Source organism: Pygocentrus nattereri, chromosome 28 (assembly GCF_015220715.1).
Source record: "Pygocentrus nattereri isolate fPygNat1 chromosome 28, fPygNat1.pri, whole genome shotgun sequence".
NCBI classification, from domain to species: Eukaryota; Metazoa; Chordata; class Actinopteri; order Characiformes; family Serrasalmidae; genus Pygocentrus; species Pygocentrus nattereri.
Window position 1 is genome coordinate 14,879,981 of NC_051238.1, and position 288,358 is coordinate 15,168,338.

Genomic DNA, 288,358 nt, shown 5'->3' on the forward strand with positions numbered 1-288,358 from the left:
GTTAGGTTCATTGCTGTTGCTGCTTCATGAAATGGGTCTTGGAATTGCTTAAATTTTGATTAGAAACCGCTTTTGGGCACCAAGATGTCTGTGGATCAGCACTGTTCAAATTATTCATATTTGTCCACTAGAGGGCAGCAAATCCCTGCTCCTGCTTAAAGGGGATTTGTTTTTCTAAATTTCTGAATAATTCAATCTGAGACCTAAACAAAGAAGTGTTTTGATGTGGAATGTTGTATAATGGATGAACTTACCTACCCCACGTTCTGTACAGAGGTGGTGACAGTGGTGATTGAATCTGAAAACTTTTTCTTTGCGGACTGGTTTTCATCTTGAATGTTCAAGCTCTTATTCTTCTTGCATGTACTTCAAACATTTGTATCTCTCCACCATGAATTGGTTTTAAAAAATGCGTTTTAGGCCAAAACCTTATCTCAAAGCTATTGTAAGGCAGCGTCTCAGACATCAACCAGAGTATTTGTAAACATTCCATGCAAGTGCTCAGGGAGGTAGTTTTTAAGGGGCATTAAAAGCCTCAAATGTCTGGTTCCAGTCACCAACACTGTGAGCAGTTCTGTGAACTTTAAGTTTCTCTGCTGTGGAGCATTTCACATCAAACCACTCTGGATGATATTTCCACAATTTAAATATGCAGAATCTTGTGCTAAGTTGGTGGACTTCTTCATTAAGCATCCTATCAATATAATCACATCCAACAAAGCTGACTTTCAAAAAGCTGGATTTCTCAGTTGCTGTGTAACTTATGCCAAAAGTAAAGACTGTCCAGTAGGAATGGCATTATCTTCTCTTATTGGGCAGTCATGTGGTTAGCTTAACCCTCATTTATTAAATCAGGATTTCCTTTATTTCTGGGAGAATAATGCTGTGAGGAGTGATTTGCTGCTCTTCTTTTAAGACAAATATTTAAAGAAGTTTTAAAAGAGCACATTCTTTTGATGAATAGTCCTCTGCCTCTATGTTCATGTTAAACCCTGAGTACTGTGCTGGTTGCACTGCTTGCCCTCTGATTTTTAATCTCTTTCTTGCAGTGGCTCTTGAGTTTGTACAGATTGTGTTATTGATCTGTTGGATATTCTCATCCATCTAGTTATTAGTCAGCGTTTGATAACTGTTTTCACTTTGTATAGTTTGTGTGAATACGATCAATCTATACGTTTCAAGTTGCCAGCATTGCTTAGATGGACTAGATGGGAGAGAGCCAGAGGAAATAGAATGGTCTTTTATTTAATCCCTTCCTCAATTAATCACTCATTATTTAACCCCCCCTCCCCATTCTATCAGCTTTGCATCATGCTGATTTCAAATTATAGCAGTGTTTTTAAAGCACTTACTAAACCTAGTAATTAACCGATGAGCAGCACTTCCTGAGCCCTGCTCTAGAACATTCTCTTTGGTTATGAGGTATTTTTCTAAATGCTCTAAATACTGTAAACTGCAAACATTTGAGTCACAAAACAGTTGCGATGTAAACCTCTTCAGTCATTTGATGTGGAATAGTTCATTGTACTGATTTTGTTAGGATTTTGGAACCAAAAGATGTTCACTGGACATTGCCATTTGATTCACTATCCAAAACCAGCAGGGAGTCTGCATCCGTTTTGAGTTTATTCAGTTACTGAGTTCAGTATTATATGTAGTCATAAATCTGAAAAAGTTCTTCTTTATGTACTACTTTTCCTTTGTGAGGGGAGCTTTTACAGACATTAACATCTGATGCAAACAATTCTGGTTTAGTATGTTTCTCTAGGATGGATTATTTTGGATCAAACCACTTTGAATGACTACATTTTGAGAATACAACTGCTGAATTAAAAAAAAACAAATGCTGGAATTCCACACATCTATATCTGGGGTCACTAATCGTATCTGGATAGGGATGGTCTGGCTCCAGCTTTTCATGCCTAGAAAAGCATAAACTGACCTCAGGTAACTAATTGGTGTTTAATGAAGGACACCAACCGATTAAACAAGTGGAATCGCTTGTGCTTCTGCTTGACTGGAATGCAAACCGCTAGCCACCCCAGCCCTTTGAGGATAAGATTTTCTTGACCTGTGCTCTGTATTGTCATTGGACAACGGTTAAGATTACTGAATACTTATGAACTCTGAGTCAGTTTCCTGGACCTAGATTAAACCTAGTCATGGAGAGTATCAATGATGACTCACTGTTGGAAATTATTTTTAGTCCAGGTTAAGGTTTAATCTGGATCTGGGGAAACTGGTCCTGTGTTCAGGAACTGGGTGCGCAGCTCTAGTCCTGGAGGGCAGGTTTCTGGCGCAGTTTGGTTCTCACCACACCTACTTTGAGCTAGTAAATCACCAAACTGCTGGACCTCCAGGACCAGTGTAGTGAACCCTTGCTCTCCAATAATGGTTACTGATCGTTCTCCTGGAGATCTACTTTCCTGCAGAGTTTATTGCCCCCCTTTACCCAACACTGATGTCCTCCTCCTTTATTGAATACTGATGCCTCTGATCCGGCCTATCAAAGGATTGGGGTGGGATGGAATGGTGGGTGTTGCAGAGCAGTACAGTCTGGCCTTTCCCTTTCTAATGTGTCCATTTTTCCCTAAAGGCATTTTGTGGTTCATGTATGCGATGCAGTTGTGGGAATACAGAAAACAGGAGAAGTGCTCTTAGGTTATTTTTGTTATTTCTAGGTTTTGTTTTGGATTCTTCTTTAATGGCCAAGAGAGAAAGCTGTTCTACAGATGAATTTTAATGTGGGCAGTGAAAGACTGTTGAGGGATGACATTCAGTAAATGCAACCTAGTTATTACATCAATGCATTTAATCAAGATTAAGCTAGTTTAAGACCTCCTAGCGCTTAATGTTAGAAGAACTACCATTTCATCAGCCTCCAATTCTCATAGCACTATTCATTTAGGAACAAGAAGTCTCTCCTGGCCCATTTCTTCTACATCTACTCAAACATCCTGTCAAGTCAGACTAATGTAGCTTATTCAAGGCTTTCTGACAGCAGTCCTTTATCTATTTCCCACTGTCCTGTTCTATTTCCTTCACAGCCAGTGGCCTGTAGCTCTCCCAGTCAGCTCACTGTAGTGCTGGTCTAGAATCAGATTGCATTGTCCTTTATTCATCCTTGTCAGTATGTGTTAGGTTGATCTGGAAGCAGTAAGGATGAGGACCTGACCCATTTTCTATCAGCTGGCTGGGTATTCATGCCTGGTTTGGTACAACCATTCAGTGGAACCAATGGCCACCAACTTGTCGCTAAGCCAAATGAGTATGCTTGTCAAACTGTAGAACACTAGAAGAAGCGTAACTTTTTTACGCTTTTTGCCCAGTATCCTTGAAGAAATGGATGAAGAGGTGAAAAATCAAAGGTAGTCTATTAGCCAAGACGGTGCCAACTCTACCTGTGAAGTGACATAAGCAGCTGCTTAGGGCCCCATGGCCACCAGAGGCCCCTCTAACAACTTTTATGTAATTACATAGTTGTCTAATAACATGCTGGAAAGAGGGGGAAAAGCGACTGGGTTAGAGACTCCTGAGATGCTGTTAGAACTCTGTTCTCATCAGCAATACACAAAATTGTCTTTTTTATGCATAATTTGCACCATTTGTGGTTGTTATTAGTTAGCCTCATCAGCACAGCTAACTGGTTGGCTAATGTTATATATGAACAAAGTTAGGATTCCTAGGGATGTTTATTTAAGATTTGTAAGTATAAATGTTTGGAATGCAAATGGGACACTAGGCACATGCTTAGCTCCCCAAACTGCTAGAGCTGACCCTGAGCCAAGACATGTTTGGTGTCTGATGTTCACAAGTAATGGAAATACATAACCACCGACTAGCAGCATAAAAATTGCATCACAAACTTGCCTCAAACTGTTGAGCTGGCAATAATCTCATATATGCTTGCTTAGTATAACAAATTTAAGCAAAAGAACATGAGAGGAAGTTTGCTATTGCAACATCATGGCTGTGATGGTCTGCGGCACTCAGTAAGATATTCATCAGAATGCACAACCTGGAGTGTTCTATATAAAATAAAGAAAACAGTAAAGCAAAGAAGACCTAAATATCGCAACAAACATGCTTTAAAATCAGCAATTCCTTCCAGGATCAAAAGTACTAGCCTTTTGATGAACAGAACCGTACACAGCCATAAAACTAAGTTCAACCAGAGACATTATAAAGGAGAAGACAAGTCGATGGTTAGAAAATGAAAAGCTTGTAACACTCAACGTGTCTTTATAGGGAGTAAATCATGCCCTTAAGTCTGCAATCAGCTTGCTGGTTACAGAGGAAAAGAGCGTTCTACATGGGCTCAGTTGTAGAGATCTGTGCAAGTGCAGTAGCCAGAACTTGAAGAGAAATTTTTTTTCTGTGTATTTGAGCAAAAAGCTACAAACTATGCATGAGACATCTATCTGATTTCAAGAGTGATTTCAAATAGCTTTTTGATCTGGTAATTAGGCCTTTCTTACGTCAATGATGGGAATGACTGAAAATGACTGCCCACTGGTGTTGCCAAGATAGCTGCTGAGTGGATAGATTTTCTTAAAAGAACTTTGGTTATTAGCCTTGTAGCTCCAATATGAAAATAAAGAAGCAAGTCAGCTGTGTCTTGACTCATTAACTGCATTTGGGCGAATTGTGGCAAACTAATTGTAATTTGGTGATTCTAATGCAGTTGTTCACTAACATGAAACCTGTAAATCATCACTGAATGCTTTGAAGACTTAGTCATCTTCTGATGTGAACTGTAGGCTTGTAAATGGAGTCATAGTTGAGTCTAGGACCTACCATCCAGATCATGACATATAAACTAACATCTGATCACACTGGTGAGTCTCAGTCATGTTCTACATAGACAAAATAAAAATGTACTTTCTTTCACAGATGGAAGGACTGGACTGACTTGTCATTCTAGGCTATATTCCATAACTGACATTGCCAGTACATGTATGCAGTGGGAGAAACTCTGGCTTTTGTTTGTTTATTTTTGTGGGTGAGATTTTCATTTAAAGAGAGTTCTCATGCTGTCAGTGTCAAAGGTCAGACAATAGACTGTGTGGGGTCTGGCTCCAGCTTTTCAGTTGACACAGCACTCATAACCAGTGATATACTGTACACTTGCATAGAAAGTTTGCTTCCTGCCATGCAAAAGTTTTTTGCCTCTAGCAAAAGTTATAGCAAATAACTGTACACTGTCCCTCAAAAGTCTGGGATCACTTAACTGCTTTCAGATTTTTGTTAATACAAATGGGCATGTTTTTTTTGTTTATAGGTGAAAGTGGGTTTCATTTGAGTAGAATGGTACATGTGAAGGTGCTGCCTTGGAAATAATACTGAACCTTATGCATGTCTGCAAACAATGCATTCGGGTGTTTACAGCACCTTTGGTAAAGTTTGGAAAAGAAATCTGTCACATTGTTTAGATAAAACATGGTCTTTATACTGAGGAAGACACTATAATGAACATGTAGTGCTGCAAAATGCACTCACAGCCCATTTTATTTGCTCCCTGTATGTATAAATGATATAATTAGCAAACAAACTATTTGATGATAATGATGCTGTTATTTATTAGAGCCTGTTATTATAAAGTATAACTGAATAATGACGGCAGGCTTTTTAATACATAGAGTCATGGTGGCTTGCATCGGGGTTGGGCTCATCACACAGTCCCTCAACCTGAATGTGTGTGTGATTGCGTGAGATGAGAGAAGACTACAGCTGCTGAGATAGAGTCAGAGAGAGAGGATCTGAGAGCAGTGAACAGCTGTACGCATGACCTACGATATGTACACAGTCCAACACTGTGGGGCATCAGAGATTTATGCCTAAAGGTAATGCTGAATTCTGTTTGACCCTCACACCTGTTTGTCCTGGGGGGCTGATTTTTGCTCGTGGGTGGGTGTGTGTGGATTCAGAGCCTGTTATTAGAGCGCTACAGTAATGACTGGAGAGTATGACTAAAGCTGATGTGTTTAATCTAAACGCCAGCAAAGTCATAAAAGTCTCCCAAGTCCTTTTTTGTTGTTATTTATGTTACACTGTTTAAAAATGTGGACTGATCTATGTATCATGTGAACATTTCATTAGTAATAACTGCTAGAAAAGCTCCAAAAAGCTTTTGATGTCAGAGACCACCCATCATTTATTTAACTTTTCTTGTCAAAACAGGTACAAGTCATTATGTTTTCAGTAGATATTTCTCAGTAGATTATATAAGATAATCTACTACCATAAGGAAGAAAGTCAAGGGGAAATAAGTGGAAAACAGGAGTTTCAAAAACTGAAGTTTCGAAAATGAAACTCCCAGCAACCATGTAAGATCTGGTAGACCTGAGAGAGGCGAAAATCAAGCTCCACTCTTGCTTCAGATCTGTAAAAACCCACAGCTATTCCTGTCCATCTGGGTCTGAAAGGATGTGTAGCTGTCAAGAAGCTCTTACTGAGAAAAGAAAATGGATAAAAGTTAAGAAAATTTGCAAATCAAACAGAGAAGCAGCTGGTATTCTCAAAACATTGAACTGATCACCCCAGAGTTCAGACCTCAGCATCACTGTGTTTGGAATTACTTTGATTGTGAGAGTTTTCATTCACTAATTGTCTAAACCACTTATCCTCCTGGCTCATGGGAGTGCTGAAACTTATCCCAGAGCTTGTTGGGCAGAAGGCATGAAACTCCCAGGACAGGTCACCACTCCATCAAAGTGCAGACTTTATTTATATAATTATTTATTTATTTTCTGGCCATTTGTCCAGCTCTGTTCTGGCTGTAGAATCAGATAGTTTGACTGCATGTGCCACTGATACAGTAATAATACGGTTTGAATCAAATAGTTCTTCACATCTGACATGTCTATGCTAATCCTGGCTCAGTGTGTTTTCAGCAGATGTAGATGTGTTTGTTTTGTGACGTCAAAAAATAATTCAAAATGGACTGTTTTTTGCAGCTTAAATTTCATATACAGACTCAGAAGTGAATGGTACATTGTTTTGAAGCAATGTTTATGGACTACACTATAGACTACAACTCTTCACAAAATCAAAGAAGCTTCCGTATGGGCTCTTTAACATTCATGCTATTTCTCTGTACATCTCATTCCCTGGATGAGGGGTAAAAATAGCCCTGCCCATGCAGTTAGTAAACTGAGTGCAATGGTTTTGACCCTGATTGATCTCTTGCTTCTCAGTCAGGAAATGTGAGTTCGTACACTAGCGTGGCTTCCAAGACAACACAAGGCCCCTCAGTTTTTAGGCAGATGGCCTCTGTGCTGACCTCTCTCATGGCCTCCTTGGATAGTTTAGTCATGTAATTCAGATTTCATAAACAGGCAGTTTGGCCAGATCGTCAGCAGAATGAAGCTGTTGGGTTCCTCAAAAAAGGCTAAGAGTTGGTGCTAACAGCTTAATGTAGCTTCAGTTGAACTCCAGTCAAACGCTGGCAGTTTCCAGTGAATTGCAGCATTACAGTACAAGCACTGACTTAGGTCCACAGAATATGTGTGTCCATAAGTTCCCATTGTGTTACACTGTCATTGTGATGGGCAACAATTTGAAATGCCTCTGCAGTTAACCGTTACTACTTCCTGTTTACAGATTTAAAGGATACAGGAAAAGGAGTGAATGAAAGGAAGCAGCGGAGCTCAGCACCAACCGACTCTGCATCTCTCAGTGTGCTGACTTTTGTAACAGTAAGGGCTGTTGGCAATTAAATGCAGATTTATCAATTTTTGTATTGAAAAATTTTGGAATGCAGCATAATTACATTGAATGAGTCTAATTAAGGGGTGACCATGATTTTTTGTAATACTGATAAAATTCAAGTCTTCAAATATATCATGGTATTACAGTATTATATATCTGTTAATGACCCCATGCTTAAAAAGTACATCTACTCTTTCCTAACCAAATATCTTACAAATCTAAAATAGCTTGTTCTGAATGGGTCTTAAAGTTTCCAAATAGGAAACAATAGTTTACTTTTTTGTATTTTTTGTGTATTTTGAACTGTTTTTTTGGGACTTTAATACTATTTTAGGCAATATACTGGCCAGAACTAAGTAACAGAAATTTCTGCCAGGAAAAATGTACAACAGATTGTACAACGTTAAATGTATTATGTACTATAATAAATAATGTACAACATTATTTGTTTATTTAAAAAAAAAAGTTACTATAAGTTGTGTTTGTAATGGATTTGTAGCTTTGATCTGCATGCTGCATTATAGGCAGAAATATATTTCTAAAAGCTATAAGATCTATACTGCTGCCACATTTTACATGTACAGGACTGTGCAAAAGACACCAAGACCAGCCTTCATTTATTTGATTTCCAGTCAAAACAACTCTTAAGTACAAGTTATTTTACAAGATATTCCTGAGGAGATTACATATAAGATAACCCTGTTGTATAAGGAGAGGGGAAGTCAAAGAGAAATAAACTGGGGAAAAAAAAAACTATGAAAAGGTAAAGATAAAATTGGACTCCTAACAACCAAGCAAGAGCTGGTAGACCATCAAAACTGTCAGATAATCACTAAAGCTTTCATATTTAGTTAGGAGAAAATCAAGCTTGCTTCAGATCTGAAAAAATCCATAGGTGTTTCTGTCCATCCTTTGACTGTGAGAAGACAACTCAGTGCTATGGGTCTGAAAGGATGTGTAGCTGTCAAGAAGCTCTTAGAAATGCAAATAGACAAAAACAAAGAAGTTTCAGGTGTTCTTAAAATAATGGACTGACCACTCCAGAGTCCAGACCTCAATATCATTGAATGAGTTTGGGATGACTTGGATCATGAGAAGCAGAAAATGCAACCTGCATCTAGATTGAACTTTGGAGGTGTGGAAAAATATCCATACAAATTTCTTTGAAAATTTGAATACCAGTCTCTTAACAAGAAGGGAATATATATATATATATATATATATATATATATATATATATATATATATATATATATTCCCTTCTTGTTAAACAAAGGGTTGGTCTCAGTAGTTGGTCTTGTACAGTATTTTATATCTCTACCATGAAGCCACTTTTCGGCATATGTGATGAGTTACACCAAAATGGGGAAAGTTACAATATGTATGAAGAGCATGACGAGTGCAGCAGCATTTACACATTTTTATTTTTTTAAAAATCATCATGTGCATACATTGCAACTATTACATCTTTCTCTTTCTGCATGAGAGTTGATTGTAGAATAAAAGACAGCAAGAGTAAGGAGTAGAGGTGGTCTGGATGATTATTTGTGTAAGGTCCTGAGAGGTCTGGATAATCAGCATTGTTGGTAATTTGATTGGCGGTCTGACATCCCGACTTAAGGAGGCAGAAAATCAATGGACAGACTGACAGTGCTTAATTTGACTCAGCAGGAACAGACAGCTTGTTTTTGTTTCCCCAAAAGATACTTTACAAAAACACTCTATTTGTGTGGTGACTTTAAATACAGAGACACTGTGGTATTACTTTTTCATATGCATAATATAAGAACATAATATACATAGAGAATAGTTTTAGAGGAATGTACAGTACTAAGAAAAACAAATCTGAGACGTGGAAACAAAGAAATCAGTCAAATTTCCTAGGTGCTTGAAACATCAAGGTTGATAATGAGAGCTTTGGTACTGAGAGTTCTTCTTAGACCTCCACGCTCATCTGCTTTATTTAAATAAGTTCTCAGTTTTTCTGTGTGATCATCACTGATTGTAATCAGCTTTTAGACCCACACTGCAGAGCTATAATCAAATACACACCCTTTTGAGCTCCTAATCTCTTCAATGTTGTCTGGTTTTGGCCTACTTTTCCAGGCTCTCCCACCATCTCTTTTCCAGAAGGGTCTATAAAAACTTCCTTTTGGCTTGGAGCCTTTTATCTTCTTGGCTCTTTTTAACAGTTCTTCCTCCTCATCCTCTGGGGTCAGCCAACCGGGTCTCTCCTTGAGCAGTCTGTCTCGGTCGGGTCGAATGCTCCTCAAGACTTTTTTGAAGATGTTAGTAGTTAGAGAGAGTCTCCTGCAGAACTCCTGAGAGCAGCTGAGGCGCAGTGGATGCTCAGCAGTTTCACCCAATCTTCCTACTCGCTCTTCTTCACTGGCTAGTCGGCTCTCCAGCTCAGGCAAGTCCAGCCAGTTTCCCACAAGATCGGCCAAGACGTTGTCTCCGAGCACCAATGGCTGCCTGTTTCGGCTATGGCTCATTAGAGAGGACGTCCAGTCGCTGGAGTCATCTGTGTCGTAATGAGAAAAATCACTGTCAATGGAGGGACCTTCACGTGATAGAGTGTCCATTAGCCCCTGAAGCTCTGCCATTGTTGCTGGGTGGAACGGAGGTTGATGCTCCTCAAATGTGGACCTTGAGGCCGAATGACTAGATGCATCATCCAAAGGAGAGCCACGAGAGTCACGCGAAGAGAAGCTGTCATCATCAAAGCTGGAAAAAGACTCAGAGGTGCAAAGGCTTCCTCTATGGTAGGTTCCTGTTGGGTCCTGCCTCCTAGGTACTCTGTGTGGAACAAGACTATGGTTCTCAAATGGGGAGCTCGTAAGGAACATAGGTGGGTCCATTTCTAGGTCTGACAGACTTGATTCCCTTGTGAATGTATGATTCTGTGATCTTTCTGATGTCTCTGCATCCTTTTTCCTGGTTTCTCTCGAGATATGGTCCAGCTGTTCTACGAAGAGTGTATCTGAAGCCGTAGCTCCAAGAGGGGACTGCTGAGGAAGCTGAGTGGTTTTGCAGGAGATCTGCAGTTGCTCCAGTGCAGTCTGAACCTGAAGGAGTTTCAGCTCCTGCAGAGCTCCCATCATAGAGTTCATCTGAGCTTGGAGACCATCACCTGCCTCCCTCATGGAAATCTGAAAGTGAAAAAGATGAGATCAGTGTTTTAACTCTTTAATGTTCATAGTAGGAGTTATATGATAATGTCAATATTACGATAAAATCTATCAGTGTTCTTTTCTGAGCATATCATGGGTATCATGCTTCTTTATAAAGAGGCTTAGAATGTTCCCAAGTTACATGGCCATTTAATGTTTTACCCTATTTTTGAGAAACTGCAAATTTAACTGAAGATGCCAGAAGTCCAAGAGAACATTCTTGATGTGGTGCTGCACAGTGTTAAAAATATCGACAAAAAAACCCCAAAACAAACATTGCTCATCATGGAGCATTTCCAACTCATCAAGTTAAAATGAATTGTGGTATATATTGCAAAAATGTCTCCAAATATGGTGTTACCACCTTTACAGCAATGCCCTGTGTGTAGGCCCAAAATTTAGTTTTCTTTGTTGTCAGTAAATTATTTATTTTCGTAAGTCTTTCTGTCTTAAGATTAACAACTGATCAATAAGCCTGTAGTTTAAGGGGTTAACATGCAGTAACCATTACATCATCCTTTGTGCCATGAAATCTTGGCAAAACACTGACAACATGCATCCTCAAACAAAAAAGCTTACCACCTATGCAATGCTAATATATTTTAAATACCTGAACAAAACATCTGGTCGGTGGTGAGTTACCCCTGTGTGGGATCAGATTTCCCCTGAGGGGTCTGATTTAAGAAAAGAACAAAAGAGCTGAAACCCAGCTTTTGGTTACATGGTTTTGACTGGCATTCCTCTGTCTTACCTAAGCACAGAGTCATGTCATGAATGGCATGGAAAAATAGCAAGGGTAAAAAACACCTGGACAATGTAGCCACCTTCTTCAGAGTTGTTTTTCACACCTGTCACCTGCTCTTCTCTTTTGTATTCATCTCTTGTGCTGTCTTTTACTCAACATTTATCCTTCTCTCTGTATGCCTATCTCATACCTGTTTTTGTGTAACTGTATTTGCACATGGCTTTTGATCAAGAAAAACCTCAAACAATAATCTTGCCTCTATGTTGGGACAGATTTGTGTTAAGTATACAATGTGACACAATCTGTTCTGTAATACTATAAAAATGCAACATTAATAATTAAAGCCATGGCTGACTGTAAAGACATGATCATGAGAAATCAGCTGTTTATAAATAAGATGCATAAGGCATTATATGAAACAATGAAATGACTGTCATCAATGTCTTTAATGCAGTAATTGGCTTATTGTTCACTTTATTCTTCATTATTTTTCATTATTCAATCAACTGTAAATCCTTTCTCCTTTAGTGTATATAAATTAACTTTCAGCCGAGCACTGCTGCCTGTAAAAGGCTTCCGTATCTCTTGGATTACAGATCAATAGCTGCCTCAGGCTTGGTGGAAGCTGTATGTTCCTGATACAGTAAACTTGACTAGACTGATCAAATGAAGTATGGACAATTTCACTCCCTGTATCACCTAAATTTAAAATGGTTTTTACAGAACTATTTATTGAAACTTAATTGCACAAAAGGGATAGTCTAAAAGGTTTGAAAAAACAAAAAACACAGGCTTGTTTTTCAGTCACTGTGCTTTTCTTTTAGTTGTCAGCAAAAAGTCATTGTAAGATGCTCACAAAAAGAAAGTTCTCCTAAAACAGCTTATACATATCAAACTGATGAGGTAACACTAAACAGCATGCACCCGACAACATCTCTTCTGCTTTCTATCAATGAACTGACACAGCTATATAGCCCATTAGTTAAAAAACAACCTTACCTTATTCCACTGAGCTCACTCTCTAACTCTCCTTTATGCCTCTACCTTTCCTTCTATTTATCCTTCTCTCGCTCTCTCGCTCTCTCTCTCTCTCTCTCTGGTGTGTGCCTGACTGTCAGCCAGTCAGGTGACCATCCAAGTAAAGAATCACATTGATTTTATTTTCACCCAGGATAGAGAAGATGGCCTGATGGGGGCTGTAGTTTTAACAGAAAAATGGCCAGACAGTGAGTCAAGCTTGAAGAGCTGAGACATGTCTTATATTACTCATAATGAAGACTTGCGTGAGAGTAAGTGGGTTTGTGTTTATGTGTGTCCATACAGCTGCTCTGATGAAGAGACTTTCAACTATGAAATCACTGCATGTGTGAACTGATCATGCCTTAAATTCACACTGATGAAACTGCTGATTACATTCCTGAAAATATTGAGCTATTAAACCCTACCACTGTCACAACACACATGCACAGCACTGTACACTAAAAAGCAGATTAGCTGAGCTTTTTTTGAACCGTGTATGAAAAATCAAAGCATTAGAAACGCTCTACAAATGTTTTATATCATTTACTTGTGTAGGCAAAGGTTACAGCCTAATTAGCCAATGGCCGATTTTTATAAGTTTTATTTCTCAATCCAACACTCACACTGTGTGTGGTAAATGAACACATGGAACACACTGGCACCTTTCCATGACTTACTTTTATCACCATATAAACAACAGAATTTACTCTTCAATGAAAATAATTGCACTTCATTAAGACCATCACCTTGTATCTACACTCTGTCCATTATATCAGCTTACCATATAGGTGCACTTTGTAGTTTTACAATTACAGACTGTAGTCCATCTGTTTATCTGCATACTTTGTTAGCTTTGTTAGTAAAAACTCCAGCAGCACTGTTGTGTCATATCCACTTGTACCAGCCCAACACACACTAACACCACATCACTGCACCACTACTACATAATACATGCTCTGAGTTTCTGACCATTGAAGAACAAGGTGAAAGCAGCTATCAAAGTATGTATCAAAGTGGCTCTAATTAAAGATGGCAAAGTAAAATATATTTATGACATATACTTTAAAATATCACATATTATGTACATAATGCACATATTTTTAATATGGGCAAATATATGTACAAATGTATTTTTCCTCCCATATGGGACAAATAAAGTGCTACAACATTTTGGTACAGCTGTAGCAACAGCATTTGAACAGTGTGCATGCACTTTGATTTTATTGATTTTTAAATGTCAGATGATAATTAACCATCATATTAATAACTAACAACCGTCTTTTTATTTATTCTATTCAATTATTACAAGCCTAAGGTAATCTAATTGGCTGATTACCCATCCTGCTTTGTAGCTATCAATACCCAAAATTGATAGCTCCCAACAGATGACAGACACAGCTCCAGATCAAATAAACAAACATTACTCACCACTGCCCTCTAAAGGTATTACAGCACCAGTCAGAAGTTAGAACTTGTGTTGTTTTGTAAGACACATGACACATCTCAATAAATGTTCCCTCTTTCTTTTACTGACATGTTTGTCTTGACCCAATGGATAAAAACCATTCACATTCTGTTTGCTGTGATGTAAACATAGGATTGTGAAATAACTGTGGCCAGTTTATATAACTGCAATCAGGTGAGTATGTTCTAATTAACAACAGAATGCCTACAGAATGATTATTGCAGTGGAGACCAATAAGAATACTCATAATGTCTCTGCATTCAGCAATACAGTAAGAGCAAAACAACAGTGGTCAAGCAAGATCAAATTAAAAGACACTAAAAATGAGACACAAACTGGCTTAGAATCCACATCCTTTTCCTGAGTAGCCATGTATTATTTGAAGCAGTTCATTAAATATGAATGTAGGAATGTTGTAAAGTGTTTTAGAGGTCATGGGGGAAACGTATCAGAGGGCACGCAAAGCATTTCAGATCATAGAGGTTCTATTGTCAATGACAAATACAGCAGCAGCATCATGACCTCATAACTGTTTTTGACATCACAGTGACGGCAGCTGAGTGGTTGTGATACAAGTACTGTGGAGAAAGAGGCTGTTGTTTGGAAATTAAGCTCACAGAGGCACAATTCTAAAGAACAGCGTAGTAATGTCTGTGAGCTGGCTGAGTGAAGTAAACTGGAAAATATGTTTAAACAGAGAACAGAGAGATAATGGGCAGTTAGTGGGTCAAATTTATGAGAGCATTTCATATTCAAATCTAATAATACCACTATTGTGTGGTGTCCTAAATTGTTTTGATCATCGATTTATTATTATTATTATTATCAGAATTCATATTTGGTTGAACATTGTGCATAACTCTGGTAAAAATACTGCCAGAGAATATTAACCCTGAACAGAGGACACTGTTCTTTATACAACAGCAATAATTTTAACTAAATGTAACAATGAAATACAACAGCAGCCTATGACACCACAATGACAAAACTTGAGTAAACAGCATGGAGATGGTTATTGCTATTATTTATATGAAAATGTTACAGCAGTTATTGTGACCTCATAATTGTTTGGGACAGCGCCATGATGGTATTTCAATGAATACAATGTTGACATGGTTATTACCACTACCATTACTACTACTTAATACTCCTACCTCTACCACTAATAATTACTATTACAAACCACTACTATTACCACTGCGGTTACTTATTATTAACCAATACTACTAATAATTACTTGTACTACCACAACTTCTAATTGCTACTACTACTATTACTAATTACTATTACTACCACTAATTACTATTACTACTACCACCACTGCTACTACTATTTACTCCTAATTACTACTATTACTACTAATTAATGCTACTACCAGTACTACTTCCACTATTACTACTACCACTATACTATTTAGAAAGTAGTTTCATTCAAAACTGCTGTTTTCCATCTGTGACCACTTTGCATATAAGTTTTTAAAAAGAATGAAAGCTGATGTATAGCAGAAAATATAATTTCATTCCTTTAATAAAGGTGGTACTAATCATAATATCATGCTAATTTATATTGTATGAGTTAGGCCCACTTCCAACAACCTGCATCATGAAAAAAATACCTTTTTCTAAAGAGGTCTATATGTCATGTTGGAAATTAAACCTTAATTTATAACCTTAATTAAACCTCAACTTCTACTACTGCAACTACTACTACTAATCACTACTAGCACCACTATAACTGCTATAATACTAACTACCACTACTACCAACACTGCTGCAACTACTACTAATACGAATACTTACCAGAACTACCACTGCTATTACTACTACTGCTACTACTATTACTATTAATAATAATAATAATAATATTAATAATCATTAATTTTTAAAAATATCTTAGTATTGTCAGATGCTTAGTGCATAGGATTTTAACCTTTTATACCATGTAAAATATGAAGATACAATAAATCAAATCTAATCTAATCAATGTGGCAAAGACACTATGAATGGGTATTAATACTTTTCAGATAGATAGAAATGCTGTGATATCCACATGTTCTTGTAAAATGGGGCAATATCTTGACAAGATATTTAATAAGCAAATTAATGCATATTCTAAGAGAAATAATCACCAGGAACGTCAATAGAAGCTGGTCTGTAACTGTCTGTATGACATCACCAGCCTGCCCTGCTACACTCTCCTCTGGGATGAGCTCAGGCAGATGGGAGTGTTTGGCAAATGTCACTGCAGAGAACCAAGTCATGATGGATGTGGTTTTGAGTAACAGCCCTAGAGCAATCTCACATCAGCTAGTCAGCACTGCTCATTTACACACACACACACACACACACACACACACACACACACACACACACACACACACATATACACTATACACACCATACACATTGCGTGTATGAGGCTCTATTTCTCTCGCTCTTTTCTCAACCGTCCATACCCAGACTGTGCATGTGAACTGACCAGATCACCAGGTACAAACCATTTCTTATCACCAGTGGGTCAATAATTCAGCAGACCTATTGATCAGTTCTTCTTAATGAAAATTGCTGTGCCTCTTGGGGGATAAGGAGAGTACTTCAGTCACAAGCACATGTTTAAAAAGGATGGTAATGACTGAGGTCACTGCCCTGAACATTTCCATGTCAGTGTCATCTGTCAGCAACAATCAGTATGTTTTGAGCTTCCTTTTGTGCTGTTCATTAATTTTGCACTGTCGTCTTTGGCTTTTTGAAATGTAAAGGAAACTGCATTTAATTCAAATGGATTAAAATGTCTGCCCTTTTTCTTATTCAAAAGATGAATTCTATTTGAATATTTCTATTTTACCATTATTAATATTAAATATAAAAACCTGGCACATAAAATGGTTATATTTGTCTTCTACTTCTGGTTCTTATCATGACCATTGTAAAGAAAATCAGAGTCACTAAGTTTTTCTACAATTAAACTTTCACATCAACCAACTCTGAATGACTTTGTTTACATCTCAACCATTGCATTATGCAGAAAATGAAAAAAATTGGTGGAATTACCTTTTATGTGTGGAAACAAAGCATTTAAAATGTAGAAAAGTGACAGCAGATGAATATAAATATGAATATCTATCTATCTATCTATCTATCTATCTATCTATCTATCTATCTATCTATCTATCTATCTAGGCCAAATGTCACATTGCTATTTTTTACTGTAGACTGCAATTCTGATATACAGAATATATTACAAATCTGTGACACATTTAAAGATTGGCCTACTTTATTTTGACCACATTTGTTTATAATAAATGCCTTGATTTGCCAATCACACTCTGACCACTCATCAAGGAACAGCTATGATTAGCCACAACACTCATAATACAGACTCATTTCATACTGCAGACTTTGGACATTTCACTATTACACTATTAAGTTCAATAGTGTAAAAAAGGATATACTGTGATGCATTACATATAAGTTAAGGTGATAATTTGGATTTTATAATTTGGTGATAATATTGGCTTTCAAAAAACATTGGATTCTGTTCTATTTGAAAGGATTATATGTAGGCACTGTTAAACATAATCCACATATGAAGCCTACGTTGTAAAAACAGGCTGTACTGAATGCACTGTTTCTGTGATGTCTCCAGAAACAATGCATTTAGTACGTCTACCTATTCAATGTACAGCAGTTCACCCCTGCACATTCATGCTGCATTTTAGTGACAGGACAGCCAATCAGAACAGTGGCCAATTACATATATCAGTCTTAAACATACAACAAAAAAACAGCCTGTTTAATAATGAATTAAGAAATGGACCTCGGGTGGGAAAACAATTCCCTGTACTTGAATTTCAGAATTTCTTAGTATGTGGTTTCTCCCTCCTTTGCTTTAATGACAGCATGCTCTCTGGACTTGCAAAGTGCTGAAGACTAGATCAAATCCACCTTAATATGTCCAAATGTCGCAAATTTGATTCAATCTGAACAGTGACCTGAAAAAAATATTGAATTGTTTCTTTTATTCTATGCATCATAACTTTTCTTTGTTTTATACTCTTCAAAAACTCTTTGGGTTATTTATTTTCCTGTTTAAATTATTTTTTTAAAAGCTTCAATCAATGTATAGATTAGCTAGAGTTATCAAGTGATCATACTACATACAATATGTATTTCTATAGCGCCTGTTTTAGTCTGTAGTCTGTAGTATAAAGTTGGGAATAACAGCCAGCTGTTCATACTAAGCTCTGTGCAGGCAATTCAACTGCATGAAAAACAGCTATAAAGATTTGACCCAGTTTTGCTTCTTCACATGAGACAGATGAAGAGATATGGAGAAAGGAACTTTCAGCGAACAAAGACGTTCTCAGTTTTTCATCTCATTCAACTCACTTGCATTTTGGAAGAGGCTGTACACAACAGACTCCCAAGAGCTTCTAACATCACATGGCTTGATTTAAACTGATTAGTTTAAAGAAGACTATTAATCACAGATGGGACTGATAATGGATGGAGTTTATTTTTACTGTGGCCTTTTTAGTTGGAATGTTTAACCAAATATTTCCCTTGTACAGTACTGTGCAAAAGTCTTAGGCACCCAAGACACATTTTCAAAATCTATTTATTTGTGTAGTTTGTGTTTACTTGCTGAGAAAAGTGTTAATATTTGAATAAACATTTTTTATGATTTTCTGGATGTTAGTGCATTTAACCATTTTCGAACCTCTCCTCAAGGAAGCCCAGTATTACAGTATTATATGTAGTTAAAAAGCAGCTCCTGGTTTGACCAATCAGTGCTTCAGTAAATTGTGCTCATGGTGCAACTGATGATATTAACAAGTCTCTGTGGCGGCTGTGAAGGTGACAAGGAAAAATATGGACTGAAGAAATTCTTGTTACTTTTTATTGTTTTTATGTTTATTTGAATTATAATTATGACTTTATTCTAATGTATATTGTGATAAACTCACTGCTGAGGTCAATTGTTTAAAAATTTGCTTAGATGCCTAAAACTTTCGCACAGTACTGTATATAGTGTAAACACTGGAGGGTTGGCTTAACTGGGTGTTGAAATGTCTCTCTTGAGTTTGAGATTGCATTATTCTACTTGGGTTCATACTTGGGCTAACACTGACTCATTAGCCCTGCAGGGAAAAAGACTGAAGATAAAAGGCGTCAGCAATGACAGCTTTTACTGAAGCCTTTGACCTTTTTTAGAGTTTAGAGGAAGCAGTGTTTGGTAAAAGACAAAAAAACGTGCTTGGATCATCCCCGTGAATACTGAAGGTTTTTCTATCAATTTATGGTGAGTCAAACAACAGTAGAATGTAGTTATGCAACCACTAAGAGATTAAAATGAATTCCAGCATGCAGTGCCAGGCACACTGACCCCCAGTCCTTGTGCTCAAAGCTGTCACCAGCAGTCATTTTCATTTGGGCAAAGCCATCCAAAAGAATTAACAGTGAGTCTCCACTAAATCACAGTATGTACTGAACCTTCCTTATGCAGTTTGGACGTAGATCTAATAAGATTCTGTGTACTTATCTCATAACTCATCTTTAGTCATGCTTCTCAAAACTGACATTTTTATGAATGAAAAATCTGTTGACAATACAAAGAAAATTAGTTATATATAAAATATAACTGTTGTCAGAAGAAAACCTTGTATCTCCAAAATGGTAACTTTTCAGGAAAGGAAAAAACCTACTTTACTTTTAATGCAAGTCAATGGAACCAGACTTTTTTTACAAGTCATTTTGGGTCATTTCTTTCGGTCCATGCACCATGAAATTTGCACACAATGTAAAGGGCAACAGGTATTTTTCAAATGATGTCAAAAACTGAAAAAATGGAGATACAATGTTTTCTTCCATCAACAGTGATATACTGTATTACCATGGATTTAATTTCCTTCTAAATCCCAAAAAGAACAGTAAAAACACTGAGTCAGACCACTTATAATAAGAGCCCAAAAGAAGTTCTAGGTGTAGGAAACCTATATTCTTTTAAGTAAGATTCACACCACCAAAGAGTAGTGCTGCCTCATTCCTCCGTGTATGAGCTGTTCTGTGCTTCAGTTGTGCTTTATCGACTTGCTTGAGGCGTTTTAAGCTTGAGCGCCTGGCAGAGGCAGACATGTCATGGAGCTTTAAGCCCAACTCTGTTTAGGGGATCACTGGACTACAAAGCCAGCCTTTGTTCCACTCATTCTGTTTTGCTCTATATGATGAAAGTCACTCCCCCACACATAGTGAAATCTTCCGGTCTTGGCCAGCACACATAGCTAAGCACAATTTCAGGGATTACGTAAAAAAGGGGATGCATTAAAAAAGTAGTTTCCAACTTCAGCTGATGCTTAGTAGTGGAGTTTTGGAGTAAAATGCAACAGTTTGTAACTAAAATGTAATTTAGTTACAAACAATTCATGAACGTTTACTGATAGAATGGATAAATGAATGCATTTGTCACTCCATGCCTCATATGACCAAACACAATCCCATGAGCTGAATCCACCCTCAGTCATTAACATTGCCATTTTGATTCATTCACTAACCCTTGGTTACGTTTTTTCAGTGATTTACATCTATTACACCCTCTTCTCTTTCCTATTAGCAGCCTTAACAGATTTAACACGCTGCACTGTCTACGCAGGTATTAAACAGCTGTACGCCCCGGCATCGTCACGGCGCCATCAGAGCCAGTCGATGGGATGGCAGCCAATCAGCTTCACGCATTTCAAACCTCGTTTCCAATTCGCACCTGCGTCACACCTCAGCAGCAGCATGTAGCTGGAGTTTTGCTTCAAATGACCAAACACGGGCTAAACTCAGACTAAACCACAGCTAAACCCAGACTAAACCAAAGGTTTCGGGTTAGAGAGAGTACAGGTCCCTGAACCTGAACCACTGCTTCAAAAAGACAGCACCCAAAGGTCATTTGTGAAACAGTCTAGATTTACTCAAACACATTACATTTAGCACGATAAGGAAACTGCCGCAGACTTGGCTGTTTGGTCTTCAGCAGGCTACTCCTGAGAAACCGTTTGCCTTTTAGTGTGTTCACTGCTCCCCACACGCCTCATCTAACTCACCCCCTCACAGGAAAGCCCGAGTTAAAGTGGAGGTGTTAGAGCTGGGGTGCTGCAGCTGTGCAGGACAGTGTTCTCCAGGACCAGGGTGGGAACCTGTGGTCTAAAGTGAGCGTGTTTTGTATAGATACACCGTGAACGAACATCTAGCAGCGCCCATTTGATTTCAAGAAATTTGCACACAACTTTATTACTCAATTCAATTATTTTAATACTCCCACTTGACAAACAGACTACATTCACCATAAAAAGTCTCGTAGCTACACGGTTTCTTCACATTTACGCGTAGAACATATGAAACCTTCAGATACGAACATTTAATAGAGCAACAGTGAAGCTCTTACCAGCTCCTGTTTCAGCCGTTTCAGACAGTTGTCCATGTCCTTGCGCTCGGGCACGCGCTCCATCCCAGACCCGAGCTAATGGCGAGCTAGAACCAGCGAACAGAGCTAACAGCGTCCCGCTCAAATCGCCAAGTTCAGCTGAAGCCGTTTATGTAGGACCCGACTGTCAGTCTGCAGAGCGCACTGTCCTCTCTCAGCTTGTTTCCAGCAGCTACTGATAGCAGGAGCCGAAGTGCGGAGCGTAATCCGTGATATTCACTCCGCGTCAGACAGTCACTTCAAATCACACGCGGAGATGGCAGAGACCCGGAGCACAGCGCTGCTGGACCTTCACAGCACTGTGACAGAACTCACTGACACTTTCCAGGTCAGAGCCCAGCCATTTCTCTCATCTCCCCTCAGGTCTGTGACGGAGAAAGTCTCAGGTTTTCCTCTTCACGTTGTGTTCAACCAAACCCGCCACTGAGATGTGACTCCACGTGTGGCCTCCCCCCTTCATTTGAACTGTCCAGGATGCAGCTGAAAATGGGTTTAACTAACGGCTCTCCGGGTACAAGACTGAACGAGCTTTAAGGCCAGTAGTCAATAGATGATCAATGGATATTCAGCAGGGGTTCATCCATAAGAATGGAGGTGTCCCTGTTGTCCACTGAGTCAGCTTTATGTCCAGTGAATGCGCAGATTCACTCTGACTGGACATTCTGATTGGTGGGAAAGTGGCTCTGCAGTTTGAACATAAACAACAAGCAAATGTTTTGTGTTGTTTCAGCAGAGGCAGATTACTGGATGTGCTTACAGGAGCATTTTAATGTGCTAAATACTAAAGACTTCAGCATCCTGACAGTAAATATTTCATAAATGCAGGACCTGCAGCAATTTAGCACGACTTTAATGTTTTAGGGGTGCACTGATATGGACACTCTCGGCCAATACTGATGTCTGATTTTTCTCGCACATATCCGCCGATACATATGGATATATGAACAATGTAGAAAATATAGAAATTGAGATTTCACTCACCTAGATTAGCATTATGGAGAGATAAAGCACATTTCTATAGCGTTAGAAATGCAGCGAATGACTAAAATGCTATGCATTGTTATGCATTTCTAACTGTTGAGATTATTGATTATACTAACAACGCATTCGCTTTTTATTCCATTTTAAAGTTGATTAACCTTATTATCCAACATTGTTTTAATCATTATCATTGTCATAAATTCTTACTTTTATAGACACACCAAAACATGGTGGTTGTTTAACATACAAAACTGTATATTTTACATTATTATTTACTGTATTTCACAGACAGGTGACAAATTAAAGGGAAAATAAAAAATAACAGTGCAGGGTATTCCAGACAGGTTTACTGCCAGGTCCAGTTAAGCAGTAAACACCTTGCTCTATGGCTTGTGTAATGTTAATAATGTGTAGTGCTGTCATTTGTGTAGTGTTAAGCACTTTGTACTAAGTACTAAGGCACTTTATATTGGTTTTCTAAAGAATGGAGACAGAACCTAGATCTTTAAAAAGAATCAATTCAGTATGTACAGACATCAGAATTCAAATTAGCTTCTGCTGTGTGCAGTTGTGTGCTTGTTTTTTGCATGAAACTAAATGAAAGATCTGCTTTACAAGATATTACATAGATGTTACCCAGTTAATGGTGCTTTGAGTAAGTTTTCAATGCATGTGAAACATGGCAAAGATGCTACAGCATCCAGTGAACACCTATTTTGTAAATTATGGACTAACTGGACTAAGCAGGCCTAGTTGACCTCGATTTTGGATTAAGTTGACAGGAGGAAAAGTTCTAAGTGACTTTGAAAGAGGATTCATTACTGAGTCACTGATCACACTCAACTGGCTAGTGTCTTAGTATAAACAGCGACTAAAATAACATCAGCTTTTAGATCTAAATACACCAATGAACAACCAGAATTTGAGGTTGAAATCTCACACTCAGTGAGCGTGATCCTCGTGCATTAGTGCGATATGTAAGGGCAGCTGTTCCTCAGGTTACTGAGAATTAGACTGTATGAGCAGGAACAGTCTGTCCACAACTACAGAGAGTATAATTTCAGTGCATAAACCCCTTATTACAAAGATAGATACACATTAAAGTGTTCAGTGGTTCCTGAATAGGCCCTGGTCAACTGAGATGTGGAAAAAATGATCAGATGGGTCAGTGTTCACCATCTTCTCCACAAGTGGCTAAGTGCATGTGCAGCATACACTGAGACCAAGGTCCAGGCTTGACGCCTAGAGTGATGGAGTTTGGTGGCTCTGTTAGGCTGTGGGGGCTTTTTCTGGAATGGTTTGGATCCACTGTAAATATGATTAATTATTTTTTGTCCTGGTTTCTTCCAGAATGACACTCCCTCCATCCACAGGGCGCGAATGGCCACTGACATCTCAGCCTAATTGAACATCCATGGGAGATTTTGGACCAATGTGTTAGATAGTGCTCTCCATCACCATCAACTGAGGGAGTATCTTTTGGAAGAATTGTGTTCCACCTCTCTAAAACAGCCCCAGAGACATGCAGAATCTATTCCAAAGCACCACAACACTGTTCTGGCAGCTCGTGATGGCCTGACATCTTACTAAGACACTTCATGTTAGTTTTTCCTTTAGTTTGTCAGACATCCGTATACATGTACTTTCATGTAGTGCGGAATAATGAAGAATGGAGACAGAACCCAGATCTGTACAGAACAATCAAATGAATGTGCACAGACACCAGAATTCAAACTTTATCATCTGCTGTTTTTTTTTTAAGTAACTGAAAAAGAAAGATCTGCTTTTTAAAATGTTACATGGATGTTACCCTGTTATTGGTACTTTGAGTATAGCTTTAAATGTGAGTGAAGCATAAATCTTCTGTAAAGAGGCTACAGAATACAGTGAACACATGTTTTATGAATTAAATGTCTACTTATTGGGCGGCACGGTGGCGTGGTAGCGCTGTCGCCTCACAGCGAGGAGGGCCTGAGTTCGATTCCCCGGCCGGGTGATCAGGGTCCTCTCTGTGTGGAGTTTGCATGTTCTCCCCGTGTCTGCGTGGGTTTCCTCCGGGTTCTCTGGTTTCCTCCCACAGTCCAAAGACATGCAGTCAGGCCAATTGGACATGCTAAATAGCCCCTGTGTGTGAGTGACTGTCTGTGTCTGTCTGTCTGCCCTGCGATGGACTGGCGATCTGTCCAGGGTGTATCCTGCCTTCCGCCCGAAGACTGCTGGGATAGGCTCCAGCACCCCCCCACGACCCTGACGGAGAAGCGGCTTAGAAAAGGATGGATGGATGGGTGTCTACTTATTCTTTTTGGGTTGATTTCTTTGTAGAATGGAAAGTAAGTAGTTTTCTTCAAGGCCCTATACTACTTTTAAATAACCTTTTATTTTTTTGCTGAACACTTTGTATTGTACTTGATCATACTTTAAAAAATTACAGGAAGATACTTTTTTATATGCTCTTTATCTACATCGACAAGTTTGCACTTAAAAAAATACATTTTGCAAATATTTTGCTTTATTAAGGCATTTTGATGTTAATTAAATCCCAGATGGTATTCTTTCCTGTCATTTTCCCCATTACTTTCCATTAATGTTTCACATAGAAACACAGTTTGACATATAACTCTTGACAGGGTTGCACAAAATACTTAAGGGAAGAAGTAGTAATGGCTAAATACTGAATCCTAAATGTATTCAGAAACATATTACATTACAATACGTAAACGTAACGTATTTAGAATACATCTTCATGAGACACATAGGAAATTCACCCTTTTTAAAAAAACTTAATTCCCACTATTCCTTGATGCTTCTAGCTGGTAGTTTTCTCCATGTAATGGTTCTGTTCATACATTTACTGAAAAGTTACCATATCACTTAAATTAAGTTCTGAAAATTCTTTTTTTTCTTTGATTCTGAATAAAGTTGATAAAAGAGCACTGATGTGTTTCTTTTGAAGACTGTGTATATATTTTCCTTTATTTACTGTGTAAGTGTGCGTATTCTGAAAGGATTCTCCTAAAAATGTAAAAACATAACTGTATTCTGAATACTGCCCTTAACAAAATGTAACTTGGCCTAATTGCAGATGATTGATTTATGTATTCTGAGCGTTTTCTCCTAATGTGCTGTTACTGCACCACAGACGCTTAGGTTAAAAAATATAAATGTCCGTTTGTCGTCATCTTCTGGACATACTGAAGAATGGCAGCTGTAGTGACTCTCCTGTACACCAGAGGGCGCAGGGTCTGTGTTGGTTCTGCACACCAGCGAATAAGCGAGACACTAACAAATCGAAGCAGAGAGGCGGGCGGGCTGCTAGGAACATGGCTGCGTCCGCGAGACAAGCTGCTCATCAGATAGACACCAGGCCGCGGACGGACGATGTTCTGCTGTCTGATGGAGTCGAGTTCAGTTCTTTACTTCTGTCGAAGGCTGTCCTGGAAGGCCTGTCGTCCTCCGGCTTTCAGAGACCGTCACCCATCCAGCTGAAGGCGATCCCCCTGGGCCGGTGTGGACTGGGTACTGAGAAAACTCTGAGCTCTCACAGCGAGCGCTCGCCTTCAGCACGGCTAGAAAACCACAGTTATCCACGCTCAGGGCAGCACGTGATATAAAGAGAAAATGTGGGGTAGTATTGACACAAAGCCTTGTTATTTCTGTCGAGGAATGTCTCGAGTAAAGGTTAAAATTTAAAAAGAAGTGCGAAAGTAGTAGCAGGTCAGAGGACTTCTCTAAGGGCAACTCCACCGGTGTCTCTAAAATTCTACAAAATTAAGGAGTATTAATAATATTCAGAGTGGTTTGAGGTGAAATCGTTCATTTAAGAGAAACTTGCTGCCTCAGTTTTCTTTACAGTGTTTGTGAACGGTGCCAGGAGTTACAGTGTGTCCAGAACAAATAGCCATTTTATTTACTGCCCCAAACCTCCTGTGCCTTCTGACTTTTTTCATATGTAATATTGAAAAAGATGCTGAAGTAGTTGTATATCTGAACCTTTTCTTGGGCACTCTGTGCTCTTCCATCTAATAACTTTCTGTGAGGGAGCTTTTAGAGGCATTAAATGCTTTGGATCTCTGATTCCTATCACCACCTCTGTGAACAAGTCTGACTCACTTCACATCAAACCACTCGGAATGACTCTGTTTACATCTCAAGGACTGAATTATTCAGGAATTTAGAAAAATCAATATCCCTGTAAATATCCCTGTAAGTACTGAATAATTTCTAGAATTATGGTCAGACTTGGTACATTTATCAGCACAAGAGCTAAAGTTTGTTCTCTTTGTGTTTAGTTTAAAATCAAATGCTAAAGCTCTGAAGTGCAAAGCACTAGAGATGCTGTCAGCAAAATGTATTCTACACAAAAAAGAAATTAGTGGCTAAATTATAACAAGAAAACTGTAACAAGTAAGCTCATAGTAAAAGTAGTGGAAAGTACAGACCCGTCTGTGTTTACTGGAGCACGTGTGTCTGAGTAGCTAATTACTACCTGTGGACAAATGAGAGAAAACCAAAAACAAGATTAAAGTGCAAATTTGCTAAACTTTTGAAGTGCAAAATTTCAGTGGGCTGCTGTAGATTGATCTTAAAACGCTACAGGATGAAAGCAAAATGATTTCTAACTAGTTTATTCAACATCATATTCTTCATATGCTTTGTGTGTGTAAATATACCCTTAAAGCAAACAATGGTGTTTGTTGAAAAACGGGCGTAAACAAGGAGAAAATGGCAACATCTGGTGCTTGCTATTCTACAGAGTGAATAACACAAAATAACACAAAGTTATGTATAAAACAAGGAATGGTAGATGATATTGGGGTCATATCAGAATTAGCAGAAACCTGCTGATTTGAGCAATATTTCCAGGATTCCAGAAGAGTTTTGGTTTTGGCGTTTGCGTAATGCACATGGCCGAGTTTTGTTTTGATCATGGCTTCTGGCACATTATTTTTCAGGAGTTCTGTGTACTTTGGTGAGTGTAAGCTAATGGTCTGCTTTTTAGCTTGATGAGGATGCTTCTCTGCTTTTAGATCTTATTGTTCAGGCGAAATCTGGCACAGGAAAGACCTGTGTGTTTGCCACTATTGCTCTGGACTCTCTGGTGCTGGAGAATGCTACCACTCAGGTAGTGTACTGACTTTTTTTTTTTTTTTTTTTTTTTTTTTAAATTCCCAAATTAAAGCTAGAAATGTTTTTGTTTTTGCATAATTTTCATAGATTTAAAGATGTCAGTGGAAAATAATAAATTAATTCTGACATTCTCCCTCAGGTTCTCGTACTGGCGCCAACCAGAGAGATCGCTGTACAGATCCATGCAGTGGTCATGGCAATAGGCAGTGCCATGGAGGGACTGGAGTGCCATGTGTTCATTGGTGGTCGGCCTGTTAGTCAGGACAAGCTCCATCTGAAGAAATGTCACATTGCTATTGGATCACCAGGTTAGTGTACACAATACAGGCAGTTGGGTTAGTTGGCTTACAATATAGGCTTATAGACCGATGCTTCACATGGAGGTCTCTGTGGGGTTGTCCCTTCCAAAAACCAGATTGGTCTTCTAGCAATAAGACTTTTTATGCAGGCTAAACAGGTGGATGTATGTAAATGTGGTGTTTTTTGTGACACAGTGAAAGCAGTGAAATCAAAACAGGCTGATCTTTTTCAGTTTAATTTCCATATATGGACCATATGGAATGGAGAACAGTACTTTTGGATACTTTACCAGTGTTTATGTGTGTATTTATACATATATTTCAAATTAGTTTACTTGAAGAAAGTGAGGAAAATTCAGCAATTCCTTTATATGAGCTCTTAAATGCATCATCCACAGGGAACAAACTTGAATTGAAAAGACTTAAAATTTCTATTTATTTTTCTGAGTCTACTGTAATCAGAAAAGAATAAAAACATAAAATATACAAAATAAAATGTGCAATTTTGCTAATTTAATTTTTTTCCACCCAATATGTTAAAATAAACAGTACCTGTGCGTTATTATGTGCAGAAGTGTGTTCTCTGTAGAGGATGTGTTCACTTAGAAAATCAACAAGCATGTAATTTGGCCTGGTTCTCTTGGACTGATTGATGAAGAGCTGTGTTTTGAGCTTGGTGGTGGTGTTCTTGTTTTATTAGGTCGTATAAAGCAGCTGATAGAGATGGGGCTTCTCCTGACGACGAGTATCCGACTGTTTGTTCTGGACGAGGCAGATAAACTGTTGGAAGAGGGCAGCTTCCAGGATCAGATCAAGTGAGAGACACACAATTAAACAGTTACCTGGTTTTTGTTTGAGAGATCAGAGTCAGAGATGACCCTTCTTCTAATTCTTTTAATTGCCAGTGAAAATGGTCAGTTTTTCATTTATCAGGAGATATTTCTAAGGAGATTAGATATTAGATAATCCACTTGCATACGGAAGGAAAAAGTAAAAGGAAATAGCGAAAAAATTGAAAAAACATAAACTCAATCAATACTAACTAAACACTATTAGTCTGAAAGGATGTGTAGCGATCAAGAAAGAAATAAACGACAACAAAAAAAAGAAAGTTGCAGAGGAAGCTGCTGGTGTTCTCAGAACAGTTGACTGACCACCCCACAGTCCAGACCTCAACTTTGCTGAATGTCTTTTGATTCTTGGATAAAGGGAGAAAGTACAACCAACAAGACTGAACTTTGCAGATTACTTTGAAAAACTGAAAGCAAGTCTCCCAAAAAGAATACAAGGAAAAACAATGCACATACTATGTAATTTACATAGTACGTAATTTAGTTTTGGAAGTTTCTGTGAAGTTTTCTGTCAGTTTTTTTTCGTGACTCTGAACAATGAATAAACTGATGGCTGTTTTGACTTGAGATTGAATAAATGAAGGTTGGTCTCTGACTTTCAGCGCATTAGTGTACAGTGCTATTGCAACCAGTGCTTTACAGCTGAATGGCACAGTTATGGCTTTCATTAAACATGTTCTGGAACGCAAAGCAACATCACTCCCACATTTGCCAGACTGCTGTGTAATACAGTGAGCTTTTGGGTAAATCTTTTTCTCTTGGTGTTTCAGCTGGATCTTCTCCTCTCTACCAGTGAATAAACAGATGTTGGCGCTCTCTGCCACCTACCCAGAATCCTTAGCACAGCACCTGTGCAGATACATGCGAGAACCAACATTTGTGCGTCTGAATCCCACTGACCCTGGACTCATCGGTGATCTGCAGCTCTTCTCTGACTTCTCATAGGGCAGTTGAACCGGGATCTGTAATTTTCATCTGTCTCTTCTCTCTCTCTTGTCCTGCAGGCCTGAAGCAGTACTATAAGCTGGTGCACTCACATGCTCTGCCCCATAAGGTCTTTGAGGAAAAGGTGCAGAATCTTCTGGAGCTGTTCAGTAAAATTCCCTTTAACCAGGCACTGGTTTTCTCCAATCTGCATACAAGGTTTGATGTTAAGTTTCACTGAATGTCACATTCACATCATTCACTGCTATATGATTGAGTTATGTTGCCACACCCCAGAAACAGTACATGAAAATGTTGTATCTACTATTATTGCAGATGAGCTAATACTAAAGTGAACAGTGGAGCTAACAATATCTCTGTCAGAGCAGTGTTGGATGCTGACGGGGGCTCAGTGTCTTTTACATGAGTTCTTTTAGCAAATTTCATTAAACACGTGAAAGAATTACACTGTCCTCCTTTTAACAGATTAATGAGTCTGATGAATTTAATAGTGAACTAGAGCTTAGAGACTAATGTGATTGGCTGAGAAACATCAGTCATATTGTGCAAGTGGCCAGTGAAGTATAAGACTTGTTTGCTTGCTGGTTATTTAATAATAAATAATAATATAGTACACAAGAAACGGGTGTAAATGTTGTCTGTTTATGGTTTTGTTGGTTTTATTTATTTGTTAGTATATTTTACAGAATCGAAAACATCAGCTGCCCTTCACGTTATGCTAAATTCATGTTGACAATTATTGGGCCAATAGAAACACTAGATTTTTTTCCAACTGAGAGTTTGATTTTATTTAGATTTTTGTGTAAAGTTGCCTTTTTTGAGATGTGAAGTGCTTCAACTCATGTAGTTACTTATAAAGTTTAATAGTTTTAAAGAAGTAAAATATCAAAAGATCAGAGGAGAAACCCATATTCTCAAGGTTTTAAAACTGGTATCAGAGAAGAAAAAATAAATTGAAAAGGTTTTATTGATTAACTTTAATATACTTGTTTGCAGAGCGCAGCATCTGGCTGATGTTCTTTCCTCTAAAGGCCTGCCCTCGGTCTGCATCTCTGGTGAGGCTGTCCTCAGCTCTTTTTTAAACATGGCTAAATGAATGCAATTGTGAATTCTGTAGTAGTTTTCAAGTATTTTGACTATAATTTTACTTTATTTTTGTTTGTGCCTGCAGGCAGCCTGAGCCAGGAACAGAGGCTAGAGGCGATGTCTAAGCTGAAGCAGTATCAGTGTAGAGTTCTTATCTCCACTGACTTAGTAAGTTGAAACACGCACACATACACGAGGTTCTTAATCTTTTTCAGAGTGTGTCCCTTTTTAGGGTTAAAATATATCACGACAACCGTTTAACCTGTTTAGTTCTAGCAGCTAGAACGGGGAAGTAAATGAATGTTTCTTTTCCTCTCTCTCTCAGACCTCTCGAGGTATAGATGCAGAGAAAGTGAATTTGGTGATTAATCTGGATGTTCCTCAGGACTGGGAGACATACATGCACAGGATTGGGCGTGCAGGACGCTTCGGTTAGTGCGTGTTCCTTTGTAATGCTGAAGTGCGTGTGTAAGAATGGTGTCCTGTACATGGCTGAGGGTCCTGAACATGTGAACATCAAATATGAGGCATGTTGGTACTTTATATTCAGTGAAAGGATATTGACAATGGTCTTTACTTCTTTTCCTGTCTGTGCCAGCATCTATAATCCTCCAGTTTTGTTATTTGCACCTTGTACCTGTCTGTCTGTACCTGTAACTTCATATTTGTTGCATATGTGTGGCAGCTAAGAACAACAGTATGTTGTCCAATGTCATGGATATTGTGTAATATTATGAGTTAGTATTAATGTCACACTATGTTAGTGCTTAGTTCTGAGACTAATTAAAAAATAAAATCTTCTACTTTGGGCAACTCTGAAGAGAAAGTGAATGGCCTTGTTAAAGCTGCACTTTTTTAATATTAAAAGAAGTGTCATTACTGAATGAGGGGAAAAAACACTAAAATTTGGTGTCCGTGCACTGCAACGAGCCAACCTGGAAAGCCTGAAATAGTAGTTTAAAAGTCAGAGTAATTGGGTCAGATTTCACAGGTGTTTTTCAGACCATGTCTTACATCTTTATCTATTAACATCACACACTTTCCTTATTAACCTCACCAGTATAGTATGGGTGTGATACAAAGTTTTTTTTTTTTTAGGTCAGTAAAATGATGTTTCTTCTGAGGTAAAATTGTTAGATTTTTTTCAATAACAAATAAGCCCCAAAATGTAGTTTCTAAAATGTAAGTGACTTCAGAAAATAAACCCAATCATTTGAGCATGGATGTATGCAGAGCATAAGACCCTCCTCCTTTCCCACCCACTTCACACTGATGGCATTAAGCCAGATGTAGGTTTCGGAGTTTGACTGTAATTTCTATGAAATGCATTAAATGAGAGCCCTGCGGAAGTGACAGAGGGGTGTATCAACCAATTTGAACTTTTACTACATTTTTAAAATTTTCTATTAACTAAAAAATATTTATTAATTGTTACACCATTACAGTCTAGTATCATTACTTATGTTTAAAACAATAATCCCAGCCTTACACCAAATAACTTTTCAAACGATTTCACTGTCGCAGACAAATTTCCATTGTTGAAATAAAGTCATGAGTCTTGCTGGAGTCATCTTGCTCGTTTGGTGTAAGGATGGCTCTCTCAAGTCAGATTTTTAATCATCTTGACGTGCCATTAAATCATCCTTGTTTAATATTATCTTAAGTTTTTAGCCTTGGCTCACACTATTAGCAATCTGGACATCGTCAGCAACCAAGCAAGCTGAGTTGTTGCCTGGCCTGAGCTTGCCTCCGATATATTTTTAACTAGCCCTGGACCTTATAATTCTCTTCATCTATGATTACATTCAAGGTCGTATTCAAGTGACTGAAGCGCAGGGGGAGGCGGAGAGGGAGAGAGAGATCTGTTGGACTGTGCAAACGGAGGAGAAACTTGTAGAGTTGTGGACTGAGCAAGAGTGTCTCTTTGACATGTCTACACATTTGTACCATGATAGAGTGGAGAAGGAAATCAGTGGACAGAAAATTTGGTCTTTTTTTTTGGCTGATTTTTCAGAACAAACCGCTGCACACATAAGGGCAAGTGGCCAAAAGCTGCTTCGTCTTCTTCATTCTTATTCAGTTTCTCCATCCATCCAATTTCTTAGCCGCTTCTCCATCAGGGTTGTGGGGGGGTGCTGGAGCCTATCCCAGCGGTCTTCGGGCGGAAGGCAGGACACACCCTGGACAGGTCGCCAGTCCATCGCAGGGCAGTTTCTCTTCTTGTAAATTTCCACCAGGAGCATGGTGGGAAATAATCTCTCATTGAATCTAGTTGGAGTCTTACAAACAGCCTGTGACTAAAAACAAATGTCTTTTCAAAGTCTGTTTAAAGTCAGCAGTTGTTTTGATAGTAATTCAGGTCAGTTGTTGAAAGAATACTTTTTGTTTCAGTTACTGTCGCTAAGCTTTTGTCGTAGCCACATTAAATGAGTTTCTGAAATGCAGCAGTGGAACACACTGATCCTGCGGCAGTCCTGGCATGCTATGGGAACTAGTGACAGCTGGTTGCTGTGAAATGCATTATACAGTGAGAGCGCAGATTGACAATCTACACTTGTTGCTGTATTACTAAAATCTTATTCATTTTTGTTTGCCTGACATTCACACTTTTCAGTAGACTTCACGGTAAGTACATTATAAAGCTGATTTTAATTGGATTGGTGACATTTTTTGAACCTTACAAGAGCAAAAGACTGCAAGAAATAAGAAATAATCAAATCACAGTGTTTTTGACTGATTTTGATTTGAAATGCAAACTGTGCTTTTGTCTCAGGCACTCTGGGGATTGCAGTGACCTACTGTTGTCATGGAGAAGAAGAGAACAAGATGATGGCCATTTCTCAGAAGTGCAGCCTGCATCTCAATCAATTACCAGGTAACTAGTCTGCTGGTGTATGTCTTTTATTGTATCTACTTGCAGCAATGATTGTGTTGATGTTATGAAAGTGGAAACCATGTGCACATTTAAATAAAGTAAATTCAGTTAGTAAATAAAAAATACTGAAATCAACATTCACGATGCACTAAACCAAATACAGAAACCAGTACTGGAAAAAGGTGACAAACAGTTTACATAAAATAAAATTACTAAAATGATTTCAAAATGTGCCATGAAATCAAAGGTTCTGAGCAACTGAAAATGGTTGGTTATTCATGGCAATAATTTTTGGTTTGATTATTGTTCTGCTGTGTTTTATGCTTTTGTGAATTCTGCATGATATCAAAAGTGAGGCAACAGATGGCACTGGTGTGCTAGCTTAGGCTTAATCTTTCTCCTTGTGGTGTTTTGCTGCGTTTCACACATGGAGAGGGATGACGTGTTTTCAAGCGCTGTCAAACCTGTAGTGGAGAAGTCCTGTGATGTAGTATCCTGTCTTGATGCTTTGCATAAACAGTGATTACAAATCATTTGTGTCTCTTATAGAAACTGTACAGTTTGACACAACTAACATTTTCACTGGTGAAATCAGTTTGAACATGCCTGCATCCATAAGTCGGATGCATCTCCCCCCCAAGTGGGCTGCATTTTATTTGATTTCCATCTCCTTGTGTCTTGTCCATTTTACTCAGATCCGATCCCTGCTGGTCTCATGGAGGAGCAGTGTGACTGGGACATCACTGTCCAGCCTCCCTCAAAATCTGACCTTTCTTTTTCCTGTGAGCCCAAAGTGGACAGAAAGAAACGAGTCACATCTGAACCAGCAGCCGTCAAAACTTCCAAAAAGGCTCAGCACACACTCTCCACTAAAGACCAGTCTGAGCATCACAGTCCAGCTAACACCCAACCACCTAGTAGTGACCGAAAGAAGAGCAAAAAGTCTGCTGTGGGTGCTGAAGTTTTAGCGGCTTCACCCAAAGCAGGAGCCCCTGACCCAAACGCGGCGGCTTCGTCAGATCTCACCAGGGAGGAAATGCAAGATGCTCTGCCCAAAATTCCTCCCCTTCCATCTTTTAAGCCCCCAGCACAGAGACCCATGTCCTTTTCTGAAGCCGTGGCTGACTTTGAGAACTTTATGACGAATGGCCCTGGTAGGTCTGTTGAAATTATAAGACTGTATGGACGTCGTGATGAGGGAACCATGACAGTTAATGGTCAGTATAAAAATCATGTTGCTGAAGCTGAGCCATATCCTCAAGATGAAAAGGATGGCTTACTGGACGGAAGCACTCGTCCATCTCAGAGGCCTGTGGGTTCACCCTCTCAGCCTGTGCCTTCTAGTTCGACATCTGACCGCTCTTCTTCTTCTTCAGAGAGTGAGTCAGAGATGGAAACTGAACAGAAAACAGATGCTTCAGTGTCCAGCTCACTGTCCAGTGCACCACAGAAGCAGAACAGCTACAGGCAACCACAGCTACACAGTGGACCAAAGCACATCACGGAACCATCCCCTTCTATAGCCAGTGCAGCAAAACAGCCTGTCAAATCTAGGCCAAATCCAGCCAAGCCTCAAATCAAGACTCATCATCCTCACTATCAGTCTCAAGCTCTTCATCACCAGCGTCCAAAATTTGAGGCTGAGAAAAAAAGGGCTGGAAAGGCAGCCAAGCCGGGTGTGGCCAGGTACAAGAAGGACAAAGGAAGAGAGGAGGAAGAGGAGGAATACTCTGAGGGAGAGGAGGAAGACGAACAGGACTATTGGAGAGCATATTACAGAGCATGGGAGGAGTATTACAGCCCAGCCTATTACTACCACTCACCATATAACTGGCTGGCAGCGTATCGCATGAATACAGTCTACATGATGGAAATGATGAAGCGCTGAATTTAAACAGCAAAAAGACTGCACTGAAGTCGTCTAAGGGGACATGAAAATTAGCAGTTAAAGAAATAGTTTGGCAAAAAAATCCATCATTTACTACAGACAGTAGTAAGACAAAGTCCTAATTTCACTTTTTTAGATTAGTGCTGGAGCTACAAGGCTAATGTTGCTAACAAACACGAAGTCAATTGTCACCCAAAACGTCTCCAAAATAAATCACCAAAACTTTTCTTGGCTCTATCCAGCTCTTCTTTGAGGTTGTGCAGGCTTGTCTGAGTGGTTTAGGACACAGTAAGACTTACTGTACATTATAAAAATGAACAAAACCTGAACACTGGGTCAGCCGTTTAAAACAACGGGTATTCACAGAGTAGAAGCACTGCTATAGAATCAGTTTTTATGAACATGACGATCATAAATACTCGATACACAGACCGTCCTCTGAATGGGGACTGCGTTATGTATACCAGTATGGGTGCTGTCTGACATGGTGGCCATAGCAGAGAGCATCTTTCTTAGTCATACTTCTTTGAATCTGATTAGGTTTGGTGCATGTCTGCCAAGCCAAATATCAAAGATGCTTAACATAAGATTGATCTCAGTGCACTTAATAATCCGATAACTACACAGTCAGATTTTGTAAGTAGTATGGTCAGCATGTTCATATGCACTTGAGTAAGCAGATAATGAGAGAACTCTGGGTCTACATGCGTCAGACAGTAATCAGATTTCTGCTTTGCAACCAGTCAATAAATTATTATTTTTTTTGGTAACATTGCGCCACTTTTATCAGAGAATATGAACATATTCTTCATCTTCTAGATGTTGTATTTAAATTAGTAATTTCTTTGAGAATGTAGTAGGTTACAGCATCGCTCCAAAAGGGTTTTGCAGTCATCTCACAGCTAAACTGCTTGCTTATTTCTGGTACAGCAGTCTGTTTTGCACATGCGCAGACTGAGAAATCCAAAAGAAATCGGAGTAAGAGTTTACCTTCACTGAGAAATCTGATTACTGAGCTAAAGTCCAGCTCTCTTTATCAGTTTTCTCAATCCGATTTCTAGACCTTAGAAATGATTTTATTATTATTCTAATGGTCATGTTAAAAGCATACTCAGATTTCTTAGATCAGAGTATACTGTTTACATGACCATTAGAATAATCAGATAACTGCAGAAATCAGATGATTGGATTATTGGGTGCATGTAAACACTCATTTGTTTCTATAAAGACCAGTGTTAGAACAGTGGGTGTATCTGTGAGGTACCGTTGTAAGCAAAGCTGATGTTTTATTGATTTTCTAAGTGACAGTAAGTTAACACATCCTCTACAAGGAACAAACTTAAATGTGGAATTTTTCTGCAAATTATCGTGCACAATTTCTGTGTATTTGTTGAGTTTAACGTGCTGGAAAAAAAACAAATATAAAATGTGCCATAACATTTGCATAGGCTACCTTTTGTTCCTTCTTTTGTTTGCAAAATATGTTAAACTCTGCAGATACGCAGTAATTGTACATTAAAATGTGCCGAGGTGTGTTCCCTGTAGAGGATGTGTTCACATACTTTCACTTATAAAATCACCAAAACGAGCAATTTGACCAGCAGTGCCAAAAGACCATGTTACCCATTTGTCTGATATATAATGATAACGAGGAGAACAATGTAACATGTCATTCCAGAAGCAGCCAAGAGTCCATCACAGAGTAAACATGCATATAATGCACATGTTGGTGAAATGCTCTGTAGTTGTTGTTCTTACACCTCCTCATTTATTGCTCAAACTGGTAATTCTGTTTAAAGCACTTCAGTGTTTTATCGACTATGTTGGACTGTTATTTCATGGGTCATTAAAAATTAATGATCACTTTAAAAAGTCAATTTATATAGTTGCCTAATAATCAAGATTTTCCGCTGTTACTTTTGTTAATGACTAATCATAATTGCATTACAGCAGTTGACATTTCTTGAGTAATGAGTAGCCGAGTGAACTTTTAAATGGACTATTTGAACACCATTGTTCAGGAGGGTTTCATGTAGGTTGTTTAAATACATCTAAATGTCCTGAAAGGCAATCAGTCTCCGCTGCACCCACCACATTTAGATTTCCCCTAATAACGGTCAGCTTGATGAAGTGTTGCTGCACTGATTACCTGTAATCAGGCTGAGGTGTACCAATCAGTCAATGACCTCCCTTCTCACCTCTCACTTTCTGGCAATTAGAGCAAGTGAAAATTATAACTCTGCTCGACTGCAGTGCCCTTTCTGGTAAGAGATATTCCAGCGTGTTTTTGTTTTCTCAAGACGTTTTTTAAACACAATGTTTCTGGATGGAATATTCATGGGGTGTGAAAGGGTGTGGGTGTGTGTGGTGGGAGGGGGAGACATTTCATTTTACCCCTATAGATGATCAGCAGACACTTCGGTTGCTGTCAGACTGTCTGGTGGTTTATTATGTTGATGGACAGTGTTAAGGTTAAGTTCAGGGTTAGGTTTAATAGAATATATCTTTCAACATGAAGTTTGGTTGCATGTGATATGTAGTTTTGTGTTATTTAAAGACAAGCTGAGCATCTACAGTGGGCTCTCCAAGTGGAGGGTGTTTTTATTTATGTATTTATTTCATTCAAATGCAAACTCCATTCGGTTTAAAGTTTAAAATAGTCCCATGCAGTTCAGCGTCACTGCCTTTATGCAAATTATAAGACTGTTTTTATACACTGACCAAAGATTTTGGTGTGATAGCATTTTGGCTGTATGTCAGCCTCAGTTACCGGTGTTCCTTCCCCTCACAGACTGTACAGAAAAATATTCCTATTCAAACGAGCTCAGAGCAGTAAAGTAGTCCCAGGTGAGTTTATTGGTTTTTACCTGAAGATGAAGGTATTACATCCACTGGAGAGAATACTGCATCACTGCATTCATGGTTTGAGTTAATATAAACTGTTTATAAACAGAACCTAAAGACCTACCCTCATGCTTAACAGCTGACAAGGTATTCTTTCCATCAAATGCTGCTCTTTTTTCCTCCAAACATACATTTGGTGATAGTAGCCAACTAGTTTTGTATTTCAAAATATCTCTGGCTTATCTAGATGTTTTGCACACTTCAGACATTGGCTTTAGTGATGAGGATGCAGGTAAGATGGCTCTACTTTTCCATAGTGACATACGGAATACATTGTTTTCACATTGCTTGACCTCTTTAAGGAAATTAAAGTGAAATGAAAAAATGAAAATTTAAAATGGAAAGGTGGATTCATGTCAGAATTAAACACCATCTGCCTTTAAATGTCATGCAGGCGCAGCTGTTGCTTTCCAATGTGCAGTGCTCCAAACCATGGTAAATCAGTGTAACAGAATATTTACTCTTAATTTAGCACGTTTTTCATGTATTATTGTTTAAATGCAGTCTCTTGCGTTTCACCGTTTTGGATGCATTTAAAAAAAGAAGTCGAAACTATATAAAAACACTGTAATGGGGTTTTGCTTTTCATTTTGGCACTTATTCCGCATGTCACATATAGAAAAGTAAGGCCATGTGTACACTATATTTCACACTTTTCACTGTTGATTGCATTTCAATTAGGCAAACTGGTGTAAATGACTGTACGGTGGAAAGAAGCATGGCTGTACCGTTATTACATTTCAAGGTGGATTGTATTCAGTGCCGAAATGTATTGAGTATTTTATTTTTAATGCAAATCTTTAAAAAAAATCATGTAACTGAGGCCAAGCAACGTGAGAACAATAAAGACAGGTTTTGTTTTTCATTGTGGCATGTGTTCTGCATGTCACTTAAGGAAAATGAATGTCATGTTTGCATTGCATTTCACATTTTTCCACTGTAGTACAGGAGCAGAGCTAGAACTTTTAGTCTGGGGGGTGACGACGCCGACATGTCAGTCAAGCGAACCGAAACTAAATACCGGACGTTTCTGATATTCCGCCCGTACAAGTCTCACAAAATAATATACGTTAATTAAATTAATTATTTTCAAAAGCTGAGCCGCATCAGAGGGATCAAAGAGCCGCGGGTTGCCGACCCCGTGATCTGACCATAGGATCGGACACTTCTCTTGATCTGACATGCGCAGGTTTCACTGTAACCAACACCAAGGCCGAGCCTACTAGCCATTAAGCCAGTCAGAAACAGGGGGGCGGGACTTGCTTTGACCAAACAAACTGATAGATTCAGTAGGAAATCCCGGGAAATACACGTGCGAATTTTTTTCCACTGTCAACTCGAAACGTATAAACGCAGGCATGGAACACAACTATATTAAGCCTATATTAAGCCTGTATTAAGGGGAAAATGGAACTGAATAGTAATTTTAGGGCTGTAGTATTATTTATGAGTTTGTTGCACTGTAACTGTTTCAAAATATTTAAAATAATGGTGCATAGTTTGCTATTATATTTTTAAAAGAAATGAATGTGTCCTTGTTCATGTCATTTAGTCAATGATTAGGCTACTAATCCATTCCTAGTTTACTTTGGAGTATTGTTATTGCCACCTGCTGACCGTTCTTGGTATGGCTGTAGTATCTGTAGTCTCCTATGCTATAGAAGCAATAAGGTATGTGACTAGTTAAAAACAGGTATGGATTCCTGAACAGGCCTGCTAGTCCCAAGAGTTCTGGTAATCTGCACAAGCTTCTGAAATATAGGCTTATATTGGGTTTGTTTATCTCATGTCTGAATGTTGTTCATGTATTTCAACAAAATTCAACACAATCTATCATTGAAGGGACTAATTCAAAAGCAAAAATTCTTTGACAGTAATGAAGATCAGGTTTATACATAGACGTATATCTGCGCCCAGGGGCCAACAAGTTATGTGTTAAGTGTGTCGCATATATAGCACCCCCACCCTGCTCACCTCCCGAGCAGAGAAAAAAAAGTTCAGGCTCAGGAATTTTTCCCACTATCACCCCTGGAAATGATCTGTGAGTTTTTCATCACTGAATCTGTCCACATGAGTAAAATATCACAATACAGTTACTGCTGAAAGTGGACTGAAAGACAAAACTGCTGATGTGTTCATCATTCATGGGGGAAATGTGTTGCAATCAGGTGCATGGTGCACAAAGCTTTCATGAAAATCCTTTAATACAGACAGGAAATAGCGGTTATTAATTTCACTAGATTACACCTGAGTCTAATGACTAGAAAGCTCAGCGCTGTATAAGGTAACCAACATGCATAGCTTCAAATATAATACGGAATTAGTTAACATGATGTGTTATTATAGGTGGCTTATTTTTGATAGTTATCTTACCATCGGATAGCCTACTTCACAATGTAGCTCTCAGAGCAGCACTGCTGAAGGGGCCCAGTGCTCATACACTTATCCGTTTGCGGACTAAATTAGCCAATCACAGCAGGATATGCTAATTATTAAGCGTGGCATCATCAGACTCTCATAACTGATTGGTAACTACCCTGTTGGCAGGTTTTCATCATAAAGAATAACTCGAGCTTTATTGATGATGGCTCACTTTCCATAATTGGGGTGGCCAGAAGGGTAGCCATTCCAGGCTGGCACTGACCACTCCAGGCCAGCCTTTGGCTACGCCTCTGTCGTAGTGACTGTATTTCATTTGGCACGAGCTAAACTCCTTATTTTCTAGTTTGGATCTGCATTTCTATAAAAGCTCCAGTTGTAAAAAAATAAGTAAACACTTTATACAAATGAACTGACTGGTTTACGTCCGAGAAGAAGTTCATAAAGATCTTAACACAGTATAGAGAGATGACCAGCCAGGGCTGACGTCGCTTCAGTGGGCTGTGTCCTCTTGACGTAAATGACCCAAAGTGGTCCAAAAGAAGAAGAGCGTCTAATTGGTAACTATGCCATGTGGAGTAATCAGGCGTGTGCGATGGGACCCAGCTGGACCTCCAACGCCACTGGACCATGTAGAGGCGAACAGGGTAGCGCGCGATTTTTATCCCTAAACTGCGTCCTGCTCGGTTGCACTTTTTTGTTGGGGGTGCCGAGTAACCTTCTCGTCTGCTGGCTTGTGCTCAGAAACAAAACTTTGCAGACGGCCAACAACGCGCTCTTGGTCAACTTAGCTGCGGGCGACCTGCTGAGATGCTTGGTGGATTCTCCGCTGTTTCTCGCCTCTCTGGTGCTGGGCGCCTCTGCGCTCTGCTCCACGCAGCAGTTCACCTTCGCGCTCTGCAGTTGCGCGCAGCTGCTCGGTTTGGTGGCCATAAGCGTGGAGAGGTACCACTCCATCGCCTTCCCGTTCAGGACGCAGAGAAGGAAAGAGCGAAGCCGGACCTGGATTCTTCTCGTCTGGTTGGTCTCCTTCTTCGTAGCGATTCTCTCCCTCAGTCTGAGCGAAGACCCTCAGTCCTACATGATGTGCCCCCACCTAAACTCGCCAAAGCTCTACACGGACCCGTTTGGCGCGTGCGTCCTGGTCCCTATCTGGACTGTATGTATCGTTATAATAATCGCTCACTATCTTCGCATCTTCATAGTGGTGAGGCGACACGCCAGTAAAGTGTTTGACATAGACGTTCAGCCGAGAGCGTCCATCGCGAAGCCCCCTTTAGGCTGGTCCAGCCTGGCTGCTTCAGCACCATGGACAGCGCCCGCAGGGCTGCCGGAGCCCAGCGCATGCGTGGAAGGAGGGTCGAAGTGGGAAGAGCCACACACGACCCCAAGGATAATGGGCGCCGTGTGCGTCCTCACCCCGAAAGCCAAAGAACTAGGCAAGAAAAGGCTGGAGGGCAAACTGGCCAAGCGCCTGGGCTACATCATCATAGCAGTCATCCTGTTCTGGCTCCCGCTGGTGCTGACCCTTGTGCTCAACAATTTTGTAGACTACACCGAGAGCTATGTGAGTACCGCCACAAATGTGAACTATTTATGCTGTTTTTCTTTCTCCAGAAGGACAGCTTACTATGCTCAGCAGATTTACTTTGCTTTAAAGGTGCAATGTGTAAGATTTAGTGGCATCTAGTGGTGAAATTACAGATTGCAACCAACTGAATACCCCTCACCTATCCCTTTTCTAAGGTAGTAGAACCTACGGTGGCTTTTAGGTTTTCTGCCGTCGCCTGTCCAGGTTTTGTTTTGCTTCTTCAGGTTTTCACTTCTTTGATGGCAAGGATTCACCCTTGCTTTTTCTTGGGTTAAATAATAAGTATGATCGTCTATTTGCCAAAACTTGGGTTCTCAAACCTCTCACATAATGGTTAGCCAGCACTGACAGCCTCTTCAACATCAGTGCTTGATTTGTCGATTCTGGGTTACTGTAGAAACATGTATGTTTGAAGAGGACCTGCTCCCTATGTAGACATGATGGGCTCATTCTAAGCTAACAAAAACACAATGATTCATAGTTACAGGTGATTATACACTAATGAAAACAAACATGGTTTTGCGTTATTCCATTTCTGCTAATAGATCACCCTAAATCTTACTCACTGCACCTTTAAGACATTTTGCAAGATGTTATTTGTCTGTTCTACAGCAGTGCTTCTGAATCCAAGTCCAGGACTTCTCTAACGCACATTAAGAGCAGTGGCACTGTGGGACCAGGATTTCTACAGTGAAATAAATGGAAAGGAATAGACTACTGGCATGTTTTAGAAAAACCTTAAAAACTGTTAACTCTCTCACTGTCATTGCTGTTTTGAAAAAACATACAGCATCACTGTTGCAATGCACCAAAATCTATTTGAGCACTAATAGCACCCCCTTGTGGGGAATCTTCATAGTGAGTAAGTTATTAAGTCACTTACAAATAAAAAAAACTGGAATGGAAACATATAGTAAAGCTGTTTGAGAGTTTCTGGTTTTTAAAAAGCACTGAGAATAAATGATGTTGCCTTATGCCTGTATGTGCCTGATTCCAACAGGGTAAGTAGTGGTGGGGGGTAGAGAGCAGTGCTAAGGCGGCCATAGAAAAATATATGTATCCACTAATCATAATTCACTACCCCACTGCCTTCACATAATGAGTTAATCTGCAACATCACAGAACAAGGATGTTGTATGAGCAGGTGAGCAAGAGCTGCAGATGAAGCCAGCAAAGTGGTCAAGGTTCTGATAAGACGTGGTCTGTGAAAGAGGAGGTTGAGGGGTGGATTGTTGAGCAGTAACACTTACTTATTCTCCTCTTGCCTCTTTCCTACAGTGAGATGTTTTAATGATGTATGTCTATGTGGATGTAGGATGGGCTGCTGGGTGGTCTGTACTTCTCTGCCTCAGTGGTGTCATGTGTTCCTGCTGCTGTGGATCCACTCATTTACACACTTCTGCAGCGCCAGTTCCGCACACAGCTACACAAACTCTTCAGCACCAGACCGCTCTGCTGAGCACCAACTGTACAGTCAACCTCTGACACACTCACAGCTGACTGAAGGAACGTTCTCTCCCTCTCAAACTGACAGCTGATTGGAGGATTGTCACACATGCACATCGTGAACTTTATTTGATCTGAATTGAAATGAAATGGTGACTCGGACATGTAAAGCACTGTTCAGTTATTTAACTCTACATTCTGTCAGTGACAGCAGTAAAGTGAAGTCTACCCCTTTAAAACTGACAAACTGAAGAACTTAGATTCATAGATTAACTAGAAATTGTGTACTTCTTTGTATTTCTAATGTATTCTGAAAAATTTCACTCCCAATTTTTTTGTGTTTTATTGTGTTTATATTTACATCCTTCTTTCCTTTTCTCCAGTTAGTTTTCTCCAGTGTCTTCAGTTAAGACTATGACCCATATACACTCACCGGCCACTTTATTAGGGGAAGAAAGGTGATTTAAGTGACTTTGAAGGTGGCGTGGTTGTTGGTGCCAGACGGGCTGGTCTGAGTATTTCAGAAACTGCTGATCTACTGGGATTTTCACACACAACCATCTCTAGGGTTTACAGAGAATGATCCGAAAAAGAGGAAATATCCAGTGAGCGGTCAGTTGTGTGGATAAAAATGCCTTGTTGATGTGAGAGGTCAGAGGAGAATGGGCAGACTGGTTCGAGATGATAGAAAGGCAACAGTACCTCAAATAACCAACCAACATCTCTGAGGAATGTTTCCAACACCTTGTTGAAAGTATGTCACGAAGACTTAAGGCAGTTTTGAAGGCAAAAGTGGGTCCAACCTTTTACTAGTACCTAATAAAGTGGCCAATGAGTGTATATTCATTTAACAGTATGACCAATATATAAATATTTGCCATTACATAACATTTCGGACAATTTAAAAATAACCTGGAATGTTTTCGTTAACATTCGTACTGAAGGTAAAAATTTAAGTCTACATTGTGATGTACTGGTTTGAATTATACTCAAATGTTTTCACACACTATGCTTTAAAGTTTTGCCAGTGTTCTGGTTTAATTTTAAGTTAGATATGTGTTTTTCTTATACCAAAAGATATTCTATTGAAATTGTTATTTTACACTGAATCCTCATGAATATATCACCTGAAGATGACTAACAAAGTGTCTAAAATAGTTTAAAGCCCATTAAACTTTTTTTATCTTTGCTGATGTAAAAGGTTTAGATCTGAAGTTATTAATAGATTATTCCAAGACTGAATCTGGACCTACAGTGCTAGGATATAAAGAGAAATAAAAAGTTTCAATAAAATACTAACTGATATGAAACTGATGTTTGAGTAACTTGTCATGTTTTGGTTGTTCCACTCCACAGAAATAACCAGTGGTTATTATGATGCAGAGAGGAAGGTGCTGTAAGTCTGGAGCTGCAGAAAGAAGAGCACCTTTTGGGTTTTTTGGCACTTTTACATTTATCAGTAATTAAAGATTACTGAAAGATTAAAAAAAGTAATTAAAGATTACGGAAGATTAAAAAAAGCTTCTGCTATAAATTCACATTAGATTTCCATTAGAGTTTTTCATGGTTGATTCCACATATCTGGTTGTCCATTACAAGCTCACCATATTATTTGGAAGGTCTATAGAAAGTCTATGTTATAGTCATACTTGTAAAAACAGGAATTCCCAGGTTGCAAACCTAAGCTGTGACCTCTGAACTGGTCACAGAAGCCACTGCATGGTGGTGAAGAAAACATAAAAAAAAATCAGTAAAATATAAAAAGTCATTGTATTAAGTATTGAGCTAAATAATGCAAAAAAAAGACAGGTAACCAATAACCAACAGTGCTGCTCTGAATACTGGATGGACAGTATGATGGCTGTTTTAGTTTGAATAACACTCACAAACATCTGACAAGGTAGGGTTTTCTTTAGTAAAGGCAACAGGTGCATGTAGAACAGCGTTCTATACTATTTAAATCTCTAAATGGTTCTCACATTTAAGAAAAAAAATAGTTGTGCTATTGGTACATTTTGCACTATATAGAATCTTTTCTGAGTGTACAGTATATAAAAGTTAGAGGCTAAACTTCATTTATTTAATGACCAGTCAAATGGCCATTAAGTACAAGTTATTCATTTTTCAGGAGATGCTTCTGAGGAGACTGAATACAAGTTTCCAAAACTGGATTAAAAAAGGATTGAAAGTTGTTAAGAAAATGGAACTGGTAACAAGCATGCAAGACTTGGTAGACCACCAAAACTTTCCACATCAGATAAACAGAACTTAAAGCTTTCATCTTTGAGAGAGAGGAGAAAATCAAGCTCTACTTTTGATTCAGTTCTGAAGAAATCCACAGGTGCTCCTGTCCATTGTTCCACTGTGAGAAGATAACGCAACACTGTGGGTCTGAAAGGACGTGTAACTGTCAAGTAGTTGTTACTGAGCAAAGGAACGAAACAAAAAAGAAGAAAATCTGCAAATCAAAGAAGCTGCTGATCTCAGAACAACAAACTGCCCACCCCAGAGTCCAGACCTCAGCATCATTAAATGTGTTTAGGATATTTGGACTGTGAGAAGCATAAAATGCAACCAACTTCTGAAACTGAATTTTGGAGATATGGAAAATATTTCTGCAAGTAGAGCAGAAGCTGTTTTAAAGGTTAAGGGTAGACACATAGATATTATTTTAGTTGGAAAGTGAAAAACTTGTATTTAATGTTTTTGATTGCAAATGAAATAAATGCAAGGTGGCCTCTGCCTTTTTCACATTGCTGTATATACTAGCTAATTAAGCAAAAATACCCTTTTACACCTGCATAAAGTGGTTATTTTCTGATACAGGGACACATTTTGGGCTTCCTGAATTGTGTGAGTTACTCATAGTTTAGTTTTGATGAACCAGTCCAGATTTATGGATCCGTGATTGAAAAAAGTTGTTTCTAAGTAAGAACGCTGATTTCTGAAGACTGAAGAATTGCACACACAGCAAACGAGTTTGTGACAGTTACAGATAATTTATCAGGCGCTTCACAGTTGTGACAAGACAAAATCCTAAATTATACTCAACATCTGACAGAGAAGGCAAAGAAGTAGGGTCAACAGAACCATGTGATAATCCAATACAAACAAAAGCAAAAATAGAGAGAGCACAATAAAAACAGAGACAATGAAGAGAAGGGAAAGCGACAGCTGGGAGGTAGACAGACAAATACAAATCTTAACTTTGGAACATGAGTGGAACAACAAACCCTCTTGGTCACTTGAAGGGAGCGTACTTACACTTCAACACCAGAACTGGAATATTTAACTGCCTCTGTCAGACAAGGGATTGTGGGTAATAACCAATTTCTAGCCCTATTCCCTCTCAACTGCTTAAAACCTTTGTTTTTCAAAGATTCACAATGACTCCTCATAGATTTGAACTATTTTCTTACAGTTAGATTAGCAGAATTAGTTTTAAGTTTGAGTTTTATTTAAAAAAAAATTACACTATTTCCATAAATTACACAAAACCACACTCTTACAAATAAAGGTTTCTAATTGGTTCTCTACAGCTCTTTAAGAAATCACTGGTACAGAACCTTTCCATTATATGAAAGTTCTTTCAATTTTAAAAAGGTTCTTGACACTCAACTACAAACGCGGTTCTGTAAAGGAATGTCTTCCACAGCATCAGTCCAAAGAACTCTTTTTTTGGGCACCTTAATTTTTAACAGTGCATGTTATCTGATATTCACACTCCATTAATGAGCATATAGACAAACCAGAATAAACCTGCTCTCTCTGACCAGAAGGATATGTATTCTGTTGTTTAAGGCGAGACACTACAGGTGAAAGATTTTTTAAAACAAATTAAAATGAATCATGGCCTGTTGATTACTGATGTCTTCCTAAGTATTATTTAAATTGGAAGACTTGCAAAAGAATACTAGACATGCAAATGAGATATTTACTTTAAATATGCATTCATTTGCATATTTAAAAAAAGAAGTCTTTTGATGATGTTAGAATTTAAATATTTCATGGAGAAGATGCGCTCCAGAGAAAAGATTTCACTGAAGAGATCACTGAAATCCCATTGTCCTAATGTTTATAATCAAGAAAGTGCTATTGTAACATTTTTCATTTTTAGTACAAAATTTTAAATATATTTAACTATATGCCATATATTTAGAAATCCTCCTTTTATATCTTTCAGAATAAGGTTAGGAATGAACATGTACAATTTCATGAATGCAGGTTTTCAAGAAGCTGAGATTTTCAGTTCTGAATGTAAAGAGAAACATTGTTTTCTCAGTGAGATCTCAGAAAACATACAGCAGTTATGTCAATGTTGTCATTAGTACAAAAGAAACAGACATATTTGGATATTCTAGTTAGATTCTACAGGAAACACAGTGTGGTTGCGGACGGAGTTAAGCCTTCATTAAAGTTCTTTTGGGAGAATAAAGTTAGATATGAATTCACTAAACATGTTTTTTATAACACTTCCTTTTACAATCCCTTGAGTTTTAAGTATTAAGAAAGTGTGATGTACAAATGCTATAGTACTACATTTTTAAAATAGATGATTCGTCAATGGTTGTTCAGTAAAGACCCATATTTAAATGGTTCTTTACATGGTGAAATGGTTCTTTAGAATGATGGATAATGTGTTGTGCATTTCTGGGCAAAAACATGGGCCATGCCCAAAATACAATGATTGGTCAGGATCCAGATTCACACCTTATAGAGAATATTTGGTCTCCCATTAAACACAAAGTAGCCTGGCAATGTTTTTCAACTGTTTAAAGCCATCAATGCTGAGTGGAAAAATACTGACTCTCACACATTGACATTTAGTGTATGTTTGTACTGACCACCTTATTACTTCAAATAATTAGGAGATACTTTACTATGTCTTTTATTGGTTTAACAGCAAGAACCTGTCATTTCAGCGTAATTTAGTTAGACTTGGTGCTTACCGTCATCATTTTACCCAGATTAAACTACTTAGTACTTGCAGATTGTACCTCACACTTAATGCCTTGAACTTTTCAATGTAGCTTAGTTAAACTGATTTAGAAGAAAATAATTATCGAGTACTTTGGAATTTGTACCTTATACTAAAATGGTTAATACTTAGAACATAGGAGACTGCAAAAGAAAACCTTTGTTTAGAATGATTACAGTTTAAGTAACGAAATGTTATAGCTTACCCAAAAAAATCATTATTTTACCTGTAGTATCTTGCCTTAAGTGATAATGAATTTACTGCTTAGAGTGGAGAGAGCTATTTAAGTGTTTATACACCAAAGAACCTAGAAACCGTATAATACAGCTGCCTGCAAACATCTTTAACAAATGCTTTATTTCAATATGTATAACTGAACACTAGTTTTAAGAGCTCAGCACAAAGAGTGTCAAATGGGATATTCTAACTAAGTCATGAACCTTTTATATTAGAGATTTTCTTTATAAAAGACAGCAAAGTGAATCATTTGGTAATGAATTGCATGGACACCCTGATATTCCTCTACTTAGAGCTAATAATGTGCTTTTTCCCCATAATACTGATAACATTAGGTGTCTGACATAATATACACAATATTACAGCCTAACACTTTGAAGCTGTTTTATAAGAGATGTTCAGCTTTTTAATACATCTTCTAACCAATGCTAAAATTCAAGTGGAATAACTATGTATGGCTAAATTAATGACCACAAACCTAATTTATTCAAATCAAATCTAAACATGTACTAAATAGTAATGGATGCTAGAAAATGAGGAATGTTAAGTACTGAATAGGAAAATACTTCCCTCTATAATGCTGTCAGATGATTCAGCTTAAACTGGATTTGCTGTGGAGCTCAAAGAGAACAGAAGATGAAATCTCAAAGCGCTTGGATACTGACCACTCATCCAGGTCTTTCCCTCTCCTGAACACCTGCTGAAAGGTAAGACACACTCTGCTGGTCAAGCAAAGGACAAATCCACATTAGTGCTTTTCTGCTGTCTGGTACAGTAAGACATTATAAGTCTCATTAGTTAGACACAGGGAACCAGTGGTCTTGGATCAATGATAGTCCTGAAGTAAAAACCCTTCCTCAGTGTGCTGGTGTTTCTACTATACTGTCACTTTCAGAAGAAAACAATGTATCTTCAAAACAGCCACCTTCCAAAAACGAAGAGGTCTTTTACACAGTTTTGGTGATCTCAAGGTGTTTAGGACTGACTTTTTAACTTCCACACCTGTACAGTGCTCAGTGGCATAAAGAGGAATGTCTACTTCAATATTCTGAAAACAAAAAGAAATAATGAATAAAAAAACTATAAATTTTTATACAGCAAAAGCAGGACTTTTTATCAGGACCTTAATGTTTATATTACAACCCTCAACACCAAAGTTGGGACAGCGTGCAAAAGGCAAATAAAAACTCAAAGCATTGTTGATATTGACCTGTATTTAAATGAAAACAGTGCTAAGACAGGATGCTCACAACACATTCCAAAAACTTGGGACAGGGCAATTTAAAACTGGGAACATGTGAAATGTTCAAAAAACTTCTCAAGCATGTGACATTATCATGCTTGGCTATAAAAGGAGCACCCAGGAAAAGCCTGGTCCTTAATGAATCCTTTATTAAATAAAAAAATGCCTCAGAGAATAAGCCAACAGTTTAAGAACAACATTCTTCAACAAGCTTTCACAAATATTCAATCCCTCAGACAGCACTGCATTAAGAACCAGCATGCTCCTGTGGTGGATATCACTAGATGTGCTCAAGAATACTTTGTAAAATGGTTGTTAGTAAACACAGTTTGTTGTTTTTACATAAATGCAAGTTAAAACTGTGCTATTTACAGTGAAAGCCATTTGTCAACAATGTACAGAAATGCTTCTGACTTCTCTGGACTCAAACTCATCTGAAAAGCACTGATGTACAGTAGACAACCTTTCAGATTCCTTATGGTAATATTGGGTTTTGTGGTCTCTAGGCCAAATAAGAAAAGGACCTTACAGATTGTTACTAGCAAAAAGTTCACATGTCTGGGCCTGTCACAGTATGGGAGTGTATTGGTGCTCACAGTCTGTGTAACTTGCACATCTGTGAACACACCACTACTGTTAAAAGATATATACACATTTTGGAGCAACATATGCTGCCTTCTAATCAGAGAGTACAGGTGCTAAAAGGCATGTTTGGTTTTGCAGCTTGACCTGTCTAATGGAATGTCAAAAAAATGCACTAGACACAATTATTAGATATTGAAAAGTAATTTCAAACATGCTCCTGTCCCAACTTTTTTGGAATGTGTTGCGGGCATCAAATTTACAATAACTGTATATTGAAAAATAAAAAATAAAGAAACAACAATAAGGTTCATAACTTAAGATATGCAATATTGTGTTTATGTGCTGTTTTAAATACAAATCAAACACAATTTACTAATCACTACATTTTATATTTAATAGGATTTCACAAACTGTCCCAACTTCTTCTGGAATTGAGGTTTGTATTTACCACCTGTTGTATGCATATGTGCCACCTTCTCATAAGCCTTGGTGCAGAAACATAAACATGGATGAGAAATTAGGTCTCAAAGATACCTCAGACATCACAGTACAAGATGCCTCAGACAAATGAACAATCCCTTTAAACACTTTAAATAACACCACGTTCAAAGCATTTGAGTTTATGAAACATTAAACATGAACCAGGTCAGTGGTTCCCTGCCTAAACTGTCAACACATACACATACACGATCTTATTGGCAAAGCCATCTTATTGGCAAAGAAACAGAAACAGAAAAAAGGGACCGAGCAACAAAAAAGAGGTCTGACTGGTCCATGGGAGTGTCAGGCAAACTCACTCTGGCTTCTGCCATCACCATGGCAACAAATGACTCAGGGCTGAGTTCGTTAGTGACAGTCTGTGTTCAGAGGATAAAAAAATCGACGCTGAAGGGCGACAAACACCAAAAGTTTCTATGCAAGTAGAATACACACATACACTTAACAAGGTTTACTCTTTTCAATAAAATGTCCACTGAGCAGGAAAGAAACCAACATTGAGGACCAAAACAACTATCAAAAGCGTGGTTTCGGTGACACGAGGGGACAGGGCAGCACGGGACCACAGTGAAAGAGGAAAAGGGCGGCAGCTGCACTGTTTTTTTTTGCCAAACGATGGCCAAATATTACAAAAGATCCTATTAACAATATTCACAAAGAAACCAAGGCTTAATACATATCCTACTCGCAAATTCTCAGCAAATGCCTTGTGCTTATAGTCACAGATAGTGTGAATACTTCATATTTCATATATTTCTTTTCTTTTTTTTGGTTCTGTTATACAAGGTGATTACTGACAATTCGCAGATTGACGCTGTATCACTGTAATGTCCGCCCAACATCTTGGACCCAAAGAAGAATACAGTTTCCCAAGAGGAGCGAGGGGAAGTGGATTAGAGAAGAGGAAAAAAAAAGCTCCTTCCCCCAAGAGAGGCACATACTGTGTGAAAGGCTCCAGGCTGACGCACGCTGAGAGCTTACGGGGATATGACTCACACACACACACACACATACACACACACACACACACACAAAGGTCCTAAACACATCACACTAATTTATATCTCTTTTAAACGCACAGAAAAAATGTAAAAACATTTACGTTTTGTCACACTAACCCTATTTTTGTTTTTTATTGACTTTTTAGAGCTTAACTGAATTCAATGATATAATCACAAGAATGTAAAGGATTTGGAAAGGCTGCATATCATGTCCTTGTAACTGCTAACTGATATATAAATGATAGCAACAACAACACAAATGGATAAAAAAACCTTAAAATAGTATCCTCAGAATGAATCAGCTATCCTCTTAGTTGAAAATGACATCTTAAATCTTCCTGCCTGACAATAACCAATCACAGGTGATCTAATTAGGGCCGCATTCATGAAGACATTCTAGTAACGGTCAAAAACGCACATCTTGCCATTGATTTCAGTGAGAAAAATGCATTGCAATAAATGAAAAAACTGATCAGTGTTTGACACTATGTGCTCAGATGTAATCATACTTCTGTCAATATGAGACTGTCTGAGGTGGAGCTTCCTTCAGTCAGATCACTGGTGAGCAAGATGGAGAAGAAATGAATCACTTGGCATTAGCATGCATTTTGGGTGATATGTGGACAGTGCTGGTGTAAATGGGGTCCAGTGTGTCTTAGACATGCTTGGTGGTCTGATGACTCAAACTACTTTCAGAGGTAGTCAGAAAGGCATGTGATCAGGATTGTCTATAAGAGGGGGGGGGGGTCCTGCCACTATGAGGGGCCCAAAAGTGTACAACTTTAACACTCTTCAAATATAAAATATTAGGCTTGCCCAAATTGCCATTGTAGATTAAAGTATATACTGTTTCATGATGTTCTAACTTAAATCCAAATAAAAAAAAAGATAATTATTTATTATAATAAATATTATGAAGTAGCCTGCATTATTTGTTAGTATTTATACTTGCCAGATACAATTCATGACTGAGGACACCAAGGCCTAATTTCTTTTCACCCCTCATCCCTACCACTTAGCCATTAACTTTATGTATTGCACGTTCATGTCTAGGGGTAGGGTGTCCCAATTTTTGTTGAGATGGAGGGGTAGGGTGAACCTCCAAATGGAGGTTTCTGAGAGACACACTCCAAATGTGTCATGACATGTCATGAGACAAAAAAAAAAAAAAAGAAAATCTCTGATAGTATGCTAATGTCTTGGAAGCTAGCTAGCGAAATTTCCCGTTCCACCTTAAATAATCCAACAGTTCTGACGCCTGAAGTGGCAGAATGTAACTGCTACTCCATTAAGACTGAACAGGAAAATTCAAATGAGAGGCTGACTATTCGTTGAGCTGACTTCAGCTTCATATCCCTGAAGAATTAAAGGTTTTTCTGTAATATGATGCCCTGCAATTAACTGAAGACCAACAGCGAGGTTGCTGAACTTTACCCTCCTCTGCTGTCACTGCACACTGGCAGGGTTTCCTACAGAGCACAGCTAGTGGCCTGTTAATGAAGCAATGTTCTAGATTTGAGGGCTGTCCCACTTCATAGGGTAATTCATTTCTAAGGGGCAAGGTGACACTTGAAAACAAGAGGTAGGGATAAAAATAGAAAATGGGATTGGGCCTAAATCATACAGTTCATATTCCAATTCCTGTTTTTACTAAATTTAACAGCCTGTCATAAGCATGATGCCTGCTGTTTTAAATGTACTCAGAGGCACACATGGTAAAATGGTTGAGAAGACTTTTTTACAAATCGAATACTTGGCAGTACATAGAGAATTAAACCATTTCAGGTTTTTTAGCAGGTTAGGGTGCCTAGATCTCAGCCTTGTGTCTTTGGATTGCTGGTCTTTGAGAAGATACATCACTGAACTTGTTAAACCTTTGGTGCTGGACTGCAGCTAAATTCACTGCAAACAAGGGTACATCCTCTATAAGACCAAATTCCTCTAATGCAAAAACTTTTGGTGCCTGGAGTACAACTGATACCACAAGAAAAACAAGCTAGCAAGTGAACCCCCAACATTATCTAAAGGACAATCTTTGTCCTACTTTGTGCTCCACCTTCATTAGGCATTAGATTGGTTTAGCAATTTCACACTCAGATTTAGCACCCTTCAGAGTCTGCATCCTAACAAGGGTTGGCTGGAGCCAGATGTTTTTTCGTCTGATAAATGCAATGAGACAGATGTCTCTGTCTGTAGTAAACATGCACCTTCCTCCTGTCATGAAACCTGATCAGAACTGATGACTCGAGATGCATTCAAGACCCAAGGAAAGGCCGGTATTTTTCTCACTGTCCACCTGTGATCAGATCACTTGCAATGGATGCTAATGCCAGGTACGAACAAAACCTAAGATCTACAAGGCCATTTCATTGCGGGCCCTATCTTTATACTTTTTCCTGTGAAGAATCCAAAGAGTCCAGAATGCCCTTGTGAAAGCGGCCTAACAAAAAACCTGCACTGGTTTAAAAAAGGAGAATAAGACACAATACAAGACAATAACGAAACAAAAGAAAAGTGCTTGATGCAGAGTAACTCTTGACATCCTCATCTCATCAACCTCGGGATGGATTGATTCTTATGGCTCTTCTGCTCTCATAATCTCTCTCACACAAACATGCACACGTTTTCTTCCACCGTTCTCATTCACCCCCCTTTGTTGTTGGTTGTTCAGTCAGAGTCAGTGCTGTCTTTCTGCCACTAGGGGGCAGGCTACTCCACAGTTTTCTCATCCTGAGTGCTCCTTCCGTCTCTCTGTTCTGCCTTTCGATTGGTTCTCTGGCTGTGTCCATCACAGTGCTGAGACCTTCACTACACCAGCACTGGAGTTGGAGGGAGGGTTGGAGGGGGCCTCGGGGCTGCTGGGGGAGTTGTTAGTGGGTGGGGTGGGGATGCTGATGATCGCTGTGGTAACTTGACTGCTACTCTTACAGTTCAGACCTGCCGATTCATCTGGCATCATGTTGAGACTGGAACGACTGTAGAGAGAAAGAGAGTAAACATCACATCTGGAAAAAGCTTTTTTCCTTTGCTTGTCTTTATTGTCTTGGAAATCAGGTAACTTCTATTGTCTTCAATAGAACAAAAAGTACCGGTCAAAAGTTTTCAACACCTATCTGCAAGACAAAACTATGTCATATTTTAGATTATTTAAAATAACATTTTGGCCTTAATGCAGCCTTGCAAACAGCACTGCATTTTCAATCAAGCAGCATCACGAGGAGCCTCTTTTTCCAGCATCATCAACTCATCAGTGTAAACAATTTATCTTCCAATTATTCAAAAGTAAGATTTGGAATTCTGCAAGGCTCTATTTTAGGACAATTATTATTTACACTATACATGTTAGCATTAGGCACAGTTATAAGTAACCATTGCATTAACTTTCATTGTTATGCAGACGATATGCAACTGTACATATCAGCCAAGCCTGATGACAAATACAGATTAAAGAAAATAGAGGACTATATAAAAGACGTGAAATGCTGGATGTTATGGAACTTCTTCCTCCTAAACAGCAGCCAGGGTCCTCACTAAAACTAGAAAAGTTGATCATATCAGTCCAGTGGTATCATCACTTCATTGGCTGCCTGTTAAATTCCGTATTGATTATAAAATTCTTTTATTGACGTATAAAGCCCTACATGGGCTTGCTCCTGAGTACCTGCTAGACCTTATTTCCTATTACGAGCCATCACAACTACTCAGATCACAGAGCGCTGGCTTATTAATAGTTCCTAGAATTCATAAGGCTGCAGATGGGGGAAGAACTTTTTCTTATGAAGCCCCCAAACTCTGGAATGATGTTCCAGAAAATGTTCGGGACTCAGACACAGTCTCAATCTTTAAAACTACGCTGAAAACTCATTTGTTCAGTTTAGCTTTTGGTAGTTAATTGTTCCCCCTTAGATAAAGGCAGCAGATCCAGGGGTCCATGGACACAGGTAATTTTAGTAAACTGAGATGCTGATGCTGTCGTCCTGCCGCTCACACGTGGTCACTCAGGTTTGTGGACGGTGGAGCGGAGGGATGCCAAACTGTAGCCCTCCTGCTACTCACTTCAGACCAGCTGCCCACGCCCCAGCTACTGCCACCTACCGTGGTCTAGCTGCCCACACTACACTGATGTTTTCATAGACTCCTAGGTATTACTACTACTAATACTACTGCTATTAACATTAGTAGTATAATCACTTGTAGGTAGTTTGACAAGAGGAGGATGGTCCCCCCCCGGTGAGCCTGGTTCCTCCCAAGGTTTCTTCCTTAGTTGTGAGGGAGTTTTTCCTTGCCACTGTTGCCCCTGGCTTGCTCACCGGGGGGTTTTTACATTCTTGTTAAAACTCTCTTTTCTGGAATTCTGTGAAGATGCTTTGTGACAACATCCATTGTAAAAAATGCTATACAAATACATTTGATTTGATTAATTGCATTTAATCATTTCATCAGAATGTGATGTATTACGTTCAATAAATGAATAACATTACTTTTAGGAGTGAGTGCACATTTCACAGGAACTCCTCTGTTTTTATCATGAGAGCCTTAATGGAGTTTGTGATTTGATTACTGTATTTGAAGAAAGGGATACTAGCAAAAAGGATCAAATTGGAAAATGTTTTAACAGAGTTTGAAAATGACTAGCATTAATAATTGATCACATTCATATATTATTTATGCATTAATTTGAACACCACTAAGTTATACATTTTAAATGTAAAGAGATGAAAATGTTCTAAAAAATATCATTCAATCAGAAGTAAACAGACGTCAACCCAGTAAATGTCTGTATGCTGTATACCGTAGGCCTTACCTGGTGTTGAGGGTCTGCTGCTCTCCGCACTGGATGTGTATTGCGCTGAGCTCCTGCAGGTTGTGTTTGTGTGGGTGTGTGTGTGCTGCGTTAGGGGACTGACTGCTCTTCTTTGCTCTTCGCGAACAGCAGGTCCCTGTGATGCCCTCTCGACTGGAGAGAGAGGGGCTCCGTGAGGGAAAACTCTGCAGACCACTCTCCAGATAACTCTGCTCAAACAGCTGCTCATCCACAAACTCATGGTTCTACAAATAGAGAGAGAAAGCGAACGGGAAAAGTAATTGGCAAAAAGCTTCACTTCTCTGTATGCTTAATGGTTGGATAGATCAGGGCAAACAATCTGCATGAATACCATGCTTTTCCAGCACTGATTAATCTAAGTAAAAAAAAAAAACCCAAAAACTAAACAAAATTGGAACATTTTTCTATGTTTCTTGAGAGCTGCACATGCTTCCAGACCTATAGCATTGAGAAGAATGGACAGAAACACCTGTGGATCTTCCAGATCTGCATTAAGAGTGGAGCTTGATTTCTTCTCTCTCTCACAGATGAAAGCTTTAAGTACTGTTTACCTGATGGGACCAGTTTTGGTGGTCTACTACGTTTTGTGTGGTTGTTAGGAGTCCCATTTTTTTCTGTATATTTTAATGTTTTTGAACTTCCGTTTTCAAAACTTCTATTTTTATACCCATTTTCCTTTGATCTTCCCCATTCCTTATGCAAATGGATTATCTTATATCTATTTTTTTCAGAAAGATCTGTAGATTCAGAAAAATGAAGAAATTGTACTTAATAGCCCTTTTAACTGGAAATTAATTGAAGGGTGGTCTCTGATCATCTGAGTAATTGAGAAGGTTAATGTGAATCTTTTTTAGTATAATAAAGCAGCAGCAACAGCTCTAAAATGATCAGTACATCCTTTAGGATTATACAATATAGTTTATATATATATATATAGTTTTTCATTCTAACTGCAATATTAACTTTCACAATACTGCTACTGCAGAAGGCTAGAACATGCTGAGGTAATTAATAATGTTTATACTGTGTGCTGTGAGTAAATTATTTGGCCAAAATAATGCAAGCCAATCACTGACCATGTCACATTACTGATTCACCAATATGATATTTATATATTGCAAGGTGTAATAATAATATGAGCCAATATAATTGCATACTATTATCTTGTCCATACTGTGCAGCCCAGTAATCCCTGTGTCTGCTCATAGCCCCGATATGACTTGCTTCACTGCACTAGAATATCATTCATATACTAAACTGTGACTCGTCCAGTGGCAGATTCAACTCCTGCACTCCCCTCGAATATGTGAAGAAGAAAATTGGGCGCTTATGTAAACATGAAATCTGGGAAAGCACATTATGCAAGAGCAGTAATTCTATATAGGCTGAGGCATTCCATCATGATGAGGAGCAGGAGGAGTTCTGTTATTCCACTCTGTTAAATCACTCAGTGAGCAATTCAATGTCCCATATATCTGTACTCATAATGGATAGATAGATAGATAGATAGATAGATAGATAGATAGATAGATAGATAGATAGATAGATAGATAAAATCATGTTAGATCATGTTGGAAAACTAGAGGAAAGCAGTATGTGCACCATGTGCCTAATTTTATATGTATGTATGGCTATTCATTTTTCAGGAGATATATCATGAGGACATAAAATATGAAAAAATCCCCTTGGATGAAAAAGGAGTAAGACAAAGGACAATACGTGAAAAATATGATTAGTTCAAAGTATTGGGGTTCAAAGACTGAGTCATAATTAAAAGACTCCCAGTAGCTGTGCAAGACCTGGTAGACCACCAAAATGATCACCATCAGATAAACAATACTTCAAGCTTTCATCTTTGAGAGGGAGGAGAAAATCAAGCTTCACTCTTGCTTCAGAGCTGAAAAATCTATAAGTATTACTGTCCAGACAGAAGGCAACTCAAGGCAACTGGAGAAGACAATTCAGTGCCATGGGTTTGAAATGATGTATAGCTGTCAAAAAAATAAGAATGATGTATGAACAAAAAGAAGAAAAACTGAGCATCTAAGATGTGAAGTAAGGTATTACAGACTGATATGTCTAAATTGGTTATTGTAATTACTTGGATTATGAGAAGCTGAAAATACAAGCCACTTCTGAGAATTTTAAAGGTGTGGAAAAATATTCCTGCTGAATTTCTTTAGGCAGACAAGAAGTCTCCCAAAAAGAATGAAAGCTGCAATAAAGGCTAATGGTGTTTATATATACATAATACATATTGACTTCATGACTACAAATAGAGATGCACACAATTTCGACCACTAAAAGGTAACTTTTAGAAAACAAAGATTAAATAAGCCTACTACTAGGTGCCAAAATGTAAGAGTTTACAAATCATTTTAATGTTCACAAAAATGAGAAGCAGTGATTATAAATGCTGTTTGTTCTCATTGCTGTTCTGCACACACAGGTTTAAACAGTTGGAGCAACAGCAGATCAACACTAAAAACTCTAGACTGTATGGAACTATTTCACCATGTCTATGAGAGAAGCAAACTGTAACCACTGTTCACGTTGAGTATCAAAAGGGGGTATAACACCCACAAACTTCAAGAGAAGGCTGTTTTGAGAAGGATAACATGTGTGTATGTGTGTGTATTTCTGACCGTGGTTTTCTCCAGGCAGTGCAGTAGGTGGTGGTGTTGGCTCTCTATGAGTGAAGTCGTTTTATTCAGATGCCGCTCTTCACCTGTGGAGCCCTGCAACAGAGTGAATGCACACACACATTGCAAAGAGAGGGGAAAGTGGGGAAAAACACAGAGGAAAAGAAACAGAAGCATAAAATTCAGGTTAATTACTACATCATTCAGAATGCTAATATGTTAGACACATAGACAGAAGAAAGACTGACAGACTGGAAGAACGATGTGTGTATGTATTTTCAGTCTCAGTACCTGATCTGAAAGTTTCATCCTGTAAGGTAGTTGCTGTAGTTGTGGGGTGGGAGAGGGAGACAAAAACATGGAGAGAGAGGTTTACTGCTTTTGGAAGGCCTGGCTCTTTCCAGGAACACCATTATGTAACACTGAGGTCCCGGCAGTGCTGTTATATATGTGACAGGACTAAGAGCAAACAGGCCACAGAACAGCGTGTGAGTTTAAACACGCACCGGGCCTTCAGCAGGCAGCAGCAGAGGCAGTAAATTAGACCACTGTTTGACATTAACGCTCAGCTGAGCCATTGCACTTCAACACACTGGACTGCTTGCTAATGCCACACCAGCTGTACACATCTACAGGCCGGTGAGTTACTGCACGGGGTACGGGCTCTGAGCCCTGTGGTCACACATACACACACAACCCTGTGCTCTCTTCCATTTCCATACCTCTTCGGCTTCAACAGAGAACGTACCAAAATAACAGCAGTGAGTCAGTGAGCCATGAGTGGGCAGAGAGACAGGAGGAACAGAGAGAGGAGAAAGAGAGAGAGAGAGAGAGAGAGAGAGAGAGAGAGAGAGAGAGAGAGAGAGAGAGAGACGGTAGCTAGCTGAGCAATACAGGTGGGCTGGTGTACAGGTGTGTGTCATGAGCACAAAACACTCCATGCACTCACATTTAATAATCTGGTTCAAGCACTGTGAATACTAATACAGGCATTAGCTTTTAGCCATTAACCCCTTAAACTAGGCCTATTATCTAATTATTAATCATAAGAGTAATTATACATTAACTAAACAAATTACTCAGTATCATAACCTGCAATATCTGTGGATCTGCAATGTATTTAGTTTTTTACAGTAATAATTCCATAACCATTAACTGTAATTGGCAGTGATGGCAGTCCTGTTTGAATCAGCCTCAAGATAAGGTATTAACAAAACTTAGAAACAGATACAGCCATGCACTGTGTTGTTATTGTTATTGAGTGTGGCCCATGTAAAGTATGTATACTTTAATTGTTTAGATGTAAACAAGGTCATTAAGAGTGTTTTGATGAGACAAGGTTTACTGTAGAGAAACCTACCATCTCTGAAATGAGAAAAGAACCAGGGGCTGCAATTTCTACAATGCAAATTATTTACTACTACAAATTTTATTTTCTACTCAAAAAGACCAAAGAACCTACAAATTTCTAGCTCATAATAGAAAAACAGTGGTAAACTGAAAATGTTTCTTTAGGTACTATTGTGTCCTGCAGGTATCTCTGATCTTAAAACAATGTCATCTTGTAATGTATGTTTTTATTTACATATTTACCTGTTTCTTTATTTACCTAACTGAAGTAGCTTTTAGAAGCATTATATGTTTCAGACATCGTGACATTTCTGTAGAGTGGCACATTTCACATTGAACCAATCTAAATTCAAGACTTAATCTAAGACTAATCTAAGACTTCAGTGACATCTTCATGGACAATTTAATAATACAGAAAAACAATAATTGGATAAGTAATGGTCATAAACATCTCGGCTACAACCTTTTAGTCTGGCCTAATACACTTCAAATCCTAATACAAACACAATCCAATTGCTCAAATATATCAAATCATGTTTACTGGATGGGAGCATAAGCTCTTCTCTAGTCACACTTGGCTATTTGCCTTTAGTAGTGTGCTGAGCTACTAAATAAGAAGTCCTTATTTAAGAGAGTGAGAAATGCAAGTCTGGGCACCTGCTGGCTCTTTGTACTAAACTTTAGTGGCTCCAACAAATGCTGTGAAAGTTGGGCAGTCAGGCCAATCCACAGCTGGAAGTGCAGTATGAACACAGCGCTCTTGTAGTAAGAACACAAAAATCACATATACTGCGTTGCAGAAAGTGCCACAACTTTTGCCCTGATACTCTGAAATCCTTATTATTCTAGTGCACAGAATCAGAGCATGAGAGATAGCCAAACAGGCAGAAAATAGAGAGATAAAGAGAGCACTTTTGATAAAGGAGGCTAACCCTATCAGTAAGGGTCCTTCATTAATTCAGCTTTTAATTCACATTGTTGTTTGTGTCAGACTTCAGGTCTGACTTCATTAGCCTCTGATTAAAACAGCAGAGGAAGGAGGGATGCAGAGGGAGGAGGAGAAGAAGAAAGAGGGAGGGAAAGATAAGAATGAGAGGGAATTCATTAAAACAAATCATTTGTTTTAAAAGATCCCCCCCCTCATCCACATCCTCTGGTGCACAACTCCATTTTAAAACTACCAGTATCTGTATTTTGCATTTACAGTGCTCAGTTTATTCTGCAGTTCACAGTCTTCATTACCAAAGGCAGCCAGTGAGCCTAGACACTTCAGTTTTAATGAAGCCTCTGACACGTTCTACACTCTCTCGCCCTCTCTCACAGTTGCTCTGCCTTGCTCTCTCTGTTCATTTCTGAGTAAGAACATGCTGAAATCTATGTGCAGACCGCATGTGGAGAGCTGGCGTCTGCTTTCATGTTCTGGGTATAGTTATCTTCTCCCTTTTCATGTTTTACACGCCAACTGATTTAGATTCTGTAAATTCACAGAATTGATGCACCCTACTTCTAGGAAATGCCGTAATGGGCTAAAGGTTAAGCCTCGGTCTGAAACACATACATACGCCACCTCTCTGTCATGCAAGGCTGCTCTTAGCTTTTCTCTTAATGCTTCCACCCTCTGTGATATTTTTGAAGAGCTATCTGTCTATTCAGAGTCATCCACCCGTTCGTTCATCCATCCAGCCATCTGCGTCTCTGGGGTCAGTAAGCATTTGAAGAATGTTTGCTTTCTGGTGTGTATGAGGACTGCATGTATGTATGTGTGTCTTTCAGAGAGAGAGCGAGAGAGAGAGAGAGAGAGAAAGAGAGAGAGAGAGAGAGAGAGAGAGAGCAACAGAGAGAGAGAGAGAGCGACACAGAGAGAGAGAGAGAGGGTGGAGGTTCTTACCGTTAGCTCCAGGGCTTGGTTCAGCATGCCATTGCGTTTGCTGTGCAGGAAGGCATTGGAGCTGCCTGTCTTAGAGATTCGCATTCTGGCCAGTCGAGCTTTCTGTAGACATACAGGAAGAGGAAACTTTCTTTGAGGTTTCATGTTTTTTTTCCATTTTTAAAATAATGTATTTTCAGTTGGATATATTTTAAGGGTTAGTCACTATAGCAAAATAAAGGGTTCCCACCCTTTCTAATTCCACATCTCTCATCCCACCCTTCCTTGCCCGACCTTCCCTTGATCATTACACCCAAAAAAAACAAAAAAAACAAAACAGTACAGGAATAAAGGGAGACAGAAGAGAAAGCAGTCTGGGGAAGAAAAAAAAAGCTTTATAGGTCCCTTTAATGCTGCCTTCAAGTAGTGAAGTAGTGTCGGAAATATCATATTTATGAGATGAGCATACATAAACGGCACAAGGTGTCACATGTATTAGTGCAAAATTTAGATTTTTCAGTGAGCCCAGAGTTTCCAAGTTGGGGATGTGTCAGCAAAAAAGCAACAGTAGCAACTGATAAACTGGTTGTATTGCAGTTATTCAGCAGTCACACATGAATACTGCAGGCCAAAAGCATCCCCACACGTTAAGATCATCATCAGTTATATGATCATCATCAGTTATATGACGCTTCTAACTGGGTAAAAACTACTTTAAGTGTCTTCTGCTTTTTGTTGCAGTAACGCAAAAATAAACACACTTTCTTTAATGAAAAACAAACGTAAACAAAAACATTATTTCCAGTGCATCTATCTTGTTTCCAACCAAGACCACTTGAAAACAGATGCAGTCATATTTGTAACTTCTGAAGTTGTAAGTAGGAAATTCCAAGGAGGACTTCATGGCGGCATAAGAAGTGCAAAATTGGACCACAAATGAAGTTAAAGCACAAACACTTAATTGTAGCAATATGAAGCATCACGGACAGCCAACATTTTGCTGGGCAATTTCCAATTCAAAAGAGTGATCTTTATAGTAGTGACCATGCTGGTCGTCATAAATTGTACAGGATGCGAGAAGGAGGAGAGCGATTGGGATGATCCACAAATTACAATCATGGGGTCAGAATGTGAGTTGGGAAAGCCAATTTTTTCTATAAGTTGGTTAAATGATGCAAAGCACTCCTCCATGTATAAATCTTCAATGCACCACAAGTATTTTTACCTCCATATTGAAAACGCCCCATTTAGCTGGGAGAGCAAAAATAAATAATTATACAGGCCTGTAGTATGTATCGAGGTTGTTGGTGCTTTAGTGAAGCATTTAATCTGGTTCAGAATTCTGAGCAAATTTTTAACTCTGATGTTATTTTTTATCATTTCTTTGGTGAGTTCAACTTGAAAATAACAAAATGACAAGAGAAGGCTTTGGAACACCTTTTTCTGGGGATCCACACTGCCAAAAAGTCAGTGCCCTGTAATTTGCAACCCAGAAATATTGTATAAACACAGGTAAATCTAAGTCTCCATCAGTAATAGGGTTTTTGTAAGTGAGCCTTATAGATGTGGGATATATTCTAAGCCCAAGCAAATGGCAAAATAATTGCATCCAAATCCTTGAAGAAAGAGTTAGGCAAAAAACTGATCATAGATAAAAGAAGGAGTTTCAACTTTTTAATGTCTGCCCTGACCTTGTCAAACATATTTTCAAAATTTGGCCAATCTGTAACTTGGCATTTTAGAAATCCGAGGACCAAGATATATAACGTTCGCTGACCAGTTTAAAAGGTAGGGAGGCTAAAAAGTTTGGATCCTCATTTTGGGTAATGAGCATAAATTCACTTTTATTCCAATGACATGTACATTAAATATGTCAATATAATTTAAAAGGTTGGCGACAGAGGTGACAGGGTCAGAGAAGCATTACAATCACCTATTTCATCGTTGTCCAATGAAAATCAAGTATCTCCATTTTTGTTGATTTTTAGTTTTCTACATCATTTCAACAAACCAGTTGTCCATTACATTGTGTAAAATATCATGATAAGATAAGATAAGATAAGATAAGGTAAGATAATCCTTTATTAGTCCCACAGCGGGGAAATTCACAGTATTACAGCAGCAGCAGAGTAACAGGAGTAAGGCACTCAGTAATAGAAACGGGAAACATTATAAACATTATCAACATTATAAATAATAAAAAATTAAAGCTAAATCTCTAGACTATTTACAACAAAATAAGGACAATAATAAAATAAGAGTTGCATAAAATCTGTATTGCACTTAGGAACATATTGCACAATGAAAAATATTTGCATTCTGAATGTGTATATTGTGTGTGTATATATTGTGTGCTTGTGTGGTCTACTGGGAGCAGTGCTGGTTAAACAGTTTCACAGCAGCAGGAAGGAAGGACCTGTGATAGCACTCCTTCACACACTTGGGGTGAAGGAGCCGGTCACTGAAGGAACTGCCCAGTGCTACCAGAGTCTCATGCATGGGGTGGGAGTCATTCTCCAGCATGGATGCTAGCTTGTTTAGCATCCTCCTTTCTCCCACCACCTGCACTGGGTCTAGAGGAGTCCCTAGGACTGAGCCGGCCCTCCGGATCAGTTTGTCCAGTTTCTTCCTGTCTGCAGTGGAGATGATGCCGCCCCAGCAAACCACTCCATAGAAGATGGCTGATGCCACCACTGTGTCAAAAAAGGTCCTCAGGAGTGGCCCCTGCACTCCAAACGACCTCAATCTCCTGAGCAGGAGCACTGCTCTGTCCTTTCCTATAAAGTGCAGCAGTGTTGTCTGACCAGTCCAGTTTACAGTTAAGGTGCACACCCAGGTACCTATAAGAGTCCACTCTTTCAATGTCCGTTCCCTGGATGTTCACTGCTGGAGGGGGATGTGTGCGCCTGCAGAAATCCACCACCAGTTCTTTGGTCTTCCCCGCATTGATCTGTAGGTGATTCCGCAGACACCAGTCCACAAAGTCCTGAATCCATTCTCTGTGCTCTCCGTTGACCTCATTTGTGATGCGGCCGACGATTGCTGAGTCAATTAAAACACTTCTGTAGGTGGCAGTTTGGTGAGTTGTACATGAAGTCTGCAGTGTACAGGGTGAAGAGGAACGGTGCTAACACCGTTCCCTGTGGAGCCCCTGTGTTACACACCACCATGTCGGACACACAGTCCCTTGTCTTCAAATACTGTGGACAGTTGGGGAGGTAGTCCAGGATCCAGTGCGTTAGGTGATGGTACACCCCTGCCTGTTCCAGCTTGTCATTTAGGAGCCCAGGCTGTATGATTTTGAAATCACTGGAGAAATCAAAGAACATGAATCTCACAGTGCCCCCCAGGCTTCTCCAGGTGAGAAAGAGCTCCATGTAGCAGGTAGATGATGGGTCCATAGATGAGCTCACCATAGGGCGGAGTTGTCTAAGGACCAGCCTCTCCAGTGTCTTCATCAGGTGTGATGTCAGTGCCACCGGCCTGTAGCTGCTGAGATCCTTTGGGTGCTGCGTTTTCGGCAATGGCACCACACAAGATGTTTTCCACAGTTGTGGTACTCTCCCCAGCTTCAGGCTTGTATTGAAAATGTGCTCCACTATCCCACTCAGCTGATCTGTGCAGGACTTGAGGAGCCTGGCACTGATGCCATCCGGCCCTGTAGCCTTCCTCGCCTTGATCTTCCTGAGCTCATTTCTCACCTGGGCCATTGTGAAGGTCAGACTGGAGCAGTGGGGGTGCTGAGTGTTAGAATGACAGATGGACCAATAGTAATGTTCTAAAATCACTTGGAACAAAATCTCTTCAAATTGACTTGAAATTGAAATTGACATTGAAAGTTAAGTGTGTTTTTGCCTTCTCCTGTAAAGTTAATATTTTGGAGATATTTGGTTTTCATTGGACAGCGACGATATATAATATGTTCTTTGTTGTCTTATGCTATCACTCAATGGGCCCAATCCCATTTCACCCCTTGCCCCTACTATTTACGCCTAGGGGTAGGGTGTCCCAATTTTTGTTGAGATAGAGGGCTAGGGCAAAGTGTTAAGGCTACAAGGAGGCTTTTCAGGGGCACACTCCAAACGGAGTGTCACGAGAAAAAAAAGAAAAACTTGCAAGATGGCTGCACCAAGTGCCCAAACAAACCCACAAATGTGAATATTTTCTCTGATAAAAAATATAAAAGCCATTGTATTGTCTTTGTTTAATGCCCTTTCAAGGCATTATGGTCATTTTCTTCATAACAAGCATAGGAAATCGCTAATAGCATGCTAATGTCTTGTTGGCTAGCTAGGTATCTGGACACTCTGCAAAATATACGTCAACCCATTTGGTATTGTTTTATTATGTGCTTTCTGTTTTGAAAAAACACAGGCATTTGACAATAATTTGGTGCAAGAGTGCAACTCTTATCGGAAGAGGGAAAGAATGAAGGAGCGTAAAGAAGACACGGGGGGTCTGGCAGTACTTGGACAATGCTAGCTAGCTACTACAGGTAATAAACAAAGTTGTCCTGACTAGAGCTATCTCAAACCTTACAGCCAGAACAAAGGGGTATATATTAAATGTATATTTTTATCATTTCATCAGAGGTTATTTGAGCAAAAGATGTTTCAGTCTGGTCTCTGTGTTACAGCCACATCTTTGTTTTACTGCGTGTTTAAGCCCTTTTGCCAGTAACTTCTCTTGTCAGTCATAAAACAATTTGATTCAATGTTTTTCCCAGCCAGAGAGCATGTAAAACATCTATTGTTTCCACACTTCTAAGGAAGATCTTTTGATAGGCTATAGTGTGACCTACCAGAGCCAAATGTCTCAGAAATATCCTCTCATTATTAAAATGATGGCAGATAAAAACTGAGCTAAACTAAATGGCAGTGCGCACCAGGCAGCAGATCAGACTGTCATTATTTATGTATGTATTTTTAAGAACAAACTGATATTTGCTCATCAGGCTGATACAGTTTCAAAGGAAAAAGACTCAAAGAATAGTGCATTTGTAAATAAATATCTTTTTAACAAAACGTAAATAAAAAACCTTAGTGTTTTTAATATGTGTAACAGACATACCTACACAGACCTGTAAATAGGAAACTGTGTGTCTTTCTAATGGTGGAATATAATAACTGTAAATAAATGTTAAAAGGATATTTTTATAAACTGTGTTAGAGAATCGGTAGGCCATGTCTTGTCAAATCTGTGGGAAGCTGACTGACTGACTTTATCCACACCATACTCAGAAATGCTTATTGTGAAATATTTATCACAATCTGATAAAATATTGTCACATTGCCTAGCCGGACTGGGGTTGAAATCAATGTATCTACTATGAACTGAAGCATTTACAGGAAGAAAATGTTATGTCTGACTGCATGAAAGACTGCATTAAATTCTCTATAGCTAGACTGAAATCATCAACTATCAGTACTCTGCCCACAAACTGTTTACAGAATGCTCACAAAAATCTGATTTAACCCTAATGAGAAATTATAACGCACTAGTAAATAAGCATGAGTACATTACTAATTGATTGTATTTTATGTCTGTGAAAGTTAGCACAGTTTGATAATGGTGTAGTTTTTCATCATGTAATAGAGCTAATGTAAGCAGGTGAGCCATTTTGGTTGTGTTTACGACTCGTCTAGTTTTGGTTAGCTACAGCAACTAAGTCCAGCTCAGAAGTGTTGCATTTTAAACTAGAAATGTAACGTTGTGTAAATTCATTACGTTATCTTTCCAACCTCACAGCATTGCTATTTGTGGGTGGAGCACAGACAGGTTAATTGTAAATCAGATGACCTCTGATTTATGCTTCCTTCAAACCTCCAACACTAGAAGCCTGTATAACATTCAAGTGGTTTGCTGTATGTACTGCTTGGAAATTGTATGCTTGTGATGAGTGCGGGGGTTTGCAAGATTTCATGCACACACGCACACGCACACGCACACACACACACACACACACACACACACACAAACACACACACAAACACACAAACACTGTTGTCAAGGGACCCCCACTGGGAAGGTAATGCATGCAGAAGAATGCTTTTCTTGCTCAGAGAGCTTATCAGCTGCATACATATGTACTAAACCTTGAAAGGAGTCTAAGAACTCATAACAGGTTGCATAAGGGGAGTACAACTGAATCATGACCAAAATGACCAATGCTGTGGAAGATCTACACAGAAAAGCAGCGACTGCCTCTTTTCTTGCCTCATTCAATTTTATCATCTATATCCATCTCCCTCTGTTCTCTCTCCCTCTCTGAGGTGGTGTGGGGTTCCCCTGGCACTCCAGATAACCCACAGAACTCAACAGAGATCAACCACACTCTCTTACTGTCATCTCAGCTTGATATTTATTACATCTGGCTGAGACCACAACCCTGAGTTTTAAATAATAACATTTCCAAAGTAAACATACCACAATCCTATCATGTCTTTTGTTTTTTGTTTTTTTTTTATTTTCCCCACAAGTACAATTTACCGCTTTGTGATCTGTGCTACAACACATTCATGTGGCTGGATAAGCTGGATGAAGTACAGGGAGTGCTCTCCATGATTGGAAATATCAGTTTTCTCTGTATGTGTTGTTGGTTTGTAAACATTTCTGTTTACAGAAAACTGTCAGAAAAACAGATACAGTGCAGGATGAATCTTTCATTCATCAAACAATGTAAATGTACCCTCAAACACTGAGCGCATTTACAAAATCTAATTTTGTCACAATTCTGATCAATGTGTTTAGATGCACTTGTGTAACCAGTTAATGGTAAAACTTCGTGTCTACATGAGTCAGTCAATAATCTGATTTCTAATCTGACTGCTTAGCAACCAGCCAATAAGTGAAGAAGATGTGACATAAATTAAATGTAAAACTCAAATTTCATGTTGCAGCTATTTTTTTGAATATCACACCGCTTCACCTGAAAATATAAGCATACACCGTCTAAATGATGAAGAATATTTTAATCCTTCATTTCATCAAGCATGTAGCTGCTTTCAGCATCCTTAAATTAAATTTAAGCTAGTAAGTAGAGGTTATTCATTATTCAGCATCAGAAAAAAGCCAAATACCTTTAGTTAACAGAAAATTATAATGAAACCTCACAAATTGAATATGATATTAAATCTAATACATCACTCTTTACCTTTATTGTGGCTTCCATTCTTTTTCAGGTGACTTGCTGTTTTGTAAAGGAAATCTGTAGGGATACTTTTTTACACCTCCAAAGTTCAGTCTTCACAGTTGGATGCATTTCCTGCTTCCCACAATCCAAGTAATCCCAAACTCATGTCACTCTGGGGTGTCCAGTCCATTGTTCTGAGAACACTAGTAACTTTACTGTTTAATCTGCATTTTTTTGTTTTTGTCTATTAGTAGCAGATTCTTGACACCTACACATCCTTTCAGACAGTGTTGTCTTCTCACAGTGGAAGGACCAAGTTTTGACTGAGTTCTCTTTGGATACCCTTTCAATAAGCTCTGTATCATTAGATTCAACCTCTCAGTAAAAACCAACGTGACAAAAACGTTTTTTCACATGTTGTGTGCAGTGTCCACCAGAGAGGTTTCCAAATCTCCAAAACTTACATAATGTAGCTTTAATGCTCGACTGTATTGTTATTGCAATAGTAAGTAATAAGTACTTTAATAAATAATAAGTAATACTTGTAGAAAGTTAAGTTAACTGATACTTTTTTGATCCCACAACCGGGGAAATTCCACCTCCGCATTTAACCCATCCGTGAAGTGAAACACCACATACACACAAGTGAGCACACACACAAGTGAGCACACTTGCCCAGAACTATCCACGGCGCCCGGGGAGCAGTTGGGGGTTAGGTGTCTTGCTCAAGGACACCTCAGTCATGGACTGTCGGCCCTGGAGATCGAACCGGCAACCTTCTGGTCACAGGGCCAGATCCCTAACCTCCAGCCCATGACTGCCCCCAAAAAATATGGAGTGCTTCACGGATTTGCGTGTCATCCTTTTGCAGGGGCCATGCTAATCTTCTCTGTATCGATCCAATTTTAGTATATGTGCTGCCGTAGCGAGTGGTCATTATAGCAAGAAAGCCATTATAATGAACAAATGAGCCTATAACACTAGTTGTTCATTAGGTTAAGGTACTTCTTTTGCCCTCTTGTCTAATTAATTTAGCCAGAAGGGTCTAGAATGTGGAAGGTTTGCTGGGTCTTACTGGTCACATAGTAAAACACACAAAGAACATAAATACACACACACACACACACACACACACACACACACACACACACACACACACACACACACAAGGTTGTGTGATGAGAGGAGTGCTAACATTGCTCTTTTCACAAGAGATTGCCATCACATAACCGAATCAATTTGGGACCACTGAGACCGTTTGTGTTTCCAACAAATACCGCAACAATTTTCTGCCGCTGTGTAAAAAAGGGGGAGAAATTCAACCGCTCTGGAACATGAAATGGAGTACGTGAAGTAGTAAGCTGTAGTGCTTCATCATAGTGACATCCAGCAACCATCAGGAATCAGCATGCAGCGGACCAGAGTCATACTGCTTCTGCAGCAGCAATTTGATGCACTGTCCTGGACATTAACAATCTGAAGCTCATTATTGCGGTGGGCATCATTCAGAGATGCTTACAGACTCCTTTTCTGTGCAACATTATATAGCGGCATGACCCTTCGGCCTAGACCACAGTTTAATAGAAAAACATAAAATACACACTGAAGCGTTACAACAGGTGCAGCGTGGAGCCAATATATGAATCACCTCCACCACCAATGCCTGGAGGCTTTTCATATGAATGCACTGAGGCAAAATATTATCAGAAGAGAAGGATGGAATAAATAAAGAGTCGAAAGTGAGCATTTATATTACTATAGTGTCCACCGAGGGTGAGCCAGAGTCTAGGCTGGCTGTGTGCATGTGGAGCTGCAGCTTAGGACTGATTATTTCCAAATGTACAACATTCCGAATGTGGACGAGGCCAGAGTCGGGGTACCGGGGCGTGGCAGGTAAAGTGATTTAAATTATTCAAACTCAACCGCAGAACCACACGATGACCTCTTAACCACAGATCAGACCACACACTGTAATGCTGACTGCACCTCAAGGAGCAACCAATAAATTTTCTTTGAAAAATGTCAGAGTGCACACCGGCTGTTCAGAAGCTCTGCACTACCAAAAGCAGTTGGGAATTCCAGGCAGCGTGATATTGGAGAGGTCAGCGTGCTCCTGATATTTTGGCTGAACAGTGAGTAAGCAGTAAAGTAGTTTGCCATTTCTAATGCTGGGGCTAAGTATCTAACTGCTCATCAGATGTTAAAATTTTCTCCTTACTTGAATTTGAAGATGTTGGGCTTCATCATGTTTAAAATCATTACTTTGAAGAAAACTACTTCTACCAAGCTGGTTCAAAAGTTTAAAAGGGTTCAAATACATTTTGGATTTTGAACTTTAGACTAAAAAATGTTTCAGTAATGACAATTCCTGAAGTTACACACTGATTTTCAGACTTCATGACACTTTTACTGCAAAACATGGGCTCTAACTGTTCACGTTGGCCATGAGGGACAGGAATGGGACTGCTGTTTGTGCTAATTTGGTAGAATGGTTCATATCCATACTTTCTATGGAAATACTTTGAAAGCAATCTTCATGCTGAGCTCATGAGAATTCTGTGTTCATGTGATGAAAATAATGTTAATGAATTATTGAACGTAATACAAACATGCTGATGAAGCTCATTCTGCTCGTATAAAGCTACAACAAAAAGTGCACTGCTTTAAAAAAAAATATTAGGGCCAAAGTTGCGCAAATAAGCCAGACTGAAATCAGTAATTGCAAGTAGGAATGTGATTAGCAGCAAGTAATTATTTTAATCATGCAGTTCTACAATTTAGTTTTTATAAACTAGGCAATTATAGATGTTTTATTCAATATTTAAAGTATCTGGGGAAAACAATACTATAATCTACTTATATTTTGGGGCAGGTTATCTGCCTCAAGTGTTGAGCAATTTTCAAATAAGGCATTCTGAATAAAACATCATGACTTCCTTCTCAGTGTTAGGCAGCTTTCTTGGTTATTACAGACTCATTTAAAGCCTTGTTTATCATTATGGATGCATCTAAAATTTATTCATTTAATTTTTTAATTCAATTTTTATCTCTCTCTCTTTCTCCGTGTGCAACAGACATCAGTGTGCTTGTGCCGAGTCGCAGATGACAGTCTAATTGTGATGGAAGGTGGGCGCTGTTGAGTATTAGCGAACTAAGATGGATGAGAGGGAGCGAGGGGACAATGAAGGGGGTAATCTGGGGCACAAACCCATCTCTTCCTCTCTCATCACCAATGTGGAAGAGTGGAGGCTATCACTATTCTTCTCTCCATCTCCTAATCTCTCTTTCCTCATCTTTTTCTTTTTCGTACCACCATAGAGCAGTGCTTCCCAATCCTGGTCCTGGAGTACTGCTGTCCTGCACACCTGATCACACTAATCAACTATTTAACTCTAAGTTGTGTCTTGTTGGTTATTCACCCATGGGTGATGTCCATGTTTTCTGTGTGCCACCATGTTTTCTATCACTGTATAAAATAAGCATGATCTGACTACAATTGGCTGTACTGTGATAGTTTCAGAGCAAGCATACATCAGATTATCAACAAAGGCAACATATGAACCATATTCCTATTTATATATTTGCTTCAAATATTTGGACTGCATTGTTAGATCACTGTTGAGTCTAAATTTGAGATCTTGAGATCTGGAAGTTTGTGCACCATTGACGCAATGAAAGACTATATCTAGCATGGGAGAGGTTCAGTGCAAGTCTGGGGATGTATAACATCATCTAGAGTTGGTGATTTGTGTTAGATTGAAGGCTGAACAAACAAATTTTAATACACCAATGACACCCTCTGGAAGGAGGGCCTGGGTTGGATTCCCCGGCTGGGTGACCACAGTCCTCTCGGTGTGGAGTTTGCATGTTCTCCCTGTGTCTGCGTGGGTTTCCTCCAGGTTCTCTGGTTTCCTCCCACAGTCCAAAGACATGCAGTCAGCCCAATTGGACATGCTACATTGCATTTAAATTGAGTGTGTGGGTAACTGTGTCTGTCTGCGCTGCGATGGACTGGCGACCCGTCCTGGGTGTTTCCTGCCTTCCGCCCGATGACCGCTGGGATAGGCCCCACACCCCGCCGTGACCCTGAGGGAGAAGCAGCTTAGAAAATGGATGGATGGATGGATACCCTCTGGAAAATGTTTGATTGGGACATCCACAGCAAGTTAGGGACCTCAGCTGCGAAGATCAAGATGTACATTTACACAGAGGTACATACAAGATGTACCACCAACAACTTACAGATATAAGTTGTTGTGGTGTTCTCAGAACAATCTAATGGCCACCCCAGAGTCAAGACCTGAATGTGTTTGGAATTACTTCTGTGAGAAGCAGAAAATGCAACCAGCTTCTAAGACTGAACATTAGAGGGGTGGAGAAATATGCCTGCAGATTTCTTTAAAAGACTGAAAGCAAGTCATCCGAAAAAGAACAGAAACTGCATTAGAAGCAAAGGGTTGACAGACTATGTACTGAAATTCTGGTATTATATTTAGCTAAGTTAAATATGTTTTCTGCTTTCTTGATGCTGAAAATGAATGACTTAGTGGTCATTTTGGATGGAAACTAAATAAAAGAATGGATGGTCTCTGACCTTTGCACAGTATATGGAAAAATCCACTTCTCTCTGTTCACGGCTCCACTGTGCTTTTTGAACCCTGTGCCTTGCACTGCAATTATTAGACGGCCCTAAGATACAGCCTTAGTAAGTGAATGTTCATTCCAGATGCATTGTGTGTGCATGCTGAGGCTGCTTAAAGGGGAATTCCATCAATTTTTAAAAATTCCTGAATAATTTAATCCTTCAGATGTAAACAGAGTCATTCAGAGTGGTTTGACATGAAATGGTTCATTGCAGAGAAACTAACAGACTCAGATTTTGTTTACAGTGGTGTTGACAGGGACTGGGGGTTGTCATGTCCACAAAAATATGCCATTTTATTTACTATCCAAAACCACTAGTGAACCTTCATGTGCCTTCTGAGTTTTTATATGTAATGTTGATGGCAAATAGTCATAACTCCAAAAAAAAAAAAGGTTTCCTTAATGACTATTTGCCTTACAGTGCGCTACATCTACCCCTCTGCTGTGAAGAGATCAAACATAAAATGTGTTAAAATACATTTTAATCCAAACCTTTATCATAAAACACAGTGTCAGATATCAGGCAGCACACATTTCATGTAATAACATTCTGTGCAGGAGCTGTTAGAAGCATTAAACGCTTCAGACATCTGGTTCCTATCACCAGCCCTGTGAATAATTCTGACTGTGTAAGTTTCTCAAGAACCGAGTATTTCGCACCAAACCACTCTGATTAAATTTATTTACATCTCAACCATTTATGTAGAATATTTTGAAAAATCAGAGGAGTTCCCCTTTAAAGGCTTGTGATGTGCCTTCTCATGTACATACATTTAGCCCACAGTATTGAAATTTTTCATCTTATGGCAAGATTGGTTCTAAAAAGTAAACATCTAGATCACTACAATAGAGTACCGACAGGAGAGGACATCTCTCTCTCTCTCAGTCTTTCCTTGTGTCTCTGTGGATCTGTATCTCTATCTGTGTCCTTCTCTCTGCCACAGCTTTTTATGTCCTAGCCTTGTCACATCTGCACTGAGCTGGTAACTGAGAGACCATGAAAAGTTTGAGGGTGTCGAGATTTGAGCTTAGACAGGAATGTGGCCATAATGAAGATGACTAAATCAAGGAAAGAGAAATGTAGCAGTCATCAAAGTGCTGTCAGCTAGCTAGCAAAGACTCAGTCTGGACCCCTGAACACTCTGTGCAGCAGTTAGGCAGCAGAGCTGGAGGAGCACCACTTATTAGGCACATGAGCTACACAAAGCTCAAACTAGTGGGTGGAATTTTAAAGTACGGGGAGCGGAGAGACCTCTCCCTCTTTGATCAATGTTTCATTTGGGTGAAGCCCACTTCAAAGATTTTGCTTAGCAACTGGCTGTCTGCTCCTCTAGCACGCTTCAATTACAGTAGCGTACGAGTGTGACTGCACATACAGCGACACTTGTCTAGACCGCAAGTGATACAAAAAAAGTTGCAACAGCTTTCTTTTAATGTTGAGGAGTCACAGTCATTGACAGCAGTAACAAACATGTGGTAGTTTTATATTAATTCTTTCTATAGCTCACTGAAGCAAGCACAGAAATTCAGTCCAAAATTTGGATTTTAAACTAAATCAGTACCACACTACACATAAAAGATATTTTGAACCACAATTTAAAGCAAAGTTATTGTTCTGCACATTCTTGTATTAGAACAAAAACATCCTACATTTACACTTAATAACTCAACTTCAAAGGGTTAAATATTAAAACATTCTAAACTAAATTAGTACCACTAAATAAGTGGGAGATATTTTTCAACAGTTATTTCCAGCCATGCAAGCTAATTGGTTGAGACGTGTTTTAACCATGCTGATATTTTGCCATAACATCACGAGATTTTCACAAGCACTGTATCACTCCGCTGAGTTTGACAGCCGCACGAGACACTCAAGCCATTTGAAAGTTTTTAGTTCTTACTTTGCACACAAACAGAACTACTGTTTAACTACTACTTTTAAGATCACATTTGACCGACAGCCGATTTTATGCAGACTCATAAGATTACACTACACTAAATACCCAAACTGTCATCACCACTGGGCAAGTCGGCAGCTGTGGCAGAAGAACACCTAAACAGCCAGAAACTAACTGAATACCAGTCTCCATACGCGTAGTGTCATATCTGACCAAATCGGACACAGCCATAAAACTGCCTTAATAAAAAGTGATGACAGTTTCGGAAATTAGTGTAAGGAGCTGGAGAATGATCTGCCGGCGGTGCAGTGAGTGAACGGAGCTTGTTACTCTGACGTAGCTGCTTGTAAAGGAACTATAATTTGGTGGAAGGAATTGCGAACATTAAAACGTTCATGGCCCAATTTATTAATTTCTTACTTTATTTAACTGTTGTATAAAACCAACAGAACACGAGAGGGAGTGTGTTATTGTGTATAACATCACGGCTGTGATGACCTACGGATGTTATTTTGCAGTAACACATTCCCTCTCATGTTCTATTGGTCAACTGAAGTTCAATTTAAAGAACAGTTATTGTTGTGTACTTTGTTGTGTATTGTCTTGTTTTGGAACAAAAAACATCCTTACATTTAATAACTAAATTAAAGTTAAGTTATTAAAAGTTTAATAGTGAAGATATTTGTAAATATCAAAACATTTAGCATAATTTAAATATCTGGGAAATGGTTTTGTTTCATTTTTTTACAACAGTAGCTGTCTAACTCATCTAAATGTTCTAGTTTTTTTTTATATTATTCTGATATACATGTTGAAGTTTCACACTTTGTATCATACATAACAACAGATTATTAACCTTGACTGAGTAATAAGATATAATTTGTAAATGAAGATTTTTTTATGTAATGCATTTGCAAGCTAGCATTAAAAAAATAATAATAATAACTTAATAAATTAAAATATAAACCAGGAAAAATAAGGATTTCCAGGTTTTCATATGACAGTTACAATATTCCTTAAGTATATGACTGCAGTGGTTGCTGCAGTGTGCTTTGGCAGGCAGGCAAGATGGTACAAGGTCGTCTCCTAAAAGTGACATCGAGAACAAACAAAGCAACACATCAGCGCCCTGTCCCCCAGCCACTCAGCTGCATCTGGAAGAGCTATTTGTAGAAAGAGTGAGAGAGTGTACTCCTACACCTCTCTTTCTCCAGTCTCCCATCATGGACAGTATACACAGATGTTGCTGGACTGAAGGTTACCTCAGAGTGCTGTGGTCCACAGGCCATGCTGTTATTAAGCCTTATTAATGCTCAGGGACAAATACAGAGTTCCAGGTTTTCATATGACAGTCACATAAGTAACATGGATTTAGTAGGTGAGTATGTGAGGTACAGTATATGAACACAGTGGCTGCTGCAGTGTGCTTTAGCAGGTGAGACGGTACAAGGTTGTCTCCTAAAAATGACAGCGAGTGCATATTGTGCATACGTGTGCATGTTTTAATAGAAAATGCTTGCCATAACCTAATGTATTATAGACTAGCCAGGTTTGTCTTTATCTGTATGTAGATATTCTGACAATATTCTTGAGAGTACTGCTTTGTGACTAATGCCACTGCCCATTGATTTTACACTCTTATTGCAAAGTCAGCACTCATCAGTACTCAAACCTTTTGAGTTAGATTTTCAAAGTATGCTTTTTTTCCCTTTCTCTTTTTCTAGCGAGTTTCTCTCCACAATTTATTCATCACCAATTCCACCTGGTATCACATTATGCTATCAAGCTGGGAGGGTAAGGGGTAACATGCTTCCGCCGAGACATGTGACCAAATGTTTTTTAAACTGCTGCTAATGCAACGTCATTGAACAGTAAGTGCTCTATGAGGAGAATGCTAACTCTCAATTCTGTTGTTAGCTAACAGATGCTTGCATTGACTAGTATTACCCTGAGTAATAGGGGAGAGGGGGTCAATTTACCCACCCAGAGAAAGCAAAGCCAATTATAGTGGCCTCCTGACCATGAACTTGTGAATGCATAGGTGGTTGCACCACTTGAGATTATTTGCTTTTAAAAACAGCTTGGAAAAGAAAACTTTCAAATGATTATGCAAATCTGTTCCTCATACAAAGGAAGACTTGTTCTCATATGTGTTCACAACTTGAGCTTGAGCTAAAAAAAAAAAAACAACAGCAAAAAAAAAAAAAAAAACCCAGCATTTTCTAAGAGTTATTTCAGGGCGCTATTCAAAATAAAGTTTATAAAACTTACCATATTAAGAAACTTTGTACAAACTTTTTTTTGTTTTACTTCTCCCATTGAAACCCATTCAGATGACTCTCAGGAGTCTTTTACCTACTGATTAGAGACCTTTGCATACTACATGCTAAGGCTTTTTATTCAGCAACTACAGGGACTTCACTGTTTTGGTTATAGAAGTGTGTAATAAAACTTTGGGCCCTGGCCATGTAAGGGGTTTAAGGGGTCATCACCAAAATTCTTCAAATGGATTAGAGAATGGAGACGGTTCCATATGGTAAAACAGATATGAGATCAGCTTATGGAGGAGCTGGCTGCAGTAGGTACATCAATTCAGAGACACTAAACACTACATTACACATTGGGCCAGGGTTTGCCACTGGAAAATATATGGCACAAAAGCTGTGCAGTGTAGAAACACTAGCTAATACATTGGGCCCCTGTGACCACTCTTGTTAGCATGCAATAAGTCTAGGACATATATTAAGAGCTTTACTTTAGCAGTCAGTACTCTATGCACTCAGCGCTCAGGTGGTCTACAGTAAAAATCTAGGGGATCATTTACATTACAGAAAGCAGGACAGTCTTTGAGAGTTGTTCTAGTATGGTTCCATACTGGAAGCCTGTGAGAGGGATCATATCAATGGTTTGAAAATGGCTTGGATGTATGCCTCTAAATAGAACATTTGGTAAAGAACCTTACATCTTGCAGAACATCTATTTAGAGAACCAAAAGTATTTTCTATGGCATTGTTCTAAAGAACGTTTTTCAGCATCCTTATTATATATATATATATCAGTATGCATAGTGTGATTTGTACGGTCTTTGAGGGGAGGTGCCCTTCTGCACTGTCTGACTTGTCATTAAAATTTATTTCAGGGTGGGAAATGAGTTAGATGGGCTTGTAGTGATTTTACAGCCAATTACAACACACTTAGTTATGCAATAAAAAAACACTTAAGGGAGAAAGTGATAGAGAGAGAGGAGGATGGATGGATGGATGGATGAAAAAATGAATGGACCCCAGCAAGGGCTTCTGCTCTGACACTGAATGATGACCTCTGTAGGGTGTTTAACATGATGGCTGGTGGTCTGGTGACTATCATTGCAGAGCAGCACATAGAGAGACGAAGAGGGCAGTGACAGAGCTAACAGTCCTATCCCTCACACATCAGAGACAAGCGAGCACACTGTGTTACTGGCCTTTTTGGTCTCGATGAAGCAGCCCAGTGCCTAACAAAAACAGTCAAAGCCCACTGGATACATGCACAGAAAACATACATGCAAAAATTCAGAGACATGCACATTACACACAAAGAAATTTAAACAGTGAAGCACCAATTTAATATTTTGGCTGAATTTTGTTTGTTGCATTTGTAATTATACAAATAATGTGAGCTGAGTAAATACACTCAGACTGTAGTTGAATGCTGCTGCCCCATCTATATTACCGTGCAAACATCTGAGACCAGATTTTTTATTTTCCTATCAAAATGACCATTAAATACATGATATCCATTCAGCATCAGGAAAATAAGATATATTTAACAGATAATTACACAGATGTCTCAACAACTAAATATAACAGACATTTTTCATTACTAACTGAACCCACGCTTTGCCCTATTGAGGTTTCTATTCTTTTCAGGAGACCTGTTTCAGTTGTTCAAAGAAATCTACAAGGATATTTTTTCCACACATCTAAAGTTCAGTCTTAAAAGTTGGTTGCATCATCTGCCACACACTCAGAGTGAAGCAAATTGTAAAAGCAGACAACTTACATCAAAATTCATGGCTGCTGCACCTCTGTGGCCACGCTGGTGGCCAACCACAACATTCAACTCTCAGGCAATGTTTAAAAAAGGAGATCAATTCAGGTCTGATAAACAGCTATTTTTTACCTCAGAGTCCAAACCCATAAAAGCCATTTGGAACATATTTATATATTTAAAAAAATAATTTCAGGTCCAGATCCTTCCTAATACACAAATCCAATCAGATTAAGAAATAAATAACTGAAAAAACAAACATGCTTTAGAGATAAAAGCCTGTGATCTCGTTCCAGTCTTAAATCTGATGTGGATTTCATCTGGCCGGGTCAGACAGGAGTCAGACAGAAGTCTGATCCTCTAGTGCTTAACGAGGATGTGCAGAAGGTCTGCTCTGAGTGCTCAAACTGGCCTTAACTCTGCTGACAGGGGTCTCTGTAAAGTCTGTCTCCATAGTAACAACAGAAGAACTTTTCTTTATCATGGCAGCCTTAGACTCTGCTTGCTAACCTTTGAACCTTTGGCCTGTTAGTAACAAGGTGTGTGTGTGTGTGTGTGTGTGTGTGTGTGTGTGTGTGTGTGTGGTGTTTTTTTTTTTTTTTTACACATTTTAACCTTTACTTCATATGATTCAAAAAGACTTTCAATGAAATCATATGAACTTTTTTCCACACAGTTTACAGTATAGTGTAGGGATTTTTCACTTTTTTTGCTCCCTGATTTAATTATTTAATGCTGAGTACTGGCTGATACTGAAACTGATCTATAACTGTTTTAGTCCATAATGTGATATTTTAAACAAATTTTGCCATATTTTCCTTTTAATTACATTTTATAGTGTTAAATGTAATTGACCAAACTTGACAGACCACTTAGTGATCTGGCAAGCAGTTGCATTAATATTCTGCAGCAAATGACCTAATCTTGATTATTTAATTATAATATTCAAGTAGTGTTATAGTGTGAATACACTATGATTTCACATTGCTCTAATGTATGTATATTAGCTTGCTCCCATCACTTGGTTTTCAATGCTCTGTTCAAAAAGGTCAAACACAGTCTAAACAATTACACTGCAGATTTTATAAGTTTTCATATTCCATCGTAAAAGACACTAACCACACTTCCTTAAGTACATCTCCTTGTTCAAACACTCATTGTTCATTTTATGAGGTCCATTTGCCATTGAGGTTGCATCTTTTCTCAGGCAGGGCTGACAGTGCTGTGTCTTTTCCACTCTTACCAGCATGACACTAACACGACTCCACAACAGTGTCACTGCAGTGCTGAGAATGATCTACCACCCAAATAACACCTGCTCTGTGGTGGTCCTGTGGAGGTCCTGACCAATGAAGGACAGCATGAAAGTGGGCTAGCAAAATATTCAGCAAAACATGATTACAGTCTGTAACTGGAAACCTACTAAGTGCAGCTATATGGTAAATGAAATGGAAAAGAGATGTCTGAAAAGAGTCCTGACTTCTGTAGGGTGTGAATAATCACTGTTTATGTCAGTTCTACAGCCACACAAAAACAAAACAAAAAAAAAACAGAACTGGATCAGACTTAATATGCTTAATAGCCAATGAAATATGCCTAGATAGGCTCTGATCCCGATGCTTTGCATCAGACTGAGATGTGTCTGTTATAGATCAAAAAGTATGAAATTCAGTACACAGAGACATGGAAGTGATTATCTGGGTAAAAGGGCCTGATTGTGATGTTGAGTGCTGGTTGGGGTCTGTGTGTGGTTAGGGAAGAGGGCTGCTGCTAATCAAATCTCCCTCCTTAACCTCATTAGCGGGTGCTTGAGCGACCTGCCATCGCCTAATGGCTGCTTAAACAGCTCTGTCACTGTTAATATCCTGACCTCGTCTCCATGGCTCTGTCATGTTTCCTAATGAGATCTTTAAAGACCTCTCTGAAATGGGCTATGATGTTCAGAGTGATACAAGGAGAATTCTGATCTCCTCCAAATCCACTGTGATGTGTTCAATGCTTTCTGTCGGTCGATTCTGAAAAACCTCACACAAATTGCCTTCATTACAGGGTGAAGAGGTCACAGCCAGACATAGTCTAAACACTTAATTCATTTAAAATTGCTCCATGGTTCCTGCGATAACTTTGAGGGTCAGTTGCGTGGAGAGCGAGAGAGCCTACACAGGATTCTGAATGAAGACTTTCCACTGTGAATAAAACAGTCCCACGAAATGGGCCTCTAAGCTTTAAACCTTTAAGACCAAACATATTGCTACTGACACATTCAAGACACACACACACACAAAATAAATAAATAAATAAATAAATAAATAAATAAAATTCTGGTTTTGAAATTTTTCTGTGTTTGAACATTATTTTTGTCCTAAAACATTGAAAATTTGTGCTAATAACAGGCATTACTAAAAAGTTAATCTTTTACTGATTTGGAATAAATAGATCATTTGATAAGGGTGCAAGATATGACAAAGTTACAATCAAAAATATAAATATATTCTCAGCCAGCAACCTTTAGGCTTAGGAAAGACATTGTAAAATAAAGGGAAAAATATAGCGGCTCACATTTGTAATATCCTCAGATGCACGTTTGACCCAGCTACGCATTTGGGTAACTGGGTTACAGTTATTCAGTGCATAAAGCGTGTGACTGAACTTGGCACTGGCCCGTCCAAGGCCAGTTTACCTCACACCTGCTCCCCAGCTAGGAGCGTGGCCCTGTGGGGCTGAGCTGCTCTCATGTGCCCTGAAGCCTGGTGCCATGTGGATCTCACCCAGAGAAGAGACGAGAGAAAGCTGTGCTAACCTGCACCTTCTGCGCACGCCGCTTGTCTGCTCTTTGGTTCTGGTGGTAAATGCGGCTGAAGTTGGAGACGATGACAGGAACAGGGAGAGCAATCACCAGCACGCCGCTCAGAGAGCAGATAGAGCCAAAGATCTTCCCTGCTATTGTCTTAGGGACCATGTCTCCATACCTAGAGGGACAGAAGAAGAGAGAGTGAGAGAGAGCGAGAGAAAGAGAGAGATTCTGGCATTAATACATGTCCAGCTTGTTTTTACAGATTGGCTCTCTGGGGAGCTGTTGCCATGCCTAACTGCAGAGTTAAACACACACAAACACATACACACACATATGCTTACAACAATAAACATCATTCAAAGCACAGATCATTCATGTTTCATTTGCTTAACAGTAAATTTGCTTTAAGTGTGAATGCTTTTGTAGACAGAAAAAAGGATGTAGGGAAGATTAGGGCACAACTTAGCACAGAGTAAAATGTAACTGGGATGTTTTAGGTATTTAAACAGGTTTGAGTAAAACAAGCTAGTGGTCACTTTCTTGTCTTCTCCTAGCACTGCCACCTGGAATTTCCACAGAAATCTATATTTTGTAAGATTCACCATGAAGCCCATGTTTTTTGTACCATGAAAACAACCTTTTCCTTCATACTGTAAGTGTTTCTTGATTGCTGAAGTCAGAATTCAAATTTATATTGTTTTAAAGCTGCACTATGTAAGTTTTGGGGATTTAGGGACCTCTGGTAGAAATGTGTAATTACATGCAATATGAAGATCAATTTATAGTATTCATTGTGCTTTGGACTAGGCCTGAGTGATATCTAAAAATGATCCTTTCACAATATTTAGCACAATATTTTCTGGTTAAAAAATCGTGATTACCGATTACACCCCTCCAAACAAATAAATACATATGGTCTGCTGCAGATTTGATTTACTTTTTATTCTATTTTATGTGTATATGCCTTTTTTGTACATAAACCGATGAATGAAAATCCTAAATAATAAATAATATTAAATCATATAATATTGAGCAACCCAACTTTTAAAAAAAAAAACTCCTTCACCCATCATTTAATGGTTGTAACTGCAAACATGCGTTCAAGGGTTTCTTCTGGTGCAGATTTATGGCAACTTGATAGCTAATCAGAGGAACTTTTTCTCCAGGTGTGGAGCTAACTTAGCAGCTTTAAGGTAATACCCAGTCACTTTAGTTGGGTTGTTTACTGCAGTGAGTCAAGTTAAAGCTCTAAGGCACTATGACATTTATTTTCTGTTCCATGTATTCAATTTAAACTTAACATAAAGGGAAATAAGAAGGTGAGGAGCAGAGCATTAAACCTAGCACTCCAGTGCACAGCAGAGAGAACCAACGCTTCATAACAAATCTTTCTCTCTAAATCTTTCTGTCTCTCAAAGAAAAACGTAAACAAACTATTGGTGTGCACCTGCACAAGAACATGCACCCTAATTTCCCATCATATTTACAAGCAGTTTAAGGATGCATTAGTTCACTCTAATTCTCTCAGTTTTTTCCCCAACACAGCAATTATCAGCTTTTACATATTGCCATCAGGTTACTTGTCCATGTGATGAACGTGATCTGAAAACTTCAGGTAGATTAGCTGAGGGCTTCAGCCATTGTATTTGTTAGCATAACTGCTATCCAAACTACATGGTAGCCAACCATTTCAAGTTTTTTCTCTTTCCTTATAACATAAAATTTACTGCACGTAGTGCTTTGTTTTTCAGGCTGTATGTTTATATGTAATGAAAGTCTTGTGTTGAACCTGGCACTGCTGCAAGCTGTGGGAAAACTAATAATGAACGACTGTTATATTATGTTATAATTATCCCTGCTAAGAGATTAAGTTATAACATTTGCCCTCGTGCAACTTTCCACTGAATTGTTCACAATCAAAACTAAGCTTATTTTTGCCAGGGATATGTAAGTTGCTTGTAAAAACAATGATTAATCTTGCTCACAGACTTTAAAATCATTTAGCAAAAAAACAAAAAAAGGTTACGTTGTACCCCATACTAAACATGCACTAAACAAACCCCCACAGACAACTTTATAACAATATACACTGCTCAAAAAAATAAAGGGAACACTCAAATAACACATCCTGAATGTGCTGACAAGGATTTGGAGTCACACACAAAATTAAAGTGGAAAAACACACTAGAGGCTGATCCAACTTTGATGTAATGTCCTTAAAACAAGTCAAAATGAGGCTCAGTATTGTGTGTGGCCTCCACGTGCCTGTATGACCTCCCTACAACGCCTGGGCATGCTCCTGATGAGGTGGCGGATGGACTCCTGAGGGATCTCCTCCCAGACCTGGACTAAAGCATCCGCCAACTCCTGGACAGTCTGTGGCGCAACGTGGCGTTGGTGGATGGAGCGAGACATAATGTCCCACATGCGCTCAATCGGATTCAGGTCTGGGGAACGGGCGGGCCAGTCCATAGCTTCAATGTCTTCATCTTGCAGGAACTGCTGACACACTCCAGCCACATGAGGTCTAGCATTGTCCTGCATTAGAAGGAACCCAGGGCCAACCGCACCAGCAACCGCACCACAAGGGGTCCGAGGATCTCATCTCGGTACCTAATGGCAGTCAGGCTACCTCTGGCGAGCACATGGAGGGCTGCGCGGCCCTCCAAAGAAATGCCACCCCACACCATTACTGACTCAGTGCCAAACCGGTCATGCTGAAGGATGTTGCAGGCAGCAGATCACTCTCCACGGCGTCTCCAGACTCTGTCACGTCTGTCACATGTGCTCAGTGTGAACCTGCTTTCATCTGTGAAGAGCACAGGGCGCTAGTGGAATTTGCCAATCCTGGTGTTCTCTGGCAAATGCCAAGCGTCCTGCACGGTGTTGGGCTGTGAGCACAACCCCCATCTGTGGACGTCGGGCCCTCATACCATCCTCATGGAGTCGGTTTCTAACCGTTTGTGCAGACACATGCACATTTGTGGCCTGCTGGAGGTCATTTTGCAGGGCTCTGGCAGTGCTCCTCCTGTTCCTCCTTGCACAAAGGCAGAGGTAGCGGTCCTGCTGCTGGGTTGTTGTCCTCCTACGGCCTCCTCCACATCTCCTGGTGTACCGGCCTGTCTCCTGGTAGTGCCTCCAGCCTCTGGACATTACGCTGACAGACACAGCAAACCTTCTTGCCACAGCTCACATTGATGTGCTATCCTGGATGAGCTGCACTACCTGAGCCACTTGTGTGGGTTGTAGAGTTCGTCTCCTGCTACCACGAGTGTGAAAACACCACCAACATTCAAAAGTGACCAAAACATCAGCCAGAAAGCAGAAAGGTACTGAGAAGTGGTCTGTGGTCCCCACCTGCAGAACCACTCCTTTATTGAGTGTGTCTTGCTAATTGCCAATACCAATGTCCACCTGTTGTCTGTTCCATTTACACAACAGCAGTGAAATTGATTGTCAATCAGTGTTGTTTCCTAAGTGGACAGTTTGATTTCACAGAAGTTTGATTTACTTGGAGTTATATTGTTTTGTTTAAGTGTTCCCTTTATTTTTTGAGCAGTGTATTAACACTAAAAAATTATTTTCTTCAAGTAAACAATATAGTAACCTTGGGTACAAGAAGGTGCAGTAAATAAAACAAACAAACAAACAAACAAACAAACAAATAAACAGTACACCCTTATCCAATGAAGCAGCATGAAATCTAAGACATACCTGCTGCTTTCTAACTAAGCCCCCCACCATCATACGCAATGGCCTTTAACAGCATGGAGAGGAGCGCACTCTCAGACAAGGCTGAGACCAAATGAAGCAATTTAGAAAGAAAACAAGCTACCTAAAAGACTCCGATTAGTATATTCATATTACCACAATGCAATCCTGGACAGCTTCAAACCCAAAAAACACAATTAACTTCACTCTTTTAGATTTCCTTTCTCATTCAGGAAACTGAACAAAGCAAAAAGGAACATTTTCAGGCATCAGAGACAGATAAGAGTTATATGCTACATGCTGCGTTAGAAATAAAAAGGCCTGCATTAGTTGTACAAAAGCAGGAGGAGGTAATTTGTGCAATGTTCTTAATAGCGCTTTTGTTGGGCCTCTTAGCGTGGGGAGAAAGATGGGAAGGAAAATGGGCTGAAACATAGAGAGAGAGAGAGAGAGAGAGAGAGAGAGAAAGCGAACGAGAGGAGGAATGATGCACTGATGAGAAATTTCACTATCAGTAGAAAACATTAAAGAGAAGCTCAACTGTGAAATTTTGATAATACATGAGGAACACACCACACTCCATACTCCCATGCCAAAAAAAACACACACACACACACACACACACACACACACACACACACACACACACACACACACACACACACACAGCTTTACACATTCTTTTATAACGCCATTGCTTTCCATGAAGGAATATTATCTTCTCCATATTTCTTTCCTAATGTACAGTAACATTAGTTGTATTTGCCTTTAGATAAACTAAGTCAGTTCACTATCTAACTGAATGGCTTTAATAACACAACTAATCCTGTTCTATCATTAAATTAATTTAGTAGCGGAAGCGCATGATAAAAGTAAACATCCCAATGAAACACATATAATACGGCGAGGGAAGGATTACAGCGACTCTGTGCTCTGTCTATTCATTTAGCCCAAAAAAACGGCATTGTGGGAGAAAGGCAAACAGTAATTTGTAATATATTTTATCTGCTCTGCTGGATCATCACCATAATGGCAATAAAAAGAAAGCTCTTTCATCAGCGACACAAAGGATGCAACAGATGTGGCTAATTTCCACAGACAGGAAAGGCTAAAGGCTGTGAATCAGTTTGGAGATCATGTTGTGGAATGGGAAATGGTGCCATGGCAGTTTAATTAAAAAAGAATATCATAAATATTACTCTGGCAAATATAGTTGGTTTTGGTCAGTACTCGAACTAATCTGTAAGTAAAATGGGTGTAAATGTGCCTTAATGCATCAATCTGAGGATGGTGATTCAACTACATTGACTTATGAACATCAGAACACAGATGATCATTGATTTTACCAGTATTCAAACTTTTTGGCCAAAATAAAAACCTCAACTACCCCCAAAAAGCTTGAAGTACTCTTTTCACTGCCTATAATCCATTACAGCAGTCACATCTGTGTATATAGTATTCTTTTAGAAACAATTCTGAGTTGTGCCAATATAACAGAATCAAACTGAACTGTGGTAAAATGGGACACTGAAGCAGTGAAACTAAAGACTAGTGCACTGTTTTAACCTGAGCAAAATCTTGACCACACCACAGTACTGGTCACAGTTCCTCTGCTTATGCATATAATTAATAGTGGTTAAACAATGCATTATGACACTGTAATACTGCAAAAAGCAAAATTAATCAAAGTGGAATTGTGGGGCGAGTATAAAACACACTCTCCAGATATTTCAATTAAACTCAGTGGACTATAAGTGATATTTAGTCATCTATCAAAAAAAAAGAATATCCAGGCTAAAACTAATGATGTGACGCACATGCTAACAGATCTCATTAATAAGAGAATCTGAGCTGTCATGAAATATGTGTGGGTTTATGAAAATAAAAGTTACTGCTTTACTTCATGAAATAAACATGAGGGTAGCACTGTCACCTCACAGCAAGAAGGGCCTGGGTTTGGTTCCCTGGCTGGGCGACCAGGGTCCTTTTTTGTGTGGAGTTTGCATGCCCTGTGTCTGTGTGGACCTTTTCCGAGTGGGCCTTCACTCAACAAAATCACACGAAAGGAGCCCATCAGAGTCATGAGCATTCAGGGAAAAGTGCCAAATACTCCGTCTCATTCTCACTCTGTCTCTCTATCTCTGTTCCCTGCCTCGCATCCTTCCCTTTCTCGTCCCCTGTTTCTCCTCAGGCATTATGATTAACCTTGGCTGTGACATAGATCTCTCGGAAAGAAAGGGAGAAAGAGAGAGGGAGAAAGAGAGGGAGAGAGAGAGAGAAGAGAGAGAGAGAGAGGGAGAGAGAGAGAGAGCGAGAGAGAGGGAGAGAGAGAGAGAGAGAGAGCGAGAGAGAGAGATAGAGAGAGAGAGAGTGCTCTACTAAGTGCTAATGGCTTCCCTTTTTCACACAGTTGGTTTGACACTAGAATGAGTTCCATTTACAACCAGTGTTAAAATGTTCTTGCAACTTTGTTCTCTTGCACAAATCTCAGAAGACATACTTCCACCAAAACCTACTTTTGAATATGTAATTGCGTGCTGGCCTGAGAAAACGCATCATTAAAAATACATAACTGTGCATTGCTTTAGTAATGACTGGGACTTCCTTAAGGGAGCATATTTGCAGTTGCACTCTCAGAACAATGGATCTAAATGCTACTCCATTAGAACAGCTGACAGGAACACGTTTTGCTTATATAATTCAATTTCGCCAACAAAAGATCGACAGAAGTACATAAAGACAGACATTAGGTTGAGTAGCTGATACTGTACATGGTATGCAAAGTAACAAACACAGTTCCAGGTACTACTTCGAATGCAAGCAGTAGAAGAGTACACTGGGCAGAAAGCACAGCTGTAAAACCCAGCTGTAAGGAGAATACTGCTGTGTTCACAAACTGTTATTTGAATAGAAAGACAGTCAATCAAGGTGTGATTAAGGGTCCCTTAACCTTCTGGACCCTCTGAATGTCTCAACATCAAAATTCTGGGAGGTCCCTGAAAATGAACTTATGATGTTATCCTTATATACAAATTCAGCGAAAAGTCATTGTTTAGCTGCTGTACCCACCATCGGCAAGCTTCTATCTATGGTATTCTTAACTAACTAGTGATACGGCACTGGTCTGCCTCAGGGTGGTGCTGTAGCAAACTGGTTCACCCAGTTGGTCCTTCATAGCCTAGCAACTGCGTATGCAAGGGATACCTCTATAAAACTTAATAATGTGCCGTAGCATATTTGTAAATCTGAAAACTTGCTGTTCGGTGGAAAAAGTGAATTGTTAGTCATTTTTCAAACCAAAGACTAGAGTGGAGATGTGTGAGATCTCAGTTAATGAGTAGAAGAGAGTAATACCAACTAGAAAGAACATTTTCAAAAGACAAATCTGTTAAACCAAACAATTTCCTGCTATTGAAGCTTGCATCAGTGCTTCAATGGCAAGTTAGTTAGCAGTCAGCCAATGCTGGAGTAGCCAGCCAACGTGGGACCCCCAAATGCCAGAGGGTATTTCACATGCTGCAGTCAATTAAGGGTACACAAATTTCAAAGTATGCACTGCGTTTTTCCACATGGATATGAATGATTTTCAATACAGAAGTGAAAGAGAAATGCCAGCATTTGTTTTGCTTTTATTTTCTTGATCAAAGTCCAATTGCCAAAACAAGGCCATACTGTCTGGTGAAAGCATAATTAACAGAAGTCATTTTCTCAGAAGACAAATGCACCAAGCATGAAAGATCAAACAAAAGCTAATAACATGTTGCTTCCGGTTGTGGCACATCCTCATAAGGAAGAAGAAAAACAATTACTCTAGACTGAAATGGTGATATATAAAAGTGAACAGAGCTTTAAATAGAAACTAGAGTTGTAGCCAAGACCATCAGAGACCAGTCTGAGTCAAGTCCAAGACTTTGTAGGAGAAGAGCCCAAGTCAAGATCAAGACCAGTTTAACATTTTATTCAGAATATAAAAATAACAAGAAGAAAGTGGACAAAAATGAAATTCATTCATAGTTCATTGCACATTTATTTTCATTCATCATACATGATATATATTAATAAATGCTATTATACCTTACAAAATATAATGTTACATAATACATAAAACAGTCTAAAAATAGTACTAATTAGTATTAATACTACAGTCTTAGTCCAACTTTGCATCGTAAAATCTGGAAGCAAATGATGCTGAGGTTATTCTCTGCACTTCCTGCCCTAAAACATATTCAGATTCAGCACCTAAAGTCAACCAAACAACACATTCGTTTTTGTTATTAAATGTAAATAGTAATAATAACAATAATTCAATCTGCCCTCAGGGGATGTTTATTTTTTGTAACCAAAACACATCAACAAACAAATAAACCCTGCTAGGTCATCATGGAATGATCATCAGACCCTCAACTGGTACTGAACAGATTTTATTTACACATGTAGAGAAAAGACTTTGTTTGCTTGAAGGTTTTGTTGACTTTCAACAATGATAGCTCAGTTTCCAGTTACCTCAGACAGAAGCACTGCACTCGACAGGTCTAGAGAGCAAGTCCACCTTACCCTGAGACCAAAAATGATATTGAGACATCAAGAAAATTAATTTCTTAAGACTTGAGTACTACAACAGTTACAGAAACCATTCCATGTCCATCTAGCCAGGTACTAGATGACTACAAATAATATTAGAACAAGGAACGTGTTGGAAATGTATACATCAACACACTTAAATACATGAAGTCACTCTTTACTGTAGTCATGTTTTTTGTTCTTATACTAATTTTAATGTTAGCAAATAAATACTTGCTGCCGAATTAAACAGCATTTCAAATAGATATTTCTCAGATGCCAAAACCTTTGCACAGTACCGTATCTGCTATGGGTGTTATTAAAGCTGATACATAAACATTCCTAAAATATAGAGCAATTATCTGCCTTTGCCAATATGATTGACAGCTTTAGGCCTCACTAATTTCCTAAATATTTTATAGAATAAATTGTAACTTTTCACAGGGTTTATGGTCTTGTAACCTTAATGTCTCCCAAATTTTATGAATAGTGAGCTGAATGTTGTAATTCCCCTAAAACTGGATCAGAGATTTGAGTTTCAGAGAAGAATTAGCACTGCATGGGAAAGAGGACAGGGAGCAGATGAGTGTGTTTGTGTCTCTGACTAAAAGCTCAGTGGCAGTGATGACAGACAGATCACTCTCTCTCTCGCTCTCTCTTTAGCAGGGCTTCGGTGCACAGCAGAGGTTGTGTGTGTGTGTGTGTGTCTGTGCGTGCTGTTGTGTGTAATTCCTGTGTTGCAGACTCATTCTGTGTCCTTGTTCTGATTTTCCCCCTGTTCAGGTCTTTGTCTGACTGCACTGCTTTTGTTACTGCAGTGTCTCTCAGAGCTGCCAAACAAAGACCTGCCTGACTCTCATCCTCAAAAAGAGCAACAACCTTTAACAAACAGCCCATCACAGAGAGATAGAGAGAGACTCAGAGACAGACAGAGAGAGAGAGAGACATACAGATACAGCAGGAAAGAAGGTGAGAGAAAAAAGAGATAGAGACAATGAGACATACAGAGACAGACCAAGACAGAGAGAGACAGAGAGAGAGAGAGAGAGAGAGAGAGAGAAAAGAGAGAGGGACAGACAGACAAAGAGAGACATCCAGATACAGCAAGAGAGAACAAGGGGGACAGAAAAAAGAAAGAAAGTCAACAAGACAGAACAAGTGGGGTGGAAAAAAGACAATGAGCGAGAGAGCAAAAGAAAGACAGACAGATGTACAGACAGACAAAATAAAAGAGAGAAAAAGAGAGATAGAGAAAAGAGGGAGAGAAAGAGAGCAACATAATGAGAGAGAGAGAGAGAGAGAGAGAGAGAGAGAGAGAGAGAGAGAGAGAATGTAGTTTATAGCCAGACATCTTTGATTTGACAGATATTCATTCTGTAGTGAGTAAATGAATGTTCTTTCCAAAATACCAGACAGAAAGCCAGTCATAAAGCCACAAATCAAAGACACAGTAAATGTTACACAGAGTAGATCTGATCTCTGTGAGTGTATGGATTGTGTGTGGACTGCCGTGTTCTTTGTGAGGACTAAGTGTTCTTGCAATTATAGGAAAGCATTAAATTCTGTGAAAAAAAATGTTACTGAAAACAAAAAGACTTCCAACAGACAAAAAGACAGTAGACAATGTAATAAGGTAAGATGTTTGATAAATATTTCAAGTTACCTGGACGTGAGTAAATCCTGCCTGGCTGGTACTGACCTCCGCCTATAATGTCTGAGTGTTGAATTGCCCCAAATAAGTCCATGCTTACATTGTGCCTCAACACCCCATTCATTACAGAAGTAATAAGCTGTGTAAGAGCAGAGTATTCTGCACACTTCCATATTCCATGCAATTTCCACCTTTCACAATTTCCCGATTATATAAAAAAAAAAAAAAACACTTCAAGTTCATTTGTCAACTAAATGTATCTGTACTGTCATAAATCCCCTTTCTCTTCAGTTAGCAAGAGCATGTAATCTGTGTTTGGATATCAAATCCATGTAAATATTAACAGACATTAAACTGGCAGTTTAGGAAGCATAGGGCTGTGAATGTGAAAGGGGTGGTTAGAACTTTCACAGACAGCTAAAATATATTTTATCATGTATTACACTTAACACTCTTAGCACCATCATGTTTAATACTGAGTTGTTAATAGCTTATTTACCCACATCAAATTCAAAGGAATTCAAGGAATTGGCCTGATTAAGTGCATTCTGGATGTTTGGCAGATTTTTAAGAGTTTAACCAGTTATTACAGCCTGTATGATTTTAGGTTTTACTGCAATTTCTACTGAAATATGAAAAGTGCTGAACTACTGTATGGAATACTATACTCCTCTGTTGGTGAGAATACATTTTTTAGGAAGTATGGAGTAAAGTAATTCCAGTACAGACAAGTAATTAGTAATTTGCAATTCTTTTTTGTGAAACTACCTCAACACTGTATGCGATACACAGGATATCTTCATTCTAAAGAGCTCATTACTTAGATAACTGTATCAACAATCTTACATCTCCATCAATGGTCTGTATGGTGATGCAACACGCAGTCTCTACTGGAATCCTATAATCTTCTCCTAAGAAGATAAAACTACTACTCGTAATTCTGTCTGAGCTATGATGGAACAGAGAGAGAGAGAGAGAGAGAAAGAGGCAAAAGGCAAAAATCAGACGATTCTGGTCAAAATGCACATTAAGGCCCATCTGCAATTACAGATGGCATATCGGTATCACTGAGGATTGTTGTCTCACCAATATTAGCAGAACATGCTGAATCGGATGTGGGAGGGGAAAAAGAATGAATCAGATACAATCTTGTAACAAATCTAGTCTGAAACAACACATGCTCACACTGCGTGAGGTAGTTAGCTGTGTATTTCTTTCTGTGAGGTAAAAGAGTCTATGAATAGTTTCATATTCATATAAGTAAAGTGATTTACAACCCCAATTCCAATGAAGTTGGGACGTTGTGTAAGACATAAATAAAAACAGAATACAATGATTTGCAAATCCTTTTCAACCTATATTCAATTGAATACACTACAAAGACAAGATATTTAATGTTCAAACGGATAAACTTTATTGTTTTTTGCAAATATTCACTAATTTTGAATTTGTTACCTGCAACACGTTCCAAAGAAGTTGGGACAGGGGCAACAAAAGACTGGGAAAGTTGAGGAATAAACACCTGTTTGGAACATTCCACAGGTGAACAGGTTAATTGGAAACAGGTGTCATGATTGGGTATAAAGGGAGCATCCCTGAAAGGCTCAGTCATTCACAAGCAAGGATGTGAACAACTGCCTGAGCAAATAGTCCAACAGTTTAAGAACGTTTCTCAACATGCAATTGCAAGGAATGTAGGGATTTCATCATCAACAGTCCATAATATGATCAAAAGATTCAGAGAATCTGGAGAAATCTCTGAAAGTAAGCAGCAAGGCAGAAAACCATCATTGAATGCCCATGACCTTCGATCCCTCAGGCGGCACTGCATTAAAAACCGACATCATTCTGTAACGGATATTACCACATGGGCTCAGGAACACTTCAAAAACCACTGTCAGTGAACACAGTTCGTCACTCTATCTACAAGTGCAAGTTAAAACTCTGCCATGCAAAGCGAAAGGCATATATCAACAACACCCAGAAATGCCGCCGGCTTCTCTGGGCCTGAGCTCATCTGAGATGGACTGACGCAAAGTGGAAAAGTGTCCTGTGGTCTGACGAGTCCACATTTCAAATTGTTTTTGGAAATCATGGACGTCATGTCCTCCGGGCCAAAGAGGAAAATGACTGTCCAGATTGTTACCAGCGCAAAGTTCAAAAGCCAGCATCTCTGATGGTGTGGGGGTGTGTTAGCAACCACGGCATAAGTAACTTGCACATCTGTGAAGGCACCATTAATGCTGAAAGGTACATACAGGTTTTGGAGCAACATATGCTGCCATCCAAGCAACGTCTTTTTCAGGGACGTCCCTGCTTATTTCAGGAAGACAATGCTAAGCCACATAGTAAAAGAGTGTGGGTACTAGACTGGCCTGCCTGCAGCCCAGACCTGTCTCGCATTGAAAATGTGTGGCGCATTATGAAGCGCAAAATATGACAACAGAGACCCCGGTGACTGTTGAGCAACTGAAGATGTACATCAAGCAAGAATGGGAAAGAATTCCACCTACAAAGCTTCAACAATTACTGTCCTCAGTTCCCAAACACTTATTGAGTGTTGTTAAAAGGAAAGGTGATGTAACACAGTGGTAAACATGCCCCTGTCCCAACTTCTTTGGAACGTGTTGCAGGCATCAAATTCAAAATGAGTGAAATATTTGCAAAAAACAATAAAGTTTATCCGTTTGAACATTAAATATCTTGTCTTTGTAGTGTATTCAATTGAATATAGGTTGAAAAGGATTTGCAAATCATCGTTTTCTGTTTTTATTTATGTTTTACACAACGTCCCAACTTCATTGGAATTGGGGTTGTATTAAAAAGTAGCAGTGCTTTTTAAAGAAAAATATTGGATCCATATCAGCCAGTACTGAAGATCTCATATCCGTTTTGGAAAGGAAAAGGGGTATTGTGTCATCTCTACCTGCAATGCAATTAAAATATTGAAATTAAATATTTATGTACTGTTAATACTGCCTAACAGATTGTCCTTTTCTTTGCATTGTCCAAATAAGATCAATCCTCATGCCTGGTTACACTACTTTAATACCATTTGACTTAGCTGTTTACCCAGACTGTTCACATTTTGGATTTTAGGCACATTTCACCTAATTGGAACTGTAGTTTTTGCCCTTTTCCAAACACAGCTGATCAGCCAAGACATATTTTTGTGACAGAGGTTTGCTACTTTAGTTCTTTATGGGTGACACAGACTTCTATTACCTCAGTGTGGTCACTCCAGTGCAAAACTAAATAAGCTGACTTCAGACACCAACATCTTGGCTGATCAACAATGTCAGAATTAAGGAGGCTGAAGTAAAACAGCATGTCATTTCTTTAACAACCTGAGTGTATCCTTTCTAGGTTAAAAAGGTTTTAGAACTGAGGTTTAATGAGAATATTGAAAAGAAAGTGCATGGTGTCACACCTTCCACTGGCATAGTAGAGACTAACACTCCTCACTCTGTTCAGTACTCCAACTCCCAGAATCCTCTGGGGAGTCACATGACCATGAACTCTCAGCAATCCACCTAGCCACACTCTTGGTCACCTGATTATTCATTGTTAACACCTGCTGTAAGGACTATATATACATGTTTGTATCAGTTGCTTCCTTGCAAAGTATTTTATCAGCCCCCTGTGCATTACCGATCCTTTGTTTCTTTGTTTATGTTTACAGTCCCCTTTTGGACTGTAGACTTTAGTCTAGCCTTCCTTGCTTCTCATGCCTGTGTATCATCCATTGCCTGTTTGGTACCACAATTCTGGATTTGCCCTTATTAAATATTTTCTATGTCAACCTGCTCTATGCACATCTGACTGTTCCCAAGCCCATCACACACGCACAAGAAGTTGGTGATACTCACTGTGACCACCATATTAAAAATCATTTACAAAAAAATTGCAGAAATAGTTATAATGTGGTATAAAAGAAGATAGATGAAAAGGGACACAGAGAGAGAGAGAGGGAAAGAGAGAGAGAGAGAGCTCTTGACTGTTTCACTAAATGCTAATAGCTTCTTTCACACAGTGTGTTCAACACTTCACTGAGTTCTATTTACCACCAAAGTACGAGGACAGAGAAAGAGAGAGAGAGAGAGAGAGAGAGAGAGAGAGAGAGAGAGAGAGAGAGAGAGAGAGAGAGAGAGAGAAAGTACTTCTGTGAATCTGCAAACTGCAAGAGAAGCGAAGAGAAGAGGAGAAGACAAGAGAAGAGGAGAAGAGAAGCGAAGAGGAGAAGAGAAGCAAAGAAGAGAAGAGAGTGTTCAGAGTTCAGCACTATGGACAGCTCCACATGTAGAACTGAGCTGAAGTCTTTGGGTAAATGAGCAATGCTAATGCTCGGTTCAGAAGCCTACTGGGTCACATTTTCTAAACGCTTCACAGAGTAATGATCATCACGGTGTTGTAGGGGGCTCTAAGTGACACTTGCTCTACTAAATAATGATAATATTATTTTAGAAATGCAGACCTATTAAGTTACTGCCGGGTTTCTTTGCAGTCATCAGCACAAGCACCCACTGTTCTTTCTCTGCTTCGCTCATGACTGGTTATGGATCACAAACTCTGTACAGATGTTTTTTTTTTTCATCCTGCAAATCAAACAGCAAGCTGTAAAACAACAAAACAACAAACACCTGGTTATATACACTTGGGTCTAGCAGATTAGCTTAACACAACACTAATACTGATTTTAAGGAGCTGTGCTTTTAGCTTACACTTAACACTAAGCTTAATAGCCTATCAGCCGATATGATTTAATAAGATAAAAAATTAAAGGGTTATTGCACCAATGTTTTGAACATTTCTGCATACTTAAAATGTGAAGATGTGGTTTCAGAGTGGGTGATGTGAAATGCACCATTCTAGATAAACTATTTTCACAGTGGTGGTGATAGGAACAAGACATCTGAAGCATATAATGCCTTTAAAAACTCTCACACAAAACATTATTACATAAAATGGTTAAAATGCCTGATGTCTGTTTTACAGTATTTTGACATTAAGCTTGGACAAAAACGTTTCCCAAGAGCTTCCGTTATCAACATTACATATGACAACTCAGAAGACGTGTAGGTTCAACACAGTATATCAAAATTGTATAAAAAATCACTGTGTTCACAGACTCTGATAGCATTTTAAAATACTACTGGTTCTTTTTCTCCATTTTAACAGATAAGATGTGTGAAAAAGTAAATATTGTGACATACTGTGCATCGTGAAAATTTCTTCAAGTATCGCAATATTTTATTTTTGCCATATTGCTTATCTCTCCTCCACCAGCCCAATGTATTGGGATTTAGAAAGATTGCATTTTTCCTTAAAAGTTACTTAGAGGGTTTTCTAAACTGATCAAAGAGGAGTCAAGACTCGTCTCTTCCTCTGTCAGAAATCCACGTTGTCAGCTACACTAAACTTCACACTGCCACTGAATCACAACTACTTCCTCCTGCAAAGGTTACAAAAATCTGCCTGTGAATAACGCGTGAAGTTACTACTTAGTGAAAGAACAGAATACGATCTCTGCAAGAGATTTCCAGAGTCCTAAATATGACCTCAGATTTGCCACATTATTCAAATTTGATAACATTATTTCATATTTAGTTCAATTATGTTGCCACTTACATTCTGTAATGACATCTTTGAGCCTGCATTTCCATTTTTTTCATTTGTTTCAAAGAAATAATAAAAATGTGGAAAAAAGTTAAGAGTGCAAAGAACAACTTTTCACTTTTCAAAAACACAATCTCCCCACAATATCTGGTTCATTCTGCTGAGAAACAGTTGCTAAGTCATGAGTCGCTTCACACTGCAGCTAACCATATATACTGCAACTAAATCACAGACATGACATTAAACACATATGAGGTTTCGACTGAAAATTTAAAACCTCTCTATTCATTTCAATGAGCTGTGAGTGAGAAACAATGCTGAACGACATTGTGCCTTATTATCACCAGCAATAACTGGTTCTTGTAAGGACTTGCAGGAATATTAACATAATCACTAAAAATTACTACATTCATTATTACATTCATATATATATATATATATATATATATATATATATATATAATATAAAACTCATGAAAAGGACAGGACAGAAAGTGTAAAACCTAAAATCTGATCACATATTGGAATTATACGTGCAAACAAACAAATACTCCCTATAAGACAGTGATGGAAACTATAGCATGACTATACTCTTCGTCTCAACTTGTGTCTCTTTGGGTGGGGATGTGCATGTACACAAACACAGAAATCATACATTCTAACTATCTCTGGAAACCTACAGATTCAATACCTTTCCAAAGACATGCTAATGTCAACATCGGTATGTGTGCGAGAGCACAGAATAAACTGTATTTCAAACAGGGTCTGATAGTAGCTGTGCCTCTATGCCCTTCCAACAAACATCAACTTGAATTGATATTTTGTACAGACATATAGATCCATGTTTGGAAATGTGAGAATAAGGAGCTTAAATAAACACTGACAGTAATGAAGAGCTTTGGCTTTTGAACTGCTGCCCAATGTAAACTGGATTATCAGATTAATGGCTGTTTGATGACAGTTATTCACACTCTCTTCTTTTACTTTGTGTCTTTTTCTCTTTCTTTCTGCCCATCTGTCTGTCTGCCTCCCTATACAGTACTGTGTGAGACAGAGTACAGTACAGTACTGTGTTAGACATTTCCAGTCTAAATAAATAAATAAAGTACAGGTTATTCATTTTAAGTGGATATTTCTGAGGAGATCAGACATAAAATGATGCACCTGCACAAGAACAGTGAAAGTTAAAGGAAAAACTGAAAAAAACAAGAGCTTCTAAAACTGGAGCTGAAACAATGTTTCACATAAATGAGAAACTGCAAACTGTGCAAGAACTGGTAGATCATCAAAACTGTCAGATAAACAGCACTTAAAGCTTTCATCTTTGAGAGAAGGGAGCAAATAAAACTCTGGCTCCAGATCCAAAGGTATTTCTCTACATCCTTCCACTGTGAGAAGACAAATCTAACCTTTAGCCTAACATGATGCTATGAGTTTGAAAAGATGTGTAGCTGTCAGGAAGCCATTACTGAGAAAAATAAATAGACAAGACAGTACAGTATATAATTTTACACATCCACCTATTTTACATCCAAGAATTTGTAGGCGCCTACTCAGCCTATTGTTCTTCTGCAATCAAGCTGTATTAATTAACTGATATTAATTATTTGGAGATAATTAAATGATGTACACTAGATGTTGGAATATTGCTGTGGGTATTTGATTGCATTCATCCACATGAGCATTAGTGAGGTCAGGTACTCAATGCTGAATTACTAGTTCTGGATCACAAATTCCACTCCACCTCATCCCAAAGGTACTAGATGGCGCTCCATCATTTCAGGGAATGCAGCTCTAATGCTGCACAGCCCAATGCTGGGGAGGGGGGGTGCTTTGCTATGGAGAATTCACTGATTAGAGAAGGTGTTTAAGATAAGTTACAGTATATTAACATATAATAACCCATTTCAGTTTCCCAACATATATATATATATATATATATATATATATATATATATATATATATATATATATATAGAGAGAGAGAGAGAGAGAGAGAGAGAGAGACTGAGCAAGATTTCAGTGTGGAAAGTATATGAGAAAGGAGGCAACATCAACGGAGCGAGAAGCTGCCCCATCACTGGCTCCCGTCTCCTCTCAAACGTAACCCAAAGTGAGTAATGGCTTTTTTTCTCTTTCATTCCTTTCCATGTGTTTCTGTAAGAGTGATGAGCTTCACACTCCATTACGGATTGTCTATTATTAATGGTTGGAAAGGAGAGGCAGTGTTTAGGACATAGTGGGGTGCAAAAAACACAAATGCCAAACTATGAGGTAAGACGAGGCATAAGGTCAACTTACTTATTCCAGAAACGGACACTATGGTAATGTGTTTTGTCAAATGTGTACAGTATGTGCACGTGTAGAACTCCTGGTTGGTCTTCAACATGAGCAGCAGTTAGGGAACCCTAGCATGGCAAACACAAAGAAAATGGAGCAGTAGGATGGCGGGCTGCATGTCATAGTGGAATTACTCTAGAGAAATGAACCTTGTCAGAAGCTAATTTCCCACCACTCACTCATCAAGGTTTTACTACAGTGCCTCTGTCATCATCACTACATTAGAGAGGGAGAAAGAGAAGGGGTGCAGTGAGTGGTGAGTGGGTGCCAGAAGAAACCATGAAAACAGAGAAACAGATAACTATTAGTGAATTAGTATCACTAATAGTTATTACTGACAATGTAATGACAATTTGTAGTGGTCGGGGTGGTCAATTTAATGGGTTATCTACTAAAAACACTAAAAATAGCAAATGGATACAGACACAACTTTGTAATTAATATATGACCAGCATAATATAAACCCATTTTGTTCATGCCCTTTTTATATGGAAGCCTGATTTACTTTTTACATCAAAAGTCTAAATAATTATTCATTTTCTAGACATATTGTCTTGGCAATTTGAAATAAACTTTATACTTAAATACAGACACATTTCTTAAAATGTTCACTTTTTCATATTTTTACTAAGTATGTCATTGACATTTGTGTTATTACTTTTCAAAAAAGCTGTTTTAAGATAATAAGTCATTAGTTTGTATATCATCAATTTGTCATGATATTTCAAAATAAGCCAAAATTTGAGATACTGTTGCTTTGCAAATCCCTTTCCTATCAGGCAGTATTTATGCACTCCTGTCCACCAGTTTTCGAGGGAGAGCATACAAACACACATTGCAATGGATTTCAATCAGAATGCAAATGACAAAGTTAATATGCAATAGATATCAGACGATCTGTACCTCTGTGGGCAGAGCACCTGAGGCTGAGATCATGTTGCCTTCAACTTTTCCTGTAGCTCAGGAGCACCCAACCCTGGTCCTCATGATCTATCACATTGCAGAGTTTATCTGCAACCCTCATCTAACACACCTGATCCAGATAATGAAGGTCTTGAGGAGCATCTGAATATTAAAGCTAGTTCTGTTGAAACTAAACTCTGTAAGGCGGTACATCACAAGGTTTAGGGTTGGGTCACCCTGTTGTTTTGTAATGCAGTCAGCAAATCAATAACATAGAAATTGACTCAGCAACTTTCCAACAGAAAGTACCCTATCTGTAATGAATTTCTATACATTTAGCTTAATACAAATGCAATTAAAGACTTAAGTTTAAATATATCATGACATAATTTTTGTAAATATCTGAAGTCTGAATACATTATTGTTTTGTTAAATATGTGGTACTATATGACTGCAATTTGAATTTATTTGCTAGAATGATCTGTATCTGCCAGACACTGCATGTATCCTTCCTATATTGAAAAAGGCAGTAGTGTCAAAAAGTATCCACCAGTACACAGAGATCAAACAGAGATGCTGGCCACGTGATTAAGGCTCAAGGGACATAGCCCCATGGGCCTCCAACATTGTTTTCAGACACTGAAGTATCTACTTTGAACCACTTCAGTAAAAGAGTTCTAACAGGCATGGGTACCAGAGTGCATGCAATACAATGTTATTTTACCCATTTCTTTCCCAGTCTAGCTTGTTATCCTGTGTACTATGAGCAACTGTTACCTAATTGCACACAGAATGTGGCCAACTGGGCTCTCAAGGGCCTCCGGCCACCAGTGGCACTCAGCACAGTTCGGTTGTGAACCCGACTCTCATTGGTTAGGCTCACCTTTGCACTGCTAATCAGGTTTTTGTAGGTCCCCATTCAGGGGGGAACAGTGTGTATGATACTTGTGATGATAAGATCCTTTTGATCCCTCCACTTGACAACGGAGAGGCAACAAAGAGAATCCTTCATCTTACGCCAGCGAGGAGCTTTGAAGTTGAAGTGGGATTTCAAAAGCGGAAGAATCAACACCATGCTAAACATGATGCTGTGCTAATTCAAGATGAAGCAGTGCAGCAATCTCAACTTTTCCTGCTTCCATCTACTCCTCCGCAAGGGCCTTATTTATGGGTGTAATGTTAGTTTTACACAGTGAAACCTTCATGAAACTGGCTGCTTGTTGTGAGTTGCATAAAATAATTTCCGCACAACAAGCTGCAATTATACTTTCAAAAGTAAGTATTTAGTATCTTGTATTTTTCATATTTAATTCTGGCTATTTAAAACTACAATTTGTTATTTACAAAAGCACATTTCTACCATTTTGCCATCTTTGTATCCAGGACTTCATCTCAGTCTACCCTTTTGTAATAATCTTTAAGTGTTAAGCAGAAAAAATGAATAACCACCAATAAACACCAAGGCAACAAAGCACAACATGATTGAAATAAAGCATCTGTCGTGTTAAGGTTAGGCAAAAAGTAACATATTACTAATAGAGGCTAGAAAAACAAGCATTTTAACATTTTATGAAAAATCTATAAATTTCAGTGTTGGATGAGTGGCGGAGGCTAATGAGCTAACACCACAGCTAACATTTTAGGTGTTATTATTTTCAGAATATGCATCAGTCATCCACACAAACTATCAGGTTAAGATCCTAGCAAGTAATCTTAGAGCCCTGTATGGTTTACATTTTGTCTTCCCACTTAAAATGCATTCAATTTGAACAGATCTTCCCTGTCATCAGTTATGTAGAAAATTTTAAATTTGCATTGATGGAAAATAGTCACGGATTCAACGAAGAGAAAGAAATGTGTTGTTTCCCTACCCTACGCACAGAATATGGGGGCTGGATTTTTTGCACAAAGTAGAAATCTGCTGAAAGTTTAGATGTGCACACATTACACACATTCGAGCAAGTGTGGTTTGGGCTAGCAAAGTATAATACAATTTATGTAATTACACACAAATATGAGAAAAACCTGTTAAAACAAATCAGTGTTTCATGAAACTGCTGGCTAGTATATTTTCTCCTGCTTCCCATAATGTAACAAATACCCGAATAGTGACTCCAGTATTCAGATACTGACACCTCAAACACTTACCCGAGTGCTCAAGTAACACAAGCACATCCCTATAAGCAAGTTCATTTCAAGAGACCATGACCTTGACATCATGCCATGTATGTTATCTGTGTTTTCTTTGGCTGTCCTTAAATTTTTTTATGACAGTTTCAATTGAGTCCCAAACAATTTTCAAGTGAGTTTACATTACACAATGTAGATAAAATGTAAGGATAAAAACTTAAATGAATGCTTCACCGTGTAAAACGAGCTTTAGTCTTTGCTTGTGGAATACGATTCAAATTGGGCAACTCCAGACATGACTTAGCAGAACTCTACCAGGTTTGGCCAGGCAAAAGCAGACTTAATTAGGTTAAACCAGCCCAAATCAGATTATGCCCAGCTAAAAGGACCAAGCCGGTATGGCCCTGACAACATAGCAAGTCCTTTCATGGCTGCCACAAAAGTTTTGCAAAGTCCGTCTTCCTTTGTCTACCTGACGAGTCAGTCTCAGGTGTGAGTGGGTGTGTTTATGTGTGTGTTGGTGTGTGGGTTATCTCGCAGCTGTCCACTAGGCTGACAGGAGAGAGAGACCTGGTCTTTCACAGGGCTCTGACAGCCTGGAGGAGCACAAAGAGCCCAGCTCGCAGATGGAGAGCACTGATAGACTTAAACCTCTCTCTCTCTCTCTGTCTCTCTCTCATTCTCTCTCTCTTCCTCTCATATGCACATGCACCTATCTGCCTCTGCACAGGTGACATACAGCAGAAAAGGCCACAAGCTTCTAAACAAGTGACACTCTTCTGCTTAGGATTGCAGACATTTTGTTCCAGCGAGAGGAGAAAGCATTCTAAAGAAAGGACAGGCAGAGAGGAAAGAGTCAACTATGCAATATATGACATTTGTATGAATGTAATACTATACTCCTATAATGCTGCTAATATTAATATAAGCAATATGTATGACATAACAGTTGCTGCAAAACAGAAATACAATAGAAACTAAGGAAAAAATATAAAATACAAATTTAGGACACTGTCATAATAATGCAATATGCATCATGATATTTGTTTTTTTGGCCTTTTTGTAGGTTTGATAAGTTGGAACAGACAAAAAAAGAACCAATAGAGTGACAGTCTCTTTCAATCTACTTACTAATCAGTTCACTCATAAATAATCCCTCACCCCTCCAGATAAAAGGCTAATAAATAAATAATGTAGTATGTGAAAACTCTGGACTACAGAACTTTGAATGGAAGCTTTCTTTCTGAAAGAAACAACACATTACATCACTATCATATATGTGATACCTTCGCTATGGCACATTTATTGGTAAATAGCAGAACATCATTTTAGAAGTTGTACTGTAATAAAAAGAGGCTAAAAGGGTGAGACAGCAACTGAAATGTTTCTTTTCCAACCCCAGAGCTCACTATTCTTAACTAAAGGCATCTACACCCCCCCTCTCCCCCCATTCCCAGGTAGGAAAAGGAACAATTTCTGTTGTACACTGGATCAATAAAGTATAATTAAAATTAGGGCTGGCCTGAATAATCTGAATGCTCAAGTATTCATTTGTATTCATTTTTCTATTTAGTATTCAGAAGCTTCACCCTTTTTCAAGCCACAAACAATGTAGCTTAAACTGCAATAAATTACATCAGTAAAGATCTTTAGAGAGAACTGTTATTGTTAATATATGCCATATGCTACATATAAATAAATGATAGGTGTTTTCTGAATTAATGCATCATTAATTCATGTGAAGCAACCACATCACCTCACTTCAGACCGCAAATAACTGTACTGCTTTCCACCATTAAAGCTAAAAGAGCAGAGGCACCTGAGAAAGAAATCTCATGTATGGAAGCATTGTAGATTATCAGACAATAAAAAAAATGCTCATGTGTAAAATTTCACAGGACCTGAATTTCAATGTGGGATTCATTTAATCATCCAGTATCAGCCTTTAAACAACTGATCACATCTGCTCTGCTTTGTTACATCTAAAACCTGCAGCCACATTGGCTCTTTGCGGATAAGTTCGGACACCACTGGGCTAGTGCAAACAGCAGTACTAGCAATGTCAGCATTAAAAACACTCAGGATCCTCAGTCAGGTAACCGTAACATTAGCATGGTGAAGCAGCAGTCCGAAAACAAGTTTCAGACAAACTGGCTCAGAATATGCTCGATTTGTAAAATGTATGGCGTTGCAGCTTTAACCAGTGGATATTACAAAACGTCAACTTTAAGGTGTGACTCAGATGTCATTTCTCATACTGCAGCCTTGAAAAGAAAGCATGAGGCAGATTCGGGAAAGGATGCGATGGCTAATGTTACTGAAGTTGTGCAGTTACAGTGTGAGGAAGAAACGAAGGGGCTTCTCAAAAGTTTCTACTTTATAGCAGAAAATGAATTTGCTAATTCTAAATTTAGAAATCTGGATAAACTCACGAAAGAGTGCAGTGTCCTTTCAAAAAGAACAAGACAACGCAGGACCTGCAGTTAAGCTCACAAGTCGTATCCCCCCTACAGTGTATAAATCCCCCCTATGTGAAACATTTCAGGAGGAAATTTCCCCCCATTTTGAAAAATTAAAAGAGGCTAGTATAGCATGGAGGCACAACAAGCTAGGTGAATCATCTCAAATGTGTAAATACAGTGATCCTTATCCAAGTGCCGCTTGGTGTGCTACATGCTTTTATGCACCAGTTCAAATTTCACTTCATTCATGCTATCATGGTATATACTATGAATACACTGTTGCTTTCTACTAGATGAATTCTGAATTGTAGCAATCATGATTTTACGCAAGGATTTGAAATTCAAACAAGCATGTAAAGCTGGTTAAATGCTACTCAGGCCAGCCCTAACTTTAACTTTATAAATGAAAAAAATTATTATAAATGCACATAATCGTCTGACAGAATTTTAGGTGGTCAAGAACTCTAATGTTAGAGTCCTAACAACTCAGGGTAGACTGCCTACTGGAAACTGATAAATGTAGTTTTTTATTTACCACTGTACATGCTTCATGCACAAGTTTGAAAGTTTGAAGAGTGTCGTGAGCAGTTAGCGACACTAGCCCACTGCTTCCCTGTAGGAGAGAGATGAAGCAGCAGGTTAGCGGTTGGCTTTTTGCTCTAGCACAGTAATCACCCCTGTGCATTATGGGTGTCTTTACCACTGTTACACAACACAACTCTCTCACAGTCCAAACTCTCAGCCCCCTCATGCTCTGCCTCTCTTCCTCCGCTCTCTCTCCTTCACGCTCCTTTCTTTCTCTCCGTCCTCCCCCTCACTCTCTCCAATTCCTCCCTCGGTGCGTCAGTGTGACCTGCCGCAAGCCACACAGCCGTTCTCACTCTCACAGTCGCAGGATCTCTTACAGACGCAGCAGCCTGGACGCTACAGCAGAACACGGTCATTCGCTTAACAGCCACACTTAGCAGACAAATACCGGCTGTTTGGAAAAACATTACAGTAAGCAAAGATCATGTTCTGATGCTGTTACACAAGCTGTTCTGGCTTTTCTGGAAGCAGAAAGATTTGGTTCTGTTTGACAGGACATCAGAACAGATTTCTCCACAGTGCACTTACTGGAAAAGCATCAAGACTCTTCTCTGTCCTGCCACCCAGGTGGTGGAACGAACTTCCACTGGCTGTCCAAACGGCAGCGTCTCTCACAGGCTTCAAACGCAGACTGAAGACCCATCTCTTTGTGAAGCACTTAGATGACTACTGATCTAGCTTAATGAAATGCATGAGACTTACATTTATGCTTTGTCTTAACTCTGTATTTTCTAACTGTCTTTGTAGGCATCAGCACTGGCTTTTGTTTCTGGCAGTGTCTTAGCTCAAGGGTGTGTTATACTCTAACCCACGTTTCAAACTCAAGGCCCGCGGTGTCATTTGATGTGGCCCGCAAGAGCTTAAAAGATCTCATTGACTGCAATCTAGTGGCTTAATGCCGTCGCTTCACGGGTAACATAATCGACATGAATAGTGGGAAATGGAGTTTATGGTCAATGCACGCTTTTAGAATTAATTATTAATTATTCCGCTACTAATTCTAAAGCGTGCATTGACCTTAAACTACATTTCCCACAATTCATGCCGATTATGTTACCCGTGAAGCGACGGCATTAATCCACTAGATTACAGTGTATACTCTTTGATGTGATTTTTTTCAACAAGTGGAATTAAGAAATAGCTACAAATATTGATCCCAAAATGTCCAGGAAAAGAAAAATTGATGCCGACGGAAGACAGTTTCAAGAGAGATGGGAAGGCGAATACATGTTTGTGCTTCAAGGAGAAAAACCGGTATGTCTTTTGTGTTATGAGGCGGTGGCAGTTGTTAAGGAGTAGAATTTACGTCGGCACTTTGATACCAAACACGGAGCTAAGTATGCCAAAGTTAGCCTTCAAGAAAAGCAACAAATTGTACAAGAATTAAAAGGCAAACTGCGATCGCAGTAGAATATGTTCACAAGAGCTACGGCCCAAAACGACGCAGCTGTGAAAGCTAGCTTTATTGTAGCTGAAGAAATCGCTACCGCGTCTAAGTCTTTTTCAAAGGGTGCATTTTAGAAGCAGTGTATGTAAATAAATATGTAAATAAGGTAAATAAATAAACCCTGTTTATTACATATACTACTTTATATGTGTAGCAGTGTATTTAGTGTTTACACAGGTTTATGTGTTTTTGCAGACAAATGTTTACTGTAATCAATCTGTCATTAAGTGTATGTATGACCTCTGCAAGGATGTGTGCAGCCATTTGTTTTTTGTAAAATGCCACATCTGTTACACATGTTCTTAGCAGCTCACAGTTGTTGGTTGTATTGTTATTCTGCCCCTTTCAACTGTGACAAAGTTTTGAGTTAGTTAATGTCATAACTTGTGTTTGATGATATTTTTCTTTATTCACTTGGATAGTTTGAGCATTGATTGATGGAGTAATATGAGTTTCTTTATCTGACAAATTAACAGGATTTATGTTATGTTAACAGAGTAACAAGCAAACATATGTTTACATCTATGCAAATATTTATAAGTTAAATAAGTAATAAATTCAGAGTTATTTAACATTAAGGAGTACTTACATTTACTCTACATTACATTTGGTTACATTTAGTTATATTTATACTGTCTTACAGTTACATCTGTCCCTTTGAGGGCAACCATTATGCTGATGTGGCCCTCTGTGAAAATAAGTTTGACACCCCTGCTCTAACCTATTTGTCCCGGCTAAGGCCCATTTTAACCCTTCCCCCTACCACTTAGCCCTTACCACTGTGTTTTGCTCACTCAGTGGTAGGGCAAAATGTTAGAGCTGCATGGCCCTCCAAACAGAGGTTTTTCAGCGGCACACTCCAAATGCAGCGTTAAAAGAAGGCTGCGCAAGTGACCAAAGAAACCAAAAGTATTGTTTCCATAAAAAATACAGTAGCCATTGTATTATCATAGTTTAAAAATTTTAAGGTCCTTTTCTTTACAACACTCATAAACAATTGTTGATGTACAATATGCTGGTATCTCAGTAGCTAACTTGCTAAATTTCCCCTTCCACCTTAAATGGTGTAGCAGTTACATTCTGGTGCCTTGGGTGTCACAACTGCCTCAACATTTAAGGTGGAATGTGAAACTTTGAAAAAGAACCAGGTAAATATATATAACTGTTGCATGCCCCTCTTTGAAGGTATATGATTCCCTAAATTTAATCAGCAGTGAGGTTGCTGAACTCTGCTGCTCCTCTGCTGTCACTGCAGACTGGCAGGGTTGCCTACAGAGCACGGCTAGTAGCCTGTTAATGAAGTAATGCTCTTTTTATTTGAGGATTATCCCATTTCATAGGGTAAGATTTCAACCAGTACCACTTGTAACTCAGTTCCAAGGGGCAAGGTGAAATAAGGGGTAAGGGTGAAAATAAAAAATGGGATTGGGCCTAAGATACATTCTCTGTGTGGACAACAAAGTATCTTTATGAGTTGCTTTGAATAAGTTTGTCTGCTAAAGGCCACAAATGTAAGTTTAACTGTAAATGGATGACAATTGGTTAATCTGGAGTGATGAATGTTGCTTTTGCTCATTTAAGATATTTTGCTGTGCTCTATTTAAAAAAAATGTCTTCTGAAAATAAATGCTGTAAAAGCAAATGGTGAAAACACAAAATACTGAAAAAATAAATACAGAAACACATTTTCTAAGCTGCTTATCCTTCTGAGTCGCAGAGAAAAAGTAAATATTCTATTTAATTGTTGAGACTTCTGTGAATTTTCTGTTGCCTGTTTTGATTAGAAATTAAATAAATCAAAGAGTGGTCTCTCACATTTGCACAACACTGAAGTCCCAATAAAGCTTGAAGTGGGAGACAAGAATCTAGAGGCCTAATCTAGGCTGTGTAACTCAGGGGACATGACCCTGAGGGCACAACACTGGAGGTGTCCTGCACTTTGGCACAGAGCTCTCAAATAAAGAATGAAAAAAAATTAGAAAGAGAGGAAAGGAATGACAGGACCTGCAGGGATTCGCTTTTAGCACCGTCCACCACATGTTCACAAGGTAATTTTGTTCCATTTACAGGGCATTTGGCACGTCTCTCTCTCTCTTGCTTTCTCGCTCTTGCTCTCTCACACACTAACATTTGGCATGGATTCAGCCTGAAATGTTCCTCGTGGAATAGTCGGCTCATCTGAATTCAACTGCCTGCCTCTGTTTTGAAGTTTTGTAAGTAGGTTGCAGAGGAAACTAGGCCACTGGTACAGCGCCACTCTGGAGATGTTTTTCCATCTCTTCCTTCACTCGGCAAGTGCCATCGTCCTACTTCTCCCACACACCCAAATACACATTTATATGTTGCTACACACAGACTATGAGGCAGGTGACAAAGCATTGTGAGGTAAGCTGTTCATCTGATATGAAACCAACTGTAATGTCTCAGAGACACTACACAGCTGTCAGGATCTGAAATGATGTGAGAAAGTTTCAACTGACATGTCCATGCTCCATCACAAATGCAGCTTTCATAGCAATTGTTGTAATATTGTTTAAGCTTTACCAAACTTTGTCAAATAGTGGAAATTCATGATTTAACATCATGAACTTAGGTTGGAAGTTCTCTTAAAATGCTACGCAACTAAAACCCATTCATCCTTGCAAAAGCCAAAACCCATTCCATCATTGGGTGGAGCAAAGATACATCAATAGGTTGGATGTACACAATTGTGCAAAACTCAGAAAAGCAGCCATAATGAGTCATTCATTTTTTAGGATATATTTTTAAGGAGATCTGATAAACGATAATTCACTTGCATAAGGAAAGGAAAGTCAAATGAAAACAACTGAAAAAAACCCAAAACTGGTGCTCAAAAAGTGATTAAGATGGAATGATTAAGACTGCCAAAAGATAAACAGTCACCATCAGATTAACAGTACTTAAAGCTCATCTTTGAGAGAGATGAGAAAATCAAGCTTCAAAGACACTGCTGGTGTTCTCAGAACAATGGACTGCCCATACCAGCCAGACATCAACATAAAAAAATCACTGCACATATACTGAAAAATACTGTAAAATACTGAAAGCATGGCTCCCCAAAAATGGAAGCTGGAATAAAACAAAGTGGATGCAGCTGAAAATGTGATATCATATTTAGCTGTTGAAACTTCAGTGTAATTTTCTGTTAAATACATGTTTTCTGCTTTTTTCTAATGCTGAAAAATAGATAACTTCTTGCTGAAAATTAAATAAATGAAGGGTGGTTCCTGCCTTTTACACATTAAGGCAAATGTACATCAGTGCAACTGTGACTACTGTATATGTTTTTCTGTTACTTGATCGTGTCCCATCATGTAACCCTGACCCAGTGATTGGTCTAACACAGGTGATTCATGCTCCGAGAAACACGAGACAACATGTGAGTCTTAAAGACTTTACCACACTATTCCATGTCTACAGAACAAGAGCTGCTGCATACATGCATACTGTGAATGGCAATGAATAAAGTACACCTACATCTTTTAGCATAGACTGTTACTGATCAAAAGCAGCTGATTCATAGTTTTGATCTCTAGCTCAGAGACCAATGCATACTAATACATGACTTATTCAGAAGGTTTCTTTCTTTTGTGCTACATAAGGATGGCCTTTGAATTCACACAATCCCTCTTTAAGAATGGGATCAGTTTCACCTCTGCTAGCAGTTTGGTGATTGGTAAGCTGATAAGGCTAGAGCTTTTAATGCAGTAATGGAAGCCAATACCCTCTGATATGGGTCTCCAGCGCAATCAGAATAGAGATGTGGGTTAATGCCGAAATCATCAGTGCAGAGTACAGAGTTAAATGATCTTTGACCCGGTTAGGAGCCCAACAACCCAACCAATCTCACAGTCCTTGGCTAGTGATTGAGTTTCCTGATTGGTTTTTAATGAAGCCACACATGGTCATCGATCCTAATCAACGCAGAGTCAGTTACAGGTACACAAGGACTCTCTTTCTCTCCAAACAGAATGGAAAGAAACACTCAATGGCCCTCTTTCTCTTCCATTGTGCATTTCAACCATCCCAAATTGCTGTGTAAATGGGGATGACAGCCACCTGCCAGACTTATCACTGGCCAATCAGATCACACGTATTTAGAGAAGGGGCCCATTTACAGTGCCATGTTTCATGCAAATTTTACACACTGAATGGTACAGTGAAATCCACAAACACATTCAATAACCCACTCTGACTCCTTTGGGTCAGTTCACACCATAAGATGCTGTCAGAAAGGAGGCAATGAAATTTCTCAGTGATGTCAGATAGAAAACTCAGTTACACTGAATGCCAGCAATCCCTCACACCAAAAGCTTTTTGACAGAAGCAGAGACTACACTGTACAAAATCAAATCTGGTTCAACTCTGCATATCTTAATCTGCAGCAATCCAACCTAACCCATCTCATTTACTACAATTCAGTCTAACCTAAGCCAAAACAAAACCCCACTGAACATAAAGAAACCCAATGCAACTCAACCAAACCCATCTTAAACCAATCAAGCCCAGCCAAACTAATCCCAAAGTAATCCAATTAAACCCTACCAAATCCACTTAATCCAAATAAACTCAACATAATCCAACTAAACTCAATCCAATTAAAACTAATCTAGTCCATTTTAACCCAAACAAAACCTGACTTAATCCAAGTAAACCGAACTTTATCAAACCACATGGCACACAATCCAACCAAACCCAACTTAAGCAAACAAACCAAACAAACCCAACTTAACCAAGTCAAACTCAACCCAAACCCCACTTAACCTAACTTTATCCAAAAGAACCAAATCCAATTTAACCCAATTCAACTAAATCCAACCAAACTGGATTTAACCCATTCAAAACCACCTTAATTCAGCCAAATCTAATTCAACCTAACCACAACCAAACTAACCTAACCCAATCAAACTAGTTTAACCCCATTTAACCAAACGCAACTCAATTTAGGCTAATCAAACCCATCTCAAACAAGTCCAAACAAGCCCAATTTAACCCAATCAAACTCAATGGAACCTAAACAAACCCAACCCCACAGGACCTAATCCAATCCTGAATCCAAAATAAACACATTAAATAATACATGCCTACAGTATTCTCTGCTATTATCCTAGTCAATAAGCTGTCCTTTTACAGGAAAATGGAGAGACTTTTTTCAAACGTATGATACAAATTAGATTTCTTGTGTAAAACCATGTGTATATCAAACTACTGTACATTCAGCAAAAGAAAGAAATGCATATTTACTTTTTTATAATTTATGATAAAAGATATTTATTTTAAGTGAATTGTCAAAATGTCATGTAAATCATAAAGAGGTAATTAGTGAAATGAATATTTTTTCCCTGTTTCACGAGTGCTTTCAGTGTGGTAATGTCTGTGAAAAAGGCTTCTTGTCCTGAGCTGTGGAATAATAACCATGACATCATCACTTCAAGACTCCAACTCCTGAGATCAATAATCACATCCCCAGTTAAAATGATTTATACTGGCTAGGGCTCCACACTTAACCCATTTCATTTATCTCCTGCTTTTTCAGAGCCCGTATGTGTCCAGCCCCTCAGAGCACAGAGTAAGAGCAGAGATTGAAGGTCAGCTTCACTGCCCACATGATCATAATCATCAGGATAATAAGACCACATTTGACTCCTGAACTTACTGCATTCTCTCAACTTCATACTGACTTAAAACCATTTAAGCAACATCAGGCTCAGAAGAAGCTCTTTGGCAGTGAGAAAATGGAAATAACCCAGACTAAATCAAAGGTCTGTGCGTGTGGAACTCTCTCTGGCTCAGGACTCCATTGCTCAGGGCCTGGAGGTCAGACACATGTACATTAATGGCTTCATGTTGGAAAGCTTCATCGATCCCAGTGCTCCACACTTTAACCCCACCACACCACATAACCTACCAGTGCTCTCTTTTTCTCTCTGTGCTCTCCTCTTTCTGTCTTTCTGTTCATCTTTTCCTCACTCTTGCCTTTCAATCCATTCTCATAACCTTGTGTGTGTGTGTGTGTGTGTGTGTGTGTGTGTATATAAGCTGAATGTACACTCATTTTCACAGCTACCCAATCAATCAGGGTGGGTCCAGAGTGCATTAAATCTTTTTATGCATGAGATGTAGCAAAAGCAATAAGTAAAACACAAATTAAGACCAGAAACAAGAAACTAAATAGGCAAGATTTTCATTAATTACTTAATACTTGTTAAAGTATCACTGTTCAAAATTTTGCACCAAGTCGTAAAAGGCATGACTATTTAGTGGAATTACCATTTGTTCATGCATTTTATTTAGTCCAAACTCTCTCTTTCCTTGTAATTCATTCTGCATTAATTACCATGAACAAAAGGCTGAATGGGTATTGGGTAGAAGTGGATATAAATGGAGTAAATGCGAGTTCCATACTGGACTAATCTATCACTGACTTCATATAGCTCTCAGGTGGGAAATGCCCTTACCAGTGATAAAAGACTATTCTTGGCTGTTTCTTTTATAATTATCAAGGAGAGAGAGCTTTATTTTCTGAATTTTATTCAGCAGCTTTGGTTAATTTCTTTCATGGCTTGGGTGATGTATTGAATATTTATTACAATTATTTTTTTGACATGCAAATTTAGGTAACATTGTGAAAAGTGAACATAATTCACAATGGCCAGTTTCATTACATGTTTGCATTGACGTCCCTGTAGTTACTGAATAATAAGCCTTAGCAGATAACAAGCATTTGACAGCTACACATCCAATAGTTTTGAGCTGTGTTCTCACAGTGGAAGGATGGACAGAAACACCTGTGGATGTTTTCAGATCTGAAGCAAAAGTAGATCTTGACTTTCACCTCTTTATCAAAAATGAATACTTCTGTTTTTGTGCTCAGGTCTTGGGTGGTTGTTAGTACTTAATTGCTGTTCTGACTGAACATTAAATAAAAAAAGGGTGGTAAATAAATGGTGGTCTATGACTTTCACACATTACTGTATATTGTTTATTGTCAGAAGGCTGAGAAATATGAAGAAAATATTAAACCACATCATCCTGCCTTACTTTCCTGTATTGTCTCATGGTAGATACTGTTACGAATGCATCATGAATGTGTCTTAGTCCAGCATCTATATACAATTAACTTTTTTCACATTAACGTCTGATTTATGCTTTTCAATTGGGCTGCCAAGTCTCAGTTCATTCTCAGTTTCAGTATTAGTCTCAGTGTTTGTCTTGTTTTCTTTCCATTTATTATAAAGCATACACATATAAAGGCATGTTCACACGTTCAAATGCACACACAGACTGGCTGCAGCTTGGGGAAAGAAAAGGGCAGTAATTAAGGTGTCGGTCTTCTGGCGTTTCTTCCACTGTGTTTGCTCTTCTCCAACAGACTGTCAAAACATTTCACTATCGCAGCAGTGTGTGTGTGGGTTTAAAATAGCAAACCCTCATGTATCTTCAACATCACGCTCACACAATCTTCTGTCTGTTGTTCTCAGGGCTCTACATAGTCAGATAGGTCTCCCTCTCTGTCTGTCTCTCTGTCTCTCTCTCTCTCCCTCCTCTTCCTCTTGAATGAGAAAGCCTGAGGATTTCTGTCCATCTGTGGAAAGTACTGAAAGCTCTGTGGAGACTTGTTACACAGACCTTACGGAGATATAGCAAGGAAATAGAGAGAAATAAAGAGCATCAAAGCACTGCCTTAGCCTTCAGTGCATGTGCTCTGCACGACAGCTTAAATAGCCAAACTGGTGCTTCAGAAACAGTGGCTCAGTCGCCGCAGGAATCAGCTCTAAGTTGTTAACTAAAGTTTAGAGGATGAATATATGAGTTTTAAAGTTTTTCAACCTATTCAAACCTATTCATTCAAAAAAGGAGGGAGAGACCAACAGTTGCCACCAGGAGAGATGGAGAAGTGCTGTTGTGAGCCATTTTTAGTATTCAATTATTCTAGTATATTACCTAATTAATTCTGTTGTTTAATTAATTATGTGTACAATTACCATTATGTGTATATATCTGTACATTCCATCTGCATTCCTGTTTACTTAGAAGTATGGCTGGGCTAAAGTATATAGCAAATATATACAGTGGAGCCGAAACTTTGCCACTATGCCTAAAATTCAGTTTTTCTTCTGTGTGCCACAGCTCTGACCCAGTGGAGCGTGGACTCTAAAAGCCATCTCAGGGGGGCTGTGGTATCTGCCACCAATATGTTAGCAGCAGATCCTTTAAGTCCTGTAATTTACGAGGTTGACTGCTGCAGGTTGGACTTGTTGTTCCAGTACATACCACAGATGTTCGAATGGATTGAGATGTGCAGAATTTGGGGAACTCTTCACCATGTTCTTTAAACCATTCCAAATAATGTGTAGTGCAATTGGGTCCATCATCCTGCTGAAAGTTGCCACTGCCATCAAGGAATGCCACTGCCATGTACCTGGGTCCGCAGCAATGTTTAGGTAGGTGGCATGTGTCAAACTGATGCACACATGAATACCTGGATCCAGGTTTTCCCAGCAGAACACTGCCCAGAGCATCACACTCCATCACTCCTGGTGCCACCCCTTCCCCAGGTAAGCAATGCATATGTATCTTGCTGTCCACATGATTTAAAAGAAAGCTAGACTCATCAGACCAGGCAACTTTCTTTCATAGCTTCAAGATTCAGTTCTAATAGTTGCATGCAGGCACTTTCGACAGTGCACAGGGGTTAGCATGGGCACCCTGACCAGTGCTGTGTCAAAGTATCCCTTCTGTCGTTTCAGACCGCAGTGGATAGTCTTCATTGCCCTCACACACTGATGAGTCTTGGGTGTCCAACACCGTTTCGCTGGTTTATGGTTTGTCCCTCCTTGGTAGAACTCAAACACAGCTGACTGGGAACACGCTACAAACCTTGTCATTTCTGAGATGCTCCAACCTGGCCATCCTGCCATAATGATTTGACCCTTGTGAAAGTCAATTAGGCCTTCATGTCTGGCCATTTGTCCCACATCCAACACGTTGACAATGAGAACCGACTGTTTGCTTAGTAACATATCCCAAACTTTGACATGTGCAGTTGTGACGTCAATCTGTGAGTGGTCATAATGCATTGGTTCATCAGTGTATAACATGATGACACTTCAAAACACTTTCATAATACACAATATGCATTACGATGTTTCATTTTTTTGAGGTCTGATATGTAAGAACAAAGGAAAAAGAACTAGTAGTACAACATTCATAAAATCCAATCAGAAACTATGAATACAATGACTACTTACATTAACCTACAGTTGGTCAGTGTTTTTTAAGCATTGACAATATCAGAAAAGCACACTGTAACGTTAGATGATGAGATTTTTGACAATGACAATAAATATTGTCTTGTTAAACTCATACTTGTATCTTAGAGTCAATGAAAAAAATGTAAAGCATGTTTTTTTTTCCTTTCCACAAAGTGAAACTGTAGGCACAACAAATCCTAATAAAATAATTTGTTGTCTTTTTATTAACACAAATGTGGTATCAACTGAAACTGTTACAATTTGCACTTTCAATGGAAATTCTCCACTAGCTAGTGAGAAAATAATTAATATGAAATAACGTGTTTTTGCCAGCGATAAAACTTCTATGGGTTAATGGTAGTGCTGTTTGTTGTTGTCTGAGGGATTATACTGCTGCAGCACCACAAAAGCCTGGCAGTTACTGCAGAAAAGATAAACAGGGTGAAACAGAAAGAAGTGGAGCTAAAACAAGGCAGTGAAAAGGAATGACATTTTAGGAACAGAATTCAAAATGAAGAACCACAGAGAGTTTACCACAATCCTGCAGCAAAAGTGAAGAGCAGCCAAATTAGAAAATGCTCCAGAGATATGGCTGTTGCCCAAACAAAGTGTACACAGCATGGCAAGAACATAACTCTGGAGGACAAAAACCAGTGTGGGCTGGCAAGAATCTTTAAAGCTTCACTATTATGGATGGCAGATATGACCTGGAATATTCAGAGAAGAATGAATGACACTCCTTGTATACTTTGTCATGTGAAAGAGGCAGTAAATAAAATGGCAAATTCTTCGCCAGTTCAGATTTACTTTAGCTTGTCACTTCATCTAAGAAATAGTGAAAGGTGAAGTCTATGTCATTTTGGCATCTTTATACTCTGTATTGTCTATAGGCAAGTAAGCAGTGGTCATTAATAATCAATATTAACACCCAGAAAAGGAGCCGTTTTAAATTAAAGTGTCATTTCTTTTATACTCTTCCAAGTCCTTCAAAGAGCACACACACTTTATACACTGGAAAAAAGAGTCTTCTTTAAGGATTATGAAAGCCACATCCCCAAACTCACTGTAAAAACTGGTGCCATAGGACATTTTTAGAGATGAACTGCTCGATATCTTGGACATCCTGCACCTGAAGACCTTCTTTTTTGCAGGGACAGTTTATTGAAGACACTATACAGATTGTGGCGATTTCATTGATCATATCAAGACGATGAAGCTCCTAACTGTAAACAGTTTCATCAGCAGTATGATTGACTGTGTTCAGCTGCCCTCAAGGACTTCTGACAGGTAATTCTGCTCTAGTCATGTCACTTTTCAGGCCTTCACTACGACCTAAGATGAGGATATAACACCACAGGCCATCTACTTCTTGCTAAGGATGCAAGACAGCCATGCCACATGCCACGCACTGCTTATGGGACTGATTCAAAGTAAGCTTAATATTTTATATATACATCATATATATATATATATATATATATATATATATATATATATATATATATATATATATATATATATATATATATATATACACACACACACACACACACACACACACACACACACATATGTATAAATATTAATAGTTCGGCTTTAAAGTTGAGCCACCCGAAGTGAGACGCAAAGCTGGGCTTAAATTTTATTTAGAATTCATAGTTTAGTATTATAAGGAACATATTGTTTTGACATTTTGGCTTTTGGCGCAGCACTTTGGCTACTATGGATACTATGGTGGCTACTATGTTTCATGTTTATGGTAGATACTAAGTTTTATTTGCTGCACTTACCATAATGATGTACTTTATAGCTATACACTGACAGACTGTAATCCATCTGTTTCTCTGCATACTTTATTAGCCCCCTTTACCCTGTGCTTGAATGGTCAAGACCTGCACAGGATCACCTCAGACAAGGTATTATCGGGGTGGTACATAATTCTCAGCACTGCAGTGATACTAACTTGGTCATGGTGGTGATCCTGTGGTGGTGTGTTTTTGACCACCTCAGTGTCACTGCTGGACTGAGAATAGCCAGCCAAATGAAACCTGCCACTGCCAGCAGCACTGCTGTGTTTGATCCACTCATACCTGCACAACCCACACCAACATACTACCACCAAGTGTCACTGCAGTGCTAAGAACGGTCCACCATCCAAAGAATACCTGCTCTGTGGCAGTCCTGTGAAGGTCCTGACACTGAAGAACAGCATGAAAGTAGTCTAACAAAGTATGCAGAGAAACAGACTGACTACAGTCTCTAAATGTAGAACAACAATATGGCAAGTGGAGCTGATAAAATCGACAAAAAGTGTAGATATAAGGAGGTGTACTTAATGAGCAGCTAGCTGGTGTCCTATATGCATTATTCCATAGTGCTGACAACTTTAGGTGTATCCAGTATCATAAAATGTGTAAACTAGAAAAGAAAAAAAGAAAAAAGAACTGGTTCCAAACCTTTGACTGGTGCTGTATATAGTACAGGACTGGGAATGCTTAGTGAACTGTACAACCTCAAAAGTGTGCTGACTTGTGTATAAAACATGAAGTGCAGTAGACAGAATACTGTGCAGTTTGTGTTTACGCCTTCAGCTACAAAATTCCAGCAGATGGCTCGGAGCCTGATGAAAGCACGGTGAGCAGGAGCAGTAGTGTGAGCAGTGTGTGCCAACAGAGGGGATGGCCAGTGGAGAGCAAAAGAGAGCAGAGGGCAATGGGGTCTACTGGACGCACGTACACAGCCCTACACACAGCTCCCTGCCCCCACCTGATTGTTTACTTTCTCCTCTTGGATCAGTTGCTGGTTCAGGATGCTAGTGTGTAGGTGCCAAAATGAGTGCAAGCCTACGCTCATGTGCAGTGGGAGGCCTACTGCCTCCGGAGCTGTCAGTGTGGCTTCTCCCAGGGACGCTGGTCTAGTTTATGAGATTTAAAGCCCTTGCAGTGCATGCACTCTGCCAAACAACCTCAGGGAGGCTTGAAATTCACAGAAGCTCAGCAAGGGCATGCTGGTTCTGGATCAGTTTTGCATTTTTCCCACGCAGTGATGAAGGTGGAGAGAGATGCAGGAGGTCTGATCCTGCATCAGGAGTACTATGGTATTTGCAAGTGATTTGGGAGTGTAGGCTGGACCCTCAGCACTATCTGCTGTGAGAGAAAACTGACTGGGTGGTAGGATAAAAACATTATGTCACAGACAGAGCTAAGGTCAGATCCAGTAAGCGTAAATGATGATAGCAGTAAACTAACTCAGGTCCTGCCGATTAGACCCAACCTATGAGTTGCAGACAATAACTTCATGCTATTTCTGTTTAGTAAACATGAATCAGGTTTTCAGTGCATGGTTGTCTAAACATTGCTCTTCTGTCCACAGTTGCTTTTTGGCTCTCTATACTTGTATGTTTACAGCCTATCGCAACAGGCAGAGACTATCAGTCTTCTACACTTACTATGCGTGTTGCATAGGGCCCTGTAATTTACGCAAGGGCCTCGTCACCCATTGTGACAGGATGAAGCAGAACTATTCATATGGTCACAAAAAAAAAAGAATAAAAAAACAGTATGAGAATGAACTGTGGGAATAGCAGTCAGGTAAACTTGTGCTCTCTCCTCTCCAAGTTGATGCACTAGCTAGTGAGAGTGAAATACAACTACTTATTCAATGGTGGACAGTAACTGAGTAAATGTAATTCGTTATTATACTTAAGTCGTGTATCTGTACTTTACTTAAGTATTTCCATTTTGGGCCACTTTTTACTCTCACTCCACTACATTTCAGAGTCTAATATCTGACTTTTTACTCTGCTACATTTTGTGAAATCTGTCGTTCCTTTTGGTTTCTATGTGTATAAAAACGTAACGTCAAAACAAAAGAAGCACAAAGCAAGAACACCAATCAGGGCACAGCGGTCACTTTGTTCTGAGCTTGTTTTGACCTGTTGGTCATACCAACCCAGTGCAACCACACGTTTCAACATCAGCACAGCAGCGTAAAATTTTGGGAGCACATACGTCACATAAATGATGAACTAACCTAACTTTGTGTAAATAGACCACAATATAGAAATATGTACACATATGCAGTTTGACTGGCATGTTTCTTTTTTCTGAATTCATACAAACACTTTCATTTGATAGTAAATTAGTTTGGGTTAGTTTATGTTTATGAACAGAGACCTGCAGATCAATACAGTAAAGGAAAACTTATTTATGATCCTGAGTTTAAAGCCAGTTTTTATTCAACTTGTAACTAATTTACACTGAATCTTAAACTGAAACTTTACTTGTGTGTAAAAGTGATTTCAGAGCCATTCAGTTCTGCCTGATGGAAACTGCTTGCCTTCAGTGTTTTGTGCTTATGATAATTTTAATAAACGTCAGCGTCACTAATTAATGACGTTCTATTAAAAGACTGGTTAACCAAGAGAGACACTGGAGGATTTTCACCTCAAATGAGTTGATGAAGTCTTATTACAAAAATGATAATAGGACATTACAGTCATAATTAATCTTTAAGCACTTTTACTTTTGATACATTTGAAGACAAATACTTTTGTACTTTTACTCAAGTTGAGGTCTAGAGTAAGGATTTCTCCTTTTACTGGAGTAATATTTTACCTTGGGTATCTCTACTTTAACTCAAGTATATGATGTGTGTACTTCGTCCACCTCTGTACTTATTACATTTGATGAATACCAACAGACAATGGTGTTTATAAACTGCAGCACAGAAAATATAACCACGTGTTCATATTCATGTGAATGAAATGAAACATGCTCTGCAGCAGCAGCCTCTGTGGAGACCACTTCAGTCCAGAAAATATATGGGTGTGATGGCAGACAACTCAGAGTCAATGATTATCTAGTCTCTAGATTATCTTTGGACTAAAATGCAAAATGGAAAGCAATTGCTTGACATTGATGTTGATAAGGTGGGGTTTACTGGCCAATATGGATGCACATCTCTCAGTTAATAGAAATCTTAAATTATTTAGCCAAGATAGCATAAATAGCGTTTTATTTTTTAAAATGTAAAAAAGGAAATCTGAGGGAGCCAGTTTGAATAGACCTGATGCAGATGATAAACTTAATAATAGCATTTATCTATAAATTTTCATGCTTTGCTAAGTTTGCTATAGTAAGTTTGTCAGCATTTATATTAATGTTAATCTTCACTTTCCTACAAGAGTCTATAGAAAATATTATGTTAATTCTATTGTTTGTTAAAGCTCATTCTGTTCTGTATAGATATACTTATTCTTCTAACAACAGATGGAGCAAACTGTTTTAAAGGAGGGAGGACTGTAGTGCGAGCACTGGGGTGTCAGTTGTGACTGCGGCAACTGCAACAGGCCTTCTTTGCAGAATTTTGCGTAGGGCCCTAGTGAGGTCAGGACCAGCTCTGCCAACAGGTCAGGGGCCTGTCTCACAATGCAGAATTTCTTCTTTAGCCAGGTAACTTTAGGTTTAGTTCGATCTAAACTTGGACTTTCTGTGGTTGTGACACAGTGGATCATTTTTACAGGGCTACAGTGGGGCAAAAAATTATTTAGTCAGCCACTGATTGTGCAGGTCCTACATAGGCAAGGACCAACAAGTCCATTTGTGAAATTTCCTCACTACTAAATATTCTACAGTCAACTGTCAGTGGTATTATAACAAAGTGGAAATGACTGGGAATAACAGCATCAGTTTGAACGTACAGTCAATAAGTGAAGTTGGATTGGAACACAACCAGAGGTAAACACAGTGGTACCTTCTGTTCTTCTCAGTAATGTAAGAAGGCATTATGTAAGTTCAAAAAGAAAATTTAATAAACAAACATTTCAGTAATTCAATGAGATCAGTACAAATCTTATTATATTATTAGTAAAGACCCTGTATTACATTACTCAACAAATTATTATATTATTGTGTTTCATTTTGACCAAGTGCAAAATCGTATTACATTTCTGCCCATTATTACATTATTGGGAAATGATTTTATTAATGTGTTCTACATGTGTTTGTCATAAGCGTTACTCTTTCACGCGCACGCCCATGAGAATAAGTCACTCAAGCCTCCAAACCTGGGGCTAACAAAGAAACCTGTTATTCATAAAATCATCATAAAATGAGGTTAAAATCTGTTTACTAAGGACTGCCACCTTAGCAGAGGTGGGCAATATGATGATATTTTATGGTTATTGTGATAATTGTCGCTATCATCAATCCTTATCTCCTTTACAAGGAGAGTTGTAAATTATAAGAATGAGTTGTAAAAACAGTGTGTATTTGGTGCTGCGCAGTATGTAAAATACTATGAAATACTGATGACTTTTGAAGGCTAAATGTGCACTATTAGTGCATTATGCGTGTTTAAATATTGTGATATGTATCACGTATCGTGAAAATGTTTTGTGATATGATATTTTTGCCATATTATCCTACCTCACACCTTAGGGTTTTCATCAACACTACAAGAAAGAGTCCTTTTTATTCCTTAAAAAAGATGGTAAATGAAAAAAAGGGAGAGAGAGAGAGGAGTGGGGGTATAAAACAGCAATATCTATGCCTACCGATTTTGTTTAAGAGGGATCGAACGTCAGCCTTCCCACTGAGAGTCATACAGAGGGTCCATAAGTGTAGCTGTAAATACACCAGTTCCCTGGCTCCCTACAAAAATGCCTTTCCTTCTTAAAAATCTATATCAACTCACAATGAGCCCCACTCAGCCAAGAGAAACTGAAGATTGCTTTAGCAAATAGGCAAGAATAGAGGTGTAAAAGTGGAGATATATACAAGTTAGGGAAGCCCTGATTTGATCTGAAAGATCAGTATGCACAGCCGACCCAGCCGACCAACATAGATTCCTATGTTATCCAGCAATTTAAATGTCTGCAGCATATGAAAGTGTGCAGTTTGGCTAACTGCCTTTCTCAAAACATAGTTAAATTATATATATATATATATATATATATATATATATATACATATATATATATATATATACATATATATATATATATTACACAAGTGTAGTCGCATCAATTCCGACTCCTGGTGTCCATATGGATACTGTTTCTATATGTATTTATCTTGTTGGCTGCATACTTTCACCTCACACCTTTGACCTGCATGCTAAATAATAAGATAAGCTGGACTGGGGGAAGATTATAGATATTTCAAGATTGGTAGAAGAAACATGAATAACCTTTACTTTGCAGATGACACATGGTGGTAAATCAAGCAGACAGTGGAAAATCAAGACGACCTGAAGGCCCTTATAAAGAAAGTTCAAGAACAGAGTGAAAAGGTGGTTCTTTAGCTCAGTAGGAAGAATACAAAGGTTATGACAGTAGGAAAGCTATGAGATCAATAGATCAGTTATTAACAACATAAGTTGAGAGATATGTGACAGATTAGCACTCTGCAGAACAAGCATGAAACAGCTTGAAAAGATCAAATGTAATCATACGTCTTTACAAACAAAGATCAGAAATCTCCAGGCTTTCTTATTGACCTGTGAAAGCTGGACAAACTGCGCATAAAGCTTGAGTTCACACTTAACGCTAGTAATAACAGAACATACAATGGTGAGAAAAAGGAACAGCTACTTTTCATAAGCTAAACAAACATCATGTATGAAAATAATGCAAAGTGCTAGAAAAAATTCAATTCAGAAAACATAACACACATTCCGAATTTGTCACTAACATTTAAAGTTAAATGTAGCCTAATGTATCTTAAAGGCAGCTTAAATATCTTATCTGAACTGGAATGGGTTCACTAGCTTTCATGTTCTGTATTATCTATGCAAATGCAAGTACTGGATTAGGACTTGGTATTGGCAGTTACTCAGTATAAAAGAACTCAGATTGTTTTTCTTTAATTTTTTTTTTTCATATTCACAGGCAGATGTTTTTATGATGAATTTGGGCTGGTCTTTGGGAATGGTCTTTCTGTAAAGTCAGGAACGAATTACGACTGACATTTAAGCGAGACATGTGGTCTAATAAAGTGAAATGGTTTGGGGAGAGACAGAGAGAGAAAAAGAGACAGATAGTCCTGAGGTTAAGTGGGTTCAGATTCAATCATGTCTGTTATATGCAGGCTGACACGCAGGTCAGACACCGCAGACTGTTACAAAAGCCTCTAAAACTACTGTAACAGAGCTCACAGCACACAGCTCACTTCCAGATGCTACACAAGAGACGAGTACTCTACCGGCGACAACAGGAAGGAAAATGCATTGGTTTCATGGTCACACTGTCCTGATTTCAGCCAAAGTTCCACAAAGACATTTGGATTGCAATTTCACAGGGGTGCTGAATAGAGTGGAACTTGATTGGTTCCAATCAGCACAGTGGAGCAATGGCGTCCGAAACTGCCTGACTGACAGGCGTGAAATTTTGCCTCATGTTTAGCACAGTACAACTTTTCTTCTTCATGTAATACCCTCTAACAAGCAGAACCACAAAAATATCAGAAACAGTAAAGCAATATTGACTATGTTATGACAAATTGGATCCTGAAGCAGTTTTAGTCAAATGGCATGATTTGCATTCAAGCCCTTGATTAGATGATTAGATGAACACCGCTTCTCGCCAAATACTGATGCAATCTCCAGGAAATCAAGAGTTTCCAAAGACTGTGGACTGTAGACTAGTGCTCCAAGAATAAGATTCTCTCTCCTAATAAATTGGTTCCTCCTTATGTATTACACGGCTGCTGGAGACTTTGCCCTATTCTGTCTGCAAAGTTCAAATTAGAGGCACATGGTTACTCGAGTGCTCGGTTTTTCGCCATTTGAGGTGGTAGTAGTCAAAATAATGAAATCAACACTCAGGTATTCATTATGTATATTTGCACTGTACAATGTCATAGTCATCATGACTTTTGAAGGGCAATAAGGCAAGTTATCCAGCAAGCAATTCATTTAAATTTTATTTATTTATTTAATTATTTATTTAATTACATACATTTATAAAGCTGTGTGAATTTGTGTTTGAGTACTGCCATAGCATTAGCTAGCTAATTAGCAAAGTTGTATTAGCTGTATTTATTAGCATAAATGGCTTCATCAAATCACTGCACCGTAGATTGTAAAGGGAAATATATATTTTATAAAGTTAAATATAGTAGATTGCCTTTGAATACGCAGATGCTGGAGTCTAGTCAAAGAAGAAATTTAGCCCAATTTTAAAGAAAAATGTCTGTTTAACACACAAAACAACGTCTGTGTGAATTTCGTACATTTTTCTTTAAAATGGACTAAACTGCATTACAGGTTAGACTCCAGCATCTGCTTATTCATATAAAACCTACTATATTTTAGAAGACAACTGAATATTGTGCATCATAAAGTGAAAACATACAGCAAATATACAGGCTAACAGTTCCGTGAAACATCAAGTATGTTACACATTGCTAATCCAAGTAGTGCCTGAACATGACAGCATTGAAAGGAAGCATTGTTTAGGACATGGCTAAGAAGGCAGAGACAGCACAACTGCATCGCTAGCTAAGCTAACTAGTCTATGTGATGTTAGCTAGACGTAGAAAGTGTTTACACTGAGGAAACTGTCCACTGAGGAAAAAAAATACCTTGTGAGAAAACGAGTCTTCTTCAGCATCCAACATCACACCTGTTAGCTCTGTTAGCTCATTAGATGAACCTGAGTTATTTGAAGAGGCAGGTTCGGTTACTTATCCAGCATGAACTTCTACCAATTTCCCTGAGCTATTTTTGAATAAACAACACGGTGACATGGTGGGTAGCACTGTCGCCTCACAGCAAGTAGGACCTGGGTTCGATTCCCCAGCCGGGTAACCAGGGTCCTTTCTGAGTCTGCATGGATTTCTGGTTTGCCATTACAGTCCAAAGACATGCAGTCAGGCCAATTGGGCATGGTAAATTGCCCCTAGGTGTGACTGTATCTGTCTGTCTGCCCTGCGATGGACTGGCGACCTGTTGAGGGTGTATCCTGCCTTCTGCCTGTTGGTATTAGTGAACACTTACAGATACTTAACTATCAAAATTAGTCACTATGCACATCCCTAGCTTATACTAAACACTCCTCCAAAACAATTCTTCACATTCACTCCAAATGTTCATAACCTCAAAGCTATACTGCTTACTTCCCTAATCCATCATTAGGGTAAAGTTCTTATCCACACAGAGCATCAAGTTCTGCTGACGATGGAACACACTGGAGTGACTGAATGGCTAATTAATGAAATTATACAAAGTATATGAGATACAGGGAAAGGAGACAGAACAAGGTTGGGAGGAGAGATCACACATGTTCATGCTGTAAGAAAACACATATCAGGAAAGCAGAAACCCAGACAGCACTGCCAGTGGTAACAGAAGCCAGAAACCCAAGACTCAATGACTTGTCCAGACTATGTGGTAAGCAAAAGAAACTGAATCCAGCATGAACGCAGATCAACATTTAACACACTGTTCTCCCTTTGCCCTCAAAGGGCAGCCTTGATGGTTTAAGACAGCCAGACTGTCTCTGTCTAACCTGTTACTGATGGTACAGTAATGTTAAAAATTCAGAAACGACATTTAAAAGTTTGGAATCTGTTTTTTAATCAATGCTGCAAATAGCAAGGACTTTTGTTTTGTTCAAATTGAAGGAAGTAGCATTACTAAGTCATGTAAAAATATGATGTCACCCCCTAAAGCCTGAACGTCATTTGAAAATCACATGCACAGGCTCAGAAAGAAGGCTTGCTCAATGTTTAGGTCTCAAATGTAAAATCAACTTAATACTGATGAAGATTCAATGACAATGGTAGACAATTCACTTACGCACTCTGACAACACATCCTTCATCATGTTTTGACCAAGTTCTCTTTGAATACTCTTTCAACTCACTCACATTTATTAGATTCATCCACTTGGGGAAGAAGGTGGAAGCACAACTGATGTTACACAAATGTTCATTTGCATGTTGCATGCAATTACAAAATCTCCAACACTTATATAGTGTAGCTTTAACAGAAACAACTTTTATTACAGGTGGGGACTATTGTAATTGGCCAGAATCAATTCATTATTTTTGTTTTTGCTGATCTCCATCCATCCATCCATCCATCCATCCATCCATCCATCCATCCATCCATCCATCCATCCATCCTTTCACTGGATCGGTTTGCAGCCGAGTGTGAAGTGGCCGGGATGAGAATCAGTACCTCTAAATCCGAGACCATGGTTCTCAGGCGGAAAAGGGCGGAGAGCCCTCTCTGGGTCAGGGATAAGCTATATAATATAATATAATATAATATATAAGCTAATATTGCCCAGCTGGCCAGCGGAATCCCCCCGGAGAGCTAGTGGCTGGGGAAAGGGAGGTCTGGGCCTCATTGCTTAAAATGCTGCCCCCGCGACCCGAACCCCTTTCAATAAAGCACTTTACTTGATTCTGTTGATTTCAATCAATCAACCTTTACTTCAACTCAGGGTATGTTGAGGGTGACCCTCATTTGCAGTTTAGTCAAGCTTAGAATTAAGAACAAAGAGTAATAAATATTGAAATAAATCAAAAGCAATAAGAACTAAGATCAAATAAAACATGGTGAACAGAGCTGTATGCAATGCCATAATGGTTAATAATGCTGTATGACATTGAGAATTAAGTTATAATAATTAAATTAGCTATGAGAATGCCTTTTGAAACATGGTGATCAAATCTCAGGCAGATAACACATCCAGAAATTAGCTCAGATAAATAAATATAGCTCTTTATTTTTTAATGCATGACATTATAATACTTATATTTCAGTGTAAAAAGATTTTCAGTCATCATTGAAAAAAATTATTTATATGACTAGTGATTCTAAACTTTTCAACAGTTGTTTAAATACTGTCTCTCTCTCTCTCTCTCTCTCTCTCTCTCTCTCTCTCTCAGATCCGTTTATCTCTTTAACAGACGTCTGTCTATTTTCAAGCATCTTCCTATTTTAGTCTCTTTCTTGCAGCCTTCATTTGAGCTGTCTTTCAATAATTTGACCAGCGTGACTTTTAAGCTTGACTCGGCTTAAAATCTGAGTCAATCCAAACACTGATTGCTTTTTTGTTTCTGGCACTCCACCAGACAGTGTTTGCATGTACGCAATTGTGACCTGTTGCTCAGTGATCATCCAATAAGCGGATATATTTTGGGAAAGCTGTGCTAAGTTGCTTTTTGCCATTTTGAGGAGTTAAAAAAAAAATAAAGGGGGAATAATGCAGCTCCTTTCCCTCCATACATATTAAAATTATAATACTCAGAGCCATACAGTAAGGTGATGTGATATACAGTGCTGTGAAAAAAATCAGAAACCACCCTTCATTTACTTCATTTCCAGCATAACTGACAAAGTAGAAATTACTCATTTTTCAAGAGATTTGCAGAGAGGTTAGATATAAGATGATCCACTTGCATACAGAAGGGAAATTATGAGCTTCAAAAACTGGAATAAAAAAAAACTGTTAAAAACTAAAGAGAAGATAGGACTTCTAACTAAAAGGCTCTGAAAGGATATGTGGCTCTCAACAAGCCATTACTCAGAAAAGAAGAAAGCCTGTAAGTCCAGACCTCTAATCACTGAATGTTTGGGATCTTCAGACATTGAAAATGCAACCAACTTATAAGACTGAACTTTGTGGAAAAAAACCCCTGCAGATTTCTTTGGAAAACTGAACGCAAATCTTCAGAAAAGAATGGAAACTGTAATAAAGGGTGTAAATACTGATAAATTGATATATTTGGTTGTTGAGGCTTCTATATATAGATAGATAGATAGATAGATAGATAGATAGATAGATACACTCTGCACTATACTCAGTATAACAAGAGGTCTTTATAGCCGGTTTTGCCATAACACTCCCGATTGTGTAAGCTCTGTGAGTAATGTGTTATGACATAATATTGATACATAAAGCGTTCTCAACTAAGGTCAGTATGATGCAGTACATTAACACATAAAAAAGCTTGATTTCTGCCTCTAGAAATGTCACAGTTTCCAGTCACTACATGCAAGTGGAAAACACCTTACTGACTGAGTTTTACATCTGGTCTATGTATGTCACACTTGGAGTCATGAGTGGTTGGTTATATGATTAGTTAGAAGGAAATAATAAATAACTTGTATTTGATATGATGTCTTCCCTCCTCTTCAGAGAAAGACTGCTGCCAGAGTTGCTGTTGAACCTGCTTGGAAATCAATAGCAGCCAAAATGGAATATGAACGGTAAGCCAGGGGCTGCAAAATACCAAGAAAATCTATGAGCAATTTGCCTGCGATGGCACTGGCCGCACAAGGCTCATGTCAAAACAGATGTCATTTGCCAGGTCAAACGAAAGCCCACAGGCTTCAGTCTGGCCAGCTCCTCTACAAACGCATCAATAAGCTATTACACAGGACTGGGGGTGGAATAAACAAATAACAAAACACACGTCATCTATTTTGGTCTTATCTAAGCATGCATAATGTGCTGTTTTAGGAGCACCTTGTTACAAGCTTGTACTAGCTCACTGTTATGAGTCAGTTGGCCGTGAACGTGCTGCTTTGTGATTTCCTTGACACATGCTAGAGAGTTCAGACTGCGCATTTTAAAGTGTCAGAGTGATTTATGTCTGTAAGTCAAAGCTTCAGTGTGCAATCAATTTCAGAACAAAACATATGTCAATCATTGAACTGGCCAGGTTTCAAACATAGGCTTTCGTATGACAGGAGAAAAAGGGCTAAGAGCTGGCCAACACGATGCAGACGATGTGTGACCAACCATGATAACACATGCAAGCAGCACTGAAATGTATTTTAAACTCTAACTGTGCAAACTGCAAACTATTATTAAAATAATTTTTTGCATCCTCTAGCTCTTCTTCAGTGGTCACAGGACGCTGCCCACAGGACACTGTTGGCTGGATATTTTTGGTTTGTGGACTATTTTCCGTCAAGCAGTGACACTGAAGTGTTTAACTTCAGCAGCACTTCTGCATCTGATCCACTCGTACCAGTGCAACACACATTAATATACACCACCACATCAGTATCACTGCAGTGCTGGGAGTGATCCGCCACCCAAATAATACCTGCGGGGGTCCTGACCATTGAGAAACAGGGCAAAAGATAGCTAATAATGTATGCAGAGAAACAGATGGACTGGAGTTTGTAATTTTAATTGTAGGACTTCAAAGTGCACCTACATGGTAACCTGATAAAATAACCATGAGTCTAGATACAAGGAGGTGTAGTTGGTTGTATATGATATATATGATACTGAAACAGTTAGAACATACAGCCACCAGTTAAAACATACAGCTACTGTTGCTCTCAATGGATGTTGATGATGATAATGAGAAACTGCATTCACTCTATGTAAAACACTTTTTTCATGTTTAGGTTTTTCATGTTAACTCTGCATTCCCATGATAAAAATAACATTATGGGATTACAGAAAGCAATCAATACATTCAGATTATGCTGAAAAATTGTTGTCAGAGTTTTTCCTTCACTTCATGGAGGAAGTAGGGCTTAAAATGATTGTGATTGGCTGAAAGACATGTCCATCATTATTTTGCACACACCTGATAGAAGAGAAGATCATTTTATCATGAATTAAATTTGATAAAATGTTACTGATGTTAAAACAGTCCTGTTTTGCAGAAGTAAAACATGTTTTTTACATATTTTTGTCATTAATTGACATCGAAACAAACAAAAAAGTCATTATGTAGCCAACATTTTGCTGTTGTCAGAACAAAACCTCTTCATCTCCAAAATGACAACTTTACACAAGAAGGAAAAAACTTACTTTACTTTTTTACATCAATGGAACAGACTTTTTTCCAAGTCATTTTGGGCCATTTCATATATATATATATATATATATATATATATATATATATACAGGGTCAAGATTTTCCTTATGAAGCACCATGTCTAAAATACAGTACATGATTGCTGACCAGGTTAAAAAAACGAATCAGCAGTACATTAGGAACAATCTGAAATCATATATAATGATTCCATCAGAAATGTAAAGTTTTAATGCATAGCATTATCTCTCATTATCTCAACTCTCTGAACGTTTCCCAGCAATTAGCACACAAGCTGTTTTCCATTATAGCATTTTTTTTTGTTTGGTCTATTTGATAGATTTATTAGAGAAATGCTTTTTGAGGAAAAAGAGGACTGAACTTCGCCCCTGAGTGTTTGATGTGAGTGTGTTGTAATACTTTATTACAACACTGAGGGAATCCACTTCCAGATAACTGATCAGTTACTGAATAATACATTAGATTTGGTCTAATGATCACTTTTACACATGGAGCTATCAAATCTGAGGAAGAGAGCGAGAGAGAGAGAGAGAGAAAGAGAGAGACAATGTGTGTGTGAGAAAGACAAACCTCAGTGTTCTTTCATTCCTCCTCTTAACCCATGTATTATTCACACTGCATAGATTAACAGTCAGATCTCATGGTCATAGGGCACTATTATTCCACACCTTCTCTATCCGCACTTTGGAATATGTATGAGCCCTTAATTTGCTTTAAGTGCCATTTGTGACCAGTTCAGCCCTGTGAGATAGAAAACCCTTGTGTAGGCGAATGCCTGTGGTGCATTTTAACACAATTTGAAGAGAACTGGATGATAGATGTTTTTGCAGGTGTCATTTCTTTTCTTGTTGTCTTGTTTTTTAAGTCTTCAAGCCTTTTAAAGCAGCAGTTAAACTAGATATTTGCAGTTTTTGCCACCCTCGGGCATGACTGAAGCTGAGCCAGAGGATTAACAGCAAGAAAAAAAAATCCTCCATGTTGGTGCAGTTAGCAAGCTAGTTAATTCGCTAATCATAAACAGTAACAACATAAAAGTGAACATAATTATACCAGATAATTATATACCCATGAGCGTATAGTGCTCACTGTTCTGTAACAAAACAGTGTGGAGAACTGATCACTTGCGTGCAGCTGCAGTTAGCCATGGAGTTAACACTGCACCGAGCAAAGCTGGCTAACTCGTCTACCATAAACAATAAAGACACAGTATAGTCACATCAGTTAAATATACACTTGCTACAGCACAGACTAATCTGTTTGCAAAAGATTTAGATAACTGGTATGGTAAGCATCAGTGGGATGACTTGTTTGCAGCTTATGTTAGCAAGGAGCTATTACCACAATTAGCAGGCTGTTCTTTCTTCCATGTGTTTATTTATAGCCAGTGGGGTGAAATGGTAAACGGGTCACACAAGACACAAGCTACACTGTAGAAAATGGCTTGTCAGATCAATCTAAATTAATTACATCATGTGGAAACTAACTAGTGTGTAAATTAACTACTGTCATTCAACCTAAATATATTATCCCGAATGAACCATTCTTTCAATCAGCGTATTTTGAGTTGACTAAAACTTGTTCAATTACTTGTTACTACATGATGTCATTTTTTTTTACATTGATCTGACGAGCTATTTTTTTTTACAGTGTAGTGTTTCCTCTGTTATGGACGTTCAGTGCTATGAGGGGCCGTCCCTTCAGAGGTCAACACAGCCACAGCAGTAAAGCTACTGTTTGAGGAATTTGCATGTCAAGCTCACCAAAGTGTATATAAAATTTATCCGCTATGGAAGTCTGTGATGCAAAATTGCTCATCAAAGTGAGTTCCAATAAAAAGTAAATTACTTTGCTTTTGATCATTCACTGGCAAATGCAAGTGCGACCAGGCCTTTATACAAACAGAATACAAATTTCAGGGCGTCGTCCACTTGCTTATGCTTCCATTTTGCGATTTGAATAAAATTATACTGGTCATTGGAAACCTGTTCGTAGATCAGCACTACTGAATTACAATTTTTGGCACCACTTAAAAATAAGACTACCCTTATAAAGAGTTCTTGAATGGTTTAATATGATTTCATTAATTGTTATTTATTAGACCATAAAAACCTTAAAACTATTAATAAGCATGTACAACACATAAATAAAAAGAGCATCAGGTGACCTATTGTTTGCCTAAAAATGAACCTTCATTCATTTGTAGTTAAACCTCAGATTTTGATATACTGATCTTACTTTGTCTTCTTCATCAATCAGCATTAAACGTGTAAGCTTCATCAAATATTCATATTCATCAGATGTAACAGCTCACTTTTCCCTTTTATAAATGTGTTATAACTGCTTATAAATGATTATTTTATGATCTAAAAATATCATTAATAGGCTATTATTAAATGATTCATAAATGTCTTATTTTAAAGTAGAACCCATTGTTTTTTAGGAATGACATTTGATTCATCTACAGTTCAAAAATGAAACCCAGATGCTCAGCTGCTGTAATTTACCACTTGTCCACAAATGTAACCCCCTCATACAGCTTTAACTGTAGGTTGATGGTTATCTTGATAAACATTATGTCCAGCTTGCTGTCATGGTGAATTTGTTTATCGCTGAAGTATACAGAGTCTGAAGAATGAAGTGCTGATGCTGACAAAAGCAGCAACATGTTATATTAAAAGTTTGGACACTGCTGCTCTCACTGGACGTCTGTGATGAAAACTGGAAACTACGTTCACCCTTTGGAAATTTGAAACCAACACAATTCCAGCCAAAGTAAGAAAACTAAAAGACAGCAAATATGTTCATGTAACTTACTGTGCAACTGCATGACGTCAATAATTTCAATTAAAACATCATTTTTTCCCATGTATAAAGCCACTATGACATTACTCTTATAAATAAAGATTGCATACATACATATCGCTGTTGTTGGATCAAAACCTCATATCTCCAAAATTGTAACTTTAGAGGAGAAGGTAAAAACTTACTCTACTTTTAATCTACTTACTCTACCTTTAAGTCAATGGACTTACAAGTCTTTTTTCAAAGTAATTTTATTTTTTTTACTTTTGGTCAATTCTTTCATGGAATTTATGCACAATACATAGGACTCAGGGTATTTTCAAATTATGTCAAAAACTGAAAAATGGAGATTCAAGGTTTTGTTTCCGACAGCAACGATATACACATTTTACCGTTATATCACTGATACACATACTGTGTTCTCTGGGCATTAATTAGCAAATCGTTGGTAACATTCAACCCATCCTTGTGAACTCACAGACATAAAACTCAGGGTGAGAGGAACTCGGCTTCTGCTTTTGTGAAGGGGAGATCTTATGAATACTTATGTAATCATAATTAAAGGAACAAAAAGACTAGAGAGCACCACTGTTTTAAACAGATCTAAAGATGAATTATTCAGAGAGAGAGAGAGAGAGAGAGAGAGAGAGAGAGAGAGAGAGAGAGACAGAGTGTGCGAGGATGTATGTGTGTGTATTTGTGAAGTGTGGAAAACTTGTGGAGTTTAGCTTGCAGTGGCTTCAGCACTGAACCCAATTATGCAGTGATGTGTCTGTGTGATGCACGCTGCTGTGCTCCAACAGAAATAACAAAACTAAACAAACGGCCACTGCCTACGTTATGCAACAGTGCATTATGTGAAAACCTATTCCCACTCCTCCAGACAAACAAAAGAGACAGAGAGAGAGAGAGAGAGAGAGAGAGAGAGAGAGAGAGCGAGAGAGAGAGAGAGCGCGAGAGAGAGAGAGAGAGAGAGAGAGAGAGAGAGAGAGAGAGACTTGAAGGTGGAAGTATTGATTCAGTTTCACTCTCTCGCTTTTGTACATCAAGAGGAACTAGTACACTGTGGGGAGCGAGGGCTGGATCAATCCATCCACAGGTTTCACAAACACTCATGCAGGAGCGGAGGAGAAAAGTGTACAGAAGAGAGAAAGAAAACTGAAAGGGCTTGTACAGAAAGCAGTGTGGGAGGAGTACAAAACTGCGTCCTCATATTGACAGAGTAAATTGCAACACAGCTAGTGTTACTCGGATACTTTACAGAGTTGAGGGCAATCTGGTACACAGTAATGTGATTACGTCTTCCTGTAGTGAAGTAACACATTACAGTTTAAAATCTTGTGGTCACATTAGAGAACAAGTTTAAGTATGTGTGATGCATTTAAAACATACGTCTTCCACATCCATGCTGGTCCTTATCTGTAACTTACAGGCACATTTGCTACCTGTGACTGTATGGTTTTAATTGTGAATATGAGCAGGATAGTGAGAGGGCAGAAAGCTTTGACAAGCGATCTTTTGAAGCATCTTGCTAATATGAAACTGATGGATAAAGATCCCCATTTGTCACGATTGGCCCCTCCCAGTCCTGTCCATGTGTTCCTGCTTTGGTTTTGTCAATGTGCGTTTGTTTTGGTTTTAGTCCTGCCCCCTGTTTGGTTACTCCGCCCCTGATTGTGTTCACCTGACCCTCGTTGCCCTTTGTTATTTAAGCCCTGTGTTTGTCCTTAGTCTTTGTATGAATGTATCTGTCTTTGTTGTATGTCCTTGTCCTGTTTGAATCTGTTTATAGTTTGTCATGTCTGAACCCCGATCTGTCCGTATTGGCTCTTTGACCCTGGACCATTTTGACCACGACCCTGGATTTGCCCTTAATAAAAGTCGCTTACCTCCGCCTCATCGCTCCACGTTACACCATTCTGCAGAAATAGGAGCACCTTCTTCACCTAAACAGACCCTGTTTTCTTTCAAAAACAGCTCTGTAAACAGTACATTTTATTTTTAATGATTCCATTCTGAGGCAGCTGTTTTTTAATCAGTTCCTAATTGATTTAGTATAACCATGTGCTGCTCATAGGCAGGGATAGTGACTTGCCTTTTACATGACTGGAGATTTCTTTCTAAATAAAGCACTGTGTTTTACTTCTGCTTTGAATTGTAGGAGATTTACATTCAAAAGCCATTGTAGAATCCACAATTTACCCACACCTATGACCAACTAAATTGTTTATTACTGTGCTACACCACAAAAATAAAACCTTTGTACTGTTAATGGAATCATTTTTTACTCTCACACTGCTCGCATGGACCACTAAGTATATTGGTGAAGTAAGAACCCATTCTTTGTTTAAACGGAGCAGCTGGCGAATGATGTTCTTACCTAGAACTAGGCTGGTCAGCTAGCTAACAGGTTAAAAGACAGCTAATAGCCTAAACAACTCCATCATTAATATCACAGGCTTGAATTAAAGTACTTCCTGTATTGACTGTAAAATGGCAATATAGAAGTCTAGAAAAAAGCCACTTGAATGGTTTATACATTTCAAATGCTCATATTTCAGAAATAGCATAAAACCCCACCTGAATCCTAAACAGCTCCGTATTCCCTAAATAATATGCTAGCCATCAAAGTTGTTTCATTAAAGAACTTCTAGCCCCTACAGCCAAATAGTGCATCATTTAATGAATGTGGATGTGGCTGAGTCCCAAATGATTGTTTCTTAGCTATAGGCCTATTTCGCACTGTTGGGGTGCAGGAGTCAGTATTTAACTTCCTATGTAGTGCAATATGTAGTGAGCAGGGAGCTGTTTGAGATTCAGCCCCAGTGCGAGAATAGGGTCGCCGCTGGATTGGTGGCAAGTAAGATTCTTGGTGGTAATTTGGTGACCAAAACGTACTTACACAGCATTTGTTATCACTTATGGCTGCATGTTACTACAATCCTATGACATAGAATGGAGAACACCCTACCTGGGGTAAAAGCCCAGTAACCCATAGCCTCTCATGGCTTATTGCTTTTTTGACATTCTTTTATTCAGACAGTAATATGCATAGCATTCCCAATACAGTTTGAGAGACATAATTAGTCATTTGTGACAAAGTACTTTTTGAGTAACGCAAATGCTGTACTTTACCTCCCAGACTGGATTCAGACAAATAAAATACATCTATGTGATGTATCAATGTATTAAAAAAAACACAATCAACATGTGAAAAAGTACATTTAACATTAGCACGCACTGTCAGCTCATGCCTCATGTCACACTTTCACTTTCTAATCCTGTTTGAGCATGCACGATGATAGAAAAGAAACTAAAAATGCCACTGAGGCTGTTCATCACTCACAACTGCAACACTACTGCTGCGCTGACAGTTCATCAAAAGAACTTAGTAACGCTGAGCTAAACCACTGGCTTGTGACATGAATTTATTAGATGTCTATGCAGTAGAAACTAGGAAAACCACAAATGAGAAAACATTTGATGCTTAAGAACTTCATTAACACACTCATTAGTGAGATCCAACATTATGTTGAAACCTCATGCCGAGTCGCATCTGATGCACCTTTTTAATGACCCCATTTTTTTCAGGATCTCCCCCATCCCATCGCGCTGACAGATCCAATGCTACTCAGTTATCTGGGACCTCATCATTTACATACTGAGCCCTGGATACATCTATCCTGCATCTGCTCTCACTTTGCTTTTTACCAGGTCTACTTGTCATATATGTGCACTTTGTAGGTAGAATAAAAATAAATGAAAGCATAATTCTGCATAAAAACAGCATGTTCTAAACACTATTCTCTGGTCTTACCACCTCATCCAAACACACACACACACACACACACACACACACACACACACACACACACACACACACACACACACACACACACACACATTCACGCGCAGCTGAAGGCTTCATAGCCAACGGCTCTGACACTTATGTTAATGAAGTAAACAGAGTGGTGTAAATGAAAACGAAAACATAAGCAAGCAAAGCAAAAGTGAAACATTCAATTTTCCTGCAATATATCATATCATATCACCATATCATATCATATCACATATCATATCATATATCATATCATGCTCATTGCTGTTCCACTTCAAAAAAGAACTGAGAGCTATTTACTCATATACTTACATCCTCCATAAGGTATAATGCTCATGGAACAAATCAGATTATGTTCAAAATGTATATTAAATGTACACATACTGTACACAGGCAGACTTAAGGCACAGGGATGTGTGAATCAAACATGAAGACCACTTACCTACAGCAGCCAGAGGCACAGGGCATCATCAGACATGAAGAGAGAAAGAGAGAGAAATAGATTCAATTAGTTTGAAGAACCGAGATAACCATCTTATCTGATTAAAGATGACTTGAGGTGATCTCATTATCCTGCTTTGTTATTAGTGCCAGGAAGCCAAGGAGAGAGTGAATCTCTTTCCCTCTGCCTCATTGAAAAGCTTTGATACAATGTCATCAGCAGAAAAAAGACAGCTGGTACCAAATACCTCAGAGCTGATCTGGGGTCGAGGGGTTTTTCGTGCCTTGCTGATAAGACTGACCATATGATTGACTTTAAAACCCTATAACCTCATAAATAACTAATAGCCAAACACCATCTGTTCTTCACAGTTTGTGACAAATTGTCCAGTAGAAATGGTACAAAGTTAATTTGAATAAATTCCTGTTATATTTACAGTAGATTACTGTGAAGTTACTATCTCAAAATGTAAAAAGGTTTTGTTACAACAGCAATATAATGTAGAATAAAGTGTTGTTTATTAGGCCTAGTATCATTTTACCAAACATTTTTTTCCTTTTTTCTAATGCAAGTCTTCTGAAAACTGAGCAGAAAATAACATCTAAACTAAAGGCTTTTATCAAGGACGTACAATATGTAAAAACCAGCATCAGAAAGATATTTAGATTTGACATGATATTTCAAGATAATATTTGATGATGTATTTGTAAACATATGCAAATTAATAATACATTGCAATACATTCTTTAATGCAAATCTAGGCCCAATTTCCACATTTAATAAGTATTTGTGTATCAGCATCAGCAGATATACACATGAAAAATGCTGGACACCAGCATCAGCCCACAATTCCCATGTTAATCTTTTGTTTTTATTGTCTCATGTTATACACGATGTCTTTACCTCAGAAGAAACGGTGGGCTTTTATGTAAGGCATGGGAGTCAAATACAATTACTGTTCATATCACACTGGCCTTTGTAAAAGAGTGAAGAGAGTGTTAGAGCACAGAAAGCATTAAGGAAGAAACTCAGAGTCGTGTCTAAGGACATATATGACACACCATATAATGTCTTTAGCTAAGGATAAATTAAGGGGCTGTTAGCTAATGCAGGACTGTCAAGCACATCGGTTTGTTTTAGCAGAAAAAAATCACTGGTATATGCAGTGCTGAGTCCCTCCAGGACTGCACTTTAACAGCCCAGAGCTAAGGCAACATGCCTCTCTACTTCAGCTGATTATGAGGTCTTAAACTCTCACTGAATACAGATGTGAGTAATAGGCGAGTGTGATATACACAGGTGGCAGGTGTATCATATTTGAGGGCAGCGAGGACAGGATAACTGCATTTAGCGGAGGTTATTTCAACTGGGTACTATGCAGTTTTGGCATTGGTTCAAGGTTAAATACAAAGTTTTTCCTAAAATTCTGTCAAACGAAAGACTCTTAACACAGCATACAGAGTAGGTCTCATATATCAAACGTCTCCAGGCAAAAGGGCCAATCTGATATCAGCACTGTGCTGACCACATGAGTGTGAAAGGCAATGATGAAAAGCAAAAGTGACCTGAAATCAGCACTGAGCCCTCTTCCGTTAGATGACCTATCCAGTGAGATAGAGACAGACGAGTAAATACATACATATTCAAGATTAGGGCTAAACGATACGGAGATAAAATGCTGGACATAATGGACATATATCATATTTTATTCAGAATAATTTGTATTTGTGTAGCTTATTTTACTAAGAACATCTCCTCCATTTCTGTGAAGAAATGACAAAGCAACAAACACAATGTAATGCACTCTCACAAGCTCCCTCATAAGTTTTGCGCCACTATGGTGATGTTATCATGCAGCCTTGTTAGGACTGTTCCATTTGTGTGACCAATAGGCTACTAAGCACAGTCCTACTGAGGACCTCAACTACCACGGCTGCAGCCTAGTGTCACGGATGCAAAGCACTGCTCTCATGAAGCATCAAAACCTTTTCGAATTCTAAGGGTGCCCACTTGTGGAGAATTTGTAGCCTGCAAAACATGAGTGAGTTTTATGAGGAAATAGTCAGAATTCCCTGAACAGCTTTTCCTTTTTGTGTCTTCAGCCAGGCCACAAACAGGATTAGTTTTTGAAATATATACACTTCAAGCCCAGCCCTGGTAAACACTTTTTGGGCTTTTAATGCTACATTACAGCCAATCTAATTGTGTTGCTTTGGCACTGTGCATGTGAGGCAATTTGTTTTGTTCTGTCATTGCAGCCCTTAACAATGTCTATCACAGTGAAAATGTAATTTATCATGCAGTCCTTGTAGAGATGGACTATCAGTATTGGGCCTGTATCAGCAGAAGATGCTGGATCAGATCATAAGATGGAAAAGTAATAAATCTAGCCTGAAACAGCAATTGCATCATGTCAAGTTGGAACCTACTTTTCAATGCTCATCAGGTGCCTTCATTAAAAATAGGTAATTAAAAAAATAAACCTGAGTAGTTTTAGAAGAAAAAATAAGGGATCTGTATCTGTATCGTCAAGTCTAGAGGTTTCAGTACTGGCATTGGAAAAGAAAAGTGTCTCTCTAATACATGCACAGATCCATTGCATGTTTAACATTTATTTTGCAGTTTAAGGTCCCAACATATAAACAAATTTACTAACATGATATTGATAAACCACGATGTATTTAGTGAAGGCTTAAAGCATTACAGCAGAAAAGAGCTTAGTTCTCCCGTAAGCTTTCGCCGAATACAAACATTTCACTCTGGCCCCTCTGGACTTACATAAGGACTTCACCTCATAGCACTTTTAAATCCACTGTTAAATTCACATACTGAACCAATGCCAAAAGTACAAATCACCCTTACAATGCCGTGCGGGGTAAACTGCTAGCTGTGGACACTGGCCACCAGATTAGTAAAAACATAAGCTGCCCATTACATTAATAAAGTATTTAAACCCCTCTCAGGCACAGCTTACTGCGGTCGTGTCTCTGTGTATAATGATGTCTCTCTTTCTGAAAGCCTCCTGTTGCTCAGGCCAGACCTGGCTGCCTACCAAAACTCTTGTGTCCTGAAAAAGAAGGACATTGGCAGAGATAGTGCCCTAGCACCTCTCATGACAATCAATTCTATGGAAGGATAAAGTTACCTTCATTATTAAAATCACTACAGAAGAATGAAAAGTGAGCTAATGCACCAGATCCATACTTCGCTAGCAGCCAGATCCGTGCTGTGCTGACTCTGGGTGCTGAATGTGCAGGGAAAGGCCTGGGTGCAATGTAAGGCTGACCGATTAATCGTTTTCGTACTGAAATCGCAACGTGACAGAGTGCAATTTTCAAATTGCAGGAGCTATCATTTTGATTACAGTGCATTGCAAACCGATTCAACCCCCTTTAAAAGTCTTCAGATTAGTCTGGATTACAAATGATACATTTTATTTATTTAATTTAAATATAAAAATGCTGCTTCTGCAAATATTTAACCCTGGTGCCGTGGAAGCTCGACATTTGCACAGATGAAAGACGGTGCTTTCACAAGGAAACAGTTGGCTTAGAATTGGGGTCTACCTCTGAATCATTAAAGACATTCATATATCTGGGCAAAAAAGACCCCCTTAATACAAGTACCATTGGTCAGATTGTAAAACTGAAGAAAAATTGTGAAAGTGCGTTCTAAAGAAATCACTGCCTAGTCAAGGCTGCTTCTCAAAACGCAGAGAAGCCAACAATCACTTTGAAGAAGCTACAGAGTTTAGTGGCTGAAGCTGGAGTGAAGGTGCACCAGTCACTGATCTCAACAGCTCAGTACACAGCTGGCCTTTAGGGGAAAGTGACTAGAAAGAAGCCATTTTCCTCTAATTGTTCACTGTGCAGCTTTGATTTTTCACACAGAACACGGTAATAATAACATTTCCAGCCTTTGCCATTTCCCCTCACACTCAGTTTCCAAATGACCACCCCACCCCTGCTAGCGCACATAAGTGGATCCACGGCATGAGGCACTGGCTTCCCTTGGGCTAGGCTAATTGTTATATTTATCATTCACTTCATCAGGGCGCATTTCATTTGCTGTGCCATGATCGTGTTGCAAATTTGCCACATCCTGAGAGCTTTCGCTTTGTACACAGACCCCGCTCCCTGCCGTGTATTCCACAGGACAGAGTCAGAACACCGGCTGTGAGGAAGGTTTCCATGTACTGATGCACTTATGGGAGGATGCGGGGAGCGGGGGGGTGGGGTGGGGGCGGGGGGTTAGGTAACAGATTCAGGCAGGGAACTTCTCCTTCATCCCTTGTTTGCAGTGGGAAAAGAGAAAGAGAATAAGAGGGGGGGGGGGGGGGGGGGGGGGTTACAGTAGTGGAGTGTTATTTTTAGCCCACTCTCCTTCATTACCATGCTCTTTACTGTTCCACAGTGCGGAGAGAAAGCAGAAGCCTGAAGCAGCATCTGTATAAATAAACCAGCTCACGTGACAGGCCTCCAAATCCCAACAGCCGTCTAAAGCAGATAGGACGAGAGGGGGAAAAAAAGAAGACAATAAAAGAAAAAGGATCCTGATTATGTCGCGACTGGAAAGCAGCAGTATGCAGAAAGTGGAATTTAGTAGATGCTCAGTTCGGTTGGAGTTGTTTGAGTCTATACTGCTGATGTCCAGCTCCTCAAATCACTCAGATCAGAGGAAAGTACTGCCTCATCATAGATGTCCTGCTTATTTAGGACAAGCATGGTATTGAGCACTGAAGCTAAAGGTTAAATGGAATGCTTAGGGAGCACAGATTACTGAGACAAGCTTCGGTTTGTTGCAGAGATTACTGCCCAAGTGAACATCCACTAAAACTAACAGCCATGAACGGTCTGTTCACATCTCATCAGAGTATAGCCGCAGACCTCTCTCGCTCTCTCTTTTCCTCTCTCTCACTTAGACAGGCAGACAGAGTTCAGAGTGCTGTGGCTATATAAACCAAATCCACATCTAGTGAAAATTAATATGCAGCTTTCACAACACACAGCGCTTCCAGCAGATGAAAATGCCACTCTCATCTCATCTCATCTCCCCATTATGCCTCCTCCCTTTCCCCTCACGTTCTCCTCGCTTTCTAAAGGCATATTCATCTGTTACTGTAATGAAATCACTATGCTGATACACTGCACAGTGGTTTATGTTCCGTGGACCTCATTTGTCAGTGATGTGTAAAATAAGTCTGTTTACTGTTTGTATTGAGCAGAATATCTGCAAAATGAAAAAAGTTCTCCACATTTTTGCCCTGATTTGAGTAGCTTAATGTTGAGTATTGGCCAATACAGATTAGATTCGATCAATGTGTTAACATAAATAATACAGACCAATCATTTAAATATCATTGCTGTCCAAAAAATAGTATCTCCATTTGAGTCATTTGAGCCCAATAAAAATGGTCTGAAAATACTTGGGGGAAAAATAAATCTCATTATATTGACTTGTATATTAAAAATACATTTAAAACTCTTTTGCCCTCTCCTGTAAAGTTGCCACTTTTTGGACAGTGACAGTATACTAGTCTGTTTAAGAATGCTACTTTAAAATCAATTTTAAATCAAATGACATTCTTGGCCCCTCCCACCACCGATGGGAGGGGCAGTAGTAGGGGTGCGGTGCATTGTGGATCGGGCAGTGTCCGAAGGCGTGGGCCTTGGCGTTCTGATCCTCGGTTGCTGAAACTGGCTTTTGGAACTTGGAACGTTACCTCACTGGCGGGGAAGGAGCCTGAGTTGGTGCGCGAGGTCGAGAGATACCGGCTAGATATAGTCGGGCTCACCTCAACACACAGCTTGGGCTCTGGGTCCAATCTCCTTGAGAGGGGCTGGACTTTTTTCTTTTCTGGAGTTGCCCATGGTGAGAGGCGGCGGGCAGGTGTGGGCTTTCTCATAGCCCCTCGACTCGGCGCCTGTATGTTGGGGTTTTCCCCGGTGGACGAGAGGGTAGCTTCCCTACGCCTTCGGGTTGGGGAACGGGTCCTGACTGTTGTCTGTGCTTATGCACCGAACAGCAGTTCAGAATACCCAGCCTTCATAGAGTCCTTGGAAGGGGTGCTTGAAAGTGCTCCTCCTGGAGACTCGATTGTCCTACTGGGGGACTTCAACGCTCACGTGGGCAACGACAGTGAGACCTGGAGGGGTGTGATTGGGAGGAATGGCCTCTCTGATCTGAACCCGAGTGGTGTTCAGTTTTTGGACTTCTGTGCAAACCACAGTTTGTCCATAACGAACACCATGTTTGAACACAAGGATGTCCATAAGTGCACATGGCACCAGGACACCCTAGGCCGCAGTTCAATGATTGACTTTGTAGTCGTGTCAGCGGACTTGCGGCCATGTGTACTGGACACTCGGGTAAAGAGAGGAGCTGAGCTGTCAACTGATCACCACCTGGTGGTGAGTTGGATCAGGTGGTGGGGGAAGATGCCAGTCAGACCAGGCAAGCCCAAACGTATAGTGAGGGTTTGCTGGGAACGTCTGGCAGAAGAACCTGTCAGATTGATCTTCAACTCACACCTCCGTCAGAACTTTGACCAGATATCGGGGGAGGTGGGGGACATTGACTCAGAATGGGCCATGTTCCGCTCCTCCATTGTTGAAGCGGCTGACTGTAGCTGTGGTCGCAAGGTAGTTGGTGCCTGTCGGGGCGGTAATCCTCAAACCCGGTGGTGGACACCCCAGGTGAGAGATGCCGTCAAGCTGAAGAAGGAGTCCTACCGGACATGGTTGGCCTGTGGGACACCAGAGGCAGCTGGCAGGTATCGACAGGCCAAGCGATCTGCGGCTTCAGTCGTTGCCAAGGCAAAAACCCGGGTGTGGGAAGAGTTCGGTGAGGCCTTGGAAAGTGACTTTAAGTCGGCTCCGAAAAGATTCTGGCAAACCATCAGGGGACTCAGAAGGGGAAAGCAGTGTGCCACTAGCACTGTATATAGTGGAGATGGTGTGCTGCTGACTTCGACTGAAGACGTCATTGGGCGGTGGAAGGAATACTTTGAGGACCTTCTCAATCCCACCAACATGTTCTCCAGTGAGGAGGCAGAGTCTGGGGACACGGGAATAGGCTTGTCCATTACTGAGGCCGAAGTCGCTAAGGTAGTTAAAAAGCTCCTTGGCGGCAGGGCTGCAGGGGTGGATGAGATCCGTCCCGAGTTCCTCAAGGCTCTGGATGTTGTGGGGCTGTCTTGGCTGACACGCCTTTTCAACATTGCATGGACATCGGGGGTGGTGCCACTTGATTGGCAGACTGGGGTGGTGGTGCCTCTTTTTAAAAAGGGGGACCGGAGGGTGTGTTCCAACTACAGGGGAATCACACTCCTCAGCCTCCCTGGTAAGGTCTATGCAAGGGTACTGGAGAAGAGAGTCCGGCTTATAGTCGAACCTCGGATTCAGGAGGAGCAGTGCGGGTTCCGCCCTGGTCGTGGAACACTGGACCAACTCTTTACCCTCTCCAGGATTCTCGAGGGTTCATGGGAGTTTGCCCAACCAGTCCACATGTGCTTTGTGGATTTGGAGAAGGCATTCGACTGTGTTCCCCGGGGTATTCTGTGGGAGGTGCTTCGGGAGTATGGGGTACATGGCTCTTTGCTACGAGCCATTCAGGCCCTGTACAAACAAAGCAGGAGCTTGGTTCGCATGGCCGGCAGTAAGTCAGACTTTTTCCCAGTGAGAGTTGGACTCCGTCAGGGCTGCCCTTTGTCACCGATTCTATTCATAATTTTTATGGATAGAATTTCTAGGCGCAGTCAGGGGATGGAGGGTGTCCGGTTTGGTGACCTCAGGGTCACATCGCTGCTGTTTGCAGATGATGTGGTCCTATTGGGGACATCAGGCCGTGAACTTCAGCTTTCACTGGATCGGTTTGCAGCCGAGTGTGAAGCGGCCGGGATGAGGATCAGTACCTCCAAATCCGAGGCCATGGTTCTCACGCGGGAAAGGGTGGAGAGCCCTCTCTGGGTCGGGGATGAGCTCTTGCCTCAAGTGGAGGAGTTTAAGTATCTTGGGGTCTTGTTCACGAGTGATGGTACAAGGGAGCAGGAGATTGACAGGCGGATTGGTGCTGGGTCAGCAGTGATGCGGGCTCTTTACCAGTCTGTTGTGGTAAAGAAAGAGGTGAGCCATAAGGCAAGGCTCTCGATTTACTGGTCGATCTATGTTCCCACCCTCACCTATGGTCATGAGCTTTGGGTAATGACCGAAAGAACGAGATCGCGAATACAAGCGGCTGAAATGAGTTTCCTCCGCAGGGTGGCTGGACTCTCCCTTAGAGATAGGGTGAGAAGTTCGGTCATCCGGGAGGGACTCGGAGTAGAGCCGCTGCTTCTTCACGTCGAGAGGAGCCAGTTGAGGTGGTTCGGGCATCTTGTTAGGATGCCTCCTGGACGCCTCCCTTGGGAGGTGTCACAGGCAAGTCCACCGGGGAGGAGACCCCGGGGAAGACCCAGGACACGCTGGCGTGACTATATCGCCCAGCTGGCCTGGGAGCGCCTCGGAATCCCTCCCAGGGAGCTAGTGGAAGTGGCTGGGGAAAGGGAGGTCTGGGCTTCATTGCTCAGGATGCTGCCCCCGCGACCCGAACCCCGGAGAAGCGGAAGATGATGGATGGATGGATGGATGGATGGACATTCTTGGCCTATTTGGTTTTTGCTCTTTTTTGGAATGAACATTTCTAGTGTGTTTAACATTTGCTTTTGGTCTAATTTGAATGTCCTGATCTTTTGGCTGCTAATTGCTTTAATATTTTGCAGCAAAAGTAATTCATTTTAAAGTGGTATACACTCTGGACTTACATCTTGTGTCATTGTTGTGGATTTGGAAACATGACCCTTTTCTACTGTCTAGAATACATTGTGATTTCTTATTGCTCTGACATGCGCGGCATAGCCTGGTCCTTTCTCTCAGTTTTTTAAAACCAGAAGCTCTGTGGCACAGCTGGTAAGCTGGAACATTTCTGTAATAGTTTCATCTTCGACCAGTCATGAATTGTGAGTGAAAAACTCTGCTTTTGGTTTTGCTTTTGGTGGCACACTGCTTGCAGCAAATGACAGAAAGTAGACTCATACCGTAATTGCAGCACACTCACGTTTTCTGTGCCAATGTTTAGATGCAACGTGGCTAACTCAAGCATAGCTGAAACATTGGCACTGCAGATATTACACATTTTCATATTACACGGTAAAATAGCTCCATATTGCAGGCATTTAGATCTCTTTGTTGACATCTGAAAACATGCCCCACTGCTGCAGATTTTGCATAAAGCCCATTTATGTCACCACTAGTGGTGTAAGTACAGCACACACATAAAAAAATGAACAAATGATTGTAACAGGTTTAACCCCTTTGTTGCAATATGAAGGTAAAGTAGTGTGTGTTTGTGCTGTATTTCTGGGTTGTGGGATGTTGGAGCTGGTTTCTCTCACTCTGGCTAGTGATGGCAGGTTCCGCTGACTGTTCTGATTTGTGAATCATGCCGCTATTTTTAACCCTTTGTTTGTATGTATAATATGAAGGCTAAAAGCAGAGAGCAGTGAGTGGGTTTTGGGTGACTCAAGTTGTGTATCATGTCTGTAGCTTAAACCGTTCTGAAGTTATGAAGTCACCTACATTTTTGCCTGCAACGTGGGCTTCGGGTTCAAGGGGTTAATATAGCCGATACCCACCCCCAGAAATATGCATTGGTTTGGGACATGGCTAAAAAATCCATCTTTTTAAATCACAGGAGCCCAACAAGTCCTTGTACAGGGCCCAAGGGAATATAAACCCACTAATTTTAACCAGCCACTCGAGGAGTCATGCCACATGTACATTCCTGTTGGCAACAGTAGCATCATTTTATCAGTTTTAGGGTGTTTTCTATCGCTGCACAAAAGATGTATGAAGGTTTCTTTCTTATTGGATGTTATCACATCCGAGACTCCACATCTTCCCAGTCGGCCTACTGATCACTGGTTCCTTCCATCCTCACTCTCTTTCACACCTAAAGCTCATTTCACTCTCACCTTTCAAACCCTCACCAAGCTTCCGTAGGTTGTGTCAAGTCTTTCGCTACCCAGCTGAGTTTCTGAGTTGTATAGATCCGTTTGTTCTGTCTGTTTTCTGTCTTACCTGTTTTTTCACCCTGGACACCCAGTTATTTTAACCTCTCTGCCTCTCATTCTGATACTGTTTGCTGGCTTTAATGTTATGTATTGAATTTTGTCTGTTGTCATTTCTGCATTTTTGCATTTGCATCTAGTCTATCTCATACCTGACAGAAGACTTTGCCAGATTATGAATGCCACAGGGGCAGCATCAATGAATGTGGAATCTAAGTGGTCCCGGGATAAGGTTACTGCAGTGACTGAACAAGGCCAAAAGCTCCAGTTGGCACAGAAACCCAGCTGGATAGCAAGAGACCCCAGGTTGTGTGGAAGCTTGGCCACAGTTCTGAAAGGGGAGAGTGAAATTAGCTCCAAGTGTAAAAAGGGAGTGAGCTAGAGAATGGGAGGAGCTGGTGATCAGTAGGCAGGCAAAGCTCAGCTGGAGAGTGGGACAAGATGGAGCTTGGGATGTGACAAATGCACTGTACCATGAACTCACTGACAACTGAATTGAGATTGGTAATAGCTCAATATTTACGGGTTTAATCAAAGTAAATTTAAAGCATGACTGAAGTATCAACTACATTCTTATTCATGTTTTCAAAAAGATATAGAAAAGAAAATATCTGAATTTTGAGCTATGTTAGATCACATTATTAATGCAAAGAGTAGATAAAATGATAGAAATAACCAACTTTTTGAATCCACCTTAAAGTGTTGAATTACTATTCTATACACTTGACAAGCTGTTTTCATTCACTTCGACCAGATTTAGGTAAAAAAAATCCCTCGAGGATTACATTAGTAAAGCTCATAGTTTATTGGAGGCAGCTATATGGATGGTTTAAGCAGAACTGGGTGCATTTGCTCCTTTAATAACTGAGCACCACAAGCTTTCATGTAGATTGGCATGGTGGACTAGTTTGCCAGCAGGATGACACTGGTGAATGGAAACAGACAGTGGATCCGTCAGAGGCCTTTGGAGCAGAATCAATCTAATCTAATCTAATGGAGAGGATATTGCATTCTCCTGCAGCATGAATCACCGTTAGCAGCAACATTATTACTGCACACAGGCACAAACACAAGCAGAGTAATCGCCTATGATGAGTGAACTGCGAACGACAAACTCCGGGCCCTTTTTAGCCCTCTGTTACAGGACTGATAGAGGAAGTGCAGATGCAGGGAGCATGTATCAGGGTTTTGTAGCGGAGAACATTACCTCTGAAACGGAAATGAATGTATCAGTTTCATTCTACAACAAAGTGAGGCAGAAAAAAGTCTGTCATTGATATTATAGGGCTGGAGCTTGAGCTGGGTTGTCATTTCGGTCCCCAGAGGTTCTTGTTACTAGAGCCAACTGGCCCATGATACAATACTTATCACAATACGTGTGTCATGATTGTATACTGTAATCCAACTGCAATATCACAATGGTTAACCCTCAATACACATTTTGAAATAATGGCACTTTAAGCAACAAACAATTAAAGCTACTCATCTACCACTCACTACTTTATAGCTGCTCATCTTTGGTGTATTTATGAGCACAGAATCACAGTTGGCTAGATATTTTTGGATGGCAGCATGTTTTGGATGAGTTATTGTACAGAGTGATGCTTTTTTAACCTTTTAACCATTAACTTTTTGACCATTATCTAAGAATATAATTCTTCTGAGAGTAAAATCAAGCATTTTTTAAAGATCTATGGGGTCGGGAATGGGGTTTTACTTGTCACGATTGGCCCCGCCCAGTCCAGCTTCTTGCTCTAATTTTCCCATTCCACCTTAAATGGTGCCTGAGGCACCAGAATGAAGCTGCTGCACTATTTAAGGTGGAACAGGAAAATTAAAAAAACTTCTTAGTGTTTGAAAGTTTCTCAGTGATTAAACATATCAGGAAAGCAGCTGGAGTGATTATGAATGCAAATTATCATTGTTTGTCTTGAATCTCTCTCTTTGCCATTTCATTAGCTACTAGCTAGGTGAGATTGTTGTCTGTGTTGTGATGGTGACCAGCAATCTGCATGCCAATCTTCAGGGTTAAAGGTTGGTGAATTAGCAGATATAGGCCACATTAACTCCTGCATTTAAGACCATTTATTACTGTGTTTGAATGATCAACAGCTTTATTTTACTGCAAAGGAGGATCATTTTATTTTCACCTAAAAATCTAATTCTGTGGAGCTACTACTACTAATAATAATAATAATTTCTTAAATTAGTGAAGCTGTGTATTATTGTGATTCAGCAGGTTAACTATATGTAATGAAAACTAGAATCATTCGCATGATCCAAGCTGATTTTAAAGCCGGTAAGTGTGCATGCCTGATGAATCTATAGGGTTGAATTCCAGTTTGGAAGTACACAAACACAGACTATTTCTTTGTCCCGCTTTTATATTTGACTCTTAGAATGTTAAACAGGTTTTCTCTAGATGGCCTGAAGTAACTACAGACATCTTCAGGATGACCACAAAACCCACAGAATACAACAGAAGAACTGTAAATAAAACAGATGGTCCTAAAAGACAACAGCAGGTGGAAAAGGTGAACTGTGTAAGGGAACTTCTCCTTCTCACCTCTGGGCAAGCCATACGGAGTTGTGCAAATGTCACTAGGATGACATTTAAAAGGGCCTTTCTAAAGAGGAGCTTTGGATAGGGAGAATCCTACGGCACTGCAGCCACTGCATAGTCTCCCATCTTTAATGACCTCTTTTCCATAATGGAAACAGATCCCTGCGTCAGGCACACGCCTGAAATGAAAAGAGTCTAAATAAAGCTGGATTCAAATATAACTGTGAGGATAAAAATGTGTTCACGACGAGAGGATGAGACTGCAACCAACAGAGAGACAGAGAATAGAGAGAAGGAGTAGGAGGGAGTTGAGGGAGGGGGCATAGAGAGAGAGAGAGAGAGAGAGAGAGAGAGAGAGAGAGAGAGAGAGAGAGAGAGAGAGAGAGAGAGAGAGAGAGAGAGAATGAGTAAAGGCAAGAATGTTTTACAAAAAAGCTCGGGGAGACCACCTGATGGTGTTTCTGCTGTCTCCATGACAACCATCTAAAGAGTGTCATCTGCCAATCATCAGGTCCTTGAAGACCGGCGTGTGAGTGTGAGTCTCTGTGGTGTCATATGTGTGACTGTGTGGTATCGTGCGCATGTTAAAGGTTTGCTTTGAACGACAGAAATCATACAGTTTTCTTTTTGTTCTGTGATGTTCAAAGGAGATTATAAATGTCTCAGCTGTGATCTAAGTTTAGCACTGGAAAAAATAAGCAGGATCAGATCAGTGTAGGGCCCTCAGTGTCCTCTGAGCTCTAGAAATAAAACTTAGATCTGAGCAGGGCCGTTATTTATGAAGTATCTCAGAATAAGAACACTAAGATCAGGTCTTATCACTCATTTAAAATGTATAGACTGATCAAAGTTCAGTATTCTTACTGCAAGTAGTTTGATAAATATGGGACCAGGACTATCTAATCTCTTAGACTTTCAGTCAAACTCAATCTCTCCATGCCGTCAGTGGTTCTGCCTAACTGTAACACATACACACACACACACACACACACACACACATATATATATATATATATATATATATACACACACACACAAATAGAAAAACCAAGCACAAAGAACCCAAGAAATGCAAATATGCCTCAGAACTCACAGAAAAAAGAGCAGAGAGCAAACCAAACAAAGCAATACAAACATATAGTGATAGAGTGTCCAAAACATCTTTGGCCTTTTCTTTCTTGATTTCTTGATTTAATCATCAGTAGATTACTCAAACACTAGGATATTTGACAGTGACAGTCATTTTTGAAAGACAAACAGTAGAAATAAAGACAAAGAAGAATTCTGCTTGAACTATTATACAGTTTAATGCTTTAAATCAGTCAGGCTGAGAAAAAAGATGGGAGAGAGTGTGTGCATGAGACAGAGATAGAGAGAGAGAGAGAGAGAAGGATGGAAGAAGGAAGAGAAATGCGGCTATCCAGAGTGGTAAAATGGATTTGGACAGAAAGGTCTTTAATATCCCACAGGTCTGTGACAGGATGTCCTGCTGGTAGGAGAGGGATGAGTGTAAGAGACATTGAGAGAAATAGAAAGAGAACGAGAGAGAGAGAGAGAGAGAGGGAGAGAGAGAGAGAGAGAGAGAGAGAGAGAGAGAGAGAAATGTGGACTGTTCATCTGTCTTTCACCCCTGCTGAGGAACAGATCGACCAAACCTGAGAAACCACATCAGTCTTCCTCTGCACTCCACACCTCTGTCTGACCCACACCTCCTCTCTCTGCTTTGTCTGATCAGGTCTGTTAAACATTCTTTTCACACTCCTTTTTAAAGGTCTGATAAATTTCCAGCCAGTAACTGATGTGCAATTCCAAAATGCCTCATGCTATTAAAAACAAAAATGAAACTCAAATATTAAATCTGTTCACACAATATTTTTCTCAGTGAACATATGTTTACTCAATCACCCAAACATGAACGAGAGGAACAGCTTTACAGGCTCTCACCCATGAGATCATTGAGAGAGAGAGAGAGAGAGAGAGGGGAAAGAGGAAGAGAGAGAGAGGAAGAGAGAGAGAGAAAGAGGAAGAGAGAGAAAGAGTGACAGTGCATGTGAGAGAGAAAGTGAATGAGAGAGTAAAAGAGAGAGGCAGAGAGTCAGAAAGAAAGAGAGATAGTGACAGAGTGTTAGAGATAGAAAAACAAAGAGTGAGAGAGAGAAAGACAAAGTGAGTGAGAGAGAACATTTTAGCTTTGTAGGCTGTCTCCTCATGAGACCACTGAGAGAGAGAACGACAGAGAAAAGGAGAGAGAGGCAGAAAAAGTGAGAAAGTGAGAAAGTGACAGAGAGTATGTGTGAGAGAGAGATAGAGAGAGAAAGACAGGGACAGGAAGAAGTGTGTGAGAGAGAAAGTGTGAGAGAGAGAGAACGTGAGAATGACAATGCGTATGTGAGAGAAACAGCGAGTGAATGAGTGCTCTGAGTGAAGAGAAACAAAAAAGAGAGAAAGAGAGCGAGAGAGTGAAAGCCAGAATGATCTGTCATGCCATTTAAGCACCTTGAATTGAAGAGAGAGAGAGGTTCAGTGAGAGAAGAGAGGGAAATCCTGAGACAGTCAGGTAGAATGAGAGAGAGAGAGAGGTGCAGTGAAATGAGACAAGGAGAAAGAAAGAGAGACAGAAAGAAAGGTCTGAGGAGAAATGAAGAGACAAAGAGAGGTGTAATAAGAGAAGAAATAGAGAGAGAACAAGATAGAAAGAGAGAGAGAGAGAGAGAGATGCAGAGAATGAGTTTGGTTCACATCTGCGTGGAGGTGGTGGTGGTGGGGGTGTTTAATCTTAGTCATGTTTGTGTGTGTTCATTAAACAGTGTTTTAATAATGGTTTGGTCTGCTCACGTTCTGTCTAGATAAGCCTATACGAGCAGTAATCCCTCTAACATATTTACCAGAGCTTCTCAGCAGAAAGGAAGAAGTTAGCAGAGCAGAAAGCAGGCGGGAAGAGAAGTGTTTGGAGAAAACACTGAAGAATAGAACAAATAAACAGGCCGCACAAACCCATCGACTACGCCATCATGCAAAACGAGGGCAGGAACAAAGATTATTGCAGTTTGTGCAGGAGGATTTAAAGATGGGTGCACAGAGCAAGAAAACTCAGCCAAGCAAAACAAACAACAGGGTTTTAAATGTGAACAGCTTAAGGCTTACGTGTGCAACTTGTCAGCAAAAGAGAGAGGACACCAAATAAGACTTTAGCGAAAGTCAAAGTCAAAACGATGTTCATACACACACTACTGTAGCAAAACTATTCTTAATGACAGTAAATAGTTGATTTTGTATAATTTGATGTGGTCTTAATCAGAGAGCACAAAAATGTATTATGACTGGGACTTCTCGGCAGGTAGAGTGCCAATCGCTTAATTTAGTTATGTTGGATTGGTCTACCTGTCCATATGCAGAACAACTAAAACCATCTGAAAGCCAGTTTAAATGAATTTAGTTCAATTCTATCAGGTCCAGGACCTCTACAGGCCAACGTATAGTCCGTACAAAAATTCGAAAGGGCGTAGATGTTGTTGTGCACTCCGCTGCTGTCAGAAACAGAACAGGTTGCCACCTATTCATAAATTGGATCTAGATACATTTATTAGATGATTTGTTTTCATTTTCAAACATGTTCCTGTGACTGCGATTACTTTGAAAAGTAGTCCAAGCAGAAAACGCACCCATGACTGTAATTTCCACCTGCACTGAACTTTCAGACTAACCGGAATTTTCAGGAAATCTGGGAATCTACTCATGAGTAGAAAAGAAGCAGTAGGCTATTATTGGCTGCCGTACTGACCCTGCAAATTCTACTACACAGCAGTGCGACATCTGTCAACCATAGTTTTTTCTTGTCAAGCGACACTTGTCGCCTAGACTATAAATTATTATATAGAAATTATGGTTATTGACCAGAATGATTGTCCATCTTTGTTAGCTTTCACAGTGATATGTTTATAATGCAGCAAACAGTGAAACAATGTAACCTGAGTGCATTTTCTTCTGTTGAGTTGAGGCCAATATATGTAAATAAAAGAAAGCAGAAAATACAAATGTTGAAACACCAAAAAAAAAAAAGAAAGAAAAGAAAAGAGAAAAGTTGAAATCTGTCTGATTGGTGCTGTAACACCTCCAGAGGGCAGCGGTGAGACATGTTTGTTTATCTGAGCTTGAGCTGTGTCTCATCAGCTACTTCACTAGGAAGCGACATAGTTAAACAGCCACTTTAGGCTTCCGGTGGAATAGCTGCATACAATGAACAAGAAAAGACCATTAAGAATCAAGAGTCTAAAGGAGAACCCATCATCCTTAACAGAGTTACGATCAAGTCAAATTCTTTCTATTTGAAAAACATCAAGAATGGCCTGGGTTTTTACTGAATCATTTCTAAATGGTCAGTCTTCTGTTCTGTTTGTACTCAAGGCAACTTAAACTAATACAAATTACACAATCAAACTGTACAATCTGATGTTGCTGTGAATACTTGCTTTGAACTCCAGCCAGAGACAAAGGAGACTCATTTACAACCATGGAAATGGACATTTTGTGACTTTACCAGCTTGTATAACAAGGGAACAGACTGCACGGTCATGCACAGGATCAATGAAATAACACTTTAAAAAGTCACATTGTCAACTTATCATACCATTTTAATGAGATTCTGCTGAAATCAAAGTTAATCAGCTGTTCTGAAGAGGCTGTGATGCATAAATGATATAAAGCCCAGGGAAGTACCGTCAACCAATTATAACAGCTTCTTCAATCTGTTACAGAAGCTCCAGATTTCCAATTCAAATTCAGCCACATGAGGTGCATAATGTGAATTTTGCATTTTCATATTAGTCAAGACACAAGAGGTCTAAAAATAAATAATAATGGTAACAGTATTATTATTATTATTATTAATAATATCATTATTGTTTTAATAATAATAATGATAATAACAGACACAAACAACAACTGAGAGTGGTGACACTGGGGAAATAATTTGTTTAGTCTCTGAATTATGTTGTATTCCTTCAGAAAGCGGTTTAATGTCACTCCTGTCTTATTCATACATAAAGCTCTTGTAGTTCTAAAGGGCATTAGCTTAGAGACTTGGTGTTGTTCAAGCAGATTAAAACGAGGCATTCTAATTAATCCCATACCAATGACTAATAAACAACTGTGCAATCTCGAAGCTCAACAGGCAAGTCAAACAGCAAAGACTACCATAGCGCCAGTAAGCTCAAACAGGAGAAGACGAAGCAAGAAATCACAGTGACAGTGTAGCAGTAAAGACTAACTTCCATGTGCTAAGAGCACAGCTAATCCCCTACTTAGCAGTAGCAGTAGAAATGCTCAGTGAGCAGCAGCAGAATTGCAGGTTTCAATACCTGCAGTAACAAATAAGCACCATGTTCACTTTATAGTAATAGTCTTTGTGAACATTTCCCTGCATTAACAGTCAAATTAAATGTTTTTTTTTTGTTCTCCTTGAATAAGAGACGGCATACAGGCAAAGATATTTTTATTTGTACACAGACATTTTAGATGTACACGTGGTTTTAATATTGTTATCGATATAGAAAAAGGTGGTATAAAAAAAGGGTTCTGAAAATACAACAACATTCAGTAATAAATAAATAAATAAATAATCTGCCTCTCACATCAGAAAGCACGCATACTTTGTCTAGTGCCAGGTGCCCCTGGTCATAAGATTAATTTTAGCCACTAAAACTGAAGAGACTGTGGCCCGAGTGGCCACTAGCCTTGAGGATTTTTTTTTACATTCTCTTTCCTTTTTAACAAGCCTGCTTAGTCAGACACAAAAAGATTTTTCTAAAATCAGATTTTGCCACAATTTGTTAACTGTACAGACATGAGAACTCATGAGTACAGAAGTCCAGAGAGGTTGTTATAACTTTCTGGATTGTTACCTTGAGATAACAAACACTGTTTTGAAATAAAAAATTTGATATCTTGTTATCTCGAGAAAACAAAAGCTCTTATCTTGAGATAACAAGTTAAGTATCTTGTGATCTCAAGAAAAGAAAATTGTTAACTTGAGATCACAACATAATGAATTTGTAATCGCAAGATTACAATCCATAAAATTATATCAACAGCTCATGGCCTCTCTGGACTTGAGCAGCAAAAAAGTTGAGAAGTTCAGAAAAATCATTTCTAGGGGGAAACTGTAGTGATTTTAACATGAAAATCCTTGTATTCTGAAACTAGGGGTCTGGCACAGGGGTAACTGCTGTGGAATTATTTAGTTTTGTGCAATACAAGTCATGTCCAAACATTGTACTGTTTTTTTATTGTTGCTTACCATATCGAGGTCCAAAGGCAATGTGAAAATTATAAACAAAATGTCTACAAAATTTCACAGACATCTCTTTTTGAGACCCCACATCTACAGTCAAACATTCTAAAAACATTCAAATTCACTGGGTTAGCTGCCCAAGTAAAGAGTAATCATTTTTATATCTGTCCGCTCCATATAAAACCCTGTATTGACATGTTTGATTCAACACTGCATCACCGGCAAAGCGCTCAGATGTTACAGTAACCGCTGATGCACTTCATGGTTCTTCTCACAGCAAAGAAGCCAATATTACCACTCTGGTGACAAAGGGTTTTCGCACTTTTGTGATTCCACTTAGAAAGCAACAGTCTTATCAAGAGCACTTCACAAAGTCTTTAAATGGTGAGATCAGTGTGGCCAGAAAGCCTGAGTAACCTGAGAGAAAGCCTTGCACATTAGAGGTGCTGCAGTGTCATCATGACACCTCAGGTCCGACTGAGTGATCTCGCCCTGTTGTCTTCAGTAGCTCTCACCCTGCTGCAATCTCAGTGGGCGGCACCGTCGCGCTGTGCTACGCTACATCTCCACTCAGCATCTGATCTCAGTTAAAACCACCACGGCCCTCTCAGCTTACTCATTAAACCAAAGATGAGGCTGGTGAAGCAATAACACAATCCACAGGGAGAAAGCAGATAAACTTTAATATAGCTTCCCTCACTCACTCACTCTCTGTCCGTCTCTCTCGCGCTCTCTCTCTCTATCACACACACACACACACACACACACACACACACACACACACACACACACACACACACACACGCACACAGATGCCCAGACAGGTATTGACCAGTCTATGGCTTCTGATTCCTTCATCGATTTTTCTACTCAAATCATCACAAACATAACTGCTTCAATCACCGTCTTTCTAAGGATCACATTTATTGCTTTGTTATAATGCCTTCATTATAGAGCCTGCCTATTCTTCATATAGTTAATCTTATGGATGTAATTTATTACATTATATTGTTACAGATTTTCAAAGCTCTTTCTAGTGTTTGTTTGCACAGGGCAGTATTGGTATAATTGAATAAAATATTATTTTGCATATGGTCTATATGTCAAAAAGTATCCTGAGTCTCCAAACTGTCCAGTATCTCCATAGAAAAGCACTGACAATAGAATGGGATGCTGCCAAACATTAACCTGAAGCATAAAGGTGACCATGTTTACTGCCAAGCGTTGACTAGAGAGGTAAAAAGCCTCCAAGCATTGGGTTATGGAGCAGTAGAGCTGTTTCATCTGTGGTGCTGGAGCTCCATCCAGCACCTTTGGGATGAGTTGGAATGGTGTTTGTGATCCAAAACAAATTATCCAACATGAGTAGCTGACTTCACTAATGCTCATGTGGCAATCAAATCCTCATAGCAATGTTCCAATCTTTTCACTGTAAGAAAAAAAACAAATAAAATATAAAATATACTGAACATACAATTAGGAGGTTAGAGGTTCAATAACTAAATTTAATATCAAATATTTCAAAACTTAATAAGAGCACCTTTTACCTTTATTACTACAGCTTACTTTCTTTTTGGGAGACTTGCTTTCAGTTTTTCAAAGAAATCTGCAGGGATATTTTTCCACACCTTCAAAGTTCAGTCATAGAAGCTGATTGCATTTTCTGATTGCTTCTCAGAATCAAAGTTATTCCAAACACATGCAGTGATGATGAGGTCTGTTAATCTGATGGTGACAGTTTTTATGGTGTGCAGTTGATAGAAGCATCATTTTCTCTGTATCTTTTAATACACCTTCAGACAGTTTTGAAAACTCCATTTTTTCACTTATTTTCCTTTGAATTTCCCCTTCCTTATACAAGCATTTTATCTTATACATTTCTCCTGGAAAGTGAAAACCCTGTACTCAATGGCCATGCTTTATTTGAAATTAAATAAATGAATTGTGGCCTCTGAATTTTGTAAAGCATCTTTCTTCTCATAAAATGACACCAAATGGAATTTCACACAGTGCTGTACACTTTAATCAGACAGAAAACAGATTTCCAGAAAGGAAACTTACTGTTTGTCTTGTTTTGTTCTCTCAGACCTTAAGCACGACATACACTTAAGTGAACTGATGTGCCCTTACACCAAAATGATTTTTCAAGTGATTTCACTGTTGCAGACAAATGTCGGAATAAAATAATAAGAGTCTTGCTAGAGTTAAAGCACACTATCATCTCGACTGTTTGGTGTAAGGTGGTCAGGATAGCTGTTTTAACTCTAGCAAGACTTTTATTATTCTATTCCAACATTCTGAAAGAACAAAACAAGACAAACAGTAAGTTTTCTTTCTGCAAATCTGTTTTCTGTCTGATTAAAGTGTTCTTTCCTCATCTTAACATTCCAATAAAATCAACTGTGTGTAATATTATCATAAGTTTCAAGTCTTGGATCATGCAAATAGTGACATGCCAGGGGTGCATGAGTGCAAGCAAGCACATGCCCATGGCATGGGAGAGAGATAAACAGAGAGAGAGCAAGCAAGAAAAGGCATGCGTGAGGGCCTGAAATCTCTGTAAAAAATCAAATCTATTTCACTTTAAAACAATAAACAAACATATTAGCTTAAAAACATAAACTGTCTAATATTTCAAATTGACTGAGCATGTAATAGTAATATAAGGAAAAGTGCAGAGGACTATAAGAATGGCATTTTTGAGAAGCATCTTTTTTTCCCCTTATTTTTCCTTCCGGTTAGAGTGGTTTCGAATTTTGTGTTTTTATGCTTTAGTTCAGTCAACAATGTTGAATTGCTGCATGTCTTGTTGATGTTTAAATGATGTTTTAAAATAAAAAAGAAACTGCACATGTAACTGATGCCCTGATCTTTATATGCCCAGTGTGTCTTTGCATTTGCATCACTATAGAATGAAGAAGGAAAAACCTTTCTATGTTTGTAAATTTCCACCAGGTGCATGATAGGAAAAAATATATAAAAAATCTAGTTGCACTCTTGCAAACAGTGACCCTGCAAGATCCCCAGTCCTTTCCTCCTTTAAGTCTTAACACAAAGTCTGCTAGGTAACTTACGGTTAGCATAAGTTTTTGGATCTATCAGTATTGCCAAAACTCGATCTGGAACTCCCTAACAAACTCCATTTCTCAGCATACTCTGGGCAATCATATGACTGCGCTGCCACAACCGGAATCCAATTAAGACTCCATTTCCCAGGAGTCTCCGGAGGATCATATGACTTTTGACTCATGCTCACGCACCTGTCAGTGCTCACAGTCTCCTGAATTTTAATATGGCTCACCTGTGTTATATCATGTAATCTTTTAGTTTAGTATTTAAGCCTGGACTTTTGAGTTTATTCTTGCAAAGTATTGCGTCCCTGAGACCGTACCGAGGATTTTTGTTATGACTGTCTTTTTGTCTTGTTCGACCTTTGCCTGGATTAACTGTTTTTTGTCTCTTTGCCTTTGCCCCATTACACATATCGCCTGTGTTGTTGGATCTGTGTATTGACTCTTGGACTGGTTTCCGATTATGATTTTGCCTCTTCCCTGATCTGAGATTAAAACTCTTTTTTTACAATCTGCATGTGTCTGAGTTCGGCTGCCTCATCACAGAGACAGAGGGAGTGTATCTCTGTTTTGGGGAGAAGAAAAAAGTGCAGTTATTTTGTGTGTGTGAAGCAAGTTAGGGGAGCGTGCATACAGAAGCACTAAATCCCCTGAATGTGAGCTGCTATTTTTGGTTCAGCCAGACGCTGTGCGATTAAAGGCAGTGCGGTCCAGCGTGGCTCACAGACACCACTGTAACCACTACAGCAGCAGCATCATTAAGAAAAGAAGAGCCCAGACTGACCACATATTTGCTACATTGTTGTCATACACAATACTGATCAAACGCTAATGGTTCTCCTTGTGAAGGAAGTGTGACTTACTTGTGTCGCTTAGCAACTGAGGCCCAGAAAACGCCAGGCAACAGCAGAGGAAGAGCTGAAACTCACTATGCAGCATCAGGAGCCCTAAAGCACAAGAGAGTTTTCTGATCCTCACAGCTTCACGTCACAGATCTGGTCCTGCTGTGCTGCCAGCTGGAGCAGTCACTCAGTCATATCATCCATATGAGCCAGTGTAGCAAATACACAATGCGCAATAAAAGTTTGAGACTGTGCCCAGACTAGGCTCAGACAAACTTTACTGAATTTGGCTTAAACCTATCATTCATTTAGATCTGCTTTTAGAGTAGTTGCAATGTGTGCATGTCCACACTGGTCATGGTACAGAGGATCAGCATGTGGAAATAGGCTTGGACAATTTCCAAAAATAATTAGCATGTTTTGTTCAAAAATCTACTATGTCACTACCCCCCCCCAAATAATGTATGAAGTTCACTACAGCTTTCACCTATTTTCTGTTCAATTTTTAATTTATGTTTTATTATCATTAACTGTTCTAATGAAAATCTTTAATAAAACTCACATATTAACAACATAATATGGAGTCACCCAACATCTTCTGAAAATTACTTTGTCTGTCATCATGCATTCATGAGCTTCTTCTGGTGTAGATTCATAGTGACTTGTGTTCTAATAGGACCCCAAGATGATGAAACTGCACATTCCGACCAAAGCCATGCTCATGAGCTTTACACACTAAAAAAAACAGGCATTTTCCGTTGTTATAATTGAGTCACTCTGGTAGTGTTTCCATCAATCTCACCTTTACGACTAAAAATGCTTTACATAATGGCACAACTTCCTATAAATTAATAAATAAATTGCAGAAGTTTTTGTTTGTCACTAAAAAAAAGGCTTGTTTAACATGTTTCCATCTCTAACTTCATGTATGTTGCAACTTGTGTCACTTTGGCTTCCCTGACTTTCCCGTGACCTACCAAAGAGGAATTCTTGCTTTTTCTATTGTATTCTTTTTTTCATCAGAGCCAAACAGCATCTCTCTCTTTAAATGTTTAGAAGTGGCAGCATTCCTTTTAAAAACACTCTTGCCTCCTCCTCAGTACAGCTCTACCTCTCCACCATACTTATGAATAAATGCATCAATAAACATTTTATTCCACTACAATTGAACAAATAAAAGTTTAGTCAGCATTCGTAAGACACTACAGGCAAGTTTCATTTCCACAGCCTAAATCAACAACATTTCTGAAGCACTACAATGGTTTTCTCAAAGAATCCTGTAATTGTGTTGTATGAATTCCTAATCAGCATATATTCTAGCTTTGCTAGATCATGTTCTTTATATATCAAAATAAATGCAAGAACAGCATTGAGAAATCATGTTATTAACGAAGAAGTGTAGGCTTTTTGTGCTCAGGATTAAGAGTTAGAATTGTAGCCTGTCTTGTGTATCCTGGGCTTGGTTTGCTTCTCAGGGATTAGTATTAACTTGCCATACACTGTTCAGTGAACGGGCCACATGTCTGTTTACTCTTTCACATGAGTTGTAAAGGCTGTCATATGATTTCAGTTGCATTATGCATCTGTAACATACACCATCTTCAGCATGAACATCTGTATAATCTGCTGATCTTCTCCAGTTATTTAGGCATATTTAGATGAGAGAAAGAGATCAGAGAAAGAAGGTGAGGCAGAGAGAGAGAGAGAGAGAGAGAGAGAGAGAGAGAGAGAGAGAGAGAGAGAGAGAGGAGTTGGCACACTAAACTCTTCGTGCCATTTAAATCCAGAGGGGCTGTCATGACATCAACAAGCAGCACTTAATACGCTCTGCAGACCTCATCTGCTGAAAGGCGAATGGGCTTGGAACAGGGAGGCATCTGGAGCTTATGCGAGTGTGTGTATATGTGCATGTGTCTGGGACTGTGCGTGAGAGAGAGAGAGAGAGAGAGAGAGAGAGAGAGAGAGAGGGTGGGAGAGAATGAGTGTTAGAGAGGTGTAAAGTGAAGAGAAAGTGGTTTGTGCTTCTGTGTATATAAAAAATGCTCAAACTGTCTTTCCCCTTTTTTTTCCTTTCTGTTATTGATCTTTTCACTGAATGATAAACTTTGTTTAAAGATGCTTTGTTAGTCCAGTGGGCTACATCATAAAAATGTATGCTTTGTTTAAAAATACACATATTTCATGGTGTAATTAGCTGATCAATATCTGGAAGAAAAACTAATTTAGAAAGGGCAGGCTTAAATGTCTAAACTGAATATCACATCACTACATGAGTCAATATATTTTGTTGGAATTTGGGAAAACAATAATTTTTAACCTTTTAAATAATCACAAATGTGATAAAAATAAAAGATTTCTGGTCGACTTGAAAAGACCAAACAAATCAAGTGGATACACAGTAGAAATAACACACTTCCATGCACCTTATTTGAACCTAAAAAGCTCTTCTTTATATCACCTGCATGGTTAATCTTCTCACAAATACGGTATGAGGCCAATGACTGGCCTGTCTACTGCATTGGCAAACACATTCAGCAGCTAACTAAACAGAATAGGTCACTTACACTGACCCTGTGATGCAGTGTGACATGTAGTGGCTTTCTCTGTTACACTGCAGATAAACTGAGGTGAAGGGTTGAGACGGTCTGGTTAGCTTTTACAGGAAAGAGCCAGATCGTATGACTCAGAAAGCGAAGTGGTTTGACATCGACACAGTGTAAAGATACAGTAAGGACTAAGATAGCCTACTGTAGAAGAAGTGAATGTGGCCTTCTGTCTGTCACGCAAATCAAAGGTTTTGTTTTTAAAATGAAATGCTAGTCTGTCCAGGCAGAAATTGTTTGTCATTGTCATGTCGTGGAGTAAACAAGGTGAAAACGTGGTGGTGTTGTGTTTTCTTGCAGAAATCTTTGGGATATCCGTTTGTGTATGTGTGTGTGGGTGGGCTGATGTTCTTAGTTTCTTTACATCAAACCCTCCAACCGGTGACACAGGTTGGCTAGCATTCAATAATGCTACATTTACCTAAGCTTTTCACATGAAGCCAAATCTCAGAATCGCTCTTTTGTAAAACCGTTGTCAAGTCATATCTCCAGCAAACACAATGCGTTCGAGAGACTCTGGGGATGCTCTCCAGTCTGACCTTCAGCAGAACTCAATTTTAGTCCGTTCAGTTTTATTTATGTAGCCTCGTCCCAACAGACACTGTCACAAAGTAGCTGTGGAGAGCTTTAGGGCCCCACTGAGCAAGACAAAGGCAACAATAACTATTTAAATGGGCATTCTGGCCTAAACCTAGTATTTAATCTGTTATCCATCATGTTTTGTAATATTCTGCAGTGTAGCATTGCATCCCTCAGCCTCATCAGTCAGACAGAATTCATGACTGTGTGTCTTTGCCATCCATCAGTGTTCCCTCACTATAATACCCAGCTTGCATTCCCTCATGGTGATAAAGAAATCCTGACTGCTAGTAGAGCCACTAGGCCAATAAACACAGATGTAATATTCAGCTTCCTAGCAGTACTGTTAGTTATCTAGCTTCCTTTTGCATTAGTCAGCTAGAATCTGCCCCAAAGTGCTTGTAGTTTTTTTAAAAGTTCCTCCAATCTTCAAGACACATCACCAGAAAGTGGGTTTAAACTGGAAAAACTCACTGTGGAGGCACAGCTGGAGGAGGCGAATAGGCTTATTTACAACAACAGCAGTGATAGTTACATTTTTCATTTTGGATGGAGTGTGTCTTTATGAAGAGCTCATATTTGGCTCACCAGCAGGCACTATACACTCACTGGCCACTTTATTAGGTACACCTTGCTAGTAAAAGGTTGAACCCCCTTCTGCCTTCAGAACTGCCTTAATTCTTTATGGCATACTTTCTTTTTTTTTTATTTTTTTTATTGCTTTTTTACAGGTCTTACAACACAAATACAAAAAAGAAAAAAAAAATAGAGCGAGACTTCCAGCTTATAAGAATTCTCCGCCTTGCCAATAACAGAACATTCTCGAGAATTCTTTATGGCATACTTTCAACAAGGTGTTGGAAACATTCCTCAGATATTTTGGTTGGTTATTTGAGATACTGTTGCCTTTCTATCATCTCAAACCAGTCTGCCCATCTCCTCTGACCTCTCACATCAACAAGGCATTTTCGTCCACACAACTGCCGCTCACTGGATATTTCCTCTTTTTCGGACCGTTCTCTGTAAACCCTAGAGATGGTTGTGCGTGAAAATCCCAGTAGATCAGCAGTTTCTAAAATACTCAGACCATCTTGCACCAACAACCACGCCACGTTCAAAGTCACGTAAATCATCTTTCTTCCTCATTCTGATGCTCGGTTTGCACTTCAGCTAGTTGTCTTGGCCACCTCTACATGCGTAAATGCAGTTGCAGCCATGTGATTAGCTGATTAGCTATCTGTGTTAACAAGCAATTGAACAGGTGTATCTAACAAAGTGGCCGCTGAGTGTATATTGTTCAAAAAGACAATTAGGCAATTAGAGAAACGGTCAGTCATGCAAGCAGATAGACAAACAGGCACAGCAGATGAAAAAGTAGAAATAAAAAGCCCCCAAAGTCATATTATTGCAGACTGATACAGATATAGCACAGAAGCAGGGGACACTAGTGACACTTACTTGACTACATCGTCTCACATCACACGCTGATTGGATCTCTGCCATCACTCGCTCCACAATGTCTTTCTTTGATGGATATGCACATAGAGCATTCATTTTTCATTACCGACTATGGGCAAGGGTGTGATTCAATAACCTGATAGCAGATCTAAATCTGTCTTGTAAATGTACTGCACGAAGACGGCTACGGTCTGGGTGTCAAGCTAGGCCTGAGCCTAGTGACGGTTAACTGAACTATCATGGTAACAGCCCCAGTTATGGTAAAAACCCAATTACAGCAAGTTGTTCATTTATTATCTTTTTTCACAAACTATAGCAAAACACTAATATTCCCACACATTAACAGAACTAAATTTTATAAGTTTGGTGATGTGACATTCTACATAAATACCACATTTACTGTTTCAAATGTAGATGAGATTGAGGCTGTTGGGTTGTGCTGGTTGAATGTGCTTGCAGACAGATATCCTGTCAGTACAAAAAGCTGCTCACATGTTATGGTGCACATCCTCAGATCCTAGCATCAGGTTTCAGACATCAGACAAAACAGCTGTCACTCAATCAGGCTTTGAGAAGAAACACCAGAGACCCCGATATTAGACTGTAATGTTCAGGTGACATTCGCAATTCAATTCCTTTTAACCGGATTAATTACACTTTTGTGGGAAAATTGTGGATGACTATGTATTAAAAACTCAATGTTTACAGAACTGTGTTGTTATTATGTTATTTTATTTGACAATAATTAAGGTTCAGCTCACAGTGTTTTCTCTTGCGTCTGCTTCTGAGTTAGGGCCTGTCTCAAAATTACTGAAAAAAAAAGCTTTGCTACTATTATTAGCAGTAGCAGTATCCCCGTACATACCAGTACTGTAATAATAATAATAATAATAATAATAAAAACAATAGAAGAGTGATAGAGTGTGAGTTGAACCTTAAAGCTGGCTTTACAAGGTGAAACCTTTATACAAGTTTAGTTGCTTGAAACTTACATGAAACCAAATTGTACTTAAAATTTATAATGCAAAGCATCCCGCAATTCATATGAAATTTAGCCGCAACAGTTGCAAGCATCTCAACTTTTTGAGTAGGTTTCATGAAAAGGCCAATCGGAATGCCAAAAATAGATCATGTGATCATGTTGAACAACATAATTTAAAAATACTGATTTTAAAGACCGGACTGACTTTATGCAAACTTAGTTTTTCATTTTGTCACTTTCCAGAGCCATTAAAGCAACAGTGAGTTTCTCCAAGATAATGTTTCCATAAACTTTTAACTAGTAAGCTAACGTTAACAGCCAGGATCCAAAAAGAGACCCTTATTCGTCCTACAACAGGGAAATTTCACCTCTACATTTAAGCCATCCATGAAGTGAAACACCACATATACACTAATGAGCACACACTAGGGGGCAGTGAGCACACTTGCCTGGAGTTGTGGGCAGCCCTATCCGGGGACCAGTTTGGGGTTAGGTGCCTTGCTCAAGGACACTTCAGTCATGTACTGTCAGCTCTGGAATCGGACCGGCGACCTTCTGGTCACAAGGCCGGTTCCCTAACGTCCATCCCACAACTACCCCAAAGTAAAGTACTGGACGTAAACAAAGATACACTCCTTGATGATCTTGCAGTGCTTCTAGGACAGGATGAGTGTCCTGAGTATACACAGATACTAGAGTTATTTAGCGAGAATGATATAGTTTATCAAAATATGAGCTGCTAATTTAGCAAACTCGTGGAGTACTTGTTTTGAATTACTTTGTGTAAGTTTGTGCTGTGCTGCTTGCAACTCAAAAGTTGAAACTCGCTGCATGAAAGAAGCTGGCCCCTTTATTTGTCAAATAAAATGAAAAATTATGCAAAACCATACAAACTTCAATGACCTGAGTTTAACTGTTTTACATCATTATTTTTCACACAGTTTTTCAAATAAAAGGATTCCATCCTATTGTCTGCATCACGGCAACCACTTAATTAGTAACACAGGTATTCCTTGGCAGGGGTGAATACTTACTGTAAAAGTAGAACACTCATACAACACTGTGACAGTCTCTAACACACTGTACTGATATTCCAGAGGCAATTTTTCAGCATGATACCAGGAAGAGTCATACAGGACTCTTCTGCGCGCTCAGTAGGGCCTGCCATTATATAATGGGAGACAGTTTTTCTCCCCACACAGGAACGCAGAGTTGGAGGCTGTTCTTCATACTCACTGAGAATCTCCTTGTGCTGAAAAGCTGCGGGCAGCTCTACAGAATCCCCACACACACTCAGAACAGGCCCCCCTCACCTCTCTCTCTTTCTCTGAATCTGAGGTCTGGGCTTGTGTGGGTGTTCTGTTTCCTGTACCTGCCCTTGTACCTACATCCAGAACACAACCAATCACAGCCACCTACACCAAAGGCTGCCCACACACACGCAGACATACACTGGACCTGGTTCTTTTATATGAAAAAGTAAGATATGAACTTTTGGGGTTGTTTCTCCTCATACTGAACCACACCCGAGTATAGAAGAAATGGTTAATTTCTCCATTTTCTAGCAAACTCTGCAGCATTTACTTGAAGAACACTTCCTTTCACAAGGGATAAAATCACCCTTATCAGACAAACTCAAGTTCAGTTATGAAAGCCTCAGTTCTGTATGTCGAATGCTGGTCTTTTTGCAGTAAATGGTGTTAAATACACAGTGTAGCTCATAAGTAATTAACCACTCAGCCATAAACTGCAAAATGCCCCCTTTAATTTTACAGTATTTGAACAATAATGCTTTCTTTAATGGACCCCTAAGTTCTATGTATAAACTTCATACATATGAGGCATAAATACAAAAATACTAGTTAATTATTTTGGGTAGCGTGATGGTGAGTTCCAAGATTAACTACATTACACTGAAATGGCAAACATTTTCAAGCAATTAAGCAGATAATGTAAGATAAACTATCTCAAAATCAATATTGATAAGTATATTCAGATGATAAGTATGTTCATATGTCACATGTTTAAGCAAATTGAAAGTAAACTGGAAACACTTTCAAGTACCAGAGGTACACCAGGGAAAAAGACAGAAGACCATTACCTAGAACATACCTGTCTATTAATAACAAAACTAAAACTGGGCTGTAAAAGAAAGCAATGATCATACCATGAACTTTTACTAGGTTCTAACTGTTTACTTACTATTTTTGCCTACGATTACTTTCCCAACTACAGTGACACTACAGTGAAACTGTACTTTACAGTGAAACCAGCGACTTATTCTTGGTATTTACCACCTTTTAATACAACACAACACACAGTGCTCACACTTACCCAGTTAATACCTGTGCCAAGCATCACGTTATATTATAAATCCAGCAAAAAAGATAAGAATATAATATATAAAATAATAAAATATTGCTTAAAATGTTTATGAGAACTGTCTCCAAGCTGTCTGAGCTGTTATTCAGTTCAAGAATCCCAGCCCACTTTGACACTGAAGCAGAACTAAACCCAAATGTAACAATGGTTGGAAATGATTGAACCTGGTTCTACACACTGTGTGCAGGTAATATTGTAGACCCTGGTGTGTCCACTCACTAAAAACATGCTTCAGCAGTAAATTCACTTCAGTGTTGGGTGGGTATTCAAGGAATTCTGGTGTGGACAGCTGAATGAGACTGAGGACAGGCAGAGAGATGAGATTTATGCTTGCTAGGTTAGCTTCTGCTTGTTTATCAGTGATTGGTGGTGGCACTGCTAGTCAAGATTAGGACCCAGGGTGTTAGTTCCCCATGGCCTGAAACAATAACACAAATGGTAAAATGCAAAACATGTATTTTAATTTGAGGGTATCTACATATAAATTAGGTAAAATGTAGAAATCACAGGTATTTTTATATATGCTTTCTTCACATCAGTGATTGAAAAGTCACTGGATAATTGTCTGTTCAGTTGTTTGTTGGCCAGCATGTGTGTTGTTCCATCCTTATTTATGTAAATACATTAAATAACTCACAGCTGAGCCTGTTTGTTATAGGAACACTACATCGGCATAATCCATCCACATAATCCATCAGCTTTTTAGCATTGCACTATAGAGCTGCCTCTTAGCCGCTCTTATCCTGGGCTCAACTGCCCCTCCAGCCAAGCCATGGAGAGCTTGGCTTAGCTAGATCACTGCTAAAGAGATGCTGGTGTATAGGTTGGTGCTGCTGGAGAGATTCCAGCTTAGCCAGATTACTGGTAATGAATAGCACATAGTCAAAGCATAGAATAAGCTGATTTGTAAGTTTATATGTGAGCATGTAAGCGAGAGAGTAAGAGAGGGAGTTATACATGTTCCATAGCACCTAAGTTCAAAATCAGTATCTAGTGATGTTATAACTGAAGTTTGGGGGAGGGGCATGCCTGAAATCCCTCCTCCGTTCAATTTAATGCCCTATAAATTCACATCCTCACCTTCCGTTCTCTTGACTGTGTTTGCAATCCCCACTGCCACCCCACCTCCTCCCAGTTCGTTAGTCCTATATCAGTCCTGTGTGTGTGTGTGTGTTTTGGGGGGGTCTGGCCTTCTAACTACAGGCAGAAGCTGCCCAGAACTCCAGCCCAAGTTCTCAGGGTTCTCCCTCAATCAGTCTTCTCTCATACTTCCATTGCATGTTATGAGCTCATGCATGGTCTGAACACACAAAAGTAATAAGAGTGGGTTAGGACTGCATGGTCCCAGGATAGAGCTGTCCACTGTGAATAATGATGAGGGGCTGTTTTTTCCCAACACACCTTGATAAATAATGTTAGTGCATTGTGCATCAGCACTGCACAGGTTTTTAATCAGGTAATTAATTGCAAACCTCTCCATGCAATCCCACAGCCCACAGCATTTACCACTGAGGGCCTCAGACATGTGAAATCTGCGGTCCCCATGGGGTCTAAGCCACCACGCATTAAACAACATTGATCACAGCTCAACGTGTGTGTTTGGGTGCATACAGCGTGCAGGGAGAAACGGTTGTCGCGTTGACAGTCAGCAGAGAGAGTTGTTGAAGTGTAAATCAGTGTACATGATTGCACTGTCACCTTCTACCCATTCATCTTGTTATTATACGGCTGGTATGAGATCCCTATAACCAGTTAGCCTGTTTGTGTGTCTGTGTTTGCGTGCGCTTCCCACTCTGCACTGTAATCAATAAAATCCCGCTTGATGAATGACTTCGGTTCCTCCTTGTTGGCTTTTGCTTTGCGGCTTCTGTGTTATTTAAATAAGCTGTAACTTTGCTGGCTGGCTTCTCCGCAGCAGTGTGCGGATGCTTAACAAACACCTACGCCGCTTTTTACTGATCACGTTTCTGCTTGTCATCCTTCTGTGTTCAACCTGAGACAAAACATAATTACCTGCACTGTTCAGTAATTAATCAAACCGTAAACTTTTGAGGGGTGCTCATTCAAAACTTCTGAAACTGTGAGGCCTCTTCTGACCAGGGTTCATCATACTTTTCCTTGAAATGGATCTAGATCTGTTGTTCACAAGAATTTTTTGTCCTTCCCATCTTTGATATGCTGTCCAGTAGATGTGAAAAACAGCCAAATGAGAGGAGCCCTGGAGGCTGTATTTGTAGACAATCTGGAGAATCTAAGTGCTCTGTTCTTGGTTAGTGAGGAGATTTGAAAAAGGCCTCTGCTACAGTAGTCTGACTGCAGAGTAATCTCATCTAGACTTCAGTGAATGACCTCTGGTACAGCTCTGTCGCTTTCAAAGGCCTTCTACCTGCTCTTTCATATCGCAGTGTTCACCAGTTTCATTGCTGATATGAATCTCGATGGAGGATATTCTGGGGCAAGACGGAAAAATAAGTGTGGCAGTTTTAAGTAAATTATATTACAAATATATCTAAGGTTCACTTGGTGTATGATAATATGATATATGATAATTGTCATCTTATTGAATTACTGCAGTAAGATTTGCAGTATCAGCTGTGATCTTGCACATATAGCGATATACAGTGATATATACACAGATCAGGCATAACATTATGACCACCTCCTTGTTTCTACACTCACTGTCCATTTTATCAGCTCCACTTACTACAAAGGTGCACGCTGTAGTTTTATAATTACAGACTCTAGTCCATCTGTTTCTCTGCATACTTTTACACTGTTCTTCAGTGGTCAGGACTCCCATGGACCCTCACAGAGCAGGTACTATTTGGGTGACAGATCATTCTCAGCACTGTAGTAAAACTGAAATGGCAGTGGTTAGTGTGTGTTGTGCTGGTATGAGTGGATCAGACACAACAGTGCTGCTAGAATATATATATACACACACATACACACACACACTCACTGGCCACTTTATTAGGTACACCTTGCTAGTAAAAGTTTGGACCACCTTTTGCCTTCAGAACTACCTTAATTCTTCATGACATACTTTCAACAATGTGTTGGAAACATTCCTCAGAGATGTTGGTTGGTTATTTGAGATACTGTTGCCTTTCTATCATCTGGAACCAGTCTGCCCATTCTCCTCTGACCTCTCACATCAACAAGGCATTTTCGTCCACACAACTGCCGCTCACTGGATATTTCCTCTTTTCCGGACCGTTCTCTGTAAACCCTAGAGATGGTTGTGTGTGAAAATCCCAGTAGACTCAGACCAGCCCGTCTGGCACCAACAACCATACCACGTTGAAAGTCACTTAAATCCCCTTTCTTCCACAGATACACACACAACAGTTAGTTCCAGCCACGCCAGCTGACTGGTTGAGAAGTGCTCTCAATGCTCACGCTGCGGAGACATCGTTGCTAAGCAACGTCTTTGACAGCTCAAGCCAAATGAACCAAATACCATTCGCCAAATAAAATGAGCTGTAAATGCTTCACATCCTGGCTGGAACAAAACAACATCAATATTGATCTAGCAAAAAATGACAACATCTGAGGTAAACTTAATATTGTGACGGTTTCACGGCTCAGTCCTTAGTTCAAAAGGCAAGGCATACTGTGCAGAGAGTGAGCAAAGTTTGTTACTCTGGCGTAGCATTAAGGAACTTGTTAAGGAACTATAATTTAGCGGAAGGAATTGCCAACTTTAAAACATATTAAATGCCACATTCATGGACCAATTTATTTATTTCTTACTTTATTTATTTAACTGTTATATAAAACCAATAGAACATGATAGAGAATGTGTTATCGCGAATAACATGTTATTTTGCGATGACACAATATATTCTATTGTGCAATAGAACATGAGAGGGAGTGTGTGTGTGTGTTTGTGTGTGTGTGTGTGTGTGTGTGTGTGTGTGTGTTTGTATATATATATATATATATATATATATATATATATATATATATATGCAATAGAACATGAGAGGGAGTGTGTGTGTGTTTGTGTGTGTGTGTTTGTATATATATATATATATATATATATATATATATGCGCAATAGAACATGAGAGGGAGTGTGTATTTGCGATAACACATTCCCTATCATGTTTTATTGGTTCTATATATAGATAAATAAATGTAATTGTGCTGTGATATACATTTCTGGCCATACCACCTGCTACTACTGTGTACTATGCCCATTACTACTAGGCCAAGTTTAAGTAAAAAGAATGACAGTATGTCTTCACCATGTCATGGTTTCCATTCTTGGACCTGGCAGTCTAGTCTAAAACTTTCAGCTTTGAGAAACTACTCAGACCGCAAACTACCTGAACTGGTAGCTGGGACAATGGTCCTTAGCCGGGTGTAGGCATGGGTATCAGTGTGATTGTGTGTGTCAGTCATTAGCTGAGCTGAGAGCTTGTCTTTATCCATTTTTAATGAGGGTTGAGGCAGGCCTGTCTCCACTAATAGAGTATTAGAGATGATCAGTCCCACACATGAAACACTGCTGCTTCTACTCCTACCTCTCCCTCTCTCTCTCTCTCTCTCTCTCTCTCCATCTCTCTCTCCCACACTTCCCCTCTAACTCTCTTACCTCTCTTGTTCACGCTCTCTGGCTAATGACTCTGGACTGCCTTATGGAGAACTGTTTGAGACAAGATGTCTTGGTTGTCTTTTTAAAAAGCTACAAGTCTTAATGAAAAGTAATAGGATGACACTTTGAACCAAATGCTACTCTGCACATTTAATACCCGAGCTAATGCTTTAAAGTCTGAAACTTAAAAGTATTTTTAAGCACACTACGCAACCATATGCCCTATATATGCACCCCAGTCTCACCTACAAAACATTAGCCCTACGAACCCACTCAACCATACATACTTTATGTCTAAAGAATCTAGACGAACCTTCTAATTAACAAAGTCAGCTACTTTCAAGTGCACCAATAGCACACACACAGCTTATATTAAGGTTAAAGATTAAGTGACCGTTATTAGTCCCACAATGGGGAAATTTCACCTCTGCAATCACATGTATGGACTTTTGAGTTTGCATGGATGGTTGCTCTTCAGTTGAGTGAACCTGAAAGGAGGCAAGACTTAAAAGAGCAGGATGAGCAAAAGGTCAAAAGTCATGTTTAATTTGCTTTTCTGAATGGGAAAAGTCTACTGAGGCATAACCGTAGCACCAGCAAGAATGGATCCACAGCTTAGCACATCACACCTCTCTGGGCATTGTAATGGTTCATTCCTATATCACCCTGACATTTACTACAGCCTCAGAACTCTGAAACTGAAACTGTCTGCCACAGCTAATTTTTCAGATAAACTGGAAATTAATTTTCACCAAAGTGGTCTCAAATGAACAAAACTACTCTTCTGAAAAAATACAAAAGCAATCTATAGGCTTTTTAAAAATCTTTTAAAATAAAAATATGTAAGATTTAATCAAAATATGCAATCAAAATAACATAAACTGCTGACTAAGACTGACACCCAAGACGACCAATTAAAGAAAAACAAATCTCTGGTTTTGAGCGCTGCTCAAACTCAAGTCGAAAAGCCACCCTACAGCAGCACTAGTATTTCAAAACTCACTCCAGCAGCTTTTGCTGACAGTTCATCACAATAAATCTCTCAATAAACAGAGACCAAAATATACAAGTAAACAGAAACACAGTATATCTCAGTGCTACGTCTGTGTTTTTGATGATTTGATACCTGCAACACATCCCAAAAGAGTTGTAACAGGAGATGTTACCACTGTGTTACACCATCTTTCCTTTCAACTGCACTTAGTATTTGTTTTGGGTCTAAAGACACTAATTGATCCAGTTTTGAAAGTGGATGTTTTTGCTACTGTTTCATTATACAAGTCTTCAGCTGCACAACCTTACTTGGCCTTTGTTGTCATAGTCTGCACTCATAATGTGCCACAAGTTTACAAGGGGGGCAGCTCTAGACTGCAGGTAGGCCATTTTCACACCTGCACTCTTTGATTAAGCAACAATGCTGTCGTAACACTTGGTTTAGTATTGCTGAAATTAGCAGGGATGTCCCCCGAAAACAACATGATCCAGAAGTCAGTACATGCTGTAAACAACCTATGCAATGGCCACTAATGCTGCATTCCCATACCATGACAGACCCTGGTTACAATCTGGATGGTCCTTTTCATTTATGGCCCAGAGAACGTGACATCCATTATTTCCATAAACAATCTGAATGATTGACTCTTCTGACCATAAAACACATATCCACTGTGCATCAGTCTATATGAGCCCAGAGAAGTCGGCAACGTTTCTGAACAGGTTTTGTTGACATATGGCTTATGCTCTGCATAGCACAGTCTAAACTTGCATTCGTAGATCTGCCAAAATATTCCTGAGCGCATGCGGTGAAATCCATCACAGAAGTATGATGATTTTTAATGTGGTGCCTTTTAAGGGACAGGAAGCATTCAGCTGTGGTTTTCAGCCCTGTCCTTTATGCACAGAGATTTCTCCCAAATTCATGAAGCTGTGGATGACCTTGGTTAGCTCAACGGGGCTTGGACCTGGATTTGCTGTAAAGCTGATTTTTGACACCAAAGCATGATTGCATCACCTTTTTAATCGATTCTTTACAACAATAAAGTTGTCAAACTAAAAAAAAAATTCTTTTTTTTAAATTACAGGACTAAAAAGGGATTCAAATACAGGATTTAAAGTGGATTTATAAACTCAATCCAATTTGCTTTCCATATTCATTTGCATTTTTGGGAACTGAGGTTTGTAACTAGGAAATAATCACATTATTAGGAGATCCTTTTGGTTTGCAGTGTGTGTCTGAAATACATGTTTCAAAATACATGCATTCTATGATAAGATTCTGGTGCTTTGCACTAGCCACTGACAGAAAATAAGCAGAAAAAAATTTGTAAAATACTGAAGTAGGTCTTAAAGGAGCATTTCATCAACTTTGAACATACAGTCCATCTGTCAGATAGCATTCCTCTGGGAATGGATAACACATTAGCATTTTCTGTGGGCTGTAGTTCAAACAATAACATGTGAGAGTGGATGCACTATAGAGATTACAGACTTCTTTAAAGCAACCAGCTGGTAATGATCTCAAATCTAAATGCTCATGAGGCATGATAAATACCCACTCCCAGTGCGCGGCTCTACTGTAGATGGAACACACACGCGTACACGCACTTCCTCCCAGTGACTGTGCTCTTGGTGTAGCCTGGCAGGAACATACACACCCCATGGCCTGGTGATCAGTCACATTCATTATTACATACAGCACAACCATAAAGCAGCTGGAGAGCCCAAAGCTGCTGCCGGGATGCATAATAACAGTTATTTACTGAGCGTTCTTCTAATCAAATCATAAAATCTGCACTGTCTGACAGATGGCTTAAGATCACTAAAGCGAGCTTCAATATGTCATGGCGAGACTGTGTCTCTCTCTCTTTCTTACTCTCTCTCTCCTGCCCAGAAGTCAAAACAAAATCATATTTTCATCTAAGAAAAAAGGAAGTTTTTACATCATGGCTGACTCTGAACATAAATAGCTTTTAGGGCAGAGAGAGAGTTGTGAGTTATGGCTGTCTCCTCTGGCTGTGGTTTCTAGGTTGTAAATAAACACATTTTTCTGTAATAATGTCATCGAGGCATACGCACTCCGTCACAACCTTTTACTGCAGGCTAATAAACTCAGCCAACAGGGGCAGCACGTCTGCTGATCATACCAGCTGCGACCCACCCTAGAACGTTTTCACCTTCATCTAAACACTGAGGTTTGGTTACAGACTGGACCCACACAACTCTGGACACCTGCAGGGGTCAGCGCTTATAGTGGCCAACCACCTGCTAACTAACAATCATACAGTTGAAGCGTAAGTGATTTCAAAATAGCAGGCTTCTACTTCCAAAAAAGTCCAAAAGCATCCAATAGATCAGCCTACAGTATAAAGTCACTGGTTGGAATTCAACTAAAAGCTATGCAGCAGTGACCAACAGTTAGGGAACTGCATGTCCAATCCAATTGCCAATATTCAAATACTAAAATTGCTATTCAGCTATTCATTGCATGAGTGTCATGGAACGTAAGGAAGGAAATATACAGGCCAACAATTCACTGGCACCTAGTTTTAATAGGTTTGTAAACTGTGACAGTTATGCTTCTATTTTCTATTCTGTAGTCCTTTGCTACTAAGAAACATGAGTACCCTCACGTGAGCACTTCGCTGAGGATGAATCGTTGAACGTGATTGAGATATGTTGTCAAGCATGCATTGAAAAGGTTGTGAACAACATGTGTCTGTAACTACGCTAATTGCTCCAGCTGCCTACTTGAGCTAGAATCAAATTCAATTAAAAGATATTTCTCTGTTCTTAATGTTGCCTTGACAAGCTAACATGCTGGCACATCACCATCCACCTCTATTGTTAGCTTCAGCTTATTAGGTCAGTCAAGAAAGCATACACAAGCTGAGGTGCAGTGGATTCTCTTGGCTTTTTAAATAATAAAATCGTCAGTGAACTACTAAATTTTTTATACATACTACTGATTTTCCCATCCACAGCAAAAATTTGTCAAAATGTTCATCCCTCATGTTCACATGCTCTTTGCACAAGTCTCCTAAAGTAATACCCTAAGTAAGAGTAGATCTCAGGAACATTAGCATAATGACTAAGGGAGGTATGGCAGACCCCTGTGATCCCAGTGATTATTTGCACACCTGGTGTTATGTAAATTATATATCCATATGGTGTGCTGATAATAAGCAGCACTTGTAACAGCATTTGGCATTAAAATGCACAGACACAGCTCATTTGCATTATGCAAACCATCCCTCTTTCAGACCTAGCTAAGTCATGTCAGCATCACCAGGTCATAAGGTACATCTTTAGAGGTGGTCACCCTACCATCATGAACTAATTTTAAACAAGATTCTCACTGAATGCATTTACATTTTATTTAAAAACCAGAGCGTGGGGGCTCCCAAGTGGCTCTGTCTGATTGTTGGCCCTATCATCAGGAGATCATGAGTTTGATCCCTGGTGATGCTACCGTCATTCATGGCTAGGATTTCAAGAGAGCACAAATGGGCTCGCTCTCTCTGGGTGGGAAGGATGGCACCTACGTCTCCCCCCGTCACCCTGCGCGATGATGCGCGTCTGCTGGCTGACGTAGTTGCTGCACTCCTCCAAGCACGTTCAGCTGTCCAGTGACGTTGCAGTGGCAGTTAATAAAAATGTGGTGTCTTAATTCACAGGTCTCGGAGGAAGCCTATGCTTGCTAGCTTTCACCCTCCTAACACCGGTGGCATTGTGTGATTGGGGGAGTCTTAAGTAGTGGGTGGAACTGGGTATTTCTAAATTGAGGAGAAAAGTAGGGGGGGGCTTGCTCTGACTTAAACTGTGGTCTTAACAAGGCTTCTGTATTTCAGTGATGGGCACAATAAAGTGGCTGAGCTTTTGAACATAAAAAAAAATCTTGAAACAGTTTGATGTGTTAAATTCTTATCATGCTTTACATGCAATGCCAATTTAGTAAGATAAATAGCGCTGGGCTTTATTTTCTTTATTACATGGAAAATTAGGCAGCTGCTTAACTTTCATCCAAAAAAAATTTTCAAACTCTTGATTTGCAAGCTAAATGCTAGCTAGCCATTTGCAGCAAGCTGCAGGAATAAAGAATCTTTTAGAGCAGGATACAGTCACTAGATTGAATGAAGTTTGCAAAGAGTCCAAAATGTATTGTAGGGTTTTACTTAAAGCAGTTAGCAAGTAAATATATACTCATGTGTTCTCCAACCAATATACCAGTTTGTTATAGTGTCTTAGGCTGTCCCTATGTGTCACACAAGAGCAGGGGCCTGTGATTGGTTTTGAATGTCAGGTTAATGGGTCTTACCTGTCAAAGTTGGTGGGTCTTGGCAACGTTGAGTGATGAAACCTAATAAATTTTCTGGGAGTAAGCAAGGCAGCCTAGCGATACTGCATTCAAGCATAACTGTAAAAAAACCCTTTTCTCTCCTTTTTGATCTAAAGCAATACAAAATCAAAATTTTGAGTAGCATTTTACAAGTTGAATAAGCAGACATGTAATGAATGCATGGTAAGCCAACCACTTATGCCCATATGTTGGTCTTTACCATGCCCACCATTCATATACCTGTGTGACACCAGTAATGCTTTTGTGCTATTTTTGCATCTATTCAACAGATATCCTTAGTATTCTGAGCAACAAGCTGATCAGCTCCAAAGTCTCTTCACAGTCACAGATCCCACAATTAGCCCACTGACGTCAATCAGTCCAAAACACAGGCTATGGGAAACTAATCAACCCCCTGCCACCTCTAATCCTCACTCTTTCTCTCTTCTCCTCCTTGTTCTTCTTTTTCTCCATCTGCACATTCTTGACCCCTGCACTCTTCTCAGTGTGTGTGTTTTAGTCTGAGAGTGTGTGACACACCCCATTCTGACCCCATTATTGCTGTGAGTGTGAGCCAGACCTGGGCGTGCTGGTAAGCACAGCAGTAGAGATCTCTCTCACTGTAGTTCTGTGTTCTCGTCTGTTTACCATCTGTTAAAACCTTACCTGCCAAATCCACATGGCTTCACACGACTGTGTTCACACTCATTTGGGTCAGTATTAACCTAAAGGGGAAGATTCCCTTCAAGCAACATGAAGCCCAGTCTGAGGCTAATGGACTATTATCCCCATTCAGAATCCATTCAGAATTTATTCATCTTCATGGGGCCTGGGAAAAGAAACATTATCTCATTCTACAGCAGAAAACATATTAAGTAGTGGTGGTATGGCTGGAAATGCATTTCACAATGGTTTCAGTCACTTCTAATAAGACTCATATTTAGCAGCTGAAGTAAATATAAAATATTTCTATTGGGCAAAACAGTAAAAACAGAACCGACCAATTTATAGATAGCAATGCAGCAGAATCTCTGGGCCTGGTGAAAACAGGGCTAAATGTTGTGTCACCTCCGTATTTCTCAAGTTATTTGTCTCATATGAGCATCCCATACACATCTACAACCATCACCTATTAGTTTAATACATATTACAGTCATTCATACAATCAGGCGAAGCTGTAAAGCCATGTATTCTCAGCTTGTTGCGAGGGCCAGGCCCCGACACTGCTGCGTCACGTGATGCTACTGACTGAGACTTACTGACTGACTGTTTCTTGCTAATGCGTGCTCCCTCGAAAATAAAGTGGTGCAAGACTCTTATGTTTTATTGATTTATTTATTAACTTTTTACCAAAACCAGACTTAAATATCTTTGTTTCAGTAATCTTAGCTCATTTAGCTGAACGGATTGTATGTAGCATTCTGGTATACCAGCAGGTGAACCAGTATATTACCCATCACCACACATAATATGTAGCGAATACTCAGTTTTATGACACAAAGCTGGAACATGCTGGTACAGTTTTACAGCATAGACCACCCCTACTTGGCTATTTGGCAGACATGCTTTCTTTTTTGATCTGGGGCCTGTTTAGCTGGCCGGGTTGGAATGATCTCCTTGGTGTGTGGGTTGGGGGATCTGGTCCTAAATCAGTGATATATTCCAGAGCAGGGTCAGATTGCCAGCTTGCTTGCTGTGGGGAACTGCTGAAGCGTGTCTCCGGCTCTGTGCGCTCAGTTGGAGGTCACAGTCAATCTAATTTCAGATCAGAAACCTTGGACACACACATGCACGAACATGCACACACTGCTGAAAGGGTGTGAATACAAAAGCATGTAGCATCCTCCTCTCCTCTCTCTCTCTCTCTCTCTCCCACTCTCCTCTGCTACATTTTCACCTCCTTCCATAACTTGACTCTGTATAGATTTTCCGAAATGATAGATAGATGGATGAGGGGATGAATGGGACAGTAGATACTATTCTCCCTTTCTCTTTTTCTCTCATTCTGACTCTCTTTGTGGCACACATTCTTTCTCAGAGCTGTAGATGAGAGCACATTAAAGTTGCATGCAGAGGAAATTGAAAAATCCCACTTTAGTGCATACAAATGAAGCTCTTTTATTTGGCTCTGGAGGAACACAAAAGAACACAGCAACTGAGGAGGACAAATGTGCTATTACATAGTGCTGTCAGCCTGATTCACTAATTCAAACCTATGAATGAACAAATCACTGAATGATTCAAATCAGATGAATTGCCTTCAGGAGTCATTTGCGGGTAAATGTAACTCCCTAACCAGACATGGCGGAAGAATACAGCACCTCACATCCCTCAATGATCATTTCAACCTTAAACGCACATTCAAACACACACACACACACACACACACACACACACACACACACACACACACGCACACATAGTGAAAAGATCACCACACAATTTTGACTTTTATCAAAGGAATAGATCATATTTCCTTTTCCTAGTCTTCAACTCCCTGTTCCTATCTCTCTCTCTCTCTCTCTCTCTCTCTCACACACACAGATTGCTGTCTGTTCCCCTGTGCTGACAGGATCACTGGTCACATCATGTAATTAACCTCACCTGCATTTTCTGCATATTCACTCAGACAGAAAGACAGAGAGAGAGAGAGAGAGAGAGAGAGAGAGAGAGAGAGAGAGAGAAAGAGAAAAGGCAGTGAAAGAGACAGTTGGAATAGATGAGAATTAGCACATTTAAATATCATGGCAACACTGAATGACTGCAGCTAACAGATCAACAAAACATCAGCTGCTGTGGGAACATAGTCCCTCCAACACCCCCCACTCTGCAACATCCATTAGACATTTGATGGTAATGGGAGCTAAAGATCATCTTTAAATCCCCTGATGTTTGACGATGATTGGGTGTATAGTAACGCACTGAAACGAAAATCCTCAGTCAACAACAAAACTGGAATTCATAACACACTGAGCTGAAACTGAGAAAAGCTAACAAATAATAATAATAAAAAACTTCCACACTAAAATTAATACAGTATGGAGTCTTCACTATGTGTATACAAATCCAGATCAGAATCAAAAATTGTTTACAGATGCCACTAGAGCACTAGCAGGATCTTTCCATCTTGCTTCTAGTGGGATGTGCTTTCAAGTAGTATTAAACCAGTGGTGGAGAAGCTCTTAGGTGTTGTATCCCATTTTGATACAGTTGTATGGAAAAGTTTTTTTCAAATTATTGTTTATGTTTTGTTGATTTTCTACAGACCCAGCAACCCTGAGGGAGAAGCAGCTTAGAAAATGTGCTGTGTGTGTATGATTTTCTACAGGAAAATAAGTTCTGAGTCCTGTGGCACAATCCTATTTGGCCTGCAAAATGATTTTCATTTTCTACTTCTATTAGCCCATTTTAAACCAGCCATTAGAGGTGTACTTTGGTACTTCTGGTGCCGGTCCCAAGCCCGGATAAATGGTGAGGGTTGTGTCAGGAAGGGCATCTGACGTAAAATTTGTGCCAAAACTATCATGCGGATCACAAATATTATTGCCATACCGGATCGGTCGAGGCCCGGGTTAACAACGACCACCTCCGGTGCTGTTGACCAGCAGGGTGCCGGTGGAAATTGGACTACTGTAGGTCGAAGACCATCAAAGAGGAAAGGAGAAAGGCAGGTTAGAAGGCAGCGAGAGAGAAGGAAAGGTAGGAGTGTGGAGGTTAGAGTAGGGACTCTGAACATAGGGACAATGACTGGTAAAGGCAGAGAGCTTGCAGACATGATGGAGAGAAGGAAGGTAGGTATTCTGTGTGTTCAGGAGACCAGATGGAAAGGAAACAAGGCCAGGAACATTGGAGGTGGATTCAAACTGTTCTATCATGGTGTAGAGAGGAAGAGAAATGGAGTAGGGATAATCCTAAAGGAACAGCTTGGGAAAAGTGTTCTGGATGTAAAGAGAGTGTCAGACAGGATCATGAGCCTGAAGTTGGAGATTGATGGTGTGATTTGGAATGTGGTCAGTTCATATGCACCACAGGTTGGTTGTCAGTTAGAGGAGAAAGAGGAATTTTGGAGTAAGATGGATGAAGTGGTAGATGGTGTACCTAGAGAGGAGAGATTGGTGATTGGTGCAGACTTCAATGGACATGTTGGTGAAGGGAACAGAGGGGATGAAGAGGTGCTGGGTATGTATGGTGTGAAAGACAGAAATGCGGAAGGTCAGATGGTTGTAGATTTTGCAGAGAGAATGGAAATGCCTGTGGTGAACACGTATTTTCAGAAGAGGGAAGAACACAGGGTGACATACAAGAGTGGAGGGAAGTGCACACAGGTGGATTATATCCTTAGCAGGAGATGCCACCTAAAGGAGATTGGAGATTGTAAAGTGGTATCAGGGGAAAGTGTAGCAAGGCAGCATAGGGTGGTTGTCTGTAGAATGAGATTAGAAACAAAGAAGAGGAAGAGAGTGAAGACAGAGCCGAAGATTAGATGGTGGAAGCTGAAGGAGAAGGATGGTTGCAGGCAGTTCAGGGAAAAATTGCAACAGACCCTTGGGGGCAGTGAGGAGCTACCTGAGGACTGGGAAAATACAGCTAAGGTGGTGAGAGAAACTGGCAAGAATGTGTTGGGTGTTTCGTCTGGTCAGAGGAAAGAAGACAAGGAAAGTTGGTGGTGGAATGAGGAAGTCCAGGAGAGTATTCAGAAGAAGAAGGCACCTAAGAAAAAGTGGGATAACCAGAGAGATGAAGGAAGTAGGCAACTGTGAGGCTAGTCGCATAGCAAAAAGAATGGTGGCAAAGGCTCAGGCCTATAATGAGCTGTATGAGAGGTTGGACAGTAAAGAAGGAGTAAAGGACTTGTATCGTTTGGCTAAACAGAGAGATAGAGCTGGAAAGGATGTACAGTAGGTTAGGCTGATAAAGGATAGAGAGGGAAATGTACTAGTGAGTGAACAGAGAGTGTTGAGTAGATGGAAGGAGTACTTTGAAGAACTAATGAATGAGGAAAACGAGAGAGAGAGGAGGACAATGGGGGGAGAGATAGTGGATCAGGAAGTGCAGAGAATTAGTAAGGTGGAAGTGAGGGCAGCTTTAAAAAGGATGAAGAATGGAAAGGCAGTTGGTCCTGATGACATACCTATGGAGATGTTTAGGAGAGAAGGCAGTGGACTTTTTAACCAGGTTGTTTAACAAAATCCTGGAGACTGAGAGGATGCCTGATGAGTGGAGAAGCAGTGTACTGGTCCCCATTTTTAAGAACAAGGGTGATGTGCAGAGCTGCAGTAACTACAGAGTATAAAGTTGAATAGCCACACCATGAAGGTATGGGAAAGAGTTATTGAAGCAAGGCTAAGGCGAGAGGTCCAGATCAGTGAGCAGCAGTTTGGTTTCATGCCCAGAAAGAGCACCACAGATGCAATTTTTGCGTTGAGAATGTTGGTAGAGAAGTACAGAGAAGGTCAGAAGGAGCTACATTGTGTCTTTGTGGATCTAGAGAAGGCATATGATAGGGTGCCAAGACAGGAACTGTGGTACTGTATGAGGAAGTCAGGTGTAGCTGAAAAGTATGTTAGGGTGGTGCAGGACTTGTATGAGTATAGTGAGACAGTGGTGAGGTGTGCAGTTGGAGTGACAAATGGTTTCAAGGTGAAGGTAGGGTTATATCAGGGATCAGCTTTGAGCCCCTTCTTGTTTGCAATGGTGATTGACAGGTTGACAGATGATACATGTGTGTGAATGAGAGGGAGGCAGGTGGAAAGGTGAAGATGCAAGGAGTAGAGGTCGTAAAGGTGGATGACTTCAAATATATTGGGTCAACCAATGGGCAGTGTAGAAAAGAGGTGAAGAAGAGGGTGCAGGCAGGATGGAGTGGGTGGAGACGGGTGTCAGGGCTGATGTGTGACAGAAGGATAGCAGCAAGAGTGAAAGGGAAGGTTTACAAGACAGTAGCGCGTCCTGCTATGATGTATGGTTTGGAGACTGTGGCTCTGTCTAAAAGACAGGAGGCTGAGCTGGAGGTGGTGGAGATGAAGATGCTGAGATTTTCGTTGGGAGTGACAAGGATGGACAAGATTAGAAATGAGCAGATCAGAGGGACAGTGAAGGTGGAGCAGTTTGGAGATAAAGCCAGAGAGGCCAGGTTGAGATGGTTTGGACATGTGTTGAGGAGGAATAGTGGATATATTGGGCAAAGAATGTTGGAGATGGAGCTGCCGGGTAGAAGGAGAAGAGGTAGACCTCAGAGAAGGTTTATGGATGTAGTGGACATGGAGATGGTTGGTGTAAAAGTAGAGGAGGCAATGGATAGGGCAAGATGGACACAGATGATCCGCTGTGCCGACCCCTAAAGGAAGCAGCCGAAAGAAGAAGAAGAAGATTAGCCCATTTTACCATCAACTGCCTCTACACTTCCCAGCATGCACTGCAATGTAATATGTACTCCCAAAAAAAAAAAGTGCTAGGTGTTTGGTGCTTTAAAAACATAAAGAGGTTTAACAGTTATCTACAGCTAATGCAATCTATTGTTTTATAGAGAAAAAATACATATTGTTTAAAATTATTTTTGACGCCTTTAAATATTCAGTGCCATTGTAGTTTTTGCATATTTTGAACAATATTTATATGGCCCTTTTAGTGATTGAGTTTGACACTCCTGCTCTCCAGGAAACAAATTTTAATATGGCATTTCCTTCAAAAGTTTTATTTGCTGTTTAACTGGTTCATTTTTTTTATTATGTATTATGTGCCATAACTTTTTGCACAGGTGACATTTTAGGTTTATTTTTATTTATTTCACTTGGAAAGTCATGTTTTTCTTTGCAGAGAACTTTATTTAGCATGAGCAGTGGTTATAAATCGCTTGTGAAACGTCTCTCATAGAAACTGTTCCATGGTGCTGACATTGATCTCTTGCCAGACAAGCTGTTTTGAAGACACAGGGAACGTTGCCTCTCGTTTACATCTCCTTTAAAAATTATTTGTCAAGTCTTATATTTTGATACTTCTGTGTAGCTCGATTTTTGACTATTCGCAATTATTTCTAATGGCCAAACATCTAATCGAGAATGTATCTTCCATATATTTAGTCCTTTCTTGTCTTTAGGAGATGAGCTGCTAACTAGCATCAATAAGGTAATGAGCTTTTTATGCCAAAAACTCCAGCATCAGCAGCAAGTCACAGCCTGTTTTTCAATCACATACTTCAGAACACACATGATCACATCTCGCTCAATGGCAGCAGTCCACTTTGAGCATGCTGGAGTAGAAAATGTGAAGACAAGCAAGAGTATTCTGTTCAATTTATGACTCTATCAAGTTTCTGTTCCACATCTATCTGATAACTGGCAAATAAACACATATCGACATATTGGGGGTGTGACCATTGGTGAGGGATTTTTACTGTTTGTACTTATTTGGTGACCATATAAGTGAAGCTTCCCTGACAGTATTGTATACCACAGCATATCACCAAACTAGAGTTGGAAGAAACCTCTGGTGAGTGGTAGATCTCCAGAAATGGGGTTGGGCACATGAGGCTCACACAAGAGACTAAACGGGATACTTTGTAAAATGTGCCAAATAAAGACTGTTTATTCACTCCTAGATGCCAGACAAGCAGTTTTTCCAAGTGATATCACAGGTTGACACAAGCCGTTTCTGTGATTAGTAACAAGCTCTTATTCCATAGAATATGTAGCAGCTAACGGTACAGCCCTTGTTTACCAGCCAGGCTGTGGCTGCTCAAATAGTGAGCCACCTTATTGTTCTTTAAGTCTGAATAATAGAGAGTGCTGGATTAACATGACCCATTGTCTTTCTCTGCTTTTTTCTTTGAGATAGAGCAGCAAACAGACAGCAGCTTTACAGCAAAACACCATAAGATCAGATGCTGACCAGATGTGCTTTCCTCAGTATGTCCCTGTGACCCTAATTATTTGCTTCATCCTGTGTGGCTTATTCATCTTGCACAATGTATGTTCATGACAAAGAGCGGTCCTGTCAAGACAGAGTGTGTTTGTGTGTGTGGACAAGTGCTATGATTACAGGGGGAAGCTAGTCCCACTTTTGTTAAGAAATACAATGATAGATACAGAAATTCTTAAATTTACAGTTAAAGTCCAGTTGCAGGGTTTACCTAACAAGTGTAATTTGTCTCTTAAATAAATAAATGTCTGTTAATAAGAAATCATCCCTTCAATTTAACATCAAATTGGAACATAGGTGCTCGAGGGCTTTTGGCCAATCAGTGCAAGCACAGTGTGGTCACACAGCTGAACACATTTGGGAAAATATTGAATTACAATTTTTCAGACCAATATTGCAAATATGATTTTTTAAAAATGTTCTCCCCAATTTAGTCATATCCACCCACTAGTTAGGAATCCCCCAATCATGATACCACCTGTGCTAGGATGGTGAGGCTAGCACAGGCTTCCTCCGAGACCTGTGAAGCCAGCCACCATTTAAAACTGCTGCTAACGCAACGTCATAGGAAAGCACCAACCACCAGTTCTGATGCGTCAGCTAACAGATGCCTGCACTGAGCAGCATAGTATTTTGGGTGATGGGGGGAGATGGGGGGCCATCCAACAAACCCAGAGAGCAAAGGCAATTGTGCTCTCTTGGACTCCCAGCCATGGATGGCTGTGTTATTAGGTAAGATTTCCCCACTTAAACCGCTGCTGAGAATGTTGAATGAAGTAGGACACAATTAAAATTTCAGCACTTGTGGTTTCAAAACTGTGTATTTTAAAACCGATCAACTGTACTTGGTCAGAGAATTACATCATCAGGGTCAGACATATAATAGGCACACCAAAACACTGAATAATACAGCAGCGCCCTGTCCACTACGATGAACGAGGGAAAGTGAGAGAAAGATAAATGAGTGTGACCATCTGGACAATCAATCATTTTTATTGTGCTAGTGGCAGAATGGCCAAAGCATGAATGTGAAGATGTTTCGACAGTCTGATCAGATCTGCACAGGCTGATCTCTGAGCTTGCTGTGGGATAAAGTACATCCACAAGTGCTTAATGAAAAATACTGCCAAAACACTGTCATTAGAGCTGTCACAATTACTGTGAATAAAATTTGATTAAAATGAACTACAGATGCACATATTGGCTGTCATTAGTTGGCAAATGAATCACTACTCGGCAAGATTAAAAACAAGGATGTGATATATCAAAATATCATGTGTAAAACCAAACTTTCTGGCTCTGAAATCTTGATATGCACACAAATCTGAGCACACACAACAACTGATTCTGTATAAATGAGACATTTTAAAAGGAGTTTCTTGTATGGGCCATGGAATGCAGTATGGACAGGTGGAAACAAGCATCAGTAAGTGTATAAAGAAACATCCCAAAATCATACACAAGTGCCCAGTTTAGTGTATGAAATAAGTGAAATATTCAATGATGGGCTACTGAAAATTCTGCACATGCTTAGAGATGTGTGCCTTTAATGTGATACATCATTGTAGTCATGCTGTCATCTTGAAAAGGTCCCACCACTATTTTTAGCTTTCTTCATTTGTGCCTATCTAGCAGAACCAATTGCTTATTGCACCCTCACGCATATAATTCAAAAACATTGCTCAACTTTAATGATAAACCTGCCTATTCAAAAAGGAACTGTGTTTTTCAGGAAATTAAAGAAAATGAAAGTAATTGATAGCATTGGCCAAAGAATTGTACATTTATTGGTTAACAGTTTAGTGGTTACTTACTTACATTCCTAAGATGAACCTTGATGAACTGGCAATGATGAACATATATTTTAAATTCTACTATTGGTATTTCCTATAATAAGAAAAATGGTATGATGGAAATATTCTATGAGTCTATATATTGCATTTTTGCTGCACAATATTTCAATGCATTATTATTGATTAAAATAATGAGTAGATTACTCAAGTACTAATGTAGTCAATAGTGACAGCCCTAATTGTCACATGAGGTTAACTTCATAAGGTAAAGAACTATGACATGTTAATGGGCAATGCAGCTCAATAGAAAACCTAGCTAAAACACAGCCACCCAAATATAAGAGAAATAATAAAACACCTCCAAACAGCAAGAGCAGAAAATGCTACTACAACCTTAAGCAATGAAAAGGATGAGCTGTTAAACATATAAATGCTGAGCCATACATAAATACTGAGATACTTCTCAAAACAAGGCATAAATAACAGAAATCAACAAACTTAACAAGCAAAGGCTGAAAGTACTAATGAAAACAACAAAATAAATCCACCACAGTGTGTTTAGCAAGAAATGAGAGAATAGGAAATTTTGAGTGAGTTTAATGTGAATTTTACAATTCCATTTCCAAAAAAGTTGGGACACTGTGCAAAATGTAAAATAAAAATAGATTGCAATGATATGCAAATCATGTAAGCTCTGTATTTTATTGAAAATAGTTCAAGAACAACATACTAAATTTTATTGTTTTTGGAAAAATATATGCCCATTTTGAACTTGATGCCAGTAACATGTTCCAAAGAAGTTGGGACGGGGGTATTTTTACTGCTGTGTTTCATCACCTCGTCTTTTAAGAATTAAAATTACTGTAGCTTTGAGAGTAAAATGTTTTATCATTGTTGCTCAATATATGATATCAACTGCTCAACACTTTAGGTCTCCTTTCTTTTATTTTTCATTTCATAATGAACCAAATATTTTAAATGGGTGACAGGTCTGGACTGCAGGCTGGCCAGTTTAGCTCCCGGACTCTTACATTATAGAGCCATGCTGTTGTAATACATGCAGAATATGATTTGGCATTGACTTGCTGAAATAAGCAAGTCCTTCCCTGAAAAAGACGTTGTCTGGATAGCAGCGTATGTTCCCAAAACCTGTATATTTTGTTTAACTTTAATGGTGTCTTCCCAGAGGAACAGGTCATGGACCTGTTATACATGGACTGCGCAGCTATGCATGATTTTGGGATAAGAGTGGCATCACTAGACACACTTAACTGTGCCCTCTGTGTGTGTTTATAGTGACAATGTGTGTCTGATGTAAGAAATGACATATGCGTGTCTGTGTGTGTGAGTGAAAAACTGGTGTGTTATGTTGCAATGATGTTGCGGGCAGGCAGAAACACAATTTCGACAGACGATCAAATGAGTGTAAATTGGATTGGTTATGTGTCAGAAACACTATGAAGGACACAGGGATGGGAAATGACTTGACCCATCCACTTCCCCTAGTGTCTGACCACAACAAAGTAAGGCAGTTATCACAACACACACACACACTCAGCAGCTCTGGCATTATTGTCCTGCCTCTGACTTGTACGTTTGAGCTGCTTATGAGAATATACCAGGGTGCTTCCCTGCTGATTCAGCACAACAATAACCCAGAACATACACCACACAAATGCATGCATAATCATTCAAACTTATACACCGAGACTGTCATACAAGCAATACAAACAATTTCCAAGTATATTAATTTATTTTCAATAAATATTTTCAGAAATTTTGAAATGCATTTTTACTGTTTGGCCTTGAAACAACTCTGATTACTCAATTACACATCAAAACAATAAGTAGATTACTCAAGTACTAATGTAGTCAATAGTGACAACCCTAATTGTCACATGAGGTTAACTTCATAAGGTAAAGAACTATGACATGTTAATGGGCAATGCAGCTCAACAGAAAACCTAGCTTAAACACAGCCACCCAAATATAAGAGAAATAATGAAACACCTCCAAACAGCAAGAGCAGAAAATGCTACTACAACCTTAAGCAATGAAAAGGATGAGCTGTTAAACACAGATAGAAATGCTAACCCATAAATAAATACTGAGAAACCTCTCAAAACAAGGCATAAATAACAGAAATCAAGAAACTTAACAAGCGACTGCTGAAAGCACTACTGAAAACAGCAAAATAAATCTGCCACAGTGTGTTTAGCGAGAAAAAATATATATTACATATATATTACATATATCCATATATTGGGTCAATTTCATGCCCCCAAAGACGTCTACACCTCATTACTTGCTCTGTTGAAACATGTTATCTGAGAAAAGTGGCATTAATCATCTATAGACTGAGAATATCTTCACTGAGAGGCTGCGATTAACCTATAGACTGAGGATCCTCTCAGTGAAGATATTCTCTGTCTATAGGTTAATAGCAGCCTCTCAGGCAATATTTGGGGCAACTTTGTCACATTATTCTCCCTTTCTCACTTGCCTGCCCCCATGTCCCCAATGATACTACAGGCCATCGGCAGTGGCTAGGGGACAATGAAATGTTGCACAGAATCTCACAGGCCTGCTAGAGTATAAAATTGTTAATTCAAAATATAAACATAATAACTATTATCAGTTATCATTATCAGACTTTTTAGACCCTTGAAATTGGTACACATATCAGCCACAAAATTTGCGGTTAACACTTTATTTGGATCTGTTGTAGATGATTAACAGAGTATCAGTAACACATCAACAACATATCAGTAAAGTAGCAATAGTGCAGCATCTGAATACACTGAGGTAAATGTATCGTTAATATTTTACTTCCATTACACAAAACCTAACCTTACAAAAACCTAACCCTATCCCTGGTCCTAATCCTAACCTTAAACTCAACCCAAAACTTAATCCTAACCCTTACCCAGGCCCTAATCCTAACCCTAACCTTAAACTCAACCCCAAAACCTAATGCTAACCATCATATGTTTTTGACACATTACCAAGAGTTTGTTGAGTGTTTGTTTCATCTAAAAGGACCTCTTGAAATAAAGCGTCACCAAATTTTTATATGGGTTGGGTCCTTACAGACATACAAATATACACACACACATTGGGCTGGGCTCTTTGTGCTACTGTGAAGAATAAAAATTTCATCCTGTGTTGTAGCTACATCTGAATGTGTATATGTGTGTGTGTGCTTCATTTCAGTTCTGGACGCTGTCTCGCTGGCTCTCTGCTATGTGTTTCTCTAATGGAGGCTGGCGAGCTGCTTGTGTTAAGTAGCTGTCCCCTCAGCCAAAGTGTCTGTCCGCTCTGCGCTCTCTCTCTCTCTCTCTCTCTCTCTCTCTCTCTCTCTAGCTCACATCTCTTACTCTCTTCTGACTGTTGTGACGTTATTGCCGATGCTGTCTAATTAAACACTGACAGTTGGGCTCGGATTACCCCCCCCCACACACACACACACAAACACAAACGCAGACAGAAGAGAAAGAGTTTAGTGTTGTGTAGTAATTGATTGTGAGCAGTGTTAATGGATGTTGGATGAGAATTTCTCTCACTCTTGACACACTTCATTGTGAAGAGCTCATAATCAACAGCATTCAAACACACACATGCAGGAAGGATGGGAGATCGTTTTAAGAGGGGAAATGGAGGGTGGGCGAGTGTGACTGTGTGTGTGTGTGTGTGAGTGTGTGTGTGTGTGAAGATGATGGGGAGGAGTGTGAGAGTGGAAGGTATTTTTAGATCAGCTGTGAAGCTGTCTATGTGTAATCAGGGGTGAGCGTGAGTGAATGGCAGCAGTATGAGCTGCGCCAACCCACTGTAACTCCACAACAGAGCAACTGTAGCGCATCAGCCCAGCAAAGCTGTCTTTACTCTCCCTGATCACTAACATTTCTTGCGACAGTAGTAGAACCTTTCTCTATATAGTGTCTTAATTTAATCCTTGTTGGGCATCTCATTCCAAAACCATTAATAAGGTTTGCGGCTATATTGCGGCTATATTGCAGCTTTCCAAAACATTTTTGAGTGTGTCTGTGGGAATTTTTGCCCATTCAATCAAAACAGCACTTGTCCAGTGGTGGCATGCTTTACACCACTCCAGCCGTTGCTTTAGCTCAGGCTTGTATGCAGCTTCTCGGCCCTGGAAACCTCTCATGAAGCTACTGACACACACTTTTTATACTGCTGTTGCTTCCAGAGGCAGTATGGAAGTCTGTAGTAAGTGATGCAACAGAGGACAGGTGATTTTTATGCACTACAAGCTTAGCACTTCAGTTTGTGTGGGCTACTGCTTCATGCCTAATCTGTTGTTGCTTCTAGACACTTCCCCTCTGCATTAATAGCACTAACAGTTGACCAGGTTGGATTGAGCAGGGCAGAAATTTCACTAATTTACTTGTACCAAAGGTAGCATCCTATGACAATGCCATGACAGAAATTACACAGAAGCCTTGAAAAACAACAAAGCATAATATCAGATGTCTCAGTATTTATACAGCAAAATCCATTGCCTTTATTTTAGCTTTCCCTCTTTCAGTGACCTCAAAGAAATCTGCAGCAATATTTTTCTTTTATTTTAACTGATTGATTTAACTGATTAATATTTTAACTGATTGGTTGCATTTTCAATCCAAGTAATCAATAAAACCTTGATGCTGAGACCTGGACTTGGTTTGTTGACATCTACACATCCTTTCAGACCTTTCATAGCATTGTCTTCTCAAGTTCTTGAAAAATAAAGATATAAATATATAAAAATAGCTTATGCTAACCTTATTACACTGTCCATCCCACCCCCACAATGAAAAACAGGTTTTAGAGCATGGTTGCTTCAAAATTATACAAGAGTAGCATTTGTCCTGTCAAATTTGCATAAATTTATGTCACAACAACAACAAAAAGATATTGTTTTTCCTGCTGCCTGATGCACCGCTTACTCTGCCATTTGATTAGTTTTCCTGCAGCATCTTTGTGTTCTTTGTGAACTTTTGTTCTCAAGATTTTGCTGTTTTCTGAATACAGTAAGTTTCATTTTTGTTTTTTTGTTTTTTGACTAATATAGTATTACAGTTCTATTAAAGTGTATATATGTTTAATGGTTAACATTTCTCATTATCTGAGGTTGAGTTGACCTGAATGGGGATATATGATTCATGATGTTGCTGTCAAAAATGACATGACAGTGCAAAACACAAAGGTATGCAGAAGCAGAGAGTCTTTGTGTAGATCTGATGCAGGGTTATTGTGTTATGCACATAATGATTTCACCTTGAAAATTTGCATTTCCATTAACAAGCACTGAACTCAGCACTGTACAAACTGGGTGATGAATAGAACAGGATAATTAGAAACACAGTCATGGGCTTTTTAAAGGTGATAAGGATGTGGCCTACTCTTTTCTGCTCTTCTGGGAGATGATGGGTGCAAAAGTGGCTTCCTCTCATGCTTTCTCACTCTTTCTCCCACCATTTCCATGCACTATGTGTGAATAATGCATGCTTGAAAATGGAAAAAAGGTTGAGCTGGTCTTAGCGTGCAGCTTCAAGTACATCTTCTTTTGATCTTTCACAGAGCTGGCTATGAGGTGAAACTCAAGTTTGTCTGCACCTGTGTGTGTATATGTGCGTGTATCTGACTGGTTCATAATGCAGATTTCATTACACTAATAAAAACCTTGCTGGAAAGGGTGCTCAGGGTGAGAGAGTGAGACTTCCCTTGTGCGCTGATGCGAGTGCAGGTGTGTACTGATAAAGGTCAGGATTTGGGTGAGAACAGCTGGTCCAGAATCAGAGGTAAAAGCCTATTATGAGCATCACATGATATTATGAGTGGCCATCTGTCCCTTTATAAACCCTTCTAACACATTACGACAGGTTTGTTGGTGTGGAAGAGGTGCTGTGTGTGTGAAGATTCCCTTTATTTCATTACTGTTCAAAACAGATATTATGTAGGTTATTCATTTTTCAGTGTCAGAAAACATATTTAACAGACAATTACACAGAAGCCTCCACTAAATATGATATATATTTTTTTATTTTCTCCTCTCTCTTCAAGATGAAAGCGTTAAGTACTGTTTTTCTGATGTTTTTCATCTACTACCTTTGGGAAAAGCTGAAGTGATATCACTAATGCTCTCACGACAGCATGTAATCAAATCCTCATAGCAATGTTCCAACATCTAGTGTAAAACTTTTGAAGGAACTTATTAACTACCAACAGAAAGTCTCCCGCGACAGATACAGACAGAATAACCATTCTACAGTATGTCCAGTCAGTGTTAGGACAGCTCATTTTTTGGTTTGTTATTAAAGTTTAGAGCTTGTGGATAAAGACTCTTCTAGTCTGTGATATTTAGAGCTGGAATGCTTTACACCTCCCACTGAGTTAAATGAAACTGTGCCCAGTTCCCTAAAAGCATGAAATCATCTTTATATGGTAGAGCATGAGTCACAATCTCACACATCTTACAATTATTGTTGTGATATTTGCAAGGACATTTGCAAATGTATTATTATTATTATTATTATTATTATTAATTATATTAAGTATCCTTGTGTATTCTTTGGCCCTGTCCAGACAGTAGCACTATTTTTAACCTTCTATAAAACAACACAGTACAGAAATTTTTTTTAAATATCTCTCTATTGGCTTTTGTGATATTTGTGTGTTTTGATTTTATGGAATCATAAAAGAAACCGCTGTTTCCTTATGTCCATCTCTGTCCTCTATTTCTTATTCTCCCTCTATTCATTCTCTTTCATTGTCTCTCTACTCTCTGTCTCTCTCTCACTGTATTTCTCTCTACCTTCTCTCTCTCCCTCACTCTTTCTACACTCTCTCTCACCCCACTCTCTCTCTCATTCACTCTCTCACTCTCCTTTATGCAAACACTTTCTGTTTCTGCAGTGCAGTGTGTAAAGTTGGGGAAAACTGGTCAAACACACTGATCATCAGCAGCCCTCATGGGGTCGCAGCTCCCTGCATGCAGCCCTCGCACTGTAGGCCAAACATAGCACTCACACTGCAGCCACACTGTGGTGCACTCAGGTATCGTAGAGTCAAACACTTCAAACAAATGACCCATGATGTGGTCAGCACACCAACAAACACAGGGTTCAGATGTCTCCACTAATAACTGGCCTACCCATGGGAGACTATAAAGCCACTCTGACCAATAGAGAGAAACATTAATCAGAGAAGCACTGATTCTTTTCTAAAGCTTTATGAAAGTGGTAGCAAGCAAGCAAGCAAAGCATGCTTTGCTAAAAGTGGTAGCTTGCTAGTTTATGAATTCATGTTCATAAAACCTCCATTTCTACCTCTGTATTTGCACATCAAAGCACATCACATACTCTGAAATAGGGATGAGTTAGAATTAGAGTTAGAATACCTGAGATACAAATTAGCTTGTCTGAACAAATTAAACTGTCAAATTGGATGTCTGAGGCAAGTATAGAGCCTGTGTTTTATGTTTTGGTCAGCATTTCTTTTCTGTTTCATCTACTACAGCTGGCTAAAGGCTATCACACACAAGAATCTGCTTACTGCACCACCTGAGGGTCTCTATAGCTCCAGATAGCAGAAAGTACAAAGCACTATAGCATGTAGCATAAACCAGTCAGGCATAACATTATAACCACCTCCTTGTTTCTGTGCTCATTGTCCATTTTATCAACTCCAATGTAGTCCATCTGTTTCTCTGCACACTTTGTTAGCCCCCTATTACTCTTGTAATATATAAATATAAGTAATATAAAATATACTCTTGCTTATTACATACCAAGGCCTATAATTCAGTATCTGAATTAGGCCTATTCTGAATTATAGGCCTTGGTATGTAATAAGCCTGGAACTTTAAGAGGCTAAACTAGTTATCAATCACCTCCTTGTTTCTACGCTCATTGTCCATTTGATCAGCTCCACTTCCTATATAGGTGCACTTTGTAGTTTTACAATTACAGACTGTAGTTAATCTGTTTCTCTGCATGCTATGTTAGCCCCCTTTTACCCTGTTCTTCAGTGGTCAGGACCACTATGGAACCTCACAGAGCAGGTACTATTTGGGTGGTGGATCATTCTCAGCACTGCAGTAACAGTGATGTGGTGGTAATGTGTTAGTGTGTGTTGTCATGGTATGAGTGGATCAGACACAACAGTGCTGATAGAGTTTTTAAACACCGTGTCCACTCACTTTTAACTCTATTAGACACTCTGACCTTGTCAGCCCACCTTGTAGATGTAGAGTTAGAGACGATAGCTCATCTGCTGCTCCACAGTTTGTGTTGGTCGTCCTCTAGTCCTACATCAGTGCTCACAGGAGGCTGCCCACAGGATGCTGTTGGCTGGATATTTTTGGTTGATGGACTATTCTCAATCCAGCAGTGACTGGATATATATTCTTCTTAATGGGCTTTTTAGGAAGATAATACTTCCTCTGCAACTCCTCTGCAGCAGCACAAATTCTAACAAAAATGATAAAGAGGTATCAAATCACTCCCATTTTAAAATAACTGCACTGGCTACCCGTATCTTTCAGGATAGATTTTAAAGTTCTGCTCCTGTTTTTTAGGGCTCTAAAGACCTTAAAGCACCAACATTTCCAACATTTGACCTTAGATCTGTAGACATACACTTCTGCAAATACCTTCTGTAAAACATCTTTTGGTTTCTGTGCCTCTAAACTGTAGAACTCAATTCCACCTTTTATCAGACAGTCAGACTCAGTTCACACATTTAAGAGACTCTTTGGTATTTTTGGTAAGTCTTTGGTATATCTTTTTATCTAAGTCTGTCATTGTCTTGTCTATTATGGTACAGCTCATTGAGCTGCAGCCATTATGAAAAGTTACAGTGTATTATAAAGTTAAGAATAGTATCAGAGTATCCGTGAGGAGTACGACTACTGATATGTAGCTTGTAATGTACTTTTGCTTTTCGTCCCAGTTCATCAGTTGGATGTGTATACCTCTGTATATATATATAAGCATTATTTCATTTATGTTTTTGAGGTGAAAGGTATGTGGTCAAACATGACCAACAAATTAAGGCTAATAACATTATCTGAGGTGAAAACAGGTGCACGTTGAACACTCATCCTCAACACTAAAGCAATTCCAGAGAAGCAGTGAGAGCAGGAGCAGGCATGGAAACTGACATTTCGCTTTATCAAATGCAAACACAGCTCACAGGACTCTTCTTCCAAAAATGGTCATGCAAGTTAGAATCAGACAAAACAGAGTGAGAGAGCTGCTGGACAAACTACAGGTAGATGATATGACAACATGGAACTATTATCATGTCAACTTATGTTTTTCTGAGCACACAGTGAGTATCAGTACATATACAACACTGATTAACTGCATGTTTTGATGCAAATAAGTTTAGAAGAGTCTCCCAGTTGGTGTAGCTATTTAAGGTTTTGCCCTGTTGTCAGGTGATTCCAAGCTTGATTCACGGGGGTGAGGGGTCCAAAACTGGCTGTGCTTAATTGGATACAGTGCTGCACAGTATGTTCCTTGTGTATCTGTCCATTGGCAGAGCACTAAAGCAGATTGCTCAGAGAGCGCTCTTTGAGTTTTTTTATCCTTTAATCAATCATTGCACACATCAGGCACCAGCACACCCACTTTACTGACTTCACACCACATTGGGCGGCACTGAAACCATGGGTATCTGTAATGAGAGCCGCTGGTGGAAACCCAGCAGTTGAAAGATCAGCACAAAGTGGGGGTTAGGCAGCAACAGTGTCGTCTCTACGTCTGAAGCTGCTGACCTTCTGACCCCTGCTTCCCTCTCCCTCTGTGTCTCTGTCATCGGAGGAAAAAGATTTGCATGAAGTGGGAGTTTTGATCAAAGCCCACTCTGTAATTACGTGCTCCATACCATAAATGGCAGAGCAGACTGCATGAGAGCTGAATTTTTTTTCAATCCAGCTGTCTATAGTACCGTGCCAAGGTCAGAGACCACCCTTCATTAGTTTCTTTTCCAGCCAAAATGCCAATTAAGTACATTTCATTTGTCAGGGTCAGGAAAAAGAAAGTAGTAGTAGTGGTGGTAAAAGCCCATCATAAGCATTGCATGATATTATGAGCAGCCATCTACCCCTTTATAAACACTTTTAACACACTACAATAGATGAGTTGGGTGGATCAAAAAAAATAAAAACATTTTCAGTAAAACTCTTGCCTTTATTATGGCTTCTATTATTTTCAAGAGACTTAGGCCCAATCCCATTTCACCCCTTGCCCCTACCATTTAGCCCCACCCCTCCATTTTGCGCGTTCATGTCTAGGGGTAGGGTTGTCCCGATTCTTGTTGAGATGGAGGGGTAGGGTGAAGTGTTAGGGCTACTTGACCCTTCAAGAGGCTCACTACAAACGGAGTGTTATGAGAAAATTCCCAGAATGCCCTGTGAATCATCAGCATGATGGCTGCACAAGCAACCAAAGAGACACATACATGTAAGTATTTCTCTGTTAAAAAGCCGTTGTGTTGTAAGAGAACCACTGTAATAGCATTTTATGGTCATAGTAATAGTAATAAGCTGATATCTCGGTCGCTACCTAGAAAAAATGCATTGTTCCACCTTAAATGGAGGCAGTGAGGAGCTGAACTTTACCCTCCTCTGCTGTCACTGCAGACGGGCAGGTTCGCCTACAGAGCAGCGCTAGTAGTTGTTAATGAAGTGATGTCGTTTTTTGTTTGTGCTCTTTTTTATTTGGTGACTCGTTTGATTGATTGTAAAACTGTAGTTGTGAATGAATCACGAGCGCCCATGCTTTCCAGTCTCCTTCGGATAAATGGCAAATGTCAGTGTGCTATAGTTATTATATATTATATAGTTACCATTATTGCTATAGTATGGAGACAAAGCAGGAAAACACGTCCTGATTAAATATGATTCACCTGTCCTGTCTCGTGACACAAGTGAGATCCACAGCTGGAGGCGGCATACGGGAAATGGCCGGAAAACCTTGTCTAATCTGTTTACGTAAAAGTCGTTGACTACAAATGATGACGTATCCAGTTCTTGAAGGGTCGTCCCATTTAATAGGGGGAAGATTTCAACCACTAAGGTTGCACTTGAAAACAAGGGGTAGGGATAAAAATATGAAAAGGGATTCGGCCTTGCTTTCATTTTTCAAGTTCAGTCTTTGACATTGATCGCATTTTATGCTTCTCACAATTCAAGTAATCCCAAACATACTCAACAATGTTGAGGGCTGGACTCTGGGATGGTCAGTCAATTGTTTTGAGAACAACAGCAGCCTATTTTCACTTGCAAACTTAATTTTCTCAGTAAATGTTCTAATAGCACTGAGTCATCTTCTCACCCCTTTCTAATGCAAGTGGATATTCTTATAACTAGCCCCCTCAGACATCTCTTGAAAAATAAATAATAATAAGTAATTATACAATTAATGTAATTATTGTTTAATTCATAATAATTAAATAATAAATAATGAATAGCTGTGTTGACTGGCAATTAAATAAATGAGGGACACAGTACTGCAGACAGGACATAAGCAAAACTGTTGCATACTGCACATGTAGATTTGTTTTTTGCTGCTGATTGTTCCAGGTTACTGTAAATAGCTCATGTAGCAGTAGAATCAGACACTAAAGTGACATCTGTAACACCCAGTAGGTGTTACATTCTTGTAATCAGCTCACATTAAAGCAGATTATTTTATTAAATCTGCCATGGAACAGCACCAACCCTCGCTGCTGTTTTATTAATTGAATAGGGCATGGGCAACTAATGCCCCTCAGGTAAACATCTAGGAAACACATAAACACTGGCTCATGCTTGCTGGTGAGCGTGCAGAAATGTTCAGCAGTCATACACATGCATCAAGGTCGGAGTACTCTTTAAATGGAGCTGTTATGTGGTGGAAATAGGTTGTATAGGCAGTGCTTCTTCATCAATTATGGATCATGCTTTATAGAAGGATGTTGTGTCACTATAGAGCACAGCTCTGTGAATTATTGATAAATTACTATAGCTAAGTACATCCGCACATTCTTTAAGATGGTCACCTAGATACATAGTCTAAAAAGGACCCATTTTCTTTTTTCTCGTTTGCTGTCTTTCACACATGCATACACTTTAGAAACAGGCAGTTGTTAGAGGTGTGATTATTATTTAATGGGCCAGCAGCAGATTCATTATGAGTAGTTAAGATGACACAGTGGTTAATGGCTGGTGACCTCATTCATTAAGACATACACAGAAAGAGGAGATAGACAGACAGGTAGTAAGGAAGAGAAAGACCTGAAAGGGTAAGAGGAAGAGACAGACACACAGAGAAGGAGTGATGAAGAGGGAACGATGCAGGAAGCAACCAATTCTATTTCCCAGCAACTTAATATTCCAATTACGGTGAGTATAAGGCAAAGCTGAGCATGAGTCATGCACGACACATGCAAAAAAAAATGTGTGTCCAATAAGGCATATGTCACATAAATGGCATTTATTATGAATGAGACATCCACACACATAAAAATAAGCCTACAGTGCTGTGAAAAAGTATTTGCCCCTCACCCAATTTCTTCTGTTTTTGCTAATTTGTTCCATCTAAATGTTCAGATTGTCCAACTACTTTTAACATAAGAGACAACATGAGCAAGCACAAAATGCAGCTTCTAAATGATCATTCCATTTATTAAAGATATAGATTTATTCAAAACCTATCACCCATGTGATAAATTGTTTACCCCTTAAACCCAAGAACTAGATGTTCCACCCTTGGCAGTAATTACTGCTATCAAATGTTTGCGATAAGCTGTCTTTCACATAAACGTGGAGAATTTTGGACCCACTTTTCTTTGCATAATCATTATAATTTGGCTACACTGGAGGTTTTTTAAACTACTTAAAAAATATGGCAGGATCTTTCTACTTCTGTTGTTTTGCTGTGTTCTGCATTCCGCACAGGATGTTTTTTTAAGGGTGGGCAATAAGACAATATTTTTGTTATCGTGATGAATTACATCACAGTATGTTAAAATGTGCTTTTCTGAGCATATTGTGTATATCGTCAGTACCTAAAACACTTCACGACTGCATGTTTGGTTACAAAGAAAACATTATTAGCCTTGTTTAATTTCATTTAGTGCAGTGCAGGATGCTAACTACAAATCATTCTATTGATAAATACAGATCATATTTTTTTGAATGTGTCACTACTTTGTGTTTCTGCTGACCAGTGCACGAAAGCAAAAGGAACAAACAGTGTTCTGAATCACTGTTTCTCAATGTCATTACCTTTCAAATTCGAAGTGTTTGCCCATTTTACCCTTTAAATGGTCAGAGCCCAATGGTGGGCCCAAAGTTTTATTACACACTTCTGTAATTGCATAAAAAGAGCTCAACCAGCTTGTATTAAAGGCCCTGTAGTGACTGAATAAGAAGCCTTAGTATGCAGTGGGATTGGATTTTGAGAGGTTAATCTTTCTTTAATCTTTGTTTCTCATCTGTTTTCTCTTTATTTCGCAAAGGTGCTACTTTTGACCATTTTCAGATGAAAAATTTCAGTGTCTGAATTTAAAAGACATTCCTACTACTTTTAATTCTACTAAATTTGGAGTTTTGCAGTTGAGTAGCAGATATGATCTCATGTAATAATATTTCTCTTCGCATACATTCTTCTTGTACTCTTTCCACAAACAACCTGAGGTCCACTGTGAGTAAAATGCAGTTCTTCTTGTTTATTTTTCAGCGTCTATGCATTTTGCTTTATAATATAAGCAACCAGTTCCCTCAAATGTGCTTAATAAACCCCTTTCCCACCTTAACAGCCAGTCTGTTGTTTGATCAAGCTTTGCAGGTGAATATTAGAATAATTCTCTCCCTGCCAAGACCAGTAAATTACATAATCAGATTATTACCTTATTCTCAATATTGACTTTATTCTTCATGTGTGTGAGAATTAAGCTAATGGGAGAGAAACGCAGAGAAAGACAGGAGTACTGGGATGTCTTTGTTTCCATCCCCTTATATGCTTTTCCTTTTTCTTTATCATTTCAGAGCTTTTCCTGCTGAAGGGTTCCAGAGCACTTTCCTATCAACAGCCCAGACGCACACTGGAGACAGACATCCTAAAACATCGTAAAAGTGTACAAACCTTCAGCCAAAGCTGCAAAAGGGGTAAACACACACACACAAACACAATCCCCACTGCTCCTCCAGCTTCAGAGAGAAAGGGAGGCAAGGGTGCGGTGGAGGTTAGTGGGGGAATTAATCCTGATTTAAAGTGTAATCCCTAAATAGGTCTTCAAATTACAGTTTGCCATTGAACACTGTCTAAATTTTTAAAATAATTTTAGGACTCATAATTTAAAATAGGATGGGCATTTCATCCAATCTGTAAAGTATTATTTAAAAAATATCAAATATTACCCTATGAGCTCTATGTAAAACCACTTCATGCTCAAATGGTTCTTACCATAATGAAATGGTCCTTCAGACTGATGGAGAATGGGTTGTATATGGTTCTATCTAGAACCTCTTTAAAAATCATTCTATATAGCACCAAAAAGGGTGTTACTTTTGTTACAAGCTTGACATCATAGAAGAATCCTTTCTGGTGTTATGTACAACCATGTCCAAAAAGGTCCTATACAGAACCTTATATACAACACATTTTCCATCAATGTAAAGGACTGATTTCATCACGCAAAGAACCATTTGAGATGATTCTTAACAGAACCATTCCCTTTACTAAATAATCCTTGAAGGGGCATCTTTTTAAGAGTGTACAAGCTACCACCACCTGAGATGGCCATACCACTCAGTATCTTACTATTATTGTACTAATTTAAACCCAGATCCAGATACAAATCCATAGGAGGCTCATATGTGCTTGAAATTTACATTGAAATAGGTGTTGATCTAATGTCTTAAACATAAATGTTCTAAACATCGTTTTTTTGTTTTTATTTAACCCCGGCTAACATTATTAGTCACATCGCATTTCAGCTTGTAAGCTGGGAAATAGCATGTTAATTAAGTAGCATTTAATTGATACCAAACCTGATAAATCCATTTAAAAATCTTAAAATTAAAGTTTTCCTTTAAAGCCATACAAGCAGAGTGGAACATGAACTTGAACTTAGTGTTTATTGCCACTTTTCTCCTATGCTTCATTTTTGTAACAGCTATAATTCAAGAAAGATTATTTTTAACTGTCTGGTGACGAGCGCTCAGCTAACCCATTACAAATGCTAAACAAGTGGCCAACAACAGTGCTAAACTTTAGTTTCTCAACAATGTCAACTTAGTACGAACAGCATTAGCTGGCTCAGCACGTCAGTGATGGATCACACTGTCTTAGTGCCATCAGTCCTAACACAGCCATGTCAGAGCGCATCACTGTATTCAAACACCAGCTAGCAGATGACTGGATTTCTCTATACTATTGTAGTAGTTTGAGTGGTGAACCGCAATATATCAACACCAGACAAACAGAGTCCTCCTTTTAGCTATGTTTAAACTGCAAGCGGTGCTTTTGTGTCATGTTTGATCTACAGTATCATCAGTTTGCCGTGTTGTGCGAGTGACGCAGCGCTGCTTCAAGTTAGCCAGGTGCTAAAAACAGCTAGCCTGGAAAGATAGCGTTCTCCTGCTCTCCAGTGCCTCACAGCTTCCTCAGTTTACTTTCATTTAAATCAGGGCTGTAACTGACATGGGCTCACTTCTTCCATTCACTTTCATTGCTTGGGAATGCACTAATACTAAAATATGGCCTTTTGAGCACTGTAACAGTGCTGTAGTTGTGAGGATTGTGAGTGTGATTTAACACGGATAAAGCTTATTAGGATGTACATGCAAGAGATGAGTTCACTCTAAGCCACTATAGCATATAACATCTATATAACATCTATATAACATCACTGATCTCATCAGACACACTTGGTCACAGGACAACAGCTCGCTGGTCGCTCCACTCAAACTGGGAACGTAAAACGTTTCAGCCATTGCTAAAGATTCATTTTAGTCGTGGTTCACCCTCTTTAATCGTCGAAAAACTCGGAAGTGCACCCTCTACTGAACGTGGAGGTGTGAGAATGGTGGATTATATCAAAATCCACTCTATCAAGGAAAAGTTATATTGCGATAATTATTGTTATTGTTTTATCACCTAGCCCTACGGTAGCCTTTAGCCAGCCATAGTAATATTTCCATGCTTCTTTCTTTGGATTAAACAGACAAGAAACTCTGGCTAAAACATTAGATGCACATTGGTGGATTACACATTCTATATGTGAACGTATAATGTTAGCAAGAAGCTAATTTGCCAGCAAACTATTTGCTTTTTAAACTTTTATTACTATTCAAACTTCGGACTCATCCCTATGTTAATGTATTTGTTTATTATTTAACTTAGTAATTTCATATGAATGTAGATAATGTTACAGACCAAGGCTGCTTAAGGTGAGGCCCACAGACTGAGAAAGTTTGTTAGAAAGTTGTTATCTTTTGTATTTGTTGAGTATATGTTTCAGATGAGTTCTCCCCTCTTCTTGCTCAATGAAAGAACAGAAATGTTCTTGTACAGTTTCTTAATATAAAAATACAATTTTTACATTTTTTAAAGTAAAGCATGTAGTATAATGTATAAAACAACATGTCAAAATTGAAAACAATTTGTAACACACCTTCTATCTTTATTTCTTTAATATTGGACTGCCAAAAATAAATAAATAAATAAAAAGTGTGGGCACCTTTCCTCTAAATCAAACCAAAGACACAGTTGATTTCCAGTGAGACCGCTTTACACACTCCCTGAGAACAGCAGTAAACGTAAAGATTCACTAACAGAGGCCAGGTAGCAGCTGTACAAGAATATAACAACATCAAATTCAAACATAATGACTAATGCATTTATAAAAACACAAGAATTGGATTTTTTATAGTAGGAAGTATATTATTTATTTCCCAGCCAGCTCAGTATGAGCATTCTGTATCTAAATGTGGATTCATAGCTGTGAAATGTTCACTTTGTGCTACCGGCAGACTTACTGCATGTACTGCAAATACGGCAAACATCAATCAGCAAGTCCTCAGTGGGTATGAGAATGCAATATTTTCTAAGATAGCGCTGTAAGCTAATGCCTGTACATGAACAAAAACCTGGTGACGAATCTCGTAGTCTGAATCACTCATATGCCAGTTTAATAAACTGTACGGTCACATAAAGCCTGCAGACTAAAAATTGAGAATCGGTTACTCAGTTGCTGTGATGCTGTGAAAAACTGCTGTAACAATGCAAGTCTTGTCTTTCACAAGTCAGAGTTCAAAGCTTCAAAAAGGCAGGTTAGACTGTATGAAAAGGCTCAGACAGAACAAATTAGGTAGCTGAAGGACTCTGCAGTCTATCACAATAAACCATGCTGTCTGAAAGAGGGGGCCACTGTGCTTAAAGGCTGTAGAACATGAAAACAGCGTGGTTCTTAGGCTATAAAAATGAATACAGACTAGAGTTCTTATAGTGTCAGCTTTTACAAAAAAATCTATACAGTGTTCTTACAAAGAAAGGTGAAATGCTTCGGAGGTGGGAAAAAAGATTATTACAGACACATCTCTCTTTCTCTCTCTCCTTCTCTCTCTCTGTATACACACACACACACAATATATATATATATATATATATATATATATATATATATATATATATATATATATATATATATATATATATACACAACCCCAACCCCAATTCCAATGAACATTGCGTAAAACATAAATAAAAACAGAATACGATGATTTGCAAATCCTTTTCAACCTATATTCAATTGAATACACTACAAAGACAAGATATTTAATGTTCAAACGGATAAACTTCTTTGTTTTTGCAAATGTTCGCTCATTTTGAATTTGATGCCTGCAACACGTTCCAAAGAAGTTGGGACAGGGGCATGTTTACCACTGTGTTACACCACCTTTCCTTTTAACAACACTGAATAAGCATTTGGGAACTGAGGACACTAATCGTTGAAGCTTTGTAGGTGGAATTCTTTCCCATTCTTGCTTGATGTACAACTTCAGTTGCTCAACAGTCCGGAGTCTCTGTTGTCGTATTTTGCGCTTCATAATGCGCCACACATTTTCAATGGGAGACAGGTCTGGACTGCAGGCAGGCCAGTCTAGTACCCGTACTCTTTTACTATGAAGCCGCGCTGTTGTAACATGTGCAGAATGTGACTTGGCATTGTCTTGCTGAAATAAGCAGGGATGTGCCTGAAAAAGACGTTGCTTGGATGGCAGCATATGTTGCTCCAAAACCTGCATGTACCTTTCAGCATTAATGGTGCCTTCACAGATGTGCAAGTTACCCATGCCATGGGCACTAACACACCCCCACACCATCAGAGATGCTGGCTTTTGAACTGATAACAATCTGGACAGTCCTTTTCCACTTTGGCCCGAAGGACACGACATCCATGATTTCCAAAAACAATTTGAAATGTGGACTCGTCAGACCACAGGACACTTTTCCACTTTGCGTCAGTCCATCTCAGATGGGCTCGGGCCCAGAGAAGCCGGCGGTGTTTCTGGGTGTTGTTGATATCTGGCTTTCGCTTTGCATGGCAGAGTTTTAACTTGCACTTGTAGATGGAGCGACAAACTGTGTTCACTGACAGTGGTTTTCTGAAGTGTTCCTGAGCCCATGTGGTAATATCCATTACAGAATGATGTCGGTTTTTAATGCAGTGCCGCCTGAGGGATCGAAGGTCACGGGCAATCAGTGTTGGTTTTCTGCCTTGCCGCTTACTTGCAGAGATTTCTCCAGATTCTCTGAATCTTTTGATGATATTATGGACTGTAGATGATGAAATCCCTAAATTCCTTGCAATTGCACATTGAGAAATGTTGTTCTGTTGGACTATTTGCTCGTGCAGTTGCTCACAAAGTGGTGAACCTCGCCCCATCCTTGCTTGTGAATGACTGAGCCTTTCAGGGATGCTCCCTTTATACCTAATCATGACACTCACCTGTTTCCAATTAACCTGTTCACCTGTGGAATGTTCCAAACAGGTGTTTTTTGAGCATTCCTCAACTTTCCCAGTCTTTTGTTGCCCCTGACCCAACTTCTTTGGAACGTGTTGCAGGCATCAAATTCAAAATGAGTGAATATTTGCAAAAAACAATAAAGTTTATCCATTTGAACATTAAATTTCTTGTTGAATATAGGTTGAAAAGGATTTGCAAATTATCGTATTCTGTTTTCATTTATGCTTTACACAACGTCCCAACTTCATTGGAATTGGGGTTGTACATATATATATATATATATATATATATATATATATATATATATATATATATATATATATATATATATATCAATTTAGATATGAAAAAGTTATGTTAATTCATAAAATGCTTAAGTAATGGCTTTTACTACTTTTTTACTACATACTTTTAGGACAACATCACACTGATGATGTGTGCATGGAGAAAGCCTGAAGTACAAAAGTGTAAACGTCAAAGTCTGGGGCTATTTTCTTAAGATGATGTCACTGAGCTTGTTTTCATTGATGGTATCATGTACTCAGAACATTCAGTGGCATTTTTCGATGTAAACCTTTAGAAGTCTGCAAGGTACTGAAAGGATAATCATATTAGATGTACAACTCTGCCAAGTTTGGAAATGACTTGTTTTCGCTTCTTGATGCAAATAACATGAGGCTGTGTTTGAATGCTACCGATACACCTATACCAAACTGTCAAAGCATGATTATGCATCACTCCCTGTGCCAGTTGTCTTGAACTTCCAATAAAGCACTTTATTGGATTCTTGTTATTTAAATAAAATGAAAAATTTTTTCATGAATTCAGTTTGATGCAAGTCTGACTAATAAAACATATTACTGTGTTTCTGTGACATTCTCAGGAGGGAATATTGGACACGCAATTGCAAGGTGCTTTATTAAACCCACACTCAGAGTGGTTACCAGTCAGGTAAAATGCCAGAAAACAAATAAATGCAGATACCCAACATCAAAAAAAACAAAAAAAGGATTAAATAATAACATTTAAAAAGTGGCGGGGGTGTCAGTGATGTCACTAGAATGGTGTTTTAGGGCCGCTGTTAAAAAATAAATAACAGACTTTGAGAATAAAGTTGTAGAATTATGACATTAAAGTGGCATTAATACCATGAAAAGTCACAATATTGTGGCAAAATAGTTGGTAAAAGGAAGCTAGCTACCTCCTCAAGTTAAAATGAGGAGCTGGTAGAGTTACATGTTCATATCAGTTTCACAGATAAAGAAAAACTCAGTCTCCCGGTCTCTCCTGACAGACCAGCACCAGATTGTTATTAGTATAAGAAATGGCTGTGTAACAAACTGTGTTTATTTAGAATAAAGAACCAGATGGACTTGAAGGAAATTGTCTGGAGTTGGAGTTGAACTGAGGTAGTGGCGTCTACAAACCTATGTGTGGTTACACGTCTGTGCCATTTGATGAAGCCACGTAGTTTCACAGGAGGCAATGAGAATGATAACCGAAATGATCGATCCCAGAGGAGTAGAACTTCACCTCCTTCAGTGTCTTCATCTTCGCCAGTACAACAACCGACACCTCACTGCATTACAACAGCACCGATACAATTAGCCCATTTCATCCTCCAAATATTATGAGTTTATTCTTGTAAATTTATGACTTAATTATTGAAATATTACAACTTTATTCTCAAAATATTAAGACTGTATTCTAAAAAATATGGAAATATTATATTTTTATTCTCAACATCTATTATTTTTCTTTTTTTCTTCTAACAGTGGCCCTAAAATGCTGTCATACTTCTCAAACAGGAAGATATGGGGATATTTAAACAGAGAGCAAAGAGCAACAGGTGCAAGAATGAGGAAAAAAGAGCAGAGAGCTGGTCGTCAATGAACCACCAAGTGCAACAATACAACAGTACAAAATGTACTGCAGTGTCTTGTTTTGTTTCATATTGTTGTATTGTGACTGGCATGTTAGCTTGCATCTAGTGCATTAGATTGGGGAAAACATGTTATTGGCCAGAGCATTAGATCAGGACATCGTAAAGAACATTTTTTTAATATTGTACGTGTGTAATGTTGAATGTTCTTTGTCAATTTGCCAACATTGATCAAAGAAACATTTTCAGCCTGTTAATGTTTTTCCATCCATCCATTTCCTAAGGCGCTTCTCCGTCAGGGTCGCGGGGGGGGGGTTGGTGCTGGAGCCTATCCTGTTAATGTTTTTGCTCTATTAAAATATGTACTGAGACAGCAATGCATTTTCTACAGAATCAAATTCTGAATTTAGTGAATCACTACATCCTCATTTTGTTGATCCTGACAGTGTAGATTAGCCCTGTTTTTCTACATCCCTCCTACAAAGCCAGAACATGCTTGATCTGAAAGTGTACAAAAACAAGCCCGCATACACTCGTGTTGGCAGGTGATAAAAGAGGGGACAAGAAGTGAGAGTGCATGTGAAGGATGTGCCTGTGATAGCGAAAGAAGGTGAAAATAGGAGTGATAGATAAGGAAGAGAGAACAGATCCTCAGGTTCACTGAGACGGAGTGATAAAGTGATAAATTCAGCTCCAGTGTCTCTGCACTGTAATAAAGAAGTGATATTTAGCAAAATTCTGCATAAGTTCAACCGCATCAAACAAACATGAGCAACATGATCCAGCCATCGTCATTAACTCTGACCTCCACACTGCTGCAGTGGGCTTAGGCTAATGAAGACACACCCACAGCTGCACACAAACACAATCATTAATCTTTAAGGGACAATGAAGACAAAATAATCACACTTTTGCAAATCTCAGCAATGTGGTGAGGTTAAGGGTCAACAACTGCAGCACCAAATAGCTCCGCTATTGGATTCAAATGCAGCTAAAGGCCTGAGCCACTGTAACGTTAGAGGAAATAGAATAAGAATGACCTTTCATCACCATATGCAGGATCTTTGAGTATTTCTAATGGAGTCTGAACAATTGACTATATCACTCGTGTTCTGTTAAGTAGATTTCAGCATAATTATTCGCTTTTTTGTGGATATTTGATGGGAAATATTTTCTAAGTCTGTCTAAATATATTTGTTTCACTCCCTAAAATCATTTCATTTACTGTGTGTGGACCTTTAGAATGGGCCAGAGGCTGCGTGTGTGTATGTGCGTGTGTTCTAATGTGGCTCTTGCTGGTGTAACAGCCAGGTGGAACAGGCGCTGATAAATCTGCCAAAAACGTCGCCTTTACGCCTTTCGAGCATGGCCTACATAAACACAGACATGAAACAAAACAACCCAAATAAACAAAGAAAAAAGGAGATGGCCCAGAACCGAACAAGGAGGAGCGAGAGGAGAAATTGTGGGGAGACATCAGGAAATGAAAGGTAAGAGACTACAGAAGCTAGCTGATAAAGTTTTTGGCTGGTTCTTCTGTATGACGCACACAGAAACAGAGAGACAAGCAAAGACAGAAAAAATAAAGAGAGAGAGAATTTTATTTCTGCTAATTTTACTTACTCTCTCACTATTTAAATCACTTTTTTAAAGCAAAAGAAATCAATGTTGGTTATATCTTAAAATGTTCTAGATGTTTCTCTTTGTTTCAACAGTGCTTTGTAATTAAATACATTTATGCAAGAGCAGTTTACTAAAATAAAATACAGTGAATTCCTGAAAATACATTGAGTTTTATGGTAATATGTTAATCTTACTTAAAAAAGTCAAATATCTGACTGGGTGGAAGCATAATTGCATATTTTCTCTTATTTTCACAATCGTGTGACTGACTAATGACCTGTCTTCTAAACTTTAATTTAACAAGTCATTATTTCGACTTTAAGATAATACAATGTTTTGACACAAAAGTTTTTTTTTTTAATATACTTAGCCAAAAATGCAACAAAATAAATCTTTTAGATGATCAATACTGCTGCCAGAAACAAGCCAGAAATAGAAGATTTCCATCAATTGCCTTATAAGTAAATTAGCAAATTAGAAAACCTTTAATTCTCTCAAAATCTAAACTCCTGGAAGAAAATATCAGCTTATTAAATAAAATACTCTTTATTATTTACAGTGTATACTATCAAGCTGGAATAATGAGAAAAAGGAGACAGACTAGACAGAGAGAGAGAGCTATTGTATTATTATTATTATTATTATTATTATTATTATTATTGTATTTCTATTGGTTTTTCAATAACACACAAATACAGAACAAAAGACAGATATATCAACAAACACTCTTAAGCCCCTTAGCCCACCCTATCGCTATTCTAGCTAACATGCTTTATAATTCTGACTGATGCAGAGAAGGAAAAAAGTTAAAAAATGAAATCAAATAAATAAATAAAAATGAATAAAACAAAAAGATGTGAAAAAATTTAGTGGGAAGCGAAATGTGACATAAATGGTTGCCAGCATTTATAGTACCTCCTAGTTGACCCTCTAGTAGTGTGCTTCATATGCTCTAGTTTAAGATGTGCCATGACTTCTTTGACCCAATTTTTGTGAGAAAGCGGCTCGGCCACCTTCCACCTGCGAAGGATCATATGTCAAGATAGTAGAGTGGAAAAGGCTACAACTGAAGTCTGAAGTTACAAGTATGTCTACTGGGACTACCCCAAATAAAGCTGTTAGGGGGTTAGGTTTGAAATTTGTATTCCAAATATGTGAAAAGGTATTAAAAATTCCCATCCAAAGGTCTAATAATTGTGGGCATGTCCAAAACATGTGACCAAGGGTGCCTGGATCTTTTTTACATCTAAGGCATGTTGGATCAGTATTGGGATATAATTTTGCAAGTTTATTTCTGGAAAGGTGTAACCTATGAAGAACCTTGAACTGCAGTAATCCATGTCTTACACATACTGAAGCCAGGCTTCCTCTGAGATTCCCTCTCCTAATTCCTCCTCCCACTGTGCCTTTATATGATTCAGAGTAGGGGAGGCGACTCTTTGAATATTTTCATATAGGATGGATACCATTCCCCTGTCTAAAGGATTAATACTTAAACAATCATCAATCCAATGCCTCTCAAGTGTTGTCAAGGATGGTGAAAAATATTTTTTAACGAAGCTGCGTACTTGCAGGCATCTAAAAAAATTTGATTGTGGGATGTCAAAGTCTGATTTCAGCTGTTCGAATGAGATCAAACTGTTACTTCTGAACAGACTGACACCCTTCCTCGCCCAAACTTGGAATGTAGAGTCAATAAGTGGAGAGAGCTATTGTATAAAGAAGCTGAACAGATGTGGTGAGCTAACCTTGCATTTTTATAAGAAAATGGCTGCCTGCCCTCCGAGGACTCCAATTCCCACAGTTTCAGTGACATTACTGCAGGCAAAGTACCTCAATCAGTCTGTCTTGGAACACCTCCATACGTACCTCCAGTGATCTATTGGCCCTGCAGCCTGCTGGCCCTGTCTTGTGCACCCACAGGGCTTCCATGTGGGAAAAGGAGACAGTAAACACCAAATAACATTAGAGCCATTCCGCACTGAATGCAGCTAAATGCTACAGCTACTGCAACAGTTTGGAAGGTTTAAGGTAAAGTTTTATGGCTGGTTCATTTGTACGATGCAGAGAAAGACAGAGATGTAAATGAATTAATTGCTTTATTTTTAAAAGCAAATATTGCAGTTTAGAAACAGTCTGTCGTATAGCGTAGTGGATAACACTGCTATAGCAGGATGGGGTTCGACCGTAAGTAAAAGTATTCAAGCAAGACTCTTAAGACTACATTCGCCAACCTCTCTGACATGAATAAAGTGTAAGTCACACTACATAAAAGTGTCTGTCAAATGTCCTAAATCCACGATAAAGAGGACAGATTTAAATTTAGGATTACATTTGAATATTTTTGTTTAAACCTGGATAATTACTATATCTGGTGCTTTAGGATAATAGTTACTATATTACTCTGATAATTGATCATGATGCTGCATCGTATCAGCCTGGAGATGCCCAGCAGATGCCTAATACATATGACTAGCACAGGCCGCACCGGCTGAGGTGTGGTATTAGTGGGTGACTTTAAAAAATGCAGATTGAAAAACACAAGACAGCAAAACGTGGAGCGCACCAGTGATCGCTTTTCTCCGTTTTGATTTAAGCAGTAACAAGCAGAGGGCAACAAAACAGTGAGGTGTTTTTCAAGCCAATATAAGGCAAAGTAAAAAACAATGTAAACCTTTTTAAAAAATAGATTCCAGTACATTTCAATAAATAGTAAGTACAATAAAGATATTCCAGTACATTTGAATAAATATTTTGTTGAATATCCATTTAGTAAACAAAAACGGTTGGTCTCCCTGTCATGGGGGCTTGAACAGTTTGTTGGGGGACAATATTTGTTTATACGCTACACACACATCTCTCAATAATACACCTTATTTTATTTTAAGGGTTGTTTTTTATTACTAATTCTTTTATAGACATTGATTTATTACATTCTACTGAAGAAAACAGCCTTCAGTTTGCATTTAGCAGAACCTTCAGTGAAATGACTCCCAGTTCTCTGCAGAAAGCTGCTTCTGTCTGTCTTTATCCGTGTCACACTGCATATTTCATTGTGTCTCTGTGTGTCTGCATGTGAGTATTTTCATGTGTGTGATAGGGTGTTATGGGACAGGAGCACTAGCTGTCATAGAAAGACAGATGGAGCGACTGTGAGAAGTTCAGGCATTGACATGCACACACGGACCATGGGGGGAGAAAGCGAATATAAAAACGACAGAAATGCACTTGCAGAATGATCAATGTCACAAGAGTAACATACAGAGGACTTACAGGTGATAAGTGACAGAGAGAAAGTTAGACAGAAAGAAAGAAAAAGCTTACTGAAAGGAATAAAAGAGATGGGCATTAAATTGTTGAGAAGTAAACAAGGTCATTGAGAGTGTGAAATCGCTCACTGAACAAACTCAACAGTGGTGCTTATAAGAACCATGGGGGGATACAACACAAACATAGCCTTTTTATTTACTACCTAAAACAAGCAGTGTGTGTGTACTATTAGTGTTAGGCTCTACATTCTAGCCAAAAACCTTAATGATAATGCTGATTTCTAGCACCCACATGGGATTCTAGTAGTATGTTAGCGCAGTTTCACACGATTGTCTTGGCAATTCTAGTTTAACTACAAACAACTGAAGCTTGAAAAAGACCATTCATGTTTTAAAGCTTGAAGCTTATAACAGATATTAGCATATATTTAACCTTATAGCATATTTACAGAGACTCTTTCATTGAAGAGCTCTAGCGTAGAGCTGCTGCTGCTGTTTTCCATTTCTAACAGCTGACTTAAACTTGGTTAAACTACCATTTGTATTCACATACTGTAAACCCTAACAAGTTAAGTTTACCCAAACTATTAGAGGTATCTCACTAAGTTTCACAAACCAAATGTAAGTATACATCACACAAATTCATTTCAAGTTAATGTCACGTAACTATATCCTTATTTTATTTATTTTCATGACATTGACATAATTGTAATGATTGCAAGCTGAGATGTAAAAGACAACTCTTTCACAAAGGCTTTTCATTTTTTTACTCTCTTATTACTCATCTTTTCATGTATGTTCTTTTCACTAACATGCATGGATTAAATAATAGCAATTTATTGCAAGAAAATCAGTAATTGTAACTTGCTTTACAATATAAGAGTAGAAATAAGAGTAGTAGTACAATACTTGCAGACGGTTTTATTAAATAAAATGAACAAAAAAACTACAGACATGTTTTTTTTTTACTTCACAGACATCATTAGGCCTAGAAAGTCCCAAGAGTTCCCCTCTACTGACCAGAGACCAATAGGTCGTGGTCAGCTTTTCGATTTTGTCAATGAATTGTCAATTCACTTCTGAGAGCTTATCTCACATCAAGAGTCACAGGTCAAACCAGCACTTTTTTTAGACCTCAAGGAGTTCTACTGATTCAATTGATCCAATGTATGTGCACACACACACACACACACACACACACACACACACACACACAAAGAACACTCTCACATACATACAGCATATTCTCCTTGTGTTCGATACCTCGCTCTGCTGTGGTAATCGCATTGCTTCCATCCTCGCTTACCATCTTTCCCTCATCCATCCATTCTGCTTCTTTCATCCCCTTATCTCTATCCTTAATCTGTCCTTCTCTTGCATCCCTTTGGTTCTCTTTCTTATCCCTTCAACTGCCTTTTATTCCCCGTTCCCTCATTTTCCTCTGTCCCTTTGATCACTAGCGGTGCTGGATTTACACACAGAATTAAGCTGCCCACAAACATGTAATCTATAAACTGTTTCCGACAAAAGAAAGGCAGGAAAGTACTCTGTCCTATCACATAAGAGAGAGAGAAAAAGAGAGAGAGGGATACAGGGCTATTGTGTCTCCCTCTCTCTAGCATTTACAGGATTGCTGAAGCTCAGAGGAGAGATCTGTGTTTTTTCTTTAAAGGTCATTGGGGATGTGCGGCTCTGCCTAAAGGTCAGCCCCATCTCATTACCAATGGCATAAAAAAAAAAAAACAATACCTCTCTCTGCTCTCACTGTCCAGCCACAAATCACCCGTCCGCTTAAGCATACACCATAGAACTGTGATGCTCACGGAAATAATAACGTCCCAAAAAGCTGCCCATCCAAAGGTCAACATCAATTTTGTTAACAATCCAAAATTCAGAGAAATTCCACGTTGCAATCTGCTGGGCAGAACTGAAAGACGACGGCAGGGATGCAGCTGGTTTAAACAGACACCCCTTTCATGCACCACTGAAAAACCAGGCTCCAGATACAGAGGACCACGGCTGAGGTCTCATCACTGTTACATAACACACAATCCTGTAATGGTCAGTGCTTTGTTTTATTGTTTTACAACATGTGTTTGTCATAAAACTTCTACTGCTAGCACTAGAAGTTCAGAAGAGTCTCATAATAACTGTTCATTTATACAGGAATACTGGCCTGTGACTGAAAGCGGAATCTGTTGCTCTCTGCATAATTCCCTGTAACACAGTAAGAGTGAACAATAGTGTATCAAGGAATTGGCATGTCATGTAGCATGTATGTTGTGGCTGCTATATTAGGTATCTGAGTAGCACATTTTCTCTCCCTCTCTGCTTTTTTTTCTCCTCTGTATCGTTTACACCAGCACATGTTTAATTTAGTGCTCACTTGTTGGAGGTCAGGGCTCTGTGTTTCGTCTTGGCGTTAAGGCTCACATTGTGTTTAAAATACAGAGAGAGAGAGAGAGAGAGAGAGAGAGAGAGAGAGAGAGAGAGAGAGAGAGAGAGAGAGAGAGAGAGAGAGAGAGAGATTGCACATAGTGTCATACTGCGTGTCACACTTGGAAAAAGATCATTACACATATACATATTACAAAAAGCAGGTATAAATGGATGAAATGCACACAAATATAAAATCTGTTAAATGAGAAATGTGAAAGATAACAGCCTCTGCTTCCAAAGTCAGGAACTGCTGTAACAAAACTTTGGCAGAAACGCTCTTTCCCAATCAGCCTTTGGAGTCACAGAATTAGCAACAAAGCACATTATAATAATTGGCCCATTTTGACGGATCCGGCATGGAAGATCTATTTAGAAACATCTCGAAGAACAAGATGAGAAGATGACGGTGCTGATTACTGACATTCAAGGAGTGAAATTCCAATCTTTGATTCAAAATGAAAGCATGCCTATATTACAGGGCTGGTCTGAACCACAATTTACAGGGTTCGAATATTCGTTCAGAAGTACCAACTCTGAATACTTATTCTCAGGGCTACCCTTAAAAATGATAATACTGATTTTTGCTAATAAAGCAATAAATAGGAGCAGCATATGCAGCATGTGTCAGTATGTCTAGTAACTGAAAAGATGTCTCTAAATATGTCTTACCAACTTAAATTCAACTTCAATTCAGTAGATATTCTATAGGAATCACTTAAACTGATCAGCTAGGCTGCTGTCTCTGTTTATCTCCATCTCTCAGCTTTATGTGGGTAAACAAATGAGTTTATTGAGTGACAATGTTTCCCCTTCTAATATCTTTTACTATGTTATCTTGCTTCAGTCTTTTAAAGAAATGGGGTGACCTTCAAATGCCTAGGAGGAGTGTGGCCTTCAACTAATGTGTTTTGACAGTTTTTTTAGCCTATTATCCTGTCCATCATTAAATAATCATCATTTTCTGCTGGTTTTATGATGAACTGTTTTGTTTAAAACAGCCTCTAACTCTAAAAACTGTCAGGGATCCACAATATTGTTTGTGTCCAGAGGGTTAACAAAAAAGAAGCTTCAGAATACTAAACAAAGAAATAAATGTCAACATAAAGAACGTGATAGTTGAGTATTCAAAGATTAAGCTAGTAAATACATTAAGATAGGGATTGCGTTATACCCCTTACTGACTAATACCAATACCAAAAACTTGAGCATTTGGCCGATACCAACACTGATCTGAGAGATTTACTTTAAAACCCACCAAGCTTTAAAAATAGCTGTTTTTAATTGAAGCACTTCACTTAAGTTGAACATCTAAAAGTAGGCTATTATACACAAACTACTCAATCACTCTACTACCCCAGAGGAAAAAACACAGGTTACAACAACACATCAAACAGCGGGAGCGTGTGCTATTTCAGGCTTGATCTGTCACAAGATTGGACTGGATTAACTTTATTTTTCCTCCAATATCTGATCCAGGATTTTCTGCTGATATTGGTCTGATACTGATAGCCATCAATAGTGCCATGTGCCATCTAAGTATAGACAAACAATATAAATGTGTATGCATCCAGCACATCAAAAAAAAGTAATGTGGGAGGTGATTTTGCTGATTTCTGCTCCTGTGCAAAAGTGCTTGGCTGTGCACTCACAGCAATCAAAAATGTACTAGTAAGTTAATTAACTTCTCATACTTGAAGGGCATTGACTGACTAAGCAGTGAACATGTCACTTGGCTTTCATCCCTCATAATTTTCCCCTGAAAAGAGAAAGACCTCTGATTTATCTGCTTGACAAACAGTGATCTAGAGCTCATCCAATTTCATCCAGGCACTTTTTGTTCTGTGTAGGCAGCAGGCCAGGGTCTTTCTGACAGAATACAATGAGTCTACCAGGGTACAGGAAGGTCTGCAGGCTCACATAAGCTGCTGTAAAACTGATGTCATGTGACTGTTTGTGTTTGCCTTCATGGATGATTTTATGTCACATACAGATACAGGCACACTTGAGTAGATTCAATACTTCCCCAAACTTAATGGATTTAGCCCTGTGTGGTCTAACCAATATGACTGTTTACTATCTGGGCAGTGTATTACTTTCTAAAGAAGTTGGGTAGCCCAAAGTGTAAAAGGCAGAATATCAGGTTTCTTTTTTCCCCATAAAGAGTCATTTTGAGAAGATGTTCTGGGTGATGCCATTTTGTGCCTTTAGAAGTCGCATCCAGCCAACTTCGGTGTGATAGTATCAGTTTATCATAGTAATATCATGGGCTCAGTCATTTTTTCATACTCAATGACTGCATTTTTAATTATCTTACAAAATATAAAGCACAAAACATTCTTGATTTTATATTTCACGCAGATTCTAAATGATTTTGAAACAAAAGTGCAGAGAAGCTATGAGGTAGTTATTATTATTAATTATATTATCCTATTATCCTGAGATATGACATTCATCTTGTGATGTCATAGTAACGTATGTTATTTTCACAAAATAACCTAATAATCTTGAGATTCCAAGACAAATACTTTGTGATATCAAGAAAACAGCTTCTGTTATCTTGAGATCACAAGAATTAAGTTGTGATCTCAAGATACCAGTCCAAAAAATGTTAAGTACCTCATGGTGTAAGGGTCCAGCCTGCAAAGTATTCCAATTCCCCAAAGCCATCAGGCTGATTAAGCCCAATCTGACACACCTGTGGACTCACCTTTGTAGAGCGGTGACCGTGAGGTGAAATAAAATCTGCCTCACGTTCATAATTATGGACGTGTCTTTTGTTTTCTCATTTTCCTTTAATTCATGTTTCTAGTTCAGCTTTTGTTTGTGCACGCTGCTTTCAGTATTTCCTTTATTTGCCCTTTATTCCACCTTTTTTACTTCCCACTCCTTGAGGTGTTTTACCCAGTCCTTCCCAGTTGCGCTCCACAGACCGCCGCTCAGTATGCCTGCAGTTTGAGCCTAGCTCCGGGTCACCTCATCCCCAACATGACAAATTCACATCCCATTACCTCAGTAAATTTGTTTAACATCCTTTCTCATGGGTTTTCATCTTTGCACTTGAGTCCGACTCCCTGCCATCCAACACACGTCCTCTTTGGACTGCTGTATTTTGGACATGTTTACTAACATTCAAATTTGCGGAGATACTCTCCAGATGAGTTTGAGAGAAAATAAACAAATACACTGAATAGGAATGAACTGATATGAAGCCGTCTCAATCAAGAATAATAATTGATTATCAACACCACATTGTGGCCAATATTTATACTAATGACCAATCATTTTACTTTTTGCATTTAAAACTTGTTGTAATATGAATGACACAGATGCATAACAGAAAGATAATAAAAACAGACAATAGCCTTGATTGATCATAGGTGAGACAATCTTTTTTGTCATGGAGATATGCAAATGCACGGTAGGCAAAACAATGTGTAAGCAAAACACTATAAACTATTTGTGATTTTACCAGCGATTTCAAATATTCTTTCAAAACATTAGTATGGCTTTTAGTCATAGGTCTCTCCCCATTCAACTAGAACTAACTGCCCGTGGGTGCTTCTAAGTTTGCCACTGGATAAAAGATGAATCACTGATTAATTTTATATAGATTTCACAAATATGACACAATGAAATCAGATGACACATCATAAACATATAGAACATATTTAGCAGAAGCTATTCCCTAGAGTGAGTTACAATGGTAGGGAAATGTAGCATTTAGAATCTTGCTTAAGGACTCTTATTGATATACAGGCTTAAATAATTCCATGATCATGATTATTTGAGCTAATCATAATTAATGTCCACAGTTGCTAGTGATATAGCAATGTCTTTGCTGAATAAACTGGCAATTAAACCTCCTAGGGAACTCAGTAAGGACCTTTTGAGTCAACACAATAAGGACTATATGTGCCTCAGTGTTGTGAGCACAATTGGGGAGCACAAGTTATTGCTTATAATTATCAACTGTACTTCTAATTCTAATATTAGACTGACAATAATAATACATTTTCCCATTTGTCTGCAAATAATACATGTGCAGTCCATATATTGTGCACCCTTAACACACACACAAGCACACACACACCATTCTCTCAAACAGGAGGCAAACCCACTACAAGCTTCTCTCTTTCTCTGTTACTGTGACGTCAGTGGGCTTGGAAATGTTGTGATGGTTTACATTAGTCAGCAGACGCCATGGAGCGCATCGTTAGTCACACTGACACACCCCTAAAGTGTGTTTTATTGATGAGGGGAGCCACACGCACACACAAAGAGGGTCAGTTCTCATGAACTAGCAAAGACTCCTGTGCAAACACCCAGAGTTTATGGTATTTAAAACAAAACATTTTCAAGACAAAGATGCACCAGAGCCAATTATGAGAATACAAGAGTACAGATCAGTGAGAATGTCCACCTGTCAAAGGGATCATCAATATGACAAAAAGCCAATCATACAAATAAGAGGCTTAAATAAGGAATGACAAGAAACAACAACATAAAATAGACACCAAAACAAGAGATAAGAAACAAAAAAAATAACAGGAATCTGTCAGTAGAACCATTGAGCATTTTTATTGTAAACCAACTCGTCACTGTGACTCTGCAAAACCTGCCTAATAGCCATCCAAACCAAAGACACCCAGGCTGCAACTTCTCACACACACTCACACACACACACACACGCACACACAGCTAATGACCCAGTTATGATTTTTACAGCTACAGCATTCCAAAGGAAGCAATAATCTGTCATGACTCCCCCACTCACTCATAGAACCAATCATCTCAATTAATCACTCATAAACCAATAATCTTAATTAATCCAGCACTACCTCGTAAAACCAATCATCCACCTGAGCAGATCTGGGAGTCTCTCTGTCTGTCTCTCTCCCTCTTTTATTCTTTTCTGTGCAGAGCCACTGAGAGGCATAGGCCATAAAGCAGAACATATTGTGCCATAAAGAGTTATTGAGTTGTTCCTGCTACTTGTCGTAATGTGAACGATTTACATAAGCATGGCCCTTGGCTTGTTTCACCCCACTTTTAATATTAATTGGCAGATCATTGACAATAAATAAAGTCAGCCCAAAGGCAACAAGTTAAATACAAACTCACAGCTTGGCGACACTGGCATGTCTCAGAATAGGTTAAGTAAGAATATAGACAATTAATGGAGGTGCTGGGGGTGCTAGTTGGATAAAGTTTACATAAAAATAGAAGGCATAAAATCAACAGATTGAAGGGCAGCTGAATATCAAGGTCATCCATACAGTCAATGCAGCTGAAAGACTGATCATGGTTGATGCACATAGCTTGTCCTAATAGAACCATCTCTCATACATCTTGCCTTTATAGATCATTCTTTCCCAGACATTATAGACCAGTCCACAAAAAAGCCAGGCTTTGATCCTCTGGTCTAAGGAATTATCATTAAATATAGGCAAAGGAAGACACTAACAGGTCAGATATTTCAGGTTATGATGGTGGACTAAATCTATTAAACATCCTGCAATCAGAAAAAGAAGAAATCTCAAGCCAAAATGTGATGTATAACTCACCCCAGGGTTGTCATGGTGACTATGGTGTACCAGAAAGAGGCTGGGATGCTGGTGAACTTGCTGGACGCGGAGCCTTTCTCAGCATAGAACATGACGGTGGCGAAAATGATGATGGCCATGGTGAGGGAGAAGAGGAGGAAGCCAAGCTCAGAGGCACAGCTCTTCAGCGTGTAGCCCAGGATGCGCAGGCCCTGCGAGTGGCGTGAGAACTTGAAGATGCGAAAGACGCGGAAGACACGTAGTGTGACGAAGGCTCCGCTCACATCCTCGTTGTTGGTCATGACCAGACCAATGTAGTAGGGCAGAATGGCCACCACGTCAATGATGCTCATCACGCTACGCATAAAGCGGTACCGGCTTGGCGCAGCAAACAGGCGCATCAGGTATTCCACGGTGAAGATCATGACGCACGCCGTGTCCATGCAGAAGAAGGCCACCGTGTAGCGCTCGCCACATGGAATGTCCCGCTGGTTGGGCACGGAGCCACACGGGACTGTCTCCACCACGTTGGTGATGACCGATACTGCGATGAAGAAGCCAGTGACGTAGTAGAACACAAGAGCCATGGTGCTGGTGTGTGGGTTCTCGAAGGCCCGCCACATGGTCTCACGGAAGGTCATGTTGGGCAACTTGCTGTCCTTACTGTCCTCCAGATCATCCATGAGGCGCTCGGCATTCTCTCGCTTACGGTCCTTGTACTCTTCATAGCAGCAGTCGCTGATGATTTCAGGTATGATGCCGAAGAAGGCCAGCTCCTCGTCATAAGCCGAGATGCATTCGTAGCGTGGGTAGTGCAGCTTGCCTGTACGGTAGAAGTTCAGGATGCTGCGGAACACATCCGGGTCACGGTCAAAGAAGTACTCTCGTGTCTCCTCATTGAAGAAGAACTCTTTCTCAGAGCTGCCCAGAAGGGTGTCAGGATATCGGTCCAGGGTGTTCCTCCAGGTCTGGAAGCGCCGACCACTGACATTAAGGATGATGAGCTCATCCTGGCACTTGTTCTTGTCGGTTGGTGCCACGGGCATGGGCAGGTTGGCCACGGGCATCCAGCCGATGGCCGCTGCCCGGGCGAAGGGAAGCCAGGCCGCTACACCCGCAGCCATGGTCACTCCGTCTGGGGGCGAGGGGAGCAGGTCAAACACCTTCACAACCAGCTTGACTTCAGCTCAGACACCATCTATGGTGAAAAAGGAGGTAGAGAGAATCAATAGGGAACAAGAGAAAGAGAGAGAAAGAAGATATATACAGAAAAAGAATGCAGTGGAGAGAGGGGGAGGATACACAGTAGTGGGAGTGGGATGAGAGAAGCTAGGGACAGAGGAGAAAAGGAGACGAGAGCGAGGGAGGACAGCGCATAGAGAGGGGGGTGAGATCGGAGCTGAGTCAAGTGAGAAAGGATGCAATGAGTGGAAGATGAAGGGAGAGGGGACATGAGGAGGACAGAAAGGACAGACCACCAGACAGAGAGGAGGGGTAGAAGGTGAGAAAAGCAGAAGGAGTTGGGGAAGCGAGGAAGACCAGGGAGGAAAAGGCAAAAATAGAGAAAGAAAACTGATATAAGGAGACAAGATTTTTAAAATAAAGTTGTTCTCAGAGTCAGGGGTAAACAGATTGAGGACTGACATAGTGATTTCGACACAGTATCCAAAACAAGACACATACATATATATATATATAAGACATACAAAAAAATATAATTTAACATATGACATGATCTACAGACTACTTATATAAAACATGTGATTAAGACATTCTTATCAGAATGATGCCTGCTTGCGGACGTCCTATTGACTGACTTCCACCAAGAAGCTTGATGTTTTCTATTAAATGCTGTGTGTTTCCTATCAGCCATAAGCACACATTTTCCTAAACTTGTACAAAAATACACGCCTAGCCTTGAAACATTATACAGTTTAACAACATACGACTTCTGTGTCTTGTATTTATAGCCTGTAATGACTGCTACATCACCACAGACCCTGCAACTGAACAAATTTGAGCTGCATTGTAAAGAAATGAGTTTTACAGCTAATTTAGACTTCGACCAAGATTTTTAAACAGAACTTAACTGAACTAGACGGCGCACTAGCAAGTCCACACTGAGCTGCTGTAAAGAAGGCTAGGCTGTTACCGTTACCGTACCTGTTGATCAGGGGGCTCTGACTAAAGAACCCTAAAGACGACCCCAGGAACACAGCCGGGTACATTGCTGTCGGGGTGTAACAAGCTGCATTACATTTCACAAATAAAAAAGCGAGAAAAGTCCGATAGAAACGGTATAAATGAAGAAAGCGCGTAACCTCAGGCTACAAACTGAGATTCTTGTTCCATTCAAAAGCAGACGAACCAGAACAACGTTATACTGTATGGGAACCGAAGAGTTCCCCGTCACTTACCCGTGAAAAATGGATAAGCTACAGAAAGGACATCTCCACGTTGTTGACTCTCCGGTAAAGTGGTCGCTCCGCTTTTTCAAACTAGCTATTAAAGGGAAAAACAAGTAAACCGCCAGTAAGTAACAAGAAAAAAAACTGAATCACGGGCTAAACTGCGCCGGCGTTGTACTGTTGTACCGGAAAACGAACTAAAGTCACGACATTTAGGCGTCGACAGATGCGAATCGTTCGCTTTTCTCGTCGTTCTCGGTCTCCTGTGATGTCCGAGCGGCTGAATGAGTCTCTGAGTGTATGTGTGCTGACGGACAGCGGCGGCTCCCTCAGCGCTCCGGCTCCAGCTCTTCCAGCGGCTTCCCGTGGAATACGCTCACACGATAGACAGCGGTGGGGGTCTCTTTTTCTTTTTTCCCTTACCCACCTCCCTCTCTCCCTCTCTCTCTCTCTCTCTCTCTCTCTCTCTCTCTCTCTACGTGCCACGCGCGGTGCTCGTGCAGCCGGATTCGCGCCAGACGCACCGAGGCAGCATCCGCTCGCTTTCACTCTGCAGCCTCTCCGGCTTTAGTGAAGCCCTTCTGGATGTGGCGGCGGCATTAAAGTCCATTTTCACAGTCGATTATCGCAGCGCCGGCGGAACGCGCAGACCTCAGACCGTTTTAACATGTTTAAAACGTCGTTTGACATTCCTCGAGTAAAACAGGCTCGCATAAAGCGACGAGGGGCTTATAAGGAAGACGTGTTCCAGCATAAGCTTTAAAGGACAATTCCACCGATTTTTCAAAATTTCTGCACAACTCAGTCGTTGTCAGATGCAAACAAAGTCGTTCAAAGTGGTTTGATGTGAAACTGTTAACTGTTTCTAGCACAAAACTACTCCCGCGTCCACATCTCACCCATATAAACATCGTAATAATGTCATGTAACAACTTCATGTAAGAGCCTCATAACCACTCTGAACAATTCTAAGCCAGTGAGTTTCTCTGGATCGGCACCTTTCACATCATACCATTCTTATTTCTTTGTTATACATTACCAATTTACTTAAGCAGAAATTTGGGTTTGCATTATAAATCATTTTCATGATTGAACTAGAAATGCATTGTTTTGATGCAGCAAGGCTGCTACAGGGCTTACGGTGTAATGCAATGATGTTAAAGCCCTACAGCCTATCCCTATAACCTATAGATAGCTTTATAGCATTTTACATTTACATTTACAGCATTTAGCAGACGCTCTTATCCAGAGCGACTTACAAGAAGTGCTTTGTCTATCTAGAGAAAGTATCTTTGCTAGTTACCAATAGCTTAGAGAAAAGACAGTTCTGAGCTCAGATTCCGCTAGAAACAAATGTCACTGCAGACACCAAGAGAAAAAGAAACAGAGTTGAACGCAGAACTCTGTGCCATTTTAACACTGCAGCTGGGGTGATGCTACTGCTCTTTTTCTTCAAAACTATGAGCAGGGCGCAATAACAAAATACCACTGCTCATACAGCAAAGAGACGATAAATAAGTCATGCTTGTCAGTGTGTTTGTGTGTGTATGTGCATGTGTAAGGCTAAGGATGATGAAATAAATGGACATTCTGGAAATATAAACCAATACCATCACACTCCGTATGTAAACCAGTGCGTGAAAAAAAGAAGAATGCCATTCTACCTTCTCTCTCCAGTTCAAGTATGATGACTTTAATGCCACCTCTGTGTGCTTTTTAAGTAGTAGTGTTCATCTACCTTGCTTGGCTTGCTACATGAGGCCAGGGCAATTATCTGGCAGAACATAAGGAAGACGAGTTTGCGGAAGTTAACTATGCAAGTAAAACTGTGCATGAGGTGAAGCCTTTTGTTTGGATACCCACATATTCACTGCTCCACGGAGCAATATAAACTTTAATTAATTCAGCAGGGACTGCAGGGGCCTGCACTGCTGCTGAAGGTCCTGAGGAATACTAATGACCCAGGACCAGTAACCACAGCTGGCGCATTCATGCTTAAGGAGTAGAAAGCCCTCTATACCTGATCCTGAACCAGCGCCAACTAGCCTGGCCTTCCAGCCAGTTATATCAGCTGGCATTATGGCACCTCTAAACACGGCATATGCTCACCCCAATTCATTCAAGTGAAACAAAAAACTGCACAGCTGCGAACAGATGCTGGAACATTCCCTGCTGCAATCAATCATACTTCACCATCTCTGATTCCACATAAAGGTTCTTGCTAACAGGCAGTGGAGAACTCATAATGACCGACAATCCCACATACTAAGACCTTGAGAACTGGCCCAATGATGCCAGAGACATCAGAATTCAGCATGCTGCCTTGACTTTCAGCATTCAGTATTTACCACCTGCAACTGTTAAAAAGAGCTGAAGTATGTAGTACGTATGAGTACGTATGGTGAAGTGGCGTAAGCATTTTTCATTGTTTATGCTTAACATTTTTAAAAACAACATTTTTTGCCACTTGTGGTTGACACAAGTTAGTTCAAGAGTCAAACTGAAGCAAAATGAACCAGAAACAGAACCCAGTGTTTGTGTGGTTTCATGAGGTCTTCAACAGCTATTTCTAATGAAAGAAAGCAGTGATCCTCCTGATTAGCTAGTTAACATTAGTCCTACAACAGCTATTCATAATGAGAGAGAGAGCAGTGTTTTCCTCCTAAGCAGGTAGCTAATGAAAGAGAGCAGAGTGATTCTCCTGATCGGCTAGCTAGCATTAGGCCAACAGATATTCCTAACAAAAGAGATCAGAATGATCCTTCTGATCAGCTTGTTACTATGACCAGTGTCAGCAGGGATAAAGGGGAAAAACCCTCCTATATTCAACAGTTTTGCTCATTAAACCTCGGGCGTCTAAGGGCATTTTCTCAACTTTTGCATATCTTTTTATATTCCTTTAGAGGCACTTGCATATAACACAACCCATACATTTCATATCAAAATGCTCTGCTATCTTCGTTGCTACTTTCCATAACCACTGCAGCAACTTCAGCAGCTGTAAACTCTGCACACCGTTTCACATGCGTCTCCAATGTTGACTGAATGAAGAATGGTTCGGACACGATGGGTAAATCCTAGCGACTTCCTGAGTGTCCATTGGTCAGTTTCGTAGAAATTGTAGACAGACACACAAGTCTAGCAGTTGTACATGGTGAGAGGCAGATGACGTGTGTCTAGCATTGCCACTTGTTCAGAATTTCTTTGAATTGTCCAGGGTTTGAGGTTACCAGTCCAAGAAATAATTGATTCTGTTTAAATAAATTGAATCCATATGCTAGTAGTGCCTTTTCTTTGTATGCAGTCAGATTATTTGCATACAAAGAATAGGTACACTTAGTTCAAATTAAGTAGCTCAACTGTCATTTATTTGTCTTAGACTACATTATGAGCATAGCTGCCCATCCACTAAATTTTGTAAAAAAAAAAAAAAATCAAAAAAATCAATGCTAGTGTCCAGGAATTTGCAGGGCTTTGGTGACAACCATACATGCATTTCAACCTCTCTTCATAGCCTCATAACTCCACAGGTGAATCATTTCATCAATCTCATCGGTCAGGGAACATCAAATTTGACGTGCAGGCACATTCATGGCCCCCAGAAGGTTAAAAGTACACATGTTAAGTGTAAGAAATTTTTAATTGCACTGATTGAGTCTTTGCCCACTGGCGCTGACCTGATGTAACGTGCAGACAGAATAGCAGACGCTTGCAGGTCAGATGAGGAGAGTTTAATAATCCACACAGCCAGAAGGATCCAAAAGGGAAAAACACAGTTTGTGGTTAAAGTCCGGTCCAGGGATTCAAAACACTAAGCAATCAAAGAAGGCAAAAGTGCTACAGGGCAAAACCAAAATCGGAAACAGATCACACTAGGCCAAGGGTCGAAACCACGGAAACCACGGAAACCACGGAAACCACGGAAACCACGGAAACCACGGAAACCACGGAAACCACGGAAACCACGGAAACCACGGAGTGATTGCATAATCAATACCTTGCAAAGTTCTCAACACAAGTCCCAGCTTAAATATCCTAGTGATTGATGATTCTCAGGTGCATGAGTTCAATAATCAGGTGACTGAGATCGCTGATAGGTGTGAGGGGAAACCACCTGATCAGTCTGAGAATCCTGAGGGTTGAAGTCTTCTACAATGGAGTCAGAGAGCACGTGATCTGTCACATGGTCTCCCCTAGCACTCTGGGAGATGAAGTCCGACTTTTTTTTGTATACTGTTTAAGTTGTCCATTGTCTTACATTTGAAATCAAACTGGTAGTTATAATTGCCATTAAATTAGCCCATTAATACTCCAGGCTTATTACATACTAAGGCTTTTTATTCAGTAACTACAGGGACTTTGGTGAAAACTGGCTGAGCTGTTCTAGATTGTATGTAATAAAACTGCAGGTGGGTCCTGGCCATTTAAAGGGTTAAAATGTTGAGTATTTCACCAAGCACCCCAATTTGTGTAGGGAAGAATGAGGTTGGTTGGTACAGGTTTTGGATGATGCCATATTAACTTCTGGGTCAGTAGGAAAAATGTAATGTAAAAATGATTGGCCTCTTCACCAAAATCCATCCATTTTGTTATGGTGAAGATAAACTTTTTTCTGTGCTGAAACAAGAAATGTTGTAAATGCATTATGGAAATGAATTACAAATATTGAACATATTCACTTTAATTACATGTATACATCTTATATCATTTACATAAAGAAATATGTAGTAAATGATGTAGGTAGGGTTGGATGGCACCCTGTCCTGTAGGACGTTTGTTTCAAACATAGAATTTTATATAATACACTGCACACATACAATAAATAGCATACTAAATAACACAACTGAATGTGGCATTGTCCTATATCACTGCTAATATTACATTTTAATTAACTTGTGCGAACTATGCACATAGATTACAATGCCTTCCTAGCTTAAAATGCACCTCAGCTTAAAATGCCTTCCTGCATCCCTGAATGAGGCTGGTTTATCTTTGGATCTGGCAGAGAGTGTAATAACAGGATAAAGTCACCAACATGTCCATGCCCAAATGTCAATATTAGGCCACCAGTTGTGTTTGACCCAAGCCTTTTCCTTCCATCTTCAAACACCTACAGAGAATTCCATTACAAGAAATTCTTCTTTATATTCTTTATAATGGACTTGTCCTTTAATGTGTGGTGGGCTGGCAGTGAGCATGCGGCTGTTCTCTTTGCTTCGCTTAAGACTTGAAGTCTCCCACTGTGACCCACATCCCATTATCAGATCAGGGAAAAGCTTTAAGGAGACACACATCCCAAACCTGCACCTCAGAGGACATCATTATCAGCATTGTGTTGACTTAGTGATCGGCCCTGCTGCATTCACATGTCTAAGACTTAGACGTCAGATTCTGATCCATGGCAGTTTTCAGACTGGAGGCATTTCTAAGCCAGCAGAAAAGTAAGTTGGAAACAGGGAACAGAACAATATTCAAGGTCACAACTCAGGCATCATAATGCACCAGTGCTTGCACTAAATAAATGCCTTGAATCCAAACTTTAACTCACAGAAATCTGCTGTTAACCCTCCTTCACAATTTTCTCCTCACTGCAAATATAGGTGGACACAGAAGACACATTCGATTTCCAAAGTTTGCTTCTTTAGTTCTGTCAGTGGAGACTTATATAGCTATGAAGTAATGGAAGCTTAAAGCCTACCAATTAGTACAGTACAGATGTTCATATCCCCTTTGGGGTTCTGACTTTAACATCTTCTCTTGCCTTGCCCTTTGTCTCTGTCTAGCCATGTGCTTTTGTTTTTGTTCTGGTCTCCTCCAATGTCCTGCTTCCTTGTTATCTGTCTTACCTGCCACTTGTCTGTAGCCCCACCTTCTCATTACCCACAAATGTTTCAGTTTGTTCACTGTGTATTTCTACCGCTAGTTGTTGGTTTTTGCTTGATGTTTTAGTTTTACAGGCCCTGTTTTGTGTTTTCCCTGTTGTATATTGGTTTCCACAATACCCCTTGGTTTCTGTTAAAGTCTTTTTATCTTTAGTGTTCTTTCTTTGTTTTGTTACTTTTGTGGATTCTTATTTGTTATGGATTTCTATGAAACTATGGACTTGCATCCTACCTCTTCATCTCCCTCAGTGTTACACTGATAGGGTTCCAGGTGGGTTGTAAGAATGGTGCTCTATATCATAGAAAATCATTTTCATGTGAAAGATTTTGAACCCTAAAAAAAGAGTGCACTCTGAAAAGATTAAGAATCCCTGGTATAGTGCAAACTGCATGCCCAAGTCACACACTTGCACCAAAGTGTTGTGAGCTGTTGTAGTTTTTGACATGAAACACTGTGATTGTTGACTTTTTTCCAATCCAATCACCCTATTGTTGTTATGTCCACTCGCTCACTACATCTCCTCTGGTCTCGAGGGGCCATATGTGATCTAATAGTGACAGTGTCTGAAGACAACCATGAGAAATTTTGGGCTAAATTTGGGTGGGAAAGTAGACTTATTAGGGTGTGAAAAAACTAAGTGTGAAATTTGTAAACCAATTCAGTGACTTGTGAAAGTAGAGCTCAAAGTAGAGGAGTGATGGTGCACTTGTTAACAATGTTTGCCAGACACAAGCCTGTTGTTATCAAATGGATGCAATGTAATTTATCACAAGTGAATAGTTACCCAAAACATTTCCAATTAAACAAGTAGAGGTAGGCAAAGAACATTTTATCTGCAGTAAAAAGTATCATTACCTCTTGCAAGAGAAAAACAGATCTGTTCACCAGCGATAACGTGTCATTAGCAAGCTTGCTTTGCTTGTATCATCAATTGTACTCCAGATCAGGGAATTTGAGGGTGGGATTTAGTGGGCAGCGTTCTTGTTAGCAGTGCATTTTTCCATAAGTCAGCACCAAAAGTTGAAGAAGTGGGATAGCAAAAATGGACAGCAATATGTTACACTGGACGTCAAACATGTCTTGCCTGACTGTCTACATTTGGGCTAAACATACACCAGTGCATTAAACTATTTATTATCTTGCCACATAAATCTGCCACTACTGTGGACAGTTATATTATGTATTCGCTTCACTCACAGCAACAGGAACTGAAATCCATCATAGAATATCTATTCTGTTACACTTTTACATTTACAATGAATCAAAAATATCCACATCATGTTCTCCCTTAACATTAAGAGAGTGTGAAGACTACCTAACGGCATATAACTGTGTTGTTTGTTGTACTCAGATGAGTGCATTCCCCCAAGAAATTTTCTACCCATTTAATCCCCTTCATTGAAGTAATATTATGCTTGTGTTTCAGCCCATGACCTTCAGATAAATCACAGTCTAATCAGAACACACTCACACTCTTAGGCTTTAAGCAAGTACCACTGAGGCTTTTAGCAATTCTGATTCACCCAGCTTAAAATGGAGCCATTATTTCGGGCAGATAATTTCGTCTTCCGAGTGAAAAGTCTCTGCTACACTAAGTTAAATTGTAAATGGGATAATGTTGTTTTGGCTACTTTGACAAGTTGGGTCATAATACTACATTCTCTGTACTTCATCTTTGAAAAATTTCCTCTCTTTTTTCTAAACAAATGCCTGTATGAGGGCATTTTTGAGTCAATGAAATGCAGATCTATATATATAAAGAAAACCTTGAGTATCCAAAATGGTAACTTTGCAGGAGAAGGAAAAAACCTACTGTAATATTAATGTAAGTCAGTGGAACCAGAATTTTTTCCAAGCCATTGTGGGCTGTTTCTTTTGGTCCATTCCTCATAAAATTTACGCACAATGTAAAGGGTAACAGCCATTCTAAAAGTATGTCAAAAACTGAAAAACAACAAAAATGGAGATACAAGTTTTTCTTCCAACCACAGCAATATGTGTAAAATAGAAACCATTTTTTAACATTTTCACACAAATCGTTTTGTAAGCAAAGTCACTCAGAGTGGTTTGACATAAATTGCATCATTGTAGAGAAACTTAAAACAGAGTGGTGATGTCTTTTTAATGCTTCTTTTAATGGCTTTAATATGCTTTGATAGTTCTACAATGAGGTTTCAGTATAAGGTGTATGTTTTTATTATTCATTCATGGCAGAGACGTACATACAGCGTACTGTATCATGTATGTAACATCCCAAACCTTTTTTTTTTTCAGCTTCATCACACTTCATCCAACTGAAATTTGCAGGCTTTCAGCAAATTTTGACAGAATTGTCAGCAATACATTTTTGTAACCCGAACAAATAATTTGAAAATAACTGCTTTAAAATGTAAATTTTAGGCACTGTCAGTACCCAAAATGTAAAATAAGTAAAATAAGTTCTAAAAACTTACATTTCCACATTTTGCTTTTTAATTTTAAATTATTTGTACCTGATCTAAATTGTGAGTTAACTGAACCACAAATAGAAAGTTAACAAAACAGACAATTATGTTTTTTCGAAGAAAAAAGAAGAAATCTATGTAAATACAAAGTAGAAAGTAAATAATTTATAAAGGCAAAAATCAACACGATTGCTGCCTCTACCACTGTGTTTGTACTTACAGGAGTAATAATTGCTTTATATTCTTAATATCTATCTAGTACAATTTGCATTGTCTGCTAAAGAAGTGATATTGTTCATGTGATTGGGATCCGCCTCCATCAGTCACTGACTGGTCAGAAGCTCAGCCATGATTGTCCAAGGTTTTTTCACACTAGCTCAGCCAGTGTTCCAGCTCAAGTGCCTGCAGTTAGTGAATAACAGGCCTTAGTGTTCCTTCTTTTGTTTTCCATCACGACCAATGTACTGCTGACTTGAACTCTCAGTCAGTGCTTACATCAAACTGACACATGATCAGGTAATAGCGGCACTGTTTTTTCACACTATATGCAGTAGACACAGACACAAGGTTCCTGTGGGCTTTGAATACAGTAACCTTTGATACAGACATCACAGCTGCGTCACTCAGTCTCATTTATCCAGCCTGGCAGCGGGAATACATCACACACACACACACACACACACACACACACACACATGCAAGCATACACGCACACACACACACTCTAGAGACACACACACGACTCAGGAGTCAATCAACCATATGCCAGCTCAGATGATATTCATATGACCGCAAGTGATCAAAGATTTAAAACCTCAGCTGTGTTGAAAGATGTCATCTGTTTGTGAAGGTTGTTGGAAGGACATTCAGCACAGCCCTCCAGGCTCTGTAAGGAAAAGTTGGACTTATTTTGCAGTTCACTATACGGTTTGACTGCTGAGACATATCTTACATGACTCAACATGTCAGGTTTATGATTATGATTGACAGGGAATTCAACCCATTTGTCAAGATTTCAGCATAATTCAGTTGTTGAGGTGTAAACAGTCATTCTGAGGGCTTGATGTACTGAGTCTCTTGCATCAGTTTCAGCATTCTTTCCATCTGTTATGTACAAAACCAGCCCATGAGCCTAATCACAAAATGAGCTTCTCTTTCTCATGAATATGGATTTGAGGGAGGGACACAGTAAACATGATATGATCACAAAAAATGGATGGAGATATTACATGTGATGTACGTGCATGTGTACATATGCATATACATATTCTGCTTGATTTACTAAAGTTTGAGTAAATTGCAAAGCCTGTTTTTTGTCAAGTTTGCTTTTAAAAAGTTTGCATTTGGGTCTCAAAGGACACATTGCTGAGTCAGACAGAGCAGTTGGACAAGCCTCAAACATGAGCTGAAAGAAGGTTTATCCTTATAATAAACAATTTGGGGAAAATATCTAATTGTTATATTTTTCTGACTAATATTCCGACTGTGCTTTAAATTTCATTTGTTTTTTTTTTTTTATAAATTAGGGTTCAGGCCTGTTTTGCCTGAGGCTTGACCCTTTAATGCAGTGTGCAACACTGCCAGTAACTTGTCGCTGTGACATCACAAGACATAGAGGTTTGGTTGGATCTGATTGGCCTAACATATCTACAGGCAGTTCATAAGCTCTGTGTCATTTAAGAAGAACTCCCACTGTAAAATTAAGACATTTTTGATTATGCTCTTGCAGTTTGAAAATTGCACTGTTTTAAAGGGTGATGTCGATAGATTATTCTTTCAGCCCTAATATGGAGGGTGTGAAACTAGTGTGAAACAGGGGATGGTTTCTTCTTAAATGTGTGCTTATTTCTCAGACTTAAGATCAAATAAACAATTAAGATAAATTGCTATTAAAAGAAACTCTTTTAAAATGTTCTTAATCTCTCCCTCCAATTTTCTTATAAGAATAAATCTAAGAATAAGTGCTATTCTTGGAAAAATTATAGGTCTCATTCACTAACCATTCACATGAAGAAATCTCTTCTTAAAACCTACTCATGCAGTTTTCACCATTGTTTTCTTGTTTCTGATTTGTTCTTAAGTAAGAACAGAATCTACACACACTCAAAAGTAATTCTCTAGTTGTGAGATGACTCTGTGATTGGCAGTTGTGAGGCGGCTCTGTAATTGGCTGGTTGTGAGACAGTTCTGCGATTGACTGGTTGCAAAATGGCTCTGTAACTGGTGGTGGTGAGATGGTACTGTGATTGGCAGTTGTGAGAAGGCCCTGTGACTGGCAGTTGTGAGGTGGCTCTGTAATTGGTTGGTTGTGAGACAGCTCTGTGATTGCCGGTTGTGAAATGGCTCTGTCATTGGCAGAGGTAAGACATCTCTGTGATTGGCTAGTTGTTAGATGGCTCTGTGATTGGTGGTTGTGAGACAGCTCTGTGATTTGGCTGGTTGGAAGTCAGCTCTGTGATTGGTTGGATGTGAGATGGCTCTGTGATTGGAAGTTGCAAAATGGTTCTGTGACTGGTGGTGGTGAGATGGTACTGTGATTGGCAGTTGTGAAATCTTTCTGTGATTAGTGGTGGTGAGATGGCTCTGAGATAGGCAGTTATGAGACAGCTCTGTCATTGGCGGTTGTGAAATGGCTCTGTGATTGGTGGTTTTGAGATGGCTCTATGATTGGCTAGTTGTTAGACAGCGATGTGATTGACTGATTTTGACATGGTTCTGTGATTGGTGGTTTTGAGATGGCTCTATGATTGGCTAGTTGTTAGACAGCCATGTGATTGACTGATTTTGACATGGTTCTGTGATTGGTGGTTTTGAGATGGCTCTATGATTGGCTAGTTGTTAGACAGCCATGTGATTGACTGATTTTGACATGGTTCTGTGATTGGTGGTTTTGAGATGGCTCTATGATTGGTTCTGTGAATGGCAGTTGTGAGACAGCTCTGTAATTGGCAGCTGTGAGGCATTTCTGTGATTGGTTAAAGGTTAAATTTGAGCACTCTGATAACATGAAGTTTTTTCTGTGAAGCCTAAGTGCCTCACTTTTGGTCTAATTTGTGTTGAATTTGTATTTCTGATATTTGAATCCAAGAGATCTGTATTTATGGATATTCATTTTTAGAATCTAAAAGCTTTTTTAAACAGCAAATTTTACCCCTTAGCATATTTAAAACAAAAATGTCATTGTTAGAAATCCAAATTTATGAAATACAGTTGTCAATATCAAATTAGTAACATTCAAATATTTGAAATTCAGGAAACACTTATGTCCGCTTTTAAGCTCATATTTCAGATGCTGTTTCTTTTGGAAATATTTCATGTGTCCAGCCTCTGGAGGCTTGTGTGCTGGTATGGTTCAGTCATACTGACAGCTTTGGAGTGGATGATGACTGAGGTCTTTTATTTCTCTGATAGCACAGGGTGTAAATGCTCTGAGTGGTAGATCTGTTCCTTCTGAAAACATGAGCCATGGCCTTGTGATATTTTACCCTACAAAACTGTCATTCATCCAAGAAGTATGGTCTGCAAGTTAGCATGAAATAAGAAATTATGTAAATGATGAAATGTCATTTATTTGTTGTTTTCACTTCAGGGAGAGTTTGAAAAAATAAGCTCAGATCAAGACGTTACATAGACAGATGACACACTTTGCAATCCCCCAGACCCTTCAGTGTGTAAACCATCTCAGCAATAATGCACTTAGAACACCCAGGTGCAAACCACACACATATATGTGTCTACTCAGAGAGTAAACCTCCTCAGTAATAATGCGCTGAAGACACCCAGGTGCAAAGCACTCACTCAAACACACACACTCACAGAGCCATGCAGAGTAAACCTCCTGAGCAATAATGCGCTGAAGACACTCAGATGCATATCTTACTCTATAAGGCAACACAGCCACTAGTGCCATATGACCTGCCCTGTAAACAGAACAGTGGCTGTCTGCAGACCTGTGGTGAGGAATGGAAAATTTTGCCCCCACTGCAATGGTAAGTGCCTGACCTGATGCAACAGCAGCCATATGAGGCCAATAGCATCACAAACTACCAGCAGATACAGGCTGGCCAAACATTTTGGTGGCCAAGCCACATAGTTCTGAAACCATTCTCAGGGGTAGCTGCTTTATTATGAATATTAGGCCCATGTCCTCCATTTTCCTCTTATTTAATGTTTTTCCCTAGGTGCACTTACAAAATATGTGTGGGGTTATGTACCAAAAACAGTCCCAATTCAGTTTAGATAACTATTTCCAATTTCTCTTTTTTAAATCAAACAGGCTTTAGAAAATTAAACAGAATTAAACAGGTTGCTTTTGGCTATGAATAACTGCTAATTTTGAATTTTCAAATCAAAACTATATCTTTATAAATACAAACAACAGAAATCGTAGATGTAATCTAGCATCCATATGCCTGGCATGTTGATCAGCCAGAATTCGACACAACACCTGTTGCCTTCAATGGCTTCTCTCAGTGTTCAGCTATTCAGTGTATGTTTTTTATAGTATTTTTTTTTTTTAAAGTGTTTTGACCTAAACCACACTGACAAGTCTGTGCAACCTTAATGATGAGGTGGATGTGGTTTGAGCAGGTTGAGAGAAATTCTGGGTTTGTATTTACAGAAATGATTTGGGTGACTATTGACTTCCAGTTAACAATGTTAGCTTCATAGCTCCAGCACTAAACTAAAGAAGCAAAATTTTAACACCAAACATGTCTTAAGTGATGCTTTTTAAATCCCACAAACAGGGAAATTCCACCTCTGCATTTAATCCATCCGTGAAGTGGAACACCACATACACACTAGTGAATACACACACACTAGGGGGCAGTGAGCACACTTGCCCGGAGCAGTGGGCAGCCCTATCCACAGGATCTGGGGAGCAATTGGGGGTTAGGTGTCTTGCTCAAGGACACCTCAGTCATGGGCTGTCACTGGGGATCGAACCGGCAACCTTCCAGGGCCAGTTCCCTTACCTCCAGCCCACGACTGCCCCGGATGCTTGGCTCATTGAATACATCTGCAGTAAGTAGAAAACTGTACATTTTTTGTTGTTGTTGTTGTTTTTGTTGTTATTTTCTTTAAAGGGTTAAAAGCAGTGCATATGACAAGAAATTTGTTCTACTACCTGCAATCATAACTGGAATTAAAATGGTAAACCCTGGCTACATCATAGTAGTCAACAAATCTTACTTTACTTCACTTTATCCAGGCATCTAAAGGCATCAACCATCATTAGCAAGGATTGATGATGTTACCCAGTACATACACAGCCTGACTGCACTTACATCAGGCTACTATGTCCATCCCAGAAATGGCGGTTCAGGCCTAAACACATTCTCAACAGTGATTTTCATTTTAGAGCCAGGAGCTAAACAAGGCTAATGGAAGCTCTGCATCATCTGAGGAACATAAGAAATGTTGAGACATTTTAAACTACCTGCACAGTCAAGCTCCAGTTCACATATTAAATCTCATTTACAACAAATGAAAAATGAGCAGCCATTTAGACAGATTTGCATGCACAAATGAAATCATTATGGGTTTGCGTGGTTTTTAAAATATGCTTTTTCCTTCTAATGATACGCTACTGATCTTTCTAAACGTATTTAGCTCAGTGGACACAGTACCTCGGAGTTGACTAAGCAGATCATTCCGTCTCAGATTAATGAATTGTTCCCTTTTTATGCTAATGACTCTTTGTAAAAGCAAGTCTGGACTGTAATTGTTTATCAAGGCTGTATTGTTCAGACAGGTGCTCTATTGGAGACGACTCACACACTGAGTCAAACTAGCTCGTTTAATCAGTCTCTTGAGTGAAAATCAAAGGAAATGAGCCAAAGTCTCTTGCGTTCTCTCTATTACACTGTTAAACCATAACATTTTGAGCTGCTTGTTTGTATTGCAGTAATTATTGTAAGTAACTTTCTATCTTGGAGACAAACAACAATATTGTGAAGTTAGGGTAAATTATACCCTGTATTACTGTACCTAAGCGAGCTAGAGCTTCTTTGTGTCTTGTGAAACTATAATCCTTCTTTTCACAGAGGAATGCCTTCATCTAGTCATTTCTGTCATTTCCACTGGGAAATTTAACCAAAATTCCAAGCCTTGGAAAGTTATTACACACAATGTTTACCAAAATCAGTTTTACATTAGTCATGATGTTTGGGCGTAACATTAGTTACGAAGCTGTTTTACATAGTTTTGGTCCAAATTTTACTTTTTGCACAAGCTTTATCCCTTGATTACTTATGTGAAGTTAATTGTGTACAGTACTGTGCAAAAGTCAGAGACCAATTTCCAGTCAAAATGGCCATTAAGCATAAGTTACTCATTTTTACTGTCAGGAAAAAGGCAGAAATGTATATTTAACAGAGGTCTCAACAACAACATGTCATTTTTTTCAATGTGCTTTTAGTGTAGAGACCCTTTGCTTTTATTACAACTTCTATTGTTTTTGGGAGACTTGTTTTTTTAGAGTTTATTGAAGAAATCTGCAGAGAATGGGTATCATTATGATTTTATTGATACTGATACTGCTTATCGATACTGATATTTATAGATACTCTTACTGATACTACTCTTGATAGTTTGGTGGAAAAACCATACATGACATGACCAGATGTGAAAAGATTCACAGTGAAAAGATGTGAAAAAGCTGTGGTCAACTTTCTACAGTCAAAAATATTAACAACTATAAGCAAAACAAAATTAGTTAGCCCTGCTAACCAAGCTCACAGTTTCAACTTATGCTAACAATTAGCAACTTATGCTAGCTACTACCTATACTGAGTTTTGATCCAGTACAGAGCAGCTTAATGTTACTGCTTCACCTCTGATAATTCTATTCTAATTATTCTTTTAATGCTGGAAACATTTCTTGATTTTTTGATAAGGACATCGACTATCAAACTATCCTACCACTAGTTTCAACACAAAGCTGAAGGCTTTCTATCGGCCAGTTTCTTGTTTTAATTTTTTTGCACCATTTAAGGTGGAACTAAATAATTCAAACACAGTAAAGACTTCCTGACAGCTCATTCAGACTCAGAGAATTCAGTTGTCTTCTCACAGTGGAAGGATGGACAAATACACCTGTGGATTTTCTCCTATTGTTACACAGTCAGCGCACACGAGTCTGGACTCCATTTCCCAGGAGTCACAGGGGACTCACGTGCCAAGCACGGCACTCCTATCAGTGTTCACAATCCCCAAACTTCTAAAGCGGCTTAGAACAGTAACATTGTGAAGTATTGTGTCATTGTGATCTACTGAGCGGTTTGTTAATGTTTGCTTCCTTGTGTTTTTCACCCTTTGCTTTGTCTTCACGTTACTCAAGTTTTTGCCTTGCCCTTTTTGTCCTGTCGCCTCTATTGCTGGATTGGTGTTTTGACTACTTGGACTGTGTATTGACCTCGATTCTGCTTTTCCCTCTGGCTAAGATTAAACCCGATCTATTTCCAGATCTGCCTTTGTCTGAATTCTGTTTCCATGTAACAGTTGTCTTTCACAGATGAGAATTTGTAGGTATAGTGACAGTTCTGGTGGTCTAGCAGGCCTTGCATGGTTATTAAAAGTCCCATTTTTCTCATGTATCTGTATCTATTAATCATTTTTTTTGATCACCAGATTTTTCACTTATTTTCCTTTCACTTTCCTGTTCTTTAAGTGGATTATCTTATTTGTAATCTCATAAATATCTAATTTAACCATTCTAGATGCAAATGTGAAGGATATTTGGGAGGCAGCTATGGTGAAATCTTTGACATTCCCATATAAAATAAAAATCTGGATACAAATTTATAATATTACAATTATACTATGTGCAGTATATACGATGTATGTGTATGTGATTCCTGCTTTATTTCCTGACATTGATAAATGAATAATTTATACAATATATATATATATATATATATATATATATATATATATATATATATATATATATATACATACAAAATATTCTAATATTATATTGCTGATTTGACTTGAAATTATATATAAAAAAGTTCTTAGACTTTTACAGAGTTCTGTACATGTAGGGCTCTGTAAGAAGCATTATATATTCAGCATTATATATAAACATTAAAAAAACACATATAACTTTCTAGCTATGTATTGTATAGACTGTGATCCCTGGTTCATCTCTTTAAAACTTTAAAGACATGCACATTTCTATTACATTCCTCTGGAATGGATCACAGCTTTTCAAAACATTTTACATCATTTTTTTTCCCTCAGTCAGTTAACTTCTTAAAATCCCAGGCTTTTTTTCATGCTGAGGCTTATTATTCACAACCTAAATAGAAAGAATGAAGAAATTAATTTGAAAAGAAGTTCAATGGTAAGGCACAGAAGCCGAGCCCCCTTCCCCTTTAAGGCTGTTCAGCCTGTGATTCTCAATGCAGCCTGCTATTGCCCTTCATTCTGCAAGTCTGGGAACAAATACATAGAAATGCACAACAATCTGCCCCGACCATGCTTTAGCCTAATTAAACAAAACCTTGTGGAAAATGAGCCACTTTTTCCAGACTGTCTTTTTTTTTTTAATCAGTGCAGTGAGTGTACACTGATGATTACTGAAGCTGCCGATGCTCTCAGAACTCCATTTGAGACACTAATGAAGAGAAATTCTAATTAGAATCAATGCAAACTGCAGAGAAGCCTGATGCTCCAACCCACTCCAGCAAGGAGATGCATACCCAAACAACAAGACACACACTGCCATGCTCAGATATTCATAGCCAAAATATACACTCTGACACTTTGATATGAATGCTAACAACCCCCATACCACACACACACACACACACACACACACACACACACACACACACACACACACACACACACATAGCAACACTCTCACACACACAGCAACACTCACCCACACACACACAGGGCAGCCCAGACAGAGTTTTAATTTGCCTGAGCTGGAGGTACTGCATAATGCTGACTTCTAAGGCACTGAAGAAGTTTGTGTCGCAGTGAAAAAAAAAAACTTTTCTTAATGGACTTCGATGTGGAACAAACACTCAGAGATTGAGTATCTGTCTTAAGGACCTGTAAACTGTAAAAGAGCCACAGGACATCTAATTGCACTTTAGCACAAAATGATACCAAGTCGACTTTTAAAAGGGTAATGGATTTTATCTAGTGGTGACATTTGAAACATCATGTTCTCTGAGATTATTCATGCTTTTGTCTCTGAAAATCTTTATTTGAAACTATTTTTTTATAAGGAATAGATCATAGTTATATGGAAAATTATGGACAGTACAGTGCAAAAAAAGTCATTTTTCAGTGTCAAGAAAAAAGCAGGAAGCATACATTTACCAGAAAATATACAGAAGCCTCAATATGTGATCAAAAATGTGTTCACCCTTTGCCTTTATTGCAGCTCCTATTCTTCTCAACAGACTTGCTTTCAGTTTTCAAAGAAATCTGCATCTCCAAAGTTCAGTCTTAGAAGTTAGAGCATTTATTTTGCCTGTCATGATGTAAGTAATCCCAGACACATTCAGTGATGTAGAGATCTGGACTCTGGGGTGACCAGTCCAGCAGCTTTTTGTTTCTTAAGTACATCTTGATCTTCTCAGCAGTGTACTTAGGATCTTGCTGTGGAATAAATTTTCCTCACAATCAAAAGATTTATTTGCATGACTTATTAAAATGTATTTGTTCTCATCAATTTTCATGATGCCTTCCATAAAAAGAAAAAAATAAAATAAATCATCAACTCCAGATGTTGTTATATATCCCCAGATTTGCATTGGTCCTTCATGCTTGATGATTGTGAAAGGTCTTTCATTGCTTTGGAGGTGTATATATTGCATTCTTTTGCTTCCAAATATCTGAAATTTAGACTTTGGTAAAATAAACTGTACTCCAGCCCTTGAATTAATGTGTTTCATGTCCGGGTTGTTTTTGGAGTCATTTTGGCCAGATTGCATCTACACTTTTTACGAACATGCTTCTCTAGTTTTGATGTTTTTCATGCTTCTTTTAGTTTAGATGACAAAAACCATGTCATCACGTACATTATTTTTTGTTTTACTTTTGTTTATTGTTTTCCCTGTTGTCAAATGAGTTGACAAGCTCAGCTTGGATGCTTTCATCAGCCTGGAGGGCATGAAGGTTCTTGGTTCGGGGTTAACTTCACCCTTGCATATGCTCCATCTTTAGTTTCCTTATGTAAAATGTCACCTGCTTGTCAGATGCATTGTTTCTACTTATTTACTTGCATTGAACACAAGCAGGCTACAAAGTCAAATTCATGCCCCCGTATCATATCACCAGCTGTTATCAGCTGGTCTCCATCACCTGATGGCTCTGTTGATTGCCTGCTATGCATAGAATTGGCTAAATTCATAAAGCCATTTATTTAAGCTGCTTTAACTTGTCCTTCTCACACATCCTCTGCAAGCCACTCTGCAATCTCCTGCTGGCTCTAAGTTTGCCTGGCATGGTCGTTTTTTTTTTTCTGCTACTCTGTCCCAGAACAGAGCTGTACCACCAAATATAACCACTGCAAATGGATATTACATATCCTGCTTGTAGGGTATTTACGGTAGGTATGCTATTTCAGTATGTATGGTAGCCTGCTGCCTCAGGGAGTAGTGGTAATATTGCAGTAGTAGTTTGTAGGATAGCTATGCCTTAGTGAAGCAAAGTATTTAAGGGTTTTATTTTACATACATTGGCTAAATTCATCAGGGTGCTTATTTCAGCTGCTTTAGTCTGCTTGTTCTTGTCACTTCCTCTGTAAGCCTCTCGCAACCTCCTGCTGGCTGAAAGTTTACCTGGTATGATTGTTTTTGGGGGTTTTCTGATGCTCTCCCACCCTTAGGATTTCCATTTATGCACATGGGAGGGCAGGGAGGGCCAAGAGCAGAACAACACCACCAAATATAACTTACTGTAAATTGAAACAAATAATTTTTTTGATGAAGTAGTCCTGACTGAAATATAATGAAAATACTTTCTGTTTACACTTACGTTATGCATGGTCTAGATCCGTCTCTAACCTCTTCTAAATGTGTTTTGAATGATCCACTCATAATTTGCTCAGAATGCACCTGGCTTTCCTTGGTGGTAAGTGAAATCCAACTGTGATCCGATCACCAGAAATGCATGTTAAAGCAAAGTGTAAACAGGATTCAGATGTCCAGTTTTGGTGTTCTAGTCCAAATATTCTTTTCTGTCTATTTCCTTTACCTCCGTAATGGCTTCTTGGCTACACATCGTTTCAGACCAATGGCTTTGAGTTGTCTCACAGTGAAAGGAGAGAAACCCTTGTGGGTTTTTTCAGACCTGAAGCAAGTGTGGACCTTGATTTTCTCTCAAATATGAAAGCTTTAAGTACTGCTTATCTGATGGTGGCAGTTTTGGTGGTCTACCAGGTTTTGCATGGCTGTGAGGAGCCCCATTTTCCCTATATCTGTTAATGATATTTTCTCTAGTTTTGGAATTCTTGCTTTTTCACGCATTTGAAAACAAATATGAACATTAAAATGAATACCTTGTACTTGATGGCTGTTTTCACTGGAAATTATGTAAATGATGAGTGGTCATTGACTTGGTACATTAATGTGCTCTGATAGAGTGATGGGTACTTTCTAAGGGGTGTGCTGTGGGTCATTTTGAAGTGTGAGGTCAAAAAGAGATCAAGCACATTAAGCATAAAAAGGTGCTAAGATCATGCTTGATCTTGCCAGTCAGGGACAAACATGACTCAAGGAGACAAACTGAGCATGCAGGAGCGAAAGAGATGACTGTGGGGTGGAGGCAAATGAGGAAAAGGAGAAAAGGCTGAATGTGAATGCAGTGCTGTTCCTGTCACATTGTGAAGAGTGCTACACAACCACTTACAGCACTAATACCTCACTGCAGTGCCAGTACACCATACTCACACCACAATTCATCACTGACATTTCAATTGTCCACTGCCTCCCCCCCACTACTCTACTTTTAAAAGTCAAATTGACACCATTTTCCCATTATGCCAATTACAGCTGATCAGCCATGGCATGTTTAGTGTCCAAAATGTGTTTATTTAGTTTTGCTTATTTTATTTTCTGGAGATCTATGGTTAATGGAGCTACTGCAGAAGTTTATACCCTTGCACATCATGTAAACTGCATGTTTAATCTTATACCTGCACATCCTCAAAGCATACAAAGGGGCAAAAGTACAAAAAAGGGGCACTCTGGCTCAAATGAAAAGAACAAACCATCATTTTATCTGTGGTAAACATGCCTAATTGTCCCTAACAGCAGTGCTGTAGTAGACTTGATAGTCAGATTTCCTAGATTGGAGACTAGAGACTTACTATTTCTGATGATGTATCTTGAAGGCAAAGTAAATTTGAAAGTCTACAAGTGTTTTAGGGGTGAATACCTGTGGGTGGGCTGTTAGAATTTTTATTTATTTATTTTTTTGTTACCAGCTGCCTGAATGATTCTTTTAACAAAGAATATGTAATGGTAGCTAGCAACGTAGATGTATTCATTAGCCTGCAGGTCAGAGCAGGATCACAGTCAGGATTTGGTGAGCCCCATAGGGATTCCCACTGGTTGTGTTATGCATTTGCATAATGCATGCTGGGTATTATAGTAAGATAACACTGATGGACACAAATATGAAAATAACGCAAAATCATTAATTCAGTCAAACCAATGAGGCTGAGATAGGCAATGCTGCAATACACAATACTAAATAACAGGAAATATTAAATGCTACACTACAGAAAATGGTACTATACAGAACCATGAACACTCAACCTTTGCATGATTAAAGGGGTTTTGCATCATCATAGGGTTCTTGATGATTGATGGAGAATGCGCTGTAGATGGTTCTATTCTGAATCATGTTGAAAAAGGTTCTATGTAACACCAAAAAGGGTTCTTCTATTATGACAAACTTAACATTGTAACGATAGAAGAACTCCTTTTGGTGCTACATAGAACCCTTTTCATGGTCTACTGCACAATTCTCCATCAATCTGTAGAACCTTTTCATGATGCAAAGAAACATTTAATATGCAGAGGTATACAACTTTAAAAGAATATTCATATTTACACAATTGTCCACCTAACCCAGATGTAGCTAATCAGCCAAAACCTATTTTGTATCCAAATTTTGCTTCTTTAGTTTTAAACTGGAGCAACAAGGCTAATGTTACCAATAAACACCAGAAGTCAATAATCACACAAAGCCAGGTCCCCAACTTTTTCTTTTCTTTCTTGTATTGCAATGTTAGTCTCATAGCTGCAATGCTAAAATAAAGAAGCAAAATTCAGACACCACACAGACCAGCATGCATTTCACAATGGCCTAAGTTGGTTTATGCTGGTGCTGATCTAAAGCTGGTTTAACTGATGACTTAGTGGGGTCATGCTAGTTGACCAGCATACCAGCATCCAGAATATATGTTTTGCTTTTGCTGGTAACCAGCTGTCCTTGTCTATGCTGTTTTTCTAGCAGGGTAAGTAAACATGTCTTTTTTTTAATGATTGACTGCATCTGGGTTAAATGAAAAATGGAGTAAATGTATTTTTTCTAAACCAGTGCTTTATGTAATTTCAATTAGACTTGCCTATGGGGTTTGTAACACTTTCTGACTTAATGTTATCTATATCAGTTACAGTCACAGAACTAAAACCAGTAGTAGCAGCTGTGTTGAAGCCTGAATTTTGTCTGTACACTTGTATGTTATAGCTAACAGTGTGTCACACCACATAAGTAAGTCTATTTAAGATTACTAAACAACAACAATGTGGTTTAAGACAAGTTTATGATGCAGGTATGCAGTTTGCATGACGCTAACCTGGTGGCTAAGCTTCCATTACTTATTAGCTGCATTGATTTCATAGCTCCATCACATGTTAGAATCAAACTTGTCATCCAAACCTGTCTTGATACAGATACCTTTAGGGTAAGAGGAAAGTGCAATACATTTTCTTTTTTTTGCCAAAATATTCATTTAATACACTTTTAAAATCATAAATAATAAAAAGGACCATGGGTGTAATGATTCCGAAACCAAAACCAACACCACGATTCAAATGTTAACAGTCTCAGTCGTCCAGAACCGAGATGACCCTCTATCTGCGACCCAAACCAGCTGTCACCACTGCAGGTGCAGCCTGTTGAGCTCTTGTTACATTAGTAATTTCACAATTTACATGAGCACATGTAAATTATGAAATTATTGGTCAATTTTAAATTATGGCAAGCTATATATCGTGTTCTTCTCTTTAGTGTTCCAAATTGTTTACTAAAATCTAGAACATTTTTCATACTTTTCTTATTCACTTTCTACCCCTCTCCCGACCTCAAAAAAAAAAAAAACAAGAAAACATGCGAAGAACCAAACTGTGGCTCAAAAATCGAGGCCTGAACTGAACTCTGGATTTGGTTACACCCCTAGAAATGACTGGCATGAAAGTAAGCCTACTATTAAACTTCAACACTGTTACATATCAACAATCAGCTACTCAAACTGCAGCCTAAAACATCCAAAGCAGTTTGACTACCACATTTGGCAAAGCTTATTGGTTTTGAATATTTTGGTGAGGTTTCCAGTGTTCTGATGTCAAATCAGTGCACAGCAGTGTTAGCTTGCATGTAACAATAGACATATTTCAGTTCCCTATTGTAATTATTATTGCAGTTGTTATTTGGTTTCAGCTATTATTCGGTCTTCAGGCTTCTGAATGACTGGCTCATCATTTCTGTGATTGTATCCATCCATTTCACCACTAGCTCTCCTCTTCAACTCTTCCAAATGTAATTGTAATAGCTCCAGTTTAGAGTGAGAGGTGAGGCTTGGAGTTGATCCATGTGGTTGACCTTGTAATTCAGAGAATCCAGCAAAGTTCAGAGGAAAAATGTTTATATGATTATGGAACATTTCAGTTTATCATTATCAGCAATTTTTGAAAACACAGAGGTCTGTTAAAACAGCGGTCTATTAAAGTAGAGGTCTATTAACTGAACCTTTAGGAAGCTTTAACAGGGTTAACAATACACAGCTGAGGAAAACATGATGCTGCATCCTCCTTACACAGAAATCCTCTCTGACCGATCAGCACTCATTGACTCCTGACCTGAATGGCATTCGACAAGGGCATCACCTATTCTTAACAACAACATTATGAAGTTCATCCCTGCAGTGAATACTTCCTGACTCTGAGGAGAAAGAGAATATGCTCTGGAGATGATCTGAGCCACACTGAGAGGCGAGACGAGACCCACACAGGAGAAGGCAGAAGCCAATGCAGTAGCCATGGCAACATCTTGCTCAAACACACAATGGCTTTCAATGTGGCTTGGGCTGAAGGAGGACGTTTGCGGAACCCAAAAAAACCTTTCTGTTTTTCACGCAAGGATAAACAGAGCCCTGGAGAAGTGCATGCATTTTCATCAGCTCAACGTTTCTTTGCATCACTACCATGTTCGTTCTATATCACTCCTCCACCAGCCTGTTAATAAGTTAGTCTGAACCGAACTGCGCACTTCATTCCCCAGCGAGCAGAGTGAGACCACTGGGTAATTATGATGTAGCCTCAGTCGTTCATGCTGAGCAATATGGGAAATATTCAAACGATGTTCAAGCAGAGCGCCGTCATTGGTCGTTAAACCACATTTATTTCAGTCCCCCAGGCCTCTTTAGCAGAATGAAGCAGCAGGAGCATCAATACTGTGGAACATGAGCAGTAAACACTAATGGAGATGGATTGAGAATCGTAAACCATTTGTCACAATGCAGATACATTCATCAGGCTGGGAAGCGCTCTGCATTATGTTGTTTTAATGGAAACGATGAACCACCAATCATTAGCATGCCATTATGATGATTATTGTGATAGCCGCACCAGAATATAGAAAACAATCCCAGTAATTATGCTAAAAGCGACTAACTTTACCTGCAGACAGTTTCCTGGTAAAAGCAGTGAACATCATTGGTGACAATTGGCAATGATTTTAGTGCTAGTGCCAGTTTTGACATTATGTTGTTACCCAAGAGAGCACAATCTGACCATGACTCCTCTGGGTTCCACTGACCCAGTTACCAAATGCCATAGCACAGGTGTGTGTATGTGTGTGTGTAGCAGATATGGTGAGCTCTGTTTTGGGAGACAGACTGAAGTCTGGATGTCTGGGTCAGAGAGAACTAGCTTAATGACTGTCCTCACAAACTTTGCTTAATTGAACTTCTGCCTTGTGCATGTGGGCATCTGGATCAAAGTGGACCAGCACACACTCACTCCACTCAAAGGCTCAGCTTTTCCCTCAGAGTTCCCACTGTGTGTGTATGCATGAGAGAAAGAGAGAAACTTGAAGTTAAAATCAATGGAATGTATTTATTTTATGGATTTGTGTAAGGCAGAGCGATGAGGCGGACGCATACGCTGAGATAAGCGAGATTTATTAAGGGCAAATCCAGGGTCATAGTCGAGACAGTCCAGGTTCATATAGCCAACACGTAGAGATTGGGGGACAGACATGACAAAAGGAACAGAGCCTCAAACAAGAGTCAAACACTTCAAACAACACAGAGATTCAAAGAAAGACCAGCAAACAATAAAGGCAATCACAGGGCTTAAATAACAAAGGGTAACGAGGGATAGGTGAAAACAATGATGGGCGGAGACTTGAAACGAGGGGGCCGGACTAGAAAAACCAAAAAAAAAAACGCTCATGGACTAAACCAAAACACTAGCACATGGACAGGACTGGGAGGGGCCAATCGTGATAATGTGTAAGACTTACAAAAAAGAGAGCCAGATTTATGCTAGATTGTAGGTCTGCAAGCAAGTCAACACTAATACACTGCAAAAAAACCAAACCAAAACAAAACAAAAAAAGAGTATTTTGTCAAATAAAAATATTTTAAATAAAGTGAATAAATCCAATCTTTCTCCTGTTGAGATTGTTGTAAGCTTATTTTAAGATTATTTGCCTCCTTACTAAACTTTTTTTTACTTGTTTTAAGTAATTTTATTTAGTAGAATTATCTTACTATATTGACAGATATATTTGCTTGTTTAAGAAATGTGCTTGAAACCAGCTAAATTATTTGCCAGTATAGTGAAATAATTTTACTTGACTGACCTAAAACAAGTGAAACTTGTCTATAAATAAGTATAACCAAGAATAACCATCACAAAATTGGAAATTTTAGATTTTCTAAGGGCTTCTCACCCCTCCTCTTTTGCTCCTCATTGCTTGCTAGCAGCTCAACACAGAATCAAAACATTCCACTGACGGAGAGCCAATAGTGTCCTAGTTCATCTGATGATAGGGAAATATTTTCCACTGCTATTGGTGATACCATTGCCACGAGGAAGTCTACCTGGTCCACAATGATGTTTAGCTGGTTGGCACATGTAAAGCTGATGTTTACATAACTGGCCAAACCAAATGTTTCCAAGCAGAACATTGCCAGGAGTGTCACACTCCTTCCACTGGCTTGTCTTCTTCCCACAGTGCCTACTGGTGCCATCACTTCCCAAGGTAAAGGGTGCACCTGCACCTAGCTGTACAAATGATGAAAAAGAAAATGAGACTCCTCTGACCAGGTGACCTTCTTCCAATACTCAGCGGTCCAGTCCCAAAGCTTGTATGCTCATTGCAGGTGCTTTTGATGATGGACAGGGCTTGGTATGGGCACTCTGACCAGTCTGCAGCTGTGTCGGAAATCAGAGCACTTATGGAGGAAAACTAAACTGCAGGTACATTATGATATTCTCAAAGATCAGATCGCAGTCTACAATAAAGCTATGAAAATATCCATACAGTCATATCTCTACAGTGTAATCAATAGACACAAAAATAACTATAAAAACCTTTTTTCCACCATAGACCAACTAATTAACCCTAACTTGTCTGTGAGTGCATTTAATGATGATTTATCTTCTAAAATCTGTGAAGAGTTCACAATTCATTTCCAAAATAAAATAGGCCTGATACAACAGGGTGTAGCTCAGCAGAGGCAAACAAGCTCCTATAATGTTCCTGATAGGCCACCTACATCAGCAATAACATCCTTTTCTGTTATCAACTATGAGGAGTTCACAACATTTTAAACAAATTGAGAACACATGTGATCTTGACCCTGTTCCTACATCATACCTAAAGATGGTTTTTGATTGTGTTAACTATTTTAAATTGTTCTCTGTCAACAGGTGTTTTTACAGATGTTTTTAAAACTGCTTTGGTGAAGCGTTTTAGACCAATTTTAAACCTACCTTTTCTAAGTAAAGTCTTAAAAAAAGTTGTTTTCAAACAACTAAATATGTATCTAATATCAAACAATTTATATGAGAAGTTTCAGTCAGGTTTTCTTTCCAACAGTAGTACAGAGGCAGCACTGATTTGCATTATGAATGACCTCAGGCTGAGCACTGATGCACAAAATCCTTCTATTTTGGTTTTATTAGATCTTAGTGCGGACTTTGATGCTGTTGATCACAAGATTTTACTCCAATGTCTTGAATGTTGGGTTGGCCTCTCGGGCACAGTTTTAGAATGGTTTAAATCATATTTAAGTAATAGACAGTTCATGGTTTCACTTGGAAATCATTCATCAAAATGATTTGCTGTTTCTTGTGGAGTCCCCCAAGGTTCAGTCTTAGGGCCTTTGCTTCTCTCTTTGTACATGCTACCTCTAGGTGATGTTAGGAAGCATAGTCTAAATTTTCATAGCTATGCTGATAACACCAAGCTATACATTTCTATTCCTTCTGAAGATCAAGACTCTGTAGACAGACTAACCAGCTCTGTGTCAGATATTTCCCAGTGGATGTCGCAAAATTTTCTACAATTAAATCATGAAAAAACTGCATTACTGACTGTTGGTACAGAAACTCAGAGAAAAATGATTTTTGAGAAACTTGGTTCTTTAGCTTCTTATATCAAACCTGAAGTATGAAATCTGGGTGTGATCTTAGACTCTGAGCTTTGTTTTAACCCGCAGGTAAACACAATGAGTAGTTTTTCATCATTTAAGAAATAACGCTAAAGTTCTGCCTTTTCTATCTCATAGCGACGCAGAGAAACTTGTTTATGCATTTGTCACAAGCTGACTTGACTACTGTAAAGCTTTTCTTACTGGACTTCCTAAGAAAACTATACATCCCTTATGACTCGTTCAAAACGCACCAGCACACATCCTAAGAAAAACAAAAAGAGAGATCACATCACTCCCATTTTGAAAGAACTGCACTGGCTGCCTGTATCATTCAGGGTAGATTTTAAGGTTCTGCTACTAGTCTTTAAAGCTCAAAACAACCTAGCACCTGCTTACATCACAGACTGTCTGTCTGTTTATGTTCTGGCACGTAATCTAAGATCTGCAGATAGTGACCTTCTACAGATACCCTCTGTAAAATACAGAAAACATAGAAAGGCCTCTTTCAGTTATTATGCATCAAAACTGTGGAATTCAATTCCACCTTTTATTAAACAGTCAAACTCACTGCTCACTTTTAAGAAGCACCTGAAAACATATCTCTTTAAATTAGCATTTAATTAAAACTGAATGTCTCGTGGTGTTTATCTTGCAATTTAATTGTCTTCTTTTTCTTCTGATTCTAATTAAATATTAATGATCTCTTCTATAACTATGTTTTATCAACTGTCTGTAAAGCACTTTGAGCTGCCACCAGCATGAAAAGTGCTATATAAATAAAATTATTATAAATTATTATTATTATTATTATTATTATTATTATTATTATTATTATTATTATTATTATTATGTAGCCCCATGCCAGGGTTATTATGGTTTTTTAAATTTTCATTAGCTGTTATTTTTATTTCATTTTTCACTTTGGTCTTTGATTTCAGTTCAGTTTCAGTTAGTGTTATGGGTGCATTAGTAATTTTAGTTTTGTGTTTATTTTCTGAAAAAAATATGTTAGTAGTTCTATTTATTTTTTGTTAGTTTTGCAGTGGACATTATTATTTTGGTTTAGGATTTGGTCACTTTTATTTAATATTATAGTTAAAGAGTAACTTCCTTCACAGAGTTTTAGTTAACTATAATAATTCTGCCCCAAACAACGCAGGGTGTGCTGCACTTTATGCTGTGAAATTTTCCTCCTGTAACGATCATAAAAAAATTCTGTGACTTGTTCCACAGTAGCCCTTCTGTTGATTTGGACTAGAGGAAATGGCCGTTGCTGCCTTTGCACATTAATGAGCCTTGGACGCCCAGCACCCTGTCACCGGTTTGTGGTTTGTTCAACCTCTGACCACTGTTGGTAGGACTCACCACTGCTGACTAGAAGAACCCCACTAAATTTGTTATTCTGGAGATGCTCCAACCCAGTCAACAGTCTAGAACAATTTGGGCCTTGTTAAAGTCATTCAAGTCTTCATGCTGACTAATTTCTGCCACATCCAACACATCAACTATGAGAACCAGCTCCCAGACCTTAACATCTGCAGCTGTTATGAGATAATCAATGTTCTTTGCTTCATCTGTGTCATAATATTTTGGCTCATCAGGGTAGTTTAGAAATGGACTGCCAGAAATTGACTTATTCTGGAATTAAATTCTGCTCCCATTGGCCCTCTACAGACTGACAACACATGCTGAAAACCTCTTAAAAGAGAAAAGGGCCTCTGTTCCCTGGAATCTCTCTCCTCTTCACTTGAGCCTGGCTCCTGTATTTAATGTTCCTCCTGTTAAATAGGGAGCAATTAACTCAGTGCTGCCTGGCCACGGGCAGCTGAGTGGGGAATTTGGGGAAGCTAATTATCTGCACACAGTACACCACCCCTGGAGCTAACCGGCTAAAGAGAGAAACACTTTTGCTCTCGGATCCTAATCACAGCTCCCTGAGATGAAATGGCTGAAAACAGGGAAATGAGTTTGTAAAATTGATCAGTGCACCTTAGACGAAGTACACTCAGTACAACAACGGAAATGGATGTACAAGTGTTTGTCTCAGCTAGTGCTTACTTACGCACTGGATTGATGTCAGAACAGGAGAATGAACTTTCCAAATGAAATGAGGCGGAAGAGGTGAGCGAAACATGGTCAGACATAATGCTGCCGGAAAAGTCTGCAACGCAGGCTTGTATCAAGAAAAAAAAACATTTTTTTAAAAATACCTAAATTGATATTCCTCTCTCATTTTCTCTCCCAGGGGGACACTTGACAGGGCAATTACCGGATAAAATCGACAGTGAGTCATAAATCATCTCCGTGCAGTAATCCAGAAGAGAATAGAAGGGTTGGGGTCAAAAAGCAATTACGTTTATACAAACAAATGCACTGTTTGCTATGTTGCATGGCTGCAGGTCAGAGCTGACACATGGTCTCTGGCCGTGGTGCTAGGAATCAGCTCTATAGCTGATGGGGAATCTTTAGAGAAGTTGCCCTTACCACAGAAAAACAACTGTGTTTTCATAACAGTTATTTAACTGGACAAATATTGTATCTAGCATTGTATCTAAGACCTTTAGCTACATTAAATTTTCCAGAGGAGGTTCTGTAATGTAAATTGTAAAGCATTTGATTGGACCTTTGATATAGAATAAAGTATTATTATGTCAAATTTTTCCAAATTCCCACAAGTAAGGCAGATGATCATGTCAGTCTTATTCAATAGACACCACATTTAGTAGTAAGGCGTGGAAAATACTTGAGTAATTGTACTTAGTCACTATACACAGAGTGCATTTACATACACCCAGTATCGGATTTCTGCAGTTATGTGATTATTCAAATGGTCATGTAAACAGCAGACTCTGATTTCTTAGATCACAGTATGGTCTAGAAATCCAATTAAGAAATCTGATTAAGAGAGCTGGATTTTTTCTCAGTGTGTGGAAGTACTTCGATTTCTTTCGGATTTCTTAGTCTGCACATGTGCAAAACCGACTACTGTACCAGAATAATCAAGCAGCATTGCTGTGAGATAGCAGCAAAACACATTTGGAGCGATGCTGAAACTAATTACATTCTGATGAAATGAATGATTTAAATATTCTTCATTGTCTAGATGACGTACGTTTCTTATATTCAGGTAAAGTGGTGCAATGTCTTTTTTTTTCTTTTCTTTTTTTTATAAAAGCTGAGTTTGAGTTTTACATTACATTTACATCAGGTCTTTTTTTGTGAGTTTATTGGCTGGTTGCAAAGCAGAAATCTGATTACTGCCTGACTCATGTAGATGCAGAATATTTGCATTATTTGATTACTCAAGTGCATATAAAAGCGTTAATTGGATTACTGACAAAATCAGATTTTATGCAGTTATCGGATTATTAAGTATGCGTAACCACATTCACTGTTGGCAAAAGGATTCCCATACAGTACCAAAAAAGATTCAAGGGCTTAGCAGGTCACATAGTGTCACGCATTCAGCTCGTCAAGCGAACTCCAACTCCCAGAACACCCTGGGAGATCATGTGACTCTGGACTCACCGTTCGCACCTTTCAGCGCTCACAATCCCCAGACTTTTGAGGAATGTCACCTGTGCCTCATTAGAGCTGAGCATTTAAGCCCGGGTCTGACAAACAGTCAGGGCGAGGTATTGTTTTCTTTGAAACTTACTGAGCGGCTTCCTTCTTGTTGTTGATTGTCTTACCGTGATTTTTGACCATTTAGAATCGTGTTTTTCGACTACGTCTATTACCTCTGCCTTTTGGTACTTTTGCTGGTTGTGTGGATTTGTTATCGGACTCTTGGACTGTACTTTGACTACTCCGTTGTGTTTTGCCCCTTTTTGTTTCTTTGGCTGTTAGCCAACCGAATAAATAGTGGAATCTTTCATCCGCTAAAAAACTAATCTTTTTTGTTGCTTTAATAATTTAAATTAATATTTGTGAATAGAACACGGAGCTCTGCACTCAGGCAATTGCAGAAGGTCATTCACTCTGTATTATTACAGACTAATGCACTGCAAATTCATACTGGACTGAAATCACAAATGGCACAGCAATCACGTAAATTATTGAAGGTAAAATGAATACAGCTCACATAAAGCTTAAGATTCAGAGTTTGCAATAAAAAAAAATCAAAAAGCTGAAAATGACAACAAACATTAGAAACAAACAGAAACCAAAGCTCAAAGCATGATTGGCAGTTGTGGTTCTTCTGGTTGCTAGAAACAGAGACTGTCCCTGACCAAACAGGAGTGAGGTGTCTGTGTAATGTGGACTTATTGATTTTGGAGTTATTGATCAGTGGTCTGTGGTCTGTGGTCTTTCCCAAGTGATTCATATTCTTCTGTGAACATTGATCATTCTGCTGGTTCAGATGAGTCTCAATGTCAATAATAATCATAGTGTGTCAAAGAAACTCCACAGCTGAACACTCTCAACGAGGGCTGTGACATTCTTTGAGTCAGCTTTACAAAGTGAAAGCTGGGGACATTTGATGGGCCACAATAGTTGCTTTGAAAAATAATATCTTAGCAAGAGAAAGTTAGATCAATAAACAAAATATATTTCATATAATAATATATGCAATATGTCTTATTTCAAAGATATTGTAAGATTACTCAAGATATTTCTTGATGTATTTACTTGTTTTAAGTAATTTTACTACGTTGATGGCTTTAAGCATTACTTCTTGAAATAAGCAAAATTATCTGCCAACAGAATGAAGCAATTTGTTGAGATAAAATTGCTTGAAACAAGCAAAAACTTCTACAAATTAGTTGGATAAACTTACATTTTTATACAAAGGTGTGACCACTCCAGTCAAATTACATGTTTTGTTCATTTTGATGTGGCATTTTTCTGTAAATTTTAGTGAAAATATCTATATTTTAATATACTGAAAAAAATAAAACATGCATTTTAAATGTGCCATAACTTTTGCACTGGTCCTGTTTTAGGTTGAATTAATTTTATGGAAAACTCAGTAAATAAACAGTAAATGTGCATTAAAACATTTAAAGTGTGCTGTCCTTAGATCAGTGATCTCCCCCCCTGGTTCTGGCTACTTTCCTGCAGAGCCTAGTTCCAACCACAATTTGCCACACCTGCTCCAACTTATCAACCTCTAACCAAGTCCCTGATTGGCTGGATCAGATGTATTATAGTTAAGTAATAGGTGGGGTAGATTATTGAAAACAGGTTGGAACTAAACTCTGCAGGAAGGCAGCTCTACAGGACCAGGGCTGGAGACCTGGTTAACTAATTTTCACTTCGGAAATAAGCTAAATTTAACTGGGGCACCAAACTTTTGCATACAGTTCTATAATGTTCTCACAACAACCTAAAAATGAGAAATATTATATATATATATCATTAGATCTAAGATGACCACTGACCACTATCAGAGTGATTCTCTGCAGGCTCTCTTTCACTTCAACTAAGCATCTATTACTAACCATAAGCTATTGCTGACTTTACACCTCACCCTTATAATAACCCTAACATGATTCTAAACCAGCATGCCAGCAATAATGAGAATCATGACTATCATAAAATTGTTAATGTATTTTTTTTTTTCAATTCTGGGATTCTAGCAGAGTTTAATTCTACAGTGTGCAATTCTTCTGTAGAGATCTGCTGCAAGCCTAATTTAATGCACCTTGTTGTAGTATTCAGAAGTGCCTGAAGACTTTAATTATCTGGATTAGCTGTGATAGATTAGGACTGGAAGCACAAACTCCAGCAGAGTAGCTCTCTAAGAGAAGGTTCAGAGATGCCTGTTATAAAATACGGCATTATTTAAAAAAAAAACTAAAGATATAAAAAAAAGAAAAAGAAAGAAACTTGATCAAAAAGTTTTTAACAAGCAAGATGAACAAGCAAGGGGGATTTAATTTGAATGAATCTCCTAAGAATGTGGTCCTAAAAATAAGTAAGTACGAAATCTGACCTTCATCTTCACATGACCATAACCTACATTTATTTCCCAAAATCTGATGGAAAATATGCTCTTAAAAATAACTGGTTCTCATCTTGGATACATACAGTATTATGTAAAAGTCAAAGCCAACTTCTCAAAATGGAAAATTCAGTCTTAGAAGTTGGTCCTATTATCTGCTTTTCATGACCCAAGTAATCCCACACACCTCCAAGCTCTGGACTTTTGGGTGGCCAGTCCATTAGGACCACCAGCAGCTTCTTTGTTAAGTAATTATGTGTTGGTGTTCTTAGCAGTGTGCCTGAGGTCATTATCCTACTGTAGAATGAATTGCTTACCAATCAAATGATTTCATGTAATAAAATTGAATCAAATGAAATGTGTTTGTACTTACCAGGCATTAATGATACCTTTAATCAAAAACAATCACTGCCTCTAGTTGTTGTTATCCCTCCCTCAATGTTCAATAATCTTCTACCATGCTTGACTCATAGTGGAAGACATGATTCAAAGAGTCTTTCATAGATTTGGTGGCATACATATCACCTTCTGTTACTGCCAAAGATCTGAAAAGATGTCCAGTTTAATGTTCTAGTGCATATTTTCTTCCTTATTGTCAATTTCCTTTCTCAAGAGAACTACACATGCTTTCAGAACCACAGCATTGAGTTGTCTTCTCACAGTAGAAGGATGGACAGAAACATGGATGTTTTAAGATCTGAAACAAGAGTGGGGCTTGATTTTCTCTATTGGAAACTTTGTTTTCTTCACTTATTTTCTTTTGACTTTCCCTTCCTTAAGATAGTGGATTATCTTATATCTAATCTCCTCAGCATTGTCTCCTTTAGCCGTTTAAGATCTGAACAAGAAAGGCATTTGCACGGCAGCTTTGCTGAGAGTTCACAACTGTAACTCACTGGCTTTACTAATGGAAGGAAGCAAGAATTAAAGTGGCACTGGGTGTGCAAAACTAAAGAGTGGACAAATTAAATTTTCTATTAAATATATGCATTTCCTTCATTTTGACACTGAAAAATATGTAACTTGTATTTAACCCCGTAAAACTCCAGGCTTATTAAACACTAAGACATACACACACTAACTATAAAATGTTGGATTAATGCTCGTGTAATGGGGTTAATAGTCAGTTTGACTGAAATAAGTTTAAAGGGTGGGCTCTGACTTTTGTGCAGTACTGTCTTTCAAGGAAAAGTGTTTAATTAATACAGAACCTTTACATTTATATTATACTCCCGCATATGCATCTCTCATTTACAAAAACAATTCTTTAAAGAAGAATTTTCTTTAAAAAGGTGCTTTTTTTCAATGGCAGTGCTCCGAAGCACCAGAACCCTTTTTGGCATCTTTATTTTTAGAAGTGCAGGAGGCTAGTAGTGCATCAATATGTATTTTTCCCCATGGCAAATTTGGCACATAGAGAGCAGCTCGGAGAGAGAAAGAGACAGCGGCTCTCTGTCATCTCTGTGGCCATTCTTCAGGACTCAGGTGATGAATAAGTCTGTGTGAGTGTCTGGACAGGGCACTCCAACCCCCAGCCACCCAGGGGACGAGCCAGCCAGCTCAGAGAAGGAATTAATTAAGTTTCCCTTTTCTACCCAATTCTCATCGCTCTGAAGATCAATAGAAGACTTGTGCACTAATCACTGGGCCTTGTTAGCTCTGGGATTGATTTCTATGTGTTGGTTGGCACTGGAGCTGAAAGGGTGGTTGGTAGTGGAGTGCTAGCTGGTGCGTGCTAACATACAGATGAAACACCCAGTTTTTATTGAGTGAAATGAGATGAAGAATGAAATGTCTAGAAGGCCTAAAATAAGTTGCATCACTGGTGTCATCCAGCCTAAAGTAATATGTATACTGGGACTGGCTGAGCATGCCAACACAGATGTCCCCGTTGTGACTGAATGCATTTTTTAGCTTTTTATTAAAAAAACATGTGCTAACATGGGAATGACGTCACTATGACAAAGGAAACAAGCATATTTGGAGAGTCTGTTGGGTTCTACAGGACGTAAGCTTCAGTAATTTGTGACATGATGTAGTTGTGCTAGGGCAGACTGAGCTAAGCCTTCATTAAATCTTTTGGAAAATATAGTTAGATGACCCACGACCCTGACGGAGAAGCGGCTTAGAAAATGGATGGATGGATGGATGGATGGATGGATGGATGGATAGTTAGATGAATCAATCCCACAAGAAACACATATGTGTTGCATTTCTACATTTTTAATGTAGATATTTTTAAGTGCAGACACATTATAGATGTAATTTATCCAAAACTCTGAAAAATTATTAAAACAACATTGTCTTTTCTGCATTAAACCCTGCTTGACAAGGACAAGGAGAGATATAATTACATGGCTGTTCTGGATTTCACTGCTAATTTGTTACTTTTCACTCTCGTGTCACAACTTCACACACACACACACATCTAAAATTAAAAGTGGCAAAAAGCAGGTGGCCTTAGAGGAACTACTTTTATTTAGCTAAAGATGAAAGTTCTTTAAAGAAGCATTTTTTTAAATGAGGTGTGTGAGGCTGAATAACTTTTTTTTAAAGTGAACCCTGACCGAAGAAATTCAAGGCTCGTTATGGTGCACACGTCCAATACTACTGGTATATGTTGTAGAAGCCAAGAACAATATTGGGTTTATTATTAAAAATAGAAACCTCCCTCAGAAAAAACTCAGAAAAACAGAAAACAGAAAAATTAAATACATTCATCAGAAACCTCCATCAAGAACCTCCATCAGACACCTCCATAAGTAACTTCCATCAGAAACCTCCATCAGTATCCTTAATCAGAAACCTCCATAAGAAACCTCCGTCAGAAACTCCCTTAGTAACCTCCATCAATAACCTGCATCAATAATTTCCATCAGTAACCTACAACAGAAATCTACATCAGTAACCTCCATCAGTATCCTTAAACAGAAACCTTCATCAGAAACCTCCATTTAAAACCTCCATCTGAAACCTCTATCTTTAAGCTCCATCAGAGACCTCCATCAGTAACCTCCAGCAGAAATCTTCATCATTAACCCCCATCAGAGACCTCCATCAGTGACCTCCATCAAAATCCTCCACCAGTGACCCCCATCAATAACCTCCATCAGTAACCACCATCAGAAACCTCCATCAGTAACCTCCATCAGAAACCTCCATCTGAACCCCCCCATCAGTGACCTCCATCAGAATCCTCCACCCTTGACCTCCATAAATGACCTCCATCAGAAACCTCCATCAGAGACCTCCATCAGAAACTTCTATCAGAGACCTCCATCACCAACCTCCATAAGTAATCTTCATCAGAGTCCTCCATCAGTAACCTCCAACAGAAACCTCCATCAGCAACCTCTATCAGTAACCTGCAACAGAAACCTCAATCAGAAACCTCCATCAATAACTTCATTCAGAGACCTCTATCAGTATCCTTAATCAAAAATCTCCATAAGAAACCTCCATTAGAAACCTCCATCAGTAACCTCCATCAGAAACCTCCACAAGAAGCCTCCATCAGAGACCTCCATCAGAGACCTCCATCAGTAACCTCCATCAAAATCCTCCACCAGTGACCTTCATCAGTAACCCCTATCAGTAATCTCAGTCATGCAGGTTTCTCCTATACAATATCCGTAGGATCCAACCCTTCCTCACCTGAGAGACCTCCAATGGTGCTAGTGCAGTCTCTTGTCATTTCAAGGCTTGACTACTGCAACTCGCTCTTGGCTGGTCTTGCAGGCCATCAAGCCTCTGCAGCTCATCCAGAATGAGGCAGCACAGCTCATCTTCAATCTGCCCAAGTTCAGCAACATCACCCCACTGCTGCGCTCCCTTCACTGGCTTCCTGTAGCTGCACACATCAGATTTAAAAACCTAATGCTTGCCTACAAAGCCAAAAATGGACCAGCCCCTACCTACTTGATGGCAATGGTGAAATCTCGAACTGTACCTCGAGCCCTTCGAGCTTCAAGTACAGCTCGGCTTGACACGCCATCCTTCAAGGTGCACGGAAGACAAACGTCGAGAATGTTCTCTGTACTGGCACCCAAGTGGTGGAGTGAACTCTCACTGGCTGTCCGAACAGCAGAGTCTCTTGCTGTCTTCAAACGTAGACTGAAGACTCATCTCTTTACACAGGACTTAAATGAGCATTGAATTATAAGCTGCACTTATTTACTATATTTTATTGTATTGCACTGTGTATTGTAATTTATTGTATTGTATTTTATTATATTGCATTGCATTGAAGGACACAGAGTTCTGCATTGAACTCTGTTCCTTTTCTCTCGGTATCTACAGTGACTTTTTGTTTCTAGCAATATCTGAGCTCAGGACTAGCTTTTTCTCTAAGCTATTGGTAATTAGCAAAGATACTTTCTCTAGATAGACAAAGCACTTTCTGTAAGTCGCTCTGGATAAGAGCATCTGCTAAATGCTGTAAATGTAAATGTAATCTCCATTAGAAACCTCCATCAGTAACCTCTATCAGAGACCTCCATCAGAGACCTCCATCAGTAACTTCCATTAGAAACCTCCATCAGTATCCTTAATCAGAAACCTCCAAAAGAAACCTCCATCAGAAACACCCATCAGTGACCTCCATGAGAAACCTCCATCAGTATCCTTAAATAGAAACCTCCATAAGAAACCTCCATCAGAGACTTCCCTCAGTAACCTCCAGCAGAAACCTCCATCTGTGATCTAGATCAGTAACATCCATCAGTGACCTCCCAATGTAATAAAGCTTCTCACATTGCTCATTCATGTCCAGGTCTTGGCGCCCATTGCTCTCTGTCTCTCCCTCTCTCTCTCTCTCTCTCTGTTCTCTCTCTTTTTCTTTCTCCTTCTATCCCTTTCTCTGTTTTTCTTTCTTTCATCCACTCTACTTTTCTATCTCATTCTTTTCTTTCAGTCTTTCCACTTTTCTCTTTTTTCTCTCTTTCATTCTCTGCCTCCCTCTCTTGCTCTTTCTCTGTCTTTCTCTCTTTTCCTCCCTATGTTCCTCTCTCTCTCTCTCTCTCTCTCTCTCTCTCTCTCTCTCTCTCTCTCTCTCTCTCTCTCTCTCTCTCTCTCTCTCTCTCTCTGTCTCTCTCTCTCACTCCCTCTCCCTCCCCTGTGGTGCTGACTGTGTGGGCCTGGATGTGTTGGCCATGTCGTTGAGTGAAGCAGACGGAGATCGGCCCTGGTGACCACACGCCTGCATCCCTTGGCATGGCCATCCAACCCGAGCCCTGCACGTCCCATCCCAGCACTCAGCCTGTAACCAAGCAACCTTTCATTATCTCTCCCTGAAGCCTGCGTGGCAGAGCTGTTAGCTCCAGTCTAAAGATGTGATCACAGCATGCTTCACAAGCAGTGATTACCCAAAACATGTCCCCACAGCAGACGCTCAGAGCAGAAGGTAAAAGCCTGATATAGCAATGATCTGTTAGAGCCACTTAAACACAGAGTTGCTTCTGCTGTTTGCGATGCTGAAGGTCAGTTAAGAATGAATAAATGGGCTACTGCCTGTGAGCTGTTTTCTTTGTTTACAGTATAAAGGCCATGTTAAGTCAATATTCATTATAGCACATTTTAGCAGCTGTGTGGGGCTGATTTTCAATACTTCATTAAGCAAAAGAGCCTGATTAGATTCATCATTCCAATGCTGGTGGCTATTCAGTTACACCATCTTACATCAGCTAACAAATTTAGCTCACCCTGGTCACTTTATTTGAGATGATAGATTGCCATAAAACAGCTACACAGACTATGTCCCCTAAAGTGTCACTAATAATAATTATAAAAATTTATAAAAAAAATAATAAGAATAATTCATAGTGTGGCTGTTAATTAAATGATTACCCATCAGTAAGCTAAAGCAAAAGATGTAAGGTCAGCTCTGTAATTATTAGCACCCTTGGTATAAAATTATGCAAAAATTCTGATTGATTAGCACAATTTCACACTGAAAATTTGAAAGAAAGCTTTAACTGAAAGATAATAGATAACAAAAAAAACGTGCATTTTTATCCAAACCATGTGTCATATCACAGGCACACCTCCATTTAGTACTTTCTGAAACTCCCTCTTCCAACATGAGAGCAACAAGTCTTTTTCTCTAATGTTTCATGAGTTTGTAGCAACTCATGAGTTGGACAGAGCATGCAATCTGAGACCACTCCACAGCACAGAATCACTTCCAGTACTGGTACAGTGATCAAGAAAAGCTTAACACAAAAGGAATTGGTTTGTTAGATTCTGTAAATAAGCAACTTAAATCACCCTTTGGGGTTGGATTTCACATTTTTTGGACCACTGCTTGCACATTTATGTATGAACATCGCACACAGGCTCACCTAGTTTTTTCTAGCTTGAGGTTTTGGTCTCAAATGCAAAATCATCATTTCACTATTATTTTAAAGGATCCCCAAAACCTACATAGACTAGATTAAACATTCAATAAAATATTTTTTTTTGCAGTAAATGTTTGTCTTTAGGGGGTGGCACAGTGGCGTGGTGGGTAGCGCTGTCGCCTCACAGCGAGGAGGGCCTGGGTTTGATTCCCCGGCTGGGCGGCCAGCGTCCTCTCTGTGTGGAGTTTGCATGTTCTCCCCGTGTCTGCGTGGGTTTCCTCCGGGTTCTCCGGTTTCCTCCCACAGTCCAAAGACATGCAGTCAGGCCGATTGGACATGCTAAATTGCCCCTAGGTGTGAGTGACTGCCTGTGTCTGTCTGTCTGTCTGCCCTGTGATGGACTGGTGACCTGTCCAGGGTGTATCCTGCCTTCCGCCCGATGACTGCTGGGATAGGCTCCAGCACCCCCCGTGACTTAGAAAAGATGGATGGATGGATGGATGTTTGTCTTTACATAAAACAAAAATAAAGCATTAGAATGTAGATCACGGTCACAAATAATTCCATTTTTTTTCTTGTGACCTCTCTGAGTGATCACATTTATGTTAGTTGGTGTTAAATTATGTAGGTTAATTTTAGTCGAAGGGCAGAGGAGACAGAGAAAGAGAGAGGTAGTGAGAAAGAGAGAGGTAGTGAGAAAGAGAGAGACAGAAAGAGAAAGTTAGATTGCACCAGTAAGTGCCATCCAGTAGTGAGATTTTCTGACCATTTGCAAAGAAATATAGAAACATTAAGCAGTCTCAGAATGCCACCCCCCGCAGACCTGCCCCCGAGGCAGCTGAAGATGTAACTCCATCATCCTGCAGGAGCACCTACCTCACACACACACATTAGCACACCACGTCACAGCAGCAGCACAGCTGGAACTGAATGATGAGACAGCTTTACAGGCTAAAGCAAGCAGGGAAACACTGCCGATATGCAGCCCTTACAGGAAAAGGGAGAAATAATAACTTTATTTCACATTTAAACCTTGAAAAGATGTCAGACTGAAACATGCTGAAGTGCAGGTGCTTCACTGAGAAGAATGTCTTAAACTAGCTTTGTAATTTAACATTCTAATTGTTAACAGTTAATACTTTAACTGTTAATGTAAAGTATTTTAGCATGTTTGGAGAGGGGGGGTTCATGTTTCCTAGGGATTTGTTCTGCTGGGGACTCTTTTTGTGAAGAGCGGGATAGGCAGGTGCCATTTTTGGGGGTCCTTGTTTCTATATGGGAAGAAAAGGACTCCCCACCACCTCTTACAAGGCCTAGTCCCTAGCTATGCTGGAGCTGTTAGCCTGAAGACTTGCTTATTGTATGGCGTGGCTTTGGCTACCACAGCTTTAATACAGCAAACAGCTTGTAAATCATTGAGCTCCTCTTCTTCCTTCCCAGCACAGATGCTACAGCATATAAAAGTGATAGACAAGATTGGAAGCCAAAATCCTTTCATGTACTCCAAAGAAGCATGGATCTATCACTGAACTTGAAGATTTGTTTGAATGTCACTCATCAAAAAGATGAAAAGAGGGTAATTGAAGCATTATTCAGTAAAGGCAGTGGACATACATAAAACCATTACCAATAGCTCAGTCAAACATCTAATTTACACAATTTTCCACTTGGCCTAGATGCAGTAGATCAGCCAAGACATATCTGGTGTTCTAGTTTTGCTTTTTTAGTTTAGCTCTGGAACTATGTGGCTAGCAAACACTAGAAGTCAGTAGTTATCCAAATACTTTCTGTAAATACATCCCCAAAACTTCTCTCAAACTCTCAAACCACATCTAGGTCTTCATTAAGGTCACACAGACTTGCCGATGTGGTTTAGGACAAAACATGACTCACTATAAACTAAAAAAAATGAACAAAACTAGAGCAGAAGGTGGAATTTAGCACAACACCTGTTATCTGCAGTGGCTGCATGCTGTGTTTAGCTATACAGTAAACCTTCGCTCATTTTTGCTCACAGTAAGTCATACTAAAGCACTGCACAACTTTAACAACGAGAGTTGGGGTTGGGATGTATTTGTAGTGTATAGAGTGGATCTATTTACTTCAGCGGAACCACTCCCCCAGCTATTGAGTTTACATATAGGTTACCTGCCAGTGCAGTGATATGTGTACATTGAGACTACAGTGAAGCTCAGTAAAAGTCATGTTCATTCTACCTCCGAGTTGAATCATTTATTCATGTTTACTTTGTTGATTAAATACACAACAGTATTTATGGAAGAGATTTGGGTGACTACTGACTTCTAGTGTTTGTTAGCAGTGTTAGCCTTGTAGTTCCACTGTGCTACACTGAAGAAGTAAAATTTGAACACGTTTTGACCGATCAATTGCATTTAGGGTAATGGGTAAGATTTTTTTGCTGAAGCATTCATTAAATAACCATTTAATTTCCTAAATGCTTCTTTACATGGTAAAATGATTCCATGACACTCTGTGAATGGTTGTTTTTAGATGAAATAAACACTGAACAGACTCTCAGTAACATCAACAACATTAATGATAAAGCAGCGCTGAACACATTCAGCAGATTTTCAAGAGACTTTTGTTTATGTGTGTAAATTAAATTTGCTTATAATCTGCAGAATTCAGTTGTTTTTCCCTTCATGTTGAAGTGTCCACATTTGTGTCTGTATATGTTAAACCTGAGAGGTCACTGAACATCTAACAGCTATAATACAGACCATCTCAACATCCTCAACAAGCTGTTATAGACATGCTGCTGACAACATTCTGTAACTGGAGTTTAACTCGATTAGGTTTTAATTAAAGTTAGGGTTAGAGTTAAGGCCAGGGTAAGGGTTACAGTTGTTAGTTAAGTTTTTAGGGTTGAAGTTAAGGTTAGGGTTAGGATTAGATTTTGGGTAGAGTTGTGCAAGGTTAGGGTTAGGGTCTACTTCATGTAGCATATCAACAATACATCTCCCTATTGTAAGTAGTGTATCAACAGTACAAAATATTCAGAACCATTAGTCAGCTGTGTTTGCACACAGAGGAATTAGACCTCTGCATTTAACCTGTCTGTGCAGTGAAACACCCACATACATGCACACTAGGGACAGTGAGCACACTTGCCCGGAGTGGTGGGCAGCCCTATCCACGGGGCCCAGGGAGCAGTTGGGGCATAGGTGCCTTGCTCAAGGTCACTTCAGTCATGTACTGTCGGTCAAGGCGATCGAGCTGGTGACCTTCTGGTGACAAGGCTGGTTCCCCAACCTCCAGCCCATGACTGTCCACCGGATATTTATCTCAACGTATTCCGATGCTATTGTACTGAGTTTATTTATCATCTACAAAGGACCACACAAAATACTATTATTGAACAATTTTCTCCACTGTATATGGTTCTTTAAAGAACCTTTAAACATGATCTTAAATAGCTCCAGATGAGTTCTGTTAAAGACTCTTCTGTTAAAGGATATTTTATTATGAATTAAATTTGACAGCATATAAATTGTGTTTTGTGGAAATTAACAACATATTTTACATATAAAATGAAAATAAAAGTATAACATGGCTTATGATTATGTATTTACACTCGGTTGCAGGAATATCAAAATGACAGTGTGAACTCTGGACTTGTAAGAGTGATAGAGCATAGATAATAAACTGTTGATGATAGAAGGAAGAAGAGAAGAGGAGTGGGAGATAAAGTGATAACAGGGGAGACTGGTGGAGTGCTGGGTTATTATCCTGCTCTGTTGGTTTTAATGAAAGCAACATTTTCAGGAGCACAACTCACTGGCCTCAAAGAGCGCAGAGGTACCAGCTCATATAAAGTGATGTATTAGTGATGTATTATCTGCCTTTAAAAAAGCCTCTTTGTATGCATGCATACACAAACACAAAAAGACAGATCAATTGCGAAGTGATATTTTACTCCTCTGTTTGTTTAGTCTGTTTATGAGTAGTATTGTGACACAAGACCTATTAGATATATTCATTGCAGAGGCATAACTAGACTCTTATGGGCCCCAGTGCAATAAAAAGAGAAATGAATGGGCCTTTACTTGCACTTAATTAAAAAAAAGATTGTGCAACTTACTTACTCCTATTCCTATCTCAAGTTGTTGCTCCAATGTAGGCTAATGTTAATAGTAAGACGTATTTCATATAGTGAACTGTGAGTCATGGATGTTAAATTATGTAAGTATTCATATAAGGGGTCCCCTCCTCACACTACATACATACCTCAGGTCATTAGCCATATGTAAGTAGGAATTAGATACACGTACTTAGTTGGTTTATTTAGTGCATATTTTTAAAACACCATGTCATTGGCATTTAAAATTGTCAAAATACAGTGAGAGACTTTGTCTTTGTCCTCTTTAACTCAAATTTGCTGCCAAAATACCTGGGATGCATGCAAGACCACACTGACATAGGGATTTGGCAATTTCTGGCTGCTACCATATTTTCTATTGCTTCATAAAAGAAGCACTACACTGCTTTTACTATTAACAATTTTCAGCTGTTTGTTAGATCATGTTCTTTCCATATCATATATGATCAAACACCCAACAACAGCACTGAGAAACCCAGGACTGAACTGTGAATATTAGAGCTAAGCCTTCAATTTGGGCCATAATTGTCCAAACCCTGTCAAAACATGAGGAAAAAATCCATGTCCTTGATAATGCTAACTTCCGGAAAGCCACTAGCATTGTGGACGACCCCATCCATCCCTCACATGGACTTTTTTCACTGCTGCCGTCTGGCAGAAGGTACTGGAGCATCCGTACCACCACTGCCAGACTCTGCAACAGCTTTATTCCTCAAGCAATCAGGTTTTTAGACTCAGAAGGACTGAGCTAACCCCCACCCCCCCTCACACACATACTCCACACACACACACAACTCTTCTGATGCTCTACTTGCACTATCTGGATCATTGCTGCTACACTGTGTTTACACTGTTTCACTCAGGTTTTTCTACCTCAGTAACTGCTGTGTTTATGTCTGTCATCTGACTGCGTGACTCACAGATCACAGCATGTTAAATATCTCTGCACCTTATTCCACTACCTCATGTCCAGAATGAGTGTTGTTTCAATGCTGCACTGTCCTGTCTGTTTACTGTGTCTAATGTCTGTTTAATTTATCGTATTTATTGTTTCTAGCTTAATTTTTTGTTCGCACACAATGTCTGCACGTTTGCCCTTTGTACTTTTGTTCTTTGATGCATCGTGTTGTTCCTGGAGGAACGTAATTTCACTCCACTGTGTCACTTGACCTTGACCTTGACCTTCTGCTGGCATTCCTATGGGATTCTAAATGTTTATTAGCGCTAAGCTGACAGCAGTCCACATGAACCTTTTTAGACCAGTATAGTTTAAACAAATATGTTTTATTCTTGAAGCAGGTTCCCAGTGACTCTTTCATTATTGAGCTCTGATATAAAGCTGCTGTTGTTTTCCGTTTCTTACAACCCGCTGATTAGGCTGCCACTCATATTCACAGTCAGTGATGCATCTGGGACTTCCAGAATGCCTAGAATGATGTTTTATCTGACAAAACTGGTTCCACCACTTGGAAATCCAAATGTGATTCCTCTGTCACTTTGTAATCATAATGATGGTTAATATAACACATTAGAGTTTCTCTTCAGCTTCTGAAGATGATCTGTCAATTCTCTGCTTGGCATGAAGAATTTAACCCTTTTTTTCATTATATACTTAACAATGGAACACGAGTAATGCTGTCTTTCTTGCAAGCAAAGCTATATAAAAAAAAAAGTAACACAAATATTTAAGACACGTATTTTTTTCACAGATATGATTAGGTCTTCTCTGAAGGCCTACAAGACTCTGAGGGTTCCCTTCTGTTGAAATCATATTAAACAGCAGAAATTGCTGATTTTATTGCACAGATCATACAAGGTTATTATAACATTTCCTCATTATAATAATTCCTAAGATGGGATCAAACCAGACGAAGAAAATAACCAAAGACATTTTATCCATATGTACTCTCAAAACCAGAACATCAGTTTACACTCATGAAATATGGTTCTTTAATTGTTCTTTAATAAAGACAATGGTTCTATATAGAACAACCAACATTCATTTCATGTCCTATAGAGAACTAATGTCTTAACTAAAGAAACCTTGGAGAACCATTATTTTTAAAGCATAAGGTTCATTTTATGAGGGATGCAAAGGGTGAAAGACAAAAAAAACAAAATCCCCTTGTAAAATTACTATCCTTCTTTCCATCCTGTTTGGTCTGAGATTGTCATATTACTTAATATCACTATTACCTATGTTTTAGTTCCATTTATATTGAGATTAACACATCAAGTGACCAAGTTGCCTTCAACATATCAGGAGTTCTTTTTATCAACACAAAAGAGCAAATGTTATATTGTTCTACAGTCTGATGCATAAAAGCTACTAAATGGAATACAGGGGATAAAATAATGTAAGCTAGTACCATTTAAGGGTTAAGCCTTTTCTCTCACAGTTATGATATTCATAAAGCTATGGTGCTTTCAGGGAAGCAGCTTTGGTTTGATTTCCTTGCTCGAGGCCACACTGTCCTCTCTGCCGGCCTTCAGATGGTGCAAACTTTTAAAAAAGCCTTGAGCCAAACTGATTGTTAATTTAGTCCTTTTAGCTGATGTTTCACTTCACACTGACAGACTCTCATAGGAAATTTCATTTAAAAATACAGATATATTTAATAATCGGAAGGTGATGGCAATATTAAAGAAACAAGCCGACATATTAGACTGAATATAAAGCTGAATCATCTCCGAGTCTAAGGTGTTTGGTGAATGTGTTTTCTTTATAAGTGAAATGGAATCAGGCCTGAGGCCACAAAACATCCTTGGGGCAAAAGATTTGTCATATTATTTAATTATTTCCTTATTTTTGCACACATATTCATTTAAGCTCAAGGGTTATGAATATATAATTGCATTGCTTTAAGGGCATGCATTTAAATACCTAATAGCTTAACATAATAATATGCTTCATTATTATTTTTCATCGTCACCCTTTTCAGGCTCAGCTCACTTCTGCGTAACTGCCTATGTAACTGTAAACAGTTTTTACAGATTTCTCAGGGGAGTTTCATTTTACATATCAATTAGATTCTGATGTTAAATGTTAATCCAACATAAATAATTCTGCCAGAACGACTGCTTGACATGTAAATACATATTTATCAATGCGATAAAAATCAATCATGCATATTCCACTGTGATGTAATTACATTTTGATTGATTTTATGATTTTGCATGTGATCATCGTGAAAACAACAGTATGCATTGCACCAAGCATCCGAAAGTGGTGGGGCAAAACATATGTAAAGAAATGAGAAGTTAGGGTCACATCACTAAAGCATGCTGTGTATGGCTATTCTACAATGTTATGACATGGCATGAATGTGAATGTTGTGTGTTTTGGCCTTGTAGGGTTCACTGGGCACTGCTCAGATAGCTAAATCTGCTAGCTAGTCAGCGAGTGTTAGAGCAGCCACCCTAGTGTTTTGAAAAATACTGGGTGAAATGCCAATAGTCATTTAGTTATGCCAATAGTCACTTTATTTTAATGATCCCCTGTAGGTTATATACAGATGCTTTAATTGTCAACAAACTGGCTGGTGAAGTTTATTATCAACAGTGTTAGACTTATGATAAATGTCCACTGCATGCAGCGCAGAATTCTCCTTCCACTTCCTTCACCAATACCTCGCTGCTTGAGGGGCATGTCTGTCTACAATGCGGAATGTGAATAAGCGGTTAATCAGTTGTCAATTTTAATTAAATTTCAAATAAACTCTCTTCTGCTCTCATTAACTTAAAAAGCTTAGTATAGTATTGCCCTGCGATGGACTGGTGACCTGTCCAGGGTGTATCCTGCCTTCCGCCCGAAGACTGCTGGGATAGGCTCCAGCACCCCCCCGCGACCCTGACGGAGAAGCGGCTTAGAAAATGGATGGATGGGCTTAGTATAGCTCGGTATATGTTGGTTGGCTACACAGGCTGCCAACAAACATAATATATCTACTAGTCTATAGTTGAAATTCAATACTGTCTTTTAACTTGACAGTATCAGACACCTACTGGCATGCAGTATTTCTTTTACTTTTGCCTTTGCAAAAATTTTGGATCTTACTGAATAGGGAATCCAGACACAGCTGAAATATCAGCTGAAACAGACAGAAACAGACAGAAATATCAGTACATCCTCATTTTGCACAGACAACAGGCAGTTGCTTTTGGCTGATTAGTCAGCACTGCACAGTTTCTGTGTGTAATTTGCAGTTGAAAGTTGAACCAGAGCAACTTTTTTCACTGAGCTGGGAGTCTTGTTTATCCCACTGTCCCTTGCACATTTTCCACACAAAGTGAATATAAATGCAATTCTGTCATGCCTCCTGGTTCTCAGTCGGACTCTCATTTCATTACTACTCTAACTCCCAAGATCCCCCAGTATGTCATGACTCTGGCAACCAATCACCTGTCAACCAGCAGATACAATTCACCTGAATTCTGATTGTTGCCACCTGTAGAACTGTGTATATAAGCCTGTCTGTTTCATTTCTATATTGTGAAGTACTGCCACTGTTCCAGCAGTGCATACTGAGCCGGTTTCCTGTTTGCATCTTATTCCGTGGCTGACCCTTCTTTGTTTCTCTTTGTCGTTTTTCGGATTCTCCCTGTTGACTTTGCTTACTGGTTAGGTAGATATTTTGGTTCCGACCCTCACTTGTTTACGACTATGGTTTTGCCTGATCCCACGTATTGTGTTTACCACAAAGAAAGGATTTCTCAGTTTGCCAGGTAACTGCAAAAATATGCGCTGTCAAGAATAAGGACCGTCCAATGAGATTGTCCCTCAGCTCTTTTCCTATTAAACAGGCTTGATCTCGGGCTTATGTTATCAAGCTAAATTATGAAATTCTCCTTTGTGGAATAACCCCCTGGTCTGGTGTTAACCCTGTTTTTGTGTCAATCCTTTTTTAAATAAACCTTCCGGTTTATTTTACATTGGCAAATGTTTTATTTCTCAGCCCAGTGTTACAAATTCATTGTGAAAGTGCAATCAAAAAGTAAATAACCAATTACATTTGATTAATATAGCAAAACTCCCACTTTTGTGTCTTAAAATATTTGTTGCTATTTATTTCACATATTTTGCCTTATTCACATAGCTTCATCACAGCTTTGGCCTGTTTTGTTTTGCTCAGTCAGTGCAGTTAGAATTATGGCTGCAACAGAGTCGTTAATGAAGCAGCCACAGGACTCTGGGAGCCTGTTCTTTCCGCAATATGTCCTTTAGCTGAAGCTCTCCTCGGTCTTTGTTACTAGAGCCAGACCAGAACAGCATGTGAGCAGGGAGGAGAATTTTAAAGGAGGAACTACATTAGCACCAGCCCCTTTTCACCAAATCCCACCTTAATGATTAAAACACAGAAAGACAAACTCAAGCAGTGCAGATGAGACCTCGGCATGATCTCTGCTGATAGTGGAGAGAACATTAGGTCTGCAGTTCTACCACTGCATTTTTTTTGTATTTTTTACTCAATTATCTCCCCAATAACAGTGATTGGAGTTCTCAGCCACTATCTGAGACGGAATCTCAAACGAATCCTTAAATCCTATATATTACACTGCGTGTGTCACCTTGCACACCCAAGTACTGCCCTATATGTCCAGTTGGAGGTCATGGCGCTCTAAAGAGCCTTTCTGTACATTGTTCTTTAACCCCTTAAAGGGCCAGAGCCCACCAGCCCAAAGTTTAATTACACACTTCTATAACCTGAGAAAAGCTCAAATAGTTTGTATTGAAGTCCCTATAGTTACTGAATAATAAGTCTGAATAAGAATGAAATAAGCCTGGGAATTTTAATGGATTAAAGAAACATTTTGGTTCCATAAAGAACCAAAGAACACAAGAATCAGGGTCTTGTTCACGAGTGATGGAAAAAGGGAGCGGGAGATTGACAGGCGGATTGGTGCTGGGTCAGCAGTGATGCGGGCTCTTTACCGGTCTGTTGTGGTAAAGAAAGAGCTGAGCCATAAGGCAAGGCTCTCGATTTACCGGTTGATCTATGTTCCCACCCTCACCTATGGTCATGAGCTTTGTGTAATGACCGAAAGAATAAGATCGCGAATACAAGCGGCTGAAATGAGTTTCCTCCGCAGGGTGTCTGGACTCTCCCTTAGACATAGGGTGCGAAGTTCAGTCATCCGGGAGGGACTCGGAGTAGAGCCGCTGCTTCTCCACGTTGAGAGGAGCCAGCTGAGGTGGTTCGGGCATCTGGTTCCTCCTGCCTCCTGGATGCATTCGTTGGGAGGTGTCACAGGCAAGTCCACCCGGGAGGAGACCCCGGGGAAGACCCAGGACACACTGGTGTGACTATATCACCCAGCTGGCCTGGGAGCACCTCAGAATCCCCCCCAGGGAGCTAGTGGAAGTGGCTAGGGAAAGGGAGGTCTAGGATGCTGCCCCCGTGACCTGAACCCTGGAGAAACGGAAGATAATGGATGAAGGATGGATGGATGGATGGATTTATTTTGTTGATTTTATATTTACTTTATCTTATTCCCTATATGTGAATTTGTCTGTCTGATATGGTGTATTGTGAGCTCATGTAACCAAAACCAAATTCCTTGTATTTGTAGCATACCTGGTCAATAAAGCTTGATTCTGACTTGTGACTGTAGTGGAACACTTTTCCATATATAACTGGTATTCCTTCATAGAGGAGAACTATGTGACTAAGCAAATAAACATGTATTGAGCAGTAATGGTTCTAAATACAGTAGAACAACTGCCGTTACTAAAGAACCCTTTTTTTGGTGTAGATATTCAAACAGGTGCTCAAGAAATTCAGCTGATTTTCAACAGCGTTTCAGTTAGGAGTAGTATCAGTGTTCACTTTACGACCAGGGTGAGATTTAAGTTTAAATTCACAAATGTTAGCTAGCCAACTAACTAGACAGCTAACAGTAATAAAGCTGTCTAACTTTAATGAAATGAAGAGGGAAGATAACTACAGTGGGACGATGAAGAAACAATGTCAGATCTCTCTTATACTCTTAGTAGATTTCATTTGAACTATGAACGAATAGGCCTAATTTGTGAGTTTCAAATGGTAAACAGACAGATATATGTTAGTCAATTTAATAGCTCTATTATTTTCTATTGCTTTGGCATACGTAAATAGTGATTACATATGTCTTATTTATTACAGCTTAACAACCAAGAAGTTTCATGTTTTTGTCAATACTTTATGGAAAAGCATTTGAACGAGAGCCTTATTGTCAGGTCATGCATGAAAACTTCAAATCAGATCAGTCCATTTGATTCATATTGGAGTGGACATGTGGACCAGAGATCAAGCATTGTTTGATCTTACCACTCTTCATTCATTATCAAAAGAGATATAGAATTTTCTAACATGATGTGAGTGTGAAAACCTTTTTAAAGTTCAAAGCCAAAGGAAAGTTCTAAAGGTTCTAGAGCTGTAGTCACCAACTCAGCTCCTGGAGAAACCTTCCTGTGCAGTTCAGTCTGCCACATTTGCTTCTTAATTTGTTAATTAACTCCTTCTGAATTCCTTGTTTGAGTAAATCAGATATGTTAGTGTTAGGTCAGCATGTTAGATGCATGTTGGAAATAACTCTGCAAGAAAGTTGATCTCCAGGAGGAGGGTTAGTGACCACCATTGTAGACCATTGCTCTTCAACTACCACTTACATGATTAATGTGTGTAAAAATGGTTGTATTTCAGTGACACACATAAATATGAACTAGCGCTGCTTCTGTAGCAGTCTAGTGTTACAACTTATCCAATCTGATGCATTTACGTTAGCTTTAGCCAAAGGCAGCTCATCTGAGCAGAGATTACAGGGTTAGATATCAGGTAAGAAGGTAAATAATTGCTTGAAGGAAAGTCGGTTAAATTTTTGCATATCTCCTTAATCCCTTAAAATTCTCAGTTTATTTCATACGAGGACTTATTCTTCAGTAGCTTCAGGGACTTCAATGCAAACTAATGGAGCTTCTCTTAGGTTGTAGATATGTTATAGAACTTTGGGGGTGCTGACTGGCCATTGCCTTGTTAAGTGGTTAAATTAAAGGCACTTGCAAATAAAATGATACCCATATGTTTCATATCAAAATGCTGTTATCTTCATTGCTACTTTGCAAAACTGCTGCAGCTGCAAGGACTTTGCATACCATTTCACACACTGTTAAAAATGAGAGGTCAGCTCAACTCAAAATTACATAATAACAATTCCATGACTTTTTTTGAGTTGACTTAACTTGAGGACACACAATTCAAATTTCTTTATTGAGTCAAAAGTTCTCTTAATGTTTTTAGTTCTGCATCTCAGTTATGTAAATAAAATAAACTTGTTTTTTTATGCTCAACTTCCTCACCAGCCAAGACTTTCTCCATCAGACGACATTGAATACACACTCATGGATGGCTATGGCATCTGTCACGATTGGCCCCTCCCAGTCCTGTCCATGCATTCATGTTTTGGTTTAGCCCATGTGCGTTTTGTTTTGGTTTAGCCCCCTCATTTCATGACTCCACCCCTGAGTGTCTCCACCTGTTTTCCACCTGTCCCTCGTTTTCCCTGTGTATTTTAGCCCTGTGTTTTGCCCCTTGTGTTTACTGGTCTTTGTGCTGATCTTTGTCTCTGTTGTTGGTGTTATCTGCTGTGGTGTTTGGTCTGTTGTATTCTGGTTTGTCATGTCTGCCCCCGATCTATCTGTATTGGCTCTATGGCCCTGGACCGTTATAACCCTGATTTTGGATTTGCCCTTAATAAATCTCGCTTATCTCAGCACGTGCGTCCGCCTCCTCGCTCCATGTTACAGCATCGCTGGGGCTCAAACTGATGGGACTGTGTGATAGAAGGAGAACCAGCTAGTGGGGAAACTGAGGAAAAAAAACACATTCTGTTTAGTTTATCTAACCAAGATGCAGATCTAGAAACAGTAGCTTGGAGAATTTTTGACTCAACTAAGAAGTTTGAGTTCTGTGAACTCTGGTGTCCTCAAGTTGACTCAATTCAAGAAAAGCCATGAAGTTGAGCTGATCTCTCTTTTTTTTACAGTGCATGTGTCTCCAACAGCGACTGAATGAAGAATTAAATGTTTCTGATGGGTAAGTCCTTAGTGATTTTCTGAGTGTCCATTAGTCAGTTTCACAAGTAATACAGACGGACACATACATTCAGCAATTACACACAGTAAGAGGCATATGATGTGTTTCTCAACTCCTTTTCATAGCCTCATAACTCTGGATCAGAGTCATATACAATCTCATGGTGGTATCAAAAGTTAGGATTAAGTTAAGCAATCAGCGCATTGTTTTGAATGCCAAAGTGCAATTACACAAGCAGTGTTAACTGTCCACATCTGTACATCTGACCTAATAGACGCCCAGGAATGGCTAGCATCACTGTAGATGAAAAGTGCAGAATAACTAAGCTATCATCCCACCCATACAACTACAGGACATACTCACATAGACTCCAGACCATGAATGGCTATGGGAGCACAGAGACTGAAGCCCAGGTCCCAGTGATAAGACACAATCCTCTTAGGCAGTGGTGCCACATGGGAGCCCTGCTGTGCTTTTGGCTTTGGAAAGAAATGCAGACAAAGAGTGTTTTTTGGAGATACCTCTCCAGCCACCCAGAGCAGGCTTGCAGTGATGAGGACTAAATATCCCCTCTGGGACATTTCCTTCTGAAACAGGCCTCCTCAGGGAGAGACGTGAGCGCTGTAGTTTCCAAGGGGTGAAAAACACTGTCAAGGGGTGGACCACTCTGTTTTAGGATATTTTCTTTTTGCGAGAAAAACTCTTACCAGAAACCTCAATGCGGATGAGAGCTCAGGAGACTGCGGATTAAAGGGATAATCCACTTTATACAGAAATAATCTCAAAATATTCTCACCCTTGTGTATCTGCTTTCACAGGCTGCAGCCTGTGTGCTTTTTACTGACTAATTGAAATGAGACTTGAATACATAACACATAATACTTCCACTGTACTGTGCAAGATAATTAGTGATACAGCAAACACCCAAAGTATTTAGACGGTAACATCATTTTGTTGTTTAGGCAGTGCAATCTAGCACTTATTTGCTGTTATCTACATATACACAGCTTTTTAGAAATGAGAGAACATTTTGAACAGATGAAAAGTATTTTGTGTTTTTAAAGGTACAAAATATTTGGACAGTAAAACACTATGTTAAAAAAGCAAGTAACTGAGATGTCTAAAATGTGGCTGCATATTTTTCTCATTTATTGCCGCTCAGATGTAACATGGGAACATCATCAAATGCAGATCTGGCAGATAAATCTTCAGAGCTTTAGGGCAGTGTTTTTTATTTCTTGCTCTTTTATGGGTGTTTATCCTTCAGGTCCATCATCAGCATGTGGAATGCATGCTCTGTTGGATTTAGATTAGCTGACTTGGCCAGCCTTTAAGCTTTTAAGTCACTGTCTTTGCACACCACAAAGTGTTGTGCAGTGAGTTTTGAAGTAATCAGCTGAGTAGATCAGATTTTCATCCCAGAGAACTACTAGTACTTTTAGTTGCAATAAAAGCAATGAATGCTTTCCAGGACTTTCATACTAAAGCAATTAGCCATGAGAGGCTGACGTTATTATGATTTTATCATGGGAAGGGTGTTCTTTGGCACAAAGTGCAGTAACACAGGGCTTATTGCTTTTATAAAATGGTAGCCAAAGTAAAATATGATAAAATGCACAATTTTCAGTTTATTATTAATAATAATTTATATAAAAAAGTATTCCACCAGGAAATGTAGGGTATGGTTGTAACGCGGAGAGAGGTAGCGGACGCATGTGCGGAGGTAAGCGACTATTATTGAGGGCAAATCCAAAATCAGGGTCATAACGTTCCAGGGACAAAGAGCCAACACAGAGAGATCGTGGGGCAGACATGACATAAACCAGAAACAACCAACAACACAGAGATTCAAACAAAGCAAACATCAAACACAGACTGATACAAAGACCAGCCAAAAACAAAGGGCAAACACAGGGCTTAAATACACACCAGGAAGACGAGGGACAGGTGAAAACAATCAGGGGCGGAGTAACCAAACAAGGGGCAGGACTTGAAAACCAAAACAAACGCACATGGACAGGACTGGGAGGGGCCAATCGTGACAATGGTATCATTGCTGAGCAACAATGGACCTCTGAAGGAGAAGAACATTTGGTCGTTCATGGCTATATATAGCGGTCATTTCATGAATTTAACTTTTTGTCATATAACAATAAACATATGATTTTAGATTAAGCAGCTGCACTGCTTAATGTAAAAACTTAGCTTTGTAAGTACTTTTTGGTTACCAGATTACTACACTGAGCCTTATTTAGGGCTCTCTTTTGGTGGGGCCTAAATATCAAAAGGCTCTCTGCTCCCTACATAGTGCGCTATTTAAATACTGGATCCTGCAACCCAACAGTGTAAAATAGGGCTAAGAAATAGTCATCTGGGACTCAGCCACATCCATACTTGACAAATGATGCACTATTTGGAATTTATTTCTAAAATTTCATAATCAGCATCATTTGTCGGCTTAGCCAATCAGATTTTACAACCAGAACTATCCATTTTACAAAGAAAATTTCATCACCCCTTCCTATAGCCTGTAGAGCTGAACTCTAAAGGACATAAAAGAATGGTGTGATGCAAAATGTACGCCTGATGAATGTGTGTATAGTGTGTAATAAAGAGATAAAAGATGGCAAAAGATTCTTAGCAAATCTAAAATATTATGCAGTGGTATAAGGCAAAAACACCAGTTGGGCTTTGGGTTTGACCAAGGCCAAAACAATAAAGAAAACCCACACTAACTCTAAAAGAAATACTAAATAACCTGGACAAAGCAAAAGACAAACAGCTTACCTAGCTGCCTGACTAATACAAAACACAGAATCAAAACAAAATGTCAGTCAAACCCTACATTTGCTGAAGCTATTTACAAAAATACACAAAAAGGGATTCTGTATACAAAGTGTACAAGCTAACAGGTTTAAATGGGCTATGCTAAATTGAGGTAAAAAACAAGGTCAAATAGTTAGAAATGAATCATCTAAGCAACAAGCAAACAAATGAGTGAGCCAAAGCTAGTAAGCAAAAAGCTGGTGGTGGAGCTGAGAAGGCCTTTTTTGTTCTTCCCACCAGATCATGTCACAAGGAATAAACTGCAACATGGACCAGAATATGAACTGGAGTGAATGGCCATTAGGGGAAGACATGGACTGGATCATGAAACAATGATAACAGCAACAAAATGTTCTAGGCTGGGAAGACAGGAACACAACAGCACAAGCAAAACAGCAACACACACACACAAACACAAAGAGTATGACATCTCATTTTGGCCTGAGCCCTTGCGAATGCACCCCAGCTTTATGTTTACCATGTGCTAGATATTTTCTGATTGTATTATTTGGTTGTCATTTTTGATTGATTATACATTAGAGGACAGCAGGGTTGGCTGGCAGGCACAGTTTTCACTCTCTACTGTATGTCTCAGACACACTTTAGGCAGGCATGTATTAGAATAACCCAACCAGCAGCAAATGAGAGCTGAACAATATCTGTTTCTTGGAATGTGTGGATTCATGTTTTGGACTTGTGCCAACCAGATCCAACATTATGCTTGGCTCAATGTCAATGTCTCTGCCCATACTCTAGAGAAAATATGCATCTGCACATTTTAATGCAATTATTGTTTATTTGCTGAATTTAATAGCAAATAAAAAAATAAACATGGACTGTGGCCTGTGCAAAAGATATGGCACATTTTGTACTTTATTTTTTACATGTTAATGTCAAAAAATTGGAATTTACATACCACAATTTGCAAAAAATTGCCATATTTAAGTGTGGTCTCTGTAGATGTGTCAACTTATTTTCAGTTAGAAAATCAACAAAACATTTAATTTAATTGGGATGTTCAAACTTTTGTATACCACCGTACATAGTTTGCGTTCAGAATTATGTTATTTTCATGTTGATATAGATTCACTAATTATTAAATGGCCTAAAACGTAGAGAGAAGAACAATTTTGTTACAATCTTAAAGTACATTTAATATAAACAGTGATAAAGTACAGTGTTGCATTCCAGTTATGTGTGTAGTGTATGATATAAAATGACATATGCTTGTGACAATGTTTGTGACAACATTTTGAACCTCAAATACAATATGCCAATCAACACCACCAACATCAGGACACAAGTCTGCATTTACTTCATTTTACTTAGCCAGCATTGCTTATAGTTCAGTTTTAAATTGTATATCAAATTATTGCCAATTCTACTAACTAAAAGGAATATATTTTCATCACCTCTCTTTACAGTACATTTACGGCATTTGGCTGACGCTCTTATACAGAGCGACTTACAATTTGATCATTTTACACAATTGGCCTGACTGCATGTCTTTGAACTGTGGGAGGAAACCGGAGAACCCGGAGGAAACCCACGCAGACACGGGGAGAACATGCAAACTCCACACAGAAAGGACCCCGGTCGCCCAGCCGGGGAATCAAACCCAGGCCCTCCTTGCTGTGAGGCGACAGCGCTACCCACCACGTCACCGTGCCGTCTCTTTATAATACTAACATAAAAAATGAGAAACATATCCCTACTTTGTGAAAGTCCTCTTAATGACCTGGAAACAAACAGCGTGCAGAGCCCCATCTCCCTTCCATTATCTTACTCTATTATGCTTTCTTGATTCTTTAACCCGTCTTACCTGCTTGAGCATCTTAGCCATTGTGTATTTTCAAAACACACGTTTTGGATTTCAGAGCATCCAAGCCATCCAGTGCCATTTTTGACCAAGGCCTTCTTTAGTTGCTGCTGTCTTAAAAAGCTATGCTAATCTCATTTACAGTCACCCTGGTTTTCATGCATTTAATAGCACTTGTTGAAACAGGGAGTCTAAATCAGTTACAGCAAATATCATTCTGGTTGGTGTAAACATTGAAAGTGACCAGAACTGAGAGACAGTAATTGCATCCCTCAGCTTTGTTCACTGTGTGTTAATAAGGCTAAATAAAGGCTTGGCAGCTTCACTATCACAAATGGCTGAAATAAGCTTGAGGTGATGTTTGTTTCTCTCTCTCTGAGGCAGCCACGGGTGGGGTGTCACTCTGGATTAGTGCATATTATGCACAAGTGTAAACTCTGCCCTCGTTCACATTCATAGCACAAACAGAGACAGAAATAGTCTTGGCTGCTGCACCCCTGCGCACTGTAAATATATATATATATATATGTACATGCATAAATACATACATACATGCATACATACATAATGATTAACACAGACCTGTAGCTTTACACAAACCACAAACCTACTCTGAATATCAAAAAGACTGGATACAGATACAGCGCAGGCTTGGACCTGAGTAGACTGCCAATAGGAATTCTTCACTCAGAGTCGTGTTATTAGCCTATGACAGGCCAATATCTGGAAACCTGACCTAAAGGAGCTACATGTAATATTTACTATGTTTTGGCTATTTTGCGTTCTCAGGCTGGTCAGGGCTGTTGTCCTAAGTTTCTTGGGAGCCAATGTTTGAGCCTGCATTATAACCACTCTTGTTGTCACAGTTCATGTCCAATAACTACATTTAGTATGATAAGCAAAAAATGTTGTAGAATGTTTTCTGATTGGTGTGTGAAGTCACACAATTTTTAGTTAGAATTATATGTACTTTTCTTACTTTAATTCATAGTCAAATTTGGATTATCACTTGTTTTGTCTCAAATCAGTCCCATATGACATATGGACTAGATCTAATATCATAAATTACATGATAAAAATTGCCTTGTTTGATTGATGAAATAAATCCTCAGATATGTTGTTGTGCATTCTTGGAGAATATATGGACCAAACGAGAATGGAATATTTCAAATATGGATTAATAAAAAGCAGAGTTGCACTATTCTAGCTGTTATGAATGGGGGGTTAAGGTATAATCCATGGTTCTGAAAGCCAAGTTTACATTAAAAGAATGACAGAGACCGCTTAGCCACATTACATGTAAGCAGCAGGCTTTCATGTCAGCAATGTAAACAACACACAAAAAAGCTAAAGCTAACACTGGAGCTAATAACAGCAATGTTAGTTACTGAAGAGCTAGTCAGTGCCAAGGAAGACTTCTCTTGTACATGGGGCCTTTAAAATAACTTAAACAATACAAGAGGTGGCATGTGTACATATACATTCATATTTATCTTAACACACAACAATCACTAATGTGAACGCTAAAGAATTCAATCTGACTGATTTATCATGTCTGCAGCTATTTTTTGACATATTTTGTAATTGTATTGATTGTTGCACATTACATTAAAATGTTTTTTAGTAATTATAGTAGTCCTGATAAAGCTTAGCTTACCTTAGAACCAACATAATAGTTGTGGCTCAGAGCTGTGAGTGTGGTCTTCCACAAATGAATCCATAATCCACAACTGTTTCAGCTCCTGGGATGAAATAAAAAACACAATCCTTGAAATGAGTCAGGCATTCTATGTTTCTCAGTAGCACTTTTATGCATTTTGCTGTCTAATAATTCTAATTTACTGCCACAGCCATTTTCACTGCAGGTTTGTTTTGAGTTATGTTGAAGTTCCTCCTTTGCTTGATGAAGTAGCGTTAAGAGATGATTATGATTGGTTGGAGGCATGTTAATTATAATTTTGCATATGGTCAATTTCTCAATAGCTTGAATTAAATGTTTTGCTAATGTTCTGTAAAGATTGTCCGACCTAGCAATAGTCACTATGAAAGAAAAACATTTGTGAGCTTTCCAATTTCAATTTAGTACTGTATTTTTACACCTACACCTAAACCTAACCCTATCCTTGACCTGAGAATTCAAAAGGCAGTTTTTCTGAACAGAACCACACAAAAATTCATCACTGCTTACATCTGAAACTCATTTGTCACATTAATGCAATGCAAATATGCAGCAATAATTTCACTTGCTGCAAACTGATGGGTACAGTTATATATTATGCATGCTACTGAGAATTGTCACTGTATGTATGAAAAATAGAACCTTGTGCACGTGCATAAATATATGTGTGAAAGGTGGAGGACCTAATTTTCTTATATTTATTGTTTTCTCTTCCAAAATTAAGAGCAAGTACATGCTACCAGTTGACATCAGACCCATTATGTATGTTTTATTATTTTTGTTGTAGATTATCTTTGGGCGCATTAGGCTTTTCCAAATGTAAACATGTCTGGATATGGGAAAAAGGTGAATGACAAATCATGTTGCATGTTAGTATTTTCCCCACTGTGAACAGAAATTAAATATTGAAAATATGGATATAATGTGAGAATGGAAACATGAGAACACTGAACTGAACAAAAACTGAGGATCTATTATGAAAACAAATAGATTGAATATAGATTGAAAAATGAGATGTGAATACTTATTGAACCTGGGAAGAAAGGTCAAAAGCTCAATAGTTAAGTCAAATGTCTGATAAACAGGACAAATGTCAAAGATAATTAGTGATCATGGGAGGCTATGGATTAAACCTTGAGAACAAGGACTGGCTGTTTGAGAACGCTGAAAGAAATCTCAGAATGTCCAAGAAAAATGTACTGCTGTGTACTGCTGCTTTTTTTTTTCATAATATATCCACTTATTGAAAATGTCTTCAAGAATGCATCAGAACCTCCTCATCCATTGTGAATGCACCAGGCCTCTTTGCCTCCAGCATCTCCTTCTCCACCTACAATGCCCAGGAAACTCTGGTGCATCCTGTGCTGCTAAGGTTACTACTTGACTGGACTGGACTGGATTTTCTAAACCGCTTATCCTTCTGGGTCACAGGGCTTACATAAACAACCAAATATAATATAAAACCCTCCTTCCATGTGAACATTTATTGACTGATTTAGAACTTGGATACTGAAAAAAATAGAATTTACCCAGCTAGGGAAATATTGAATACTCAGTAGTGTCACTATTAGATATAAATCTCAAAATTCAACACTATATTAATGCTAATTTCTGCTATTGATTTCTAATAGTATGTTAGCAGTAAACTAACAGTGGAGCACAGTCCTTACGATGAAGTCTGTCCTCTCAGCAGCCATTTTGACAATTCCTTCAGGCAGTTATGTGCTGTCATGCAAGACCAGGCTCTGATCTTTTTAATGAGAAGAGATCTATAACAATCAGCAAGCCAGCTTGCTCCATTTATTGAAGGGTGGGCCTTTCCCCGTAAATAGAGCCCATATTGAGCTTTATGAGCTTATCCATTCATTTCAACCAGTAAACTCACCATCTCCATTATAATGTTTCTGAAATATTTTGGTTTTAGATTAAACGCATCCCATGTTTTATGTGAAGCTCAGTTAGACTACAACGTGTATTTGCTGTCACTGATTCATTTGGGACTTCCAGAAGGCCTAGAGTCACTTTTTTTAACCCGCTCATTGGAAGTCAGCATGTACTCAAAATGGTTGATTTAACTGTTGGTACCTAACTATGTTAACTAGTGGTTAATGCAATGTTTAAGGCCTTCTGTCCAGTTCCTGAAGGCCTAACCACTGAAAAAGCTAGCATGGCTATATCTGCAAGATCAATACTATTGAGAAAGAAATTCTGATTGGACAATTTTCCTTTGGACTTCAAGTTTCCAATGAAATAAGCATAATACTACAATATTTCACACTTTAAATACAATAAGTATGATGATTGTGCTACAAAACCGAAATTAATTTTACATATATGTACTTTTAAGTT

The 288,358-nt window shown here is 39.2% G+C and overlaps 4 protein-coding genes and 1 non-coding gene across 7 annotated transcripts; 2 read left to right on the forward strand and 3 right to left on the reverse strand.

The window, feature by feature from the left end:
• Positions 1 to 9,110: 9,110 nt before the first annotated feature.
• inka2 (inka box actin regulator 2) lies at positions 9,111 to 22,180 on the reverse strand. 2 transcript variants are annotated; one of them, XM_017693488.2, is made up of 2 exons: positions 21,542 to 22,180; positions 9,111 to 10,862 (listed from the first exon to the last, which is right to left on the reverse strand). In XM_017693488.2, the coding sequence occupies exons 1-2, from the start codon at positions 21,602 to 21,604 to the stop codon at positions 9,726 to 9,728; spliced, it is 1,200 nt and encodes a 399-aa protein (XP_017548977.1). In that variant the 5' UTR covers positions 21,605 to 22,180; the 3' UTR covers positions 9,111 to 9,725. The 2 variants fall into 2 exon arrangements, with proteins under 2 accessions (XP_017548977.1, XP_017548978.1); XM_017693489.2 differs by lacking the exon at positions 21,542 to 22,180 and adding an exon at positions 12,628 to 12,700.
• Positions 22,181 to 25,847: 3,667 nt separating this feature from the next.
• Positions 25,848 to 35,858, forward strand: ddx20 (DEAD (Asp-Glu-Ala-Asp) box polypeptide 20). 2 transcript variants are annotated; one of them, XM_017693490.2, is made up of 11 exons: positions 25,848 to 26,077; positions 27,589 to 27,683; positions 27,828 to 27,996; positions 28,688 to 28,802; positions 29,609 to 29,751; positions 29,843 to 29,981; positions 30,780 to 30,838; positions 30,955 to 31,037; positions 31,195 to 31,300; positions 33,643 to 33,744; positions 34,440 to 35,858. In XM_017693490.2, the coding sequence occupies exons 1-11, from the start codon at positions 25,882 to 25,884 to the stop codon at positions 35,630 to 35,632; spliced, it is 2,400 nt and encodes a 799-aa protein (XP_017548979.1). In that variant the 5' UTR covers positions 25,848 to 25,881; the 3' UTR covers positions 35,633 to 35,858. The 2 variants fall into 2 exon arrangements, with proteins under 2 accessions (XP_017548979.1, XP_037391839.1); XM_037535942.1 differs by lacking the exon at positions 25,848 to 26,077 and adding an exon at positions 26,104 to 26,186.
• A 5,599-nt stretch (positions 35,859 to 41,457) lies between these two features.
• On the forward strand, positions 41,458 to 44,418 carry LOC119262749 (gastrin/cholecystokinin type B receptor-like). The gene is made up of 2 exons (XM_037535967.1): positions 41,458 to 42,482; positions 43,822 to 44,418. The coding sequence occupies exons 1-2, from the start codon at positions 41,487 to 41,489 to the stop codon at positions 43,963 to 43,965; spliced, it is 1,140 nt and encodes a 379-aa protein (XP_037391864.1). The 5' UTR covers positions 41,458 to 41,486; the 3' UTR covers positions 43,966 to 44,418.
• A 9,310-nt stretch (positions 44,419 to 53,728) lies between these two features.
• Positions 53,729 to 227,572, reverse strand: kcnd3 (potassium voltage-gated channel, Shal-related subfamily, member 3). Its single transcript, XM_037535646.1, has 8 exons — positions 226,974 to 227,572; positions 224,578 to 225,754; positions 83,682 to 83,850; positions 63,200 to 63,301; positions 60,253 to 60,285; positions 59,965 to 60,057; positions 57,299 to 57,543; positions 53,729 to 55,469 (listed from the first exon to the last, which is right to left on the reverse strand). The coding sequence occupies exons 2-8, from the start codon at positions 225,678 to 225,680 to the stop codon at positions 55,283 to 55,285; spliced, it is 1,932 nt and encodes a 643-aa protein (XP_037391543.1). The 5' UTR covers positions 225,681 to 225,754; positions 226,974 to 227,572; the 3' UTR covers positions 53,729 to 55,282.
• LOC119262756 lies at positions 71,137 to 71,239 on the reverse strand. Its single transcript, XR_005129879.1, has one exon. It is a non-coding gene; the product is annotated as a U6 spliceosomal RNA (small nuclear RNA).
• Positions 227,573 to 288,358: the final 60,786 nt, after the last annotated feature.

Coding starts and splice junctions, on each gene's coding strand:
- LOC119262749 (XM_037535967.1), top strand. CDS start 41,487: ATGTGGAGTAATCAGGCGTGTGCGATGGGACCCAGCTGGACCTCCAAC. Junction 42,483..43,821: donor TAGACTACACCGAGAGCTAT/GTGAGTACCGCC, acceptor ATGTGGATGTAG/GATGGGCTGCTGGGTGGTCT.
- ddx20 (XM_017693490.2), top strand. CDS start 25,882: ATGGCTGCGTCCGCGAGACAAGCTGCTCATCAGATAGACACCAGGCCG. Junction 27,684..27,827: donor TGGAGAATGCTACCACTCAG/GTAGTGTACTGA, acceptor ATTCTCCCTCAG/GTTCTCGTACTGGCGCCAAC. Junction 33,745..34,439: donor GCATCTCAATCAATTACCAG/GTAACTAGTCTG, acceptor CATTTTACTCAG/ATCCGATCCCTGCTGGTCTC.
- kcnd3 (XM_037535646.1), bottom strand. CDS start 225,680: ATGGCTGCGGGTGTAGCGGCCTGGCTTCCCTTCGCCCGGGCAGCGGCC. Junction 83,851..224,577: donor GTCACCATGACAACCCTGGG/GTGAGTTATACA, acceptor CTGTCCCTCTAG/GTATGGAGACATGGTCCCTA. Junction 63,302..83,681: donor GGCGTGCGCAGAAGGTGCAG/GTTAGCACAGCT, acceptor GTATGTCTACAG/AAAGCTCGACTGGCCAGAAT.
- inka2 (XM_017693488.2), bottom strand. CDS start 21,604: ATGGAGCGCGTGCCCGAGCGCAAGGACATGGACAACTGTCTGAAACGG. Junction 10,863..21,541: donor AACGGCTGAAACAGGAGCTG/GTAAGAGCTTCA, acceptor TTTCACTTTCAG/ATTTCCATGAGGGAGGCAGG.